The 243,793-nt window shown below is 44.5% G+C and overlaps 7 protein-coding genes and 1 long non-coding RNA gene across 18 annotated transcripts; 2 read left to right on the top strand and 6 right to left on the bottom strand.

Moving 5' to 3' along the window:
• Positions 1-654: 654 nt before the first annotated feature.
• LOC119015444 (serine/threonine kinase 11 interacting protein) lies at positions 655-25,563 on the bottom strand. Of its 2 annotated transcripts, none has more exons than XM_037091416.1 (26): positions 25,377-25,563; positions 25,096-25,163; positions 24,437-24,639; positions 24,240-24,314; positions 23,990-24,085; positions 23,775-23,882; positions 23,604-23,675; positions 23,371-23,500; positions 22,690-22,793; positions 22,480-22,569; positions 22,158-22,199; positions 21,665-21,832; positions 21,497-21,578; positions 20,881-21,339; positions 20,580-20,794; positions 19,832-19,942; positions 18,659-18,887; positions 16,248-16,381; positions 15,879-16,143; positions 14,238-14,347; positions 12,250-12,347; positions 10,600-10,781; positions 4,863-4,947; positions 3,830-3,912; positions 2,523-2,749; positions 655-1,824 (listed from the first exon to the last, which is right to left on the bottom strand). In XM_037091416.1, the coding sequence occupies exons 2-26, from the start codon at positions 25,160-25,162 to the stop codon at positions 1,684-1,686; spliced, it is 3,576 nt and encodes a 1,191-aa protein (XP_036947311.1). In that variant the 5' UTR covers position 25,163; positions 25,377-25,563; the 3' UTR covers positions 655-1,683. The 2 variants fall into 2 exon arrangements, with proteins under 2 accessions (XP_036947311.1, XP_036947313.1); XM_037091418.1 differs by having other exon boundaries at positions 10,600-10,778.
• Positions 25,564-30,750: 5,187 nt separating this feature from the next.
• Positions 30,751-45,548, top strand: igfbp2a (insulin-like growth factor binding protein 2a). The gene is made up of 4 exons (XM_037091575.1): positions 30,751-31,225; positions 42,107-42,288; positions 43,575-43,715; positions 44,042-45,548. The coding sequence occupies exons 1-4, from the start codon at positions 30,826-30,828 to the stop codon at positions 44,198-44,200; spliced, it is 882 nt and encodes a 293-aa protein (XP_036947470.1). The 5' UTR covers positions 30,751-30,825; the 3' UTR covers positions 44,201-45,548.
• A 307-nt stretch (positions 45,549-45,855) lies between these two features.
• Positions 45,856-54,521, bottom strand: igfbp5a (insulin-like growth factor binding protein 5a). The gene is made up of 4 exons (XM_037091576.1): positions 53,613-54,521; positions 48,927-49,138; positions 48,640-48,759; positions 45,856-48,537 (listed from the first exon to the last, which is right to left on the bottom strand). Exons 1-4 carry the CDS (start codon positions 53,944-53,946, stop codon positions 48,400-48,402), a joined length of 804 nt encoding a protein of 267 aa, XP_036947471.1. The 5' UTR covers positions 53,947-54,521; the 3' UTR covers positions 45,856-48,399.
• Positions 54,522-71,558: 17,037 nt separating this feature from the next.
• Positions 71,559-77,161, bottom strand: LOC119015457. Of its 2 annotated transcripts, none has more exons than XR_005073354.1 (3): positions 76,257-77,161; positions 75,127-75,256; positions 71,559-71,981 (listed from the first exon to the last, which is right to left on the bottom strand). It is a non-coding gene; the product is annotated as an uncharacterized LOC119015457 (long non-coding RNA). The 2 variants fall into 2 exon arrangements; XR_005073355.1 differs by having other exon boundaries at positions 76,863-77,161.
• A 734-nt stretch (positions 77,162-77,895) lies between these two features.
• Positions 77,896-171,146, bottom strand: tns1a (tensin 1a). 6 transcript variants are annotated; one of them, XM_037090765.1, is made up of 35 exons: positions 171,081-171,145; positions 165,843-165,990; positions 144,372-144,486; positions 141,157-141,194; positions 123,344-123,382; positions 121,138-121,179; positions 115,996-116,045; positions 115,114-115,285; positions 114,974-115,024; positions 114,745-114,867; positions 113,708-113,772; positions 113,143-113,226; positions 109,316-109,428; positions 109,166-109,226; positions 108,971-109,046; positions 108,746-108,875; positions 107,781-107,846; positions 107,412-107,537; positions 92,855-94,531; positions 90,906-91,069; positions 90,668-90,815; positions 86,545-86,619; positions 86,160-86,186; positions 85,781-85,862; positions 84,893-85,446; positions 84,713-84,799; positions 84,327-84,455; positions 84,142-84,237; positions 83,973-84,050; positions 83,611-83,682; positions 83,131-83,157; positions 82,653-82,821; positions 81,651-81,719; positions 81,527-81,556; positions 77,896-81,440 (listed from the first exon to the last, which is right to left on the bottom strand). In XM_037090765.1, exons 2-35 carry the CDS (start codon positions 165,936-165,938, stop codon positions 81,311-81,313), a joined length of 5,061 nt encoding a protein of 1,686 aa, XP_036946660.1. In that variant the 5' UTR covers positions 165,939-165,990; positions 171,081-171,145; the 3' UTR covers positions 77,896-81,310. The 6 variants fall into 6 exon arrangements, with proteins under 6 accessions (XP_036946660.1, XP_036946664.1, XP_036946661.1 ...); XM_037090769.1 differs by lacking the exon at positions 86,160-86,186 and having other exon boundaries at positions 90,731-90,815; positions 108,731-108,875; positions 171,081-171,146; XM_037090766.1 differs by lacking the exon at positions 86,160-86,186 and having other exon boundaries at positions 108,731-108,875.
• Positions 171,147-188,136: 16,990 nt separating this feature from the next.
• Positions 188,137-193,388, bottom strand: LOC119015107 (cyclin-Y-like protein 1). The gene is made up of 10 exons (XM_037090772.1): positions 192,491-193,388; positions 192,329-192,403; positions 192,216-192,250; positions 192,024-192,124; positions 191,224-191,259; positions 190,256-190,307; positions 190,055-190,174; positions 189,801-189,967; positions 189,502-189,664; positions 188,137-188,897 (listed from the first exon to the last, which is right to left on the bottom strand). The coding sequence occupies exons 1-10, from the start codon at positions 192,648-192,650 to the stop codon at positions 188,781-188,783; spliced, it is 1,026 nt and encodes a 341-aa protein (XP_036946667.1). The 5' UTR covers positions 192,651-193,388; the 3' UTR covers positions 188,137-188,780.
• Positions 193,389-194,482: 1,094 nt separating this feature from the next.
• Positions 194,483-197,288, top strand: mettl21a (methyltransferase like 21A). Its single transcript, XM_037091629.1, has 3 exons — positions 194,483-194,754; positions 194,863-194,974; positions 195,618-197,288. Exons 1-3 carry the CDS (start codon positions 194,608-194,610, stop codon positions 196,013-196,015), a joined length of 657 nt encoding a protein of 218 aa, XP_036947524.1. The 5' UTR covers positions 194,483-194,607; the 3' UTR covers positions 196,016-197,288.
• Positions 196,078-201,504, bottom strand: LOC119015544 (cyclic AMP-responsive element-binding protein 1-like). Of its 4 annotated transcripts, none has more exons than XM_037091625.1 (8): positions 201,346-201,504; positions 200,158-200,261; positions 199,886-200,032; positions 199,627-199,727; positions 199,272-199,411; positions 198,575-198,757; positions 198,269-198,422; positions 196,078-198,081 (listed from the first exon to the last, which is right to left on the bottom strand). In XM_037091625.1, the coding sequence occupies exons 2-8, from the start codon at positions 200,251-200,253 to the stop codon at positions 197,937-197,939; spliced, it is 966 nt and encodes a 321-aa protein (XP_036947520.1). In that variant the 5' UTR covers positions 200,254-200,261; positions 201,346-201,504; the 3' UTR covers positions 196,078-197,936. The 4 variants fall into 4 exon arrangements, with proteins under 4 accessions (XP_036947520.1, XP_036947522.1, XP_036947521.1 ...); XM_037091627.1 differs by having other exon boundaries at positions 200,167-200,261; XM_037091626.1 differs by lacking the exon at positions 201,346-201,504 and adding an exon at positions 201,179-201,339.
• Between the last annotated feature and the right edge of the window lie 42,289 nt (positions 201,505-243,793).

Here is a 243,793-nt window from a genome sequence, read left to right as displayed (position 1 = left end):
CGGGTTGATTACACCTTCACCCTTTCTGACTTGGGAGCTAGTTTAGATGTACAGACTGGGTGTGTTTTATACTTCTGAGAGAATTTGTTTCAGGTTTTTTTTCAAATACCTGACATTTAAACACCATGAAAGGTCAGCACATCTCACATTTCCAAGTCGAGGAGGACAGTATACTCATATTTCATATTATTTGGCTCACATCACAATAGATAAATGCTTTTGTGTTGAGAAGAGTGGTCACATTCATAAAAATAAAGCGCTCTGGAGAAGGCTCCGGGCCGAGACGAGAGAGCTTTTATCTATTGTGTTGTGTGACGTGAGCCAAATAAACAAGTGACACGGGAGGTTCTGTCCTCCTTCGACCTGGACATTTGAAATGTTCTGCCCTTTAAGGTGGATTTTTGGGTCTTGGACTCCACAGTGAAACCCAAAGTTAAAACAAAATCTCCTCTTTTGGTTCAATAATCACCTCGCAAGAAACAAACTTTCCGAAAAGGACACAAACATTTGAATATTCAAAGTTTGTTCATTTCATCACTGTTTTACTTTTTGGGACATGTTTTCCTTTCAGAACCATCAGATCCATTAAAGTAACCTTTTTTATACCTTTGTGAAGTTTCTTTCAGTTTCTGCAAAATAAATCACACACAAAAACAGAAATAAACACCTCACGTTTATCTTCAGTTATACACGTCACACATCAGATTTGTTTGATATAAAAATAAAAGACATTTTGCGTTAACCCACATTGAAAAAACACTAACAAAAGAAATAAATTACTTTACACGGATTAATCTAAATCTTTACACATACAGACGTCTACAGACGTGACGCACACAGCTGCAGATGTTCTGGATTCCATTTGACGACCCATTCATGAACTAAATAAACAGATGTTGAGATATTCAGGAACGTGAATCCGCAGCGCTTATCCAGTTCTGACTGTTCTCCGTCGGAACGTAAACAAAAAAGCACGACCGCGTTACGGAAACAGGGAAAAAAAAAAAAAAAAGAGCCGCTACTGTTCATCTTTTAGGAGTTCACAGGATTTCTGCAGTTTTGCACTTCTGGTATCCTTTTTCTGCTCACATGATGCATCATGAGACCCTAATTGGGGGGCGGGAAGGTGTGAGGTGACCCCTGATGACAGCGTCTCGAGCCCTTGGGGGCTTTCAGGAGCACCTCCGGCCTCGTGGCTGAGCGCGTGATGTCACAACTCAGTGCACCCTGACGCGGCGAGGAAGGACTCCGACTCTTTACGCTCTCTCGGTTCCCCCCCCCCCCAAAATCTGCTCCGTATCAGCTCTGCCATTGACGAACACACGAGATCCATTAAGGTCGGAGGATTTCAACAGGAAAACATGGCAGCTGAAAAAAGGAACAAGGCACACTCCATTTCAGCTGCAGAAGAGTTGGTATCTGGAGGGAAACATTATGCAACCGGTGCTTTTTTACAGGCTTGTGTGCCACATGAATGAGTGCAATCATTTCCAAGCTCTTGGCTTAGGAGACGAAGAAAGCAACAAGCGTAATGGGAGCAGACTGAGTGCAGACTGCGTGGAGAGAAAATAAAGACAAACATCTCCCAGTACCAACACACAGATTCATGCTCGCAAAAACACACACACACACACACACAGAAACTTGGAAGTCTTTTCTCCGTCTTCATGCCCTCCCCCGCCATCACGCCGCTTTGTCTTGCAGGCTTGTGTGCAGTTTCACTCCGAACATGGCCTCCCACTGCGCTCTGACCCAGGCCAGCAGACCCTGGAGGAGCTCGGTGCTCTCCGAGCGCACACACCACGTCTTCTCCTGTTTCACCGTCTGCGCGAGAGAGAGAGAAAAAAAAAAAAAAGACGACGAGAATTAAAGCAGTTAATCTCACAGAAAATTCGACCCGACAACACGGGGCTGCCGTAACCGATATCACATCGTTGAAAACATCCATTTCCTCGGCCGATGTTATTAAGCTCTCAGCGCACACGCGGAGGTTTCCAGCGTGCCCACTCGCCCTGGATTGTTTCTTCTTGATTGTTGCGGCTGTAATTAAACAAACTGAGGGTTGTGTTTGCAGATCACAGCGAACGGAGGAACAATTAGAGGACTCCGTCAGTTCAGTGTTCTACTGTAGTAACTTTACGCACATGTGGAACAAATCAACACCAAACATGGCTCTATAAATACCTGTTTTTACTGTTTGATTCAGGGGCTTGCAGCTACTCCAAATACCAGACTTCATATGCAAAAGCTCACGTCCGATGACTTTATTTATCCAAGGAGCTGAATTACACGTTTGTTTTTGGAGTTTGTTGGTTCTCTGAACCGTTCCCTCATGTCTGATTGTTTAATGACTTTTAATTGTTTTCTTCTTGTCTCTTCAACTTGTCTTTTTGGTCTTTGGGATCTTTCCTTCTGTTCTTTCTTTTGAGTCTTTCTTTCTGGTCTTTGTGATCGTTTTTCCTCGTCTTTCTGATCTTTCTGGTCTTTGAGATCTTTCTGATTTGTGACTTGTGCACACTCACCTCATCGTAAAGCTTGATATCCATCCTGCACTCATCTGAAGGCCACAGGTGGACGGAGCTCACGCAGCTGATGGGCAGCGTTTCCAAAACGGTGACGCTGCCACTGCTCGGCTCTTTGTTTTCATTCACCGTCAGGCTGTTGGAGCTTTTCCTCCACTGGTGATCCTCTCTGAGCAGGTACAGGGTCTCCCGGGTCGCCAGGGCTGTCAGGGGCGTCCAGATATCCTCTGAAAGGAAAATATGACCTCATTCAAATGCATTCATCCTGGTTTAATCTTTACAACTATCTTTTCCCTCTTGGATTTTACAGTTTAGATAAAAAAAACAAAGCAGTGTTGATTTTCGCCTCTGATTTAGTACTACAGCTAACAGTCACAGGTCACCGGTTTTAAAAGCTTTACAAAGTACCTTTCTGCTACAAAGATAAGTTTTGGGATCATATTTCATGTCAAGATAGCTCCGTTTTTCCGGGCAGCAAGCGGAGAGCGAAGGCAGATCGAGGCACGCTCAAATTAAAGCACTTGAAATTCCGGCACCGTGCACAGCTGTGTGTAGCCTGCAGCTACCTTGGCTTCGACAGACAGCGAGGCATCCTGCAGCACCGCTCGCCACACACACACACACACACACACACACACACACACACACACACACACACACACACGTGCAGGGACCGCATGCATACTGATACAGTCGCTCGTCACTCAGTCCGGCCGGGACGACACATTTCTGCCTAATTTCTTTACGAGAAAGGCTGTTAACACGGATCTTTGACAGGCGCTTCACGTCTGCTGCTTCGCCACAAATCACATCCTCTCCCCCACATTTTCCTAAATAAAAAATCCTGCATCCATTTTCTTATTATTACTCCCATTTAGCATATTTTCCTGGCACCTTTTTTCTGGGGATGCAGGAATATCACGAGGGCTTTTATTGCGGCATTAACTCTTGGCACTCTTCCTGCTGGTTGAAATGAATGTTTATGATCTGGCTGATTCTACTTTTTTTTTTTTTTTTTTCCTGGAGCGACATGACCTGAATACAAGAGAAATATAGCTTCAGTTTCCTTCTACATGAACAGCAATGGTGTGAACCCAGAGGGGAAGAAGACAGGAGTTCGTCCGTATTATGTAATTAGCCTTAACAGCGCTGCTCTTTTCACCCTCTGACACCCTTATATACGGGACGTGTCGAGTCTTGAAATCTTATCTTTAGTCGAACGAGTGAGCTTGTAGAAAAAGCAACAGTCACAGAGTCAGACGGAAAAACACAGGTGAGGACAGGTCTCTCTTTTTTAGATACATCACCTCGCAGAACAAACGCCAGAATGTAGAAAAACTGCAGCTGTCCGTCCTCCACGTCAGCCTGGATGTCTTCACACACCAGAGGCCTGACAGGTGAGAAGAAATCAAGATTACGACACATTTATTAGCACAAAAATCTCCCTTTCGCACCCAGTTAGAGGCCTTGACAATGTTTTCAGAAAAGTTCGCACAGTGTTGTGCCGGCTCGTGGCTGCCAGGTGCTGGTTTTTACATGGAAGCACTTCAGCGTCAGGAAAGGGAGATAATTGACATAATAACCGCTGACAGGTCTCGGTTTGTTCAGAGACTGTGGTTAGCTGCCTTGCAAAGACAGTTGCGGATTTGACTTGTTCTTAGTTTTTGATGATTGAGCTGTGAAAGGCCTGAGGACAACTGACATTTGAAGACTGGAGTTATAACTGAGTGTTGGGACCTTGATATTCTAACCTGCTCCTCATAAAAATGCCCATTTTTAGTTTCCAAATCTTCTCTTCATGTTTTCCAGGTCGTCAAAACATCTACAAAAGACTTGAAATGTTTAATCACTCGCAGCTTTTTTTCCCCCCTCATGTTGCTCGTTTGTGAGAAACGTTCCTTCTCTGAAATAATACTTCTTGTGTTTTCTAAGCGAGGACCTAGAAAAAGCTACCGCCTTCTGTTCTGGTGAGGAAAAACATACAATAAAAAAGGGCGTATAAAAACTACTGGAGGTGACACGACATGACACGCATTCTTTGGGATTTGTGGAGGAACACATGTTACAAATTAAGATGTGGTTTTCCAGCTAATTTAGCAGCGCAGTTTCACAAAATGAAGTCTAAAGGAGCTGATTGTAATCAAGTAAAGATGTGTCAGAAATGTGCAGCGTTAGAGCTCCCTTTGATTAACACCTTCCAACAACCACATACAAATGTGCACAAACGCTGTTCAGACCACATCTTTCAGCGCACAGACAAATAAAATTAAAGAGATGTCGGCCATTTTCTCCCAGCTTCCCGGCGGTTAGGTAGGTGTGTGTCGGCTGGGTGGAGCGTACCAGAGGTGGTGCTGAGGGTCGAGTCTCGTGGTGGAGATGGACTTCAGCTTGCTGTCCGATTTGTGGGCCATCTCGCGCACAATTCCTGCACAGATCACAACACAAATCAAAGAAAAGCACCAGGAACAGAAAAGTCTTCAAACAAATGTGAACAAGAGTATAGAAGCTCTGAGAGGCCAGTGCAAAATAAATACATAAATTGATTAACCAGCTAGTAAAAGTTGTTACTCTTTTCACTTCTCAGGCAGTGCAAAAAAAAAGAATCCTAATAAATATTTCAAAAAATAAACTGCCAAAAAGAAAAAGAAATAACAGCTAAAGACTAAAATAATCTCACTAAAAAAAACAGACCTTTTTAGAGAGTACTGGTCGGTTTTCTCAGCTTTATATGAAGCTAAATTGCACATATTTGGGTTTATTTGACAACAAAATGAGGAATGTGAAGATGAAGTTTATATCCAAGCCATTTATTGATTGATTGTGGAAGTAACCAAAGAAATTAACAAATACTCTGCAATATCCAACAAAGCAACAACTATAAGAAAAGATGGATTAACACACTAAAAGCGTATCTGCCCACAGTTTGATGGTGATTTTAACCACCAGGAAGAAAGGCACATTTTAAAGATTTATTACAGAGTCACAGAAAACAACTCACTTCAACTTGAAACGGGCTACAGTAGCCTAAAAATGTCACACCCAAATATTCTAGGAAAAGAGGGCTACGCACACAAAAGCCAAATTCCATCAGAGACTTCTTCTGGTATTATAACTCCGATAAGAAAGCCAAAAGGTTTCCAGTTGCAGGTGTAAGATTTCAGCTGCATAGACTCGGTGGGTGAGAAAATGCCGGGAACACAATGCGCTGGGTCACGCTCACATCCACTTATTGTAGCGTATCATTGAGTGTGACAACAATACGGGGCAGAGAGGATATCTGCAGTGTGGCTTCGCCGGCGAGTCTGAATGGACGCACTTCAAAAGGAATTTAAAGGGACACTAAGCAGGAGTGGGGAAGAAAGAGGACAATGACGGGTTAGCGGTGCCTCGTCAATACCCATCTTAGGATGGAGGTCAATGTCATTTTCTCACGTGGGTCGCATGTTTTACAATTATATATTCCCAGAAGTGTGTCGGTCGCTGCCGTGGCTCCCTTCAGCTTGCTGTATTTGACACTGATGTCTATGCATGTTTCTGTGCTCCACTATTCGTACATTTGGAGACTGAATTTAGCTAATTTGATTCAGTAGTTTCCTAATTGTGGGTTTCAGGGCCCCAACTAGGGGTTGCGAGTTGAACCTAAAGCGTTGTGACATGATTATTGGAGTAGAAAATAATTGAAGGCCTCTAGAGTTTAATATTGACTGGGTGTTGTACTAAATCTTAACAAAAATACTGACATTTATTTTTATATTCACCAAAATGTGTCCACAAACACGTCAGTGTTTAATTTAGTCCGGCACGCGAGGTCTGTTTGACTTAAAAACACTGTATAAAACTGGCATAATTGTGCTTTAAACGAGAGCCATCTGAGCTGAGATTTGTCTGCGAAAAAAACATTTCTACCACTCAAGAAAACTGTCCGGCATTATCAAATGCGTCAGTGTTTAATTTTGTCTTAACAAAACACAGACACATACAACGACTTCCTGACTTGAATACAGGAACTATCTGATCAAAGAAGAAGTAAACAACACTGGGAAGCATTTCACCGAGCATTCAATGCCAACCTTCAGGGCTACGGAGCTATTTTGGTCGGTGCTCAAAAAAAGTATTTGGGTTCAGCGTCCAGTCTTCCAGGAGATCAGATGGGAACATGACTCAACATGCATCCTGTAGCAGAGGCTGCTAGCAGACATTTATTCTCATTAGGACTTCGAAAAAAATTTGTGATGATGTGTGAAGCAAACAAAAACAAGATGCATCTCTTTGCACATTAACTATGTTTACCGACAACAGTTTTCTGAAGTGCTCCTGAGCCCATGTAGTAATCTCCTTTATACAACGACTGAGTCTTCTTTCCACCTGCCACCAATGAACCTGTCTACCTGTGGAAAGTCTGCGGAGCTTTCTACAACGTTCTCGGTCTTTTGTTGCTCTCGTCCCGGCTTGTTTGGAACGTGCTGCTGGCAACATGTATTTACTAAAATCAGTGGAGTTGATGAGGTAAATGTTAAATATATTATTACCTTCACCGAGTTTTGTTTTCACCAGTGTCCATTTGTTTTTTAGTTAGTTGTTTAGAATTGGCCACATGCACTTTTGATGGGTTTGTGGGTCTGGATGAAGGGAAAGATCCGGGATTTTCTTTAATATCGCAAGAGAGGACATTTTTTTTAAACATTATTGTTCATTTTTGTCATTTTTTGACAGTTGGATCTTTATGAAAAATAATATAAATCAGGCGTATTAAGGTAACTTAAGGGGACTGTTGGGCCTTGGCGGAGATATGTGGTCTGTTTGGTGCTATTCTAGTCTTTGTACTGTTTTCAATTGAGCATATGTCAAAAAGTATTAGTAAATGATCATATTGTTTCATTTTGCATTGCCTCACAACTATTTTTGAGCTTGTGTGCCAGAAGTGAAGTACAAAATGTTCTACTTTGGCACCATGATCCCTTTTCTTTTCTAAACCTTTGGTTGTTTAATCTTTTAACTTTTGAATTGTCAAAATCCTGTTGGATTCTTCATCAAACTGTGTTACTGTTGGACGAAAAAGTTATCGTTCATGCCCTGTTCTCTGTCACGCTGCTGTTTTCAAACACAGAAATGTCAGTTTAAATCAGATTCATTTCTGTCTTACGTCTCGTAATCTTTTCTTTTTCAAAAGTAGAAATGTCCAGTAAACAGCCTCAAAATGTGACAGATGGCTTGACCGCTTTCGCAAAAATCTGCATTGGACTTGAGTCAAAGTCTCTCACATTGTTGGAGCAACGCTTTCACGTGTTGAGGAGAAACAGAGTCGTACGAACCAAAAGGCCATGTAACGTGTTAGCGCGGACAGTTTTATCAATGTGCCATCCAAGGGCGCAATTACAAGTAAGAAAAGGTGACCGGCCGAGCGTGTTAAGTTCTCAGTGGATGGTATTTTGTTGGCGTTCTGGTCTTTGTCAGTTCTGCTTCCTCTTGTTTCAGTCCCAGACTTTTTGGCTGCCTCCAACACCAACACCAATGTCCCCGATAGATTTTCACATGAGATCGAATACAATACCAATGAAACAGGTAAGATTAGATTTTCAACTCCCCACTGAACACCGTAAACTCATTGAGGTGATACATCCATCACTCAATTCTCCCCTTACACAGTTTGAGTTCAACAACAAAAACTGACAAATTCCTCTATGTGAGAGAAGACAACGGGCCAACAAAAACAGAAGATCAGTAACAGACTCTTCCAGATTCCAGCGGTCTCGTGTTATCTCATGTTTCAATAAAGTTGTATCAGACTCGGTTTGTTTCTCAGCTCCAGAAAACTGTCCTAGTTACAACCACGTCCTTTCTCTCTTCCAGCCAGCGACTCCTTCGTCATTCCAGTTGTGGTTTTTGACTTTGTCCGCATGATGGGAGCCAGCTTGGACGATAGACGGTATTTGTTATGGTTAAGCTTTTCCGCACTTCTTTGAACAGAATAGTACAACAGCTGTTTTGGGGTTAATTTGGCATTAGGAAAAAAGAGTTTGCCATAACATCAACTTACTTATCTTTGTCGTCAATGAAGGGAATATAAACACACACGCACTTTACACGTAGGTATTTGGCATCCAAACGTCAGATTTTCATGCTTGTTTTTATAATACACCTGGAAGGGAACCATTATTTGTGTTTTTCACTTGTCTGCTCTGTCTCGGACAATCTCTGTGGTCTTCCTGCGAGCAATCTGGAATCATTTTCAGCCATGAAGAACACAAAACGCAACAAATGAGCTGTTTATGAAATTAGATAGAAAAAAGCTCTCAGAGGACAGACGGGAAGCTAGAGAAGAAGAAGAAAGAAAAGCGAAGTATGTTTTGGAAAATGCCTCTAAAATGTCATTAGAGGGATTTGCAGCAAATTCACAAAAGCTTTTAAATAGGCTGCCCAAACCTCCTGGAAGACAGTTCAGAAGGACTTATAAAATAAAACAAGATTTACTTGAATTTCACTGAGAGTAACCAACTATTTCTAATGGTTTTTACTTTATTGTAATCCCTAAACCATAACCCTAACGCTGCTGTGGCAAATTCTGACCCTAACTCTGGCTTCACTGCAGTAAACTCCTGGCCCGGATCTCTGACCCTAACTACAGTGGAGCAAACCCTGATCCCGAACCCGGCTTCACTGGATTAAACCCTTGCCCTGACCCAAACCCTGAAGCAAACCCTGACACTGGATTTATTGGATTAAACCCAAGCCGCGACCGTAACCCAAGATTTATTGGATTGAACCCTTGTCCTGTCCATCACCTAAGATTTACTGTATTAAACATTAGCCTTAACTTTGACATAGTGAACCATGACCCTGACCCAAACCTATGTTTATACCACCACTCTGAATTGAATTGAAAATTCCCTGCAATCGGGCCAGTCTCTTGATTGATATGCTGATTGGGCTATAATTGTGATTGTCAGTGGCATATTACGATCCTTGTAAACATAACTAATGGCAGTTTGAGAAAATCATACTGGTTTATCAATCGTAACTGTACATTTTCTACACTCTTTTATAACATGTGTCAGTTTTTTGTTTCTCAACATGTTTTTAATGCTGCTGTCTAGGCCGGGCCTCTTTACAAATATAAAAAAAAAAGAATTATTGCCTGGTCAAATAAAGGAAAAACTGAGATTTAATGAAGAAAAGAATTAATTTATAACTTAAAAAGTATCAAGAAAACAATGACTAGACTTAACAAACCGTAACCAACACACTGTATGAGATGCTAGAAGATCATGAATCACTTTCCAAGTTCTTCCAAAAATATTTACTTGATTGCATTTGAGTGAAAGCTGGACAGAAACAGTTGTGGAAAAAGTGGCTTTTCTAATCCTGTGGCTGTGTTCAGTATCTCGTATCCTCAAAATGTTAAAATGCAACCATCATCATGAAAAAAATACCTCCCTGCGTCACATTCTCTATTTTACATTTCCCCACAAATGTGGTATCATGTGTCCTAGAACTCCGCAGCAGTACTTTTGTCGTATGTGCCAAGATGTTTTCCTGTTTGCTCCTCACGTTTAGAGGCTGCCTATTGTCAAATTAATTTTCCATATTTTTCCAGACATTCCAGGACCGAGCAGGAGCCCCCATCTAATAAAAGGTTTTCCTCTCAGCCGCTGGTCCTCCCTCGCAGACGAGTAGTTGGTCTGGGCAGGATGTGCTTAGTCTGTGTGAACCCAATACAAAAGGGGGCAGAAATCTGCGTCACGCAGCACACATATGGTATAGTATTAGCTTGTGAGGGGAGTAGCTTGGGTTTCTGTGGTACAATGTCTGTGAGGGGAACATGCTGTTCCAATACCTGCCTCAGGGATTCAACAGCACAACTTGTTTTTAATCTAAATTAGTCTGTGGTTTATCATGCGGCATCTTCCCTCAAAGAGCCCCGAGGAAAGTGCTGAAACCAGTAAAACCAGCAAGTACAGAGAGAGAGCAGGGTCGGCGAGTTTCTATTTTCAGAAAATACAACCTCCTTTATGTGTTTTCCATATGTTAAGCACAAACCATTTTCCACTTTGCTTCTATTTGGCAATGTTTCCTTTACCTGTCAACAGGCCAAAAAAGCGCTTGCAACGTAAGCTGTCCCGTACGAGTAGAGTGTAGGCCGGGCCCCCGTCCCCAAACTCCATGTGGATGCTCTGAGAGCCAAGCCCCACCTCCAGGTAGCTGAGCTCCATGATTGGGTGGCTGTCCCGCTTCTGCAGCCAATCGGACAGCTGGCCTCTGCTGGGAGGAAAGGACGTTGACGCATCAGAAATTGTGCCGTCACTGCGAGACAGATTAAATGGTTTACTTGATCTCTGACACCTGGAAGTGCCGCTGCCAGACCAGCACTTTAAAAAGTGTTTGCTGAAGCCAAAGTTTACTCTGTACAATCACGGTAATAACTTATGCAATACCTCGCTGAGATATAAGAAACAATAGGTTTGCTGCACAGTGCCTAGAACAAGAGAAGTCAGTTCCTCTGGTCTAAATTAACTTGTAAGAGCCACCACAGCACCGGCTCATGTCTGAAGGTAATCGATCTTGTTTGGACGAGAGACGAAAAGCTTTTCATCTGTGCGACAGAGGAGAGAAGGAATAACAAAAGGGGCTAAAACTAACAGGAGGAGAAAAGACTCCACAGACACAGCGAGGTCAATGTGTTCTCAAGATGTGACCCAGAAACCTGTGCAGGTTATGCAATATAATCCACATCCTAAACAGAGGGTGTGGGACGACACACCAGCGTTAGAAGTCATAATTGTTAACTGCAGCTTGGCGCCCTCTTTTGTATCAGTGTCCACACCAGCAGGATTTAATTACTTTTTTTGATAAATTGGAATGTGTTGCGTCAATATCTCGCTGACCTAATCCTACGCTCAGGGTTCATTTATTTCATCTTTCAGTCTGTTTCCTTCTAGAGTTGTTCACAAAACCTTTCGTGGTCGAGGTCCACCTGCTGCTGGTGACTCCGAGACATTCTATTACCAAGTTTCCCCACTTTATTTACTTACATGAACGTTCATCCTGAGTTTTTTCCTCTTTTTTCTCTTGTGAAAAGGTGCAATGTGTAAAGATGGCCACCTGTTGAAAGCTGCTCCGAAATAAGGGGAGCATATCACTCAAATAATCACCAAGTTCTGCTTACTGTACTCCTTCTTGTGGTTGTCTTTGCCTGTAGCTACTAGCTGCCATTAGCTAGTTAGCTCAGTTAACTGTGCAGCTTGTGGCTCAATTAGCCGACTGACAGAGGTCAGATTGAATGCTGGGGATACAGTATGGAGGCGATTTACAACAGCCCCGAAATTTACAGTCTTGACATTCTGTGAGTTAATTTTGTTTATTCATTAGACTTTAAAAGCTACGACAGCTTTTGAAGCGTCAGACTATAGACTTGCTCCGGTGTAGTTTCAACGCTGTCATTTACACACACACTGCTGATCACGTAAATTCATTTTTTTAATGTGTGAAACTGAAATTCTGGCCATATCTTAAACATCAAACCTTAACAAGGGTTATTTGAGAAGGTTTAACTTCTAGAAATTAAGGGTCTAAGCAAAAGAGAAGGGACAATTTTGTGCTTTTGGACTACATATGTGGATTAAATTGAAATGAAAGTATAGTATTTGTATAAGATGAATAAGACACAATTAATGCAAAAATGTACAGTACTGCAAGAAAGAATTATACATTATTATATTGTTTTACTCACTGAGTTTCTGATGTCATTTCCAAGAAATAGATTCTCTGGTTTGACACCACCAACAGAGAGGGAATCTCCCCGGGCTCCCCGAATTTGACAGCTGACATCTGAAGGCAGAGAAAAAAAAAAAATACATGACATAACTCATACGGCACAATGATTAGCGTCATAAGGCCGTAAATTCAATACTGAGACATTATTAACGACACCAGTTTTTCCCCAACCTCTATAGGGGTTTAAAACAAACTTCTAAGAGTGAGGTCTTGCTTAATTTCCTCTCGAACAACACAAGAAGTAAAAGCCTGAGTGAGAGAGCGAGCAGCCCCTGTCGCTGGATAAACAAACAGAACCAAGATGAATGGAGCAGGACCTCCTGTTTCCAGCTGTGGTCCTGTTCCGCTCTTTGCTCCTTGTCCAGGTGTCCGACAGAGACAAGCACTAGCCTGCTGATTTGATGGGCTCCCAGGATGCACTGCATGTTTAAAAAAAAAGGTCTCAGGGAGCGCTGAGTGACAGCGGAGCTACCAAAGAAGAAGAAGAAGAAGAAGAAGAAGAAACTCTGGGTTGAACGGGCTCCTGGGAGTTACTGACTGCGTTCATCCCGGCTGACTGAGACGAAACCGCAGCTGTAGGTCTTAAAGTTGTCACCACCGGTTAAGCTGGAATCTTTTGGCCATTAGGGAGACACGTCAGAGGACTTTTTGAAACCGCAGTCGCAAAGAAACAATAACAGCGACATAAAAACATTGTGCTGCTACATTTAAACAATCACTCACAAGCAGTCGTCATGGGCAAAATTATGCTTAAACAGTGGAGTCTGGCAGGGATATGGTTTCCTGCCCTAATTTTAGCTCCAGTAAAGACTTAAAAGCCCTGAAAACACATTTTCTGTCACTCAGCCTCTCACTGTGAACAGTTGAGTCTGACATGAACTGAAGATTGCTGAATTTCTGTTGTTTCATTTGCGCTTTCTCGCTGATTTAACGAGACACGGTAATGAGGCTGTTTGCTTGTGTCGCCAGTACTCAGCTGGTTAGCGTAGCTTTGCATAGAGACTGGAGAAAACAGCAAGTGTGGCTCCTCTAGAGAATTAACATCTTTATTTTGTTTGTTTAATCTTTATAAAACTCGGGAATTACCGAATTTAGTGGTGGTTATGGGACTACTTGAGTTTTTTATTATGAATTCCTGAGATGTAATAGTACATTTCATCTCCCTGAAGAGGAAACTGGACTAGTACAAACTGGTCAAATTTACTACAATCCATTTAACTTCTTTCCGCTGTATTTCCTTTCCTTTTTCTAAACCGCTCCCTCTTATTTGTTCCCCAACACACACCCTCACACTCCCACAAAATGTCTACAACACACACCGCCAACACCCCAGTAATGTTCCCTCCTCTCACTTTATTTAATTTCTGTCCTCCCACAATGTGCTTATCCTGTCTTTTTAATATGCCTAGCTGTGTCTCGTCTTGTCTCACTTGTTACTTGCTTCACTAAGTAAAGGCTGGATATAAACTTGCACTGAAGTTGTTCATTCGCAGGATGGCTGCCTCGCGTATCCCGCGTCCGTTTGGTTTGGTGGTGCACGTCTTCAAACTTTAACGCTACGTGAACACAAGATGCAAACTGCACTTGAATGGCAGGGTCGGCGCAGGGTCAGTATGGGGATGCGACAGGGGTCAGGGGTCAGTGAGCACGTCAGCAGTGACAACAATGGCGGAAAGATTTGAAGACAAGCTAAGAGACCACAATCGCTGCTGGCAAAGATTAGTACCAAACTAACATTGCTGCTCTCCGTCTCTCTCCAAAAATGGTCACTTCTGGCTCCAAAAAACCAAGATGGCAACGACCGTAATGCCAAACTCGGCTTTTGAAAGTGATTGGAATGTTGGGCTTATAATTCGTCTGGTGGAATCCACCGGTAACACGTCAGTCGTCCACATGGACACGAGGTCAAAAAGCAGGGACGTCTCCAGCCTCACTCCTTCTTACCTTGAGGAAAGAGTGAAGCTCCTCTTCCTCCTCGAACACCTCCACATCCAGGAAGAGCTGCAGCCGATGGTCCACCGCCTCGTAGTCCTCAGACAGTAGGTCCAAATCATCTACAGACACATTGACAGTTGGTGAATAAGTAAGTGGATAACTTGATTTATGTTAAGAGTTTCCTGGCGGCGACGTGAAGACTTACATACTTCTTGGTTTTCGTGAAACCTTAGCTACATTTTACTCCAGCGTCAGCCAACAGTTCTCACACAGGAAGGAATTTAAGAGCAATAATCCACAAATGAACAGCAGCGGAGTCTATTTCAACACTGATTAATGGTTACAGCTACTCAAAAATGACAGGGCTCGGACCTGCGGAGAGGCCAAAACAAACCCACCGTCTTTCATCCGAGGAGAGAACGCAAACAGAGATCAGATTAAAAAAGAAAAAAAAAAGCCTTTGAACCCTCAGACAATGTGCTCTGCAGAGACGAAAGGTGGACGCATGCACACACACACTCCACACACACACAGGTTGATTTGTCTTTAGAGACAAAGCACTTCTTCAGGCCTCTGCTCCACAACAATGGGAGCACTGTAGCACCAAAAAAAAAAAAAAAAAGCCACTGTACATTCAGTGCCAGTGTTTTAGGATGAGTGCGAGTCGTCTCCAGTGTGAGACTGTGGTTTCAGAAGGACAGATTACATGGTACTTTTTGGCGCTGCGACTGCAACATCACAAAAAAGATACTGAAAGCTATTATTACGCCTCAGCCCTCCCTCTCTCCCTCTCTCTCCCTCTCTTTGACTTTCATTCCTCTCCCATCACTTCCAGTAATGATTCCAGTCTGTCTTGTTGCACATGTGGTTCATCTAAAAATGGCAGCCATATGTGGGAGAAATCGGATGCTGTCACAGAGATACAGAGCGAACGGGTTTCTGTGCCACGCGGTATCCAAACACTCCCCATCTCTGTTCACTTTCAATTAACACTCGAATTCATCTTCAGGAGAGGCAACGGAGCCGACGTAAACAGTTTACACCACATGCCACAGTTGATGTGTTTTACAATGGACTGTAGAATTCACATCTAGTAATACGCTGCCATTTATATTTCCCTGCTGTTTGGGAGTTCCTCCAACAAACAGGCCTGCCAACATCACAGTGTTATTGTGGATGTAAAAACTGTACGGCGGACAAGATTTGTCCCCTTATCGAGCACATTAACTGTTTCAGATGTGGCTTCGAGCTGCTGCACTATGAGGATTTGCTGCTTTACTTTCACATTTCCAGAACTGCACCTTTATTTACTGTTTCTTGTTTATACTGTTTGATTTTTGTATCTCTATTATGCAATCCCCTTTGCTTTAGTTGTTATAGTAGTAACTTCAACTGTAGTGCTTTCAAGGGCTTCCAATAAAAATAGTGATATTTGGCACCAGTGCATTGATTCCAAAGTGGAAGTAATACGATACATTCCTGTGGGTCGATATTTATCTGCAGGGTTTCTCAAGCTATCATTGTTTTCCTGTATTTACTAGCAGAACAGAACAATAGCAGCAAGAAAGTCTGTTTTAGAGGAATCATGTGTGAAGATTTTTCAAATCTGCGATCAAGATGGAGTAAAAAAAAAAAAAACAACACACTCACCATTCGGGGTGGATCTTCCTGCAGGGTGTGTGTGGACGTCAGGTGGCGTAGCGCTCTCAGCGGTGTAGTGGTAGCTCCCAGCCAGATCCTCTTTACTCTGGCAGTCTGTGCTGTAGGAGATGCCGGAGATATCGCCCTGACCGGCCTCGATGAAGAAGGAGCTTCCCTGGGCGGTGATGAAGGTGGGGTCCTCTGTGGTGGTGGTGGTGGTGGTGGCAGCTCGGAGGACGGGACTGCTGCTGATGCTCGCATCTGTGTGATCGTCCTGAGACGAAAGACGGAAATGATGAGATATACAAGGAAAAGGGTAAAACAGACTAAGATTTACAGGGAAACAGACAGAAGAGAGAGTATTTTACTGCTACAGACCTTGATGTCGAGGTGATCGTCCTCACTGTCGGGTCTCGATGAGCCACGGATGGGTGTGCTGCAGTAGGGAGGCGATTGGACAGCCAGCTGAACCACATGATCGCTGCCACACTCTGGACAAATATTACAGTTCCCTGAAGAAAAAAAGGAAAAACAAACGAACACAGGAAATTGTTTTCAATTATCTACATATAGGTGAAGGTGAAAAACATCCCAATCAGTGACAAAGAATAGGAAGTGCTCCCCCTCATGGCCTTAACTGGTTATTGCAGGAGTGTGGTAACCTTTAATATCTGTTAACCAAGCACATACAGGGGTGGGTAGTAACGGGTTGCATATAATCAGGATTTCTTAATCAGATTAAGCGTAAGCAACTATAATCAGCCCTGATAAACTCTGAAGAAATTATTAATACCTTAATTGCTTGTTTGTTTTTGTTTTTTTCAAGCACAAATATTTGCTTGTTACAGGTTCTTATATGTGAAGATTTGCTGCTTTTCTTTGGTACTTGAAGGTACTAAAAGTGGAAGTCTTTGGGTTTTTAGATGGAGATTTTGGAGACGATGCTTTGGGCTCTGGAAAACTGTGGTGGGCATTTTTCTAGAGAGCCAGAGACCAGAATCGGATGAATCAGTGTCAGAAACATCCGATTCTGCAGCGGTCACATTTACACAGATGTGGTCGGTGCCCCCCGGCCAGCCCAAAGAGAAACAAAGAAAATATCTGATGTTCTGTTGTGCTTTCTAAAGCCTTTCTGCTCTCCTCGGTTCTCCTCAGCTGCTTGTCTGTGTGTGTTTCACTGTGGGCGTCTGCTCCGACAGAGTGAGCTCTCCTCGGAGTCGTCCATGTGGCCTTTGATTAAAACAGCAACATGAACTTACACTAAATAAACAGCATCCCACGTGCTGTTGGAATACACGCAGAACACCTTTAATTTGTCCCAGCACTGTTGTTGTAAAGGGTCATTTGATTTGACCAGCTGGAAATGCTGAACGAGCAGAATGCATTTCATTTGCACCGAAAACCTTTTGAGATGTTTAAAAAAGAAAAAATAAATATTTGTGGAACCCACATTTTTGTGGCTGTGTCCATTTTTTTTTTGTAGAATAAAGGTACAATGTTTTCAACGTTTGATCCTGAAGACTTAACAAAGAGTATTCAGAGACTATTCAGCTAATAATTTAAGGTTTTAAACTACACTGTGGAAGTTGGAACTTAAAAAAACACAAGAAGCAGACGAAGTTTTTAAAAACAAGTCATCTCTGTCTTCTCAGGAGGGTTTAATGATTCTGACAGCCAAATGACCAATGATGCTAGAATACGGACAGAAACACGCCTGCCTTTTTTGTTTCGTCTTCTTCTGTCTCTGCAGGGCACGTAGTTCTGTAACCCACAGGCAAACAAGCGACTAAGTTCAGACACGTGCAATTGACAAAAGGTATTTATTGCCAGTAATCTCTTCGGAGCAGCGCGCTAAGCACACTAACAAAAGGACCTCGTCGCCAAGAAATCCCTAAAACATCTGCGGAACAAAGCCGAGCGCAGGCGGGTGCGTGCTGGAGCAGGTCTTAATGTCAGGTTTGGTCAAAATGCTGGGAGGTGGCTGCTGGAGCGGGAGGGCGCTTATCTGTCTGCTGCTGATTATAGAGGTGGGAACTCAGCAAAGTGGCCCACCGGGCAAAAAAAAGAAGGGAGATAACTCCTGGGATGCTTCGCTGCTGGCCATCTGATACCAACACGTTGTTTTGAGAAAATATGCAGACGAGCAATGGGAGCCTGTTGGCTTTGACGTCAGGGGATGCACTTCTTCTTCTTCTTTTTTTTCTTGTGCATGAATGTGAAAACGTGGCAGGTGAAATGTGTGACCTTGTTTGGAGTCTCTTGTGTCTTATCGTTAATTTTCACCAGCTGACACTGACTCAACAAGAGTGAAAGTACTTGTTTAAATGGAAAAATGTAAAAACATGTACACTCGTGCTTCGTTTCCGAAATATGTAAGCCTGGGCGTGACTCACCCGAGTGCGTGCGTGACTCAGTTCGAGGGATGAATCAGAGTCAAGGCTGTGGTGGATTTGTGTGGGATCCTTTGACAGCCGCAGATGACAGATGAAGATATAAACTAAAGCCAAACACCACGTTGCTTGGGCAACTTTTCTTTTTTTTTTTTTTTAACCTATGAGCCAGCAGTTTTTTTTTTTTTTTATTGTCGAAGGCAGATTTCATTATGTTTCAAGCTGCCTTTTAACATCTGGTCAGTGAATGTTTAAAACCACTTTCTTGCGTCTCTGCGTCACTCTGAACTTGAGGGTTTATGTTTCATATGATGTGTTTTTTCAACATTAAAGCATGCACCACAATAAAAGCATGAATCTGAACATGAGACAGGCGCGGTACTTTTTCATCCCTCTCACCTTTGCCATCATCGTCACCCTCCGTCGGCTCCTCGTCACCCTGCTCCTTCACACCTTCTGGCAGCATCGCAGCCCCTCTCCTCCTCGTCGCCTCCTCCTCGCTGCTCTCCGCCTTACGAGTGAACTCTGACCTGCAGCGGAGGCACTGCAGGCGAACGCAGCTGGGGCGGAGCTCGGAGTCGCGACGCTGGTTTTCCTCCGCCACATGGGACAGCACGTCAGTCAGGGCCTGGTCAGCAAGAGAACACGTTTGTTGACACTGCTGCGGAATTTGGCTGTCAGCTGACACCGCACCTTTTTAAATTCTTCTTTATCTTACTCTAGTTGTTACTTATTCCCCCTTTTGAGCTCTGGAAACAAAAAATTCTTCATTATAAATCTGCTTTCAAGTCATTAACGTTCACTTATGACCCAAATTATGATCGATAAATGTGAGCAATCACATCGTCTTCTGCAGAAAAAAAAAACAAGCTGATGAGCTGAGAACAGTCGACTTTTTCTGCTGTCAGCACTTGGTGTGATATTCAGGCTTCATGTTTTCATCAAGAAAAAGAGAAAATGTACAAACACAACACAGACACAGAGTTCCTGTGTACGCTGAAAGCTTTGCAGCTGCAGACGAGGAGCTACAGTAGCTGCGTCGAGCTTCTCAAGATGGCACCGTGGGACGTAATGTTTAAGTGTTCCTGTAAACAACAGAAGGATCCGTCTTCAAGGTGTTGGTTGGGGTTTATACTTCTGCAACGTCTCTGTTTATAAAGTATGATTTATAAGTCCCTGGCTGCTCCCACCGCACAAATCTAAAAAAGCTAAATCACATACTGGAATTGGTATTTACTTTCTGTGTTAAAATTAAAGCTGGCACCCAGCAGCCGTTGCACAATGTGAGAACACCAAAGTCATAAACAAGGTAGTAAACATGGTACACAGTGTGCTGCTGGATGTTGCGTCACAGTCGACAAAAACACAAAGGTAAGAGCGAAGGGTGAGCGTGACCTGACTCGCACAGGGTGGCCAAGAAGGCAACGAGTGGGCGTTCTCATTTACATGCCTTGCTTCATATTCATGCGATGACAATCTGTTGGGGTTTTTGTGTGGAATCTTAAAAAATACTTCCCAGAAAACACGCTTGAAGAGTGTGTGTGTGTGTGTGTGTGTGTGTGTGTTATTAACCTGCAGTGCCTGCTGTGGGTCATCATCCAGCAGGACGTAGCACTTCCTCCGTTTCTCCCTGTTGATGTAGTCGAACTGAAGCTCTGCAGCTGGAAGCATCTCTTCTGTCTCCTGAGAGGGAAAAAAAACGAAAAAAAAAGTTAAACCGACGACTCACAGGAACATTTCTGCTTTGATTATGACTTCACGCTGTCATGGTGAAGCGATACGCTTGAAGTTAACGCCACAATTTAAGTGCAGGGAACTTTGTTTTTGAGTCTGACATCTTGTAAAATAAAAACAAAAATAAAATGCTGTGTCCACTGAGCTGAAAGAGTGAGAGCTCAGAGATGTTTCCCACTGCTGATGAAAGAGCTGTGGAATTATCCCGATGGCTTCCAGGTGTGTTTCAGGAGATCACGACACGCACGCACGCAGATACACACCACACACACATCATGTCATTAATCCAAATCGTGGCATCGGGAAAAAAGTGCGTGCCAGTTTCATCTGGAGCCGCAGATATTGGTGCAGCTGTCTCTATTTTGATTATACACGACCTCTAACTGCCAGCCGACAGACGGGGCCAACAGGTCAATTTCTGCTCCACTTCCTTCGTTACTTTATGTTGTTTACAAGCTTCATGAATAGAAGATTGGTCAGCTCAATTTACGTGAATCACAAACAAACTCCAGTCAAAAAGCAGGCGTTGAAATAAATTAACTGCATCCCGTTGCACCAGTTTTATTCCCACCCTTTCCTCTCTCACCCCTCGGGTCCAGGCGGCCTCTGTGGTCTCCACCCGGGCCAGGCTGCCGAGCTCCAGGCGGCACCTCTCGCGTCCGCGCTGCATGTCCACCTCCAGCACCAGGTGCTGTGTGACGCGCAGGAACACCTCCCTCCTGCTGCTCCTCCCGCCCGGACCCTCTCCATCTTCCTCTTTGTCGGATAGGACGCCCACAAGCAGGGGGTGACACAGGTCGACTGACGAGAGAGGAAAGGAAATCAGAGAGGAAAATTCAGAAGTAATGATCATCAGATTTGATTCCAAAACTGTTTGGTGACCCTACCTCCCAGATCCTCCTCCTCTTCTTCTTCCTTGGTGTCCACACTCGCCCCTCGAGCCGACCGTTGAGACTCCGGACTCGGCTTAGGCGAGCCCACCGCTGGTCCGTCCACCACGCTGCACTCCAGAGTGGACTCTGTGTGCTGAGGGCTGTGAGCGGTCCACTGCAGGGTGGACTCTGTTTCCAGATCTGCCTCCACGTTTGACGTCTCCGACTTGGGCTCGGGCGAGAGCAGCAGCGGGGGAAGGACCTCCGGAACATGATGCCCGGGGCTGGTGGACGCACGTGTGGTGGTGTTGAGGCCGTTGGGGAGGGGCTGAGGGTGGGTGGTTGGTTGGTTTGTGTTGTTGGTAGAGGCGGAAGCTCCGTCGAGATGATGTTGGTACCTCAGCCAATCCTCACCCAGCTGATCCCTGAAGCTGGACATGCGCTCGATCTCCTGCTGGTGGGGGAGAACGATGCCTAATGGAGAAATGACACATTATTTAACGGCTTAATAAGCTTTAATCACCAATGTCGCAAGCAAATAGTAGTTAAAACTGCAAAACGTTGGGGTGAGTTTATGCATTTAGTATGTTATCATACAATTACTGTGTGGATTCATTTTGGACAGACACACCTTGAGCTGAAGAACGCAGCCTGGGCTCGTAATCTGTGTCACTCGGCTCGGATATGCTGGCTCTCCGCACCTTCACCTTACTCTGAAATAGAAAATTTTTTTTTTTATCAGTATTGAACAGTCCAGATGGATCAGTAACAAATAATTACTTATTCCAACACTTCTCACTCTGGACTTCTTCTTCCGAAGGTGCGACACTCCCACTTCAGCCACCGACATGCTGTCGCTGAGCTCCCCTGCACCGCTCGACACTTCCTGGTTACTGCGTTCAGGCTGCGCTGCAGCTGGAGGTGCGGTCTGTATATGGGCGATGAGCTGGCCTGCTTTGGGCAAAACCTGCAGAACATTTCAGTCTGACATTAGACTCTTAAAACATGCATGTCTGACTCTTTGACCTGGTATGTACCCTCCTGACCACTGACCATGAATGGAGCCCAGCTGGTTAATCCCAGGTCATGCCCTCTGACACAAGGTGGTCAGGCTTTTATCATTAGAGCCAAAACACCATGAAATCCTCTGCCTGCTGATCTCCTACTTCAATCTATCTCTTAAAGCCTTAAATACATTTATTCACCCAGAAATATCTGCTTCTGTCTCAGGAGCAGAGGCCAAAATACCATTGATTCGCTACAAAAGGATGATCGTACTTATCGAAACTTACGGATAGCTCGGATGAGGACAGCGGGATACCATCGAGCTTGAGCTGGAAAGAAACAAAAAAAAGGAAAATTTTCAGCTCAGTATGACAGAACATCACAAGCCAGCGGTTGGCAGTCATGTAGAAACACCATGAGTTCACAGGATGTGGTCAGCAGGAAGCTGTTTCTGAGCTGTTGGGTGTTTTTTTGCTTCCAGATAAATCAAGACTTCTGCAGCTGCACTATAAATATATCCATGCAGGACGAACATATTATCTTCCTAATGGTCCTGTATTCTACATGCTGAAAAAGTAATACAGATGTCTAGCTGTAATTACGACTCACTCGAAGGTTTGCAGCCTTCGGGGACAGGTGTCGGACGGTGCAGTTGCGGTGAGTCTTCTGGAAGAACAGCGGGTTGCCCTCCAGGTTCAGCTGGAAGAAGATGATTTACATTTTACAGTCCGCTGGTGTCACACACACCTACATAAAATCAACATGTCGGGCTAAATGATATACTGGAGCCCTTTGAAGGGGTATGACGTGTTTGCTTACTGTGTTGAGGCAGTGCAGCAGCGAGAGAGGAGCCAGCTGGGAGTGCTCCAGCAGGAGGTTGTAGGCCAGGTCTAAGTGCTGGAGTGAAGACAACTGCTCAACACCTGCGGACGATATTAAGAACATGGGGTATAAACAACGTATGCAAGGAGAATAAAAAGAAACCTGCAGCTCAGATATTTAAACAGATTCGCATGCTACTCTCCCTTCCCATGCAAACAGACATAATAAACAGGCAGGTGTGAGGTTATCTGAAGCTTCACTGCGTGACGATAAACAAAATCCAAGACGAACAGAAGGGCTTCCAAAACAGTGGCAGGGGTCTCTGTCAGAGAACGACTGCTAGATCAGAACAGAGTTTTAGCTTCTACGGTAACAAAAGGTCAGTGAATAAACATTTTTTAGAATGTGCTTAAAAGAATGCCTCTTTAATTGAAAACTCCCCAGTTAAGTAAAGCCTTTACAAAAAGCCTCTTCCTATAAATTCCTGTTAACTCCTGTGGAAAGTTTCCACCTTGGATATTCTCTGAATTTTGGATCAGCTTCCTTTTCCTTTTCTTTTTGTTCCGCCACTGACTCGCTCCTCTCTCTAAGCTCTGTGAATGTTTAGGCTCACGACTCGATCTGATCTGATTGTGTTTAAAAGAACGAGATAAGAAACTTTGTGTCAGTCTGCGTTACCGTTGATAGTCTCCAGCTCATTATTCCTGAGGTTCAGTGTGAGCAGTTTGGCTCTGGCGCTCAGGCCCAGCGTTGGCGCCCTCTGCAGGCAGTTGTAGCCCAGGTTCAAGTGCTCCAGGTCACTCAAGGGCTGAGGGTGTTGAGACACAGAAGCAGAACAAGTGGTCACAAGCAAATAAAGAAACTATACTTCTATTTAAATAAAGGGAAAATATAATGAAATAAACAGAAACCTTTAGGAATTCAGCACAATCCTGAATCTTGTTATGGCTTAAATCTAAAGACTTCAGGACGTTGAGTAAACTCTACGAAAAGAGAGAAGAGAAGATTGAATTCACGTGACGATAACATCGGTTAAAAATAATCAGCAAAGACGCATCTGTGTGTGTGTGTGTTTGTCTCACTAGTGACTGGTCAAGGCAGACAATGGAGTTGTAGCTGAAGTTCAGAGTGTGCAGCTCCAGCCAAGGCAGCGCAGAGCTCAGGTCGCCTCCACACAGAGAAAGCAGCTCCTAAACAAACACCCATATACATATACACACACATCACTGAAGCTTTAACCGTACCGTACATGCACTCAGTGACACTTCCTGACAAATGCTCTGCAGACGGAGAGTACCTCCAGGGAGCTGAGGCTCTTCGAACATGTGAAGACCTCCAGCTGAGAGTAAACCCCTCGCAGTCCCTCCAGACAGTGTGGAGGGATTCGCTTCAGCTGGCGAAGAGGAGACAAAAAGATGCTGGTTTAGTGTCGGAAACTGAGGAAAAAAGGAGGGTTGTAATATTTTTCTATGTGGTGTAAGGTTTTGATCATATTGGCATTGTTGCTAAATAAATAAAAAAGGACATTGTCGGTGTTTATACTCTACCTCCAAATACTTCAACGACTTGAAGGGGAAGATTTTCACCACAGACTGAAGTCTCGTCCCTGGAGGGTTGATGAGCTGCGTTCAAAAATAAAGCCATGCAACATATTATCAATAAGATTCTGTAGAAGTAAATAACACACACATTTGATTGTGGGGTTGGACCACCTGACCTGACAGTTTGGGGGATCCTAGCTCACCTTGAGGGAGATGGTCTTCTGCAGGACGTCGAACAGGAACTGCAGCTGCAGCAGTGACGCGGTGTCGGCAGGGTGGGACGGCAGTGCGAGGAACCCGTGCTGCTGGCTCCTGGACAGCAGGTACTGCTCAAACAGCCGGGTGAGCTGCTGCAAGCTGGCTGCCGGCAACGTCAGCGTGCTGCTGCCATCCAGCACCAAGTCGCCTGGAGGGTGAGAGAGAGACAAATCACTTAGATCACTCCAGAAGAAATTCAAACTAAGTGGATAAACAAGCTGTTCTCAGACGAAAAACAAGGTCCCTGAGCACTGTTAGAGGCTGGACAGGTGGCAGGGTCCGCCACATATAAACAAAATAATGCAGTATGAAACTGTGTTGTACTTTAAGCCTTCATAGTGCACCTTTAGGGACAGGTACCTGACATTTGTATGACAAATAAATCCATGTATGAGATATTTTTTTGAGGCAAATCTAAGAAGGACCAAACACAGAAATTCAAAATAAAGACTATTTCCAGCTTAAGAGCTTTGACACAGAGCTCCCTGCTGTTGTTTTGGTTGACTTTCACGGGCTTAAATGCAGTCAGACACACTTAGTATGACTATCAGCTGACTTGGCATTAACCACACCTGGAGGACAGTGAGTGAACACCTTGACATACCATCATTTCGGAGGAGTTTGGCCAGACTCTGTACCAGGGAGGACTGGCCATCGGGAGATACAGCCATCCTGAAACAATTCAAACAAACGTGTTAGCACGATAATAAAGCAAAAATCTGATATAGAACCGAAGAATAGCATTTAATCGTGTTGTTGACATTCATGTGTCTGTCAACTCAAGTTAGCTAACATGGGCGCTCAAAACAGTTGCTAACGTTAGCCGTGCTAACGTAAACTAGCTTACCAACTTCCTCGTAGCTAAGCTGAAAAAAACCGACCTACCTGCGCGGTGACAGCCACGAAATGGAGGGTTAACATAAAGTTACACTTTCCTAGGAGAGAACTAAAGCATTTTCACATCCGTACGTGAAGGGAAACGCCGTTTTAGTTGTAATTTGTTGGTTTCATAGTGCAGCACACAGTGATGTTGACATTTCGTTTCGTCACATGACCAAACGGCTGATGCCTCTACGGTGGCCTCGATGGACCAAAAAGGGTAAAAGTCCAAATAAGTCAGAATTTCTTCCTTTTCGCGTATAAAAAGGAGGATATTACTGTTTGTTTTGTATTTTTAACACTGAGAAGTTAATTATTGTATTCTTTAAGGACACACAGAACATAAATTAGCCGACGGGATGTAAGAAAATAGTATTTTTTGAGTGCTTTATACAGAAAAACTGCTTGAAAAGTGCTCGCTCATATTAAAAAAAGAGCATTTTTATGATATTTATATGAATCTTAAAATCACACTATGAACACTTGGAGTAGTGACTGCAGGTGACCACAGGGTGTCGCACTTTAGCAAGGATCCTAAACTTCACACAACACAAACACAAATGCCAACATGAGTGCAGATGAAAATGTCAAATTGACAGAAAGACACTGAATCCATCCCTCCTGTCATGATATAGAGAATGGAGCAGCAGCTGCGCCGTGCATGATGATGCTCAACGTGACCGACTTTGTTCCCTTTTGCAGCCTGAAGCAGCTCTAAAGCCAGAAACAGCATTTTAAGCCTTAAATGTAAAGTATGAGACCTTTTGTGCTTCCCAGGCGTTAAGACCCGAGCAGCAAGGCACTGGCTTTCGTGGTGGCTGAGGTTTTTAATAAATGCCAGCTGTCAAATTAACCAACCTGAGTCTCACACCACATCTGCCTGTTGGCAGATGCTGGGCAAGCCATATCCGAGTCATGGCACCAATAAAAACAGAGCTGGGCAGCTGGTTGTCCAAGGAGAGCGAGGGCTATTTATGCATACTTTATATGGCTGCAGAAAGAGCACTGATTTTTAAACCAGGTCTCATATCAGGATGCTATTACAGACTCTGTGCTGTGGGTGCATAGTGTGACACCATCCCTCACATTCACTCAACACACACACATTGGGTAGAGCTGTTTTCAGCAGGTCTTTGTTGCGTTTCATTGGGGAACACGTAATGCCATGGCTCCATAACAGATACTCCGCAGAGATTTGCATGACCAAATAAAGCAAGAACTTTCCTAATTTGCACATGCATCACCTGTTGCTAGGCAGCAAACAAACACACTCACATTTGGGGCACACACACACAAGCACAGAAAACACACACACACACACACACACACACACACATAAGCATTTTTTCCCCTTTTGGGACTTGTGATGCCAACATTTCCATGTAAGGATTTATGTTCTGTAATTTGGTAAACATTTCCACTCAGTGAGATGTCGCACCGGTCCGGTTGAGAGAGCAGGTTTCTGACAGTTTTCTTACACACATTAATGCATTTAAAACACAATTCACGCATTAATCCAGCTGTTTAGGCCCGCTGATCAAATGATAAATGACTTTCTCAATCCTCCTGCATCATTGCTTCCACTTATCTAATCAGTAGTCCAAGCAAAAGGAGCCTTAATTAAGTACACTCCAAGCCAAACACTAAACAGTGCACTCATTCATTAACAAAGTCTGAAAAATGAACGCGAGGATGTCTCCGGGGGTCTTTCAGCTGATAAGAACCCACCAACAGCGATGCTGCCTTCCTTTGTTTGCTCGAGGAACACGCACGTTGGATCTAGATGTGTTGTAAAAGTGTATTTTAAGGACATTTCAGTCTTTGCAGCGCTCCCATTTTTTCAAAATAGGCTGCAGCTGTCCTCCAGACGGCCTGCTGTGAGGCTTAGCAGCTCGAAATTAGGCTGCTCGAAGTGCACCGCTGCAAACGTTAATTGCCCAGTTAGCGGTTTATGTCACCGTTGGATCGATTAAAAATATTTTGGCCCGTTCGCCGGGGTTGTTTTGGACTGAGGCAGAAAGCGCTGAGTGGTATTTATTAATGTTTCCAGTCAGATATTTCTGGCTGTTAATTGGTTAATAGTCAGACATTTAGTGTTTAGCAAATGTCTCAGTTAAGAGAAGTAGAAAAGAAAATGCTAATTAGCATCAGCTTGTGTTTTTATCACGTCACATACACATTTGTATTGCATGTGAGCTGCCATAAAACATGTTGTCTTAACAACCCCGGCAGCATTTAGAGGGTTTATTACCCACTATAATTGTAAAGTGATCTGAGGACATTTAAGTGCGTTCATCAATCTATTTATTAACGACTGTAAGTCATTATGAAGCGTCCATAACTGCTGTATAAATAGATAATGAATGCTTGATAATATAAGTGGTAATCGGATATAAAGATGACGTGTCTTTAGAAAAAGTCAGATGATGTTTCGTCATCAGCAAAACATTTCTGGAGCTTCACAGCGAGACAGCGTTGCAGCGTTCTCCTAAACTACAGAAGAAGCTGGAGACTTGTATTAAAATGTAAAAATACAACCACAAAAAATAAATAAAGACGCTCCGTACAGCTCAGCTGATGTAATCTATGTTTCTGCAAGCCCTGAGATCCCAAATTGAATTGAAAAGACGGGATTTACACCCTCGATGTAAGCACTTTTAGTCGAGCAGCTAATGTGAAGTTATCTTCTTGAAAATATCGTTTTGGGATCTTGAGGCCTGGATGACAGCGGACGAGCTGTGAGGAGCCATCTTGACACAAGTCTCCATCTACTTCAGGTGTTTAGGAGAACACTTCAACACTATGAGGCTCCAGAAATGTTTTGTGGACTAAGAAACTTCTCCAGATTTTCCATCAGGACGGGCGTGAGTCGATAATGACTGAATTTTCATTTTTAGTTGGACTTGTCCTTTAACAGGGTTCTAACACATCTACTGAAAAACACTTATTTAGTTTATATAGCTCGATTTTCGCGTATTACTGTACAAAAAATGGGTGAAATAAAGCGTTTTGCTCTGATTGAAAGGGTTTTTCAGGACTCTCTGTACCGTGATTAAGAAGATGACCTCTCGCACACAAACCTCTCTCTGTACTCACTGAGGCTTCATGTGCTGCATGCGTCCTCGGCCCATCAGTGATCCCATACCTTCCTCTGTCAATGTGAAGTTTATCCAGAGTTTGTGTTTGCTCTCCAGCTCCGCGGGGAGGAATTTAAGTTACTGACCTTGGTGGGGATTACTTTGCACACATGGGCAGATACTGCGGCCTGTTAGGCCTATTAGCCGGCGGCCGTCATCCCGCTGCTTTTCCATCCACGGTTTCATAAAATGACATATGAGGTTCTGTGTGCAAACAGCCCTCTGGGCATCCCCCTGACTCACACCCCCTGGAGTACAGGACAGCTTCAAATGTGCCCTTTCTCCCTCCTTCACGCCCCCACGGCGAGCGAGGATGCCTAAACGTGAATGGAGCCAAATAGTATTAAATCAGGGGGCACCCACAAAACAAAATAATCTGCATTTATATCTGCGGAGTAAGGTTACACATGCCACTTCTATTTCTGGGCGCCTGGATAAACAGCGATTAGTCTACCGCGCTGGACAGGGTTAATAGGAGCTTGTTCCGCAGGTCGAGCACGACACCTCAAGGCTTGGCCTGACCGATCGATAGGAAACATCAGCGTATACGTGCACAGTAGCATTACTGTACACAGGCATGTACGCCGGTAGCAGCTGGCGAGTTTTTAATTGAGTGTCAATGGACATGTCTGCCTCGACGGGGGAGGTCTTTCCATGTAAGGAATGCTCGGCACATAGTCCTTTTGTTTGTTTGTTTGTTTACTTATGCATTCTGGGAGTTTTTGGGTGCAGAATGTGCTGATTGAAACAAACACGCCACAGTATGTATATTAATGCAAGCCAGGGAGGGATAGTTCGCTTCTTGTTTTTGATGCCGGAGTTCGGGTTTCACTCCTGCGCCTGTTTTGATAATCAGAGAAACTATTTCAGGAAGTTCTATTCCAGTTGATATCACCGCAAAGAGGTCAGGGGTCGGCCAGAGAGCACGTCGCCTACAGGGGAATTAAAACGATGACGATGGTGACGATTTAATTTCCCCATATTAATAATGAAAACTGTCCCTTACAATGGGCTTTACAGGTTTAAATTGGTTGTAACTTAAGGGATTTTTCTTTTAGATAATACAGATATTCCATTAGAATCACCTTAAATATTATAATCCAGTTATTATTATTAAATGTTTAAATTGAGAGTAATGATTGTTCACAATATCAATTATCAAAGGGTAACTAAAATAAAGCTTTTTGTGACTTCAGAGGAAGCCGCATGGAATCTGATAAAATGGTTCAGCTGGCTCAACAGAGTTGCATTGTGGGTAATGTAGGTCCTTTGCTGTTGGACTCATTATGGAAAGAATATAGCGGTCAAGATGTTCAAACTGGCCATGTGTCAGGTTAATGCAGGGCAGCATATCACCAATTTACCTGCTAGCTGCTGCTTACTGTAGCAGTGTGGTCCTATTAATGTCAACCGCTAGCTGCTGCTAACTGTAGCCACCGTGGGGTAGTTAGCTCGATTAGATGTGCATCTAGTGGTCCAGTCTTCATGAAATCAAAACCGTCATTTCTTCATATTCTGTCAATAAGTTTAAGCTACAATTCTTACAACCACTAGCTGCTGCTAACTGTAGCCATCTTAGGCTAGATAGTTAGCTCGATTAGCCGTGCATCTAGTTGTCCAGATGTTGCTAAGTCAAAACTGTAATTTCTTCACCCACTGTTGATAAATTCCAACTCTAATTCTTACAACCGCCTAGCTGCTACTAACTGTAGCCACTGTAGGTTAGTTAGCTCGATTAGCCGTGCATATAGCGGTCCAGGCGTCATGAAGTTAAAACTTAAATTCTAACATATTGCACCTTTAACTTGTAATATTAGTGCATTTGACCTTTAAAGCAAGATAACATTGATATATTTCCAATAATTCTCATCATATTTGGCGATGTAATTAAAAACTTGTTGGTCTTTAAATGTACTCTGATTACAAGCAGCTACAGAAAGTGAAAGTCTAACTATAAGGGCTTTTCATCCAATCAGACAGCTGCATGCTCAGGACTTCAAATCCATTCAGTTTAACTAGTTCACTTCAACTTCAAGGAGCATTTGTCCTCATTCTGGGGCATTTTAGCCAATTTGGGGATTAAAATGAATAAAAAAAATAATAAAGTAGCACGAATTATCTTTCCTCACGTCTTCTGTGTAATTCCCTTTACATCTAAAATCTGACATCTGAACTGAATCCTGTATCTTTCCATGTGTGGCCCCAAGAGCAAACCTGGGAATTTGTAGGACCCAGCAGCCCTCCCAGCCCCCGGCTTCACCTGTTCGCATGCACATTTCTTCCCCTTTTTTTCACTTGGGATTGCCTTCCATCGCCCCATGATAATGACCAAAAACCTCATGCCTATAACAATGCTGTCGTACGCCGGCTGCAGCTTGCTGATCCTCTCCGTGTCCCTCGCCGGTGCCTCCCTGGCCGAGATGGTGTTCCGCTGCCCGGGCTGCACCGCGGAGCGCCAGGCGCTGTGCCCAAAGCTCACCGAGACTTGCGCGGAGATAGTGCGCGAACCGGGCTGCGGGTGCTGCCCCGTGTGCGCCCGGCAAGAGGGCGAGATGTGCGGCGTGTACACCCCGAGGTGCTCCACCGGTCTGCGATGCTACCCGACGCCCGACTCGGAGCTTCCCCTGGAGCAACTGGTGCAGGGCCAGGGCCAGTGCCGGCGCAAAGTGGACACCGAGACGACCACTTACAGCCAGGAGCACCGGGAGCAAACCAGCGGTCAGTCAGTTTACTGGAAATCTGGTTTTTCTTCTATCAATTTTTAATGACACTGTCTAGACTGCAGCAGGCGGGATAGTGGAGAAAATCCTGCATTGTCATGAAGGGCTGAGCACAAATCTGTGACTCAAGTTCTGGTGACCATTTTGCACTTGAGTGGAAGATTTTCCTCAGATATATTTTTATGATATTGCACATAATTTAAATTTGCTGCCTGCAGTGCAACAATCTTAGAGCCTCTTTAACCTGGATTTCACCCACCTGAGTGACATAATCTGCAGGTTTGTGCACCCAGATCCATATTGGTGCATTAGGTGTGCAGTATCTTAAAGGAAAAGTTCGCCCAAAAATGAAAAATCAGTCGTTATCAGCTCACCCGCACGCTGATGGAAAAGTCAGGTGAAGTTTCCTCGCGTACAAAACAAAGCAGCAACACAGCGCTGCTAGATTCTTTTAAACAATTAAAGCAGATGGGGATTTGTTTTAAAACGTAAAGAAAACAATGGAATAAAAACACAAAATGGCTCCGTACAGCTCGTTAAGGCCCACAGAAGCTTCGGTAACCCAGTTTGACTTGAAAAGACGTTCAAATCTTCGCTTTAGCCGCCACGCAGAAAACTTTAGTGCACACCACGTGTCGAGGGTGTGAATAAAGTCTATCAAGATCTTCATCTTCCGGAGACTTCAACGAGCTGTACTGAGACATTTTATGCCTTCTGTTCTTTAGAGAATGCAACAAAAAATGCCATTTTGCTCGTGCGGGTGACGAAACTTCCCGTGACTTCCCGTCGTCACAGGGCCGACTCGATAACTATTAATCTTTAAGTTTTGGGCGAACCTCTCCTTTAAGCTTCCATGGCAGTGTTGACCTATTTTATGCTTTTTCATGCGCTCCTGTCGGTGTCTGTGTTGCATAGACCTGTTTAAAAAGTGTTGTGAATCATCCTGGTGTGCATGGGGAGAGAGAAACAAAAGGAACAGTCACTCTGCCCAAGTTAACCTCAGCTATGCTCCAAACAGCTGGGCCTCCGAAGAGAGAGAAAGAGAGAAAAAAAAGAAAAGAAAGAAGGGAGAGCGAGCAAGATCTGCCTTTAAAACACTGCGACGGAGAGAGAACAAGGTAGTGCAAAATTCCCAGAAGTTTGTACTCTCGGGGCTGGGATGGACACAGAAAACATCGTAGTATTGATGTTGACATTTCCACAGGGGAGTGGAGAGAGAAGGAACAGAGAGCGAGGGAGAGACAGCAGCGGGGAATGCGGCATTGATTGAAAAACGTGGACTTTAGGCTTTGACCAGAGGTAACTACGAACGGCTGTTGACAGTGACTACGTTAACCGGGTTGTCGACCCTGCAGGAGGAATCACAAAGAAGCTCCCGGAGGCTCACGCGAAAGGTCAAAAGTGGCTGATTTTGACGCCGCGGCTGTGATTTCTACTCGTTTCCAAGTCCGTGCCTTGTCAAGAGTTTACGTCCAGGACGGCGTGTTTGTTATGGACTCTCAAGCGCGACAAGAACAGGTCGAAGGTGCTTCACGACCCATTTGTGATCAAGTAATCAGCCATCTTAGCGACCCGAAGGCGCGCTTGTGTAGTTTCGGGGGTAGAAGTCGTAATCAGAAGAGAAAGATCTTCACTGACAAACAAACAATCTCTGTCGCTTTCATTCCTGAATAACCCAACTGAACTTAAAAAGGTCATCCTGTGTTTATATTTGGCGGACCCCGACACCTTTACCAGCTTCAAACATATGCACACGTGAATACTCCAAAACTGCGCAGCGCCCCTTTAACTCCACATTTATGTAACCTTACGCGGCTTCAAACCGTCACACTCAAGGCAGGATCACGGAGTTACATAAGAGCAAAACAAGAGAACAAAATACATGCTGGCATCATGTAAAGGCTTGTTTGCGAGGAGGCAATTTATTAGATGTCACGGATGTTCTTCTTTTCCCCTCAGGTGTGGGGTCAAGTCAGACTTACGAAAAAACATACGAAAATAAATAAGAAGTGAGCTCAGAAATTGGCTCCAAGGGCCGATTTGCAGAGCCGGGAGAGTGATTTCTGACAAAGACTGAGGTGGAGAGTGTTGCAGCCTTCTCAAGGTCAGAAGACGACAGATGAGTTTAAATGCAGATGTGCTCTCTCACTGCTGCTCCATTAAAGGAGACATATTATGCTTATTTTCAGTGTTCATACATTCATTTTTGGCATACTAGAATAAAAAAAACACACATCTGTTTTCTCATACGCAGCACTGTATTCCCGCTCCTGTCTCTTTAAGAACATCTGGTCTGCTCTGATTGGTCCACTCACACACGCCTGAGGCAGCACCGCTAACAACAACAGAGCAGCTGCACAAAATCGATTCTTGCACGCTAAACTTGTCGCCAGGCATAAATTACGTGGAATATGTGACTTTGTGATGTCACAAAGTCACGTAATTAAAGGCGGGGCTGCTGACGAGGCATTTCAGGAGCCGTGTTTTCTGCGGGAGAGAGGAGCTTCTTTAACCTTTTTTTTTTTTTTACTTTCAAGATATTCCACACGCACAAATAGAGCAAACGCTGAAGCAAAGGAACAAAAAATGGAAAAAGTATGATGGGTCTCCTTTTAATAATGTCACTGTCGGCGTCACAGACGGTAACCGTCAGTCTCCTTCTTTCCTGCTCTGAGACGACGCAGACTTGATTTCCTGTCGTGAATTCTTCTCAGATACACGGCAAAAAAGAAGGAAGTAATGAAATCCCTGATAGAGATCAGCTCCCTGCACTCTGCTGGAAGAGCGAACTTTCCTTTCAAAAAACTTCCTGGCTCCGATCTCCCTTTTGTTCCAGGAATTAATCTGTGAATTATAGAAGAAGAAGAAAAAAAAAAGCCTGATTATAATAGAATAAATCAGCCGATTTGAGTGAAGTCGAGCGGCGATCCTTGAGCTGATTCGACACCCCTGGGCAAAGAATCAAAGGATGAAATATTGCAGCTGCTTCATTTGGATGTTTATCAGCCGCAGCATCCTGTTTTTCTTGCTTATTTTATTCAAATTAAATGGCATGGACGCAAATAACACATCCTGAACCTCATCACTGGATTATGTTTCGAATCAGTATAATTGAGTTTGATCTGATTGCGAGGCCGGTCTGAAACGGGAGAGCTGGAGTTCCCTATCAGCTGAACATGTCACCCTCTCACAGAAGGCTCCGTCTTTAGTTGAGGTTTTCACGGCATTTTACTGTATTTGAAGTATTGATCTGAGGGTCTTATCCACCCTCTAAATTCCTGAATCGGCACTACAAACAGCTGAGAGCAAAGAGGTCGAAGGTCAGAGCCGATTCTCCTTCAGCTCTCCAGTGATAAGAGAGAAGACGGAAGAGGGAAATGTTAAGACGGAGGACAGAAACTACTGAAATAAAAGCCTGCAGTGATGCTGAGCAGTGAACCAATATTGTTTTTTGTTTGTTTGTTTTTAATGAAAGCGATCGGATTAAATGTACTGGTACTGACTGTTCTGGCTTATTTTCCTCTTTGGCTCGGTCCACAGGCAATTCTCATTCACTGTTTTAGATTATCAGTGTCCTTAATTACGGCTCATCGGTAATTCAATAAGTAAGAAACAAATACTGCTTCGTAAATGTCCTGATGTCTTGTATGGCTCCAGGGGGGAAGTCAGATGTCTTGTTTTGTCCAACCAACTGTCTAAAAATCAGAGGTATTGATATTTTGATAATCAGTTAATCAGTTTGAGTGAATTCTTTACATGAGAAAAGATTTGTTTCCTCCTCGATGACAATAAACTGAATATATTTGTGTGGTGGACTAAATCACCATTTTCGCCACATAATTGACAGATTAATCGATCTGCACATTTTGTACACTCTGTATAATGTGGATATTATTATGTTATGGTGTAAAAAATCTTATAATATCGATATATCTGCTGATTTTCCCAATTATTATTATTTTTTTGCAGCAGTCATCAATGTGGTTATCAAACACTTGTGGCAACATATATAATGGAGGCAGGATATTTTACAGTTTAATGTTAAACTTTATTGTCTAAATTACGATTTAGGGCACTGAAAGAGTAAATTCTTCTGTTATTCTTTTTAAATTCTTTATCTGAAGTTGCAGATGGGGATGTCGCTGATGGCCTGTGGTGATTCTGTGGTGCCTTGCTTAAAAACCCGTGGCAGCCAAGCATCTTAATTAAAAACACAACAAAAACAAGAAAATTCAATCGCCGAAGCTGAAAAAGAAGAAAACCAAAATCCTCCTCCGCTCTGATTTTCCGTCTTGAGCATATCTGATCTGTGTGTGCTGCCCGAGTGATTGCCTGCATGTGTTACACTGCAGGCGACGCTGAGGATCTGATGCCACTCGAAGTAAAGTTTCGACTCACTTCTGTCTGTGCCAGAGGTAGCTCAAAAAAATGTGCATTCGTTAAAGGAGATAAATGGACGATATTTATACGCCCATCAAGCTAATTAAATGTTGGTTCCCTGAGTGCCCATTTGCAGGCTGTAATGGCAACTTATTTTCTCCAAGCTCTCATGGAATATATTTGAGTATCCTGGGATGGATTAAGATGGAGATTTTGATGGTGATGAGCCAGAGATGATTGTTGGAGCTTCGAGACAATTTAAATTGTTTTGCAAAAACAAAATTATTCCACGTTTCATTCATCTTCGGCTGAAATGTCTAGTGATTCAAAGCTAACACCAGCAATTTCCACCCCTACCGTGTCTGTTTATGCACGGTATCACTTGATATTCCGTTCCCACAGAAACCTGGACCCAAATAAAGGTTACTTTAATCAGATTGGACGGGCGTTTGGTTGTTTTGACTTGGATCACACTGTATATGACCTCGAAGAGGGAGCGAGTTGATTAACACAGCCCAAACAGAGCTGATAGTTGGTTTCTCCAATGTCACAAAATGAGAAAAGGTAACGCGAACACCGTTTTCGATTCGGTGTTCATTTTCCACAACCGGTGACACTTTTGGATGCTGACAATGAGAAGGGGAAAGACCTCTCTTTCTACTGTTATTAAAGTTGTTATGGAGAGGAAAAATTTGGTTGCAGGAAAAGTGGAAAACTCCCCTGCCATCTGGACACTGAAATAACAATGTTAGCTAACAAGGGGCATTCCTGTGTACCTGCGGGGGCATCCAGACGGGGCCCGCAGGACTGAAATAGCTCCGAGATAATCCCTCCCCACCCCAGGCTTCTCCAAAAACAGGGGCATTTGTGCCATCTCCCCCCCGGGCGTCAACTTCACGTGTACCCGTGCCAAGAATCTCCTCGTGCCTATTGAGATCCAGAATAACTTCCCACCCTCCTCTTTGGTCAAGGGTGATTTAAGACAATACAAACACTGTCTGAAATGCTACTGACACTGGAGGGAAGAGGGCGTAGGGCGTTGCAGGGGAGAGGGACAGTCTGTCGGCTGTATATTGTCTTCTTCATTACCATCGTTGTAGTTTTATAGTTTTTAAATTGCCAAAAAAGCTCATCACAATTTCCCAGAGTCGAAAATTGTGTCCTCATATTACTCCTTTTGTCCAACCAACGTGAGCATCAAGCCCAAAACAAGACTAAGACTTTGAGGGGTTACGAGACCGAGTCATGACCTAGACCAGTGCAAGTCCCACACTGCAAGACACACTTACAGTAAAACCTTATATTTTGGTCAGAGAGATCCAATTCCAAAAACTGGTTTTCAGACCAGGACCACCAACACCAATTACCATTTACCATAAATGTATCCAGTACAATAGATCACCCAGCTAATTGCTTCCATCACATTAAATCACACTTGACTTTGTTAGCTTTTATCTCTTAATACTTGCCAAGCAGTACAATTCGTTAGCAATGTTTGTTGGGAAATCAGTCTGCAAAACCTTTTCAGTTGAAGTTTTAAGTTACTGTGATTCATCCTCTGGGTATTATAAATGGCTTTACCAAACCTGAAGGCAATTAAATTAATGGTTGGTGAGATAAGAAAGGAACAACCAAGACAAAAGAATTGGGTGTAATTGTTAATGATATAATTCCCATTGTTGGTGTTGGTTTTGTTGTCGTCACTCTCACGTTGTTCTGCCATGATTGTCTACACTTTTAGACCATATCGCCAACGTCCCACTATTCGTACCTTTAGAAAGGTTTGAATTTGTCTTCTTAAAAAGTTCATTTTACAGGCAAATGTTTCCACCCAGCAACAGACTCGTCACCGCTGTTATAAATGTACGACTTAAGTTTTCTCACTCTTTGTCCACTCACATCCCTCATATCCCTCCACCAGAATGATTATCAGTGGTAGCTGCATGTGATGCCCCACTAGTCGATGTGTTCCAGCTTGCCCCACTTCATGTCCTAGTTTAGGTCCTGTACGAATCACCTCAGAGTTCACCCAGCGGTGCTGGTAGCGAGGAGCGAGATGCCTGGCCCTGGATGCCGCGGTGTGTACGTACGTGCCAGAGCCTGTCCGTTCCCTGCTTTTAGATGACTGTTGCAGGCCAGAAAGCCTGGAAGGTAAACATATCTGCACTTTGCTGAGTTTGTGTTTCTAGGAAAACAGTCCCAGTAGGCCTTGCATTGGATGATGGACTGCAGTTAGTCCTCGCTGTGTCTTTCATCAACTTCTTAAGTGGCATATGACCTATTTCACACCTCAGAGTGGCCTTAAAAGCCATATTGAGAGAGAGAGATGTACTTTTGCACAGATTTTCACATTCCGACATTTAAAGGGCCAGTTCAACTTTTGGTGAATGCTGTACATATATACCCAGGGTCTCTCCTGGCAGTTTGAACACCTTGTGCACAGGTATAAAGACCAGTGATCTTTGGTTAGCTGAGGTAAATCAAAAACTAATGCAAAGATATAAACAATGAAATGTAATTACACATGAAATTGAACCAATTTTCCAATTTAAAATTGAGCTCCAGCTATAACATGAGCCACAGAGTATCACTACACAGTACATGCATCAGACATTGACTTTCATTAAAATGTCGAACACTGTTAGTGTTGTGCTGCAGTGCATTGCAACATTTAGCTTTCAATATGGAAGAGGTTCTGGTAGGATCCAGAAATCATGGCACAGTGTACCTCAAACACTTCTGCTGCCTCCAGAGAGAAATAAAAACCACTGAGTGTGGTGGCAGCTGACCTTGAACCCGGGTCATTAACAACCTTTCACAACAAACAGATTTTGGGAGAAGCTGCTTCTTGATCCCACTGACATCCACTAATTTTCATAGAAGCAACTTTTGCAAGAAGCTGTTTATTGATCTCACTGACGTACGCAATTTTTTGTAGAAAGCAACTTTGGAGCAAAACTGCTGTTTGATCCCATTGACATCCACTAAGTTACATGAGCTGACAGTAATAAATCTGCAGGGCGAGACATTATAAAGACATCACATCCATGAGTTTCTCTGACAATAACACAAGGCTCTATTTGTATCCACGGAAAGAGGATGGAGCGAGAACGCCGCTGTGCTCGGATCTTTCCTTTTTTTTTTTTTTTTCTTTTTTCAACCTTTCCAGTCTCAGCAACGCGGCCAAGTCTGCCATTTGCTCAGTTGACCAGAATCTGGACAATCAGACATGACACTTCTGGCCACTACGTGCCATCTGGGGATTCGACATGGATCAGATATAGAAAGGAAGCCTCTCGGGCCATTGTGCGAGGATTAACTCAAGCAGTAGACTGGACAGTAGGCCTGCTGCTCTGTTGATACTGCTGATCCCGAGCCCACTGCTGTGGAACGGCTTGGACTGCAGAGGCCTAGTGCCCCCTGAAAGTGGGGTCCTGACCCCCTGTGTTTGTGTGTGTGCGTGTCCATTCGCGAGGGAGATTGATTGCGCGTTCATGTGTGCGGCCAGACTGTGTGTTTGACTGAACGTCTCAGGTTTCCTCAGAAGAGAGGCAGCGATGGTATTGCACTTTGGATACTGCGGGGATTATGTAAGACAGCAAAACAAAAGGCACCCCAGCTGCCGATATTCTTGAGTGTGTCGTGTGTTTATCTGCGCCACTTGCGCGTGCACACACCTGATTTTAGTTGACTTTTGCCCCTTTATTTTTTTTTTGCACAGTCTTCAAAGAGTGCACAGTGGAGTGTCATAGGGGGAACTGGAGTCCATCAACACCAGATCTATCTGATGGCATAAGGCGCCAGCACCTTGTTATTGCTTCGTTTGGAATTTCCTCTCTACCGTTCTCTCTTAGGCCTTTTGTAATCATATTCTACAACCGGATGTCAAATTTACCTCTTGCAGAGTGCAGAGAATGCCTCTCCGGTCTGGTAACACACACACACACACTCGCTTTCATTCTCTGTTCTGCAGACGCCTTTCCACAAGTCTGCAGGTTACAGCTTGGCCCTTGCATAACTGTGATCTACTTACTCAGCCGACTGTTTGACCTTCTCTACTGTCTCTGCTTATTTCCCCCTCTTTCCTTTCGGGTGTCAAGTGAAGTCCTGTGTAGGTGAAATGCATGCTTTCCAGCGAAAGTCACTGCGAAAGAGTCACAGTCAAGAGTCCGTTGCTTTCTGAGGAATTTGCATCATGTAACATTTCTTTTCGTGGTCCAAAATCAGCTGGTTTGCTATGACGCTCCTTTTCCACTCCCTCCCCGTCAACCCTCAACCCCTAAGTATGCTCTGTTGTCAGAAACAACATGTTGGGTTGGACCTGATGGCCTCTCACATTGTTTGCTCCATCTGTTTGAGGAGAGAGGGTTCTTTTTTTTTTTTTAGGGTTGATGTTTAACAAGACTCCAAGGAGAGAGGAGACGGTCAAACTCAATGTAAACCGCTGGGAGGAATCACTGGATGGGACGGTGTTATTTGGTCCAGGACGGCGGGATGCGTGCTGACACGGCTGAATATGAATTCCTTGTTCTTTAAGAGTCATTTTATAGATTTGAATCCGTGGAGAACCGGGCTCCTCCCTGTTTTAATAGTCAGGTGGCAATCAGGCGCCGCTCAGTTGAAGTTAAGGCTGAAACGATCTGGTACAAATAACAGTTTAGTGGCCATTGTCAACTTCAGAAGGAAATCCGGGAACTTGATTTTCAGGCTTTTGTCTATTTCGTTCATGAAACGTTGGATGATTTGACCAAAAAAACAATTCTGATAAACTGTCTGTATGTTTTCTTGAGGTAAACGGTACTATTTAGCTGAAATGTGCTGCAGTAGAGTTATAAAAATGGCATAAAATGGACAAAGTGTCTCTAATTTGAATGTGAGTACCGCACTTAAAGGACATGTACTTTGCTCTTGGCTGTGTCAAAGGCTTAAATTTCATCTATGTAGTGGTTTCAGACAAAGAAATAATACATCTTTGGTTGTCACAGCACTGAACTCTATCCAGTTTGGATCCACTTGGGTATTAGATGTATTGATAAATGAGCCTGAATATAATTTTGAGCAATGGAGACCTCACATACAGGCCTGAATTCATCACGCAGTCGTCCAAATACGAGTCCTTGTAAAAAGTGTAAAACTTTGATTTTTGCTCATTTATCACCGCTCTAAACATCTGCTCATGAAATTAAATCACACCAGCGAGGAAAAAAAGCAGCCATGGAAACCTGACTGTGACTAAGGTTCAGCGGTGGCCAACTTCTCTCAGCCCACAAGCTTGTTAACGGAGCTGCATGTGGTTGCTGCGCTCTCTGAGAAAGGAAAGGATTGTAGTGACTCACTGATTGTGCTGATGCATTCAGAGCACTTTTACAGCGGTTTGGACACTTCAGAGCTTATTTCTTCCCCCCCAATCTCAAACATTATCTTTAACAGAATGACAGTTGTGACAATGAGGGGAAACTGTCAAACTGTGAAACGAGCAGAGTCAGCAGTGAAAGCAAACGGTGTATCTGCGGCGTAGTGCCTCGAAGTGTTGCCAGAGTAAGAGGGAGTAAATGAGGAGTGACAGCCAGCTGAAGGAAAAGTTGAGCTCATCGGCTTGCTTTTATATCCTTGAGGGGTCCAGGTGAGCTCGATCAGCTGACGACCTTCCCCCAAGTTGGCTGTCGGCCTCCTGAATTTAATTATCTCCGGGACACAGTGGGAGGGACGTCGGAAAATACAGAAAATTATGCTTCTCTTGTTTTAATGACTCCTCAATCACCCTTTTTCCCAACAAAAAATAAATAAGCACGTCAATAAAACGGAAAATTAAGTCTGTTTGTTAGGACGCGAAGCATCTCGCAGCTTTCATTTTGTGCCCTCGCAACGAGCACGGGGTTGGCGTCACCGCCGTCGTTTTCTTCCAAAAAGCCGAGCTTTTAGCAGAGTTGACGTCTAACGTTGCCACACTGACAAACGATCTGTGCAATCCGAAGCCTATTTCAGCCTCTAAAAAGCCCAATCCATTACCAGAGCGACAGCAGGAGGGCAACAGAGCGGCTTAGTGCACAGAGGGACTGTCCTGAAAAGACCACAGGTTAAATGCTTTTAGCCACCAAAGTGTCCTTCTTTAAACTCCATCTAGTGCGATTCATGGCAGATTTTTGCGGCTAATTTGATTTATCGGTAAAGAAGAAATCTGTGATCCATACATTTTTATTTAAAGGTGCAATATGTAAGAATTTTTATTTCAAAACAACTCTGTTTCTGGTTCCAAGGGACCGTACTCAAGTCGTATAAACGTCGGAAATCTGATGAATTGTCAACATATTTGATAACCTGTTAGCTTCTAGTAGACAACAGCTGGGAAGCCGCTGGGAAGAGTCATCTAAACGGCCCGCTAGCTGCACCTCTAACTGAGCTCACTAGCAGAGTATTAGTTACTCTGCTGATACCTGCCCCCTGGAGAATTAGTTTCACAGGTGGTAAATACTTCACATTGTGTCTCCGCGACATGCAGGTGAAGCCGTGGAGCCGCTGCCCGAGCAGGGCGTCAGCGAGATCCCGGTCATCCGGAAGCCCAGCAAGGAGACCACCTGGCTGGGACCCAAGGAGAGCGCCGTACGCCAGCACAGGCAGGAGATGAAGACCAAGATGAAGACCAACAAGGTGGAGGAGGTGAAACCAGCGCGGCCCAAACAGGTGAGAGAGCGAAGCGAGACAACACTCAGGCACCACAGCAACATCTGAGTACTGTTCCAGCTGCTGCATGGAAGGAACAAGATTTCATCTGACTGGTTGTACAGTATTAGATACTGCAGATATGATCCATTATGTGGGATCATCACAAGATTGAACATTTTAATAGCCTGTAGAATCAGTGGGCCAATATTTTGGGTGTCAAGGGACAATATTGCAGGTATTTTGTGAAATCTCAACCAGCTCCTGAGACCACAGAAGAAGGAACTAAGCAGCGCAGCGTCGCCTCCCTCTGGCTCAGCAGCTGATGTTTTGGATGCTGCGTTGAAAAGACATTTAGATATTTAAGTTGAATTATGACGCCAGAGTACCTCAAGGTGACTGGAATACACAAAGAGAAACCAGGTGATCTGCAACCTCCGTTTGGGAGATTGTTTCATGAAAATGTTAAAGTATTCTTAAAATCACCTACGTATGTTTGAATTCATTTTATACTTCACCATCAGATGAGCCAAAATATATAGGAAGACTAGAAAACTTCAAGCAGTCACACGCACACGAAGACTCTCGCCAGTGTAAAGCGATTGGAGTTCATTTCAAAGTCTACGCAGGAAATGCAGTAAAGACCACATCACGCTTTTAAGAGGATAAATTAAACGCTGCACAAAGAAAACGTGTTTTCTTCTCCCCAGTTTTCTTCCACCGCCATGTTTTTACTGACGTTAAATACACCTGACCCGCTCCGCATACCGGACCGTGAACCCCGGGCATTTCTAACCGCCGCCGTGGTATTTTCCATCCGCCATTAAAAAATCATTTTAAAGGTTATTGCTCTACCAGAAAACCTGTAACTGTCTCAACAAGACGTTTGGCTCCGTCGGCTCGTGAGGTAAACCTGAGGTCACTGGCAGGAGTTATTATTCATTACTGGCATAGAAAACATGATTCATTTTGCTCATTACAGAAAAGCCCTTTGGCTTTATCGTGTGCGCGTCTTTTATACGAGATTTTTTGTGCTGCACAGCGAGTCAGAAATGTGCAGGTTGGCTCGCGAACACATCTCGGTGTTGAGCTGGAAGAAGTTCTCCGCTGTGTGTATAGATTTTTAATGTACTTTTTTAAATTTTAAAACAAAAATTTGCAATTAAAAGGTGGGATTATTAGGGTTTTTTTGTATTTACTAAAGTTTATCCATCCGTCACAGAAGCCTGGTGACCTGAACACACCCAGATGTCGCCATACGGGCCCCCGTACGTGACCGGTGTTGTTGTTTTTGCTCTTTTTTCAAGACTCAGTGTCAGCAGGAGCTCGACCAGATCCTGGAGAGGATATCCAAGATGCCCTTCAGAGATAACCGAGGGCCCCTGGAAGACCTGTACGCCCTGCACATCCCCAACTGTGACAAGAGGGGGCACTATAACCTCAAACAGGTGACTCCAGGCTTTTTTTTGAGGGTTGTAGGAGGAGAGGGTGTAACCGCCTGATAGTATGTGGAGGAGAGACGGTGGGTGAAGAATCACAAATCATCTTCGTACTGAAGTGATTTTGTCATTTTTTCTTATAATACAAAGTTGATGTTCACAGAAAACTCATTTCAAAGCATTCATTTTTGTTAAAACCCTTTAAAAAAATCATCTGATTTCAACAATAAATGGACTAAAACACATTTTTGCACCAAAAAAAAAAAAAAAAACACATGAAAATGCACATTCGAGGTCGCTATGATGACCTCAAATGACACCATTTTGCGTTTCAGTGCAAGATGTCTCTCCACGGTCAGAGGGGCGAGTGCTGGTGCGTCAACCCCCACACCGGCCGACCCATCCCATCAGCCCCCACTGTGAGGGGAGACCCCAACTGCAGCCAGTACCTCCGAGAGCTGGAGCTGGAGCTCCCCGACATGACCCAGATATAGTGTGGCGTGAAACCAAGAAAAGAGAGAAAAAACAAACAAACTGTAAAGTACTTGGGAACAAAGAACATCTGAGTAAGCTATATATTATCTTTCTGTGTGTCCGTGTCTCTAGATCATTTGATGACAGTGACGTTTGAAATCGTAACAAATGATAGAATCCAGCTTGCTGCGTAGGATGTTAACCGCAGATTATTCCGTAGGAGAAGTAAAGATAAGACTCCTCTGTCCCCTCGTAGATATTCAGTAGACGTCCGCTGGAGTGTCGGCGACTTCTTCGCTTTACTAATTGTGACTTTGCTCAGAGTTGCTCTGTTGTCAGTGTTTTGTACTGTACGTGTTGAAAAATGAGAAGCCTTCAACATATTTGGTGTTTTTAGCTGTTTTTTTTGTTTTGTTTCCGTGTCGTAGCCTGCAGACTACTGTTACGCCTCATTAACAGATAACGCCATTAAAAATGATAATAAATTCAGTCTGTGCCTGCCTGTGATTTTTTTTTTTTTTAATTTGTGGAAGCACAATTTGGTGCACATGAAGCCGGGCTGTTTTGGAAAAGGTAAAAGCATATAAAAGACAAAGTGATCTCTAAGTCTTGGCTTTTTAGACAACATTGCAAAACCAGGGGAATTCCTGGAAAATGACAATTACGGTGATCGTTCACCTGCATTTTTCCACTGTTGTGATAATATTCAGCCTTCGTGCTGCACATTTAATACAAGAGAGTCTACAACCACACTAACATCAGCATGCTAAAATGCTTTACAGCTATTTATTTAACTAAATGCTAGTGTGATAACACGTGTTGCAGCTTTTTAAAGCTAATTGCTAACATCTAGCTAAATTCTAGTGTTTTGAATTTCATACAGTTTCAATGGTGGCAAGAAAAGTCAGCGGTTCACCAAAGTCATCAGGATATCATCATCTGGAGACTATGAATTGCCATCATGGTATTTTAAAAAATTAACAAAAGTCCTGGCACAATGTCAAGATCACAAAATGACTCACATTTTGCGCTAAATGACTTGCTGTGTTGTTCTCTATGGCGTGAATCCCTCAAAACACCTTTGGTGCCCAATGACTACATGTCATGTCACAGCAGGCAGTTTTGCCTTTGACAGCAGATGGAAACAGCCGGTGTACAGAACAACACGTCTTTAACAGTGTCAAGATCGTAAAGATAGCAAAAACAAAAACACAACCACTGACTCGACATTTTACCATCTTGGCAGAGCCGGACAAAAGTGCAGATATGCGTTTTCGTGAGTACATGAAGTTTATTTAAATAGTGATTTGTCATTACAAAAAAAAAAAATTAAACGAGTACATCAATTACACGCCTGATAAATATTTTCACCATAATGTTCACATTAATCTTCTGTTTTCTAACTGAGATTCTGAAATGTTCAAAGTGTCACTGTGTTGTGTTTACATGTGCGCGCTAGAATCAACAGCACGACAGGTGATTGATTGGGAAGAAGTGGCTGGTGAGCCGCCCGCCAACGCTGTCCTCAAATCACGATGCAGTGATTACGCATCAGGAACGTTTGAGATTTAAAGAAGAACAACAAAAAAAGAGGATTTTCTAAAGCAACTTTTGAGCTATAGAATAAAAACTTTGTGCTCTGTTCAGCAGCACGCGACCGGGAGATCATAACGTCTGTCAGCAGCCGACTGAAAGCTAACATTAAAAACAAAAACAAAAAACAAAGTCTATCCGACCACATCCACACCTAAAATTGTTCCCCTCTGTTGTGCGTTCCCTCATTCGGCAACACAATGGGTCCGCATGCAAATCAGAATTCAAAGTGGCGCGGGGCGGAAGGCACTTGAATTTACATACAAACTCAGCGACCTTGCTCTTGGCAGGTTGACGGACCCGATGAACCCTGAGAGCGAGTCGCCATCGGCCAACAGATTTGCCTGCGGAGACCCCACACGTGGAAGCATAAACAGCGCGGGGCCTTTGCATACGATTTGTGTGTGAAAGGGAAATGCGCAGCGCCGCATTTGTCGGACAGTAGCTTGGGTAGACAGGGCTCGTGAGAATTTAAACCAGAGCTTTTTTTTTTGTAGTTGAGAACTATAAGGGCACGTACAGTACATTACACACATACGGACATACACAGGAGCATGCACACACACACTGTACATACATTTACAAACAGTGGACGCAGTTGTCTGGACTGGAAAAAGGCATGTGGCAAGTGTTAAATATCTAACCTTTTACAGTACAATACAGTATGTTTGTTTATGAGGTTTTATCCGAATGAAAGTGGGAACTGCCCCTTTGTAAGAGTTCCTAGCTCATCAAAGACTGACGCTATGGAGAGGAAGTTACAATCCCAAAGTGTCACGAGCTGGGAAGTGGAAAGCATCAGTCTTTGTCGAGTTGGGAATGAAACTCAAAATCTTTAAAGTAATCCAAAAAATGTCCCATTTGACTGTAAAACCCATTGGATTATCCCAAGAGTGGCTATAGTTTGATGGCCTGTCTGGAGTTTTGGGGATTCCAGCGCAGATCATGGATATCTGGGCCAAGACTTCCTCTTCTGTGTGCCAGTCATTGTCGGAGTTAAGAGTAGATGGACGACTCTTAATTTATTTTAATTTAATACTTTCTAAAAAGGTAGGGAAGGCGGGTCTGGAGGAAGAGAACTGATTGCTGATTCTAATTCCCAGGAAAAACCATCTTTCCCCAGAATCGACTTCCCAACCTTCAATTCCATATGAAACGTGTACATTTAAAAAGCTAACAAATAGCTCAGTGGTTGTCTATTGTGGCCAATGCGCTCTGCCTTTTTTTGCGCTCCACATGGATGTAATCCAGAGCCCTTCGGATCCTAAAATGATGTCTTTTGTCTACAGACTCGAAGCACAAATCTCTCGACAGAAACTTGGGTTGGATGGTTGGTTAGATGGTCAGGATCAGAGCCAACCAGAGTCAGAGGAGGAGCGAGGCGTTTGGAAAAAAATGGGTTTTTGGTCCAACGGGACATTTTTCAGACAATTGGGGTTTCAGAATAATGGGCCATCAGGACAATGGCATGACACCCATGAACATACCATGGGTCTGTCTGAGGTGGTAAATGCTGAATATCACGTTAACCAGGCTTGAATGCCTAAAATACAAAAACAAGTTTGATGAGCAGAAGCGCACAAGACTCATCTTGATAGTGGCAGAGTAACGAGCTACAGTTACGGCTAAGTGCACGGAGAGGATGGCTGATTGATGTCAACATCGTCACATTGTGATTATGACTTTAACTGAGATGTAGGAAACAATCATCTCGAACTGGCAAAACGACTTACATGAATCTTAGGCGTACTGTTGTTGATTTTGAGGTGCCTTGTGGGAATTCAGTGGAGGGCAACCAGCGGAGGGTTAGCCTACTGGGCCCAGCCAATAAATAGTCTTGCTTCTTATTTAAAGGACAAACATGAGAGTGGTACCAATCATTTAATCTAATTCTCTGCAAAAAGAAGCCAATAAACGTATTTCACCTGAAGTCCAACCATTATTTTTAATGTGTAGACTTCTGTTAGCTACTGATTTGGAAAACCAAACTGCTGATTTTCTGAATCTGTGCTAAAACAGGCAATGCTAGCTAGCATGCTAACACAACATTTGAAATGCCCACCTTTTCCCACTCAGCAGAGTAGCCTTAAAGCGGCAGAAGTCATTATTTGATATATTTAAAAAAATGCCGCTTGTATCAGGACGTCATTAACGCGATTAGCAATTAGCTAAACATCGCTAATTTAGACGATAACTGACTCCCTTTTTTGATGACGATCTAGTTAACATGACGAAAAAATACGAAAAATATTGATTTTAAGCCACATTAAAAATGTCTTGTCTCAATTTCTTGGACTTATAAGTACACAACAGATTATCAGTATCATACAAATATATATACTCCTCTATTATCTATGGATATAAAGAGGTGAGGTGTTAGCTAACCTCAAACATGGTACACAGTCAGTGGGGAGCCAGAGTTAAGACCTACATGTGCAGATTTCCACCCAAGCAAGCTCTTCAGTTCAGCTTCCCTTTAAAATAAAAGACAGAAACAACACAGTCCATCACACCCGACCATATATATATGCATTTGTGCCATAGTTTTCCTGATTGGCAGTCATAAAGTGTGCTAGCTTGATTGGCAGGTTTTGAAGAAGATCAGGGCTCGACGACCGGCTCGCTCTCATTCGTTGCTGTTGCTGCTGCTGTCCAGGTCTTTGCACTGCAGGTCTCCTCCGGCGTAGTTGACGCCGGGGACTTTGACGCCAAACCGGTCGACACACCAGCAGATCCCCCTCCTCCGACCACGGGACGGCTTACACTGCGAGGGATGAGTCGACAAAAAGAGATGAGGCGCTTGGACAGTCGTGAGGTTTTTGTGTTTGCTCAAACCAGCGTGGCGTATAAAAAGATGTTTCCATACCTGTTTGCGCTTGAAGAATCCCTTCTTGTCACAGTTGGGGATGTACAGAGAGAGAGCCAAGACCCTGGAAGTGTCCTTCATGCTCTGAATGAGATTATCCAGTCTTCTCCTGCAGGGGCCCTACAGACACACAATGATGGAAATACTGAGTATTTCATGCACCCAAATCAAGGATCAAAATGCCCATGAAAGTTTGTGAAATGCATGAGAAATCAAAACTAGGGAGGCGGGAAATACCTCCCTGTGTTTGTTTGCCAGCATCCGAATGAAATATACGCTTCACTTACGAACTCTGGCTCCAGTTTATCGAGGCTGAGCGGCAAGAAGTCCAGGTTGCTGGTGTGTCCCAGCTTGGCCAGCTGCTTCTTGCGGTCCTTGGCCACCTTCATGGCCATCGCCTTCAGACTGCTGATGTGGTCCCTTCCGTTTAGGGGCACCTTGGTTTGGGGCGGCGCTGTCTCGGGCACGGGTAACATGGCTCCATCGTGAGATTCTCCATCTGGACAGGGCAAAGGCAACGACAGGCGAGAGCATTAGATGTTTGAGATTATTCATTAAAGGGGCGAAGCAATGACAGAACACAAGTACAAAAGCGAAGACAAGGAATGTGCACCAAGAAAGTGCCGCTGCTGTGATCTGAAGCTTGATTCACGCAGGATTACAGTTATCAGAGGAGGACTGTCTTCGCCGCTGCACGGCCGGTAATTTACACCGGAACTTTACAAATTACAGACGCGCGGGATTAAAATCGCCGGTGATACCAATCATTACAAACAACTTAATGTCCACAGGTGTAATGTTAGTCCTGTGAGAACGGGGCTTCAAAGCATTTTTCTGCTGCTTTCAAGCTGCTTTCAAGCACCCGGAATTACCTGGAAAACGCACCTAAAGCGTCACGACAGGACAGGATGATTTCACTGCACTGGCCGAAATGCTTATTTAGCACAGTTGGTGGCGGCCGGCCAGCTTCAGATTGGACGTGTTGACATACAGGACAACACAGCCTACATTTAGGGCAAGTCAGGTTGCCAGTTTGGGGTATATGTAGACCAGGGGTTTTAAAACTTTTATAGCCGGTGACCTAAATGAGATATTTAGTCTCACCCTGGCACCCAGGCTCATGAAAACATACTATTACACTTGTCATGTGGCGAGCCACCAGAAACAGCCGCAGCCCATTTTGGGTCCCAACCCCCACAGAAGCCCTCATGTACATGCTGCATCTTTCATCTGTGCACAAATGCAGCTCCTCGGTATAAATTTCGGGGTTGGTGGTGGTGGTGTGGGGGAGTCGCTCACAGTCGCACAAACCTCAGCGCTCGACCCTCTCCCGCATCCCCGCCCTCCCTTCATACGACCACAGCGAGTGTGTCCGGGCCAGAATCAGCCGCTGTGGCTTTCTTTTCTCCCCCCAAAAAGCACTTTAAACTGATATTTCTCGGCATTTATAGAACCTGCATTAGCCTCGTATATGTCCTAAGCCACAGCTGGCCCATTTCCACTGCTGTGTCACGCACTTGTTTCCGTTTCATTTTGGCAGATTGCAAATTCTGCATACAACCCACTCCCCCCCCCCCTTCCATCTCCACACTGACGTGATCGCTAAGCTACTAAGCTAACTGGGCGGTGAAACAAGGTCACCGCCACGTTGCAGATGATACTTAAAGCCTCCAAGCCCCTCCACCCACCCCACCACCACCCCCCCCTACAGTGATGATGATGATGAAGATGATGTCATCCATCCACATAATGACAGGTTCTTGGAAAAAGACAGAGAGATTCCCTCCAGTTTCCTGCTGACACTGTTTCTCTGGAGCAGATCAGCAGCCAGCATAAGTCCAATCAAGTCCTCACTTGCTAATCCTCGAGCTCGTCTAATCTGACCTGTGCTGACTGATCACGTCTTTCATTTCCTTTCCTCCTTTTCCCTTCTCCTCGTGTTTGAGTGGTGAGCCGCGGTGATCCTGGACAGCCGGATCCCTGCAGGACTTAGCGACAGAAAACTCCTTCTCCTCGCTTCTGTCTTCCCTTCGCTTCTTTGCTCTGGACAAAGAGTTTCCTTTCTGGCTTCGTCTTACAAATGGAGGCACAACTATTGCATGCATTTGCAAACGTGACAATAAACCCCCCCCATCTGAAGCTTTTTTCAAGGTTTGAACAACGGCTTGTTTCACAAAACACACCATATTAAGAATATGTTAAAAATGCATCATTGTGGGGGACTCCTTAAAGAATTTATGACAGGATGTGTGCACACACCTTTTTTGGCTCGACCTGCAGATCTCCTCACGTGTCATTTTTTATTATTTATTGGGCGGGTTTTTATTATTTTTTTTTTGGGTTCGATTTATGTGCGGCGAGAGCGCCCAGCAGGAGACGTGGAGTTAATGGAGGAGCTGGCTGACGGGCAGACAGATGGGGGGGATCAGTAACCCACGCTCAGCCTGCATTCTGCTGAATCACTGCACAGCCTGGGCCCTGCAGCGCCGAGCCGCCGAGAGAGAGGGAGGGAGAGGAGCCGGGGGAGGAGGTGGGGGGGAGGCAGATGAAGAGGCCGGGGTGGGACTGACAAAGGGTAGTGGGAGGGAGCAGAGGATAGTGTGTGGGAAAGGGAGGAAAAAAAAAAGGGAAGGGAAGGGGCGGATGAATAGAGGAGAAGATTGGGATCGTTTCTGAGATGCTGAAACCGTCTTTAAAAACTGATCCCAGAGCAATAAAAGAAAAAGAGAACGTGCATGTCAGATTGCTGGCGAGGGAGCGAGCTTTGATGAGGCCAGCGTGAACGATGAGTGTGAAAACGGATATTCGGGCCCCAGATATTTGTTTATCAAGCTTTCGAACAATCAAGAGAGATGGAACTATGTGAGGAGCATTTCCATCTCCTGCGACATTCCTCTTTCTCTTCTGCCACATTTATTTATTTGATCACTTTCGATACGGGTTTTTGCTCTCTGCAGATTCAGTGTGTCGCGCGACCAATCGGATGTTGTTGTGGGCGGGACGAGGATGCTGCATCGGAGCCAAAGTAGCACATTTTAAAATTAGTTTGTTCGATGCTGATACTTGTCCAGGTCTCCTCCTAATATGATGAGTCTGTAGATACACCAGCGTCACATTCACAGTCGTGTTATGAGATGAGGATTGACGATGCATTCAGGGTATTTAAACGCATCCCCCACTTCCCTTTTTCTTATATTCTGCCCTTTGTTACTCGACTTCACTCTGATGTTACTCAGCCAGAAAAACTGCGGTTCTCCGCCTCAGCCCACTGAGGTTTTTTAACACAGCCAGTGGGATTATTTATGTTTCCAGAGCTTTGCTCTGACACCGAAACTCCGAAATCTGCAGGAAAAGCGAGGCGCGGGGCAGAATGGTGACGGGGGTTGAAACTGGGTACGGGTGGAGGGCAGAAGAAGAAGAATAGGGGGGTTTGGAAAAGAGACGGAGAGGGACGGCAGCCAGGCGGGGAAAGAGGAGAAGAGGCCATGTGGTGGGAGAGAACAGAGGGGACAAAAAGCCGGGGATAGGTGTGGGAAAGAAAAAAAAAAAAGGGCACAGGTGGTGGATGGAGAGAGGTGGAGCTCACAAAAGAGAGGCGAAATAAAAGAGAGAAACTGTAGGAGAAGAGAAAGGGGAAAAAAAATTATGATTTCACACCTTGAAGAGAGTTCGAGGGCCAACATTTCAACAACACGGCGACTGTCCCCGAACTGCCATTCAGAAGAAAAGAAAAGAAAAAAAGAAGGGAGCCGACGAGGAGGCTTCGCCGAGCAGAGCACCACCTGTAATCTTCTCCCTTGTTTTATGTGGGCTGAAGGGGCTGAAGGGGCCCCGGGGCGACGGGCCACTTACACCAAACCCGCTGATTTACGCGGCCCCTGCGAGGGCTCTTTCAGACCGAGATGACAGGTTGATTGGCGCTCGGCACCAATCGTTGACAGAGTTCACAGGGTCAATGCAACGGTGGGTGGGGGGGGGAGGTGCGTTTGAGTCGCGTGCCTCGGGTTAATGACAGGTGTCAGGGCGTCTTAAAGAGGGAGCCGGGTGGGAGCTGACCCACTTCAGCCTCTGCCGGCTCGAGGAGGGCACCGAAAAACCAGCTTATCCCTCCTAGAAAATGTGAAGCAAAGTCATGCATGTTGGAGAAAGAAGGGTGTGAAACATTGTCCATGTTTTTTCTTTTTTCTTTCTTTTCATTTACAAACCGCATCACCGGCTGACTCATGTGTGTCACTTGAGGGCTTCATTAAAATTCCAGCACTGACAAGGGAGGAGTAACATCTCTATCCAGCTGTTTCTTCTTCTTTTTTCTTTTTTTTTGTTTTTAAGCAGAAGCAGCAGAGCCCATCAGATTTTCAGCTAGAATGTGATTTCAGTGCTCTTCCAATTTAGCTCTTCAAAGGGGCAGTACGTAGGTTTTTACTCATGAAAACATAGACAGTTTTGTTTTGCAGAGCCCCTTTAGAGCTTCAGCTAGAATGAGATTTATTTAATGCAAATGCACCCGGAATAGAATCAGAAAGGACACAGATATCATCGAAATATTAACGCTTATTTGGCTGACCACTTCAAATTTGTGCCATTTAAAGGGCCAGTATGTAGTTTTGGAGAAGATATCCAAACTCAGAATTGTAATATTTATGATAACAATGATTCATTTCTTTCTGTAACTGAATAAAACTAGCTGCTCTCAGGAGGTACACACTGTTTCAGGCTAGGAGGGGTGGCGGGGTCCGCCAAATGCAAACAAAGTAAAACAGCGTGAAGTTGTTTGTCCTTTATGATCAGCCTGTTTATTCAGTGGACAAAGAGCTGCACAGCGCTCCTTTAAGCTCAATCTGAGAGCAACTTTAAGGACCAAAGAAATGTAGCTGGCTTCAATTAACCCGGTTAAGTGAGGCTCCGCTGAAGGCAGTGACCTGTATAATTCATGCCTCTGTGATCTGATTCAGTCATCTCTCCGCAGGCCTCACCTTTTGACGGATGCAGCAGTTTGTACAACTTCTCGTTCCTGCACACCCCGCGGCCGTGCAGCAGCGCGTGCAGCGGCTTCTCCTCGCCGTTTTTGGGCAGGCAGCGGAGCCCGCGCGTGCACGGCCCGGTGTACACGCCGCACGGCTGGCCCTCTTCGAGCGCGCACGTCAGGCAGCAGCCGCAGCCGGGCTCCTTCACCAGCTGACAGCCCACCGGCACCGGCGGACACATGGACAGGGCCTTCTGATCGCACGGCTGGCACGGCACGTAGGACGAGCCGCAGCCGGTGATGCTCAGCAGGGGGACCAGCAGGAGGGAAACGCTCAGGAGCATGGCGCGCGTCCTCTGTCGTCTTCAAACTGCGCTGTGTTCGAGCAGAAGAATGAGAAGAAGAAGAAAAAAAAAAACCCCGCAACAATTATCAGCTTAGTCTGGTGGTGAATCCTTTCTTTGCGGAAGGTTTGAGTCCACACATCAGGGGAGGGGGTGCTGCATCCACAGGTGCCTTGCGCGCTCAAGTCCCAAATGTCATCCAATGCGCGCAATCCACTCCGCTCCGCTCTGTTCTCCCTGCGCTGTCCGTCAAACTTGCTGCAATAAATTATTGTATATTTGAAAAAAAGAAAATAAAACACCCAGACACAGCTTATCTCTTCCTTCAGTGATGCCCGGTGCCGTTTACGCGCAAGCTGCTCGTCTCCAAACGAGAAAGAAAGGCTCCCTCTGTCGCTCTCCGCTCGCTGTATGTTATTTCACCCGCACTGGGCTTGTGAGCAAAATGTATAATCTGTGGCTTTGAGCTTGCCTTTTAAAAAAGAAACTGCCAGAGGCGAAGCCTGTAACGATGGGTATGTCAAACAACGTTTGGAGGGGGAGGCGCACTTGTCAATTCGGCGCGCTGCGATGCTGATTTCACAGGGCGGGTGCTGGCATGCCTCCAGATCTGCCAGATACGAGGCGATGCTCCTGAAGGCGACTGAATAAGACCTTGTCTCCCTCGCTGCAGAGTTGCCACAGTATTTCCCAGGCACCACGGAGGCTAAGATTATCATTATTTTTATTATTATTTCGCTAAGAACAAGATTTATCAGCTCTCATGAGATGTTTGAGCCAAGAAGATTCTGGGAACTTAATCTGAATTTGCTGACAAGGTTTTTTGAACGACAGCCAGTGAACTTCCAAACCGTGCTGCTGGATTTAGAAGAAGGGGAGGGGAATAAAATAAAAATAAATAAATAAAAATAAGCAGTTATAGAGAATACAGAGCTCTGTGGAGAAGCATGGTGACATTACTGCAAGCAGCTTGGCAGAAACTGAAGAACATGTGACATAATTTAACAGAATCCATGTCCCAGGCTGATAATTATGGGGCTTGTGGTTGGTTTGGTTCAACACAGATGAATGACTTCAGATCAATTGCTGATTGATCTTCAAAAACTCGATTTTTTTTTCTGCAGAGAGATTGCGACCGACAAAACAGGTATCACTCTGTGTGTTACTGGGATTTCTCTCCCCTTGAAAACAGCTTACAGATCATGTTTGTTGGTCTCGGATATGTTAAAACTTTGTGTTTCCCTGTGTTTAATTTTTAAGTGTTAAGTTGTGACATTGCTGGGCTTTTGGTCTGGTTTGCTTCTGGCCAACTTATCCTCACACCCAAATGACTGAATAGGTTGATTGTCAGCATCTTCGGGACATTTATCACCGTCAACATCGCGGCAACAGGGACACATTTAGTGGACCTTCGTCACACCGTCGCAGTTTGGTTAGGTTTAGGCAACATGACCTGGTTCTGTCACCACAAACACAGCTGGAACAGGTCCTGCAATCATATTTTTTTAAAAAAAGAAAAGCTGGTTTCTAGCTGCAAATTAACCTAAAATTTCATGCTACATGTAGTCTGAACTTTACATGACATGTTTTCTAAAAATGTTGATATGATCAATGTAAAACTGGCCAGATTTAATGTCATCAGAAATGCACAATGCCAACATTTCACTCGGCAGAAAACCACGAAAACATATGCGGACTCATTAAACTTCCTGCTTTTACTCATGATTGGCATTTTTTACAGTGTGTGAATGAGGGCTGCGTGGCCAAGCTGATCACTAATGATCTCGTATCTCCATATCTGTCACAAGATACAGGCAGACTTGCTGATCCCCACGGCACTTAAATTCCTGGTTTAATGACTTGAACCCAGAATAATGGCGTTCAGGCTTGGAATCAGCCTCAACCCCTGCTGGTTTCCCTGGAAAAATCAGAAATCCCATATGAAGATCTCCATGAAAATCGAAATACTTGCTCGACATAACCTCCTTAGAAAACGTGGTCGGATACTTATGGTGACCACAAACATGGCTTTGTTCCCCTGTGGAGCTGCCAGATGGATACATAGACCCCACTGCACCCTTACATGTGCCAGTTTCTTCTTTCTTTGTCCACACCAGAAACCTGACCGTTTAACGACATCAAATAAACTCATTATAAAACAAAACTCAAGGCTTTCAAAGTCAAGGGTGGGTTCCTGCTTGTGAAACAAGAACGCTTTTATAACTCCCCTCAGATATCTTCGGGTTTCTCTCTTTTTGCCAAAGTACTGTAGCTTTAAATATTTGTGCGATGCTGTCTTAACCATAACAAATGTATTCTCCAAAGACCTGCGCAATAACTCGCTGTTAACGGGTCCAGATCAGGGCAAACCGCACTCAGACTGACCTCATTTAATGACTCTGCGAGGTCAGTGTCCAGCGAGATAAGTGGCCAGCTCTCATGGAGTTTAACTGAGTACAAAACACTCATAATTCACTTGATGTTTTGGCAGATACCAATATATGTCTGAGGATTGTAGATGATCAGCATGTTTTTGTTTTTAGTAAACAGAGTCCCTGCGGAGCCAGAGAGGAGTTCATTTAATGCTTTTGACCCCGGTCCTGTTCATCTCGCTGTGTATAATTCCTTGATTATTTATTTACTTCTTTGTTTACATCCTGTTGTTCCTCATCTTGATTTTGCACTTTAAGTGCAGTTTGTGATGAGATAAATCCAATTCCAGATGTTCGTTACATCAGTCAGGCCTGAAACTGACCTTTTGAAAACCCGCACTGATCAAAGCTTTTATCCTTTCGCTGCGTCGAGTTTCACTTCCTCTGTCTCCCTTCCCCCCTTTGTCGGCGAACTCTATTCGGATCACCCGACCCTCTGTTTGCCTTTGGCCTTAACCTTTGCGCCGTATCAGGTGTCAAATGACGTCACGCGTGGCGGAAAGGTCACACACCCCTTTCAGTTCCCTCGCCTACCTGTGCAGATTCAAAGAAAGGGCGCCATTCACGCCGTAAACCTGCGTAACACATCTGTCTCCAGCGAGAAACCTCCCTCTCAAAGACCGTCCAGGGACTCTCCTGCACATTTATGATTCATAAATTGATGATTTATTACCCAGAGGCATATTGGCAATGCTAATGTGTCTACAGTTGTTTTGTTTTCTCCAGATGTGAAGACACGGAGGAACTGTGGTCCAAAGGCTGCTAGGGTTCGTAAACCCTTACGCTACGTCGGTTAAGGTTGGGTTTCCTGTGTAGTTTGGGTCTGAGTCAGTCGGTGTATATGGACCATATGATGCACAGATGGTGCATGTAGAATGGTTGGGGATTTCCTTTGAAATTAAGCCCAGTGGTAAGTATGTGCTGAGGTTTCAATGGGAGGTTTTAATTTGTGTCTACATTAGCAAGTAAGCTGTGAGGAGTGTAATGATACACGAAATCCATGATTCAGTCCTGAACTTGGCTTTGAATTCACCGTAATGCTCCGCTGATGACACTTGCCATGTGAGCAATGAGTTCAGGGGATAAACAGAGTAGCCAACATGCACTTTAAAGGCCCTGCACACCCATGTTACAGATGTTTTCCCTTATTGTGGCTGATTGGAGTTCTTCTCAGAGCCTTGTGGTCATGTAAGACTGCGCTTGCCCGACATCTTTCTGACTCAGTCCGCTTTGGTGCACCTGTTAGGACGGGACAAATTACAGCTCACGTAATCCTCAGTTTAGTAGCATGAGCCTTAAACCTGAGGAGATGTCCAATTAGCCTTGTTAACTGGGAACAGCTGTGTGGTTCTAGCAAGCATGTTCTTTTAGTTGTGCACATGCTAACCAAATTAAAGTGCACTGGGCCAATTTGATTTGGTTCACAGGACATACTGCACCAAAGAGGTCACATACCGAACTGGATGTTCTGTGCGGAGCGGTTCAGGACAAAAAACCACTTGCTGCATTCCAGTCCAGTCTATAATAAACTAGTCATTCGGTGGGTTGATGAGGATTGTCCCATTTGAAATGTGGCTGAGGAAACCCTGAAACGAGTACAAGACTGATCTCAGATCACTATATCCCGAAATCCACTGTGTGTCCCGGGGTCAGACGAGAGTAACTGGGCAAGTTGGAAACTCTCACGCACATGTGAAAGCCACCAGGTACTCACGTTTAGGTGGCTGCTGATCACTGAAAATGCTACGTAAAGATATAACATGTAGGAATTCTGAATTTAACTTACAAAAAAAGCTAGACCGGTTCTAACTGTGTTGGGTTTTGGCTCTGTGGATCCTCACTGCAGTCAGGTTGATAAACAGGAGTGATGATAATGTTGGTTTTGTTTGGATTCAGAGCCCCGTATTGGCAGAAGTTACATGTTGTATGTTTAAGTGGACCGATGAAAAAGCCACTGGAGGATGCAAATAACGAAACCAGGTGGCAACCTCACGCGTGAAAACAAGCACATTACAAGGTTCCTTTAGCGGCTTTTCTGGAGCTTTCAGTACTTTTCAATACTTTTCTTAATTAGAAACTGAATCTTTTCCTGACCCTAACCAAGTGGTTTTAGTGCCTAAACCTAACTTTTGCACAGCACTGTCACAACATAAAAGTGAAAATTGAACACAAAGTTGCAACGTAAAGAAATGTAAAGCTTCAACATATCAAACATAAAGTTTCAACATGTCTGTGGTTTGCAGAAACTTACATTGCCAACATTTATTCTGCCAATGGCAGAGCAGAGATGTATGTATATTTGATGTTTTACCAACAACAGTGTCCTGTAATCCTAATTTGCATGGAGAAATGTTTGGCATAACACCAAAATACTGAGAAAAGAAGCATGTATGGCCAAAATGACACATTTTTCATGACTCTATATCCATTGGGAAGATATATTTGGGCCTAAAGAAGTAAAATATACCACGTTCAATCTTGCCCTCTCTTTCAGAAACAGTGAATTGCTTCCTGTTCTACTTCATCACTTCAAATGGGAGTACATCATTCAGAAAGCAAGACAATTCTGAAAGATATTAGTCTTCATGCATGGAAAGAGCTTTTCTGTGGATTCATAAGAAGTCTTTTGCCCCTCTCATCTGCAATTCCCCACTTTTTTCTCTACCATTGTTCATCTCCTTCTGTCTGCAGCTTGGCTTTCATATCCTGACCTACATTATCCATTAAAAGACACTGAGGCTGCTGCTGCACTTGTTCTAGAAGAGATAATGGAGTTGGAGTCAACTCGAGCGATGTCTGAGCGGCAGCGAGTGATCAAAAGCGGAGAAAAGAAGCAACCTCAGCACAAAAATGGAGCAGCGATACAATCTATGGGAAACAGCGCTCCAGTGTCGAGTTTCTCTCCAGCCCGGGACCTCGGGCTAACGTGCTGCATTACAGGAGAGTCGGAAGGGGAGAGAGTCTGCCAGACAATGAAGTAATCCTCGTGAAAGTGATACCTTGAAAGCTTGTGCTGTAAGATGATTTCCAGGGTTGGAAGTAGTTTTTCTTCTTAATCAGGTGGCAAAGTCATTAATCAAGTCAGACAAAACCTACTTCATTACATGCGTCACCATGAAATCATGAGCATGTATTATTTTTGGACAGCGTTGGTTATTTGTGTCTCTATTTTCCATCCCAAACCATTTTTACTACAAGCTTAAAAAATGCTGCAAAGTTACCCAAGTGTGCAGCTGGCCAGTTAGCATAGCTGCCTTTGCAAATTTTACCATACTGGGCGCTTTGCTAATATCATGAACACCAAAAATATTTTTAAAAATAGCTGTTTTAATGTGCAGTATTATTAGTTCGCTCCCTGGCACTTTTGAAGGTTTGAACCACAATGTGAGATTTATTGGCTCTTTCTAATTCTATAGCTGAAATCTGATTTTGCAGAGTTTTGTGAAGTCGTGGAAATATCAACATTGCCTGTGTATCATAGTACAACATGAACCAATCTTAGATAGCTAGCTCGCTGGCTGACATATAAAGCAGCAGGTGTAAAGGCACCATCAACATCACCTGATAGTGGATAGCGACCAAAATATTTAGGCTTCAATCGACAAAAAGTTGAGTTTCGGTCCTGTATCTGATCAAAATCCCCTCTGGATGTGGAGGTAGGAACCCCAGAGGCCAACCTAGATCGTGCTGAAAGGGGCCACACATCACATTTATTCTGTTAAGTCGGACAACATCTGCAGCCAGAAAGAAGAACGTCTGGGACGGGAACCAGAAAATGAATAGAAAACTGATGCAGAGCGCTCACACTTAAAAACAGTGTATTTTTTACCGTGGGTTACTTGGAAGTTGCTGCCAGTTATCACTGCACGCAGCTTGATGTGGATCAGCAGATGACTGGTTTGGTGTGACTGATACGCGCCATATGAGACAGTCAGAGCTTACTGTAAGCGACAAAGCCGAGCAAACCACTGGAAATGTGCTGAGGCAGCAAGCGTCGCCCTCCCCCATCTACTCTCACACAGAGATAGACTCAGTTCCCAGAAGGCTGGAAGCGCTTGATTTTCAGAAACAATTAGAGGAGTCCACACTGCGGCTGAAAGTCCAAGTTATGCAAGTGTTGGCGTGTGAAGTACAGGTGGAACTCATGGATGTTGACCTTTGTGTGTTTCCCAAGGATGCAAGAAAGAAATAATACTGTATTTGTTATGAATGCCTAATGGCTGTTTAAGAATAACAATCTGACAGTTTCATGTGAATAACTGTCTCATGCTGGTCACAGGAAGTGATGCATTTCATGTTTCTGGCATCAGCAGCAGTGTTGGGATGAAACAACTGGCTGACAAAGTCGCCTACAGAAGTTTCACCGGGGGAAAACCCCTGGAAAAATTGATGTCTGGGTCATGGCCACACTGTCAGATTTGCATTTAATATGTGGGAAGCGAAGTGCAAGACTACCACATCAACGGGTGCCAAAGCATCGGTGACGGCATCTGAATCAGAAAGGACAAAAACACCATCGTAATGTTTTGTTTTCAGGCTGAAGTAAGGATACAAAACAAATCTTGTGCCAATCAATATTTGCTCTACCAAAAAAACGACCTTTTACTGTAAACTGCCTGGTTGTGGTCGCTCTGATTCACAAACTTGTTATGATGACGCCGCACTTTTATTTCCATGACACAGCAGCTGCAGTCACCGACACCAAATTACACATCGGGCAGCAGCGCATGTTTGGGAAGCGCAAACCGCAAATCAGCAGGACGCTACGATCTGTATGCAAAACTATAGCGCGAGGTACAGTGAGAGGAGGGAGAGCGAAGCAGGAGCGAGGTGTTTAAAGAGCGCTGCAGGGTTTGGTGAAGGAGGAGGAGGATTATAGGAAGCAGTACGTGAGATGGCAGATTGGCTAAAACCCTGTCAGCACATCTGTGTGGCCCTGGCAACGGCGGATTGGACAAAGGCAGATCATTGGATCCAGATGTTGGAAAAGCTTTGGTGTACTTGTGCCATGCCGGTTCTGTTCAAAGAAGTTTTTTTTTCTATTAATTCATGGAACTTTAATGTTCAAATCTGTCGGCAAATCGTTTGTCTCCTGCAAAGTGAGCTGCATTTAGAGTGAAGACAAACTGTGTCAGGTGGTCTTTCTCTCAGAGGGAGGTAGCTCAGATGTTCTCCAGAACAAGTATGCTGACATGTGGCGAGAACATCGACATCAACCTTTAGCAACATTTGAAAAAATCTGATGTGATTTTACTCAGACTATAAAAGCGTACACTGCTTAGCAGATGATTCACGCGGAGCTAAATGCAGGGCAGGGCGCAGCGACCCCGCCACAACACCTGCAGAGCGCAAACTTGGAATCCAGCAAAACATTTCCTGGAAAACAGGAATTTGGCTTCCTTATACAAAACTCTTTCTCAGAATTTGCGGTTCCTGCTTGTCTGCAGCGTGGCATGCAGAAGATCTCACCAGAAAGTATGGGCTGAATTTGGCGAGAGGAGGCTCCCCGAGGAACCGTTTTGATTTACAGCTCCGAGGCTTCGGCGCTTGTTGTGGGCCTCAACAGTTTGAACTTGTGGTCAAGCTGTCCTTCGCTTTGTTGCTTTCCCACTGGCGTCGGTGCACAACGCAATGAATGATGGTTGGGTTTTTTGCAAAAGGTCTTTCCCAGAATAAGTCCCGCTGTGGGTTTCAGGGTCGGTGTGACTTGGAGAGGCGAAACTCGCTCGTGCTTCTTGTGCATCACTTGTGTCAGTGTGTCCACACGTGAAGAGCCAGAGATTTGTTTCCTCCAGTTAATGTTCTCATTTTAAAATGGCTCGCTCGATGACACAAAACAGTTGAATAGGACATTTATAGAAGTATCATGCACACACACAAACACAGCTACTGACAAAGAATGTGGATAGCTGGGTTGAAACAGTCGTCCTTCAACCTCTTCCCTCCCTGTCAGCTTTGTGTATAAATTGTCCGGCAACCTGAAAAGATATGAGCTAGGATTGAATTGGATCTCTCTTTTGTTGGCTTGCCCATTATTAAAAGATTGAGAGATTAAAAAAAAAGAAATGTGTGTGTTTTAAAAAATACCAGTTGCACCACAAACTGATTCCCAAACACACTCATGACACTATGGCCCCTTCGTACAGCGGCTTCACTCCCAGGTGTGTAGGGGAGGCACTGACTTCAAATGAACAACATCCATCAGCTTTTCAGGAAGAGTCTTAATCAGAGATAAAAGCAATATTTCACAATGACTTTAAAGAAGAAGTTCGCCCAAAAATAAACAAAAGTCAGTCATTATCTACCCGCCCCCATGGTGATGGAAAGTCGGGTGATTCATAGTTCACAAAACACTTCTGGAGCTCTGCAGCCTTCTCCTAAAGCGCCTGGGCACGTAACCTAAAAAAGTGTTTCCCACACATATACTTCACTTGGGCCATCCAAAGTATATTTAGCGACTCATTTTAAGCATTTTGTACTTATTTCTTTGATATATTTGGCATCTCAGGGCTTCCAGAGACTAGTCATTGTTTTGTTTTACCCCTCAATCTGCCCACTTTGTTTACCGCATGAAGTGTAAGTGTAAACATTGTTGACAGCATGTTTTATTTTAATATGGACTGCGTGTAAGAGTCGGCGTTGCCAAGGCACGATTTAACACGATCCCAATACACAATAAACAATAGGACCTCCTTAACGTCGTTGATCTTTGCACCAATCCTTGAATAACCAGAGGCTCTGTCTTCACAATGCGGGACTTTGTGTCCTCCGCTTGACGCAATAAAGCAACTGTGTAATCAGGCTAATCAGGTTGGTTCCTGTCTCGATTAAGTTGAAGTAATTTGGTACGAAATAGTTGAATCATTCACTGAAATCTGCTGACGAGGGAACACTCGCACACCTCGCTGCAACCTTCAATCAAGCAGTAAATATGTCAGGTTTGAATGCTCATAAAGCAACACCCCTAATTTAATCTCGTTCTGACTATAGTATGGTATTATATAGGGGGGCATATCCTTCGGCTTGAGATGAAGAAAAGAATGTGCCTCGAACTTTGGGGAAGATGCAACATGAAGATCTGTGCCCTGGCAACGCCGTGAACACTTACTCAAATGCATGCTTCTCCAAATTCAGACGCCGCTGAAAGATATTTCCATCCATAATCGAGTCTGATGGCAAATAGTTTCTTGAATCAAGTTTGATTTTTTTGATTTTAGTAAAGTGATCTGCCTTAGTCCTTCCCATTTCCAGACACAGGCACTCAAACAAGTTGATTTCTCTGGGAAAAGGTTTCAGGTATTTCACTGCATTGCCTGGTTTTCCTTAATTTCAAGAAAAAAGAATTACGGCAGGATGAAGGATTATGCAGTGCTCAAAACTTTGTTGTTGCATCAACCCTCCTGTGGGTGTAGGGGCTTGTATAAACAGTGGTACACTGTGGTTTTACACCCTCAGAGGTTAATTATCTTCAACAATTTTCCCCTTTGTATAATGATGTGTCTCTATGTGGAGAATCTGCGGTGGGAGTACAATCCAAGGGTTTATTTTACAACCCTGGCACAGCTCGCATGCAGGTAAGTCACCTGAACAATTCAAGAAATCCTGCTTTCGTCAGTGTCCTTGAGCATCTTGCGTTACATGGCAATGTGAGAGGCCAAGGAGACCGGCATGATAAGGGTCGAGAGAAGAAAAAAAAAGTTTCCGTGAGCGTTGCAGATTCCTATCAAGAGGTGCTGAGCTCGTCAGTTCCGCATTTTTGGACACCGAGATACTTAGATTGTACACTGATGAGAATCATGAAACTGTGCATGATGAATGTGTCTCCTGCAAGAAAAGACAAAAAAAAAAAAGAAAAGAAATCTACCTGTGTCTCTGTCTCAGTCTGCCTCACCTTTCCAAATCTGTCAAGTATCAAGATACGTGCAGAGCAGCAGCTTCCAAAATCAGCTGGATTGCAGCTCTTGTTCTCATGTTTGGTGATCTGTCAGCCGCTGCCAGAGCTGTGTCTCTTTGCAAGACATGCGATACCGTAACAGGAGGGCATTGTCAGGCTGGACTGAGTCAGAGGGTGTTGAGAAAGAAACTCACAAACAGCGAGCGAGGGCACGTATTTACCGAATGTGAACGAGGGACACACTGGGGCTTCGCTGCTGAGATGTGAAGAGATAGACACTTTCGGGTGGTTAGATGGTTTAAAAAGATGAGCGCAGGAGTAATTTGACAAGACAAAACAAATGTGTAGATACAATTTACCAAGAAAGTCGACTAAAAAATGTCAACAAGTCTCTGTGACGTATCAAAATGATCTTGATTACCTTAGCTTAGCATAAAGACGGCCACAAATACAGCTACAAGCGCGTACTGTGTTACGAGGGTCTCTTCTTACAGTTTATGTGTGAGGCTTTCATTCAATTCAATCATTGCGATTACGACTGTTCCACTATCTGTACCCTAAATATGAAGCTACAGCTAGTAGAAAGTTAGCTCAGCTTAGCATAAAAAATGGAAACTTGAGGAAACAGCTAGCCCGGCTAGCACCACCTCTGTGGCTTTATTCTTTATTTGATTACCATTAGCTTAATGCAATGCTAAAATTAGCTAATGGAAGCTAGTTGTAGTGATATGAGTCTTATTGATCTTCTTTAGCAAGATAACTCAGCAGCACATTGAATTAGCCTTTCTCTGGGCAACCTGATGGCAAGATTAATTCATTCTTTGTGGATTTAGGATTAAAATAATCCACCTCAACACTTTAAATCTTCCTCACCTGCAACTTTTCAGACCCAGTGTCTCAACTCTTTTCATTTTCCTCTTTTTTTCCCAGGAGCCGCTGACAACAACAGTGTGCAGCACTCGTCTGAAAAGAAAAACAACACAAAACAAACCTTTCACTAAGCTGTCACTGACACGTCTTAATACACTACAGTCTTGATTTAATGACATGTCATGAGCGTGGCCTGAGTCACTCTTCTTGGCGGAGATGAGGCTCTTACAATCACACCGGGGAGTTGATGGAAATCTGTCAGAGGGACGCGTCTCTTTCCTCACTATACATACAGAGACGCTCTTGTTTCTGGCCCGAGCCGGATGTGTGTCACGTGCATGCTGATGTTTTGGCTAACGTGCTCTGGGTTTGCTCTCCCTGTAAGGTTTATATAGATTAAAGTTTGTCTCTCGTGGTGGTGCAAAGACGCGTCGATATATTCGTACGAGACATCTTAACCTGGATCCTCATAATGTGCGTGAGACATCTGCACTTTGAGCTAAACTAATATCTTTGGGGGAGCTTTTTGTTGTAGTATATTTGCAAAGCGAGAGTCTTAAAGCCTTCCAGGATTACGGCTTTAGACAGTGGCATTTCTCGGGGATTATGCTGCGTATACTGCTTGTACTCTTCTTGATGCCAATTCACATAGAGCTCAAGCCAAGGCGATGAACCCGCTGACATCAGATAAGGCAGAAGATGTGAGTACAAGAGGGATTTTGCTCTCACACCTTTGCCGCTTTGTTGCATTGAGGCGGGTTTTTGACGCTCGATTTGTCAGACTGATGGCATCTATGACGTAGTTTAGAAAAGTATGACAGCTGGTTTTCAAAGGATTACTGAGAAAGGAGTGAGGGGAGTTCATTCTTGTTCTGCAGGTAAGGGAGATGGCAGAGAAGGGAGAGAGAGCTTCATCGCGGGGGCCTGAAGTGTTTCTCAGTGGAGGGACGCTCTCCTCTCCTCGCTGCCTCCGTCCAGCTGATCCAACTCAACCACGGCTGGCAGGGAAGCGAAATTTCCGTCTCTCTGTGTTTGCAAACCAGCTTCCTTCCCCGGCCAAAAGACAGAACAGGCTGCTATTAATTACAAAGAAATATTATCCTCTTGCGGGAGGTTCGCAACAACACGAGTATCCAAAGCAAACAGATACGGTGTGCTTGGAAGCTTGGTGCCTTGTACAGCTGCCATGCCAAATCCAGGCCCACAGATCCTCTTACAGCAGATCAGAGCGAGGGAGGAGGGGATGGTTTGTTATCTGCATGCTGCAGCATCATAATTCCAAATTCATCTTTACTTCTTGACTCCGAAACTGATAGGAAGGCAGAATGCAAGAGCGACTTTGTTGCATTTCCTGCCGAAGTTTGCGACTTTGGACGGAGTTTCGACGAACAAACTTTCTGCAGGATCGGAGGAATCTGATTGCACGAGCGCTCGAAAAACTTCCCAACACACGGCGCGATAGCAGATGGTTGTGTGGGAGGTTGTGAGTTTTTAAACATGCATAACACCATATCAACCCTGCAAAACAGCGCGGGAGGACGAGGGAAGATTGCATTCATTACACTCAAGATGTTACATTTTGTTGTAGGAGGCCTTTCCAAGGTCAAGAATTAGGGTTTTTCCATCAGGTGGTCCTTTCGCTGATACCATTTGACTGAAAACACGATGCATTCATGGTCTTTGAAGTGTATTTTTACACTCTGAAGGCAGAAACCATTAAAAGAAGTCAAGCAAGTCACCCCCATTTATCTTGAAAGGGAGTCAGTAACCGAACCTCGTCGAAACTGTCAATTTACAGATGGAACCTCTAAAGCTGGGGGCCCCCCCCCGACGTCGTCCCGCAGTACTGTACATAAACACATCGTAAATAGCCATTATTCTCTTGACATTACCTGCAAACTGTGAGGAGAGGACATCCTGTGCAGTCAAAGGGAGAACACTCAGTGTCAGGATGATGGATGAGGCCGGGCCGTGTTGTTTTGATGGAAAGATTTGGAGGGAGATCTGTTTGTGGAGGTGTGCGAGAGAGATGATACCCAAGTGGGCTGCTTGAGTGACAGCAGAGGTGCAACACACTGCCGCTGTTCTTTGTGCAAACAGTGGATTTGTGCGTCCCAGCAGAGCGGCAGGAGCGGGGAAACTCTCGTGGCTTGAACGAGGCCGCCGAACGCGTTGGATGTGATGACAGTTCCAGCTCATAGGCTCGGCTGGCGCATGATTAACTTTGAGGAACTTCGTGAAGTTTAAGTACCTTTTTCTATTCCACAGAACCTTTGAAACAAGTGCGGTGACTTCATTGCACAGGTCACATTGTATTGTAATGATTTCCTAAAAAAAGAGAAGTTGGAGAGAATGTTTCCTGGATGGACGTAATCTGGCACTAATTCTAGGGAAACTCCAAACGTGTCCAGGTAGTGACTTTGAATGAATGTGTAGAAAGTCCCTTACTGAGAGCACAAGTCAAATCTGAGCATTTGACTCTACAAGACTTTAAGAAAATGCAAATATTTATCTGGGGTTATACTGTTTAGTTTTACAGATCATGAATTAAAGTGTTAGTGTACATTTTTTAAAGTCAGAGAAACATTACAGTTATTATGATGCATCTTCTGGGAACCATGAATGTCCAAAAACATGTTCATTTATTAGAGGATGTTGTGATATCTTACAGGATAATAAAAAAATAAATATATCTGCCTGCAGGTGGCACAGGAGGGAATCAACAAAGACAGGAGGATTCATCCTCTGGGGACTATGAGTGAACATAATGCATCTACTCGCCCTTTCAGACTGGGCAAAAACACACTTAACATTTGTATTTTGTCTTGGCAGTCGTCAAAAGTGTTTATCTGAATCGCAGCGATGGAAACACGACACCACGGGTGGACACGCTAATTTTCGCCCCCTTCCCGGCACCACGCTGTGACGTGTGAAGTTTTACGGCGCAAATCTGAAACCACTTTTACATCGTCGCTGGTCTCCATGCTGCTTTTCTACCGGTGTGCGTTGTTCGTAATGATGAACGTGAAAAAGAAGCGCAATAGGAGCCGAGTCAGACACATAGGTCAGATCATACAAACTAAGTTTTATTTGCAGACAATAAATCATTTTAGAAACAGCATTCTTGACTTGACACTTGGCTTAAATGACTGTGTTACCGTCCAGGCTGAGAGAAGGGGGCCTCTCCTGACGGCGAGCATGTATGCGAGGACTCCAACACTGTCATCAAAGCCTCCGTCAACAGTGTCATTCTGCAAGAGGCTCAGGGGAAGACCAAACAGCCGAAGCATGCTCGAATCGTTGAGTTGTTGAGTTGTTGAGTTGTTGAATTGAGGCCTGTGATTTTTCTGCCTCCCTTCACCTCCCACAACGCTCACTTTTGACTTTCAGCAGCAGAGTTAAAAATAGTTCATACTATTTGGTCTGCTGCTAACAATCACACACAATGAATTCATCCCATGACCAAAACTTGGACTACATGATGCTGATTTTTACATTTTTTTTTCTTGACCTCCTGTTTATACCAACGTTTTCACGTGACCCATATCTGATTCCTGCGTTTTCACCGGAACTCTTCTGTTTACACTTCCAACAACCTGCATGCAGAAGGGACTTCTGGGTGTGATCGTAAATGACATATATACACACGTTAAAAGGAGTCTGGACAGTCTTTACAGCTAAACGGACAATTGCAATGAACAAAATAAGACATAAATACACAAGCTCGTGTTTTGTGAAACATCACCAATGATCCATTAAATTGTGAGATGATGAAAGAAGAGGAACAAGATGTTTGTATTCAGAGTCTGATTTTTGTCAAACCATCAGTGGTTTAATGGTTTATGATGATCTCAGAACAGTTGAGCTTCCTGATATGGTCCAATCCAACATATTTGGCTTCTCCATGTACCTTGGAAGTAGGTGAAGTTCCAGGATGGCACAAAGATGATTTATCAAAATATCAGTTTGGTTTTCGTCAAGGAAAATATCAGTTTCTGTCATTGTTTGTGGTTATTTCCTGTTTAATTCTCTCCTCATGTTTCATGTTTTGCTTTTCACTTCCCCCCTTTGTCCCATTCCCGCCTTTTATTTTCCTGTTCACCTGTGTTTCATTTGTTAATTAGTCCCTTTTTCTTTTTACGCCTGTGTTTTTTCTCTGGTTTTGCCAGTTCATCTGTTTTTGTCATGTCTCCTGCCTTCCTGTGTATGTTCCCATTCCTCGTTCCTCATGTTCTGGGTTTCTTCCCCACGGATTTTTGGTTTTCCCTCTGTTTTTGTATTACGGTTTAGTTTCCTGGATTCTGCTTGTTGACCTTCTTGTTGCCAGCCATTTTGTTACTAGCATTTTGGATTTTTGGAGTATAGATCATTGGATGTTGGACTTCATCTTCATTCGTCTGTGTGTGTCATTTTGGGTCCGTAGTTTAATCTAAACGTAATAGTTCCTGACGTGTTTGAGCAAACTCCAGCACTTAAAGTCTCTTAAATCAGTGGTTCTGAGCCGGAGGGTTTGGACTGTGGCAAAGATGAAACTCAGTTCAGTTTGCAAACTACTGAAAGGACATTTTTTGGGGAGTCTTGCTGAATAAACAAATGACGGACACGACCTGCGACGAGGGGCTAAAACAGATGTTGCTTTAAGGAATCCTACACTAAAAGAAGATGGGAAGCGCTGACTTAAATAACTTAATCATCGTCCACTTTAACATAAAGTCGGCCGGTTAGCGAACCTCTTTCCTAACGAGGTCTACCTCAGAAAGATGATCTCGGTGACTTTTTTCTAGGCGTTACTCACACCAGAGCAGCTGCTGACGGACAGGTTTGACTGTTACGGAGCCGAACTTGTTACCTTTTTGTTGGGATACGGAGGCCAAAGTTGCCGTCAGGCACGACTGCATGTTTCTTTTCACCTTGTCAGGTAAGGAAAGAAAAGGGATTTTGCCAACAACGCACTGTAAGCCCCCTCCAGGCAAACAGAACAGGCCAGACAGTCCCTGAGCTGTGGGATCTTCTTGTTGCACCTCGGGAGATTTTCTCCAATGACTCATGTGTTTCTTTCTCACCTTTATTTATCCAGAGAAGTTTTGCTGAGCAGGCACGCTCTCCTCTCTGCGTCGCCCGGCTCATAAAGTTTCATGGCATCACACCTGGGAGCCGCTCGGTGAAAACCACAGTCTTCTACTGTTGACCGCTCAGCAGCTCCACTGGCTTCGTCGGTGGGTTGAGTATTTTGCTCAAGGGTACTCCTGACAGTCAGTGTTGAGAGAAGAGTGAGTTATGCTTTTTTTCGCTTCCTCTACCCAGAGTTTTCCAGGCAGACTGGGGATATAAAGTGGTCCAACCTCGCCGACACAAGCCTGTGTGTGTGTGTGTGTGTGCTTCTGTTTCCAGGCTACCGTAGGAGTTTGGATAATTCATCTTTGGGGGATTGACAGGTTTGATGACCAATGCCAGTGATTCATCGATTACTTTGCCAGGTGCTGAGATTGCTGGCTTGCAAACTCCGCGCTAGTGCACTTTTATTTTTGGAAAAGAGACTGCTTTCCTCCCAAAAGATCAATCTGCAGCCTGAAATATTATGTTCTCGTGTTGTGTCTTCACTGTACAAAGGTAGCTCAGATGATTCAACATTCTTAATTATTTTTTCATACGCACACTGAACAAGCTGTACTGTACTATGCAATCCAATCCTCTCCGACAGAATAACTATTAAAAAGGTCCAATTTGTATGAAAGTGGATGTTTGAGTTTCGTTCCCAATTTGTCAAATACTGACACTTCCCAGTTTCCCCGACTCGTCAGATACTGACGCTTTGGGAAGGCAGTCAAACTGACCTACAATCTGAAAGCCTCTGAAAGAGTTGGGAGCGAGGCTCAAAAATCAACCGGCCCCAACCCAGCTTAAATTATACACAAGCAAAACAAAGTGAGAACATACAAATAGAAATAAAAAGAAATGAACAGACAAGTTTGAAAGACAGTTGGTTTGTGGACCGTTTTGAAGCCTCAAATTTGGCATAACCATGGATCTAATGACACGGTATTATTTCCTGTCTTTATGCTAAACTTACTGAATCCAGCATCATATTAAAGGGCACGGACGTGACGATTGCTTTTTTACTATCTTTCTAAATATAACCTTTTTATAGTAGGGGTCAAAAGGTCCTCTTACGACTAATGACAACTGCGCTGTTTTAAAAAAGGTACATTTTACAGTTATGCATGGTTTGCTGTTTAAAGTGTAACCCTTGTGAAGGTGAACCGTCACCTACAATCCTGCAGGCGTTGTAAAACAAACAAAATGAAGCGGGGCAGGCTAACACTGAGAGGAGAAAGAATTCAAACCATCGCAGGAATGATACCTGCCGGTCCAGAGAGAGGCCGAAAGGGGAGGAGGTCACCTGCTTCAAACGAGTACAGCACGTTATATTTGAGAGAAAACACCAACTGTCATAAATGTGAGTACTCCAAAACTTGAGTCATGTCGGGGCGTAAGTGTTTGTTTTTACGACGTGGCCCTCGAGGAGCCTCGGGGGCTTTGGGAAGGGCTCGTCCTCGGGCCAGCGCCGACGTGCCAGGATCTCCCAGAGAGCCGTCAACGTATGGAGTTACCTGAATAATTTGTTTCAGATGCTTTTATTAAAATTCCTCTCCGGTGATATTATTCATGTGACATGTACATACAAGGCGCCTTTTTGTCTTCACATCATTTTCTGAGATCTTGTTTCTGGAGAGCCGAGGGAAGGAAAAGAAACCTTTAGCTTGAAGATTCATCTGGCTGGAAAGTGCCTGCTGAGGCGAACACATCCTCCCAGAGCACGACTGCTTTCTCCTCAATGGCTGCCCAGAATCAAAATGTTGAGTGCACCAGACACACACACACACACACACACACACACACACACACACACACACACACGGGTGGTTTTAAGTTTTTTTGGATGGACGCAACACGGTCAGTGTCTTTCCAAAGTTCATAATTTCTTTGCTTTGAGTGGGTTTCTCTTCCTGAAAAGCCAGTGATAATTACCAGCATGAATGAACATGACCACCACCATTTATTTCCTGTGTTTAAGGCAGCACCGATTCCATTACACAACCATTATTTAGTCTATGAGTTCTGCCAACGGTAATAAAAATCGAGACGATCTCCTCCACGGTGGAACTTGCACCCCTCGACACATTCATTCAGAGAAGCAGCTGCCAGCAAACTGCAAAAAGTGTCTATCTTTATATCTCCTCTTCGGTCTTAAAAACATACTTTTCACCTGAACTTGGCTCATTTATCTGTGTTTATCCATTTATAATCAATGTGTGTGAAGAAATCAAAGAGACAGGTTTGCACATTTACACATTCCTTGATCTGTGAATGTAAACGTCCGGCACCTTGTAAATCTGTCCGGAGTCCAACATAGCAAGAATTCTTTCAGAAGGAGTTCTGCATTTACAGGATATCTTATACATGATGCTGTGTATTTCCAGCATGGTATGTTCGCTTTATTTATTCATTATATATTTCTTTCACGCATCACTTCTTCTCCATGTTATGTTTGCATACCCTCCTACAGTGAGGGGATTTACGAATGGGTGCTTAAAGGTGCGATATGTAAGAATGATCAACAGGAAGTGAAGAGATAACAGTTTTGATGTCATGACGTCTATTTGTGCAGAAACATATACTGAAGTTAGCATGCTAAAGTTCCTGTGTTAGCAGTGTAAACACCACTTCCCCAGTGCTGAGCTAACTAGCTAAACGCCAGCTATAATTAGCAGTACTCTGGTGATACGCTGTGCACTAGCCCTCATCGCTAATTTGGACACTGTTGTCCGCAGATAGAGACAGGAGACGGTTAGCTTAGCTTAGCATAAAGACCGGAAGTAGGGAAATCAGCTACCTTAGTTATTTCCATGAAGCAACTTGCATCTTGTTTACTTTTGACAAAGAGTGACAATGAAAGGTTGGGGGGTTAGGAGGGTGTCACACACTTAGCTTAGTCATGCTAAGCTAAGACAGTCCTCTTCTAGCTTCTCATTTAAAGGTGCAATGGCCAATTTTCATACTTCATACTCCAAACGAAAAATGGGGCAGCTTATTATCAAAGTAGCTGCTAACTGCAGCTAACTGTAGTTTACATCATTTCAAACTGTTATTTCTTTGAGCTTTGTGTATTTTTGAGTGTTTTTTTAAAAAAAAAGTCTTACATCTGGCGAGCAAAGTCTGAAGTTTTCCAAATCACCTGGCTGGTCACATAATACAGTATGTCTTGTAAAAACTCGAAACATCACCACAGAATCACTGCAGCTTTCACTCGTATCTGTGTGCCAGAAATGAGAGGAAACGTTCACCCTGATCCTGGAGGCAAGAAAAACCTGCTTGTTTCCTCCCAAATCTGCGTCCACGCTTCACTGAGATGCCTCACAGTCTCCACTCAGTCTCATAAAACTTGACCCTTTAAAAGCTGAATTGGATTGAACCGTGCGTCCTCGTGGAAGATGTGAGCACTGATGAGCACTCTGATGCGCAACCGTTGTTCCAGAGAGATTTCACACGAGCGTGAAGCCAAAAGAAGTCAGTGAGCTGTTGCGGGGACACGACGGGAGTCGAACGTGGGCCTGTTTCTACTGCTCTGGCGTGAGAACAGCTGGCCTGCCTCAGAGCCGAACGCTCGCCAGCCACTTTCTGACCAACATGTGGATGCGAGGAGAAGCCTAATGTACCGTTTCCCCCCTAATTAGCCTGAACTCGGCACTGTTATCTTAAGGAAATCCTCAGGAGCTGTGATTTGGTCAAACTGCGGATATGACAGGAGCAAACGGGCTAAATCAATACTTTTTGAGGAGATCATCACTGGCAGATCTAAGAGAGCCTCACTGATGAAGTTTTAAATATTTCCTACACTTCATCACCAGCCTGCGTACTGACATGTCACGGATGTTTGACGGTGGCAAAAAGGCAAGCATGCATTCAGCGCCACTCACAATAAGCACCTGCTAGCTCTTCTTTGTGAGCAGCTACAGAAGACTGAACATATCACTCTCATGTAATCTGTCTCCTGTCCAACAAAATAATAAGTCTCAGTCTTCTTCGTGGAAAAAAAAAAAAAAAAACAGCATGGAGGAGGTGGAGTGCGAACCAAAACAAGCAGGTTGATTTTTCCATTTGATAAGAGCGGAGTGGGAACGTTCCCTTATTTGAATATTTACAGTCCAGTGGCATCCGCATGTGCAGGGGTCAGGTTTTTCCAAAAACGACCGAGGCTCCGTGTAGGAAGGTCATACCTGGGTGAGATGCCTCTCACACACTGAACACATTTCCAAGTCTGCACACTTTGGCTCTCGTCAGCGCCGAGAGGTTCATGTTTTGGCCTGTTGCATGAATGTGATTTAAAGTAAAAAAAAAAAAAGAAGGTATAACATTGACTTTTCTTGTGTTTTATAAAAAGTTAAGTGAGTCATGAACTTTTAACTGCGGTTCAAAAGTTCAACCTTTAAGAGCTGACTTTTGGAAATCGCATATCTGTTGTTAAAACCACTTTGTGATTGGTTGGTTTAATTAAAGCTTGAGTGATTCACATGACTGCCTGCGGTACGCTTGTGTTCACACCAGTCAAACGAACTGGACTTTGGGGGGGAAGTGGCACTCAGATCCCAGCCAGGGTTCCTGTTGTGGAAGCACCATGAGGCAATTTGGTATTTTTATCTGTCGCATGAAGTTAAACTAAAGAAAAGTAGGGAATCGTTGGGTGGATTGAGCTCAAAGTCTCAGGGTGAATGAATTCAAGAGATTTTGATGATCTCCTGTTCATCTAGGCACCAGCTGGTCAATCAATCATGCAGCGGGGCTTGAGCTTCAAGTTTCTTCACTAAAATGACGTTGGGTAGCCAAGAAAATACAACAGGGCACCACTGTTTCTGGTTAGGGTCCTGGGTGAGTCAGGGACAGATTCAGATTGAGTGTGAGAGCCACCCGGCTGACCTTCCTCACCTCTTCTAAGCCTTCACAAGAAGGGCGTCCTCACAACATGATTGGCTGGGAGATGAACGGCTCCAAGCTGCTTCCACTCCTCAGTCAGGAGTTGTTCTCCACGACCCTGCACACAGGTGATCTGAATCCCCTGCAATTAGTCCAGAGGGAATCAACAATCAATTATCTTTCTCCAGAATCACTTTAAAAGTTGCACTTAGTGTTTTGTTTTACTCTAAACTACCTGTTCAGTCACTTCATGACACTCAGAGATTTTTCCAGCTGTTTGATTTGTAGTACAGGGTTCTATATTATTCTAGACAATTCAACAGGACATCACTCAGCTGTGTCTGAAATAAATCTGCCGTTGGCTACTGAACTCCTTAAAACTGAAGGTTTTATCGCTCAGATCTCTTGGAACCGACGACGAGCTTGAGTGTTTTAGTCGGCGAAGGAAGTGCTGAGAATGCTACGTCAGGTGTATTTGAACCTCGGCAGGTCGCGGGCCACAGACGCTCGATTCTTCTTTCTTGCTCCTTGGCGCGAAACACCTTCAGCGGCCCGGCCTTCGGACTGGAAGCCATTTCCATCGCAGCGGCTTACCTCCCAGACCTCCTCCTTCAAAGACGATTTCAAAGCGGAGAGGCATATGGTCCTCGTTTTTTATTCAATGAACTGGCCGTCGATCGAACCCGGAGCTACCTGGTACCGAGGTCGGCGCTAACCGCGGGCGCAGCTGATCTGACGACTGAACTTTCGCTGTGTTTTTATTGCCTCGACAGATTCTGTGTTTCGAGTTCGCTTTGTTTTCTCTCTGTTTCATGTGATTGAAATGCTAAACGTGTCCTGTGCACAGGAGATCTCTTGTTTAAGAAAACTTTGCTGTCAATGGGATTTCCTTGTTCAAATAAAGTTGTCAAATCAAATCAAATCACGGCGGCTGCGGACAGGCCTGTTACCTTTACATCTGTCGGCATCGAGGGCGGATGCATACGTTATAGTGTCTATGAAGTAAGCCAGGCCCCATGAGAGAGTCCCATGATGCACTTGGTGGGAGCGTGTACCTCCCTCACAGCTCGTAATGTGCCACGGCGAAGCGGAAAGCGACAGTGCGTATGTAATTTGTCGGGGGGGAAGTGTGTCATGCATACTTGCGAGTTTGAACACTGTCTGCAGCCGTCAGAACCTCCCAGTTTTGATTTTATATTTTTTATTGCCAGCCTCGGACTCTGGCGGCTCCGACTCTGAGCAGCGGCGGCGCTCGGGCCCTTAAACCTGGAAACGAACTCCGAAACAAACAAGCAGCCTGGGCTACCGCTTGGAGAGCCGCCTTGTTGACTCTCTGGATTTCCCCAAGTGACTCAGCGGCTCGACCACAAACGCACACCTGTTATCAATCTGTTTGCCGTCGTTTGATAGTTCAGCTTTGGAGTATTTTGTTTTTTCAGGTTGCGGTCGACCACTACTAAATTAGTGAGTTGCTCAGATCTGGAGGTAAATAGGTGACAAACAATAACCGCCACAAGAAAAGAACCAACGTTGTGTCGGGACGCTAAAATCAAAAGTTGCACATTTTGAATGATATAGCAAGTATACAAATAAATAAAGAGACGGTGCATATAGTCCACATTAACAGTCTAAAACAAATAAAAAACATAAACAATAAAACAGACAAAAGGCACAAAAAAATGAGCGTTTTCAACCTAAAGGGTAATTCCACCAATTTCACACAACAATGTGAGTTTGAGAAGTACTACCTGTTCATAAGAAGTAGTATAAAGCCTTTTTTGGCCCCAGAGGAAGCTGCATTTAATCCGATTAATTGGCTCCAGTGATGTCACGCAGTGGCTGAGTTGCATTGTGGGTAACGTGGGCACCAGGTTTTGAAAAAATAAGGAGAATGCTCGCAATAGAAAAAGGTGTTATCTCTTGTTCTGCAGAGTCGATTTGGATCATTTGTTTGAGACTGCTTTTCAAAACCTGATGACTACATTACCCAAGATGCAACTCACTCTAGCACTGCACTCTTATAACACTGATGGACAAACAAATCAGCAGAACCAGAGATATTATGTTTCTGTATTTTTCAAATTCTTCCTCATTTTCAAACCCTGGCTCCTACAGTTACCCACAATGCACCTCGGGTCACTGAGTGACATCACTGGAGGGAATTAATCAGATCAGATGCAGCTTTCTCTTGAGCCACAGAAGACTTCACGCTACCTGATTACCTGACCTATTCACACCTGTGCCCTTCTGACGGTCACATGCAAAAAGACGCGTTCAGCCCGGCTTGACGAGCAATTCAATACGTGTGAAAATGCAAATAATTAACAGGAATGAAAAGATAAATCACGTCCTGCTGAGGAAGTACCAACTAAAAACAGGCAGTAGTTTGACAGTAAAATGTCGTGGCGTGGGGGGGAAGTGAACGCGAGAAGGGCAGCGGGTGAACCAACGGTCACACGTGCCTCCAACTCGCCGAGTCGTTTCATATGAGAAGAAGGTTTTTGGATTCTGAACAAAGGTTTTTCCCCTTTTTTTGAACCTCTGGACCCAAAACGTGGCTTTAATCTCCGGCCAGATGTATTCATCCGACGCTCACCTCCTCTCCGTGAGTGGTGACAGACACGATCCTGACGCCCTTTAAATAAACTCTGCACAGTTTCCAATTAATGTCCAAAACTGGCATCTTTAAATCATATAAAAAGTCCAAAACAAAAAAAAATATGCGTCTCGCATTGAAATCTCTATCGAGTTAGCTCTGAAACAATGCACAAAAAAGCCAAATGAACACCCACATAGCTTTAATGTAACTGATTTGTATTGCTTTAATGTTTTTTTTTTTCTCCTTAGGAACAGGTAAGCCATGACAATATAATGTAAATGATAAGCGCAAACAAAATTTGAGACCCTTTTGTACATCCATAGTAGCACATTCATACAACAAGTCCCATCTGTACATACGGGTCACAGAAATCACTTCTTTTTCGCTGAAACAAGGCGACGCTCGACTCAAAGCCAACAGGTACGACGCAATTTGAATTTAGTGGAGTTATTTATTTATTTTTTTAAACTTTCCAAAACGCTTCAACGGCGCCGTACCTCTCCGCTTTCAGCCCGAGCGCCGCCGTACATTCCTCCATCTAAAAAACTGCGATAATGCGACGATGAAGCAGGATTTGTCAGGAAAAAAGAAAAAAAAAACAAACAATAAATAAGAATAAATAAATCATTAGCTGACTTTTTTTTTTTTTTTTTTTTCCGAGAGGGCCGAAGAAAAACACAACCTTTGGCAGTCTGACAGAGCTGCAGCTGTCGAGCTTTGTTCGCATCACGGTGAGAAAAACGTCTCACTTTGTTTAACCTCCAGCACTTTGACACCCACATGGAATTTATGTCACTCCTCGTTCAGTATTGTGAATATAAGTGCTTCGTTTACACACTTCCAGTTGGGGCGTTGCTCTGGTTTCTCGATGGAGGCGGACACATTTTTGGAAACACCTTTTTTTTTCTAAATCCCATACTTTTTTTCTTCTTTCTTTTTTTCTTTTTCCTCCCGTCTCACTTGTAAAATTCAAAGGACTGACAGCGACAAACGTCTGTGTGTACCGGCTCTTTAAATTTTGCTGCTAATGTGAAAAAAAAAAAAACCCCAGAAAAAAACGACAAGAAAAAACAAAAAATGGAAGCTGAGTAGCAGTCGAAACATAAAAAAAAAAAAAAAAAAAGCGACATGCAGCCAGTCAGCATAGATGTGTAAAGTGTTTGAATCTTTGGCAAAATTATAAATGGTGACTGTCATGAGGTGCATACAGCTGTTTTCATATTGCATCTGAGGTTGGCTGCTGAGCTTTACCGTGCTTCCCCCCCCCTCTTTTTTTTGTTCCCCGCCTAAAATCGGCGTTGTCTTTTTAACCTTAAAATCTACCGGCTACGACGCATTCGGTCTCCCTCCCCGGCGGCGGGGGGAAGAAAAAAAAAAAAAAAAAAACGCTCTCGAATGCTTCTTGTCCATGCAGTTCAGACTTCTATCTCATTCATGCCCTACCTCGTTCTGAGAGAACGCAAACAAAACAAAACAAAAAAAAACAAATGAGGAAACATGACAAGCCAAGAAAGAAACATATACATGTACAAAGTAATGTACACCATATATTCAAACACATTTCAAAATCGTCAGACTTTGAAATCATTAGCCAAAATAAGTATATATTTTTTTTTCTCAACCCCATTAGGTAATCTTCTTTTATCTAGACTGTACAATATATGTATATATGAGTAATCATGAGGGACCAAAGCAACAAAAATAAATACTTTTTCGCTATGTCACCTTTCAAAGTAGTATATCTATGTACATTTATATCAATATCAATTTTCCTTAGCTTATTGTGAATGGTTGAGCGTGTGTTCAACAAGCAGGCATTTGCGCACAGTGTGGAAACTCCTTGTGTTGTTTCTTTCTTTCTTTTTTTTTTTTCAAATATTTTTTCCTTATTTGCCCCTAAAACGTCTCTCTAAATTTTGACGACACTGTGGAACCAAGAAAAAAAAAAAAGAAAAAAAAAGAAAAAAAAGAAACAAACATAGACTGGACTGTCTTGGATACAGTGAAAGGTAACCCTGGCTCAAATGGACCAAAACAAAACAAAACAAAACAAAAAAACAAAACAAATGAAAATAAAAGAAAAAGTAAAAATATAGCATCTCACCATCATGTGACTACTTCAACAATGGGTTGTCTACGTTCTTTTTCAGGACTCTGTGAGGAAGAGTACAAAAATGTTGTCTATTTCATGCAGTCTTTGACAAGTCGTACAACCTCGGTGTGCTTGTCTAAAGGTTTTTAAAGTCGTTTTTAGCACGAAGCATAGAATGTTTTCAGTGATGTTGAATGTAGCTATGAGGGAGGGGAGGGTGCATTTTTTTTGTTTGTTTTTTTGCTTTTTTTTTTTTCCTCGGGACAACAACATGCATAAAGAACAGTGCATAGGTCCAGGTCATTGGGCCAGTCCCTGGTGATCTCCAGTGTGTTTCAGTGGCAGCGTCTATCAACAGATCCACTACTGCAAGCAGTTGGTGATGGGCGAGTCTGGGGAAAAGAGGGGGAAGAGGGCTGAAGGGGCGGGATTAGAGTCCAAGCCTGAGTGAGTGGCGCCATCTTGTGGACGAACAGTCTTCCTCTCTCTGGCGGCCATGCTGTCGGGAGCTTGCAAAGTAAAATCCAACAAGTTTTTGAGAGAGAGAGAGAGAGAGAGAGAGAGAGAGAGAGAGAGAGAGAGGTCAGGCTTGGACGCGGAGGTGATGCAAGTGTGGCTGCACTGACACAAAGTGCGGTGACCTTAGCGTGGCGTTTTTCTTTTCTTGTTCTCTTGTTTTGTTTTTTTTTGTTGGGTTTTTCTTTTGTTTCCTGGAGTCTGGTCTGCTATGCGCAGTTTAGATCAGTCGTGTTTTCACTGCAGAGCCCTTTCCAACACACAACAGACCCGGATATGACCCACTCCAAGGATTTCACAATGAGTTTTTTTTGTTTTGTTTTGTTTTTTTTTTCCTGTGGAAGGTAGAAGAACCAAGCTTAAAGATCAAGCTAACATGCATAACGTCTTCAGACACTGTTTTGCTAAAAGCCGTCAAGGCCAACTTTTTTCCTGAAGACGAGTTCAAGAAGAAACCGTATTTCTTTTCTTTTAGGTTTTTTTTGTTTTCTCTTTTGTTCGACACTTCATCTTTTGAAAAGAGGAAATAATAATGGCTTAATAGCTACATCATTCTTGCACTTGTGTTGCAACTACCTTTGGTAAATCAATCAACAAAAACGACAACAGAAAACCCTGAAACGTACGAGTCCTTACGTGTTCCCCGACTGAACTTAGCCTTGTTCCTTTAGTCTTTTAACTAGCATTTCTCTTCTAGCACAGGCGACCCTGTGAGTAAATTTTCTCCCTTCGACGGCCTCCATGTTTGTCACGTTCACGGCTCCACACCGCACATCCTCTAGCTCCACTCTGGATCGGCACTCAAAATCCTTCAAACAGAGACTCCTCCCTCTCCAAAAAAGACAAACCAGCAAGGCAGAGAGAAAAAAAGAGAGAAGGGAAACAGAGACAAACCGACAGGAAACGCAAAAAGAAGGACATCGTCGAGTCCTGGCGAAGAAAGACGCAAGATTTCAAAATGGCCGCTGCCATTCGGGCGTCGGGGTGTTTCACCGCTTCATCATTTTGGAGACGAAGCTGGCGATGGCGGAGGCGGGCTGATCCGGGTCCAGCTCGGCGAACAGGTGGCTGACATTGTCTGTTGTGCTTCCTTGTTTCCTCGCGACGAATCCGAACAGCCTGACGAGAGAGAGGAAAATCAATTAACACGCATTTTCTTTTTAATCGAACACCAACACAAGAAACTCAAACGTATTCAAACTTACTTTACTGAGCCTCCTCCTTCTTTGCCCCATCTATGGAGAAGAAACGAAAGATTGTTGTCACGGTTAAACAATCAAAAAGTTGTTTTCAGTTCGTGAAATTGGGGAAGTAAAGAAGGTTTCTCACTTTCTGTCCTGGGGATCAGTGTCACAGTAGGTTACCGTGTTGATGGGATAGTGTCGCCTGAAGAAGAGCCTGCAGGAAAAGACAAGAAGGAGTTATCCAAGGCATTACATTAGCGTTTGTGTCTGCCACCATGTGTTGAATTTGTGGGCTCATGTCGTTGTTTGTGTTTGTATTTTGTAGATAATATCCTCCTGTGTCATGTTTTACTTCTCACGTCTTATCTTTGTCTTTTTCCCAACTTCTTTTCTGTGTTTTGTAAGTCTTTCTTATCACACCTTACTTTATTATAGCCCTTTTTTAATTTACCTGGTTATACACTGTACATTTTAAAAGTAGGCTATTACATTCAAGTTGCATGTGTCACTTTGTCAGATATTACACTGTAGCATCTCATCAAAGGTCAAATATGTTGAATTACTATATCGTCATTAATTAATGTTCCTACAGTCTCTGCTGTAGTTCTTCAGGATCACCACTTGGTGGTGCCACAGTAACATTTATAAAAACCTGAAACACTGAAGTCAGTTTTGTGTGAAGCAGAACCTGGAGGACGAGTCGCAGGCTGCCTGTCCTCAACAGATGAACATTTATTTTTCATTTCAGGCTTTTAGCATCACATTTTGTCATCGTGGCACAAGGTCGATTCATTTTTCTGGCTATAATTTGTGCCAGTTTCGTTTAATCTCTAATCTAAAACCTGATTAAATATTAAAGGCACATAATCTTGGTCATTCTCATGAATGGAATAATCTGCTAAAGGACTTTAAACTTCTCTGCCATCACTACAGCTGTTTAAAGGCACAATTTCAGATTTTGTGAGTGTCATTTAATCCATTTGTTTTACTCAATATTATTCATTTCTTCTATTTCATCATCCTGTTAGCGTTCATACGTTGTTGGTTTTATTGTCAGCTGCTTGTTTTCAGTCGCTGGATGTAAAAAACAGGAGAAAAATGTGACAAACAACTCAAGGAAAGCTGTGATTTCCTCGTTCCGACTCACTTCCTCTGGCTGTCGGTGAGCGTGATGCCCTGCGTCGACACCTTGAAGTGGACGGTGGTGGCGTCAGGGAGGGGGTTGGTGGCCAGCGTCTGAGTGATGGCCTTGGCGATGGCCTGAGGCCCCGTGAGGGACTCCATGTCCACAGAGTTTATGTAGAGGACGTTGCACGCTAGAGGGGAAAAAACCCAAAAAACAGAAAACAGAGCGATTGTTGAACAAAAGCAGACGCGGGGAGGGAATCAGCCTGCATGCAACTGAGTGTGAGGTGATGGAGGATGCAGTGGGAGCTCGTGGTGGAGGTAAGACTCTCATGCTCGGCACAGTTGGTAACTTTCAGATGGACTCTGGATGTCGGTGCATGCATATGTTTCTTGGCGATGCAAACAAACACTATGGAGGAACATCTTGTTTAGAGCATCACAGCGTTCACATTCAGTCAAAGTGCATGATGGAGCAGATCAGTGCCAACAGTATTTACCATGAGCCTCCTCGGGAACCTTCTGAACTGTAAGGTAAAGGTGAGCAAAGGACCGATTAGTGACAGATTTTAAGTTGACAACATAGAAAATGTGTTTAGGATTGCAATAACTCGCTGATGTTTTATTGTTTTTTTTTATTTAGAAAGTCAACTTCATACTCTTTAACTGTTAAACGTCAGTAGTAATCAGTATTCTGGCTTCTCTTGACTATTTTATTCAGCTTTTTATAATTTATGAACAGCACTTTGCCTCATTTTGTCTCACATCTTGATGAGAGAGAGTTGAGATTCTTGTTTTATTTTGGTGAATAAATCCTCACGTTTCGCTTCCCACTTCCTGTCTACACCTGTGTCTCCTTGTGTCCTCATTAGCTCATCTGTTTCCGTCCTCACATCGGTCTCTGCATCCTGTAGCACTTCTCAATATTCAGTTGCCTGTCTTTTTATTTGTTACATTCATTTTAAGTCTGTCTTGCTTACCTGCTCCCTGCTTCAGAAGCTCAACAACTGGATCGGTGGGTGTGGCGAGTTCCAGCGCTTCTTCATTCGGGTCTGAGAGTGAAAAAAAGCAAAACATTTATGTCAGAAAAGAGTTTAAATCTCAATTAAAAGCATTAACATTTGTCCATAAATACTCCAGGGGCTTTGCTTCAAATGCAGCAATAACATATTTATCGACAAACTGTTGTTGGAATTTTATTTAAAATCTGGAAAGATCAGTAACTAATAAATGTCTTTCCGTATTTTCAAGACAAAATATTTGAAGTGGTAAAAAGAAGTAAGTTGATAAGATTTTGAGTTTTTTCCGTGCACAAAAACCAGAAAATGACGGTGACTCGGACCTTTGGCGGGGATCATCAGCTTACAGGGCAGAGCCAGCGGGGTCATGGAGTGTTGGTAAACCAGAGCGGAGAGACAACCTACGAACAGAAACATGACTCTCTTTCAAACTGGATCATTTTGTCATCAAAGAAGAAGCTGATCGACGAGGACGAACAGATATAAACTCACCAAAGTAAGGTTCGTTGGGGCAGCCCTTCAGACGGACGCCTTTGGCGCTCGTCTCGATCAGGAAGTGTCTCACCAGCTCGTTAGTCAGGTCACCAACTACAGAAACATTCATATGAATTAATACAGAAGCCAAGAAGGGCTCAAGATCAGTCAAGTTTATCTGTGTTATCTGTTTGTGTCCTCACCTTTCTTGTTCTGTTGGACGGTCGGCGGCGGGCAGGCCACCTTCATGGCCAGGCCGTAGGCACCGCGGAAGGAGTGGCTGTCCCTTATAATGAACGCCCCGGGCTCCCTGTCCTTCAAGAGATTGATGGCTGGAAGACGGAGAAAGGAGAGCGAACAATGGGGAGAAAAAGAGGGAGGAGGAGATTGGAGAGGAACAGATGTGGAACGTGAGGGTCGTTTATTGAATAAAAACGGACGGGAGGACAAACAGAAGGGCGAAGAAGAAGAAGAAGAAAGGAGAATACACAATCAAGCAGAGGATAACTGTCATTCTCATTTCACTCTCTTTTATTTTGAACTCATTACATTCGGTGCAGTGGGCTGATTTCATACATCTGAGTCTCACCTTGTTCTCTGGAGATGTCTGGCTTGTACCAGTACTTGGAGGTGTCCTGGACGAACTTAACATTCATCTTAATGTCTGGATAACCATCTGTTTGGACCGAGGAGACAAGAAAAACGATTACTGCCGAGGACACAAACCTTCTGCGAGCTAAAGCATCCTCCCATGTCTCAGCCGCCTCACCATATATGGACTTGGAGACGTCTGGGAGCGTGTGCGTGCCAGACAGGTTTGGCGTGCTGCCACCGCTGGCCGGCGTGGGCGTCAGGTTCTTGTTGTCCGTCCTCTCAGCGTCTCCACTCGACATGTGCCTCTTCTCCGGCAGCTGCGGGGAGACGGGGAAGGCGGGCGTGGAGGGTAGGACGCTCCCCTGACGGGAAGCAGCCCCCAGCTCATCAGGGGTGCTGTGGCCGCTCGCCGTGGTGCGGCGCCCCATCAGAGGGCTTGGGGGCACGCCAGCGCCTGCCGTTTTAGGGTTACGGCCGATCAGAGGGCTGGAGGGGACGCCACCTGGAGACGGGTGTCTGCCCAGCGAGGGGCTGGCTTGACCCAGGCGTCTCTGGAGGGCGGGGCTCGGAGGCGTGTTGGTGGCCACTGTGCGGTGGAGGGTGTTGGGGCTGCCGGGGACGGTGTGGACGCCCATGATGTTGACCTGGGAGCCCTCAGGGGAGGCGGGTCTGTGGTGGTAGGAGGGGATGGGGCTGTGCGGGGCGACATCTGAAGAACCAATCCTCCGTCTGCAGAGAGAAAAGAAAATACCAAGCTTCAATATTCCTGCCTCTTTAAGACCCCCTCCTGAAAGGCCAGGCCTGCTCTGATTGGTCAGCTATCACAGGCCTGAGCAGGCCCCGCCCACTGTGTTTCCATACAATATCAGCTCTGCCAGTTTTGCTTTTTTGCGCTGGGGGGGCGTGACTGTATAGTTGTGACATCACAGTGTTACAGATGTCCTGACAGCTCGTTTAAAGGCACAGCTTTGACACTTTACGACACATAGACGACTGACTTCTGTTGCTATGCTTTGATCTAAAATGATTGACTATTGGTTCATTATGTGATTTGACTGCTCACCCATCGGTGCCGTGGACGGGACTGCTGGAGGAGAGAGGAGCGTTGAACTGTTGTGCTCTGTAGTCGCCGAATCCGCGATTATCTGCAGATGGCAAAGCATCAAAAAACACACAGAAACACACCCGCTGAGTCAGTCTGGAGTTCACAAAACAAACAACGCTTTTGTGTGGGATGCAGTTATGAGGCGTCCGACAGACGAACCCAAACAACAAAGTCGGAGTTGGACAGAAAATAGAGAATTACTCGACAGACAGTCTGTGGAAAATCTGGGATGCAGAACTGAAAAGGAAAACGTTCGGTTGCAGTGAAACAAAAATGTTAAAGGACAGAAAAAAGAAGACGAAGAGGAGGTGTCGGGTTCAGAGACAGTGACTCTTACCTGGCTCTCCGTCATTAGAATCAGAGTCTGACAGCGTGGAAGAGACGGAAAGCGAGAGAAGAGGAGGTAGACGTGTGGAAGAGGAGAGAAGGAGGACAAACTTGAGTGCAAAGCAGAGACTGTTCTGAACACTAGAGGGCAGCAGACGCTTTTCTGCTCACTCAGCCTCAGTTACAGTCTGACATAATGCAGAGATGCTGCACAAAGCCTCAACACAGGTGCTATTCTACTTTCTGATCCTCCAGTGCAACTTTTCAAATAATCAAATTAAACTAAACTAATGTGTGAGAGCTCGTTCATACATATTATTTTAAGCCTGACAAAAGAAAGAAAGAATAAGGTTGAAATTGGTTAAATAAAGTTGTGCATCTGTGTTCAGACTGACCTGATCCAACCTGCTGATGAGGCTTCAGCCCAAGAGCTGACAGAGGAGTCTTGGCCAGACCTGGAGGAGAGCGAGCTACAGGAGAGACAAACGAGATAACGAGAGATTTAAAGGAGCAATACAACAAAATATGCACAACCATGACAAGATAAGAGTGTAACAGAGGCATGCGAGGATGTAAAATGATTGACGCAAGGCAGGAAATACACAATAAATCACTTTAGCATCAGCACGATGCTTTATGAAAGCGCATCAGATGGTGGAATCACATGTTTGAGTGTAATCAGTCTTTTATTTTGAAAAGATAGACAAAGCAGCAACTTGATTTCTAAGTTTTACAAGAAGAACTGGTAAGCGTTATCTCATTCTTTGCACAATATTTGTTAAAAAATAGTAACATCTGAGTTCAGATGTCTCAGGAAATTGTATGAAATGTGCTTTTATTTTGCAAAAAACTTGAAAATGAAGCTCAAATTACTTTTCTTAGCGCCATAACAGACATTTGCATGTTTCCACATGACACATCAGGATGTAATCATCCCTGCAAAAGTGGAAAAATTTGCCTGATGAAAGAGAAACTACTCGACGTTGAAGTACTCACTGCTTCATACTCTCTTCCTGCATTAAAGGTGCAATACGCAAGAATTTGGCCACCTCAACTGGATCACCTGCTAACTGCTGCTAATTGTATTCTGCTCATACATCCATGACTTTAGCTTCTGTTAGCTTCTGTTATACACTTGGGGCTAGCTGGTTAGCATGCTAACTTTAGTAGATATCACAGTACAAAGACCTAAAATTCTTACATAATGCACCTTTAAACCTGATTAACATTTACATTTAAGGTATCAGGATCATCTCTATGTCCTAAAATCATGTATCTGAAAATGAGGCCAATGAATATCAAAGTACGGAAGCTTTAAAGCATGCTGCGGTCCAAACACAGTGGCTGGGTCCAGGTTAGATTGTGGTGGGATGGATTCAAAAACACAGGATTAAGGTTTGAACATGGGGGAGGTCGTGTTAATGTTGCCATGACGGGTGGAGGAGACACGGGAACGTCGCTGATAAAACTGTGGAGTTGTTTTCCAAAACGAGACGCCGTCTTAGACATTTACAGGGACAGAAGAAGTGACTTTACTCCGTAATCAAATCTTCTGTAGAGGAATCGGTTAATTTAATTCCAAGTTAAAAGGCACCCAGTGTTCAGAAACAAACTCCTCAGTTTTTTACTTTTCCGTGACTTATAAAAGAATCCAGATCAACAGCGTGACAGGGATTCAGGCCCAGTGCTCTGTTAAGGTGGCGTGGAGAGGGTTGGAGGTGGAGGTGGAGGGTGGGGTTTGTGTCACAGAGCAGATTCTTACTGCAACAGCTACGTGTTCATGAGTGACTGCAGGAGTTGTGTCCTCGCAGTCAACACAGTGTCAAACAGGGCAGGCAGGGGCTGGACATCTGATAGAAATGTCTAAAAGTGTGTGTGTGTGTGTGTGTGTGTGTGTGTGTGTGTGTGTGTCCTTTCACATTTCCTTCATTTCAAAATGCAGAAGTGTGAAGAAAACGTGAAGGAAAAAAAAAAGGAAAGCAACAAAGTGACATCATGCAGCACTGGTCAGAGCAGCTCAAACTTTTTTGAAATTAGATTTAAATATCGACATTTGAGAAAACAGACGTGGACGTGTGTTTTTTTTCCGGAGTTAATGTGGAACTCTCCTCTTTACATATTTCCTGTCTTATTTGCTTGCCCAGGAACAAACATGACAAGATGACGAAGCGCTCCAGATTGTTATTCAGACGCGTGATTTGCACACACCTGCTCGTCGCTCTCCTTTGTTGTCATGTCACCTCGTCTGTTTTGCCTGACGCAAATTTTAAAAAAATGTGCAGCGTCTCTGAGACGATGTTCACAACTGTCATCCAGACCAGGACCCCCAGAAGTGAGGGATCTGTTTGGTGATATACAATTTAGTTTCATTTGTAACCTTGAATAAAATAGTTCAGCTGACTAACATCAATAAAACCAAAAACTATTAACCGTCTGGTTCTGCTCGAGGTTTCTGCCTGTTAAAGGGAATTTCTTCAGCCAGGATCTCTGTAAATAAATCATTAAAGAGTCACTGATTCATCCTCCAGGAGCGTTTCTATAAACCTCTTCTTGTGACTCTGAGGGGGAGAGTGAATTGACTTGAACATTTGTTATACATTTATTGCTTTTGTTTCCATTCTCTGTCGCTCTTCCTGAGGTTTTCTACTTTTTTTTGGTCTTAGGCTGTATGCATTTGAGTTTGTGCTTTGAGACATTAATCAGCTGTAGAAATCTGAAAAAACCCTTTTTGTTAAAATACATAGGTCCTCTTAGTTTGTGTCAATGGTAAAATGATGGTTAAAACGGTTTGAGCAAAGACTGTTTGATGGTTTTTCTTGTCTGAATAATGTTTCCATGTTAAAGAAAGCTTCATTTTTCAGCAGGTTTTGTCTGACAAAGTAGTTCAAAGCCACCAGATATTAACTTTATGATATAAAACAGCAAATTCTCACACTGGAGAAGCTGAATGAACAGATTTGTTGGGTTTTATTTTCCGACTGAGATGTGATGTTCTGACCATCGACTCTTTGGTTTATGGTTGCAGCTGCGTGAAGACAGAACGGTCCAGTGAAGGAGAGGCTCCACCTATGCAAAACACAGAGGGTCACACACTGCAGCATGTGCATCAAAAACCCCTTTAGTGTGCTGCACGTCGTCCTTGGACACAAGACAGCGATGGATCAAACCTTCACCCTCGTCCTCCTCCTGCTGAGCTTCTATGCAGCTTTCAGCTGTAAGTACGTTTTCGTCCGGCAGAGACTCGGATGGAACAAGGCTCAGAAGTACTGCCGGCAGCATCACACAGACCTGGCTCCTGTCAGTAACAAACACGACATGAGGAAACTTACACGGCTCAGCGACAGCGTCTTAGGCTACTATTGGATCGGACTGATCAGGAATTCCACGGACAGGGAGAAGTGGATGTGGTCGGGAGGCGGGGAAGTGACGAGATTTTTCTGGGCATGGAATCAGCCAAGTAAAGGAACAGAGGAGAACTATGGCGCTATTCATTATGACGTATGGCACGATGCTCTCTCGATCTACCCCTTCTACTTCTACTGCTACAGCGCCCACGTGGTGAGGGAGAAGAAGACTTGGTTGGAAGCTCTGGAGTACTGCAGGAAGCACCACGATGACCTGGCCAGCGTGGCGTCACAGACGGAGATGATGCTGATCAAGAAGGAGCTGGCGAGGAATGAAACCACGGAGAACGTCTGGATCGGTCTGCATTTCTTCCCCGGGGGCTGGCTGTGGGTGGACCGGCAGCCGCTGAGCTACAAGTCCTGGGGTCAGGAGGGCGAGCCCGAGTGTCCTGAATACAAGATGAGCTGTGCGGCCCTGAAGGTGGTGGGAAGGAGTCACAGCGGTACTCTCCCAGCACTGGTCAATAACGCTACAACGCTGTCGGACCACATTCATGCCAACATGTTTGGACCGAGTCAAAGGGTGAATATTTTGGTGGCAGATGAAGCGGCTGCAGATGTAGAAGTACGCGAGTGGGAGGCTCATAACTGTGAGGAGAGACTCCATTTTATCTGCTACTGATAGTTTTTCTTCTTATTTAATACTTTCTGTGTTCCTATTTAAAATTTTAAATGTAACATTTGAGTGTTTATTCAAAGTAGGGTTCAGGTCAGGGTTGAATTGCTGTGTTGAATTTTATTATTCCTGTTGTACAAGTTAATGATAATTAAAGCAATTAAATAAAGTAGTTTTTGTCGTTCTTATTGAGTCTTTACTGCAAAGAGATCAATACAATAATATATATATATATATATATATATATATATATTTATATTTATATTTATATTTATATTTATATATTTATATATTTATATATATATATAATATATGTATTATCCATTTGAGAAGAGTCTTGTTCACGTTTTACTGTCCTTTCCGGATTTGGACAGTGCTGATGAAAAGGAAAATCACATTCTAGAATAAAAGTAAAAGAGAAAAGAGAGTAGTTCATGTCGATAGTCAGTGTTTGGAGGTTTAGATAGCGCCCCCTGTCTGCAGGCAGGGTGAACCTACACATGTTGAAGTAAGGAGTCTGTGGCGACACAGGGAAGCTGGGGGTCTGGGGGGAAATCTCACCACCGCCTCCTCCGAACGCAGGACTGTTGGCAAAGCTGTCAGCGTCGTCGTCTTCGAACGCCTCCCGGTAGCTGTGCATGGGACCCTGGAAGAGACGGAGATAAAATAATCCCAAAGAAGTTCTTGATGTTTTGGAGCATGGGGCTCATAGCTGGAGTTCAAACTGAATTCTGACCTCTCTGGGTCTTCCTCCCGGGTTGAGGGCCAGATTGTGGGCGAAGTCCGGTGAATCCACCATCGGCGTGTTTTCGTGGCTGCTCTGGTACTGTCCCTCGCTGGTGGTCCGACGCCGACCCGTCTCCTGCGTCACTTCTGGGGTCATTCCTCTGGAGCGCACCCCTGAAACGACCCAAAATATTCACTGTAGGAACTGTAGCTTTTTATATGTCTAAAATCAAGAGTGGGAAAACGACAAACGCAGGCGATAATCTTTTGATCTGTAAAGGAGCATTTTTGTGTGGGTTTATTTTCAACTTTTGAAAGCTGAACCCTGACGTTACCTTCAGGAGAGCCGGACAGAGAGAGGGACAGAGAGTTAAAGTGGTTTGTAAAGAAGTGAAATGAAGGGTGTAAGAAGCAGTGGAAAAGGAAAAAACACAGCAGAGACTGAAAGGCCATGAAAAAAGCAAATATAAGTGATCGTAAAATAATTGGAAACATGGTTGGGAAACAGAAAAAAAGCTTCCGTAAATGCAGAAAATGAAACAAAGTCAGAAAATAAAAAGCGAGGGAAAGTGGACAAACCAGAGAAGGAATAGGAGCGGTGGCGGTCAGATTGTTGCGGTGACATGCTTTCACTGATGCCCCGAATACGAGCGTTGTACTCTGATCCCGGGGAGGGAGGTCAGGGTGGTTGGATGGAGGAGGAGAAAGGTGGAGGAGGAAGGTGAGAGGAGGAGTGCAGAGGAGGAAGCAATGGTGGGAAGGGTTGTCCATACAGCAGGGGGATGGATCAAACAGAAAAGGAGAAGAACAATCAGAACAGAAATGGATCTAGTGAAAGCGAAGAGAAAATGCATCAAAAGAAATGAATCTGCTGTAGGGCTGACGATTACATAATGCTCAAAAACAGGAGGAGACGACAACTTTGTTCCACTGGGAGGCGCCTGAGAGCTGCCACATGGTTTCACATAAAGGTAAACATGAATGCAGACAATGCATGGAAGCCGGAGCCTCTGAACGCTCGGCTATTCTTACTCTCATCCCATCTCCACTCTCACCAGCTCTGCTTTATTTCAGCTGCAGGAGCTAATTTTACGACTACGGGTCATTCCTCTGGTGCGGCACCCCATGATGATTCTGTAACAGAAACTGCTGAAAGCTGCACAGCTCACATGCTGCCCGGTGTTTAAGACTAAAGGTGCTTCCAGCTGAGGTTGAAACTTTACTAAAGAATCTCTGAACACAGTCCAGTTTTGAGTCTAGTGAGCCTTTTCTCCATTCCAGGTGGTGCTTATGCTGAATTTTTAGGACTGTTCGGGGGATTTTTGCTTATTTACAACAAATAACTTCATATTACACCTCAATATTTTAAAAGCTGCCACTGTTTCTATTCATTTCTAATGGTAGTCTGCATTCTAGTGCCATTATGTCTGCAGCAAACTTTAGATATCTTAGATATAGATAAACACTGTGCATCTTCTGTGCATCTTTGTGGATTTTGTAGTTTAACTGTGTCACTTGTCTGTTTTACTTCTCTGTGTCTGTGTGCTTGTGACAATAAAGCTCATCTTGACTAGACTTAAAGATGAAAAAAAACTGGTGTGGTCCAATAATGTATATAAGCCAATATTAACCCAAAAGCAACACTTTATATGTTCTAAACTTTGAATGCACTTCTTCATACCATCTCCTGTTCAAGAATGGGAGTGTACTTCATTGTTGAAAGGGAATGAAACGCTGGATGTAGGCCACATAAATAAAAGAGCAGTCTTTTCCCCTCGTACTTAATCTAATCTGTGCACCAACTCAGACATAGTAGGCCACAAACCGTTACAGGGAGAATAAAATTTGATTAGGTTCGATGAAATGTGGCAAACAAATATGACTGGAAAACTGGAAATTCACTCAATCCTTCCTGCCTTCATTCTTTCTGTCACTTCAGACAATAACTCTGAGCCTTACCGGCGATACGGTGAGCCACCAGTCCTTCCAAATTAAGCGTTTCCTCCTCTGCATCTTGTTCTCTAGTCAAAGATGAAGAAGATGTATCCTTGGGCTGTGGGGTGAGAACAGGGAGAGGAGAAGAAGAGGCACTGTAGCCTTGATAGGGAGAGGAACCCTGCAGATCCGGGGAGTGGGAAACCCCACTGCCTGGGTACGAGTTCACAAGCTTCCCTGGCACCTGCTGGTTGTAATTAGAGGAGGGGTCGTTGGGGTAGTGGTGGGCTGCTTGGCGTGTGTGTAGGTAGGGCTCTGGGGTGTGTGTCGGTGTGGTGTTTTGGTGTTGGTAGCCGGTGTTGGTCCTCTGGGGAGAATACACCGGGGACTCCATAACGGGGCTCTGATTGGGCAGTGCTGAGACTCTCCCAGCCGGCCGCATGGGCTGATGAAGGGAGTTGCTGACGGACCCGGAGTTATTGTAACCATGGATGGCAGAGTCTGCTTGGTATGAGGGTCTGGCAAGGGTCTGGGAGAAGGGCACCTGGGATGAATTGAGGCTGTTCTCCCCAGGAGGTGCACTGTGAGACTTGGACATGTGGGAGTTGATAGGGTCCAGGTCAAGCATGAGCATGTTGAGTGCCTCGATGGACTGCTCGATGTCCCGCTGGGAGGCTGAGGTTGGGAAGTGGGGTAAGCTATGGGTTGACTGAAGAGGAGGGCCGAATGGATCATCTGGGAGGCTGTACTGGTGCCAGTTATTGAGGCCTCTTTGAACAGCCTCCCGGCTACTGGTGCTCCTCTCTGGAGCCCTTGGCATCAGTTTAGCGTTGGTCTCAGGGCTGCTGTTTGGGGGATTCCCAAAAGACTGTGAACGGTACATCCCTGCTCCGTTCTGGTAGTTGCTGTATCCCCCCTGTGGTGATGCAGAGTCCACAGACATCTCTTGCATCACCGTGGGAGTTCGTACTCCATGCACGGGCATCCCGCTCAACTTGTCTCCAAGAACACCTCTCTCAAGGTAAGGACCGTCGTTCTGCCTGCTGATGGGCGTCTGTGATTGGTAGAAGTCACCCGGGGTTGCCTGTCCCTCCAGGGATGAAAGTGTGCCCAAGCTGTCCACACTGTTGCCCTCTTGACTGTTGGGCAGTTCGTCGTCAAGAATATCAGTCTCTCGCTCCTCTGTTGAAGGGGCGGCAACTAGCCTTGTGTGGCCCCCGTTGACGTGCACTTGCGCTGGGACCAGGTGCCGGACACCTCCTCCTGGACTTGTGGACGTGGACAGGTAGGCTTGTCGGGTTGGTGCCTCGAGGCCACTCAGAAGCTGGTCGAGTTCTCTTTTCTCCTGTGGGCTGAGTGGCGGGTGGGTCGCTGCTGGGTTGTTGTGGTTCACGGCACTCTGTAAGGACTGGCTGTGCTCATCAGTACGATCAGTCTTGATGGATGCAGTCGAGTTGCCAGAGTCGCTGCTCACGGAGAGGGTGTGGTCAACGGCAGGCAGGGAGGCGTGGCCCGTCACAGGAAGGGTCTGGTCAGTGGTTTGAAGGGGGTGGTTGGGATGTCTTAACGGGTTCTCGGCATTTGTCAAGGGATTTTCATGGACTGGGAGGCCATTGATGGTGACAACTCCTTCCAGGGAGTCTTTCTTGCGGACTCGAGCATAAAGGCTTCCATCAAGGGGACCCTGGGTGTGACCAACATCTGAAAGAGACACAAAGAGACAGTTTTAAATTAGTCTCACATTTTTATGCAGTTCATAGGGAAATAAAATGGATGTGTTTTTCTTTTTTTGCACTGCAGATGAGACAAAAACCTAACCCTAACCACAAAGACTGGTTTCCAATTATCAAATCCCATTTGCACGGGACATGAGCACTTACACCACCAGCACACTGACCCCCCTCTGCACCCGTCTTTTTTTTTTTTTTACCCTGAGGTGCAGCCTATAGCCCAGCCACCAGCAACACGGCTCCTTCCAGCTCTATTAATAGCCAATTTGCATGGCTAAAGCTCCTGTCACGTTGCGTCAGTGCAGGCCCACATGGTCTGACGTGAACCAGGGTGGGTCCTGTCCAAGACACTGAAACAGCTGGTCTGCGTGAGCCAAAGAGAAGAGCAGCAGTGCCAGTTTGAAAGCCCAGAGCTGGACTGTGAGAGGACAAGCTGTCTTCCTCAAGTTGATTTCTGGCTGCTGAATCATGCCGGCAAAGTCAGACTGAGTGCCTGGAAGTTACACAATCAAAGTTTTGACAAGATTCTTTCACAGGAATGTGTCCTTATCAAAATATGGTCTGTTTTTTGGTGCTTTTTTAGTTTGCGGCATATGGGCATTATTTAAAAAAAACTGGAGGAAATTATTTTGGCTTGGTTGTGCTTCAAACGAAAGAATAAACTTTACCTTTCAAAACAGGAAAACTTTCAAAACAGTCTGTTAATGTTCACAAGACTTTTGGACACATACTGCTCTTCCTGGCATGAGCAATCAAAAACATTAATCACAGAGGAAAAATCTCCATCTGTTTATAGTATTAGAAGCGTGTAAAAACTAATTTGAGATTCCTTGGATGCACAGCTCAGGAATGTGTTCTTTTTTAGAAATTCAGGTGCGATCATGGTGATAAAATACCCCAAAATGTTACAATGTGGAAATAAAACATATAAACAGAAGTCAAGTTCACTACTGTAATTCAACCAGTGGAGGATACAATGTGTGCTTCCATTATAACCCAATGCACTACTCCAAACTTCTATGAAACACAACAATCACACGTGCAACAGATCATTCTGTGGCAACACTTACTGTATGTTTACAAGAAGAAAATAATACACCAATGCTCCCTTCCCGGATCCGATATTCATTTGCAAAGGGATACACGACATATACATGACCACCGTGGCTGGCTCATATGTGGGATGTTCCAAATTGAGCGAACCCCGGGGGGACAGATGGCGGATCACTCGGACCGCAGCTATTTCAAAACCCATGTCAACAACAACTCACAGGCACAGTAGCAGCAGGAATGGGAGGGCAGGCGAGGAAGTTGTAAACACAGTTTATTCCTGTGGTTTGTTTTTAATGATGACACGGGGATTAACATTACGGGAGTGAATGCAGCGGTTTAGTGCTTCATTTTGGTTTACTTTGGGAGAAGTTAGAAATTTTGAGACAAAGGTATAATTTACATTTTCCAAAATATGATTATTCTGAAGACAAGATAAAGAAAGCTTTCTTCAAATCCTGGATATTTGATTTCCGAACAACTTTCATTCTATTTCCTTGTTAAAATTTGTCAAATCATAATTATTTTTCTACCTAATGGCATCAAATATCCTTCTTACCTGTATTATAACTTCATTCTTCCCAAATCGATCAAGAAAGGTTGGAATATTCCCTTGTCTTCAGCCAGTTATATAGAGATCAATAAGCCAAACTTGAGTCTATACATCGTCCTTCAGTTGCCTCCTAGTGACTGAGCTTTCTGCTTCTGAGCTTCTTCTCTCACTCTCTCTGTCCTCTCTGATTCATGTCCCCTCATCATACATGTGCTCTGCTGGAGCGAGGCGGGGCTGTACCACTAAAGCTGCCCGAAGGGGTGAGCTGGCAATCTGGGATGATCTTTGACTGTTCCCGGCAGCGGGGGGAGGGACTCCACCACCACCACCAACACCACCACTACTTCCCAGCTGCACGTGAAGCAGCGTCGTCACAAGTAAACTACAACTCCCACGCCATCTGTCTGCCCGGGACCGTCGCCCCCTTGCCTGGTGATGTCATCAGAGGGGATCCCCTTACTCAGGATAACCCTTCCCATTACTGTCTGAAAATCCCACAAGGCAAAGTTTAATCTTTTTCCAGAGAAAGCTCTCACTACATGCCGTAAATCCTCAAAGGCCTTAGTTTTTAGTTAATCTACAGTATTTCAAAACTTTTCACAGAACTCTGGTTTTAAATTTTCCACCAGCTGAGCTCCATCCGTCTTTGACTCTCTCTTTCATCCTGACCTTTCAGAGAATAGGGAATACCCTTGTTCTAGTCCATAAAAGATGATCTTTCATTGACAAAAACGACGCAGTTCTGTAACACTTTTTCCAGCTGCTGGTTAACCCCATCATGAGGTTAAATCAGGGGAGCGAACGCTGTTATTTGGCGTGTCATGGCTCATAGAGGAAAGAAAGAAACAGACGGACTAAAAAATGCGAAAAGCAAAGTTTTTGGGGTAAGAGGCCTACAACATTGCTGCGGTATTGTAACAGGGAACATTTTGATTTATTCAATATTTGTTGATTTGGTGCTGTTGCTAGGGACGTTGCCTTAAAAATCTCCACTGAATCACCAACCGAAGGAACCCACAAATAAAAAACTTGAGCTGATCTTCCAAATCCAAATCATCAAAATCAGACAAAAACTGAAGCTGTTGAAGTTTTGTCAAGGTATGCCGACAGGATGAAGTTGAGACAGAAATGTCACAAAGGTGGCTGACTCACAGGTCAAGTGTGAATCTCTCCGGAGTGACTCTCACCTCCTTAAACAGAGGCATGACGGTTTGGCACAATCCTCTTGACTTAGTAAAGGACGGAAGTGCAAAACAACACTGGGCATGACAGGAACTTGCGAGGTCACAACCTTTACATTTGCCCCACACTCATGGCATGTGCGTAAGCTGGGAGAAACGTGCTTGTCTGCAAAAATCTGACCTGCTGAGGTGTCCTTGAGCAAGACACTGAATCCCTAGCAGCTTCAGGAGGCGCTACTTCAGTTAATCCTGGACATGAAGGACTACAGAGCTGAGTGTGAAAATGCTGGATGCACACAAACAATTAATTATTAATAAAATATGATGCTTCAGGTGTCAAAAAGGGATCTTTTTATTTGATATACTGTAATAGAAATATGCTGCAAGTCAGTTTTTGCGCCTTTATATGATAGGACAGCTATAAAGTTAACAGGAGAGAGGAAAGATAGATGGGATGACGTGCAGATGGTGCAGATGCTAACAAGTGAGGTACTGGGCTGGCCCATGTATGTGACAGTTTTAGAGTTAAACCTAGCACTTCATTTTATATAAATATAAAGTTCTTAAAAACTGTCCACTCAGCAGCTGTTCTGGAGTTTTTGTTGGTCAAGAAGTCCTCAAGTGCTCCAAACATCTACATTTCCATGGAAACCGGATAAACAACTGGATAGCTGCTGGTCACGCAATGTGAAACACCCTGTGAAAGCATTACGTGGATTTGGTTGTTTCTCGTATTATTATGGTTGGTGTTCATCAGCTGCTGAGCTTCCTTCAACATTTATAACCATCGAAACAGTTTGAGCAATACTGTCAAATTATAAGGCTGTTATGGTATAATGGTACATGATGTAATGCTGCTAGGAGTTATAGTTATAGCTATATGGTTGATGACCAAAATAATACATATCTTATATCTGACACAGTGATTCAGATATGATCCATGCACGATGACAAAACCAGTCATTATCATTCTGCATGGCACAAACAAGCGGCTCACCATCTGAATACAACAAATAGCTTTCTTCTTATGTCAATAAATAGCTGCAGAAGACCTCAAATTAGATCGGCTGAGTCACAGAGGCTTGGCTAACACAAATGGCTAACAATTTGTTTCCGACTGCGGTAAATGAGTGTAACATGCCACCCTCTCTGAGGACCAAGCCGCATTCACCACCACTCTTTCACATATTCAGTAAAAGAGATTTTTGCTCATAAAGTACTAATGAGAAAACTAAATTTAGCATCTAAATTGTCCCTTCTATTGATTCAGAACTTATATTAGTCTCTCTGACACACACACACACACACACGCACCTGTCCATTCTCTATATTCTCTCATGTGACAGGTTCTTTCCTCTCTCGTGAAAGTGCCAGAGGCATTGCTCATACGGCGCTGCACACAAACACAGCACCTGCCTCTTGGCTATATCCTCTTAAGTGTTCGCTTGAGTGTTTCATTGCCACATCGCAGCCTTGGAGGCCATTAAAAAGCCATTTAAACACCTGTGGCCAATGGTTTATTATAAATAGACAATGTGCTACAACCGCTGTTATTGCTGTGTCAAATGCATCGCCTGGGATGTGGATTATATACATAGTTATTACATTAGAGAATAACAAACGCCTTGTCGACGCACCTGTAAAGTAGTGAGAACATGCTGGACACTGAAGCTGAATGTGTTCCGTGTACGCTTGCATTATGAATTACTCCCTGGGTTCATGGTGAATGAAACCGTGTAAGTTTAGGACTGATGCGAGTGGTCAGAAGTAGAACAAGAGTCACATTAGCTGTTCCACAACCCTTTCATTGCACAGGTTTAAACCAACCAAAATAACTTTATCTTTACAGTAATTTATTCTAACTTTGAGGTCCACCAGTTGTCTCATTCCCAGCTCGTCAAATACTGACTGATTTTTTTCTAATTTGGAACGAAATGGACCAAAACAACTAATGCTTATTTCCCTGAGGTTACGTAAAGGGGTTCCTCAGGGCTCTGTTCTTGGACCACCTCTGTTTCCCTTACAAGTTCATATTTTTGATTTGTTAAGCAAATTAATAAATGCATTTTCCAGATGACACTGTTCTACATGTTATCGTAACATCTTAAAGGTCTCCTTTGACTCAAAAATCTACTTTCTCACAAATTTGCTCTTTAATTCTTGGCAATATCCAATGTAAAATGTATTTTCACCAATTCATCTCATTTTATGTCACAGTAACTTCTAAAGTCTTGGTACTATCTGTTGTATCAGTAGATTCTGGAACTGACACCTATTTATTCTAAATTCCTGAAATTGTTTTTTGGGCGTGTTTTTCCTTTAGATCGTCTTATCGGCTGCTAGTTTCCAAGGGTGGTGGAAACTTCAAGACAGGCTTTCCACTCTTATAGAGGACATGATGACCTCATAAAATATTTAAAGGGCCAACCTCATTTTTACAAAATGCAGACACATATAAATATAGAAACATACCGCAACGTTTACACAAATTCAACGGTGGTCCTATGGTGTGCCTCTCATTCACCTCGGAAACGATCGTTTTATTGGATACGGTGTATGATTTCTTGTAAATGTATAAATGCATATTTGCACACACATGCACATGACATCTACAGTAAGGGCTATTTAGAGAGGGAGGGTTGACCCATGACAGAAAGGTCTTTTGGGAGTTGGAAGAAGGTCCATGGGTTAGGGGGAAACTGGGTGGGCAAGAGAGCCGTAAAACGCTGAGGTTTGGAAAAGTGAGGCACCCTGTTTTATAGAGGGTGAAGAAGGCAAGGATGAAAAGAACCATTTGTTCTCCACGGCTCGTTAAAGACAAACCAAAACAATGCTCAACTTGAACTTGAAGGAACAGGATGAGAATAGTGCAGATATATCAAAACTTAAGATGAAATTGAGAATATTCTTGGAAGACGCAGCGTGAAGATGATACATTAACAAGAAAGTGGAAGATTTATTGGATTTAACGTGTTCTAATGATGTTTTTTTGCACATCTAACAAACTCACACAACTTCTTTATTTTTAAATGATCTCAAGGAAAAAGGTTTAACCATCAGTGAGATTTAAACAGGTTCAGATGGATATGTTTTCCAGTGTGAGCCAAGGTAACTTTATCTCGTTGTCGCTCGTTGTTTTTCTGCTGCAAATTGCCCTTTCATCACGTGGAACGACACCTCTGAGCCGGTTGAGACTGTTGGACGTACAATTATACACACTGACATGCAGTGGCAGGCATGGCTCTGTCAGCGAGCCATTGGGTATCTCACAGCAGGATGCGACATTCACCTTCACAGCTTTCAGATCACTGTTACGCCGGACTGTCTGCGTGCCAGCAGTGGGTGACTGGGTCTGACTGACAGCTGACTGACTAGTCTTAAAGACCTGTGAGAGATACTGCAAAAATATCCTCGTTAAGCCGCCCATTTCAGCACTTGGTCCTAAAAGCTTCCTATTCCGGAAACAGTTTTTTTTTCATCCAGCACAAATACATTTCTTTTCCATTTGTTTCCCAACAAAAAAAGACGTATTTCTTACATCATACAAAGATGTACGTGCTACTCAGGTTGGACACTTTTTGCAGCAGCGCATGAAAGAGTAAGAGAGACATCCTCATAAGGGATGATATGACAGTCCATCAGTGAAAAAGGTGTCATGGTTGGTGTATCAGTGACTGGCACAAGGAAAACTGTCGCGGTTTTATATTTGCCATGTCTGCCTCTGAGTCCATCCATCACCCAGTGTCCAGCTGTCACCGGTTGAGGTAACGTGACGTGACTGTATCAGTGTCTGTCCCCAAGATTGCTTTCAGGATGATGTCATCCATCCGCCTGTCTGTCATCCGAGCGACTGTCATAAAAAGCGATCTGTCTGACTGTCTCCATGTCAGACTGACATCCAGCTACACTCCGCGTCTGATTCATGTCGCCCCCCCCCTTTCTCTCTGTCATATCAGATCTTCAGCTGGGTTGAGTTTGTAATAGATTTTTGGTCTGTTAAACCGAAGTGAGGTTAGAATTATTGTCGGCCCTGAATCGATGACAGGAGACAGAAACTGGCTGATATGATTTGACATATAGAATGATAAGAATGTTTAATTTGCACATCACATTAAAAGGTTAAAGGCACCCTTTTGAGTTTTTGACCACTAGTGGTGCTAAAGAGCAATATTTTGATAAGCAAGTTCCACTGTTGGATGGTGGTGATGTGCAAAGAAATGTAGCAGCGTGCCAACAAAGGCGAGGAAGAATAAAGCTGCAAGCTAGCAACACGCACGTGACTCATGAATACATTATTAGGAGCTGGATACGCCACACATTTTGCCAATTGGCTACTTATGATATTACAGCAAAAAATTCCCCTGCAACCAGTCTGAGATTTAAGAGGGAGTGATTAAAATATATACCAACTTTTGACCTGGCATCCTTTCTCCATTGCCCCAAACTTACTTAAGGGCGTACATGGAACTGGACCCAGATGATGTCCTATGTTGCCTCAACGGATAACTTGACAGTTATTTCATTTTGACGGAAGATAGCATTGTTGGCACTGACAGACCAGGACATTCACTGGCATGGTCCCTACTGCACGTACTTAACCAGGAAGTAAATCCAGCGAGAGCTAGAAACGTTTTTGGTTTATGCACCAGGTGACAAACTCTCATTGGACCGAATAGGCACCAAGAGTGAGTCTGGTATCCTGTTCTAAATAGAAAAGCTTGTCTCTGTTTTCAAGAAAAGGAACCTTTATTAGATATAGATATATTAGATAAGGTGTCGTCTTCTTCATCCTTCAAAATCTTTACAATCTGATATCAAATGTGCCTCAAACTAATGCACTGATTGTGGATTTAACAGGTCCACATTTTCTCAAATGTAATTCATCAAGTACGTGGTTAAAACAGCTGTATATTGGAACCAAATGTGCGCTTGAGCCCGAAAATATTAGTTTGATATCAGCTCAAAACCTCAGGGGGGTGGAGTTGGCATCTTTTGCATATGAACAAGAACAAAATTACACCACCAGTGTGTCATAAAATCGCCCCGGCAGGATCACGTCAGGCTAACTCTCTGGCCTGAGTGTCTGCCTCTGTCTCCACGTCTGGCTGTCTCCTGACTGGCGGCTTGGTTGTCTGTGCATCTGTCTTTCAAGAGGGGATTAGTAGCTGTCATAAAAGTTTGTCTGCCTGCTTTCTACCTAGATGTCCGTCTGTCATCTCCGTCTCTTTGAGAGCTTTGGGGTGTCACGTTTAACTCTCAGAGACGGCAACCTTTTACCTACTGTAAGTGCTGTGATTCAATCTAAGTGCACAAGAGTTACAATCCAAAACATCTGGATATTTATTTAATGACAAATTTGTTTTTCTTATGAATAAATTCGTGGGCAACTTTGGAAGGACAAAGTCAACAAAACAGTCACTCGAACTTATTTCGTCTCACAGTTTTTCAGAAAAAGTTTGACAGACACTTTCAGAAAAGTACTAATGTAGTTGAGTTAACTGAAATCAATGAGGCGCTCATAGAAAAAGACAAAGGCAGAGCAGCCAACAGGCCTTAGGAGACAGAGATAAATCCATATGTAGACATCTAGACAGACAGTAGGAGAAAGGAGGCATTAAGAGATGAGGACTGGCTCAGCGGGGTTTTCACGGCTGGGATTTGAACCTGCTGCTGCAGCTCACTGTGCTGTCAGCACGACGTCTAACTAGAAGCATTTTGTGCTTGTGCAAGACACACACAAGGTCTTCTGGAAATACCTGACTGCTCGCCCTGTTTCTGCAGATTTCAGACAAATAACTTTTACTAAAAGTTATGAACACGTCCTTTTTTTCACAATGAGGGCTGGACACTTAGGGCTTGATTTGGATATAAATCTAGTGATGTAATTGAACTGCTCTTAACCTATTTGGAAAGTAAATATTTTGTCAGACATCAACTTAAAGGTCCAGTTTGATAGAAAATGTCATTTTGAGTCACATCCCCAATGATGCTTTGGGCTCCAAACTCGTCAAAGACTGACGCTTTGGGTTTGCCAACTTGTCAGATACTGAGGCTTTTGGATGATGGTTGACCAGATGTACAATCATCCCTCCAAAATCAACTTTCTTGCAAACTGGACCTTCAAGATACTTGTTTTTTAAATACGTCAAATATACACGTATCAATACACCAACAAAATAAAAGTTGCAGCTTTTCAAAAACTGTCTCCAAGAAACCCTCCAACATGTACTCTTGTCCCAGTCCGAGCTCTCTGGAGCTCACACGAAGTTACCAACCAAAGCTCCCTAATAGTTTTGGTGTACCCAAATTGCAGCCCGCTCATAAAATGTTCCGCACACAAATTGCTCGCTCCATGACTCATTTTATGCCATATAGGTGCCAAACACACAGGATGCAACAGTGTTGACATGGAAACGTAATAAACAGACAAACAGACTCTTGTGTGTGGGACCCGACGAACAAAAAGTCTTGTCGTTTCGTACGGACGAGAGACACTTTAGAGGGCAAAACCTGCATCATTATGGCAAGAAAACCATTTGACCGCTGCAACAATAACATATATTTGGCTATATTTTAAGCACGTTTTAATAAAACGTCAGAGGCGTTCACACATGGATATTTAAAATCAACATGTCTTTATTTTGCAAGGAAGGTTACCATTAGTAATCTGAAGGACTCACCAACCAGTGCTGTCTAGCTGCTCTCCGTCTCCCTTTCGATTTTACTTCATTCTCTTAATCTCTCCGTCCGCTTCCTTTCTCCTCCATTCAAACCTCACCAACATACAAAAAAAAAAACTCTACGCTTTGGCAGAAGTCTGGTCGTCTCTGCTCCTCTCTGCCTCTCTGCGCCTGCCTCTCTATCTCTGTCGCTCTGTCTGCCTCTATCCAGCTATTCCAGACATGTTTCAGGGCTCAGCCCCAGCCAAATATGGGAGGTGGGCGGTAAACAAGGAAGACTGGGCCTGCTGCCCTACTGTACACCACACACACTGGAACACACACACTTATTCTCCTGTGGTGAAACACTACGTTTAGTGGTCGTTCTCAAGGGAACATTATATTCCTTGAACACGCACTTCATTCAAGATAACAGCTCGTAGCTTTAAAATGAAATATACGTAAGAGTATTTGAGTTTAAGTGGTTGCTTCAGTACTTTTTCTGATTTTTTTTGTAAAATTGGAAACATTACAGAACGTCCACTTGATGTGGTGGAGATGATGCAGGAAGAATTTCCGAACACAAGCATTCAGTTTTAGTGTTTTCGATTGTTATACTTTTGGGTTAAGGACCACAAACAGTTGAGATCTTTTCTTTCTCACACAAAGTTATGTTGTTAGTGTTGCTGTTTTTTCAAAATAAGACAAAACATCCACCGACCTTCATCCTCGGCATCTCATCAAATGTTTAGTTTCTTGCTTTAAAGTAACAAAATGTCAGAGGTGATATTCATAATCGTCCACTGTGACTTTTTTAGAAAGAACAAAGCCATTTTTGTTGTTTTGTGCCATAAAGCTTCAGGAATTCATAAAAATTGGACAGTGCGTAGATTCCAAAATGATCCATGCGTCATTTTTTTTTTAAAAAAGCGAGTTTGTCGTTGCTCTTCGGCTGCTCGTTGGCCCGAACGGTGGCCTTCTGACTGCTTTGACCTCCGGGGTCGACAGCTGCCACCACACAGCGGGGCTATTAGTGGAGCAAAGGCGAGCCGACAAACACAAGGTGCGCTTCACACACACCCAGGCACACTTAAACATACCACATAAAAATAAAAAACGTGAAAGACCTGAACAAATGTGCATGTTTACAGGCATAAACAGACGCCTGGATAGTGCAAAAATACTGTATAACAGCTGGACAAACCTTCACACTCACACAGAAGTGCAACACTCAACACAAATACCTCCTGTTAAAGAAAGCTAAGGACGCCTCGCCTCACGCTCCCCGTGAGTATGAAATGCACACAACTCTAAGCCGCCTAATCCCGCCGACCCTTTTAAGACACCCATCTTTCGCTGAGTCCTCTCGACGGGGTTTCCAAGGTCGCCGGACTCTGTTAAAAATGGCGTCAGGATGAGTTGCCCCCGAGCCCCGAGAGGATGAATCATTTGTTTAACACCCGGACAAATAAACAAGTCTAGATTCCCCAATTGATACCTGATAAGTGATTAGTGTCCAATGTACCGCCGCGGGTAAAAATAGGGCGTTCCGTCATCGGGCTTATCAGCGGCATTCATGTGGCATCGCCCAAATGTGTATTTGACACCTGATTAACATTCTCTCACTGCCTATTAATAATCTTTAATACATATCTTTTTTCCCAGTGGCAGTTTATTCATTCCAACGACAACAAAGTAAGTGTTTTTTTGCCGTAATAAAACTTCTGCTGATGGTTATTTTGCTGAGTCTCTTTCTGGCGATCTTCTTAATACAAGTCAAATCTGCTTTACTCGTCGTCTGTTCCCTCCTCATAAAAACAGAAACTGTGTTCCCCTGAACGCTCAGATCCTCACGTCCAAGTGCAAGAGCGACGGCTGCAATTAGAGAAATGAACAAACTGGCCGAGAGCTTTTCTTTCTGCTGAGTGCTGAGAACGACGACCGCCGCCCATTCAATTAGGCTCAAACTTGCAATCCTGGCGATTCCCACTGACCTTCTTGCAACACAGCAATTACCGCAACGGTTCTCGGGGGATGTTCATAAAAATGAAATGGGTCTTTGAAAAGCCGTAAAAAAAAAAGAGAGAGAGAGAGAGAAAAAGATCCCATATATAAAAAGTGGATGCAGCAGCCGTGCGATGGCTGCCAAGTCCTGACTCAACGGAGGGTGAGTGCGTCCTCCTGTTGTCTCAGATTAACAGCAGTAATAATGCATCTCATCATCACGGAGAGGAGAAACAGTCTTAAAAAGTCTGAGACAGGATATTTTATGGTGTCATCAATGCTCGTTTCACAAATGATCCTGTAATGATCATGTTTAGTGATCGCGTTTACTCATTCACAGACTGAATATATAGTAATTTGCAAACAGGACAAACTGTGATAATAATAGCTGAATATAAAGAAAGTCTCGGCTTTGTAACGTTTCTGCCTCCTCTGCAACTGATTACTTTCTGCATAACTTCTCAAAAAAATCAGTGACAAATGGTAGAAACAGCCCAGAGGCCAGATTTAAAGGCTTTTGGAGAGTTTCCAGTCGGCGTTAGTGGCAACGAAACCAGACACTTTTGACGAGACGTCCCGCCAATATCCAGCTGTGTTTGTGGCAACAGCGCTGGATGTTTTTCACAAGATGTCGGGACAGTTTCCAGATACTTTTGATGAGACGTCAGGAAGGTTTCCAGCCATGTTAGTGGCAACAAAACTAGACATTTTTGACATTTTTTGACGGTTTCCAGCTGTGTTGGTGGCAACAAAACTGGATGTTTTTCCCAAAACTTCAGGATATGACGAGCCACCGGGACCATTTCCAGCCAAGTTAGCAGCAACAAAACCCCTGATGGCAGCTGCAATGAACTAGATATTCTATATTTTCGGTATTTGGCTTTCATTCCTCGCACTGACATGTCTGAGGATAACTGAATAGGTAGGAGACATGATACAGGGTGCCTAGATTTCAAATTCCTGAACTCCTGGTACAGAAGCAGGATCTAGGAGTGGATGGATGTGGGTTTGTGGGACTTGCTGGTTGGTGGCTTCTCAGGTTACAACCCCCCTGGAGAGGGGGGCAGCCAGTAGCAGGGCGTCTGACGCCCCCCTATTTCTGCAGCGGCTATTTAAAGGACTAATTGACAGGCCTCGGGGGGGAGGGGGACTAGGAAGGAGGGTTATGGAGCATGCATGGGCAACTCAGAGATGTTGGGTTGAGAGGTGGAGAGGTGAGCGACGAGAAGAAAGACTCGTCTTTCTCAACTTGTGGTGACGACTGATGAATTTCATGTATGTGCAGTGATTCTTCTGAGAGACTGCTTCTTCCAACTAAAACTGGACCGCATGTGAGTCTGACGGTCTCTGTGAGTAACTGTGGATGAGCGGAGACAACCCATCCATCACACTGTGCCGACATACCGTGCTCGCCGTCCACGACGTCCTCACAGCGCTGGTTGAAGCTCTCGTACGAGTCCCAGCGGATCAGGTGGTCCTGGGTGTTGTAGTCCACGGAAACGCTCGGCCCGTTCTCCAGGTGGCCCAGGCCTGAGGAGCACATGGCATGATGGGTAATGGAGTCCCCCAACTGAGCGTATTATCTGTCATATCAGCAGTGTCATCCCATAATGACAATAGATCGACTAATAGAGAAAAATGTCATTGCTACTGTTTTGAAAATTGTTACGGGTGCCAATACATCAGGTCTGATACTGAATATATCTATTTTCAGTATTCTACATATTCTACACACTCTTTATAGACACATATACTGTACATTCATGAGTTTACCTTTGATTTTTTCCGGCCCATATGAGAAAACAAACTCCACCTTCCCGTACTCTGGGAACCTCTCATCTGTAGACACACATGGTGTAAAGACTTTGTAAAATAATGGACGCATTACGATGACAATCACAGATCACGCTTTGATTTCAGCTCAACAAACTCCCAAAAAATCACATTTAAATAGATGTATGTGTATTCATTTTGAGTGTAATATAAACAAGTGCAAAAAAACTGCAAAACTGGACTGGTTAACATGTTTCATGCTGACTGAGTTTATTTTAATTCAATGAACTCTGGCTGAGCTTCAGCTTTTACATTGTTTCCCTTAATTTTCTTGTTTTTATAGTCCTGTAAGTAGTTTTGGGGAAACTTCCAACTACATCACACAGGAGGGAGTTCAGCTACAGCAAAGCTACCGGATGGAGAAATCTGGTTTGGTTAAGGAAATCTACTTAGAAAAAGTAGTTTATTGCAAAAAACACTTGTTCACAGGCCTAAAAATATGCTTCTTTGTTCAGATGTCCCCCTCCTTCTCTCTCCTGGCTCAACTTTTGTTTGTAGTCTTAGTATTAAAATCCACAAACATGGCCAGAAAAGTACTTTAAATACTTGAATCGCTCGGCAACTTTTAATGTAACTAAACCACCAGAGGGGTGATTTTAATTCCATGTCGTTCACTACTCTTTAACACTAAATGTAAGTGACTGCTGAGTTTTTGCCTTCACCACCAGAGGACCCTGTTTACTATAAAAAATATGAAAAGCAGGAAGTAACAGAGAGAACTTTTCCATACTGGAAACCAGTAATCCCAGTGAAAAAACTACTGCAGTGACAACTTTCAGAGAAAGAAACTGAACATTTGTTTCCGATTATCTGAACTTGTCTGAGGTTTAAATACAGTTTTTTTTTTAATTTCTTATGATCACACAATGATAAAAGGCACCAACACCCACCCGGAGGATTGTTACCTTTGAAGGTCTCATCCAGCTCGTTCTTCCCGAAAACCACCCCGAGGTCGTGGATGGCGCAGGTGTGGAACTGCACCCTGAACACAACATCTCTGGTCGGGTTTCTGAAGCGCTTGTGGTAACACTTCAGCTGTGGACAGACAGGGAGAGACGGGTTGCCAAAGATCAATACATCAACTGAGTTTGGCAGTATCACTCATATTCAATTCGTTTTTAAAATCTTACCAAGATGTCTCCCTTCAGAAGCAGGCCGGGCTCAATGGTGATGCAGATACTGGTGTTGCTGTCTCCTTGAACATTGCTGTAGGAAAAACAACAGTCACGTCTTGTTAAAATTCAAAACCTGGATTCAGTTTAGTGTCATCTTTGCCCTGGATTCACACACAAACCACACAGAAACTGGAATAAAAGTGTCCATACTATATTCCTGACGTATAGACTGGTTGCATTGCCTGGTAGATCTTCAGGAAAGGACGGCAGCCTGTAAAGGGGAAAGACACAAGAGGAAGTAAAATATTTTGCAGACATAACAGTGTTCTAAGTGTTGATTTGGCTGAAGAAAATACTCACCACCTTTGGACTCAAAGTTGGGAATGCCGTGCATGATGACATGATGCAGGAACAGAGGCTTGTTGTTAATCTTTATGTGTCCGGAGAGAAGGCCGTTGAAGTATTGAACATACCTGCAGAGGAAGGACAGTGAGGCTGTTCAAGTATTTTTAATGAACCACAGTCTTGCAGGAGATGCTGAACAAGAGTTAGGGGTTTAATGTACTTCATTCAATTTTGTTTTAACAGTGATACAAGACACAACAGACAGCCTAACTTTGAACCATTCGGAGCATTTCAACCAAAAATGTTGGGGTTTGGATCCCGAAAAGTTGGTCCCTACTGCTGGAATCAAAATATAGCAGGTTTGTCCAATGTGAAACACCATCTGTTGATGACACATGCTTGGCTGTAAAAACTTTGAATTAAACTGGTTCAGGAACCTCCAACTTAAAAGTCCCGTAAACTCATCATATGCTAAAGTTTTGCGATCTGAGAGCATCAGAAATTGACGAGTTGGGAATAAGGGTCATATATCCACAATCTGACCAACAGGAGCTTAAGAACAAATAAAAAGACAACAGTGTTTTTCAAAGATTTAGCAAATACTGTTTTGTGATAAAGGTGCCGAACACAAACCATGAACCAGCTAACTAACCATCTATCAGAGGCTTTAAAAAACTACCAATTTGCAGACGGGTAAAAGGAATAAAACTAATGAAAGTAACTGATGGTGGTCATTTGAAAATCAGACCACTGGCAGCATCACTTGTTCTCAGAATTTCAGACACGTTGTCAAATAAATGATGAGCTTTTGGCTTGACTTTGAGCACTTTCTTTGAGACAAAGAAATGAATGCTAGTAATGAATATTGTGGTAATCCAGTCATCAACAGGAAGTTTTGGTGTGATGGCAGCACTTGATGATGATCACCAGTGTCTAAACAACTACGTCTTCTCAGGACGTTCTGACTGGATTACACACCGAATTCATGCAGACAAAAGCCCTCATCCTGTGTGGTTCACCTTTATCTCCAACAGCTGCCTGAGCTGAATTCCACTCCGACTATAAAACAACCTTTATCCGCGGAGGGAAATGTCAAACTGAATCGGTGTGTGCAGAGGCCAGTTGGGGGTCTGTTGAGTTAGTGTGGTCTGGTTGTTAATGATGATAATGATGATCGTACCAACCGTGACCTTGACCGTGGGGTCGCCACATGCAGACACCCCCCTCCTTTGCTGTGCTGTCAGTGGCCAGATGGTTTAGCCTCCTTTTAATTCAATTAGACTGAGCGGGGGGACGCCGCGAGAGCAGCGCTGAGAGGAGGAAACGGCTTGTAGTTACAGCGCGTGTGTGTGCGTGATTTGAGATGTAATCGCGTTCTGGGTTCAGGAAATTCACTTATTTACACTGAAGAAAATGCTTGTCCTTGATTGTCTTTGTGTGCTCGTTTTGAATATACGGTGTGAGTGCAAGTCAATGAAGTCCCAACTGGAAAAACTTTCTTCGATTTTGGAAGAGTAACAATTATCAGCGATCCTGTCAGTCTGTCTTTCAACGCTGCGATAACCCAACAACAATCTCCACATCACCACCATGTCCTCAAGATCCTATTCCACCATCCTGCTGGTTTTACTGACTCCTGAAGATCACCATCGCCACCATCGTATCTAAATCTCTCCTTCCATCACCCATCTTGGCATCTTTCTTTTATTCGAATGTCAACTTTCTCACCTCATAACAAACGTTTCTTTCAATTTTATGATGGCAATCATGGTGACACACATCCTAAAGCTGGCACTATTTAAACTTATATGAAGGACAAGTGACGATTCCTTATTTTGCCCAAGTTTCTGTTCACATTTCCTTGTGATTAACTTTAAAAACAACTTGATGATGTCTCATGTAGATAAGAAATTCTGCGTCCATCCTGTTTGTGCCATCATTCACTTCATCACAAATCTCCACCTGAATCTGACCTATTGAGGCACATAAGAGGCGGCCAATCCTCTCAGCGAGGGATCACTGTGTGTCCTGTAGCTTTTGGCTGACATTATCCATCCAACATGGTAATCGTTTAATGACGCCAAAATGCTGCGAGTAACACCTTTAATCCAAACTTTTACAAGCTTTTACAGCACCAGCAGCACAGTGGGCTCATCTCCCACTCTTGATGTTAATGTCACACATTCCAGACCATAATACCGGCAGACTCCAGGGGCAGAGATAATTATATCCGAAGCAGGAAATAGCAGCGGGGCAGAGGGCAAGTCTATAGACCTGTTATGAGAATGGCTGGATGTCTAATTCACCAGCTGAAATGAAGTGGTGTTAAATCCCCTGCTGGTTCCTGTGTTTCTTCGTTCATTCCCCGCAACCTTTGTCCTGCTCATCCTCTCCGAGAAGCGCTCAGAACAGGATTCCTCTCTCGGCAGGTGAAAATGAGAGACGGTGAGAGGGCAGGCCTTTCAGCAGTCGACTGTCTAATAACACAGAGGGGGCTAATGATATTTTAGGGGAAGATTTACGACTTAAAGAAGGATGTGTCACTCCTCCACGAGGGAGCTGCAACCCAGTAAGAAATTGTTTAAATACCTTTAAACCGCTCTCGATTGGTTTGACGCATTCTGCTTTGGAATCTACACCGCCGTTCTGCTCTCTGTTCACGGAAAGGACATTATCTCACAACACTCAATGCTAAAAGTGGGGGAATAATTGGAGGAAAATATGCTCTGATATGCTAACGAGACGGGAATGAACTGCCACCGAGCCTCCCGAGGGACACCAGTGGAATCTTTCGGACGGACAAGATAGATTACACTTTCCATGCTGTGACGTTCACACACAATTATCCCAATTAAAGCTGAATAGCAGATAAACAGAAGAGAAAGGAAAGGAAAGAATTGCCGACGTGAAATATTTAAAAAAAAACAAACAAAGTTTGTTGTGGATCTTTGTCTTGTTAGTCAGTTCTTCAGTTCAATGTTCGCTAATCACCCGTGTTATTCTGATTATAGCCTAGAAACCCCTGAAAACCATTTTCTGTATGTAAAGAGTTTGGTGGTTTCCCCTTTTTTGTCATCATGAAAAACTAAAAACTTCAGACCACAGCTGAATGGAATATATTTGAGAGAAGGCTCTTTTTTCTGCTGGCACGTCCAGCGAACTAGCTGATTCCCTCCAGGAGTAATGAGACTTCCAAGGCCAAGACACATTTCTTGCTACATTACAATTTGTGGATCAAGGTTATCTTAAAAAATACTTGCCAACAAATCCACTTTGTAGATGTATGTACATGATGTGTGAGTGTTAAAGGCTAATGTTTGCATCTTTGTCCTGCTATGTTGGATTTGGATAAGTTTACACTCCAGCATATCCAGCCAAACCACCCGAGATAGCTAACGAGATAGCTGTGTCTGTATTTTCATGACTTTTATATCGATTATCAAACAGGAACTGATGCTGACTTTTTGCTTGGTCAGCGTAAGCCTCACTCGTTTAGAGTCCAAACACTAAGAAGTTAGCAAGGGTGGTAATTTCTGTTTACAAATCCAGCAGCTGCTAGATATAAAATGCCTGCTTTTCTCTACCTCTGTCTTAAATCCCCTTTGTTTCAGAATGACTTCCACTTTCAATCCTGCAAGAACAGAAAGCTCACCAGACGTAGCAACGGCAGCTAACAGGAGACAAGGTTTAGCAGATTTCTTCTTTTCTTCCCCCCGTTTTATGAGAAACTCCTGCGACAGTTTTTAACCTCTATTCGGGAGTTAAATTCAGCAACAGTGCTCTCGCAAAGGTCAGACTCATCAAGCAGATGTCAGCAAACAGGAAGTGAGGTAATAACTGACCTTTTTTGTGATGGCTGACCCACAGGAAGTGCTTTGTCCTCGTAGAAGCGCCTCATGGCAAACCTGTCCAGCGCCTGGTCAGCACTGCGTGACACAACATCCGACATATTAGTCACATGTCAACATTAACCGTTCTGTGGAGGAGCTGCACTTTTCCCCCCCCTGAGTTTGTGATTTAGAATCACCCCCTGGCCTTCATCGTGTTCAGAGCAGCTTTAAATCCTCCTGGCTCCTTCCCACCTATTAACATCTGGTTGCATTGAAGAGTGATGACATTTCTGGAGTGCTCCTTCTCGTGAAGCCAGAAAAATAAGCTTGCCAGGACCGAGTGTTTTGCCATAATAATCACATTGGTGTTTAATTTTCAAGGCTGCTCCAGTCCCAGACCTCGAGGCCTGACTTGTGATTGATAGATGCTCCTGTCCTTACAAAACCTTGTGAGGAGGAGATGTAACAGACTAAATCACACTTTTCACAATACTCACAGCCTAAATTCTGTTTGTTTAAACTCAGTATAGCGAGTAACAATGACACACGGGTCCACCGGTCGCACAATGGTTGATACCTTGCGGATATGTTGCTGTAGTGCATGTACGCAGCCACCACCACCCCTGTTCGTCCTCGGTTGCCCTGTGACACAGAAAAAAAAGAAAGAGACTTGGTTACATTTTTTTCAAGATGTATAATTGAAAAGTTGTTTTGAAACAGGGATCATTTCAAAAGGATCAGAGAGTTTGCATTAATCATGAAAGCGAGCCGAACAAACAAATCCTCAGATGCGATGAACTGGCCAGCAAGTTGCTTGAATTAAGTTTGAAAAGCTGGAAGCATAAATAACACAAGATAATATTTGATCTCTCTGCTTATTTAAAGTGACCAGTCAGACTCTAAAGGGAAACAAGTAAAGCAGGGAAAATGTTTTTCATCTGTACAGCTTTGGGCAAACACTGTGTAGTAATGTTTGATTAAACGAGACATGTTTAAGAACAGATCAACTGCAAGGATTTATGCTGACTTTTAGAAGTGTGTTGTAGATTTAAATTTAAACATTTTTGAGTCACATTACGTAGTGTCTGCTGGAGCTCTTGTGGCCTAAAGGTAACAAGGACGATGGTCTGTAACCTCCTCTTGTTTTTACATTTTGTTTTTTTTTGCACATATTCAATCTCGTCACCCATTGGCTGTCGTCTGACCTTGTTTTAGCCTGGCGTCAACGGACAGTGTTTACCCCGACCCTAATCCCACCACCAAATCCAACCGCAACCCTGCGTTCTTACCCCAACCTATCCCAAACCCAAACCAAACCCTCATCTAAACCCCAACCATCTTCTCAACCCAAACCTCAAACCAAACCCTGACTCTATCACCATAATGATAGCCAATCATCTGACATCAATTTACCATTTACCTTAATGCAACCAAAGGCCACTCAAACATGATTAGTCATGTCTTGTCTCTTGCCTCATCCATATGCACATATCTGGTTTTATGAATTTAACAAATGAGACAAAATACTCAAAATCCTTTGTATATATTACTTGACACTGGGCATGATAAGGAGTATAGGATAACAACAGCTAGTATCAGTCATCTCTGCTTTACCTTGTTGTGTAGAACCACTACGTTGCGCGGGTCACCGTTCAGCCACGTGTCGATGGCTTTGCACATGCTGCAGATCTTGTCCAGCGCTGGTGCGTGGTGGTCTGGCCAGCCAAACTCCAGAACCTGAGGGAGGTTATCAGGTCCAAAAGAAGGGAAAGGATCCGGTTAAAGGAGGGTTTGGTTTTGGTTTTTCATATCTTGAAAGATGTATCTGCCGAGGTGTTTGTACCTTGTGGTTTAACTTTGAGAGTTCAGCCCTCTGCTCGCTCAGGTTGAGCACCTGAAATCATGAAGTACTGTCAGCAAAGGATGCACGGCAAAAAAAGAAGTGATACGTACGTCCTGGCTTCATTTCAAGGTGTTTCTCACCAGATAGTTTTCGCCATGTTTGGACCGCAGCATCGTCGCCACCTCCTTGAGGTTGGCGAGGTAGCTGCGTTCCTCGGCGGCTGCGGGGAAGCAGACAGAGATCATCCTCTCTGTGATGTAGACCAGGTCCACCTCATAGCTCTCCTCCATGGCCTGAACCACACTCTGACTCCTGGAGAGGCAGAAGAGGCGAGAGCTGTTAATCTGGCACAAACTGAGCATCGCCGAAACTAAGCAGCTCTCATCCCCTTCCGTTAATTCGACGTCAGAGTCGCGATCACCAGGTTGGTTTGCTCCGCACTGCATTCCAATTTCTAGTGATTATCATCTGTACAAGATGTTATGAGTCTTTTCTCTCTTTTTTTTTACATGTGTTGTGAGAACATTGCTAAACTCTCCGATTTCTCTCAGGGACTAACGACAGAGTTCATCGCAAACATCCACTTGATCAAATGTAAACTCCCGCAGCTCACTCTTATATTTCTTGGAGAGGAAAAGATTTACAATCCTTCACCGACTGTTGACACGACCTCTGCTGATATTATGCAATTCACTTCACCGGCCAAGCAGTGATCATGCTTGTTGGCCGGCGAGCATACAGTAAAGCCCTGCATGAGGAATAACAGACAACAGAGGGGTGGAAGGACAATTTACATTCCTGGATAAACAGCGAAATATCCAGCACAAACAATCATTTTTCGATGGTCATGTTCATCCCAATGCATTTAGGGACTTGCTACCCGACAGAAGTGTCTGACTTTATTACAGGTTTTGTCTGAAGTCCCTGGCAATTAGAGGTGTTATGTTTTTTTTTGTTGCATTTTTGGAGAAAACTCCTCGAGAATTACGATAAGGTTGATTAATGACAGCGCTGTGTCTTACCTCGACTGCTTTCGCCTAATCTCCACACTCTTGCAGGACCTCGTCGATCCCTGGAGAGCAAACACACAACAGAGGGGAGAGGAGGGGAGGCTTCATAAGCAAACTCCATCTGGTAATGATGATCATGATGTTACTGAATTACAATCTGACACGACCTATTAGGGAAAAAGTCAGATCACAGAAGCAAAAAACTGAAACTGTCTCGGAGAGAAGGCGAAGAGGAGGAGGAACAGAGAGAAGGAGTTAAGGAGGAGAATGAGAAGTAGTGGAAGAAGGAGATGAAGAGTGAGAATAAAACAAAGAAATACAGAAGACTTGAAGAAGAAGAGAAGTAAGCAGACAGACAAAGAAAAGAAGGTGGTGAAGAAGAAAAATAAAACGACAAGAAGAAGAGGACAAACAAGAAAAAAGAGAAGGTCATGGATAGGGTTACGGTTCAGGAAAACAAACAGAAGAAGAAGAAGTAAAAGGGGACGATGATGATGAAGAAGAAGAAGAAGAAGAAGAAGATGAAGAAGAAGAAGGATAAGAAATAAAACAAGATGATGACAGAAAAGGAGAAAGAAAGGGTGGAAGTAAAGCAGGAGGAGAGAATGTAAGAAAGAAAAAACTGAGAAGAACAACAACAACATTAAAGAGGAGAAAACAGAAGAAGAATGGTTGATGGGGGAGAAAAAGTGAGAGGGATGCACAAAGGAAAGGAAGGAAACAAAGAACAAGAAGTACAGTGAGAGAGGACGAAGAGGAAGAAGAAGAAGAAGAAGCAGGAGTCGGGTCTTGTCAGGACTTCAGCGCACACTTTAATTATCCTGTCCCGTATCTGCTTATTTACAGGAGAAGGATGGAAGTAGTTTTACTGCAACGGAGCTGCAGAGGGAGAGACGCTGTTACTAAATATGCTGTACTGTCGAGGAAACGCTGCATAATAGATGCAGAGCTGGCTCTTCCTCGCGCTGTTTGTCGGCCCTGAGGGGGGGAGGAACTTGTCTCTGCGAGTCAGCTGCCATCACACAGATGAAGCCATCCAAGAAGATGGAACGACAGCTGAGTTTATCTTCACGGACGCCCTCCACTTTTTTTCCCCACGTCACGACAGAGTGAGCGCTCCGTATCACTGGCCAAGTGGTTCAAACGGCGAGATAGGAAAAGAAGGGTCTGTAATCATGGCGCAAGGTTAAACACACACTCCGGAGCTCTCCAGATGAAGCTAATCCCACCCCCAAGAGCCAAAATGGGAAGCATAAGTCTCCGTGATTTGACAGGAACCAGATGCTAGGCGGACCGCGGACGCCGGTGCTTCAGCAAAAATGAAACAGCCTGTTCGCACGGGGGGCTTTCGGGGGTGTTACGCTGCTACATTTCACATCCCTGGGAACAATCTGTTGTCTTGTAGCAACACGGGTGCGTGAACGCCTCGTGAAAGTCAATGCGGCATGGAAAGTGGAGTGCGTTTAAAAAATGTGGTTGTTTTTCCACAGGAGGAAGCTGAGCTCTCACAGCTGCAGCCTGCCTCATCATCGCCGCAAAGAAAAACATTACAAATACCTAAATTAATAATGTTTACATCTCTTGTGTGACCAAAGCTTGATATATGTTATTCTTCTGCACCACAGAGGTCACATTGTTCTCCAGAAAGTGAAGTCCAGAAGTGCTCAGATCTTAAAGATATTCAAGTAAATGCATTTTAAATAAGCTGCTCATAATACAGAGTGAGTATATTTTAAAGTTTAATATCGAAGCTGTAGTTCATGTAGTTTGTGAAACTTCCTTGGAGGATTTTATCTGAATGTATGTCACATCATGATTTATCTGACCGGAGGGCTCAGCAGCAGCTACCTTTCCAGCTCAGAATCACACATTTTTTCAGCACGTAACAACCAAAACAAAAATAATATTTTGCAGTATTTCAGACTTCCTGTGTGGGGGCGTGGCCTACCTTGCCGAACAGGAGCCCGGTGCTCCACCTCCAGGACGAACGCAGGTGGGCGAAGCGCCTTCGGATGGAGCTGCCCAGAGGCATGACTACCAACCTCTCGATGCGTTAATATCTAGATTATAAACTGTGGCTATCGTACGTGGTGTTGCTCCTCCGGTGTCATTTTGTTTGCATCAAAACGACGTAGCTTCAGCTCCTCGCGAGGGAAGAAAGATCCCAGACTCTGTTGGACGCCGCTGGTGCCAAACCTCATCTTTGATTATGTAATATACGATGATGCATTCTTCCTCCTCGACCGTCTTCTCCCTACTTTCTCCTGCTGTCTCTCGTCCTCTCCCTCATGCCCACTTTGTGTTCTCTGGAACTACTCCTCCCACACTCTCATTATCTCTCATTATTTCTGACTCTCTCCCCCCCGTCGCCTCTCTCGTCTTGACTCCCTTTTTCTCCCGAGCTGTGTGTTTGTGTACAGTATAGTTCCTGTGCCTTTGACCTTAATCACTTGTAAGAATCCGGCGGCTGAATCCAGCGATAGGTTGCCAAAGCGTAAAATATGGAATCAGTGTTTGTGAAATTGGATAAAACTTTTTTTATTCCTCGTCGTAAAAGTCTACAATAGCGGTTTTGATTGACAGCGCCCGGGGCTCACATTCATGACTCTACTCACTCTCTATCCTCTGCCGAGCCAGAGACTGATTTAAATAATCCCCATAAAACAGGCCCCCACATTGACTCAATTACGGTCACAATGGGGCGATTCGACTCAAAACCACCGTGGATGTACTTTTTTCCTATACGGACTAACCAAATAAACATTCCACGAGCGCTTCCCCCCCTTCAGGCCATGTGCGACGCACACTCAGACATAAATGGAGAGCAGCGTAGGAAGGATTCCAGATCGAGACAACAAACATATCTTAAGTTGGACCAACAAGGATGCAATTATTATTTTTTTTTTTTTTATGGGAAGTGGCCTCTTAAAAAAGCGTCTTTACTCCTAAGCACTAATATGTCACTGTCAGATTGTTTGTGACAACTTTCTGTAATTACAGCTAAAAAAACAAGAGCATGGTCAAGACAATTAGTAGCCTCTGTCTTGGTATTTTTAGTGCTTGCATTTCTCATAATCACACCCACATTTCCCATAAACCCTGTTGACTGCTGTTGCAAAAGAGGACGTCGCTACTTGTCGACCATCAATCCATTCTTTTTGCTGTTGTGCAATTGATACACACAACTTATTGCACTTGGAGAACTGCGTCCACTTACACAGATTTATCCAAAAGTAACGTGCCAACGATGAAACAGGAAATTCACATGATCAGCATGTGGATGAACGGCAAATAAGTAAAAAAACAACTTGTACGCTGTAACTTGTAGCTGTTAGCCTTTGTTGCATGGACTTACTGGTTGCTAACAAGAAAAGCAAGCAGCTAACTATGAATATGGATTAACAGCAAATAATCTATTAAATGACTTTAAAGCAAACTAGCGCGCTAACTTTTCAAGGCTACAATCAGCGAGATTGGAAACATATTTTGGTTGAGCGTTCCTCTACATGACAGTAAATTGAAGATATCCGTCCCTGCTTATTATGTCGTCTCTCTTCCACTGTGAAAAACAGACAGACTGTGAATTAATCTCCGCACACACTGGTGTACACAGGCCGATCTGTGTTTATAATCCCGTTCTGAGTCACCGCCGAACTTCTGCCGCCGATCTAAACATTCAGGCGACATCTGACACAAACGCTGAGTCACAGCCGTGACTCACAAAAGAGAGGAGAGAGAAACCAGGGATGCAAGACATCAGTGCTGCGTTTTATCTTCAGAACAAATGTTGCTACTGGTTTCATGAAAGGGAGAATAAAGACACGGGAGCCCTTGTAATCTGAAAAAAACCCCCAAAACAATTCAAACAAGCCAACAAATGTTGGCCTACGCGACCGCTCCCTTGAATAAACTGTTGTCCTTTTACATTATTCTCTCCTCTCTTATTTTTCTGGAATCTCGCCTTGTTGGAAACCCACCGCATCATGTGCCCACGCCCTCCACAGTTTAGCAATGTCAGGCTAAACATGCATGCACGCCTCGTCTCGAGCCAGGCCTTGGCAGCGATTTATGGCACAAGGCGAGGCACAATTTGCACAGAATTGGCAGCAACAGATGTCACGGCAGCTTTTCTCATTCTGTGAGGTATGCACCAAATATTTCTTTACACTGGCACCAAACAGAGTGAGGGATAAAACATTTACCTCGGGCCACCTGGCCGTACTGAGTCAGGGCTGCGCTGCTGGAATAACCATGGACTTTTTTCACTGTTTAATGAAAATAAACTCATAAATTGATGTGTTTAACAACACTTAAACCTTTTTCTGGCAACCCAACGTCATTTATGACCCTGATAATTAGCTTATGTCTCATTGAAAGATAAATAAAAGATGCAGGATTCCTAATAACTGAATATTTTTCAGCAAATTTAAGGAAATACACGTATTCTGCATCTCCACAATCCAATCAGCTGCAGTAGCTGTTTGCTTCATGCCCTCAGCAGACCTCTGAATATCAGTTTTGGCCACTGGCGGGCTTGGTGGTACAGCACGTACTGCATGGTGCTGCCACCTTCTGCAGTGTGCAGGGAACAGGTGGTGAGAGGACGGACACAGCAAATATAGCATCTTTCAGGACAGCAGCTGAGTCACTTCTCAACCAAAGACTTATCATTTCCTTTCCTTTAAATTCAAGGAAGAAGAAGGAGATTCATTCTAAGTGCACTACCAAGCCAAAAGTATACGGACACCAGAACAAATACGTGATTGTTGGACATTAATCTGCCTCCACTCTTCTGGTTTCAGGCTTTCCACATGATTTGAGAACCTGACTGTGGGGATTTGCTCCCATTCAGCCACAAGAGCTTAACTGAGGTCAGCCACTGATGTTGGGTGACAAGGCCTGGCTGACAGTTCATCCCAGAGGTGTCAGACGGGGGGAGTCGAGGTCAAACCTTTGTGCGGGCAAGTCAATTGCAAACACACCAGACTGTGAAAACCATTTATTCATGGACTTGGCTTTGTGCACAGGGACATTGTTTTTGTGAAATGGTATTTTTAACTAAGCGCAAACTAACAGCGCACAAACATACACGTAAAAGGGCGTCCATATACATTTGGCACCGACGTAAACACAGAAGAAGGAAGAGTCACTTACCGGTGTATCTACATGCTTTAACGGCAGCTGAGGAGTGGGAGGCTGCAGAGAAGAAACGAGACAGAGTCGGCGGGTTAGTCATTGTTTTGTTCACGCCGAGGAAGACACAACACGGTGAGTGAGAGGATGAGAAGGTGGAGCGACGACATCTTTTACAGACCTCCGCCTCTCTGTTCCTGTCAGACACGCAGTCAGTCTGTTAACCCTGAAGGAAATATCTCGTCTCTTCGATACCTGACATACATATTCACTCACCATGAGGGCTCTACTTAACTGGACCATTATGGGTCTCTGTAACTGGCTGAAATATAGGAGTAATGGTAAACATAAATGGTTTTCTTCAGACTCATTAAGACATCCTGAATTACCTTTTAAAATACAGAAACTGTTAATTTCCAGGTACACTGGTGCAACCAGTGAAACTACTGACTCACGCGTGACAGATTTATTTTTTTCATGTGTGCGACCAGAACATGAAACACTGGAGCAAACATGTCTGCGCTAGAGATCTCTGAATCAAAACAAAGGATGTTTGCCGAGGGCAGAGCCAATAAAATGGAAATGGAATAAACACCCGACACCTTGCATTCTGCTCTGATCTGGACGTACAACGTAAAAGTCAGAAATTAAAAAGCTACCCGGGAGAAGCAGGGATGGAGAGACAGGAACAGGCCGGAGAGTGTTTGCCTGCCTACGCACACGCAGACAGAGCTTGACAGTGATCCATGTGTTAAGGAAAATGTCTGACTGGAGTTGAGCACAGCGTCTGAGGCCTGATGCGAGCTCTATAAACAAAACCGGGGAACTGTTTAACAAGCTGCTGCAGTCATTTAAAAGAAGCCAGCGTCCAAAGTAAATAACTAAGAAGTAGTTACTGCAGCCTGGAATGTCCCTAATTTGGTCATATCATCGGCGGTTAATCTTGAAATATAAAACAGGAGCGACTGCACCGCTATTTTATTTGACTTGAAAGGATATTGAGTTGTAATCAGGAGAATGATCAAATCACAGTTCCTGCTGGTTTTCTAATCACGTCCCGCTGCTTGCCCGGGCGCGCATTCTTTGCGGACGTGAACGACAACTCTCATTTGAGGCTCGTTAAAGTGAAAATGACTCGAGCCTCGCTGCTGCTGCGGGGGCATAAATCACATGCTGTCTTGTAAAGGAGCAGCCCCTAGAGGAAAAGAGGAATAATCACTCGGACTGGAGCTCCGTATCCGTCCTCTTCTACTCGATGAAACATTTAAATACAGAGTCTCAGAAAGTCTCCAACCAAAATAGTGATTTAAGGTCTGTGGATGCTTTTGTCTTGGTTGCCGTCTTCCAACCAAACTGACCATGGAGTCATTCTGTGGGGTGATATTATCGGCTGTATTGGTCTGTTACAGATTTATCGTTATCAGCGTATTTGACATCTGATATGAACATTTTTCCAGCTGGGGTCTTTTACCACGGGTCATTTCAAGTCCATGTTACTCTCCCATATCTTCTCAATTAAAGAATAAGAGGTCCAAAAATGTAAATATGACACTGCAACACATAAAAAGAGGGTGTAAGGTACTCAAGCTAAATTCCTGATGATGTTTTTCACCCTTTTTTCCACTGTTCTCTATCAGTGACGAGCCAAGAACTGCAAAAAAGCACGTAAACAACGCAGGATTCAAACTTCAACCTTGCAAATGTTAATGAGGCAGGAATTCAATGATTTTTTTTAAACCTCAAGGATATCAACCATGCATTTTAATGAGCGACGCTGAATGTAAACAGAAAGTTTGCTCACAAGGAAACTCCACAGAGCACCTTTAAGTCCTCACAGAAACATTTTTGTTGGCTACTTTTTGAGATTTCTGAATTTCAAATCAAAAGTCACAGTTTGACTCGCTAGTTTGTTGCTCATATATTTCCCTACGACGTCTTATCGCCTCTACAGCTGGAAACAGGACGCAGAAGGTGTCTTGTTGGACTTGCACCGGCAGGATTTTCCTTTGAGGAAAGAGAGGAAACTCTTTTGGTTATAGTGTCTGACCTTTGACCTCCAGCTACGACCGCAGAGCGCTCCCTCTGCCGCAATTACAGGAAGGATTGCTGCATCATGGAGGTGATTTCAGGTCAAGAAGTTCTTTTAAAAGCGTCTGTGACGGTCTCATTTGTACACAAAGTCTAACACGTACTGCACAAACTCACACATGCACATGATTACACTCACCAGCTCATAGTTGGTGGTTGTCTGACATGACGTGGTGACCTGAAAGAGAAGGAACAGAGAAATCATGAGTCAGGAAAGCTTTCATACGCTCTCTTCTCTGCAGCACTTCAGCCTGAAAACACAACTGTAAGAATTTATTTTTGTAGAAACAGAGAGGGAGAGACATCTCTGGATGTTTTCCTCCTGAATGCCTGAGTGTCCCCTGAATCGCCCCCAAACAGGACAGAAATAACCACCGCATCAGAAAACAGGAGCTTTCTGACTGTTTCTCTGTGCGGTGGGGAACATGTCAGGGCCATTCCAGACATCTGAGAGACAAACACGGGTTACAGCGTTACAATACGACTCTATAACTCCTTCTGCATGATGTTTCTTTTTTTTTTTTTGCTCATCAGAATGTCTGAGAGAAGCCAGGCGAACACAAAGTGCCTCATCAAGCATGGCTAAAGCAATTTCACCTGCACCGAATAACAACTCCACTCAAAAAAAACATGCAAGAAAAACCAGTTTGTTCTCCGATTCTTACACGAGTTCCATCTCATTTGAAGCGCATCAGCTACTTTCTTTCGTTTTGTTTTGAAAAAAGCCAAAGAACAGCTCGAGCTCATAAAACTTGAGCCCTTCCATCGACCTTGTCTGGATGCAATACTGCAAAATGTGCATTAAAATACATCGATGACACACAGCTCTATCTTGAACCTGCGGGTGCTGGGACCCTGGTGTTCTCCTGACCTGCCCCCTGACTCTACACGCACCTTGAACACATGTCGGACCAAAAGGAACATCCGCCAGGATCAGACTACCTGATGTATTTGACTTTCCAGGAGGTGATAGTGTCGGGTTATGTGATCACGCAGTCATTAATTCTTGCTGATGACGGCTGAAACATGTAGTAGAAGTTTGAGGTGTTTTTCATTATATTTTTCTTTTATACCAGGTTATTTTCTTGATTAATCGAATTAGTCACATTTCCCCAGGGACAAATGTGAAACCCATAACTGTCTTATCTTGTCTGAGTAACAATCTAAAACCCCAAAGATATTGGGTTAACATCATATATGAAGATGACAAGCAGCAAATCCTGGTTTCTGGGGAGCTGGTCCAATCCAATATTTAGTATTAAAGTGATTAAGTTTATCAATCAATCGTCATTTAAGCTCTACTATTTTCAGTCCTTCCAGAGAGATTGCGGTGTTGCGATCAAAGGTAATGCAAATTTAACCAACATGACTTGCAAGTGGTTCTTTTTCACAATAAACCTGCAGATTTCAGATGCTCCGTTTGGCAAAATGACTCAGAGCTACTGCTGTTGAACGCCACACAGTCACTTTTTATATCACGATGTCCAGCTGGGTGTATATTTATGATTACCGACATTGCTGCAGCGCCCTGATCTCAGGTCAGTTTCGTCTCTTTCCTCAGTCTGCTCTGATTCTACCATCCGCCTCCCTCTCAAACCGCAACTGTAAGACGAACGGAAAGCTCCAGCTCCGCTCGCCTTGTGAAACAGCGTCCCGTCCCCGGCTTTCTGCTGTGCAACAACATGTTTCTTCACTAAAAACAACAGCAGGTTTCCCAAATTTCACAAATGCGGCTGTGTGGTGCACCGCTCCCATAAAAATGCAGAGCTGAGGAGGCCGGGTACCTGTTGCCAGACCTCCCAGCAACAGTATCACTTGTCCCCTAATTATACTATCGCCTCAAAATAAGAGCCGTGTTGATTTCCTGATGGTGCAATGCTACATGTAGCATCTTTAAATAGCAGTTAGGGCAGAAATAGTTTCCTCATATTATCCATGACAGGCTCCTAATAGTCTGTGTCACCCTCCACGCTGATTACGATGCATAAACAGGCACTCTGAGCTGAGGGACTTCCACCTGATTGTATTTACTTTGCTGTGCACACATGTGGGAGCTCATGGATGCACATTAAAGTCCAGCGGCTCTCAGCGTGTCGTGAGCTGACGGATGTTTGCAAGCGGCGAGATGAGAGCGCGCTATCAGCAGGCGACAGACGCGGCCGGGCAGGAAGGAAGCCGCCGTAATTAGTTTGCTCTGGGAAAACAAAAGACTCATTGACTTTGTAATGCTATCATCAGGCGTATCAGAGTACAGTCGCTGGATAACATCGCGGCAGAGCAGATCCCACCCCTGTGCACGCTGACGTGCCATGTGATGGCATCAGTCCACCAATCAGTGCTGATACGGCGACGTGAAACATCGAAAACACGAGCAGCTGACCAGTTGTTTACTTAAAGCTGCATCAGTGGAACCTGGATATGCTGAGATGTGCTGACTGGTGCTTCGTTCTGCTCCTGATATGCATGCTGAAAGATAAGTTCAACCAAAAAAGTGAAAATTCAGTCATCATCTACCCCCCCCATGGCAAGCGATGCAACGTTAGGTCAAGTTTCATAGTCTGCAAAACATTTCTTGAGGTGAACTGATCCTTGAAAAACCAACCTCCATTTTCCCACTGCTGTATTATAAAAGAGCAGTTTAGCAGGACAGCTAACACCAAACTGCTTGCCTAAAAGAAGATGAAGTCGAAGTCGAAGCCGGAAGCGAGTCTGCTCATGCTCGCTTTTTACTGTTCCTGCACTACCCGAGGCCGCGCCTGACATTAATATATCAGTGTTGGCGGTCCCAGTGGCCCCGGGGCCTTGCAAGCAAAAGCATCTGCCTTTATTTACAGCTGACAGGCGATGCTGGTCTGTGTGCTGTACTGTAGCATACGCCTGCAAATGTCCTGATGATGACTCCCTCCAGTATTGATCTAAAGGTCAGGAGGGTGCAGCGATGACTTTGAGTCTCAGCGGCTACTGTGTGTTTACATCCAGAGAAACCAGACCGTTGGTCACGATGAATTATCTCTTCGCGCGAGTAAAAATGGTTTTCAAGGACACGAGCATCGCCTGCAAATATTATCACAGACATAGTCATGAGAGGAGAGCAGACAGAGACAAAATACAGACTTCGTAATCATGCATTCCTTCAAAGTAGAGCTCAAAATCCTCGACACATCATCATGCAACTAAGCGAGAGAACAACAGCCTCGCTGACTTCATCCTTATATGGTGGGTGAGGCTGGAAGCCGGACTAATGCAGGCTTCACGTGGTTTTCAACCAGCTCAGACGGATAAAAGTGTAGGAATCTCCGAGAGGCCCTGCCACACGCTTCGATCCTCCTCCGTCTATGATCTGTTTGTGCAACTGCATCTGTACCACCTTTAAAATGATCCAGTTCAAGCGTCCTTTGGATTGCCTCGTCTCTATCTCTGCACCTCTGCTACAGCATATGTACCATAGTTGTGAAATTCCTTGTAACTGAAGTGATGAATCATTCTGTCTTGTTTTTGTCTTAAAAATCCACAGGCTAAATAGTCTTTTCATCAATTTCCCCCGATCTGACAGATATTGCTCATTTTTCGCTGTGATTACACATAAAGTGAGTTTCGAACTTTTCTTCGACCTCCGTGTGATTCCCCCCCAAAGTGACCAGCAGACCACAAAGAAAACTCTCCAACAGCGAGAGAAAGAAATTCAAAGTGGGTTTAGGCTTTTAAAACAGGGAGCTTATAATCTCATCGAGTCACAAGGGGCGTCTGGGAAGCCACTGAACTAGAACAAGGAGTCAAGCGAGCCACCGGGGGGGCCCCTCCGCAATCTCAACCCAGCCGAGAGGCCTCATTAGGGGGCAAACAGAGGTGAGCCGAGGCGGGACGTCGTTGAATTACCCGCAGCAAAGGTCAAATGTCTCAGGTGAGTCTCGACAGCTACGCCGAGCTTCCTCTCCTCTTACTTGATCTCCCATCCCCTTCACAATAAGAGCGCGGATCAGCCAGAGCTTTAATGATTTTTGCAAAAGCGCTGCTCAAGTACTCAAGTGGGTTTATATGGAAACGGGAGGGAGCAGGATATCAAAGCAGGACTCTGGAGCCCGGTCCACTGGGTTGAATCATTGTATAATGAGAGAGCGCTCTGCAGTTCAAGCAGGATAGTGATGAACTGGTTTCTCTTCGCTCTCATACACTTCAAACGGGCCGGAACAAGCGTCCTCTGATAACCAAGGAAGACTAAGACTGGCTTAGTCAGCAAACTTTGCATTCCTTGTTTGCATTTCACCCAACAATACCTTTTATCCTTTGATGAAATGCAAACAAAGAAGACATTAAAAAGCAGGGAATCTCTAATTTTTCCAAACCCTTGCTAAAGTTTAAAGGTCCCATATTTGAAAGAGTAAGAATTCCTGTCTCTATCATTATGAAGCAGGTCTAGGTGCAATAAAAAATGCTGTGAAAGTTTCAAAGTATTCAGAAAATGAGCTGTCAGGACTTCTGTAACATTGTGATGTCATAACGATACAGTCGCCACCCTCAGCCACGCCCCCAGCACAGATGTGTTAGCAAAAACACCCTCAGAGTTGCTGTGGAAACATGGTGGGCGGGGCCTGCTCAGGCCTGTGAGAGCTGACCAATCAGAGCAGACTGGGTTTAAAGGGCCAGGCACTAAAACAGTCAGATACAGGGTGAATGCAGCAATGAGACAAATAATGTGTTTTTTTTTTAAACATTATAAGTTACTTTCAGTTTGTTTTTGATCATCAGCTTGGGGATGCTGCAGCCTTCCCATAGCTTTTTTGCCCTTTCACCCCTCTAGCGTAGCAATAATCACTCTGATCTTAGTCGATCTCCTCCAGCTGAACTGATGGGAGAGAGCATGTGTTTGCCACTGTGCATAAATCATCCCATTGGCTCCAGTAAATAAGCCTGCCATTGGTCCAACCACACTCAAAATTCCTCAAGCACTCCTCCTGCCCACACAAGAGCCACTGCCGCGGTGATGGCAGCCTGCCTGAGAAAGTAAATTCTTCACTTTCCAAACGGGGGCCAAATAAGGACTGAAGCTCAAACAGCCCCTTCGGAGGGATTTAAACATCGGCTGGGTTTCTGTTTTACTTGGAGGGCTAATAAATCCGCCGAACGCTGTGATGGTGGAGAGCGTGTTCCTTTTCTCATTCTGACATTTTGACATAATGTCAAGTGTGTAACACGCCATGTTCGACCGGGTGGCAGTGTGTCGCTGGCAAGAGCACGCTGGCAGCATCAAGTGAAGCCGTCAATGGTTAAATAATATCTGATGTAGAATATAAAAAGTATAATAATGGAGAAATAACGACTCCGCCAAAGATGAATACTGCGTGGGAAAGTTTTACCACTTAAACTCTATCTGTCATTTATAAGAGAGTCTTCAAGCTCACGATCCAACATCCTTTAAAAAGAGAGAATCCAGACTGTAAACATGTTATTCTGTCAAGGGTCTATTTGCTGGAACCGGACACTGTGAGACATGCCTTTCAGTCCTCGAACATCCCACTCCATGTTCAGAGACTTTTGCACCAAAACAGGATGCAAATGGGCTCGTGTATACACATGAAATCTAAATAATTGTTTTTGTAATGTGGAACACACTGTCTGCCAGCTGTTTCCACTGGCGTCCATCAACACCCGGTAGCGCAACACTAACAAGGCCTCCCCGCAGCATGAAAACCATCCTGTGATGGTTGAACATATGACAAGTTCATGAAAAAAAAAAAAAAAAGGACTCTTTGAAAACTCTTTGGGAGCTTTTCTCAGTGACGTGAAATCGACCGAGCAGTGAAGAATCCACTATCTAAATCTTGTGGATAACACAAGACGGGGATATATTTTTCCACAGGAGAACAAAATCACTACCACATGGTTAACACACCATAAATAAGCATAAAAATGGTTCGACAGGCACAAGCATTCGCTTCGACCCTAAGTGGTTCAGACAAAATATACCACAACATACAGGAGGTTATTTACAATGAGATTCATCACAGAGGATTGCCGTCTTATTTCAACTATTTTGATTGCCAGTAAGTTCAGCTTTGTGTCCAACAAAGGCATTATTTCACCTCGAAAACCGACATGCCGATGTTGGGTTTGAGGCCCAGAGGAACTCCATCAAGAGGCGGCGCAAGAGGCCAAAAGACCATGGATCATTGAGGAAGCAGCTATTTGATCATGGTCAAGCCGCAGCGAATGGCGAGCCGGCTCTGGCTTGGCTGCTTCACCCACCCCCCCACCCTCCTTGTATGGTTACGACCAGATCGCTGCAAGCAACAGACGACAAAATACCCCATTAAACAAGGAAATGATGAATATCAGATGTGCAATTGTGGCTCACGTTGGACACAGGTTGAAAACCTCCAAATGTGGAAGTTTTATGCAAGAGGGGCATGACCGCATTTCATAAATGTGAGGTCATTCAAGTGGTCGTTTCGATCGTGGGAGAGGTTTAAAGTACTACTATTCAACTTTCTGGGGAAAAGGTAGTTAAGTCTCTAACCATCCATCTATCATCCATCCATCCATCCCAGTGGTGGACTCAGGTTGTTTGAGGGGCAAAACAAAAAAACAAAATGGTACCACATTAATGCCTTAGAGGAAACTTTGTCTCTTCACTGGAGGGGATCCTCGATGGCACTTCCCTTGCCCTCTGTTGAGTCCACCAGTGATCCATCCATCCATTATCTGTAACCACTTATCCTTTGCAGGATTGTGGGGGGGCCGAGTACACCACTTCATCACAGGGCCGAGTCTCATTTCTAGGCTGTCAAACACCAACGCTCTGGGTTAATGGCTCGGGTCGGACGCCTAGTGTCGACCTGAGAATGAGACTCAAAAAAATCAATTCTTCAGAACGACTTTAAAAAGTTACACTGCGTTGCTTCAACATTTGAAGCAGGCTTCAAACTGAAACTCACCTGATTTGCAAAATCTCTGGTTTAGGCCTTTTAACTGGTGGGAAACAAAGACCAAGGCTGAAAACAAGCCCGTTCTCATCATTACTGGATGGAGCCGATGTTAGACGGCGCTGATGGGTCTGTTCCGGATACGCTCGCCTATCAGTTCCTGTTTAATTAGGGGTGGCTACAGGATGAGTTCTCTCATTCGACCACTAATAGCACAGTGGGGCGAGAATAAAGACACAACGCCAAGCCAAAATCAACGGTGTACACAGAGAAAGGCGCAACAAAATACACACTCACGAGAACACAGGATGCTCGAAAGGATCCCTAAATGCTTCTTTGCTGCAATTCCACGAAAACCTCAATTTATGTTTGTGTCGAGCTAGCTTTCGTGTGAATGACCCAGATTGTGTAACTTTATATTGAAATTTCTCGCTGCTCACTTTTCCCTCGCCAGCCTGTCACTTATTGACAGAAATAAGTTAGCGGGCAGCCCGGGCCTCTTGTGTGGTTGCATGTTAAATGCCATCCTCCCCGGGTCACTACTGCTTTTATAACACATAGTTTGGAGCTGACGCAGCTGCAGCTCACAGTTTACCAGCCGCGCTTTTCTGTTTGTGGACGGTGGGAGTATCTCGCAATCCAATCTGGAAAACAAATGCGATTGCGTGACGCGGGGAAAACAAACTCCATCTCTGCACAAACACGCGAGGAGGAATTTGTATTTGGCAATCAGAGTTTGGGGATGATTCTCTGCGATTTATGGTATTTTCTCTCAGCGGTTCTCTCGCACGGTTGCCAAGGTCTCTGATGTGTCAAAAGATGAACAGCCCCGAGGGGAAACTAGGTATGTTATTAAGGCAGACGGAAGAGACAAATAGTTCGAGAGGGATAGGACAGCGGCATCACTCTTTGAGAACATCTTCTCGTTACGAGACACGGGGGAGGCATGAGTTAGGGCTCGTTTGGCGGTGTGAGAGGGTTTCTGGGCAAGGTGGGGGAAAGTGGTCGACCCCTTTTTGAAGAGTGTGATGCCAAGGTTGTGTCCTCTTCAAAAACGCTCAAGAAAGACGCCAAAAACACTGCAGCAATAAAGCCGCATTCCTCTCTGTTGTTCCCGTCTCTTTAGCGGGAGACAGGACATACAAGCCTCGCGACCTCTTGACCACTCGTGTTTAACTGCCGCCCCTTGTGTTAGCTCAAGGTCAAAGGTGAACGATTGCCACCATCAGTCTGCATCCTCTCCCGAAGGTGTCAGAGAGGGAAAGAAAAAAAAAAAAAAAGTGAAAGGAAGGACATTTCCTGCAAACACTATACCTGACCAGCTGCTCTGCCTCAGCGCCGGAGCACAGATGCAGGTTTACGCTGAGAGAGAAAACACGTGTTTTCCTGCTGTGTTGACCAGTTGCTCCCCGTCCACAAATCACCGCTCGTCGGGAGGCCGCGGAAAAAGGCTCGAACAGCAACTCGAGTGAACTCTGCCTGTCCCGGTTCCCACGGGAGCCGCTTTCCCATGAGCTGTGGGACCTGATTTCATCCAAAAACATGCAGTGGAAAGCCTTTTTTTTATTGGTTGTTGCTTGAGGTCCTGTTTCTGAAGGCCCCTATTTTTAAGCCACGAAAGAATGCAAAGAACTCAGAGTTTAGAGAACATATCCGACATGCCGAACACAGAAAGATCCAGCGAGAACAAACCCCTTCTACTCGCATCTTAAAATCTCCCCATCCAGAAGTCTTACCTGCACGCCGGTGCCACTTTTTCTCACGCTCTCTCTCGTCTCTCTCTCCCCTCTGCCTCGTCTCTACCTCTGCATTCTCCCAGCCTTCACACCCCCCTTCCAGGAGAGGAACAGAGCGGGAGAGGGAGTACCAAATACAGACACTTTCCTCCTCCTCCTCCTCCTCCTCACCCGCCCCTCGTGCTCAAAACAACAGCAGTAATCCCGAACGTGTGCCAGAGAGCTACTGAACTCGATTCTGTGTATGTGTGTGTGTTGCGCAGCATGTGGATGTCTGTGCAGCCTCTGGACCGGACCAGGATACTCTCTTTATGCTGCCGCCGCCGCCGCTGCTGCTGCTGCTGCTGCTGGCTGCCGTTCCTCCTCTCAACTGCCAAGAAATGTTGAAACGCGCTATATAAGGCCAAGAGAGAGGGCTCGGGGGCTCCTTGTGAATCCGGTACCCAAAACGAGAGAGAGCAAAGAAGCCGTCCGGGGGCAGACAGTAACTGTATCCCTCCCTCTCGTCTCTCTCTCCTCCCTCTCTGTGGCTGTTGACACATGCTTGACAGAGGGAGTGAGAGGGAGAACAACTTTCCTCCTCTGGCGTCTGCACTGCAGCAAAAATCTCTCCCGTGAATACAGCTTCTGTGGACCTTAGTTTGTGTTCTGTTGATGTTGGCGTCACTTCATCATTGTCTGACTCCACTGATGAATGTGTAAAAAAAACTAAAATAGCATGTTTTGTTTGGTCTGTGCTCTGTTATTTGTTTATATCATCCCACATTTAAATTGTAGGTCAAAAAAATTAAGTAATTCTCATAAAACTATGCAAAATCATGAAACATAAATGTAATAAAACAATGTTTTATGCCAAGTCTGCCAGTATAATCAGAATATGCTGATGATGTTTCAATACAATTAGGCTTGTTTCATGAATTTTGTAATATTAGTGTCTCTGGAGGCAAAAATGTCCGAACAGGTTGCTGCATGAGAATAAAAAAAACAAAACAAAAAAACTTGATTTCAGACTCTACAAGCAACTCAGACAACCTTGGGTCCGCCACTGCGAGCCCAAATTGCATGTGCCAAATGAAAAACCATTCCTCTCAGAGTTTGACAGAAGTTGCACAACTGTACTTCGACTTGTTGACAGCTTCTATCTATGAAGATAACACATGCATGCACTCCAGAGGAAAAACCTGGAGTCAACAGAGACAGACAAACTCCAAAGATCCCTCGTTTCTAAAATATTTGCTCCCGTCGGGTTGATCTCAGCTCTTGACCTCCAGCCGAGGACCGAGCTAAATTGGGCCATCAGTCATCTGCTAGCACCCGGTTATTAGGCCGCCCGTACCGTTTGTCTGCCAGCGCTATCTCCCGACTACGCCGCTGCATCTATAGCGCTGAAGGGCGTCGCTATGGAGAGGAGCTGTGATGGCTCTTTGATGTGACGTGTTTGCGCCGGGGAAACAGACTTGCCTCTGTGAAGGGCTGCTGAGGAATGAGGAGGCTTGGCTCTGCTGAATGTGTGTGTGTGTCTCATCGTTTTCTCCCTCCCTCACCCTCATCATCTCTCCCCTCTCTCTCTCTCTCTGCTGTTCTACCTTTTTCACTCTCATGCTTGGATGGCTGCCTCTCTTTTCCATGCCAACATTCTCGAAGGCTCCTCATCCCTGCCTCTATGCACGTCTTACTGTGTATTTGGTCGTGCTCCATGCACCTTTGCGCCTTTTGGAAGATAAAGACAGATAAAAAAAACCAGGAGGAAACCTTAGAAGGAAAGAAAAACCCTCCACAACACGACAGAGAAGGAGACTTGGAAGCTTGTTCAAGGGGAAAACTGAGGATTTAAAGTCCAACTCTTTTTCATCCGTTGATGCCGATGTTACATTTTGACTTTTACACTTTTAAAGGGAAACATTTTATGTATATATGACAAATGTTACTGTGGGATATAAATCGACCTCGTGACACATTCTGAACGACAGCTTCTGCATTTGTAACGAAGAGGAAATGCAGAAAAAAAACACAGATATAAAGTTGCACTAAATAAGGGGAGAAGTGCTAAGGGAAACTAAAGAATAAAACATAAATAAAAAAAGACATATCTTTATTATCTTATTTCTTTACTTTTTTGAAAAATATTTTTTCAAACTTTCTACATTTTTGTCTTTTCTGTTGGTTATTGTAGCTGTGTAGTTTAAGAAAGGTGCAATATAAATAAAGTTTATTATTATCAAATCAATAAATCAAATAGAAAACATTTAATTTGCAAGTAAATAAGTAGTTTGTATATAAGCTAATAAATGAGGGAATTCATGCAGAAGTTATTAAAACAAATATTTCATTCTGTCACATTTTGTGAATTAATTGATTAATTGTTCCAAGTTCTAACTAGTTAGCCGAATTAGCCACGTAGCTTAGCATCTGAAGGTGCAGGACAAGGAAACATTAGCTAGAAAAGCTAATGATGGTTATGGTTCAGAGTCCATGGCTGTGTTATATTTAAACTGATATTGAAATGAATCATCATGGAACAATTTAAATTTAAACATAATCCCACCTTCCATCCCTCTGTTGACAACCTCTCATTTCTATTTTATGTTTAGTTTTACGTCCAGCATCCCTTTTTTTCTCCTTCGCCCGATCATCAACATGTTGAGCTACATAAACAGTCCAGAGTTTTACAGTCGGTGGTTAAACGGGGTTGCACACATGCCTCCTGGAACATGAAACACTTACTGGGTTGCGTTTCATGGAGCGTGTCATTTGCCAGAGGCCTGATTAAAGGGCCTCTCCCAGTTTTCACACGTCCACCCGTGTTTGGATTAAAAACGTCGGGATGCCAGGATTACAAACCTCTGAACAGCTTGACCTCTAAATTCAGCACTGGAGGAGGCCCAGCTTAGCTCGAGTCGGGCTGCATCGAGTGCGCCTCAATGGACTCGGAGACAAACTGCTCTGCTGTGCAACAGTAAAAGTGTGCTGTTACAGGTACGGACCCAGAGAGGTTCCCTTCCTTCTTCTAAAAACACTTAGCTGTTTCTTGCACATCAGTGCTCGTGTTATGCAAGCAGCGAGTGAGCTCAGCCTGACAGAAAGGGATTGTGGGCCACTGGAGATGAAACGGGACCGTCGGAGTCTCCTCACAGCAATAATATCCCCTGGATTTCCTTTTGTGTGACAGAAGAACTACTGGATCTTCTAAAAATAGGAGTTCAGCATGTGGCTGGGGTGCCAGATCTGCTCCAAAACATTAAGACAAGGATGTACTTTTCTTAGCTCGAGGTTTAGGGGGAGTAGCACGGGACATTTTTCCAATTTTAAGGTAAAAAAATGAGGTAAAATACCTCTGCTACCTAAGAGACAGAAGTATGAATGAGTAGTTTGGTCTCTAATGTCTCAAACTCCTCTGTTATTTTATTCTTGGACTGCAGCCGTGAGTCACTTCCTCGTCGTCCTGTTTCGACCCCTCCGTTCTGATCCAGGATCTGTGAACATCTACGACTCCAGGAAGTGGAAAAAAGCCTGATTACGGGAGCGCTTTGTTCACTTCTGGCTGACAGCAGCGATAAGTAAAGAAGGCGTGAGATTTTTTTTTTATAGATTTACTTTATGCCAATGTACAGTGATGAAATGTGCACTGAATGAGTGGTGGCAGTCAGAATTGTTCCCTAAACTGAGAGAAGAATCTGGATTAAATGACCCCACGTGGTCCAGGCTTGGCCTGCTGAACTGGAAGACAACTAGAAGTTATTTCCTTTACTCAGGTTTGGTCATTTTCATTTTGCCGGTTCTTACGAGCACCTTGTATAAAAAAAAGAGCCACATAGCGAGCTTACATCGCCAGGAAGTCAACACACAGTTTGTAAAGTGTTTATACTTTACTCTGTATTATGCAAGTGCAGTCTTTAATCTGGTAGACTAGGCTCAGTGACTCTCAGTAGATGTTTCCAGTGATATAATCTGAGCTCTTTAAACAAAACAGAAATAGCTGAGCTGCGATGTCAAAATGACACTAACTGGCATATATCTTGTGTAACAGCCGCACTCCGAGTTTCCCAAACAAATTTGTCTTGCGGCTGAGGTGGAATTGTGGCGGCGACACATATGACTTGTCACACCGAACCGCACCGCACTTTTTCTAAAAGCACAAACATGTAAACAGCATTTTCTATTATCAGCAGCCTCCGCCATTGTTGTTTACACCAGGAACACTCAAGCTTCTTGCCTAACCCTCTTCCCGTCATTCCTCTCTGGCCTGCGCCGTTCCCTGCCAAACCTCGCCTGAGTCTTCCAACCCGCCGGCCCGTCGAAACGGCGCAAACCACTGCAGCGGCATTCCAGGAGGCTCCTCCAAGACACGGCAGGGATAAATCACAAGGAATAATGAGGGCTTGTTTCCACGGACAGGGCGAGAGAGAACAGAGTCGACACACAAGCACACTGATGGTGCAGCGTCCGGTGGATCTGTTTGCATATTTTTGTTGCGCTGGTGCGAAATCGAACACGAAACCCCGGCGGTGTTGATGTCCATGCGACCCTGAAGGAGTTAACCCGCGAAACAGTGGGAAACATTCATGAAATGTTGGCAAGTTGCCACAGTGATGACACATGTGTGCGCTGTACGCCGTCTGGGTCCGGACACACTGCTGTGCTGGACATAAACCGCAGGTAAGAAGCATGAAATTTAACAGCCAGAGGTCCCCATAAAAAAAGAAAAAAAACAAAAAAAAAAGCTGTGATGTGTGTCCAGGTAACAATTTAACCCTCACAAAGACATGATTCCAAAAATCTGTTGCAAATTTCTTGTAAAATACAGGATGTTTTTAACATCTTAGATCCCTTTTTTTCTTTATCTGAAGCCAAATATGTCGACTGGCAGTCTGAGAAGTATTTAAAGACGCTCTTAGCAATATGTTTTTCTGGTAAAGATGGGTCAAATGATTCTGTATAATGTGAAAGATGTATTGAGTAAAAAAACCTGCATAAAATTAGCACCTGACTCTGTTGTTCCCTTCGGCTTTCTTGGAGCTTTTCAGCACGTTCTTTTGGTTTTTCAAAAATTCTGCTCCCAGGAGTAGGAGAGCTGTTTTCAGTGAGTAGATTATGTGGAAAGGCGTCGTGATTAGAGTAAAATTGCACGGCCGTATGGGAGGACACGTCTTGGAGAGTATCATCGCTTGGTCCATGAACTCCACCTGGACAGCGCCCAGGTTCTGGCCCCCGGCTCTTCCCGAGAGGCTCGTTCCATTCACAAGTACTTCTTCTCCACTACAGTCTCCACCATGCAACATAATACAAACTTGGAGCCACTCGATGGACCTCTGGTGGAATGTTTATGTGTATATTTTGGCCTATATGACAGTATCCGTTTCACCCTGGAGCCGAACACGTCACGTCAACCAGCACGTTTAAGAAAACATTTTAAAACTTCCATTAGAAGTTTGTAGTAGCAGCAGCAGGACATCTGGTAGCGTTTGTCCAAAAGTTGGTTCTGTTTTTCGTGGCACGCTGCTTTGTAAACTTTTCCGGTGAGAGAAAAGATGCGCGGAGGAAGATGTGTGTGTCAGAAATGAACGGGGTGTTTTCAGTAGAGATACTGTGAGCGTGCAGACGCATCAACTTCTCTTCATTGAGAAGAAAAAAAAGAAGAGAGGAGCGAGGAAGTGTTTTTGCCTGACGGTTGTCTTATAACTGCATAAATGCTGCGATCATCTACGCTTACGCGAAGCGCTTCAGATCGCATTTTTTATGAATGAATCCTCCTCGGATGATTTATGACATCAAGATTTCCCAGCAAAACTTCACTTCCAGAGAAGCCACAGCTTCGGAGTCACACACCAGACTCCCGTCTAACAGAGCGCCTCTGTCTCCAAACCCTCAACTTGGGTGTCCGGCCAGATTTTTTTTTTTTTCGGGGAGTATCCCAGCCACAACACCCCGGTCTCGACAAGCCGCCACCTCGCTATAGACAACCATAACAACTACGCTGAAGTCACTGAGTCTATAGAACGAGTCGGACGCCGGGGCCTCGGGGGGCTCCAACACCAGACGTCCACGCGGAGATGGCTGCGGTCGGAACGGAGGGGAAAACAGAAAAATGAAAAAGTAGCCAGAGACGATTCTTCATTAAAGCATATTAGTGGACATCTGTATTTTTGATGTTGCGCAGACATTTTAATAAGCTCTTGATCTTAACGATGGAACCACACGAGGAAAAATGTAACCGAGAGAGGGAAAACATATCAGCAACAAGATTACAGTCTATCCGGAGTCTTTAAGCGAGAGCAGGATGAGAGAGTGTTGATGTCCATCACAGTACATCCGCCTTGATATGCCAGAGACTTCTTCATATTGTTGTAATTACTCTGGTCACCAACATTCGTCAACAAACGCCACTTAATGCTCCTTTATCTCTGTAAAGTTTGATATCAGATCTCAAACTCTAGTTCTCCTCTGATGTCACTGTTGTTACAGATGGATGGAAGGTTTAAATTACACCCAGAGTCCGAATACCAGACTGTACAGTTGGACTTGATGTGACGAAATCAAACAAGACTCGACCATCAATGATCGACGGATCAGTTCAACGTTAACGCTCGTCACGTCGACGGCATCTGAAGCAGCAGGAGACAACAAAGAAGAGCTAACGCCACGTTCGCGACACAAACTTAAATTACAAAATCTGGAAGATATTGAGTCGGGTAAAAAATTAGCATCAGCCTTTAAAAACGCATGTGTAACTAGTTCTTTACATTCTCAGAGGCAACACATGACCTCAGCGGTCGCCCACATATGGTCTTGATAAATCTACGTATGATAATCAACAACTATTCCAATTTCAAACCATCTAAATCATCCAGTAATTATCATATCACTGACCTCAGGAGCCACTTTCCATCCAGAATATAAACAGCTTTTAATTCATCATAGTGCAAACACCTACTGTAGTATGAACACATGTCACATATACTGTTGCCCCTCATATGTTAAAAACATTTACCGTCATTAAAATCAGAGTCAGCCATAAAAACACACATAAAACGTGCCATTAAAACATCCAAACAACTGTCTTTTAATGTCCCATTGAAAAGGAGGGAGGTTGCAGGGGCTTTAAATAATAAACACATTAAATGAAATCAGTGCAGCGCGCTGGTTATCTTCACGTCTGGCGAGCTGCAAAAACCGCTGGCGACAACCTCGCAGTGCCCCAAATTTACTGTTCAAGGTCAGCGGCGTGTCAGCCGAAAGAAACAACAGGCGCTGCCGCATTGTGTCCTGATCCTTTTTATGTTGACAGGAATATTTAAACAATTACAGGATTAGCACGTTAGCAAACAAGGATCGGAAAGTTTGTGCCAAAGCTTTAATTTCTGACAAAATTCACCCGTCACTCCTCCTCACATTTCCTCTGTCACCACCAGAGTGAGTGACTCACGACTCCGGCGATCCCGATTATTCCCCCCCGACTGCCGCCACAAATGGCTCTCGCCTGGTTTTAGAGGTATTTGGGAGATTTTTCCCCTTCGGGTGCTTTTGGGAACACGCAGCTTTTTGTTCCTGGGTAAGAACGGTGGTTTGTGAGGGGTAAATTGGGGGAGGAGGTAGGAGTCAGAGCAGACATTTGGACGTTTTCTCCCCAGCAGTCACAACTAAAACCACTAAGAATAGCCTTGTAACGCTCTCCCCCCCTCCGCCCTTTTTCCTGCCTTCTCTCCGTCATTCATTCCTCCCTTCCTTCCTTCCTTTTCATTTACTCTCACCATGAGCTCTTCCCTTTTCCACTGCAGATTGGTATCGAGTGCGCCGAGTGTGACTGTGGAATATGTGACGACGCACCACATGGTTTGTACTTCCTCGACCAGTTTTCAGGATATTTCGGGGTATAAACATCCTGCAGCTCCGGATGTGACTTTTTGTGTTACTGTTTGGCAATTTGTTCACGAAGAGCTTCAACTAAATCTACTTTAAGTAAAGTGATGCACCTGTTTAACTGGTGTTTCAGGTAACGTATGACCCAGGAGGGACCGTCTGTTTAGGAAAAGATGGTTTTTGAGTGGTGTAACCTTGAGTGTGAAGGCCGGGGGGTTTAAAAGTCTACGACACACATTATTCTGGAAGTAAACAGTCTTAGCTTAACATCTGGGATCATACATAAGTGTTTCTATTTTTCAATATGAGCTCCAAAAACCAGGAACATGCTGGTGTACCCGTGTCACCCCCTACATGAAGACAGCCTAGGAAGCGCCCACAGAAACGGTCTCATCTTACCAAGGTGTCAGGACGAGCGGTTCAAGCGTTCCTTTGTACCGACAGCCGCACCATTACACAACACCGCCCCCTGTAACGACCTGAGTCGCAGCCAACTCTGTGGTTTTCTGAGGCCCACAGCTGGGTGGCCACCCCTCATTGACTCCACATCGACTGTATCTCTGCCAGAGCTTTCCACGACAAGGACACCTACACTGACACACGACACCCAATGTGATAAGATCGTTTTAATACAGAGACTGGATGAAGCCCAGGACCCAGACAGTCCTGTATTATGTTATCGTGTTACTAACGGCTGAAATTAAAGTGAGAGAAATGTAGATTTTTCAGGCCGAGTCGCTGCGACGCTGCAGTAACAACAGCGGTTACCTCCGGCGAGAAACACAGTCGTTTATTTGTGTTGTCTGTAACCGTAACAATTAAATGAAGTCGTCAAACGTGAAGGTCCAACATATCTGACGTCCCTGCGGTGCTTATTTTACTTGCTGTGTGGCTTTACTAGCACAACATCGTGTGGTGGAGTACAAACAGGATGCGAAACTGTAAAAGTTTACACATCTTTGGTTTCTCAATCTGCTATATATGATGTGAAACAGAAGTTCTCGGTCTTGCTCTTTTTTATCCACAGGATAGACCGAGAAGCTCTAGGGGTACCTGGATAAACTGATGGTAGTTTTCCAGTATAATTTATATAATATGGTTTATAAACCATTTATCAAGCAATGTAAAGGTTGTCACGATTATCGAAATAGTGTTAAAAGAGGAACTACACAGTTTATTCAACATTTACAGCGTTCTGAACGTCACATGCAACTTTTGCATAATAATAAATTGTAACAGAAGTGTATTTAACTGTAAACGTGCCATTTATTAATGATGGTTATTTTGTAGATGCATACCTTTATCTTTTTTTAAGTATGCATCATAAAACCAATGATTATGTGTGTGTTTGTGCCTGTACTATTAGTACGAGTCATTTTTTTGGTGAATGCTACGATATCAGGTCATTAATGAGGAGTAAAAGATGTCCAGGTTCTTACCTTCACTTCACATTTTTTATGGCAGGACAGCTTGCACGCTGAAAGAAAAGAGGCAAAGTTATGTCAGTAATGGTTCAAATACACATGAGATCAGTGCCTGATGAGGATATTTGATGTTTCTTTCCAAACAGTTAGACGGTTGGACACAATTGCTCTTGAATGCACCGAGAGGGAAACCTGCAGCAGGTCAGCTCTCATCCTGATGCTAACGTGCTGCGGTGCTGCCCCCAAGTGGCCACATCCAGCAAACATCCCAACATCCCAACATCCATCTGCTTGTATTTCACACTTTGATTGAAAAGCTCTGAGGACAGAGGTGTTCAAATGGTTAATCCTCGACATAAGGAGCTGAACGAAGCAGTTAAAATGAGCCTAAACTGTGATTGGAAGCTCCCTAACAGGAGGTTTAATTATGAATTAGCTGAGTTTAATTATTCATGGCATCATTAGAAGCAGGCAGAGTCGGAGCAGGTCGACCTCCAGGCATGAAGCGGGCCATGTTTTTGATGTCTGGGGCAGGTACGACCCCTGACCCCGCCCCCCCATGACACACCTGCTGCCTCGCTGTCAGACTAGGTGGTCCCCAGGTGGTGCGAGTGTGTAGTCCGGGATGTGTGTGTGTGAATGTCCTGGGTGGTCCGACTGCTAGAAAAACAGGTTGATTAAAGTAAACTGGCGTAATGGTGATGAATGGATTAGTGGGTAGTTTTGTGAGCGTGAAGCGCTGATTGGTAATTATTTGGAGACGGTTAGTGTAAAGTGGCTGTTTGTCCTTCCTATTAGAGAGGCAGCTGTCCAAACTGGAGGGGTAATGTAACTCTGACGGGCACGGAGCTTTAAAAACATGTGGCTGAAGACTTCCTCTTTGACTTTCAACGTAAAAGTGTCTGATGATAGATTAATCAAAATTCTGTGATTCCAGCTTCTTAAATGTGAATATTTGCTGGTTTCTTTCCTCCTCTGTGACGGTAACCCTAACCCTACACTCCTCTCCACCTTGATTTTCACCTGATATAGCTTTTTTTCAACTACAAAAATGTCTCTGGAGTGTTTTTCAAAATTCTTAAAAAGTAAAAAAAAAAGAACAGTTGTACTTCTTGGCTCTGCAAATAAGTGCAGATGTTTCATTTCTAGTTTCCTCCACGATGCGTGGTGAGAAACCTGGAGCTGATCCACGCAGGCACCAGAGGGAATCATTATCATCATGTGGTTTTATGCGCTCTTAATGAGTCCCCGCGTATCCACGGGAGGCACGAGTCTATCCTCACGCTGCCTCGTCTCAGGGAAGAACAAAGGAAAACATGCACAGATCGAGACATGACGCACGCATGAATGTATTTGACATTTTTGGTCTGTTACGGGGAAGCGAGCGCTGCTCCGTGCAGACAGGCGGGATCAACACGAACACAAGTGACACATCAGTTTGTTCTCCGCAGCAACATAATGACCAAATCCTCAGTTTTTTGGGGTGAACTGCTCCTTTAAGGGCACGAGCAGGTAACAGTGCAGCCTCAGTCACTTGTAAATCTTCAACATCTGCACACATCTGCACATCGCCCCTATTGTCACATCTTATCTCTTGGCCGCGAGCCCTCTGGCAACGTGGCCTTTTCTACCCGGGCGCCTAGCAACACTTCCTGGTAACAGCAAAGGGCAGGGAGGATGCTCAGACCGGCGCGTGTCCGTCTGTTTTAGCCGGCGAGGGGGAAGAGGCTCGTATTTTTATCGTGCAAAAAAGATATTCCTTAGCTGCCGTAAGACTTCAGGAGGAAGTTTCGGGGGCTTTTAGCCGGATGACTTTAAGCTTTACGCGCTCGGCGAAGGAAAGCTCACTGCGGTCTACTGTATTTTAACATGGAGGATGAATGAACAAAAGGGGGATGAAAGGGAAAGTAATTCTCCTGTGCTCGCCTTTGCACTCTCTCCCCTTTGTTTTCCATGTCTATCTCCCAATCCCCACATACCCCAATTTCTCTCTCTTTATTCAGCCTCGGTCTGCCCCCCCCACCCCTCACCCCTCTTTCCTTTTTTCCCCCTCTTATCTAGGCTAATGCAGCAGCAGCAGCAGCAGCAGCAGCAGCAGCCATGCTAATTTTAACAGCAAATCCTCAGCCAAAGCCCCACACAGGCCTGCGCTCCTGCAGCCGGGGCTTCTGAGTGTTTGTCAACTCGGCTTCTGCTACAAGACGCCGTGTTTGTAGTTCAAAAAAGGAGAGAGAGGGAGAGGAGGCGAGTAAGGGAGACGAACAGGAGGGAGACAAGAAAGGAAATGCGAGGCAGCCCGGGAGTCCTCTAATGTTAATTTCCCCTGGACTTTTTCTCCGAGGTTACAATAAAAAACCTTTTCTTTCTAAAATTAGAATGGAAAAAACATGTGACGGGATGGCGGAGGAAGACGGGGAGGCTTAAAGGGAGGGAGGGGGGAGAGAAATCAAAGCAGAGATGGCCGACATGTGCAGAGATACAGTCTGCACTGTACGCACGGCGCCGTTCAAACAAAGATGGTCAAACTAAACAAAGGAGAGGGATGCACAGATTGCAATCTGAGCGGAAGACGTGCGTAGATTGTGCCTCAAACAGTGACTCAACCAACATTTGCTGATCTGAATACTCGATATCTGATATCTTCTGACATGAAGTGATGCATCGAACACTCTGTGCCACTGTAAACTGAACATCTTTGACGAAACAGGCAATTATAGAGACCTCGGCTTTGTGTTTGTAGCACAAAACGGCCCTCATACAATCTGTTTTATTCATTTAGGGTGCAGTTTGAACTGATGTGCGTTAAATTCATACTGAAAAAAAAAAAAACAGGGGGACGCTTTATCACCACTGAAGCTACCGTCAGCTAGTTAGCTCACTTAGCTTAGTTAGCCGTGCAGCTAGCGGTCCAGCCAGTGAGCTCAGAGCACTGAGTGTGTAAAACTCTAGCACAGGAGCTTTGAACCGGGGTCCAGAGGCTAGCTGGTTAGCATGCTAACTTCAGTAAATATTTCCTCAACATAATAGACAGATGTCGTAAATTCATCAATGTTATCACTTCTTAGTTCCCCAGTGCATGCTGGGACAGGCTCCAGCCCTGTCAGCCATCTCGAACAGGAACCAGGAGAACATTTCGCTCTCTCATCCACAGGTCAGTCATTTTAATCTCCCACCTGCTCAGACTGAGAGTTGAACTCCCAGCAGGGGGATCGAGCTTCCCCGACACTCACCTTTGCAGATGAGGCCCTCCTTGGTGATGGCCTGCTTGCATATATCGCAACTCTTGGCCTTCTTGAATGGCTTCAGCTTGAAGTGGTGCGTGTGGACGCCCTCCAGCTCGTCGGGCTGAGGAAAGAAGAGGAAGGAAGGGAGATCAGGAGCAGGTCGGTTGAACGGATGCCAACAGAAACACATTTGGTATTCAGCCATGATATATTCTTCTATGGGTGCACATGGGGGTTTGATTTCTTTGATGGGCTTTGATGGCATTTGGTTTCACTTGTGTCTTTGTTATATTGAATGTTTTTCTTTCTTTTCGCCTCAAGAATAAAGGTTTTGGTAAGAAAACAGGTTGTATTCATTTAGGTCTTTGTTCTATTGTTACTGATGATGTCATTTATTAAGCAAATTACCAAACAGTCATTGGTTCCCTCCTCTGGAACGAGATTATTTTTCCATCTTTTGGTTTTTGGACTTTTAATGTCATATGTTGTTGTCACTTTGGGTTCAAAGAGACTGTGATGATCACTTTTCTGTTATTTTCTGACATTTTAGCTGATGAAATTGTCAAAGTGACTGAAAATAAGGTGTTACTGATGACATTCAGCTTTTGCTAATGTTGCTAACGCTAGCAAACGTGAACATTAATTAGTTATGGTGACGTTACTTACGCTTGCTAATGTTAAACAAAACAATCATTTTGGACCCGACAACATTTTAAAATAATTAATTTGCAATCATAATAATGTTTTTACCGCACCTTTGAACAATCACTGTGGATGCATTATTTTAATCTAAATTTAAACCCATGTAAAGGAAGTTATTAAATGTAAATATAAGCAAACAAATGAAAATATGGCACAATGTGACATTATGTCATCAATTTCTGTCCCGTCAAATATGCTTTGGTGACACTTTATACTTAGCTTCTTGTAATAAGCATTAGGTAATAGAGAATAAGGCCTTAGAAGATGTTTAGTAACAAAAACTTGTACGTGTTAATAAAAGCATTATAAACACATGTATTAGTAGATTATAAGAAATAAGCACTTTGATGTTTAAGCTTATAGATATTTATGAATGTTAATAGTTCTTATAACTGTTTATAAAGGCTTTATGATGGCCCTGATACATGTTAATGTATGTTATACAACTTTACTGTTGTTTTTGTTGTTCAGCCGGAGTCCTTTCACACACTTTTATAACCAACATATTTTGTGTCACGGCGTTGCATGCACACACACTGACACACACACACACACACACTGACACAGTCCGCCCACCAGCAGGGGATGTTTTCACTTTGAAGTTCGCTAATTAAATGACTAATTAATGATGAAGAAGAGAGAGAGAGGGAGAGGAGAAGGAGGAGGGAGCAGAAAAGAAGCCTCACAGCACCCAACAACCTCAAAAACTCCAGGAATGATGTACGCCTGTGTGTGTGTGTGTGTGTGTGTGTGTGTGTGTGTGTGTGTGTGTGTGTGTGTGTGTGTGTGTTCGTACTGTACTGTGTGTGCAGCCCGAGGACACAACAGCTCTAGAAAAACTGCACCAAAACCTGAGCAGAGCGGTGACGCAGGAGAACACCATTTTTTTTTTTTTGCCTCCCTTGAAGCAAAGATACCAAAACACAGATGATGATTGATGATGATGATGGTTGATGATGATGATGATGAAGGTGGGGTTGCAGGTGACGTGTGCACGCTGCTCATTGGACAAGATAGCAACAAGGAGGATCCTGCCCCCTTAAAAAAAACCTAATTCCATGACTTATCTCACTTGTTGTGACGCTTCCAACAGTTTTGTGACGCTCCCTCCGAACAGCTGCACATTATTCAGTGTTTGATTTGATTTGTTTAACGTGGAGCGTTCAAAAATAAAGCCAAGAATACTGTAACTGGGTCACCAGGATTGCCTTTGAAGGTGCCTTAAATCTAAAGCGGCTCAAACCTGGATGCACTGAATGCTTCGGAGCAGAGTCATAAAGTTCAATTTTCCTTCAGACGTCCTTAAAATGTGATTTATTCAACTTTTATTGTATGGCACAGAGTTGTTTGGGTTCGCCTGGTGCTATTTTCTCAATCTGAAGGTCAGATTTTTGCATAAAGAAGAGAGGACAGACTCACCCTCCTGGATCTCCCTTCACTCCCCTCCCCTCCGCCGAGATCTCCTTTCCCACCAGCAACCTCCTCAGTGAGTCATAATGATGATGTCATTTCCTCTGTGTATTTGTGCAGCTGGGCCCGGCCCGGGTTGGGCTCCACTGGACCGTAAATCTTAGCGCTCTTTATTGAAAACTGTTTTTTTTTTCTTTTACAGACACCTTGTTCCAACTATCACCTTGAAAGCCCCTCCAGGAATAATTAGCACTAATTCAACCAATCACGTGAGAGTCTGAGAAAAGGGGGTTTCCAATTTAGCAACATATTTCTGCAAAAAAAAAAAAAGGAAAAGATGGAGGAATGCTTGTAAATACTGCATCGCCTCCCAAATAAAATAATCAAGTCGTTAAGATCCACTTTTACAAGCTGAAGTGAAATAAATCAAACGTCATTGTGAACGAGGCAGTTTTCTTCCAGCTATGTAAACATTCTGGCTAATGCCTTGTTTTCACAGAGCTCAGTGCAGGTAGGCGAGTCAACCTGAGGTCCATTCATTCCTGTTGGAACCTGCGATATCCAACATGTATACCAAACCTTTCCATCCATCTGTGCCTTGATTAAAATGTCTCGCTAACTTTCCATGCACATATAAAAACAGATAAGATTAGCTTCTGTCCATGGCGTGTCATGGTTTCGGTTTTTACTGTTTCCTGTTTTATTTTGTAGAATGCATCCTCCAATTTCATATTTTGACTTTCAACTTCCTGTCTTTGTCTTTTTCCTGTTTTTGTATTTCTCATGAGTTTTTCTGGAATTTGCTCAATTTGCTGTTTTTGTTGCAGTTTTGTTGCCTCGCGTTTGGTGGATTCAGCTTTATGTTAACAAAGCTCAAACTCTAGGGATGCAGGTTTAATTTAATTTCTTATTCAGTGTTAGGTTAGGCATCTTTGTTAAATGACACTCTAGTAACATACTGGAACTTAGAGAGGTAACAACAGCTAATTTGTTAGCATTTAGCAACAATAAAAGCCATGATTTGTAGCCATTACACACTCATGTTGGCCACAAACATCAGTGAACACACAGAGGTAGTTTTCAGAGATGTTTCAGTTAAACTGTCGGACAGAAAGTTGTATCAGCATGTGAGACGTTCTTCACAGAACATTTCTTCGAAGCCTTTGGTCAGCTAAAAAAACAGAAGTATCATCTGAATCAAATTCCACCACATGTATCCGTTACAAACTCACACACAAATTGCATCACAAATCTTTCAGGAAAGCAGCGGTAAGTGGTTAAAAAAAACATGTGCAGCACCACTTCAATGATGAATACGACTTCCCTGAGAGCACGAGACTACTATACGATTCCTACAACTCGTTCCTGTACAACCACAACTAATTTTAATCACTCCTGAACCAGAACTACTCCAACTACAAAGGACCCCAGGTGTGAAAGTTGTGTAATCCTTTCCTTCGTTGTCTTTGAGCTCATTTTCTGGTTGCCTTCTGAAGCTCCCTGGCTCTTTTTTTTCTTTTTTCTTCTTTCTCTCTCTCCATGTGCCGCAGTCAATTTGGCTCAAAGCTTTTACAAAAGTGTATTTCTCAGCGTTTTTCGCTCCCCTATCTCCCTAAATCTTAATGGCTTTTGTCACACTGTGACACACTCGGTATAAGCTCCGGAGGAGGAATCATGGCTGACCTTGGCTGCACACAGTCAGACACAGCATGTTACAACAGGTATCTACAAACAAACAATATGCTACACGCATGCTGATAATTCCCGTGAAAAAAAAGGGCTTAATTAACAGCCACCCCGCCATCCATCTCTTTAACGACAGCTTTCCTTTCACGAGTCGGTTGATATATTGAACCGCATGCTCAGGTTTATACAGACGGACAGCGCAGACAGTTTCATTAAAGTGAAGGGATGAAATCTGAGCTGACCGAATCCGATTATCGGGGGACTGCTGAGACGGGCAAAAGAAACGGGACAATGCAAGATGAAAGCAAACAAACCTCAGCTCAACATATATTCTCTCCAGGTTTGTATGTTCCTACGGTCCGGTGTTCCCTGGTTCTCCAGGTACATTTGTGTTCTGCCAGGGTCTTATTATCCCAGGGTCCTATATTCCCCAGTTCTACATATGAGCTGTCCTACCGTCCTATGTACCCAGTTCTGAGTATGTTTGCTCCCAAGCTGTTAGGGTGCTCTGGTTTTAGAGGACCCGGGAACTATACTGTACGTAGAACCAGGGAACATAGGACCTGAACCTGGTAGAGCCCACTGGGGATGATAGGACCCTAGAAACATAGGATCTGAAGAACACTAGACCCCAGGACGGCACATATGTCTTCAAATATTACTGGCTATACATGCTTTGATGATACTCTTCTCTGCATCTCATCTAATTGAGAATCCATGAATACTTTTTTTAGACAGGTAGAAACACCTGCCAGTGAAGTAAGCCTAAAAAGATTTCCAGACTCAACGTGAGACTAAACGACTGGCAAAGATGGACATCTTTTGCAGTGTGGGCCTGGCTGGGTTTATAAATAGCGGTTGAAGCACCTTGGTGCCACTCTACAGCCCCGATGTTAAAGATGACCTGGCAGAAAGCCGCCGGGTAAACCAATCAGACGCAGCCAGCTGTGTCACAGGCAGGAGCCATGGTTACCTGGCTGCCACGGCAACTGGGGTCAACGTGTCCTGTCAGACAATGATGGATGAGGCGGGATAATAAAAAAAAAGACAAAAAAAACATACAACCACAAGTTTGCACTCACATACACATGCATGCACACCTTGGCATACAGAGGCCCACAGTGAGTATCGCCACAACAGGAGTGCAAATGGTTCTTGGACGGCTGCCATGTAGCATCTGGGATTCAACTTTTTTTCAGAGAACGAGGGGTAAAGGGCCTCAGTAGCTTAAATGGTGAGTAATGATGAAAAGAAAAAACAGTGATCTTACTCAGCTTGTGCCCCTCTCTGATGGAAATTACCGAGTCAAGTTAGTAAGCTCATAATTAGGCATGTAATCAGATTCTCAGCCGTCCATGACAGACGTTATCATCTGGTACGAAACCACATACTTCCTGATACATCGAGGAAAAAAAGTTGTGCCAAGGAAGAAACAGTCAGGAGGACTTTTCTCTACATGTGTTGATGATCCTTGTTGGCAACTTTCAAGCCAACCTTTAATCAAAAATGAGCATGTAAAAGAATGACTTCCTTTACTTCAAGTATGATAAAAGACTGCTAGGGTTACAATTCCTGATCTTTTGTGCGTTAAAACTCGACTTTTACTTCAGTTTGTCTACTAAGTTTTACAATCTGTCATGGATTCCTTCAACGTTACCTTATTTAGTAACCCTGCTGTACCTCAGCTGTCCTTTTTTTTAGTAGAAAAGGGCAAATCATAACGATACTCAGCTCTACTGTTATTGACTATCTTCATTGATATATAATATGTGAGCCAGAAACCACATAGTCAAGTCAAGCTTATTTATATAGCAGTTCCCAACCTCCAGTGTAATGGACATGAATCACCAAAGGTGTTGCCAAAATCAAGAAATCCACTTGGACATGAAACCAAACTGCTGTCACACAGAAATCTTCATGGATGTTCAGCCAAGATGATGTTATTTAATATAATAGTCAGTAAAATCACAATCAAGTAGTCTAAGAGTGATTTTTAATGGTGTGGATCTTCACTGAAAACTGCGTTTTAAACTCCTAAAAAAAGACCATCAGCCATCTGAAAAAGACGAGCCAACACTGGAAACTGAAAAATCCCAAGCCCTGTCCTCTGTGTCGTGTTAGAAGGAGACTCTCAGGAGAGGCCCGAGAGAAAATGGAAAGGAGAGTTATGTAGAGAGACAGAAAGGGAAAGTCGGAAACAGAAGGGGAAGGAAAATGGATGCGGATGGAGAGAGAAAAAAGGGGGATAAAGGGATAGAGCGAGCGGCCTAAGAGCCGAGGATGGAGGAAGAGGAGAGGAGGTGTTTCTACGAGTGTGTACGTATGTGTGTGTCCGGGCTTATAGACAGCAGGCCCAGTAAATCAAAGCTCTGTGCTCCTCTCCCCCAGTTGCACTTAGCTAATGAAAAGCATCACTACGCTACCTCGACCGCGACCCCACTTAGAGCCAAGATGTGGGAGCAGAGGGGGGAGTGAAAGGAACGGAGGGAGGAAGGGGAAGAGGGGGAGGACGACTCTCTCAAAGGCACCGCTCTTTCACTCTGCACAGGGACGACGCATGAACACAAATTACTCCTGTCACACACAAGCAATCACAAAACATGCGTGTATTCAGTCAGGAATGCACAATTTAGGACATCTATAACAGATTAAGATTTTTACTACCCATGGTTGTCACTTAAACATGTAACAGAAATCAAACAATATCTATAATTGCATAGACTTCCTACAAGAAAACGACTCCTTAAAGATTTTAAAAAGCTCTAAGTTACAATATTTGGCGCAATATTATCCAAAATGTATGATGCAGCCTCAGTGGCTGGCTAGCATCTAACTAGCTTGATGACTTAAAAGAGGGTATTATCAATATTTTAGTTAGTTAGCAGCTAACTAGCTTTTAAAAATCCTAAATTAATTCACTTAAAATAGGATATTATCAATATGTTGGCTAACTGACAACTGACTATGTTAAAAACATCCTAATTTCAAAACTCTCAAAGAGGATATTATAAATATTTTGGCTTGCTAGCAGCTAACGAGCTTAAAAACATTCTAAAAAGATCAACACAACTTCTCTAATGACAGAAATCTACTTATGTTTATCTTATTGTATCAGACCCATCAACTCTAAAGCCACACATGTACAAATATTCACCATACAATCCTGTCAAGTGAGTGGAGTTTGTAGTCTGGACTTCCTGTTTATGCCAGGTGTGTTTTGGGCTGCCACATCTGTGTCTAAGCCACTCAAAACCACACTCACACTCGCTCAGAGACACATGCATCAACACAAACGGGCCATATGCACAACCAACACGGCTCCGCTAATGTAAAATTCCACATGTGGCTCCATTTATAGCTCAGTCAGAGGAAAGTCTTTCTGCATGAATTGGAAGAATGGTTTTAAGAAACCCAAAGAGGGCCATGCTGGAATAAAGATGTACGGTATCGTCTTGCATAATGATGTAAGTTGACACAAACCCTGGAGTTCATTAACCAGCTCAGTCAGAGTGTCCTCTAATGTGAAATGAGTCTCCAAGGAACAAAAGTGGCATACAAACAGTTTAATTTGGGTTTTCTGAGTAATATTTAGAACATGTTCTTCTCTGGGCCAAACGACATGTGGTCCTCCTTACGAAAAACTTCCCATAAAAATTCACCTGAGGTTTTTATTCCTCCTGAAAAGACTTCTCGGAGATGAAAGTGACAGAATATGAGTCCTAGAGGCTGCAGTAAATACTCCGTCTCTCCTATAAAGGCTGTCCACCGTGAGATATACTACGTGAGGAGTGAAGTGAGTGAGTGAGGTGAACGCTTGTCTGTATGACCGACTACCTGGCTGATGGATGAGGTGAACAGAAGGAGCGAATGAGTCACCCAGACAAAAAATAGACAAAGACAAAGAGCGCCAAAAACCAGCCAAAAAGCGAGGATGACATGACTCAATGAAGTGGAGCGTGAGGAACAGGCCCCACAGAAACTCAGAGGCCGGGGAGAAACAAAGTCCTCCGCTCCCCCCTGCTACCCCCGAGATGAAAAAGCAGAGCCACACCTGCTTTCAATTTCCACCAAATTGAAATTCTGTCATGAACAATGGGTGCCTTTGTGAGACAGAGAACGAGAATGAGAAACACAAAAAAAGAAGGAAAATGAGAACCAGGATGGTGTTTGTAATATTGGTACGTCGTGTGTGAGCGTGTTTCAGACGCTCTCATTTTTCTAGAGAGCGGTTTCCATAAACACATAAAAGCTGCGGGACGGTGATGGACTTCCAGGGTCAAGGAACAAAGACCTGTGATCACACTTCATGTCATGACACCTAAAGAAGCGTCTTATTTAAAGGGCGCTGTGATGTTTACTGTCAGGTCGCGACATCTTGTGGTTGTAGTTATGACGGGAGCAAAGGAGGAAGTCATGTGTTAAATTAAGCATACAGAGCAGGTTGAGGTTGGACTGGTGGGTCAAAAAACCCAACACTGTTGCCCAGAAGGTCGGTGCTCACGCCCACCATCGATCGCTGGCTAACTTCATCCAGTCAGATGAACAGAAGAGGAGCACCACCGCCAGAGGTTACCGAAGTCCGTCGGGAGAAGAGCGAAAACATCTCTCAATGCCGTTCTTTGCTAGTGAAAAATACTGAAAGTTCTGATGCTAACATCTGGAGGTTCCAGTTCAACATCTGTGTCTTCAACTGCAAGCATGTATCTTAAAGGCAGGGAAGTGATTCTAGAGCAAGATTGTTGAGTCAATCCCAGGTAGTCAAATATCACTTTGAGTTGGTGTTTGGCCCAAAATTCTAACCCAAAGCTTCGGTATTTGATGACCTGGGTCAACTATCTTCTCCAGAATCGCCTTCCCCTATATTTAAAGTCTTTCTAGATGGAGATGAAAGCTCACGTCATCTCGCATCCAGCTGCCTCTCAAGGTAAAGTAAAGTTCAGACAGACTCGATGGCCTCACTAAGACATCATCAGGGTTATTTTGGCATATCAAAGTGCCTCTTTATCCGCAGAAGCCTTAATGTGGGAGAGGAGTTTAGTCATCGGGTGATTGGTGTCCACATCAGACTTCTTCCACATTTTCATGAAACTTTGTCAGACTCTGCGTCATCCCACTGTACACCCTGCTCTCATTGGCAGCCTCCGCTCTTGAACTCCCTCTGAATGTGCGATCTCAACACACAGATGGCATATCAAACGGCTCAAATTAGCAGCGCGGCTAAGATCACTCCGCAAGACGGATTGGATGAAACTGCACTGCCAGCTTCCACCAGCTCAGCACAAACACCAAGGGCTCCTAAAATTCTTCATGTCGAGGGCCCTTAAAGTTGAGGTGTTGTCCCAGGACCCCTCAGTAGACGGGAAACAGAAGGAAGAGTGGAATCTCTTATCAGGATAGTCATTATTCTGGTTATGGCCCCCGAGGGTCCTTTTCCGCTGTGATTATGGGAACATCAGTGATTGGCAGCACAGAAGAGCCCATAATCATTCAAAGCATGCCGAGCAGGCTGTCACTGCACAAATCATAGAAGCTTTCTTTAAAATAGTGAAAGAAATGAGAATAAAACTGCAGAAAAACAACAAAAGACTCAACCTGGGGGTGTATTTTTGGTGGAAATCGACCCATTTGCTCGCCAGGGAATTTCCTTTAGCCGTTGATACAACGCATTTCATTCCCTGTCGACATCTATACTTCATGGGAGTATGGATAAGTGTGCGAGACTATAGAGCTGAGGATGTTTTATTTATGGTGCCGAGCGCAGCTCATCCCAGCGGACTGACACTGTGGGCCGGATGCCAGATTGTAGTAGATCCTTGAAGCCGAGAAACTGTGCGTATCTATGACTACCTCCCTGCTTCGATGTGTGTGTGTGTGTGTGTGTGTGTGTAGTTATATGGACGCATCAAATAACCCACACATACAGTACATTCGCGCGTGTGTGTGTACACAAGGTTGCAGCTGCGATACTGTTTGCGCGAGGCGTGCGATATGATCAATACCAGGTGCAGACAGAGAGGCACAAAGATCAATGAGCTGTGATCATGAAGTCTAGGCCGCTTATGATCATTAGCCGGCTGCTAATGAACTTAGAATGCCGTGTTTGCTAATGAGCTCCCCTCGCTGCGAGTCCATCGCAGGGAAAAAAGAACACGGAGAGCAAGTACAGGACAAGGACGAGGACGTGGCTTTGACAGGCAGATTGTAAGCATTCCTGCGTTCCCTCGTGTTACATGTTAATGCTTTAACTTTATGTGTGCAGGTGTGCGTTGTCTCAAGTCGAAGGTGCAGCATCCGCTTCAGACTGCTGATTTAATATAACGTGACACGGCGCAGGAAGATCGTGTCGAGGATAAAATAACAGCAACGCCCCAGAATATATGTCGCAACAAAAACCGAAGCTGAATGCATTGACAGAAAAAAATGTACTGGAAAAACATTTTTCCAGCATCTTAAATGTAAATATTTGCTGGTTTTTCTTTGTTGTCTATGATGGTAAACTAAATATCTTTGAGTTTTGGACAGTTTGTTGGACAAAAGACGACATTTTCACCGTGAAATATAATTACAATAAATCAGAAGATCAGTTGAAAGATGAATTGATATTGAAGCAAGTATTATAAGTAACAACACCTCAAACTAATGACTCAAAATGGCCATAAATTTGATGACAAATTGATAAAATTGTAAGAACACTAACCGATTTTTGTACCTAAACCTAGCCTGACCATGAAGAGTTTTCCTTTTTCCTCATTATCCTTCTCATGACCTTTCAAATTCATCTTGTGACCCACAGTTTGGAACTCCTTGATTAGCTAATTAATTGATAAGACAGAAAACTTTATAAATGCCAAAGATCTTGTTGGTTCCAGCTGTTTAAATATGAGGATTTGCTTTCTTTTTATATATACCTATACCTTCCAACATTAACATTTCTTCATGTTTCAGTCACCTACAGGCTGAACTACAGCATCCCGGCCCGGCATGACTTAAACTTCCAAGGCAGAGATCCAGGCTCGGGTATGAGATGCGGGGGCAGAGCAGTGCACTGTGCCCTGGGGAAGTGTGCTGTAGCCGGGTCTCAGTCCGGCTGGCAGTGGCCCGGGGGGCCTGGAGGGAGGCATGCGGTCACATCGCATATAAATCACCTGGTCACAGATACACAGAGCATTGTTTAGCCACAGCGACAGCTCCGCTCTCTGAGGACAGCCTGACTCGCAAAGATACAGACCACACACACACATGAACAAGTGCTCTGGTTGGAGAAGGAGAGCGTGGAGAAAGCTCCAGCGAGGATCTCTGGCTGCGGACAGTCAGCCTGTGTGGCAGCCGAACAGCAAACGAGGTCCCATCGGAGGCTGTCAACCAAAACTAGGTCTGAGTGCAGTTTCATGTCAGTTGGAGGTGGACATCATCATCAAAAACCACAAATACCATCGCCATTATTACTACATGTCAACTAAAATGAACTTCCTCTTATTTTCCCCCAAACTGTGCCGTTAACAGGATAAAAATAGAGCACTGGACCGTGAAAGGTCGCAACCTCAAAAACGACAGTCGCTGATGAAGCCCCATGAGAGAGCTTGACCCTTTACACCGGCCAGTGCTTCAAAAACAGCCCATTAATTAGGATTTCTACTTCAAAAAGAGGATGTTTTCTAATGTTTTGTTTTAGTATGATAGAAATCAACCACATCTATCAAAAAGTAAAGAAACAGAAATCTTTAAATCAACAAGAAACATCCCAAAACGCCCTTCCTGCTCATTTGAAACTCTTCATCTGACAGGAAGACATAGTCCTCGCCCTTTCAAAATAAAACCAATAAAGAAGATGCCCCTGCTGTAACACCACAGGGAGCTGAGACATTAAAGACGGCGAGACAGATTCATTACTCAAGAATCTCCTCACTCAACGCAAGCTAATCACCGGGCAGAGCTAACAGATACATACTGTGACTAGCCGAGGGGGAAATGACATCCCTGGTACACGCCGGGCCACACACATGCGAACGCACGGCGGTGACACACACACGGAGGCGTGGCGGGCAGCGACGGTCCAATCAAAGTCTGATTGATTTTCAGAGCTCTCGGGGGATTCTGGTCAGTCAATAAGGGACTCTGTTAGACAACTGAAGACATGATGGATCTACCATACGTCTTGACTTACAGTGTTCCAGCTGCCTCGCAGACGACTGCGACAGAAAGAGTGACACAGAATTTGTGTTGTTTTCTCACACATAGCATAAAAAAGCAAAGAAATCAACTTTGACGATGTCTTCCAAGTTCTCTTCTGAATTGATTTGCAGCCTATATTTAACTGAATACAGAACACAAAGACAATATATTCTACGTTTATATACTCTCCTTCCAACTTTTTTGTTTTTGAATTAAGGCCTACGAATGCTTGATTTTCATCATCAGTCAAACTCTGTAACAGTTAAGTCCAAAAATGAAAGATTGGCCCTTTAACTAGCTAAATGACCTTTTCAAAATATGACAAATTGAATGAATTTGATGCCAGCAAGTTGAAAGTGTCCCAACTTTTTTTGGAATCAGGGTTGTAAGAAGCCCTACAAATGACAGATTGGCCCTTTAACTAGCTAAGTGCCCTTTTCAAAGTACTCTGATGATACAAAAGCGTAACATCAGTTAATATAGTCAATATTTCATGTTTTTGCTGCATTAAAGACTGAGCCAACAGAGAGCGGCTTGCATTAGAGAACACCTGAGCTCTGAAGTCAAACTTGTGATACTGCAGAACACAAGGAACATAATCCCGGGTCTTAATAAAGCGCTCTGACTCAGTCGGGTAAACACCAGCAGGAAATGCCTCAGCGAATATGTTAAAAAATCAGATCTCCGGCGCTGTGTCAAATAACAGTTGTTGTTATTCACGGCAGTGCTGCTTAGCATATTGCACAGCAGTAATGAGCTCACGGAAGTCTTCGGCCGGCTGTAGCAACTAGCCTGCGTTTGTGGCTGTTTCTGTCAGCGTGTCAAATCTAATATTCTCTCTCTACGTGTGGGGCGATACATTATTAATAGCGTGTATTTGAGGAGCTTTCTTAGAACCCGCTTCTCGCACGTCACTCAGCTTCTGCTCGCCACACTCGTCTTCCTCCCTCCTGCTGTCGTCACACCTCGCAAAACGTCGCTCCCCCTCCTCCTCCTCCTCCTCCTCCTCCTCGAACGCTCATCTCGTTTGTGCGTTGTCGATAATGTTGGATCGCATCTGGACAAGTCTCGCTTTGCATATGAACTGCGTGGGAGCTCTTCCCTCCTCCCCTGCCTCGTTTTCCCCCCTTGCATCTAAATGGCCCTCTCCTCCACTGCGAGCTACAGAAAAGTAGGGCAGATGCCTCATTTAACACTTGGGTGCGATCATTACACACTGTGTATACATTATACAACAAAAAAAAAAGCAATAAATCCACCTACTTCTCCAATAAAGATGTGTTATGCTGCAGCGAGGAGCATTAAAAGGCAGGTAATGTTTGATGTGGCAATATGTTAACACACCAAAGCCTGCAGTTTGTCTCTCTGATATACGATTATGTGGCGGAGGAGCATCTTTAAAGGCAGATTTTGCAGCTCACGTGTTGGAAGAAGGGTTTCTCAAACTCATACTCAAGATGTTTTTAGGGCATCTGCGAGAATAAAAGGTGACTTTAGCCTCACATGCTTCCAGATCGACAAATACCTTCACACACAGGTTGAAGAGGGGTCGGGATCTAGAGGGGGACGTTGGCATGCTTTATGTTTTCAGGACAGGGTTGGGGTTAAAATACAGTTAGTGTCAAACACAAAAGACACTTGAGGCTTCTGCAACATAAACAGAAGACTTTAACTTCACATGCTTCCAGATCCACTAACATCTTCACAGTGAGGGTTATAGTTCGGGTCCAGGGGTGCATTGGCGTGCTTGACTTTTTCCTTTTCTTGTTACCGAGATGCTGCGTGAAAAGCCCCCGGTTCCTGACACACTCAGTCAGTCCCAGATAGGAGGAGAAGCGAGCAGCAGCAGATTAAATTATACAGGAGAAACCAGAAATAGCTCCAGTGCCGAGGCCGCGTGGACCCGACGCAAGAACACGCCGATGCGAGTCGCCACAGAGCAGTCAGCTAGATTAGTCCTGAACAAGAGATCTGCCCGGCTCTCGGATGTGACAAAGAGATGTGAACTTGACCTCTCGTGACCAAAAGTTGAGGGATGGTGGGAGAGGAATCCTGAATTCCTCCAAAAAAACCCCACCAATTTCAGCCAAACATCCAGATCTAAAACATACAAGAGTCAGAGGCAACCGTGATGCTGCTGTGTGTTGTTTGAGAGGAACCACTGACCATGAACTGCTCACCTCTTTACACCTCACACAGAAACATAACCACCCACTTGACGACACCATGGAAGGTCTTTTGATGAAGCTGTGTGCAGAAAGAAAGCCATCTGGTCTTTCATGCATGTGACCAGTGCATTTTTGGTTTCATGCTTCTTTTGACCTTTTCCCACGCTCTAACCCTCACCCTGACCCCCAGCAACCTGCACACTGCACCCTATCCACGATTTCTTACCCAAAACATGCAGGAGAGGCAGACCCAGGTCCTGGCCCTCCCTGCCAGAGCCGAGGGCAGAGACAGAGACACGGAGGGCATCCTGAGGAAAAACAAAAGTGCCACTCAAGGTAGAAATCCAAGGTATTCCCAGAAATTCCTGCCGGTTCCACGCAGGCTTTGGCGACACAGATCCATGCCGGAGGGTGTGGAAGGGAATGCTGCTCTCGTTTTCTCTCTCTGATGGCCTTAGTCAGTCTCCCTGCATCTGAGCTCCCTCCTGCCCCTCTCTTTGCTAGCTTGTTCTACCTCCTCCACTCCTGGTCCTCCTCCTCCTCCTCCTCTCTCTCTCTTGTTCGCTCACTCACTCCTGCCCTCCTCTCTGTCCCTCTTGAAATGTGGTAACTTTATTCCGCGGAGGAAAAAAAGGGGGGTTGGTGGGAGGAGGTGAGTCGAGAATCGGGGCCTTTATTTTTCTCCCTCCCAAAAACTCCCTTCTCCTCAAATGATCCTTGTTAGCCCCTCCTCACGTACACAGACACACACACACACACACACACACACACACTCTATTCATTGACCACCCCCTCAGCTTCCACGCGTTGCATACCTCACCTCTCCTCCCCTCCACCTCTCCTCTTTGCAAAGCATGCTCGCTCATGTCTGCGCTAATGTCACTTCAATTTTTCATCGGCAGCCCCTTCCTGTTTCCAGACCTCCTCCTTCAAAAAATATCTGCAGGACTCGACAGCCGAGCAGCGGAACAGGTAGGTGCAGAAAGTTGGAGGCACACGTGCAGATGCTCACGCACACAAGAAAAAAGCTGTGTTCACCTGTGAACACAATCAGAATGATGTGAATCATCAAACGAGGTGGTGCAACAACAGCATCACACTTCCATAAAGCTAGCGAGACATTTAAAAATGAAAGGAAATCGAAACTGAGAGATCTTGACTGGATCCTACATTTCCCATGATGCAATTCGATAACGTTTTTCATTATCATACATCCAAACTCCTTGGCTCAATTTGTAACTCACGCTTTCTGCAGAATATATCAACTTTCTCACAATGTGGACTTTTAGTGGGAAGGGTTGGTGCGTCGCCTACACGCAAAATTGGACTAATGTCGCATTATTCGTACACAGATTGAAGCGACTGGGCTGCATTATAAAGATGACTACACCTTTACGTTGTGTCGTGATGAGTGAAGTTGAGTCGATATGTTTTTCTTATGCGTATGTGTTGGACTTTTTGACATTCAGAACCGGCGGACACAGAAGCGGTCCTTTCCTAATCACTTTCGAGAACTTCTTGTCACTTTACAAAAAGTGAGATTTATGATTTATTCAATACACTCCAAACATTGCTCTGGGTTAACCTTCATAAGGCAATAAAATCCCTTCTTTTAGCATCTATGACAAGTCCATGTGCATATTTCACCCTCCCTGGTCGTCTGTCTCAAAACACTCCCTCATGCATGTATGCAAACATCCCGGCGCACACGTGTGAGGGATCGCTACATGCATGTGTACGTCTACACAAAGTACAGCACTGAATCAACATTATATGAGCGGTGCGGGCGCATTACATCACTCCACAGTCAGATCCATAAAGGGCTAAGAGCCAATTCATTTTGAGAAAACACCCTCTATTGATCCCTGCTGCACTCCATCACTTCCACTGTAACAGTTACCTCAATCCATAGGCTAACCTGACACATAATCTGTGTGTGTGTGTGTGCACGTCTCCCTCTGTGTGTGTGTGTGTGTGTGTGTGTATATATACGCTATAACATAATGTCGGCAAAGGGCACAGTGTGGACATGTTGGAGGGGGCGAATGCTGGTTGTGTTTTAACTCCTATATTTGGTGGCTGTGTTTGAGGCAGCCTGCAGCCAACTGGTCTAAACTGGGTTGCTAGCAGCCTCTAGTGGCCTCCAACCAACCAACCCTCACACAGTCTCTGCAGATGGGTGAGCTTTTTTCAAACAAACCCCCCACCCCAAAAAAACGCACACATACAGCTCATGCATGTGTCTCCGTGTTGCCTTTTTTTCTGTCTGAATAGCCATTTAAGTGAGACTTCTCTACCTGCAAAAAGCATTGATTGCGCGGCGTGCAATTGGGAGTGGTGTATTTTCTCAGTACAACATTTTTGCACAGTGAGGTCAGGTTCTTATTCCCTTATTCCCAATGCAACATGCCGGCGCTCACTGAAAACACACAGGCAGGCAGGCAGGGAGGCACCAGCACACACACACACACACACACACTTTGTTTCCCACAGAATTAGACTCACGGAAAAAGGGAATTTAGACCATCATGAGACAGTAAAACTCGCCATTAAAGCCCAGACTAATGACGTTAGCAGCCTGCTTTACCTATTTAGAGGTCGGGGAAGGTCTCGTATACATGTGAACACACCAAGACATGCACAGATCCAGCTTCCTAACCCAAACATGTCCCCTGGTCTTCTAAAAATATCTACTGCTCTAAAATATTGAATAACTTTTGGACCGCGTCTCTTATCCATATGCTTTGAAACTCATATAAAGTGAAGTCTGTCTGCTTTTCATCAGTAACATATGTCTTTTTTGGGGCAGTTAAGGGGTTCCTAGTGAACTCGTGTATCATCTGCAATGATTAGTCACAGAGCCAACATAGCTGGTTGAAGCCAAGCTACTGTTGTTCATCCTTGAAAGGATGATACAATTCTCTGAAAAAAGTCCTGTGTAATGATTTAGGAACCATTCGATATGCCACTTTTTCCAGACTGAAACTTAAGGATCTCCAGAATCAAATGATGTATTACCCTTGATGCTAACTAGTAGAATAGAATAGGGTGGGAAAAACAAAAGTCAGTGACCCAAACCCTTGAGAAAGAAAGAAAGAAAGAAAGAAAGAAAGAAAGAAAGAAAGAAAGAAAGAAAGAAAGAAAGAAAGAAAGGAAAAGATAAGTATTCCACAGCCACTCTGCAGCCTCCTCTTCCATCGCTGGAGAATCCATCACATTAAAGCTTTAATGCTAGAATAACAAAGCATCCATCATGCTGAACGCCGTCCCAGAATACAGCGAGCCATTCAGGGCAGAAGCCTGCAATTCTCTGGGCGCGGTACCTGCGAACCGGCCCGACATCACTCAGTGCGGAAGGTAAAGTTGGGGAGCATGTGATAAATACAACGAGCGATGAATGAGGTTTTCATGCATATGCTGGAGAGGCAATCTTAGAGGGGGAGAATAAGGAACCATTCAGTGGACAGGTTTCCCATCACCCTCTTCTCTTTTGGCTGTCCGCAGTACTGCCTGATGTGAATTTACTGCCAGGGGGGACATTAGTTAAATGAATAGGGAGGCGAGTAAACACAAAATACGGGAGGAGATGGAATAGGAGGAAAAGGGAGAGATAAGAAAGGAAGGAAACTGAAAGACAAAAAAAAAATAGGAAGAAGGGAGGAGACTGAAATGAAATACAGGAAAATGAACAGGAAAGAGACAAAAAGGAGGGGAAAATTAGATGAATAGAGGGAAAGGAAGAGAAAGGAAAGAAAAGGCAAGGCAAGAAGAGCAGCCCTGGCAAGAGATGAGGAAAGATTCAATGAAATAAAGGAGTCAAAGGGAGACATTAGGACAGATCTGACGAGACAGAAGGAATGAAAGAGGAGGGAACAGAATTTGCATCGGAGGAGAGGAGAGAATACAAGGAGAGACACGAGGAAAGATTCAATATCACAAAACGAAAGGAAACAGAGAGGAAACGAAATTGAAGGGAAGACGAGGCAGGATGTGGGGAGAGGAGAGGAGAGGAGAGGAGAGGAGAGGAGAGGAGAGGAGAGGAGAGGAGAGGAGAGGAGAGGAGAGGAGAGGAGAGGAGAGGAGAGGGGAGGAGAGGAGAGGAGAGGAGAGGAGAGGAGAGGAGAGGAGAGGAGAGGAGAGGAGAGGAGAGGGGAGGAGAGGAGAGGAGAGGAGAGGAGAGGGGAGGGGAGGAGAGGAGAGGAGAGGAGAGGAGAGGGTTACCCCTCCGTAGTACCACTGTAATTTCACCACAGTAACGCGAACGGAGAAAACCTTTACGCATCATCATCATCATCATCATCATCCCTCCACCTCCCTCTCTGTCCCCCCCCCATCCTTACAAAACCACCTCCTCCCGTTGTAACCCGGCCCCCGTCATGGGGGGACCATGTGAGCCGCGTTGCCATGGAAACTGAACACCTCACAGCGGTCCTCGGAGGGAAGACACACAGCCTTACCTCTCCACTTTCACCTCCCAGTCGGTCACGTGAGCGAGCTCGAGTGCTGCAGCTGGAGCGACAGGCTGAATGGTTGTCATGTACACTGCAAGAAGTGTGCAGAGATCCTGTTTCTCAGGCAAAATCCTCGTTTATTTATTGGCCCAATCATAAAACCAAAAAAAATGACATGGGGCCACTGAAAGGCTAAATCCTTAGAAACAGGGCCACTTGGCAAATTTGATGAGACGTTGCAATAATTGGCGACACAAGTCGTGGGAAGTTTAAGAGATAAAGCTTATGTTTTATTACATATAGATATTACAAGTGGAAATGTCATGTCACAGCAGAGGCATGCACTGGGAATCTTGCTTTTTCTGACTGCAAATCGCACTTGTAGAATGCATTGATGGAAAAAGGTGAATATTAGTGCTAAATTATTGGTTTCCTAAACCTTCGCCCCTAACTCTAATCCCAACTACAACCTTTACCCTTAACCCGAGCCCCTAAACCTCATCCTCACCCCAATCTGTTAACCAGAAACCCCAACATCTGCCTTAACTTCAACTCCAACTCTCGCCCCTAAAGGTCCAATTTTAATGTTGGTTCAAATGATGATGATTTTGGGTTCCCGGGTCATCATACACTGATGCCTTAGGTTGGCAGATTGGGCTGGCCACCAAGCCAGGGCTTGAATATTTTATTAGCTGGGAATGAGAATCGGAAATGAATTAACTTACACATTGGATCTTCAACCTTTCTTTCAAGTAGTCTTAACAACCCAATAAGTAAAAAAATATATATGTATATACTGCAGTAAAAGTATTTCACCTATTTTCACAGAGAAATCACCAAAAAAAAAAAGGAAAAAGAAAATGATTCTCAGGACAAAAATGAGAAAACTGCAGTGATCAAACGACATTTTTATCATGAATGTTCCGACCAAAGTAAGAGGGACAAGGGTACAAGTGTAGCCGGGCCTCAGGGTGCAATTTCCATACCTTAACACGGGTACATCCCTGGTGGCAAGCATATGTCCCATTATACAGTGTAGGTACAAGAGTTGAAGATGGACTGAACCACTCCCCACTATAATCAAAAAAATGGTGCAAAAACCTTCATTTACCGCACCGGGTTTTGATTTAAAACCAATCGAATCCTCTTTTCACGCTGAAGACAAAAAGGCCAGTGCTGACAGGACAGGCTGAGCACAAGCTGTGACTGAATGAACATAATGGGTTGGGGATCCATCGCACCGGGGTCGAGGAGATATATAATGAGCGTGTGCGTGTGTCCGCAAAGGCACTAACAAGCTCCACACACAGTTACGCACACATACGAGGGAGTGCGACAAGGGGAGTGTGGTGGGATTGAGCACGGGTGTAGAGATAAGGAGCTGCGGCAGTGGGGCGGGGGGGTTGCTGCTGGTGTTGGTGCTGGTGGGAGGGTGTTGGGGCTCGGAGAGATGGGCGGCTGCAGCACTGCACGCTACGGCGTCACCACGAGCTAAAATCCCATCGTCGCCAGACTTTGTAACACCAAACGGTCCTCATACGCAACGGCAGAGAGCTCGCAGTCGAGGGAGAGTTACAGCACTGCAACACTCAAGTTTCAAACCTTTTTTTCTACTGGTATTCATGCACAGGATCGAAAGCTTCTAATGGTGCAAAATAGACCCAAAATGAGGATTAAGATAAAAGATTTCTGGGCACATGAAAGTCCCAAAAGGTGTCTTTACTTTATGATAATATTCACAGTAGGGGACAGATTATTTTTAAAAACTGCTGAGGATGCAGCGCATTAAGCTGATTTGGTCAGTGTTTCCTGCCTGAGGACAACTGCTGTAAAAAAAAAAAAAAAGGTCTCTCTTTGCTCCAGAGAAACTCATTGCATGTAAAAAATAAAAAAAAAAGAAAAAGGCAGGAGGGGAGAAAAAGAAATTACCTCCTTAAAAATCACATTCATCAGGGGGATCACCTCAGGCGCTGGTCCTGGTGTCCTCGCATGTGTGAGAGGAAATAGTGCGATTTAGACATACCAGAGTTGTTACACATGATTGATTATCTGCTAGAGAAGAGCAAAAAAAACAAAAAAAGCAAAGACTGTGGTCCAGGTTTTGCTAATAACGTCGGCTCTGGGGAAACAGACAAAGAAACGGAGGGTGCATTCAGCTGATACCAGTCGATGAACTCCGTTTGGCCTTTCTCGCTCATACACATGTGCGATCCGACCATCGGAATATGGCGCAGCATTCAAAAGACTCACCCCCCCCCTTCAAAAACGAGCAAATACAGCATGACATGCAATGGCAGGAGATGAATGGGGGAGAATCAAGAGCTCTTCCTTGGGAATACGCAAACCCCCAATAATGGTGCATTACAATTCTGCAGTTGTGGAAGCAAGGTGACCCGATGTATCAGGAGCAACTATTGTTTGTTCCAGGTGGTTGCTGCAAGAACCTGACATATCCAAAAATCTGATCCCAATGGTTCCCCATCATCCTTATCTGGAGCAGCTGCTTGGAGACCACTTGGAGATGTAACACTGACCTTGAATCAGCACTTAGAGGGACACCAACCAGTCTTCCAGAGCCCATGGTCCATGACCAGTCGCCAAGCTCGTTTTCACAGCTACGTCATTTGGTGGTTTAGGTGAAGCCGGCATGTAAGCATGCAATGGTCGGGTGGTATGACAGAGAACGAGGCCCATCCTGATGTATATCACATGCACGGTGAGAATTCCAGATTATTATTATTTTTTTTTGTCTAGAAGAAAGTCACCTGCATGGGCTGAAGTGAGACATGTAAGACGACATGTGGAGAACTCGTCCTCTAAGTCCACTGAATCCCCTCTCAGGCTCCCAATCGCAGCAACCCCTTTACCCCCCCTCCGTGAAGTCTTACCTTGTCTCGCTTGGCCCCCCGCAGAGGAAAGAAGCAGGCGAAGAGGAACTTGCCCCAGCTGATGACGGCAGCCAGGCACCAGTTGAGGCGAGCCATGCCTGCGTCTGTCCCGTCTCGTCTGCCAGCCTCTTATCTCTGGGATAGGATCCTGCAACCCCCAGTAAAAAGAACGGTGTCAAGCGGAAAAAAAAAAAAAAAAAGACCCTGCAGAGACGGGAGACCCTCTTGTCCTGGTCCGTGGAGCAGAAATGATTTGAAAACCTTCCTTCAAGTCAGGCGACGACTGGGGATTTATTTTCCTTTCAGGGTTTTTTTTTTTTTTTCTTTATTGGCAAATTTGGCTACCTGTCTGGTTATGTGTCTGCAATTCCAATTTGTGTGTGGGGAGGGGGTGAACAAGGGGGGCCACTGTGAAGCAATTGGCGTCCCACAAACGGACTAGACCCTTGGATGGTCTAGAGGGACCCAGAGCATGAAAAGCTTAAAACTGTCTTCCCGTCTTTCCATCCATCTGTCTCGCTTTCTCTCCTTTCGTCTCCTCTGTCTTCCACAGCCCCCCGGTCTAGATGAGTCAGTCCTCAAAGTGTGATGAGCACCGTCGGCTGCATAATGCGAAGAGCCCGTCGCTGATCGACGACACTGTTACACATACACACACGCACACTGGCATGCCCCCCTCGCACACACACATTCACGCACGCGTACGCTCGCCTGCAAAAAAAAAAAAAAAAAGCAAAAAAAACGCTGTCCTGGCACATACATCCACAGGCAGAAGAGCCCCCCTCTTGTCACACGGCTCTCCTCCAGGCTCAGGATCCCCGGTGCTTCGCGCTCACACACTCCGCTCACACACACTCCACTCTCTCTCTCTTTCTCTTGCTCGCTCGCTCGCTCTGTGCTGCTCTCTCACACACACACACACACACATGCACTGATGCTGCAGCACTTACTCAGCCAGCGCGGGAGGAGGGGAGTAAAAAAAAAAAAAAAAGAGTGAGGAGGGGGGGAGAAAGAAAAAAAGAAAAAAGGAGACTGGGAACATAACGGTTGGAAGAGAGAGAGAGAGAGAGAGAGAGAGAAAAGGATGGAAAACAGAAGGGGGGTTTCTGTCGAGAATGACAGATTGAGTGTATTCATTCGGTGTTTATATTTCAGAGTCGCCGAGGAGAAGACGGCGACGCGGGTATGAAACAAAAGTGCGCATCAAGTAGTGATCACCGAGCAGAGGTGGGGGGAGCGACGGCATCGACTGAAAGAGTGAATGGAGGAGTCAAGATGGATGGATGAGAGGCATCAGGAGAGGGGAAGAATGAAAGGCAGCGAGTCGCAGGAGGGAGAGGAAGGAGGGGAGAATGTGTTTTGAGAATATTGAGCGGAGAGAGTACTGGTGAACACACACACACACACACACACACACACACCGGCATGCGCAATGCACACACACACACACAGACACACAAACGGACACGCAGCAGCCGTCACGGTGCAAGGCGGATACAAGGCAGGCGAGAGGGTGAGATGATTGTGGTGTGTGTGTGGAGAATTGGGTCGAAGGGAGAGAAGGAGGGAGGAGAGAAAGAAAGGATGGAGGACGACAGAAGAGGGAGAGGAGCGAGGGTGTTGAATCATTGTGTCCTGGGTGATTATTTCCCTCGCTCTCTCTCTCACACACACACACACACACACACACAACTGCAGGTGGTGCACAGGCTCGTTCACTGTGCTGCAGTCTCTCTACGCTTCAGTGGGAGCACATTTTCACTGCAGAACGCTTTTCTCTGCTACACCACCACCACCACCACCTCTCATCCCCATCCCCATCCCCAACCCCTCCCACCCAGCACACCACCGCCACACCAACGCAATCACAACACATCAAAGCAATGAGCGAGGGAGATAAAGTGTAGAGAGGATGCTGTTCTGTCAAGCAAAGCTAGCTCAGCCCTGAGGGGGGGTGGTGGTGGTGGTGGGGTGCAGGGGGGGGGGGCTTCGGCAGGGTGTTTGGGGGTGTGTGGGGGGGGGACATAACGCAAATTGTTTTGGCCGTATGGAAATGCAGTGGCAATAAAATAAATACAAATCTCTCCACTGACGGAGAACTGCTCCCATCAGAGCTTCTCTTCATATCATCATATGTGCTGAAATCTGCAGTCAGTACATGTGTCAGCGTATTAATAAAGCATGTCGTCCGTCCACACACGTGTAGCAGCTGGAACAGAAGTGTGCATCGACGGCTTTGTCTCGAAACGCTTCTCAAAAAATTAAAATAAAACGTGTATTAAAATACAGAGCGGTTTAATGCAGATACTCAGTTGTGCATTGCTGCTGCTCCTGCTGATTGAACGCATGAATTAAAATCCAGCGCAACTTCGGTTCGAATAGCACATAAAAACATAAAGAAGGATGATTCCAAGTGAGTCAGTTCAGCCATGAGCTTCAAGATTTGTCAAGACTTTGGGACACACATCTTCCACTTCCAAGAACTCTTGACGAAGCCTTCGTCTGCAACTTACTCAGGTGTCATCATGTGACCTTGACCAGGTTATTGGAGGCAAAAAGAGTCAACACCCACCACAACCATTCCACAAGCTAAAAATCTCAACTTTCTTACGAACTGGACCTTTAAGATGCACCCCATAAAAAACGACTGCGTTGGTATACGACATCGTTTGCTGATGAACGAACAAATGAATGAAATGAAAAATCAGTTGACAAACAGGTTTAAAGAAGTACTGACACGCTTTTTAAGTTGCACCTCTTTTGGCAGCTATTCTATTCTATACACCAATTCTAACAACTCTGCAACCTTCTTCAGCAGATACAACCCACTCAGGTGTCATCATGTGACCGTAGCTGAGGACTAATAAGTTATCACAGGATAACAGGAATCAACACCTACCGCAAGCATTCAACATTGTCCCCCTTAAGATCTCTGCTGAGACACCTCAAAAGGCAGAACTCACCTGGAAGGAATGACTGTGGTTGGTATATGACATCCCTGAGAAACAGCTGCGATGAGCACTGGTCAAACAGCAAAAATGGCCCCCGGGGGAAAAGACTGAATAAGCACCGGAAGCAGACATCAGCTGTTTGCAAACAACAGACCACGACTGGTCACGGTATCGACCGGGAGTAAGCAGACGGCTGGAGAAAGATCAAGGAAGACACTCACATTTGACACCACCTTTGAACGGAGACTTGATGCTCCGGTACGATCAGCTACCTTTTCCTCAAGGTTGTGGTATAGAGTCATTAATTCCTGTAAATCCTAAAGGTTGAGAACAACAATAATTTATTCAAAAAAACAAAGTGTCTAACTGCTGCATTGCATTCTGGTCAGCTGATGCTTATGTTGGAGGAAAAACAAATTGGCGGATGTACGATGTCAATATGAGGTTGATACAAAATGGCAGCTCTATAGAAAGAATGCCTTGCTGAGTGATGGTCTGACGGGCCTAACGCCAAAACCTGACAACCTGTATGTGTTTAATGTTTTAGATCCGGGTGCTGTAGGTAGAAAAAAAATAAACATAGCTAGACATCTATGCTTGGCTACAGGAAAAAAGAAAAATGTGCCACCGAAAAGCAAATGGGCCCAGAAATGCAAAGCAGACAGTGTATTTTTCCCGTTATGTCAATGTTATTGATGATGTACTGTGGACCTGCTTCTCCTGCACTGAGCTGCTTCCCTGCTTTTCTTTGCAACAGCATATATATATATATATATTTCTTTTTTACAGAGATATAAAACAACTTATATATGAAAGAGGAAGCGTTTTATATGATTTTGCAGTAAAATAAAAACATATATTTAGGCTCTGAGGTATTTTATTGATGAAATATTCTGTCAAGTCCTTCTTCATCAGTTCTATATCGTTTAAGGAGGACATACTGCGTTCGGCAGATGATCGGGGATCGGGGTTTTTGTACCGCACATTATTCTACAACAGAATGTACTGTACATCTCAGTGTGAGACTGGGCTCGTGTCCCATTCTCTTGGCAATGCGCTGACCTCTCTCATTAGGCATAAGCAACTTGCATAATCACTGCTGACTTCTATTGACTGGCCCTGTCACGCCGCCTATCCGTTTGACTGGAAACCCTGAGAAAAAGCGCAGGCTGCCAAAAAAAGAAGAAAAAAAAAACTCTCTCAACGACTTTCCCCTGTCATCCGCAGCAGGATCAGAATCTATCATTTTTCACCAAGTGCACAAAAACCGTTGGCTAAGACTGATTGATGGAGGTTTTTCTGGCGACATTGTCTATCAATATCTATCAAATGTTACCCCTTCTATCCACACATATACAGTTTAAAATATTCAAAGAGGTTAAATTCTGTCCATTAATGTTGTTTAGTGTTGTAATTTTGCCTCGACAAACTTATAATGACCCTCTCTTCAGGTCTGAAGGCTCACCTGCTCACTCTTTTATCTTCTGTGATTTCATTAGCCCGGAGCAAGGTTATGTGAATTTTTCATCGCGTGCAAACAAAATCTGATCCGAGGTAATTCCTTTCACAACAAAAGATTGTCATGAATATTTGATACAAACGGGGGCATTTTTTTCTATCAAGCGCCTCGTTGATTCAAACGAGTGATCAACACATTTTTGTCTCCCCAGTTTGAGGAGATTACAGACAAATGTTGATTTTTTTTTTTGACAATCTGAGACAATCTCCTGTTTGTATATTTGCAAATTCAAAAATGTATGTGCTCTCATTGTGGCAATAACAAACAACTGCTTCTATTACAGTACTTTAACCATGACAGCATGGTCGAGTGGAAAAAGGTGAATTAGCCAGTGCTATCATTTTGGGTCATATGCTTATTATGTTGGCAGCTAAGTTAAGTTAGCTGCTGGCCAGTGGTTTCATGCTTACAAATGTTGAAACACAGCTTTGAACGGTGGTCTCTGGCTTGGCTACCATCCCCTCCTCCTCCCTCTATCATGAAAGTCAACTCATATACATGTAGTCTGAACGTGATATGACACAAGTATATAATGTTGATGTGATGTGTACAAAACTGAATTCATCCAGGGTTTGCAGGAACAAAAAAAGAAAGTCAAGATTCAGTTCTGTAAGTGGGCAGAACAGAGAGCAGGATGGGATTCGTTGGTGTGCTCAAGGACAGTTTCACAGACAGATTGAAAACGTGACCTTCCGCTTGTGAAGAAGTCTGTCCCATCCAAGAACAATCAAAATCACATGATCGAAATAATTAGCCAAAGCAGCTCACCCTCTAGAGTTTGCAGGCTCGTGGTGAAGTCACGCCGGTCCTTCCTGGCTGCGTCTGACAGCTGGACATCGCAGCATCCGACGCTGTACAGGAAACACAAAGCAGAAGGAGGTGCAGAGTTTAGTTTTCTGCACCGGCATCCCATTCACATTCAGAGCACAGAGTGTGCACTGTACTGAGCAGACAGCAGATTAGGTCCCATCACACACCTCATCATTCACTAACACGCAGACTCATCTGCCTTCCATTTCTCTACCACTCGTCCTCACATTCCCTTCTGTTTTCACTCTCTCCTCACCTCCGTTTCATCTCCTTTATTTTATTTCTCCGCCTTTGTGCCCTGTTCAGAGTACCAGCCTCCATCTTCACAACAAAAAGACCCAGATTCTTTTTTTGCTTTTACCCTCTTTGCTAGTCGTCCTCTCTCCCTTTGCCTCCTTTTAGATTCAGTTTTAAGTACTTCCATCAGCAACAATCACGACTATTTTCACACCTAAACAAATTAGCTTGACTGTTCTTTGCAGCGAAAGTGCAAATCTCCAACCCAAAACAAAACAAAACAAAAAAAACACATGTAACATCAGCACACTCACACACATAATACAACCTCCCGTGCCCTTGCACTGCAGGCATGCCAGTCCTGACTCCCGGGTGCAGGGTGCCATACATAATGCATAATAATACATAATAATGACGACACCTCGTTGTTTCAGAAATGTCCCTCTTCATCACATCTAATCCAAGAGAAAGCACTGCAGAGACAGAGGTGACCCCCATGGCCTGTGATCAATGATTCAGTCTATTAAGTGAAGGTGCTTTGATCAGTAATTCTCAATGACGCCGGATCATTGCACTCCAGTGATCCTCGAATGATTCAGTGTTTTAACCAACTGTTTGAAGCTAAACTTGATCTTTTCTTGTAATTGCTGTTGTTTCTTGAAAAACAGCGGACGATCGGGAAAGAAACAGGTAAAGGTTGAGATCTCGCTGCTCCACGCTGTGGATGTGTGGAGTCCGTCTCCGCCGGGAAAAACCTCCAGGTGACAGGTTCGTCTTTAGCGGGAGCAAATTATGTGCAGGGACAGGGAAGCACTTGGATGCGCTTAGAGTGGAGGTCTATGAGCGGTGACACTTCCGGGGCCTGCTGCCAAGGGAAACTCAGTTATCCAGCGATGTCGACTCCCCTCCCCCCAACACACACATATGCACACACACACACACATAGACACACACACAGCAGCGTCCAACCTTTCTTCCAACCCCGAGGGAGAAGGAAAGACAGGAGGGAAGGGGTGATGATGAAGCTATCGACAGAGAAGTGCATCTACACTCTCTTAGGGCGCTCGCAACAATGTGATCAATTTCTGCTTGCTTTTACTTTTTCAAGTTTTCAAGACATCAGAGGACAGATTGGATGTCGCTTTAGTTATTCTTAGAGTAATATTTTGATTGTTATCTGCTGATAATTTTGCCAATTTATCAATTGGTTGTTCGGTCCATAAAATGTAAAAAAAAAGTTAGAAAAATGTCGACGGGTGTTTCCCAAAGTCCGAGATGACGTCTTCAAATGTCTGGTTTTGTCCACAACACAGAAATATTCAGCTCACTGTCACAGAGGAATCAATAAACCAGAAAATATCATCAGAGAGATTTTAGATTCATTGATTATCAAAATGGCTGCTGATTAATTTAACAGTTGTCAACTAATTGATTAGCTGATTAATCGTTGCAGCTGTAGTTCGCATGGGATTTATCTTCCACATAATTTTGGCTAACCTGGGGTTCTGTTTGAAATCTGCCTCATTTTCCATCATCAGTACTCATGTTTCTTGCTCAAAACCAGAAGGAACACTTGCCAAACCTACAGATATACACTCGCTGTTAGAAACTAGTATTATTAACAAGTTACTTACGCATTTAAGTTTGCTTAAGAGCAGCTCCGAGATGTCTACTAATGTTTAAATCTGAACTATTCTTCTGTTTTAATCCATTAATTATGTGTAATGTCTCTCGCATCGACACTTGTCATTTCCCAAATTCACTCAATTGTCGCTATCGAGAATTCCATGTGATCGTTTGTCAGTTTTCTGTCTTACAGTCTGGACGAGGACAGCTGATCTGGGTTCAGTCACAGCAGGCAGAAGGTAATCAGTGATGTAAATACCCCTGATAAGCTGCAATCAGGTATCAGCCAGACGACAGCAGCGTAATGCAACTCAACAGCACCGTTATCGTCGCAATCAGCTGCAGTCCGAGGCCAAATTAGAATCGACCCTGTGACTCTCCTCTCCATTGCTTTAAACCATCTGCACTTTGCAGCTTTCACCTTCTCCGGCCATGAATGGCGAAGGCGGTGGATCCTTCTTCGGCTTCTTGTTGTGCGGATTAACACAACAAATGTATGTTTAGCTTCTTTACAGCAAGTTTGATTTATTCATATTATTTTCAAACCGCTTTCACCGCTTCAAATCACGCTGCATGTGAAGGACATTACCGGTCTTATAATTGGTCAGCACTTCACTGACTCCCCCAAGCAAAGCAATAAAATGAACATAAACCTGCAGTAGAGCACATAAATTAAAAGAATTCTATCAATGTCCATCGAAACAAAATCCAGCACAAAGTTCATAAAATCTAATTCATTGTCCTCCTTCTGGCCATTGCAGGATGTGTGCCTGGAACACAGCAGCAGGATAGCGCACTGTGGCTATTTTCATTTGGAACAAGCTCGGAAAGAGCCTGAGGGGAAGCTATCCACCCCCTCCTTATGTCCGAACATCCAGCTCATAGCTCACATCCCGCTGCTGACTTGGCCGTTTTCCAGTAGGGTTTGTGGCGTGCTTTTAGCCCCGCTAATGTAGCTACCTATGTAGGTTAAAGACCCCCTCGTGGTCGACAAACACACCAGTGCCAGGGGAGACATCTCAAGGTGAACACGGTGTTCAGATCATACGCTCCCCCCCCTTCAGAGGTGGCAACAATAAGTAGGACGGAAACAACAATGTCAGACAGACACAATTCAGCTGTGATTGATTTCCTCTGAGTGGAATGGGACAAAAATGTTAAATTCGATTGCTTATTGCCTGGTCTGCGATCACATCTCACAACATCGCCTGCAAGTAACTGTAAGCAATCGCATGTTTTTTGCTCCCTGAAAGATGGAACCTTCTCCATTTAATCCCCATGTCCTGTCTGCTGTGCTTAGGAATTTGCAGACCCCTTAATTCCCTAAATGAGCCAAGCAATCGATAGGAAGACTACGGGATCTTACTCAGTCTAATTATACACATTTATCACCAATCACAGCCTTGGATTTGAATACTGACTGCTGAGAATCTGCTGTACTGTAAGGCAAAGTGACAGTCCACTGCAATCCAGTTCATCCGTAAAGCAAGACTCAGCAATGTGATATCAGGGAAGGAGCAATTTGCAGTGCCAGGGATAAAGATGAGTGAAAATAACCATGAAGCCAGAGGGGGAGGACGGAGAGTGGAGACCGAGTGTCTTCTGGATAATCGCAGAACATGCTTTTCAGATTGTATGAGAGCAGAGCAGCACATCCCTTCACACTCACAGACGTTCACAAGAAAGCGCTTTAATCCAAGCAATTACTGTGCAGCGGGAAGATGCAAAGATCTGTCCGGACCAGTCTGGAGTAGACTTACTGGGCTTTGGAGATGGAAATCAACGATGTGATCCTGTGTTCTTGGCAAGGGAGTTCTTGCTAGTACCTAACTACACCTAAACGAGAGCAGACCTTTTGTTTCAAGGGCACGATGAGGCATTTCTCTGCGAGTTTGTTTCCTTTTGCTCCATCAGTCAGCAATCGGAAAAAACAGACTATATCACATCCACGCTGCTATAAGTCATGGGTTATTAAGTCCAGTGATGGAAGTCCACAGAAAGTCTGCTTGAGGGCCTCTGTGGATTGGATGTATTGTAGGATTGGTCCACCCTCAGTGCTTGCAGACTGAACACTTGTCCATAGGTTGAGCCTTTAACCTACTTTTGGCCATAACGTTGTAGGTTCGGCAATATGTCTTGGAATAACTAAAATTCAAAATTGGAGGTCTGAGAAGCTGTTTGATTGGACAAAGAGTTCTAATGTTTTCTAACACACCAACCCAGTCATTTATACATCAGGATTTAAACAGGAAATGGTAGTATGAACATGTAAGAGTGGACATACAGGAAATAAAACTGCTTTCTTGCAAAAGAAAACAGCCTACCACATGTCTTTTTCGAACAATAACAGCTGGTCAGAGTTTCTGGGTAAATATCTCTACGTTTGAAGCGGCAGGCTTGTGTACACTACACAATGATGGCTTGAAAGCCAAGGTGCTGCTTCATGTTTTGCTCAAATATGTCTTTGTCTGGACACACGTACAGAACTGGAATTTGTCTTGACAGCAAAGTACACTGTAGCCTTGACTGAGAAATACTGAGAGAAAGAGGGCATACAGGGGATGGCCAGTACTAAACTGTCACAAAGAGTGACATTAAATTTACATAGTGACACTGGAGTCGGCCTGCTTCTTAAGCAAATAAGAACATTCTGGAAATGGGCAGACAAAAAATGAGCAAAGGCAAAACACTTCCCACTCGTCAGACACTGGAGCAGTTCCCTTCCCTCTAAATCTCCTTATCTCAGCTGAGAGGCAGAGAGAGGAGGGAAAGGGACAAATGGGAAAGGACAGTGCAAAGCAGTTAGAGAGACAGAGACAGCAACACATAGAGAGAGGAGGAGGAAGGAGGGGGTCAAATTAACAGCAGAGACTGAAGGTGGATGAAGTGAGAAGATTACGAAGGAGAGAGGGCTGCTGAAATGGTCGTGGTGAAGGAGAAAAGATATTCAAGGTCCCATGAAAATGAGAAAGACCTTTCCCAGTCTGTTATTGGGTAATGTTCCACTATGTGCCAGAACTGCTGCATGTAACATTTAAGTTTTGAATATTGCTGGTAAAATTACCAAAATCGCTTTCCCAGTGTTAATTAAGTACAGAATATTTTCCACGGGACCCCAAATCTTCCTTCCCAGTTTCTATTTTTCTTGACTGCCATTATTTCCCATGTCAGCTGAATGTTTTTATGGCCATTATGAAATCAGAAGAAAACATTTTTTAACCCTTGGTTGACTTTTCTTTGTGTTTGATTGATGCCATCCGGCCTACCTGTCATACCAACACCAACCAACAATGTATGAAATGGCCAAATATAATGTATCTGTGGTTGTGACGTTTTGCTTTTAGTTGTTTTAAATTAGGGGTAAAACAAATGTGGTGATGCCAAAACTGACTGCAGATATTAAACAGTCACACAAGGTCCTTGTTAGGAAGAGATAAACAAAGGTCACCAACCAAGGATGTGAGATTCTGTTCTCCCTATCACTGTATTTTGGCATTTTCAAAGCCAGACTGCAGGACCAAATTGGGTCACGACTCTCTAATACAAAACAAGGTGACATGAACTGCATCATTCGAGGGTGACAACATGTTTATTATTCATTGGATGTGTACTGATATGGGACGACCGATCAACCTTCCCTTGAGCCTGAAACTGTGCGTATGTGCAGCTGTGTGGCTACAAGGGTACACGTGCATATGTGTCTTTGTGTATAAACACGTCAGCTCCCACTTTGTTATATGTAAGTTTTCAGTTTTACATGTCTTAATGTAACTATAATGTCTGTTTTTAGATGCTGTGCACTGTTCGACTGGGTGCACATTTAGCACAGAACTACTCAGTCCAAATAAGACGTGAAAATGCCAGATTCTCCTCTGTCCCCTTAAAAAGCTCTGGCAAACCCCGACCTCTTTCGTGGACAGAAAAATGCCGACCAGATATTAGCAGAGACATTTCGAGGAAATCAGCGAGAGACGCAGAGACCTCTACTCTCCTTCAGAGCCAAAGCCATGAGAGGCAGTGAGCAATGTGTCTCTCCTGAGGGAATTATGGGAAATGAACCGTTCTAAAGGCCTAGTATATCCAACGGGACACGACTTCAGGCATCGCTGCCAAAGTGTCACAACACTGGCAGGCCACAAAGCAAACACAGACACACACAGGCTGCATGGAAGCTACAAAAACACACAAAGAGCATTCAAGGCTGCAGTCTCGGAGGGATAAGCACATTTTACAAAATTGCACAAAATGTCCCTAAAAATATCAAAAAAAAAAAAATCAAGGAGTCAGTTTGCAGGGTTTCTATTTTGGTGACCAAAATTGCTAAGATGGATAAAATTCTGCACACAGTATCATGCATCAAAGCCAGCTGACACTCAGCTGACCGGCCGACGATGATGTTTTCCGTTGACGGCTCCTCTGCCTGCCTTTGCCTGGCGCCGGTGCACTGTTGCCATGGGAGATGTTTATGTAAGCCATGCCTAATCCTGTTAACTGTTACTGCGGCTGCCGAGCAGCACAAGTGTTCGGCAATGCCGCACTGCAAAAAATGTCTATCTTTAAGTCCTTTCATTGAGTGCTGAGTTAGATTTTTTTGACAAAGGAAAACAGGAAAAAGATAATTTTAGGCTTTGAATGGGGAGAGAGAACAAGGGAAGCAACGCGGCAAGAAGGGAAGTGATCGTGTGCAGACATTCACATTCTGTCTTGAATTTTTATATATACATGTGATTAATTGCACTAAAACTATTCAGATATTTTTTGTTGGTACTTGAAAACTACATTTCATCGACAGCAAAGTTGAGACATTTGCGAAGAGGATGAGTATAACATTTTTCAATCGCTTATGAAATTATCTAATCAGCTTCGATCAATGTCTGATAAAAATAAATACAAATAAACAATTTTTTCTGTCTTCTGTCCTACAGTCCTGGTGATTCATGACTATTCGCATCAGGAACAGGAGGGACAATGACTATGTTTACTTGTACACATAACAGACCAGTAATTTTCCAAATATAACAATATTCTGAATTTGATAAATTATTCAGATGTTCAGAATTACGCCTTACTCAGAAAGTAGCATTGACAAGTGTGATACGCCGGCCTGGACCCTCACCAGTGTGTATTCAGTACCAAGAGATCCACAGACGATGCCATATCCACCGCCCTCCACTCAGTCTTCACACACCTTGGCGGTCACATCGAGAGAACTCTACTGTAAAGTATGCAAGAAACGATGACAGTTTATATTTTGGGAGGAAAATAAACAATCTTGCAGAGTGGTGCAAAGGGAATAGTTGATTTTAGCTAAAAAAAAAAGGGAGGTCAAGACACAGAACTGTCTGCATCACAGGAGCTGAGGTGGAGCAGGTGAACAATTTCTAGTTACCTGGCAGACGCATGCACAAACGGATATTTATGAAATACTTGGACGTCAACTTCAATTTCTGGATAAGCAACACTGACCTTTACAAAAAAGGCTGTTGAATGGATGAAAGAGAGAGTCTGCGTTTGTTAATCTGAGTACGCATGGCTGCGTGTAAACAGGAATATTAGCGGAATATTAATTTTCACTGGCTATGTAAACAGCTTAGTAGGAATAAAGTCCTGAATATTTTTTGCATGAAAGCGTGGTGGCTGAGAAGAGACAAGGCAGAAGTTATCCTCATCTCATTTCCTTCCGTGGAGCGTAACGCTGCCACTAAAATGGATTTTTTTTTTTTTCTGGACAGAAGCATCACGGACCATAAACCCCCACCTCACTGCCTTATCTTTAACCTTCACCGCTGTCGTAAAAACACAACCTTTAAATAATTTTCTAGATGATCATCCTTCAGTAACGTGAGCATAACTTAGGTATTCCACCATCTTCTGAAGGGAAGGAAGGAACGGCAAGGGAGAAGTCTAAGCCTAATTATCCCGATTAAAAAGCAGAGAGTATGAACGAGTCATACAAAAGAGGATTATACAGACATGAAAGAGGAGAGAGTGGGAGAGGAACAGAGCGGCAGAGAAATGGGAGAGCTCATGTAAAAGGCAGACGTGGATGATGAGACGTCACATGCGTGCAGTCTATACGCCTCACAAAGGAGATTGGACCGGGAAGCTATGCATCGCTGTCTCCTGGTCTCCTCCCCCCGTTCTCTCCACTCTCTTTTGCTCCATTAGCTTTATTACAGTCTCTTGGCTGAGGAATCAGGCTATTGTACAGTTACTTGATCATGAAGGTCAACAAAAGATCCATCGTGGCTTTGAAACTGGCCCACAGTCAGCTGTGGGGGGGGGTTCCTAAAGCCATCGGTGGCCCTGGTTTGTGACAGACACTCGTGGTCACATGAGTATGAATGCTAATCCTCTGGCGCCACCATGATATTGACCTTTAAGATTTTAGTGAAATGTCCCAGCAATTCTTCACTGGATTGCTGTGAAATTTGGTACAGATCTCCTGATTTTCATCGAGCGCCACCTGAACGACTTTTCCAATTAGCCTCAGCTGTGCTAAGTGCTAATCAACAAACACTTGCATGCATCATCAGCATGTCAGCATTGTCATTCAACGCATGTTAGCATTGCTGACGTTAGCGTGTAGCTCAAAACGAGGAGTACAGCCTCACAGTGCTGAGGTTTGCAGATGATTTCACCAGTGAACAATTAACGCAAATTAGCTTAAAGGAACATTTCACTCAAAAAAAAACAAAACAAAAATTCAATCAGTACATCTTTACTGTCATGCTGACAGAAAGTCGGGTGGGGTTTTAAAACACATTCAGCATTTTTTTAAATCAATTTGGTATCTTGGTGCTTTCGAATGCATTTTAAGTCCAAACTGTGACAGAGTCTTTCTGAACACCTCTCTCTGTAAAGAAATAAAGCGTGGTTGAAAAGTAAACTCTTTTGTGAACTGCCTCACGAAAGAATACTTCACACGGATTAAAACCGATACAATGGTTTTATTCCCTCGCTCAAACAAGCAATACACACCTCAACCCCCTCACCTGCCCTCTCTGCTCTGTGCCAGCGCTGCACAGCAGCCGGGCCTCCAGCCCATTAAACACAGTTTTGTTCTACTCAGCGCGCCATCATCACTCTGATGCATCTGCTGATCACAGCACGGAGCGGAACATTAAAACACAGGCTCCTCCAGCCACCAGGGGACCCCGGACTCCTGCCTCATCCCAAAGCTCCTGAACCTCCTCCTGTTCATATCTCCTGTCCAGTTGAACAAAAAAAAAGAAGCCCTGAAAGCATTTAGTTGGCAATTATTACTCGGAGATCATAGATGAACAGGGCCATTGCTTGACCTCATACTCAAAGAACCATATTTTCCTGAAGGCTAGGTCACACTATAATTTAATGCTAATTATAATTCAGACAGGAGCATCATGACCCTCAGTGCAAATTAGCCTTTAGGGTGAACTGGCTTAATCCAAGACAATTTTGGTCATAAGCATAGGCATAAATCCCAGGCAGGATTAATATTGTCTCAAAGCTGCATTTTCAAATGATTGTGACTAAAGCATGGACACCAGAACCGAACTGATGGATTGGGCCAGGTGCAGACAAGTACTTAGAGATGATGTCTATGTTTGAGGTGGGTTTGTTCCCATCACCTGACATGGTTTACACATGTCTGCAATCAGGGTAAACATGCAAGCTTTAACCAGGGGGACAACAGAGTAACACAAAGTCCTTCAGCTTACATTAATTATGTTGCGCTCAAGACAAGACCAGATGCAAAACTCAGATTGCCTGTCGAGTTCAGGTCAGGCTCTGTTACGACTCTCTTGGACTCACTCACATCGCAACCCCTGCCGTTTGCTGGTGGTTAGCTGACATTTGCTAGCCAGCCACAGTCCCATGAACCCGTGTTCGCAGCCGTTAGAATTAAAGTCGTGAGAGAAAGCTGGCAATGTAATGGAGGGTTTCTCTCTGACCGACTGTTTGTTAGCAGAGTTATAGCACTGCGTCATGTCATGTGTTTGTCCCCACCAAAGTTGATATCAGATTTACACCCCAAATCATAAGAAGGCTTTTTTTTTTAATAGCACAAATCTAAAGCTGAAAGAAAAGGAAATTAAATGAGCATCTGTTTTGTTTCGTGACTTAAAGAATGTGATTATACATTGCAGGGGCAGGTGAAGACTGCATGGCCGCATCTTGTACACTCTGCGCCATAAAAAGCAAAACTCAAGATAAATCGGATGGCCTTGAGCTTGCAGCGGGGGGGAAAAAAATCACCTGGTTCAGCACAGCCAACATTTTCTCATTTGCTGTGCAAATGAAAACATGTACATGGATAAGCAGTTTTGTGTTTCTGGTGATAGCTATAGTGAGAAAGGACTGATGGGTCGTCCCAGCCGACACAGCACAACACAGCAGCTCAGTCATGTATAACATTTTCAATCCTAGAGGTCCATGTAACATCACAGCGACACACACCATGATTCACCCTGTGTCCTTTAACTACTGCTTTAATGCTGAAGCGTGCAGTGAGGTGCAGGAAGTGACCATTTCGCTCCCTCATGTTCTCCCCCTTTTCCCATCAAAGGTCAAAGTGTATGTGGCTCCCGTTGGACGATGTTGGCTGCCGGCATCTGCCTAATGTCTGGTTTAACACAGACGGACTTGCTGTCCTGGTATTTTTTTTTTTCCTGATGCCAGAAGCCAGGAGTGCAAAACACGGTTTAAATCTTACACCAGGCTCATTAGAGGAGACACGAACCAGCAGCAGCCAACCAGCGTTTTCGTGCCAGCTCAGCAGAAGCAACAGTGGGGCGTCAAAGTTGACATGAAAAGCCGTGCCATGTGGTTGTAGGAGCTTGGATTAGAGACCCAAAAAAACAAAAATTGAACAAACACACAGAGCATTTTCAAATTTTGCGATGTACGATGAGAATGACTGTGCCTACTGTAAATTTCACCATTCCGGGCAAAAATAAAGGTCGGAGAGCATCTTAAAACATACAGGTCTTGAATACAATCTACAAAAAAAAAAAAAGATCCACGGAGTAGATCCTCAGATGAAGAGAGAACACCAACACTGGCAGCAGCATGATGCTTCCTACTAACGATCACGACTATCAGTGGAGACGGCAATGCATGTGATTTTCCACGGAGCACAGTTCACACTTGATGGTGAATCCAGACAGCTTGACACAGAGATCAAGACATGTAGCAGTAGAACAAAACCCTACGTCAAGCCAATTATACTTTATATGATTTGGAAACAAGGAAATACATCCACATTGGACAACTCAGCAACACATGATTTATGTCCAATGCCAATGTTCAGCACCAGTGCAGGAAATCATCTGTCCAATAAGTGGCAGAAAATAAGGGTTGGAAGCCTGGTGTGACCGACTTTTAGATCCTGTAAGCCCTTGGTCTCTGAAACTGTTCCACATGAGACCCAACAATCAACAGTCTCACAAATCGGACCTTTAACTGCAGACACAATCTTTCCACAACTTTAACCATAGTGTAGTAAGCATGCAAGATATCGTCCTTAAGTTTGGGTTTATCCTAATGGAGAAGATGTTCTCTGGACTGAGAAGGTAAAAGTTTCATTTAGGCTCCGCTGTCGATCTGATCGGTTGAAGTTAGCATGTGATGGACGGTGGTAAACAGAAGGTTTAAACAGTCACCTGCTCAGTATTTTTTTGAGCACGATTTGCTCTTTTACAAACAGCTTCTAGCGTCACACTGCCAGATGGTCCCGTGAAACAAACCATCTGGCACGTGAGGTCAAACTCAGGACGGGATCAAAAGTAAATGCCCGGACGTAAAATCGCGTCACGTCCAGCCCCATCCAGCCCGACTCGTATGCATGAGCGATATGATTCAGTATGTTGGCAAATTTTCTCGAGCAGGGAAAATAACTGACGAGATTTTACACTCTAACCACTTGCGACTACGGTGTGAATGATTCCATTCAACAAAGTTGCCAGAATACAACATGACACAGCGAGTGAGAATCGTGGAGGTGCCTTTTCAGGGGGACGAGCTGTCGGATCCGAGCAGCATGGAAGCCAAACGTGTTACATCCTCCTGGTTTAATTTAATTATGAGTGCAGTTTATTTCCTCGTTCATCTTCCACACAGGGAAACGGCTTCTCTGTTGGGAGAAGCTTTGGCGGTGAATCCACACGGGACGAAGAATGCAGTGCTTAAAAACAGGTGATTTGATTTGATTCGATAGGATCACGACTGAAGATGTCAGCCATCATGTTCAAAGCAGCTAGAGAAAGTAAAAGACATCATCCCATATCATCCTGATATTCTCAAGTCGGTCTAATTTGAATCTGTACAGTAACTGTACAGTGTGAATCTTATTCCAACGTGAGAGTCTTGGGATATTTATAGCAGTATGTTTTGTAATGTAATCAGTATATGTGCTTTCCAATGCATTATTGAGGGGAGATAAATATTTATGATACAGTCGTGGCACAGTTTTCCCTTTTTGCTACTTGAGGAAATCATGCAACGCATTCAGTATGACCCACATACTGCTGAAGAAGTCTCAGTATCTAATACGCCCCTCTCACCTTCTGTTACTCTTCATGCACGGGCGAACACAAAGAAGGCAAACACAAATACGCACATCACGCGCGTTCTGCGCAGATCAGCAGCAGCGGTTCTGTGTTTGTTTGGTTTTTTTTAGGCCTACTGGAGGGTTTGACATTGTAAAGTTGAAGAGTGTGTGATATGAGGAGTGACCCGAGTGTGCGGAGGGTAAACGGAGTGACTCCCCGGGGGGCCAGCTTGTTCTCTCTAGCCCTCTTTTAGAGTTCAGACAAGTCCCATGATGCTGAGAGATTAATGAAGCTGCACTGGCACTGTGATCCCTACAGGATACACACACACACACACACAGTCAAAGGCGTTCGTGCACACACACGATTCATTTCAGATTATGACAGTTTTCACGTACCTGCACTGATGCAAGCTCCAGACAATTCAGGCATTTATTACGCTCAGGGTGGTACAGACATTGTACACTGACTAAAGAAACCTGCACTCAGGTAGGTTTAGTCAGACCTTCAACAATAGATTTCAAAAGGATTATCTGACTTTTCCATCTTCATACAGAAATTTTTACCCTCGAGCAGAGTCTTTCTTTTGTAAAGCAGGTATTACCTAACACGACTTTTAATAAAAACCTTGCCTGTAATTTCCACATTATGTCATAAATAATGCTCAGTAATGCCTCTGAGTCTCCATCAGAGGGGCTCAGATGAAACAGGCCCGGCTGAGTCCACCTCCATCCTCCAGTCTGGCAGTGATACAGGCGAGCTGCACCAGAGCTCGGACGAGGCGGGAGGATGTCGCATTAACACATGGACTAATCTCACACCTGCAGTCAGGCCAGCTGACTTTCACACTGCAGCACTGCCTCTCTGTGGTCACACACGGATACTACATTTCTGCAAAGCGCTGCCCTCTGAGTTTGGTTCAACTGTGAAGAGGAAAAGAAAGGCGACTGAGGCAAAACGCTCCTCAAGGACGCACGCAACTTATTGCTAAACTATTTACAAACTCAGTCAAGATATTGTGAATTATTTGGGCTTATTTATCTTCAGTAAATGCAGGAGCTTGTGGGATTGTGCTGACATGTAACTTCAGTGTTCTACCACGTCTTTTTTTCCAAGCCGTGCTTTTTACCCTCATTGCATGTTTTCTCTGTTTGGGTTTGTTTTCAAATTTCATGAATAACAGACTTTCTTGGAAGCATAGAAGAAAAAGGAATAAAAAGAAGTTGTATAGTGTTTTTGATTAAAATAAACTATATATGTACATATATAGAGATTTTTCAATAATAGTTCTATAGCTTTTGTATTTGTAAAGGCATCTGTATGCAAATTAACTGTGAGGTTTACTATATTTTGGGGGAATAAAAACGGTATCATGACAGCAAGGGGTGTGTGACATTTTGAGATATGATCCATGACATAATTAGAAGACTTCACTGCTAATATAAAATCATCATAGCCTAATATTAGCATATTAAAGAATAACAGCGAAGAAAAAAAAAAAATACTTTTCTTGAAAAATGGAGATATCAGATATCTGGTAAGCCATGACAGACCTGTATCCTAGTGATGATCTATCACTAGGATACAGTGATTAACTATCACACCTGCTGGATGCTATACATTCCAGATCCTATATCCTGTACCCTTGAAAGGGCACCACCCGTGTGCATAGACATATATATGGTACCTAATTGAATCAGGACTCATGGAGCAAGAAGCAATAATACACAGCTTTATAAATGTATAGAAGAAAAATAAGTGTGTAAAAAAGGAGGTAAAAATAACTGTGTGACAACATAATTGAGGCGACACTGCAGAACTGCATTTTCCTTAAAGCATTTTGCATTGAAAGCATTATGTGCATTTACAGTAAGTGTTTGAAAGTACCTTTCACATTTGTGTAATTGCTTTTGATGCCTTGCTGAGTTGACCCTGTAGTTGGTTATTATCAGACGCAGTAACTGCCTTCATCGCACACATTCATGACAGGCTTTGGTTCTGAGAGCTTACCACTGACTTTTATTAACAACAAAACAAGCAGACAAACTCAACCTTGATGACTACATTTATTGCAGCACAAATGCTAAGAAACAAAGGGTGTACATCAGAAACTGCATAATTTACAGTCATATTTCACTTTAAATACGCAAAGAATAACATTTAAGCAATCAATAAATACAACAACATCTACATAATAGTGTTCACAGTTTATCTTTATTTATTGGACCATCTCGGCATTGACTTTTGTAGATTGTAGCATATAGATGCACCACTGTATCTACAGAAACCTGAGTGTTTGGATCTTTCTGTACATCTGAGTCCACAGAAACTGGTTTGTAGTTGGCAAATTTCGATAAAATAGACGTCACATTTGTAGTTAACGGAGCACATTTTTGTCAGGGGTTCATGAAGACGCCATGGAAACGGCGTCTTGACACTGACGCTCATTAGAAATAGATGGTGAAATGCAGCCAGGTAAATGACATGGTGTTGTCTCCTCGTTCTCGATCTCCACCTGACCTATAAGCTCAACCTCACATGGATGGTCCTCAGTCTCATCCACCCTCCCACGCTGCTGTAACTCCTCCACCTCTGACATGATTGTAGACACTCGTGAACAAAAGAGTAATCGGTTTATCTGCGGGTTCCGGGTGAAAAGGAAAGTTGCATTGATGAATGGAGGTATGATTATAAGTAGCGGTGTGACTATAGTACCAATGCTCCTGCAGGGGGATGCTGTTCTCTTTCCCGTCATTGTAAGGACGACAAAAGATATGTTCACCGCCAGCTGAAGCAAAAACATTAAAAAGTAGAGCCCTACAGTGCGGTTGGCTTGGTGGTTACTACGCTTAAGAGTCATGCTCACCCTGAACGCTGCATGATACATGCGCCCATAGCAGTAGCAGATGGCCAGCGTGCAAAAAGTTGCTATGACAGATGGGGGCCCAAACATCAGCATGTCCTCTTCCTTGGAAAATGTGATGTGTTCCTTGATGGCAAAAGCATCACACAGGAGCCCGCTGGTCTGCTGTTGGAAGCCACATGGAATCTGGCTCAGCACGAACCCTCCATGAAAGCTCACCGCCACACTGACCAGCCAAACGATCCCCATGCTTATGTGAATGTTGGAGGTGTTGATGATCCTGAGGTAGTGGATGCCGTGACAAATGAACACATAACGTTCCATGGCCATCAGAGCCAAAGTCATCTGGGTCATTAGGAAAAAACAACGCAAAATACAAAACTGTGTGATGCACCAGTATCCAAATTTCTGAGTTTGCTTATACGCGATAGAAGACAATACGACCATAGCAGTCACAAAACTCATCAAAACACCACAAGCTGACATATTTTTTATCAGAATGTACTGTGGCTGCCAGAGCAGCTGTTTATACCTCACCGTCACAACAAAGAGAAATCCATTTGCTGTGGATGAACAAAATACACAGCCAAGAAACACAACAAAAAATGCAAGAAATGTTTTCTCAGAAAAAGCAAAGTCCCAGGCTGAACAGCTGGAAATGTCATCCAAACGTTGATTCCAGCCACATGAACTTGTCATGTTGGATGAGTTTGAGAGGGAGCTGTTCAGCTGCATCTTCCCACTTGAGGTCAGAACAGTTTTCTGAGAGCAGAAACAGGGTTGAGCATGGAGTGAAAAAGGGAGGAGGGGCTGTTACGGAATTAGCCGCTGTCCGAAGGTGTGGAGACAGTAACTCTGCACTGTAATGTGCAAGATGTAGAAAGATGTATCAGGGTTCAACAATGCTTGTCAGAAAATAAAGAAACCGATTAGCTGAGATTAAGATATTCATTTTTTTTTTCAATTAAAAAAATGGTAAATGTCTCTAAAACAGTAAAGAAAGGCAGTCTAGCAAAGACATTACAGTTAGGTTACCTGGCAACTGCACAGAAGGTCATAGTGGTGCCTTCTCCAATCTGGCATTCAAACGATTGTCTTACCTGTAGGAAATTAGTCTTCACACGTTGTCAAGGAAAAGTGCCTAATCATCCAATTATCATGGCTAGGTGACAATGTAAAGTCGATAATCAGGGCAATCATGGGCCTGCATGGCATGGGAATATCCAGAAGTACGGCTTGAAATGCCCTTAAATTCACAGTATATTAGAGCAAAGATAACATACCCTGAACTGAGAACATTGCAGAGTGGTACATCCCTCGTTTTTCTTGCGTTTCTGAAGCAGACAGCATCAAAATATGGACCCAATCTCCTCTTAACGGGCTCTCCAGTGCCTCTCTTTCCTGGTGATTTTCGTTGAGTAACTATAGTTGCTCTAATAACTGAACTTATGAACACTTACTGACTTCTTTAGACTGATATATTCAGTTTTAGGGGAATAAATATGGATATTAAAGGATTTAAGGTGCTTAGTGTGGCATATTCTGGAGACCAGCAATCACTCATCCAACTATTGAATTCAACTGTGTAATCTTGAGTTAAATATGTGATTGTGTTTGACTGTATTTTACATCTTTGCTTGTGACTCTTCAAGCACTCTTCACCATTTTTTGTGTCATGGTTGTTTCACTTCTTTTCCAAACACCCAAAACACACACAAAAGAAATCCCACAACACATTTCCCAACTAAGCAGCATCGACTTTAAACAGCGACTGAAATTTATTTGATTTAAATAAAGTCTCGTACATTTCACAGCTATAGGGGCCTACATAGTAAGCAAAACAAAGTCTACTCTTTGTCCATGTGCAGAACTACACCACAGGGTAGTTCAAGACAGTTTGTCATCGTGTGAATAAAGGAGTGGGGGCAAGGCTGGTCGAGAGATGAGGCCAGAAGCCAGAGAAAGTACTCCTCAAAAGATCAGCTGATGTAAAAAATAATGAAAGAAGAAGATGAGGTCCTCATTTTGTGACTTCTGGAAGCATTTTCATGCGGATTCCTTCCAAAGTTACACATCCATCATTTGAAAACAAAAACAAAAAAGTGACAATCTGCAAAATATTTCACCAAATTACCATGCTTTAAAGGCTGATAGCTTAAGTTCCTTGTAATGAACACGTAACGACTGGATTCATTATATTTAAGTGATATTGAATGGTAAACTTCTGGTCTTTGTTTCTCCCCAACGTTGACATTGAAATTGTAAATGAACTTGTCAGTTACTGATATTAATCTACTTCGGAAATGTCTCTTGGCAACTGCTATCTGACTTCCTGACTGTAGTGTCACTCTAAGCTCGTTGCTCCACCTCCTCGCCGTACGCAAGATGGCCGTCGCTGACTTAAGACAGCACAGCCTGAGCGTTCTTGATGCCAACCAGGTTGTCTGCGCTGATAGACCTCCTCATAGCAGCTTTACTCAGGTCCTTGTACTTGTCTTCGCACAGCCTGGAGATGGCCTGGAGACAAATAAACACAAAGCAGGTTACAACCTAAACAACAAAGTAAGGAAAACAAAGACTCAGACTAAACCTGGAGAGACAAAAAAAACATTGCTTCACCTATGAGTCAAGTTACAGTTTAAGTCCAAAATAACACACTGTTTTCACTTAGATACTGTTTTCACAGAGGCGTAACAAAGGACTGATAAAGAGCTTCGTGACACGATGCAACAACAAGCTCAATATCAGCAAAACCAGTGGACCTGGTGTGGATGTTGCTGCAATTCAAATCAGGTCATCCTCAAGTCCAAGCGGTCGTTTGTCACATGCCAGATGGGCTGAAATTCCCTTGAGGCACTGCCTGATATACAGCATTCACAATTCACTTTTCATAGAGGGAGATTTCAACCACTACCTATAAAGGCAAGGATGGACTTGAAAACGAGGGGTAGGGGTAAAATCTACAGATCTACAGCAATGCAAGTAATTCATACAAAGTCAAACACGTGCTCGCAGGATCGACTTCAATGACACATCGACAGAGGAACAACACAAAACCTGTTGCCCACCCTGTCACAGAAAGGAGGCGCAATACAAACGTCCGATGTGGACACAAACTCACCTCCAGTTTCTGGGCCCGCTTGTTGCTCAGCGGCTCCAGAGGGAAACTGAGGTTGTTGTCGTCAGCCAGTGAGCGCAGGTCAAAGTAATACTTGGCATAGACGCTGGCTGGGACGTTGATGTTGAACTGGAGCAATTCCAGGAAGTGGCGCTCCATCTCATTCCTGCAGGGCGTGGAACAAAGCAGACAGTCGGTCGAAGAATTCAGCATTTTCAAGTTACGACATCGAGCAACAACAGGGTGCACAATTGTTTTTTGTTCAGTGACTGACACTTTGATGGAGGAAAATTAACACTCACATGTCCTCCACTGTGATATCTTTGAGGATCTGACAGTAGTCGACATTCCACACTGCCTGGTCGTCCCAGACTTTGGAGGCCAGCAGAATGGCACCGAGAACAATTCGCTTCCAGTTACACGGACAGATATCCATCTCAGCGTATGTCAACAGTCTTTCCAGGTACACCTAACACACAGGCGATGTGTACACATTAGTCATAATGATCAATGTTATTTTTAAACCAACTATCTGACTTGTGCACTGTAAACATACCAGAGTGACGATGGCGCACTCAGCAGTGAGCTGTGCAGAGCTGAAGAGCGTTCGTATGAAGCGGTAGATGAGTTTGTGCTCGGGGTCGACCACAGAGTAGTCATCTGGAACCTTTTCTCGCTGTTGACCGGAGGGTTGATCATTATCAGTGAATCAGCAGAGAGTGACACCGTAATTATGTCATTTAACACACCAACATACCGATAGAGGGTGCTTCTTCTCGTCGAATATATCCAGCGAGCGGTTTGAATCTCTGCAGGGGCAGAACATTAACAAGTCAATGTTAGGTGTGCAAAATATGGGATCTTAGTCTAACCTTCACTCATCTGTGGGGGCTTGATAGTGGTAGAAACCAGTGACTCAGTCATTTTCTCTCTGTAGCCCATCAACAATATGATGAACACTGCGAGCAGGACAGGTGATCTGAACTACCACTGATTTGCAATTTGATTCACTAACTTTTCTCCACTGACAAAATAAGACTTTGTGTTCATTTGAGTCTTGTGGAACCTCCAACTGCTGTGATGCCAAAAAGATGAAATTCCTGAACACGGCCACTCTGTTTCCTAACTGACTGATCTAATGACTACTGGCAATCGGCACAAAGTTGCTATGATGCCGATAAAGATTCAAAACTAGCTGACTAACTGATGACTGACTGACGACTGGCTTAAAAGTTTATGACACCATTAAAGATTGATAAAAACTCAAAAGTAGAAACGTATCTACTAAAGTCCAGGAGGAAAAGTTGTTCTGATGAGATCAAAAGCTGACAGAATCTCCGGTTTCATTCACCATTTCAAAAAATGTTTTATCTACATGATGGCTAATGTCGAATTAGCTAACACTTCCAATACTGCGTCTTTCCAATGCAAGTAGTATTTGTCGGGCCAACACCTATCTATCTATCTATCTATCTATCTATCTATCTATCTATCTATCTATCTATCTATCTAACCCGAAAGGTGTGTTCCCTAACTAACTAACTAACTATCTGACTAACTACCGACTGGCCACCACCGACATCTTTATGCCATCAGTTTGATAAACCCCAAATAAACTCTACCCCATCGTGTGTCTCTTAACTAAAGTACAAGGCACAAACAAAACAGTATGGCAACATCTCTACAAACAAAATCTATGACAAAACTTGAGAAAAATGTTCCTACCTGTTTTTTATGTGATAGTATATCGCCAACGCGACGCTGGAACAGAGAGAAATTGACACAGAGAGTGAACCAGAGGATCTGTGCGACGTTAGCTCCTCCTATATCTGCAGCTTTACCGACTGACATGTAGATCAGGTTTGTTACGGTTAGCACTGAGGGACATCTCCATGTTTCGTCTGCAGTTCAGAAAAATTACGCATTTGGTTTGTCAACACTCCTGACTGAATCCACAGGTAGCTAGGCAATGGGGCTTTTCCACGTGCACATGCTGCCTCGGCTTGATTTGGTTTGATTGGCACGTCAGCCAAGCGTGGCAGTGATTCGCATTGCCACTACGACGTCCCTACCTGTCTTGAACGGGGGTCCTTAACTGATGACACGCTCGTCTTGGGTAGAGGTCATATGAAGCGGCTGTAAATACACTTCCTTCCTGCAGCACTGCGGCAGAATGGCCACTAAAAAATGCTTGGCTAATTCGGTTATAAACACCTTTAATCTCCTATCAACTCTTCACAATAAAAAGTACCCTGTTATTTATGATCTTTGATAATGAAGCAACGAAATCAGGAGACGTGACTCCCGCAACAGCTGAGAGCAAACAACCTTAAACAGTAAAAAGAAGCCACCTTGGGTGCCGCTACAAGAAAAGCAGAAAAGCAAATCAGCGTGGCACGGTTCGACTTCAAGCAGTCAAGCCAGTGAAAAAGCCCCACAAATGTTAGCTTTTCTAAACCAGCACAGTAAAATCCTTAAAACTGCTCCTGTGAAGATATTCAGAAGACGGAGGAAAAGTCTCCTACCACTTGATCGTGCTCTTGAGGTTGGGCTGGCTGACCGTGCTGTCGTCGATGAATATCGTCGAGCAGGAGCTGTACTTTTTAGTCAGGACCCCCGGGGACATCTGCGAGAGAAGACATAGATAGCTTTAAAAAAGGCACATGACTGGAGAGATCCCACGCATTTCAAGCACAAAGCCTCACTCGAACACTTACGTGATTCAAGTAGTTGCTTTTCCTTTTCTCACGCACTGGAACGGGTAGAAAAGAACTCGATCAGGCGATGAAAAAATACCAAACTTGGAGATGGTGAGAGGACGAATACTGACCGTCTGTCTGCGACTTGTTCAGGAAGAGGGTGCTGGCTCTCGGGTGGTCCGATGGGTTGGCCTCTTGGGCCAGTTCTGAAACACATGAGAACGAGTCATTAACACAAACCGTCTTTAAACGTACAATCTCAGGTGTGTGGCATCCGGATGCTGGACACCCACCGTCAGGGAGCTCCCGGTCGCTGATGTGCTGCAGGTAGGTCCCGGTGTCTTCGCTCACGTCCTCCGTGGTGGTGATGGGACACTCCTCCAGCTCCACCTCTCGCCTGTGGATCTTGGGACTCTCCCCTGGAGAGATGCAGCAGGACACCGAGCCTCCCATGGTTGACCTACAGCAGTCCTGCTACAGCCCATACAACTGAGAGGGGGGGGGGACCGCCTACTACTCACTCCACTGCAACTTAGAAGTCCAATCTGAATCTTTTAAATCTCCAAAACTAGATCTGGCTGAGATAAAAGACTGATATTAAAATCTCTAAAATGATCTAGCTTCAGCATATTAGGGAGGTGAGAAATCCAGTCTTCAGTGTATAATGGGATCTATGTTCTGACAGCCAACTGGGTGTCTGCGGTATGTGCAGGGCAGCTGACATATTCAGGGCGTGTGCGCAGCATAGCACTGGCGCACTTTGACAACATTTCCATGCGTCGACTGGATAGTTTTTTGTTTTTTTGTGGACGGTGGACGGCTAATTTCAACTCATTTCACGCAGACTAACAGCACAAAGTCACAAGCTCCTCTGTCTCCCTCCATGGCTAGCCGGCTAACGCTAGCTTCCCGCACCTCAATCCATTCCTGGCTGCTTCTTCTTCTTCTCCTTCTTTAGCAGCATGGATCAATCCATTTTCACTGCAGCTTGAAGCCTCCGACACGATAAATATATATTTTTTTAAAAAACAGGCTTTTTTTACGAGGCTATAACGTTGATTCACCCGCCGGGAAAAGACTGTAGAGGTAGCTATGGAAGCTGTGAGGAGGCGAGTGCTGGGATTTTAAAAAGATAGCCAGCGTTAGCTCCCATCTCGTCGCATTTGCAGGACACGTCTTGGATGTCAAACGAGCCGAAGCTGTAAAGTTCAGAGGTAACATCCGGTGGCAGACTTTCAAAATAAAAGTCACCTTGGCACTTAAAGTGACATTTTCTATGTTTCAGAGAAAGATTTTGTATTTTTGATTTTACTACACAACAATTATTATTTGACAGCTTTAGTTACACCAATCATATGAAAATGTACAGCTGAAACACTGACTAATACCTATTATTATTGCTATTTCATGGGAAATTGGCAAATAAGTTTCCAGCTTGTCAAATGTCAGGATATGTAATTATTTCAATTATTTTTTATTTTATTTAGAGGTTTAAACTACTGGTTGACATTGTGAAAATGTCATTCAGGGTAAATGTGAGGCTGATTCTCACTATTTTAATCTTTTCTTTCTTTTTTTTTTTCTTTTTTTTTACATATTTAATTATTGTTATTATTTTTTTTACATAGCTAAAATCTGTAGATTAAAAATGACTGTCCATTCTTGCACTATAATGTGTAAATATGTATATACGTAAATCCGATTTTATTTTCTTTCCTTTTTAATTATATTGTCTATTCTATATTGTCTATTTTGCTATTGCTCTTGTTTTTGTAATATCCCGAGACTGCTGTGACAAACAAATTTCCCTGTCTGCGGGACATTAAAGGATTTCTGATTCAGATTCTGATTCTGATTTTCTCAGTTGATTAATCTAGTATGTAATTAGAAGATTATTCTGCAGTGGAATATAATTGGAGTTAAAGAGAGAAAGTTTTATTCTTTTTACTTCGCTACAATTATTATTTGACAGCAAGGGGCGAGAATCTTTACATGGAGAAATAGAAATAAATGAATAAATAAAACCTCCATACCTCTGTGCAGAATAGGTAATTTATGTGCTTTTATTTTGAGTGCAGGAACGCATTTAAACCGGAAACTGCGTCGCTGCTACGCGTTGTGAACTTTACAGGCCTGTGAGGGATTCAGCCGCAGGCACCGCCCCCTTGAGAAAACCCCCTCTAAGTCACGCCCACTATAAACCACGCGTTCCTATTGGTTTTCTTTAGCTTAACTGTTACATGATTGGCCGAAAAATGAGAGACTGCACGTCACAAGATGGCAGTAGAGAGCCGTTAACGCAGCTGGCTGTCCTCGAAGAAGAAGAACCACACTGCGCATGCGCTTGGCAGACTGTCAGTAAAAATATGGCTACACCAAACTCCATTTAAGTTTCTGTTGATTTTACAGCATGGCTCTCGTTCCGTACGTAGACAATCCTCTACCCGCGCTTTCCAAACTCCACAATTCATCAGCGCAGTTTCGGTTCGCCAACCGCGACCTCCACCTCAGCCAGGACTGGAAACAGCTCGGGGTGGCTGCAGTCGTGTGGGATGCAGTAAGTCATGTATTAATATGAACGTTGCTCCTGTTCTTCATCCATTCATTCATTCATGCACTCACTCACTCCTCATCTGGATTAAAATGCACATCTCTTGTGTTGCAGGCGGTGGTCATGTGCATGTACCTGGAGGTGGGGAAGGTGGAGGTGAAGGGGAGGCAGGTGATTGAACTGGGAGCTGGGACTGGACTGGTGGGCATCGTAGCAGCTCTGCTGGGTGAGAAATACATACATGGCTCAATAAATCAGTTAATATGCCATGCTCTTTTCCCATGTAGTGTTTCATTATTTTTATATATTTAGGTAAATGTATTTATATTTGCAGTTATTTCTGTATTATGGCATGTGAATTAATTTATGTAAGTATTGTTTATGCTCTATATTTATGTGTGATTTTAGCAGGGTTAGTCCTCCATCATATTTGTTGCAAAATTTGTATTGAACATGCTTATAAATGATGAAACATAAATAAATATGCCATTAAATACACTGAAATTAATATTTTCATTCATTAACTAAATGTGAAATAAATAGCTATTTCTGCTTTTATTTATTTACCTTTGTTTTAAGTCCATTTAATTTTACATTTACTAATTCATTTTCTCATTTTAAAATTTTATCTATTTTACTTTTCCCCCCTGCACTATGTAGTGTTGTAAAAATTACCCAGAAGTCATGCTTATGTGTCATATGACCAGTTCTTAAGTACAAGTAACTAAATAACTGTGATAAAAGTAGTTTTCTGTCAAATACAAGTAATTTATCGAGTCATTTATATCGTTATTTCTGATATTAGCAGATTCTATCCTCCATATTTTGACCTCTGAACTGTCCGTCGGTGTCACGTTCTAATTCTTCAGGAGCCAGAGTGACCATCACCGACCGACAGCCTGCTCTGGACTTCCTCTCCGCCAACGTGAAGGCGAACCTGCCCCCGGACTCCCAGGGCTCGGTGGTGGTGTCTGAGCTGACCTGGGGCGAGGGCCTGGAGCGTTACCCGGCGGGGGGATTCGATGTGGTGCTAGGGGCCGACATCGTTTACCTGGAGGACACCTTTGTGCCGCTGCTGCGGACTCTGGAGCACCTGTGCTCGGACTCCACCGTGGTGCTGCTGGCCTGTAAGATCCGGTACAAGCGGGATACAGACTTTTTAGACATGCTGAAGCAGCCATTCAGGGTTGAAGAGGTCCACTACGACAAAGAACGGGACATCCACATGTATAAATGTTGGAAACTGCCTCCAAAGAGGGACTTGTGACAGCCTTCCTTTTTATAATTAACTTTTTTTTTGTATAAGAATCAAATAAAAATCATCAAAGATTACCAGAAACACATTTATTAACAGCTGCCAAAAATGTAATATTTCAATAGCTCTAACATAATGCACTGTTTTATACAGGTCGGTGCTGACATTTAGAAATTGTGAATACAAAATTAATGAAAAGCAACATAAAAAAAAAGCATACTATGTCATGATGATACATTTTACCTAAAATACAACAATATGGCATTCCGTTGTCTTAAAAAATATCCGATTTGTTCTCGTCAGTCGTTTGTCTGGTTGGATTTGGTCGCACGTGTTTGATTGGTGCACTCGAGTCGTACGTGGTGAGATTTGACGCTCCACACAACCGATGAAGTCCAACTAAATACATGACGATGCCTTGATAATCAATAAGCAACAAAACACTGGTGGACACTAAATAATCAATGCTTTAGCAGGGTTGCTTTCAAGTACAGGAGGTTGTGTCGCTTATTAGAGTTTCCTGTTGAATGAAGTGAAATGTGGTGGGATTGTATATGCAGGGAAAAGTGCGCATGCCACTTTGTTTGTGAACAGAGTTTGGAGACGGCGCTCTGCTGGCGCCTGGTACCGACTGCAAGAATCATCCTTTTTTTCCCTCTTATTTTACACAGAAATAATTCAAACTTTAGCAGTAACAAATACATGTTCAACAACAGCGTGACACACCAGCGAGGAATCCACGATTCCAGAGAGGCGTCTCCAAAGTCTGTTCAGAAATATGCAGACAGGGTTTTTTTCTTTTCATCGCAAAACAAGCCAGGCTCATTATTTTTGGGTTTTTTGTTCAAAAAGGAATCCATGAATTCATAAAACAAATTTAAAAATGTGTTTAAAAATCCAAAAATAAGAGAAAAAACATTTTAAAATAGCATTTTTAGGGGCAAACACTGGTTTAACTACCTTGTTTTTGTTCATCTGCATCTAATCCAAACACCTTTTATCACATGAAGCCGACAGTTTTACACCACAACAGTAGTTTTGGTTCAACACTGGTAGAAACCAAAAACAATGAGCCTTCCTACTATGACTGGGAACATGCACCAGAGACCCAATAAACTCTTCAAGAGTTCTGTAACCAGAAATGTTCCGCTTGAGAGGTTTAACCAAGTCGATTAATGTGTTTTTCTTAAAGCTGCATTTAACATGACAACCATTTTACAACCCAACAGAGTGGATTAGCTTCTCTTTTTTTGTTCATGTCTTATCAAGGCCAAAAAGTGAAAAAAAAAAAAAGTCAATGGCATTATGCAAGCAGATAATCCAATACATAGTAAACCAAACAGAGCTAAAAGATAAAAAGTCCATGACACAGCCCATCTACAGTTCAAAGCATTAGTAAGTAACAGATGTTAATGCGAGAGCGCAGTTACAGTTACAAATGTTGCACACGAAGGTAACCTCCTCGTGATCCGCGAGTCTCGGGGTGCAGGGAGGGGGGGTTTAAAAAGTTCCGTCGGTCGTGGTGATGGGAATCGAGCAGTTCCCCGTTGCTGGTGATGTCGCCCGGTTCATCCAGGCACCAGTGACTGGAATGCTTCCCGATGGATGGCGTCAAAACAAGAACAGTCTGTTCCATCACTTCACCACTAAAGGACCCTGTAGAGTTGTAGCCTCCTCCAACACATCCGTCCTGACACAGCCTCACTTCTCATGGGAAACTGATGGGAACTGAATTTCAAATTGAAAGTGGGAGTCGGTATGTTTTTCTTTAAATTCCTGTCTAGTCACTTTACAGATTTTTCAGCAGTTTTTTTTTTAAAAAGAAAGCGAGAGTAGAAAAGGTGGGCGTGGCATCCAGATGCATGGCTCTGTGCTGAGTCTCTGTACACGGGGGGCAGACGGCGTCGGCCCTGCCAGGCGCTCGGTGACGTTTCTACTCAGATTTGTGGCAGTACAAGTCTTTGAGGGCTTTGAGTTCCTCGATGAGGGTTTTGTTCTGGTTCTCCAGCACGGCCACGCGGTTCTCCAGACACTTGACGTACTCCTTCTTCTTCCTGCGACACTCGCGGGCCGCCTCCCTGCACGACATAAACACCATGTCAGTGTGTAAACGTGCTACATTTTACAGACCAAGCAGCTGATCGCTTAATCGAGGAAATCAACAGATCAAGAAACGACAGAACTTATTAGTTGCCGCCCTAATAATTAATATCACAGCAACAACAGGAACTAAACATCCATTAGTCAACATAATAAATCACATACCTGTTTTTCATGAGCCGGACTTCCCTTTTGCGTGTGACCTCCTCAGTGCCTCCACCTGAGCCCAGTGCAGGTGAAGTTGCCATGACGACCCCGGGAGTGATGGCGCTGGTGGGTGCTGTGCGGATCTGATAGGCCTGGACGTCACCAGAGGCAGCTGATGGAAGAACACAGTCAGTGTTAGGAGCGATTAAAAAAAAAAAAAAAAAACAACTTGGCACACTTCCTGTTACAAATCGTACAGTTTCATTCTTAAAAATAGATTTGCACAATGCTTCAGTGGAACATGGTGTTGAGTCATTTCCCCACCTTGTACAACCACTTGGTTGCTGGGCACGAGGATCTGCTGCCCGTCGCTGGTCTGAGCGTACTGCAGGATGGTGGCGCCAGACTGGGCTCCAGCAGCGTTGGCCATGGTGAGCGTCTGCAGGCCCTGGACTCCGTCTGTGCCGTTATTGGCCAGCTGGATGGCCCCGCCCTGGGTAATGGCAACTGCAGAGGCACAACGTTGTGTGTTAGAACTAGTGTCAAATTAACTTCATGGTGATGAGCTCCAAATCTAGAGCGTGGGACAAGTAAATTCAATGCAAGCTTCTCCTGAGTTGATCTATTTTTTCTACAACATTTTATAAATTAAACCACTCAGACACCTCAAACTGCAGCAGCTCATTTCACTTGTTAAATGCTCTTCACATGCTAAATCCCTCTTTGCACTGAACCATATAACCTTTGAGACTTCTTCACACATAAAACATCATAAAAGGGATTTGATGTATCCAAGATAACAGCAGTGCCATCACAGTACCAGTGTCTTAATCATTCCTTAGTGTTGTTTAAGCTGGTTAAATTTCAGTATCATACCAGAATACAACATCTGATTACTGAAACTTTCTGTTCAACTGGTGCTGGTGGCGCAAAGAGCACAAGGACACCACATGACAGCAGGAAATCCTAAATGTCGCAACAACATATAACTTCCTGTATAATAATCTCTAATGATACTCACTGTATTGGCCGCTGCTGGTCTGATAGATGGGAGTGGGCATGGTGACGGTGGTGATGGCGGGGGCTGTGTCGTCCTCGGACTTCTCTTCCTCAATTCGAGGCACTGCTGGAACGTCTGACGATAAGTCGTTGAGGATCTTCCTGCAGAGGGGAACGTTCAAAGAGACGTTTGTGTTACTCAACCTCAAAAGCATTTGCAAGTTCATTTTTTGACTTGATGCAACAATAGCTGATTTAAATGGAAGCACAGAAGACATGAGATGTAGCACAATGTTTGAAAGAGTTCAAAATGTGGACAGGAAAGTAGAAAATCTAGAAAATTCATGAATATATTTGTGAGCAGCTGTCGCACAGACCTGTAGGAAGGTCGTCTGGACAGGATCTCTCTCCTCTTCTGAGAATCTGTCACGCTGTCTACAGACTCCTGGGAGTCCTCACTCTCAGCAACAGTCGAAATCTGCAACAAAAACAATTCTTCCAATTTAGCAAAGAAAATCAGGCAGAAAAAACAACATTTTAACATCTTTTACTGCTTCACTGCAAATATATAGAAATCGCATACAAACTTGAAAATGATGCATGTAAGCAAATCAGTGCAGTAAAAGTCTGTCACACCTGTACAGTCTGGACCTGTGGGGACTGGATGACCGAGGGCTGGGCAGCTTGGATCACCCCGTGCACTTGGACCGTCTGACCGTTGGGTAACTGCACTAAGGTGACTGTGGGACTGCTGGACGACACCTGGGCAGCTGCTATGGACGCCTGCAACCCATAAGCACAGTTCATCTTTATTCAAATCCACACACCTCTCTCAGCAGCAGCAGCACTCCACTGCCACTTTGGGAAAGTACTGTGTAACGTGTGGATTTTAAATCGTTTTTCCTTACAAAATTTACCTGGGCCAGACTGATCTGCTGGGCCTCAGACTCCGAGACAGCTGTTTCACCACTTTGCTGTGTGTCTGCACCAGCCTCCATGGTCATTTAAAAATCTGCACAACATAAGAAACTGCTTGTTTGAACGTGTAACATGATGATTAATACAAGAGCTGACAGCACACAGAGAGAATGAGAGAGGGGTTGTATGGTGTGCAGCAGACACCGGAGGTTGAGCCTCTCACACACACTGCTTGTTGATATATGAGAAAGAGGGTGTGGCTTAGCTTAACATGCTAGCATATACAGCATTTATAAAACATCTGAGAGGAAACTCCAACAAGGAAGAGGGTAGCGAAAAAAAAAAAAAACATAAAGCACGTAGCATTTACAAGACATGACACCGTAACGTTAAGGTTCAATAATGCTCATACAGCAACGAGCCTCACACTTCCAATAAGCCCCGGAGGCTAAAGCTAACTCCAGCTAGTTAGCCGAGGAGTTATCGTTAGTGTTTCCAACTTACACTTAGCAATCTAGCTAGCTAGCTAGCCTGCTTGCTAGCTTGAGCGGCAAACGCTCTGGCGCCTCTGCTAGCATGCTAACGAGCTAATAGCAATGCATTGGCTGTTAGCACAGTTAGCAGCCGATTATTTTAAATTTACCAAGGCTATAACGCAGACATTTCAGATTTTAACGGCTCATATAGCAGCTTAGCGCTTTACGGTGACCTTTAACCACAGTAGAAAAAAACAAACCAAAAAAAATATCGCATTAACCGGCTTGAATCAACACATAACGTTAGGTTGCTAGCTATGTGAGGGTAACTGGAGGGAAAGGTCTGCATGCAGTGCCAGTTTTGTTTGCAACTAGGGCACCCCACTTTCACTAAGCAGTTTGTGGGCTCAGGTTGACTCAAAACACAGTAATGACAGGAATAACTGAGCCCCACATGGCTAGCTGCTTCTGTAACAGATTTCTACATTGTTTAATAAACAGAAAATAACATTTAAGCCCACTCCCATATTAATACCTATGTGTTGCGAGTCAGTGAGCCTCGCAGAGACTGACTCATTTTGTGAGCCTCTGCAACACGGCCGCCATGATCTCTTTGTTGGCTTTGTGCGGATATTAGGCGCAAATAACTTCTCTGGGCAGCCATCTATCTGTTTAGCAAACATCGGATGCGTATCCTCTTACCAACACAGACTCGCTTCGTCACTCCCGGGTCTACGGAGCTCCACTTTTATTCAGACCGACACGTAAGAGACCGCGTCAGGCTACACCTCCGTCGCGTCACCGAGAACAACAACACGGAGAGGAGGACGAGGGAGACGACGACAGAGAAAATCAGCTCTGCCGACGGGACCCGAGGGGAGGCGGAGAGCGGCGGAAACACCCGAGAGCTGCCGAGGAAGCGGTGGACAGCGACGGAGATTGCCGAGGGGAGCGCAGGACGTCCGAGTGCTTATTTGCGCATGCGCCAAGTTGTATCCTACAACTTCAACATAAAAAGATAACTATTTAATATTGTATCATTATTTTTATATATTACGTAACATTAAGTTTTACACACAAATGCAAAATAGTATTTAATATAAAATCATAAACAATATTAAACTTATTTTCTTTACTTTTTTGTTTAATTTTTAGAACGGTATTTACATTTTATTTTTTAAAGTAAACACTGATTATTTTATGTACTTCAAAAAAAACTTTTCTTTCTCTTCAAAATGAGTCTGCACTTATTTTTCTTGCAAATTAATTAAAGGGGCATGACGTAGTTTTGGTGAATTTTATTTTTTTCCTTTACAATATCAACGAGATGATAATGCAAACTACGAAATATTCATCCAAACAAGCTGCTCTCTGAGGAAAATAAGGTCCCCAGAGCACTGGGATCCGCCACGCGTAAACAAAGTAAAACTGATTAAACTGTCTCCTCTTTTAAGGTCAGTTTGTTTATTCAGTCATGGGGGAAAAATGTTTATTTAGTTTTTTATTCTGTAAAAAAGAAACTTCACTCCCAAAAACTACATACTGCACCTTTAATTATTAAATTTCACCTCTGCGTCTTAACAGTAAATCACATTTGTCGTTTTTAAAGCTTTATGTATAAATATGACGCTCATTGTTGGGATGGGGTTTTAAAAAAAAATAGGCTGCATTGCTATTCTGGTCCACATGGGGGCATCAAAGTCATTTATTTGTTCCCAGCACCCCACTCGGCGCTGATTCTGCCCTGTTATGTTGCGTTAAGGCACATGTATCCTTCTGTCCCAGCCTGATATGATCACTTATCTGTGAATAATATCATCCTGCACAGTGTTTTCTGGCTTCCTCCCACCAAACCACATTGAGATTTCATCGAAAAGCCAGCGGGGTCCAGCCCCCGTCTCACTTATTATGATCTATTTACATCCCTTTTGATTGCCATTACATTTGCTTCTCCTTGGTTGTTCGAATCCGGCCATAAAATGTACTCATTAACTCTGTCACTCTGTCAGCGTGGTGTGTGTGAGGGGGACTGTGTGCTGCACGACTGAAATGGCTTCTAAGCTGTGGCAGCTGGTCGAAATCCTGCAGGGAAAATGAGACTTCAGACCAATTTATGACCATCATCTCTGCGTGCGAGGTCATTTCAGGAGGTCTCTTAACGCACACACACACACACACACACACACACAAACAGATGTCAAACATACACTTCTTCAACCTATCAAGTGATTGACTGCACCGCCGCTGACCCGACCAATCTTGTGTCCTTTACAAAAAAAAAAAAAGATAAATCTGCCAAAAAAAGTCTTAAATTTTGCGCTTTCCTCAAATTAAATCACAGATAGTGAACCTCCCGGTCACCTTGTTAAGAGCTCTACGGGCAAACATGATGAATATTTGTCATGAAAGCGGCGTTTTGTATCCATCCCGCCTCTTGATTGGACATTGATTCCCCTTAATGGTGACCACCAGCGAGGATAGCCTCAGCAAACCATAATTAGCCTGCATCCCTACGTGAGAGGAGAGGTTTCAACAGTTATCACTCAGTGTGAGCAGGCTGTGCAGCTCAGATCATTTTCGCAATTCCTGTGGAAGATTAGCCCACAATTTGCGCGCCTGTTGTGCGTGTTTTGTCCATTTTTATGTCGATTTTGTCACTGTTTTGCAGACAGAGTTATAGGAATTAGAGATAATCCAAAGATGCTCAATTTTCTTTTGCAAAAACCTGGCGTGAGTTCACATTCAGGAGCTTTAACTTGTGATTTTTTTTGGGGGGGAGCATTCTGATCTGAAAACAGCTCCCCAGCTCAACATTTTGTATAAATACATGTTTAATTCTGCGTCTTTTTTATCACCAAGATCCACGGTCTTTTTTGGGGGGGATTTGCTGCTAAAAACACACAATCACACTTATTCACTCCTTTATCACGCCGACCATCTCGCTCTCTGAGTGCATATCGACGTGGTCGGCGTGCCCGACGCGATTAAAGCAAATCTCTGATTCTGACTGCTAATGCTGGTGAGCTCTGGCACAGAATATCTGATTGCAAAGGGTTTTTTTTTTCTTTTTCTTCTTCTTCTTGCTCTTCTTGCAGGCAGCAACGACCCTGGCTGTAAATCACTGCTGCAAAACACCCACAAACAGCCGAGCAAAAACGATGCCACAGACGTCCAAAATGGTGTAGGAGGAGGAGGAGGATGGGAGTTTAATCTTCAGAATATGAAGTAGAGACCTGACTCCAATCCATAGCCCTCGCTCCTTGCTCCTTAAACCCAGCTGTCAAAGCCTCTGGCTTAACACAAGCCTCCAAAAACCCCATCGACAGCAAGCCCGATGACACTTTCCCCCAATTTTTGTGTCTCTGCGTTTCCTTATTTTCTCTCTCTCTCTCTCTCTGTTGTGTTTTTTTTAAATCATATGACACTATCAAAACCACGATCCTGTATCTGAGACGTTCTGTCATCATTTAAATGCACTCCTCAATCAAACCCCAGTTGAAATATCATACCTGTCACTCAAAGCAGGGCATTGTGGGAGATGTCTGCTCATATGTGGGGGGGAGGTCATGCGGCGGCGTCCGGAGAGAGAGAGAGAGAGTCTGCATATGAATACACGCAGTGCATTTGAATACCACTGACCTTATATGCATGCTTTTTTTTTTTTTTTTGTCATCGCAGGTTTGAATTACCTGAATCGCATATGAACCAGTGCACCTGGCTGGGGTTGCCATGGATACTGGGCCCCCACAGTCTGTCTGCCTCGCTCTCTCTCTCTCTCTCTGTCTCCCTCTCTTCCTCACACACTCACATACGAGCAAGCGAGCGAGCGAGGGTTCTCAAAATCTGGAGATGTGAGTTTGCAGAGATACCCGGTAAAGAAAAAATATTGTGTTGTTGTCGAAGGCGCAGTATCAAGCTGCAGCTGCGAGGCGGGAGAGTTATCTAACACACAGAGATTGTGCTGACCCAGACCTCTTGCTAATCTAGGCTGCAGGCAACACCGTGTATTGGGCGATCTCAATCAATCCGTCAAGGTGTCAGCTCCTCCCTCCCTCTCCATCTTTTCCTCCCGCAAGGATTTTTTTTGCCCTCTCCCCCCTCACCCACCCTCCCTTGCTTCTTCTCTCTGAACCTCTTTCTTTCTTTCTTTCTTCCTTGAAGGCGAAGTTCTGATTTTTCCAAGTTTCTTTTTAATACAACGCTCACATGCCCGTATGTGCGGTGGAAGGATTTATTGGTCGCTGTCCTTGTTCTGTGCGAGGAATTCATTCCAAAAGTTCAGCCAAAGCTAATGCCAAGCTTCAGCAGGTAGACAAATAAAGAGGGTATCTTTCAAAGTAATGGTATTTTTTATTTTAGTATCAACTCTTCAGGTCGTCAAATGATGTGATTTTGTTTCCCGGACACACCAACACCCCAAAAGAACTGACTGCAAATGCACTCGGATCTTTTGTCAGTTCTTTGTCAGGGTTGTTATAAAAAAATCATTGTTTTCTCTATCAGTTATATTCAGTCAAGCCCTGAACTAGGTTTTAAGTGCCACAGCGAGACCTGGACTTCGATAAAAATGATTCACCTCTCAGGGTGATTAAGATCCACTTCACTCCAGCTGCAGTTCCACCTAAGTGCTCTGTGTATAGTGCCCCTTTGAACCCTACCCTGACAGTCAAAATGCAAAAATCTCCGTTCCAATGTTTAATGAACTGAACTGAACAGGACTGCTCGGTGATGTGTACCATTTTCATTTCAGTGGGATCAGTGCCAGTGATTTCGTCCAGCAACCTGAGGTCATCTTAGAAGAACTTTGTACTCAACACACCTTTTGCCTCAAGAAAATACTTGTCGCTTTTATAGTATTTTAGTGCGAGACACCTACTTTTCAGTATTTTGGTCTTCAAGCAGCCTTTAAGCTTGTGTGCCATTATTTTACTGGTACCTGAAAAACACGCCACCACCATTGGACTCCCTTGAGTTGTTTGATTGCATCTGTTTTCTGTCTTCTGGACGACAAAACCGAGCAAAACGATAACTGGCATTCATGTCACGTGATCGACCACCTTTCCTGTAATACCACTGAAGCTGTGTTAAATCCAGAGATAACCACCATCCTCTACTTAATACTCCTTAATCATTATACTCTCGCTCCTCTTTTGTGACGCCCCCTGTGACTTCTTTCCAACAACTATCAAATAAAACCAACAAATACAAATAACACCTCTTCCAGAAAGCCCTAACAAGAACTGTAAATATGGCAGTGAAGGCTGCCAATTTCACTTTTTCATTTTTAAGCACCATCTTGTTGCTCTCAGTCCAATTTTTTTCCGCGCCACCGCAGCATCTTTAATTTTCCTCCTTGATTGCCAGGAGTTGGAAGCCGGTCTCTGGTGTTTGGCTTCACACAGGTGAGGCAGACGAGCTCCCGCCACAATTGCCAATTGTGGCGTTTGTCGAAGCGATTCGAGCTCTGAGGGAAGTCAGCCCGCCCCATGGAGGAGTACAAGGATCTGTTTTTTTTATTTTTTTTTTAATTGGTGTTCTGTGGAGGGAGATGTGTTCACACTGGAGGTGAGACATGTAGAACTGGATCGCCGCGCTGGAAGTTCCACCCCGGCGAACGCAACATCTCCCAGATACTGCAGTTCCATGTCAAAACATTTGGTGCAAGGTGGAAAGAAGCGCATTTTTCATATTTTAGCTTTTGATCTACGACTTTTTTTTTCTTCCTCCAGCTTGTTTTTTGCCCTTAAACGAAAATCGACATTCAATCCCCCCTGTTGCCTTTCTCCTTTCAGCCGGCCGGTGGGAGGGCAAAGACGGCGGTAAAGACAAAAAACACACACACACACACAGGATGGAGCTGGGCGCCAGAAAGAGTGTGTGTGTGTGTGTGTGTGTTTGTGTGTTTGAGAGTGTGTGAGGACTTGCCGCAGTGCTCCTTCCCCGTCATAACATGTCATTCTGGACACTATTACTCCCAGCAGAGGCGGACGCCGCAGCTCGGTGACACAGAGCGTAAGGTCATCTGTCAAACAGTGTGTGTTTGTGCGCGTCTGTACGGCAAGCGTCCTCCATCTTGACTCGTGCCTGTGTGTGTGTGTGTGTTTGCGTGTTTCTGACTGAGCGCTGCGTGTTCTGAGAGACCCTGGGAAGCTGTCAGTCAACGCGCGCAGGACGCCGTTGCATCGCTAACCCAGCTCTCATCCCTCACCTTCCTCCGTTCTGCCTGAGTTCAAAGGTTGCCATGACTACCGGCGTCCACTGGGAACGCGGCGAGCTCTGCCCCGAAGCCATCGGAGCAAGCGCGGCCCGCCTGGTGGGGAGAATACGCCGACCTTTGACCCGTCAAGGTCTTACCAGTGGAGGAGCGGTGGCGGTGGTGGTGGTTGGGGCGGGGGGTTGTGAATTCAACTGATCCTCGGTGGAGATTGGCGGCGGCTAGTGGGCGGAGCGGCCTCAAAGCCTCTGAGCCCGGCGACTCGTGCCGGCTGCCTCCTGGATTTCAGAGGGGGCCCTGGGCGAGCGAGATAGCCGCCCTCTAATCCCGCCGAGTCTTTCTCACCTTGCCTCCTCCTCCGTGTTTCTCAGATAGTGCATCTTTTGTGTCAGATCTGCACAGCTGTCACCGCCGCCGCTTGTAAGGATGATGGCGGCTTTGTGTGGGGCTTGTGTGAGTCTGTGTGTGTGTGTGTGTGTGTAAAATGGATGACAGAGGCACAGACAAATACACATGAAAAAAAGAAAAGGTGATAGATGTGAAAGGTGCCTTTACACACCAACACCATCCCCCCCCCAAAAAAAGAGAAAGGGAGAGTAAAGTACCCACGGGGCCGAGAATGAAGGAAGTATCATGTAAATTTTGAGTATTTATTCTAGAGGAGGAGCGTCGGGGTATTTAAGGAAGTCTCTGGTGAAGCTACAGAATCCAAATTATTCTGCAAATTGCTTATGTTACAGAAACTGCGGCTTCAAACAGTCGGCATCCTACGAGGAACTGTGACTGCTCCTCCGAAAACAACAACGGCAGCTCCTCAAGAGGTTAGCATAGCTGCTTTAGCATCAGTTCTATTAGACGTAGAGAGCTTATGCAGTTGATGGAAGAGCAAAGGACATGGCTGAAGGATTTTTCATGACTGACTTTGACAGTAGTTTGATTTACAAATCAGCGCCTTGCCGGGGGGTCCTGGCAGTACAAACCATCTGGTGCATCAGGTCGGAAATGGGTTTGAAAAAGGCTTGACAAGTTGCATCAGATTTTTGACTTATGACGGGACAGAATCCTAAAATAACATTTCCCCACATAGATTTCTGAGGCTCCATTATCTTAAATATAGATTTTTATATATTTTTACATGTTCTGCATTGTGGTAACGACATAAAACCAACAGGACAACACTGTCTGGCTTTCACGTCTCTGTTATAGAACAAACTGACTGAATGAACTCGTGTTTTGTCCCAAGTTGTCAGGTGTTACGACTGTAAACCAAAAAGTTGTCTTTGTCTCTTCACAGTATTCCCAGTCACATGTTCCGCAGTGTGTTCAAAACGTCAAACAAAGAAGGAAGCGCTTCTCGTGAAACTCGCTGCCCTCCTGACTGCGGCAAATTTGACTTTCTAATCGTGTGGCGTGCATTTTAAACTCCTACAGTATAACCTGACATGGAACTCACTTGGCTGTCTCACCAAAGTCAGGAGATGCAGAAATGTATGTGTGTGTGTGTGTGTGTGTGTGTGTGTGCTGTGTGTGTCCATGCCTGTGTATGCATAGGGGAATAGGAGGGGACAGTCAGGAGAAGGGTTATTTACTGCGCGGCCCAGGCGACCTGTCCGTCCTCACGTCCAGCCCCAGCAGATTAAGATGCAGCCGCTGGCGGCTGCCAGAGCGGGCTGAGATTGATGGGGAACACGGGGGCCACAGAGGCCCTGCAGAATCCTGAGCAGAGCCCGTGGGCGCCGAGCTGCTCGCAGACAGCAGCTCCTCTCTCCTTCCCGCTCGCTCGCTCGCTCTCTTGTCACCCTTTTTTCTGACTTTTCTTTATCGCTCTGTTGCTCTTTCTGGCATTTTTCTCTCTCTGTCACTCTGCATCCCTGTTTTTCTGTCTCTCTGTCACTCTATCGCACCACTGTGCCCCCCCAACCAGTCTCGCAGCCCCCCCTCTAGTCCTCCTCCTCCTCAAAGACGCTGTCTCAGCAGCTTTAGCAGATTTGGATGTCATGGAACTGCAGGTGTGTCAGCATCGTGTGTGTGTGTGTGTGTGTGTGTGTGTGTGTGTGTGTGTGTGTGTGTGGAAGATGGGGCAAAAAGTGAGGAGGAGGATGTTCTCAATAAATAATTCTCTGGTTAATGGGTAGCAGGAAAGTCTGCCGGTGTGTGTGTGTGTGTGAACGTGGATCGATCGCAGCCTCCGAGTCGTCTGCACAGCTGAGGAATTTCATCGGACGGGAGAAAACGGCAATTATCTCGACGTGTCAACATCTGCATGTGTGTTTGTCTCAAAAATAATTCCGATGCCGCGGTGATGGAAGAGGGAAAAGATGAGAATGGAAGATGGATGCTTGTGCATCTGTGTGTGTGTGTGTGTGTGTGTGTGTGTGTGTGTGTGTGTGTGTGCTGAACAAACTGCACTGGCAGGGTTTTTGTTGGAGTCCCCAGGGCAGAAGACGCATGAGTCAGCGGCCAGTAGGATTTATAGCCAATTGATTAAATTAGCATTTGTTCTGCTACTGGGGCAGCAGCCTGTCAGTATAAACACACACACACACACACACACACACACACACACACACACATTCCCACGTGGGCAAACAAACATGCACCTGTACACCGACGTGCAGTCACAGAAGCAGAGGGCCGAGAAACGAGACAATGTGGTAAAAGGAGATGGGAGAAGGAAAAAAAAAAAAGAGATCCTCCAAGAAAGCGGCAGACAATTAGCGGCGATGTCAATAAGTCAACATGATTAACATCGGGATCACTGGGATGTAAATACCCGAAGAAACATGCGCCGCGCCTCCTTCCCGAGCAGCTCCTTCATGCGCCACGGCCAGCGAGCGAGCGAGCGAGGGGGTCGCGCACGCCGGGACCTGCTGACAAGCCTTTTTTATGACATTCATCAAAGCCATCTGCCATTTTCCGCTCAATTAATTTGTTATGGGAAGTGGGATCAATTAAGTGCGCACTGTAATGGCTTTATATCCTTGTTTCCCTTTTATAGCCCAATATTTTCTGTGCTCCACTCTGGCATGAAAAGGCGAAATCGATATCCCCGGCTATTTTCCCCTCCCGCGGACTAATTTGTTTTTGCCACTCTCTTCCTGGCATGATAAACTGGCTGTAATGAGGGGTTAGGACGAGGGGACGGGGCTCGACGTAAACCTGCACTCCAGCCAACAAGCCGGCCGGGCTTCTCGGCTCCTTCCTCCGGATCCTTCTAAACCTGGCCGAGATCTCATTTGGATGTCGGGAGCGACGCCGTTTCCCACACTTAACCAGAGATGCGGCAGTATCAAGAGGGATTGACCTCCGCCCTGTTATCATCCGACACGTTGGTCACCAGCAGCGACAGTGAGTGGCTTAGGAAACAGTGGCGATAAGGACAATACGGGACAGTTAGTTTGACAGTGACGGGTGGAGGCGCGTCGGCTCGTCGGCCATTAGTAAGAGTGTCACGAGCCGCCGGTGTGCTCGCCTCGCTCACCTCGACCCCTGCGATGTATTGATTGCTTCCCCATTAAGCCTACTGATGGGCTTGATGATATGATGAAGAAGCGGTGGAGGCGGAGGCGGAGGTGGGGGAGGGATGTTTAAGTGTGTGCATGTGCACGACTTCAGAGCAGGTTGAGGGGCCGTCATTACTCCTGGAAGCGGGCCTGATGACATTGCCGTATTGATTTTGACATCATCTGGTTGGGGTGTGCTTTAGAGGCCGGGGTCTTAAACCAGGGCGACTGAAGTGTCACCTTGTTTGCATCAGCAGGCTTACAGGGCCACCGAGGTCCCGAGTATCCCTCTGTGAGCACAGCAGAGCTCTGTTAAAGCTGAGGCTGTCTTGGTATAGGCTATCATTCCAGGATGTTCTTGGTTAAAAATGCCACATTTTTGAAATTCCAGGGTCCATTTTTCGCCCAATTCACACCTGTTTCACTCCAAACTCCAGTTTATGGGAGGTAAATGGAACACTTTGCGTTGGGGCTACTTCTTTGAAAGAGAAAATGGAGTGTTTGGAAAACCAGCAAGATGAACATTATGATTGATATTTCGGGCAGTTGTCAGAGTTAGGGTTGTATCACCGTCTGTGGGTTTTCAAATGCGTTTTGCATGAGCTGTGCTACACTAACAGCCTCCTAGTAAATACAGAGATTTCTCATGAAATAACCGAAAAACTTTCCCAGTTGTGTCAAATCTCAAAAAGTCGATAAAGAAATTATATAAAAAGCTCCTTCAGAACCACAGAAGACAACAAAAGTTGTAACTGGATGAGTCATCGTCTCAATATTTGTTAAACTGATCTTGATTTTTGGAAATCGTTCCAGTTTCCACAAAGAAACTTCTTCACCACCAGCGTGTTGTTCTGCTGCAGGTTTGCCTCCCACCCCAGAGGTCACACTCCCCCATTGTTTTCAGAAGTGCAATAAAGCAGTTGTTGCCGCGCTGGCAAACACAATTCATCATCTGATGGATGATGACCCTTTTAATTTTACCAAACACGGCTCTGTAGCTCCATAAATCCCAAATCATTTCGTTTGTATCGAGAGCAGCTCCATTCCACTGGAACCGAAAGTGTGGAAATCAATGCACGTCTCCGCCTGAATTTGCCTGCCACTCGGCCTCAACTTTTTGTTTTGACACTTCATTGCGGCCAGAAGAAGTATGTAACAGTGCACCGTAATAGAAAACATGGAAACGGTGCCCATTAATGGATTTTTTGAAAACAATGGGAGGCTGTGAGCTCTGGGAGGTAAAACAAACCTGCAGGGGAACACACAGCAGCTCCACACGAGCAGAGCCGCTGGTGGGCTGAGACCATGAGTGCTGTTAGTCAGGAAGAATAAACGACACCACTGTTATCTGCTAAATATCAATAAATCATCACCATGTTGATTCATTGAGACATTAGTTTAATTACTGGAAGAAACTGAGGCCGACGACCAGCCTCCAAATATTTATTCTACAGACATTCTCCACTGACCAAAAAAATGTAATTTACATATAATATTTGAACTCTGCATTCCTTTATTTGGACACTCGGGGGCCACCAGCACGCCGTGAAAGTAAAGTTAATTAACAAACAGCTGTCTGTTTACACATCCAGCAGATAAGGAGTCATATATAATATAATATAAATGATTAGCGGTAGTTACGGGCTGTTCAACCAAAACAAGGCTGAAAGATGCTAAAAAGATACAAATGTTTCTGCAGAAGACAGACACGTCGACGCTCAACATGTTCAGTTTTCAATCATGTGTCATGGCGACGCTGTGTTTAAGGTCTGGTTGGGTTTAGCCATAAAAAACATCTTGGTTAGGGTGAGGAAAAGATCAGGTTCTAGCTAAAAGTACCCAGCTTCATTGCTGAAAATACCTGGTTTTATCTCTACCACCTCCGCCACCCTGAAATAAAAACATCGATCGTAGCATTGTTAAATAATTGTCACTATTGCCGGAACACATTCCTGCTGATCTTCACCCCTGTGAGTAAAGAGCTTGTGTCGATGCGTTCTGCCACAGCTCCTAATGTGTGCGAGGTCATGCACAAAGTGGGCGGGGCACCAGAGACGAAGGGTCAGCCCGCCGGACACAAGTTTCATTCATAATCAGGCAGCCGGCGCCGGCTTCGAGCGGTGGGCGGTGAGGGGGGAGCGAGACTTGGCTGCCTGTCAAGACCGGCCGCAGATTAAAACCCCATCGATCCGACTGTAATTTATTTATCAATTCAACAAAAAATTAAACATTGACCTCGTTCTTTGAAAATCCCCCCGTTTCATCTGGTCGGACGCGGCGACTCGAATACCAAGCGAGCAGTGGAGTGGGGGGGGAGAAAAAGTTGAGCGGGTGTTGGTGAAACAGCATCTTCGCCTTTCTTCCTGCTGCTTTAGAGTTCAAAAGCGAGACTATTAAAAGCTCTACACTTCAGCTCCTGCATCGCTGCATCTCCCTCGAACCCTCAGGACTTCTACTCTTGACAATAAACAACTCATTCTTTTTCTCACCGCCGCGTCCAAAAACCCAGTTCCCTCTCTCCACCATTCGTATTCTCGTCACTCGTCCCGCTCTTATGATCTCTTCCTCCCTCTCTGGCGATCGCTGGGTGCTGTCTCTCTGGGTGCCGTTACATACAGTAACTTTCCTATCAGCACATCAAAGCCTCGTCTCTTCCTTTTTCTCGCCGACCCCCCGTCTCTTGCCCTTCTCCATCCCCCCCGCCGCTGGTTACAGATGTGCAGAGTTTTTTCTTGTAAAAAAAAAAAACCCCAAAAATGCTGCTGACTGCAAAAGAAACAAACACTCATCGCCTCATTACAGAAGCTTCATCCCTCCCTCCCTCCCTCTCTCTGCTCCCTTCCCTTGCTCGGACGGAATAATAAGGTTACCTTCGCTCACGCTCATGTCAAACAGCCTCTCCTCCCTCGTCCCCTCACCTCCACGCCCTGCTCTCCGCCGTCCTCCTCACCCCTTCCTGAACCCTCCCCGTGACCGGCCCTGTAATCCAATTAAAAGCACATTAGGGCCAAATGAATAGCGGTGGATTTAATTAGCCGCTGACGAAGGTTGGCTGGATGGCTGCGCGGCTGGCAGCCGGGGCCGCCGCTTCGCCTTCACCCCGGCGACGTCGGAAAGGGGGCGAGGAGCGTTACACGAAGGGGCTGGCGAGGGGTTTTTGCACGCACCGCTGTGTGATAAATGGATTTTGTAAGTGCAGGATTAAAGTAAAAAACGTTCTTGGAGGAATAGGCTTGCATTGAAACGTTGCCCTGTACCAGCATGTGTACGTTGGAAATGAGTGAAGACACCCCGTTTGTAATGAGCCTCCGGTGGGGACAAAACCCTGAATTTTCATTTTCTACTGGCCGGCGGGAGGCGACTCAACTGGTTGCAAGAAGGAGCAGGCTTATGAGAAAAAGACCTGAGCAGTTTCCTGATGAGCTCATGGCCTCAACTGATCAATCAAGTCAAAACAACACGATGTTCACTTTGTAAATCCTGCTGACGAACAGGCACATATTGTTTTCATAGAGCTGATGGCTGCAGGCGTGAAAGACGACTCCGTCATACGTTTCAAAGGCTTATTTCTTCTTCTCTCTCTATTCTCTCAGCTCTGGCTCGCGCTCATGACTTTGCATGCGAGTGCAGCCGAAAGAAGAAGATAAACCAGATGCCACGAAGTTTTGAGACGCCTCTTGTTGTTTCACCGTGTGACACATTTCATTCCTGCCTCTTTATATTTTATTTTTCCTCCTCCTGCTCCTCCTCACTCTAGAAACTGGATGCAACCTTTCCTGCTGCAGCCTCCCAATGTGCACAGTCAGCAGAGTAGTCAGCGTAACCCACTGTGGCATTTGCATCATGCCCCTCTCTGAGTGTGTGTGTGTGTGTGTGTGCGTTCAGCGGCTAATGAAGAGAGACAGTCCTCTGCTGGGGTCCTCCTTCTCCGAGCCACCGGGGCTCTCAGGTACGGCGGGTGGACGCGTCAGCCCACCATGCTCGAACGCCCGTGTGTGAGGAGGCATGCAAGCTCGCGTCTGAGCATGTGCAAGAGTATATACGTGGTGTGTGTGTGTGTGTGTGTGTGTGTGAGTGTGTGTGAAATGAGATCCAGGTCCTGGCCTCTCCATTTCTCTCTGCAGGTAATAAAAATATAGAGTGCCCTCCAGATCCCTTTATAGAGAGAGAGAGTTGAGACCGCAGCGAAATCTAGGACAGGCTCCATTGATTTGGAGGCTACAGTATTACTAGCCATCACAGTCGAGGCAATATGAGAGGCCTTTTTTTAAAAAAAAAAAAAAAATCACACAGCTACCTCGAGCCCAGAGGGACACAAGGAAGGCACAGAGAGCCAGAGAGGACGAAGGATGGATAATTAGGAAAACCGTCCTTATTTTGTTTCCTCTGCGTCGCTTTTTATCGCTTTATTTTGTGTTTCTTCCTAGAGCAACGTCTCCTCGATCGGAGGAGGTGACGCGAGCACAGCACTGCCCTTCCCCTCCCTCGGCATTGTGATCATGTTTTTCTTTTTTAGAAATTTACATTTCCATTAAGCGGGTCTTCATATCACTCTTGGGTCCGTTAAACCTGTTAAGAGCCCATTGTGCTGTTTCCCAAATGTCAATCGGGGGAAAAGGAGCATTCTTCTCTCAGTTTGGCAGCGATCGGTAGCATTTTATTTTTTTTTTTTGTACTTCAAAGGTGTGGACACATGAAACAGACATGTTTTCATAGTTCCACTGAACTGGGCTCTTCCAGATCTCAGGAGAGTGGTGGAGTATTCTGGGTCGGGCCAAGAACCGACCCCCCTCCGTCTGGCTAAATAAGATAAGACCCTGTCATTGTATCCCTCCACTCCACAGCTCTGACCGCATCAAATATTCATGGGCCACGACAGACTCTTAAGTAAACTGGCCAATTTGTTGCGGAAGACGTGCATTAAGATTGGCTGGGCCGATACGCGACTGGGCCCCCAGGGGACCGCCCAGACAGGGGCGGACGGCTGCCATTTTGGCTCTCCTTGTCTCTATTGTTGCCACCCGTCGGAGAGGCGAGGGACGTGGGGGGGCAGCACGTGGCGGTCCGTCTGATGGTAATGGGTGAGGCGGGGGGGGGGGAGCAGGGATGGATGGGAGATAACAGGAGGTCACGCGGAGCCGCCTTTCATCCGGATGCATGTTGATGGGGAGTTGAGGAGGGAGGGGAGGACAATAAAGGAGAGAGGTGGAGTCATGTTTGAATGACAAAGGACATGAAGTAGGGGGGCTGATCTGGACTGAGGAGGACAAAGTGGCTGCTGATCACATTATGTGATGGCTGCAGAGCTCACATGAATGGCAACGACTTAATAGATCATATCGCAGGCGGGGGGGGCAAACAAACAGGAAGTACACATGTCGCAGTCACACCGAGCACTTTTTGAAGGATGACTCGCGTCTACCAAACAACAGACTTAAAGGATAGCCCATCTCCACGTTATACCTCCCCGAGGACGAAGTTGACAAATCGCTAAAGCACGTTTTTATTTTGCTTTACGGGCGCGCGGGTTGAGCGGCGGCGAGGCGAGGGATACACACAACTTTACGCTCGGCGATTCCCCGCAGGGCATCCGATGGAAATGAGCTGAGAAAGCTGTCTGCGGAAACGTCTGTTAGGAAGAGGAAGAAGAGGGGGGGGAAGAGAAATAAGTAGACGACGCTCATAAAGCCCCAACTCGTAAAACTGTTGAGCCGATCGGAAGAAGTGAGAGTTCCTCGAGGCGAGGAGGAGTGTGTGTGTGTGTGTGTGTGTCTCTGTGTGTGTGTGTGTGGTAATCCTCGAAGGCAGCGGGGGCGAGATCACGATCCGCGGCGCGGCGGGGACAGCGGTGGCGGGGCGCGGCGAGGGCCTGGCACAGTTATTAGGTCACTTCCGTGGAGGACTGGCGGGTGTTTAGAGAGCGACCGGGTTTGCCGGGTGACCCCTGACAGCCTGCTCGTCATCTGGCACCGGGCAACTCAGGGGGATTGGTTAGAGGCCTGTTGTGAATATCAAATGTGACATTCAGCCCTTTCGCTTACGGAGAGAGAAAAGGAAAGAGATGGAGGGGATGATAATTGGAGGTGAAAACGGCCACCGACGATTTCCCCTTGAGATGAAATCACTGGTTTTGGCGTTCGTCGCACAAAACTGCATTTAAATCACACGAGAAGTGCACAAGATGATTTTCTTTGCAGGGTTTGATTCCTCCTTTGACAATCACATGAGAACTGCTCCAATTAGCGTTCTTCGTTGTAGGCAATTCTTCCTCCTCTTTGAATTGTAGGCGAAATTTTAAACACAAAACTTCATTTTCAATCACGCCACGACCGCGTATCGTCCTTTGCTGCATTCAGTTCCTCCTCCTTTTAAATCGTAGTTGAAATCTTCGGCCTTTAAATCATACAGGACCTGCACGAGATGAGGTCTCTCCTCCTCTTTAACGCAAAACTTTCATTTCGATCTCGAGCTGTCTCCGTGGTGTTTAATTCCTCCTCCTTTTGAATCGTAGCTACCTTCAAATTGCACAAGATAACTTTTTTTTTTATTTTTGTGTGGCATTTAATTCCTCCTCCTCTTTGATTTGCACAAAATTTCATTTTTCCGCTCACACGACAGCTGTCACATTTCCTCTTCCCTGAACCGCCGGTCGACGTCTTCAGCACAGAACTGCGCTTTAAATCACGCGTGAGCTCCTCGCGACCCTCTGAGAGGTTTGATTGCCGCCTCAATGGGCCTCGGATGCTGAATGAGGCCATTTACATGCTAATCGCCGTGCGGGCCAATTTCCTTATCATGTATGTAAATGAACACGCTCGCCGGATCTATGTTGGCCAAACACAAACAGTAAACAATATGCTGACTCTGTGTTCACGCCGCACTTTATTTATTCGTACGGTAATTAAACACTGCCGACACACATGATTCCTCGCTGATAGGCTCGTTAGCATTAATTAGCTCTAATTAAGGAAAACGAACCCGATGCATCACACCTGTGAGTTCTGACACGTCTCCAGGACTCGGTTGCCTTCAGGAGCTTTTAGCATGTATGGAATCTATATGGAGCGGTGAAAGTATACGTTCGGCGTGTGTGTGGGAGTTTTTGTATCCAGGAGCGGTTATTAACGTAGGAGTCGAAGAAACACACAAACAAACACACACACACGCAAAAAAAAACAGGTAAGCGTGAAGCCAGCGCGTGTGGGCGCGGACCGGGATTATTGCGAGCTCCGCCATCTGCAAACAGGCGGACAGGTTTGTTTCCAGAATGATGAGATGGAGTCAAAGAGAAACACACACACACACACACACACACTCACAAAACAAAAAAACAGCATAAATAAACAGCTCAAGTCAGCAGAACGAGCGCTTGAGATGAGAATAATGATGATGTTTTCTGTTTGGTTTGTGTGCGAGGGAAAGGGAATAAAAAGTCTCTCCCGTGAGATGGATTGTGCGTTTTTTTTTTTTCCACCTCCCCGACTTCAGGTTCAAGGTGCCGGGCGCAGATTTCATCCAGGTTTGGAGCGCCGTACTGTGATGAAACATGAGAACCAGAGGAGCAAACAATCGTTTCTTCCTTTACACATACTGCGGCCTCTACGACAGCGTCACCGTGAAAAAAACATCTTTCAGAGCACAAAATGACACCTTCAAATCTTCCCTTCAATCTAAAACCCACAGACTCTTTATTCACAAGCATGAAAGACAAATAAAAGCTGAAACCATTAATTGTTGTCCATCCTCTCTCTTTTGATCCACGAATCAGTGCAGCGCAAAAATCACGGCGCTCAAAATCTCAAATCTGGTTTCAGCTCCTCGCTGCAGCCGCCTGAACCGCTCGATCAAACGGAAACATTCAGATCATCTGTTTGATGAATTTATATCTCAATATATCTAAGTTCTCTCATTACCTTTCTATATAGTACTTTCTCGTCGTTAGTGGCGGGGTCCACCACTCTCGACTTGGATCCACACTTCCTCCCAACACATACCTACATGCCTGTTTTTCTAACAAAGCAGCTGCTGAAGTGTGTTTTTTAAACCACGCTGATTTAAATCCGTGAGCACTGCAGCTTTAAACTCTTGCAATAGTGTCACGTTCGATCACTTGGTGTGAATAAGAGCCAACACAATAATTTTAATATGAAACTTTACGGCTGTCAGGTGTCACCCGGGCGATACTTTATAACTACTGATGAGCCAAATGAAATGGACACGTGACGCACGTACCGTAAAATGAGTTGTGCAGGAGTCTTATTTCTTACTTTACTTTCATTTTGCTCATTTCCTCCTTTATTACAGAATGACATTAACCCAGGACGGCTGCTTATGAAGCCTAATAATAAAAAAAAAGAATAATTTCACAGATTTCTTTAAAGTGACCTTGATTATGCACATCGAGGTTTATCGCCCAGAAACTGGCGTCTTCTGAACGCGCGAGTTTGCCGCCGCGTGTGTGTGAAAATGTCAGAATGAGGAAGATGAGCGAGAAAGTGTATTTTCCGAATGTGTGTGTCTAAAGAGGCACACACACAGGCGCTGAGGCATGTCAGTGTGTGTGTGTGTGTGTGTGTGTGTGTGTGTGTGACCGACTCGGAGGTCATTCCCATAAAAAGTAAAGGGGGACATTTTGAGCGGGAGAGGAAATCCAATTAGGACGCCGGTACAGTCGTAGTGGCATTTAACAAATAACTCTCCTCTGTCTCTCTCAGCGGCCGGGGGGCGAGCGAGCCGCGGCGCACTAATAATAACACACTCGCTCTAAGTTATAGTCTTATACTGCGTTATGTCTCCTGCACGTCCGAGAAGAGTTAGCTCTCCATTCGCGGCCATGATGAAGGCATTAGTCAACACCTACTGTAACGACCAATCATCAGGGAGGGAGGGAGGGAGGCGGGGGGGTTTATCCATCATGTGTTTATGCATCCGCAAGAAAACCCATCCGCTGCCCTGAAATACGCACATTATCCCAAGGTGGATAAAAAAAAAAAATCAATGAAAAGCAATATTCCTATTGGATTTAGTTTATGCCATCGACCTATTTCCGCGTAGATCATCTGTGCGGCGGTGAGTGGACGACCCGCTGACCTCCATCCAGGGTCACGGCGTTAACGCCCGCTGCCGCCCCTCAGGTGGCAGCTTTACCTGCCGTTTACATGATAGAATCGCAGGGAAACTGATGTATCAAACATAAATAAATGCAACATCATTGTTTTTCCTCCCAAGTTCAAGTAAAATACTTTTTTGCGAGGCTCATTGTTAAAGCGGTGCTGCGTAGTTTTGTAGGAGAAATTCAAACTTTTACTATTTATGTTATTAATGAGGTGATAACACAAACTCTTTTGCCGTAAACTGAATAAACAAGTTGTTCTCTGAGCAAAATACGCTCCAACTGGAAAGGTGGCAGGGTCCGCCACACATAAACAAAGTAAAAACAGTGTCAGTTTGTTTATTCAGCTTGATTTGTTTTTGCCTTCGTATAAGAATAATTTGAAGTTTTCCTCTCTGGCGGAGGACAAGCGAAGCGTGACTCGGCTCCAGTTCGAGCGTTGTCATCAGTTGCTGTTACAAGTGAACTCCAGGCGCTGGTGTTGTTTTCTAATATTAGATTAGCCCCTCAAGAACCCAACAAATGAATCATCAAAACCTCCACAGACACCATGCGACGCCCCCGAAGACCCACAGCCGGTCCCCCTTGTGTCCGCCGCCTCCTCCTCCTCCTCTCCGCCCGACTGTCTCCGCTTGAACCCCGGCGTCACAGAGCGACACGGTGGCAGGAGACCGAACCTGGCAACGCATGGCACCGCTCGTCTGGGAAGATAATGAGTTCCCATAGGCCAGAGATGGGGCGCCAAGTGTGTGTGTGTTGACTGGAGGTGTGTGTGTGTGTGTGTCTCTTTTTGTATTATTGAAGTCCAGAGAGATAGAAGCTAGAAAGAGACAGTGGCATTCTTTAAAGTTTAAACTTCAAATCGCCCCAGTTTGGTCAACCCCCAGCAGGATTTGGCTGTAATGAGGACTGGTTCTGCTCTCGCTGTCTGCTGCCCTCTTGTCAGTTTCCCTCGTTCTCTCTCTCCCCCCCTTCGCTCGCTCGCTCACCACACTTGATGGTACAGACAACAGATCACTCCCACGAGACCTAGCCCTAAAACATTATCCATCATGTTGACAGCAGCACAGCTCGAGAGTCTTAAAGTGAAGAAAAATATCATGTACTACACACAGATGAACTCCTCCTTCAAGCCCGTCTGCGCTCTGTTTTTTTTCTCTCCTCCTGCAGCGCCACATCTTTTTTAACTCTCGCCGTCCGGAGCAGGATGCCGGAGACGAAGGAGAAGACGATGTTCAATGCTATTGACGAGTTTAAAAAAAATAAATCACAGTTTTCGTTATCAAACGCCGCCTTCAATCCATATTTATCTGACAGGTCGGAGCGCCGCCACTTTGGCCAACAACGGGGGAAAATACTGTAATACAAGTCAACAGGAAATTGCTGGCAGTATGTCATCCTGGCTGTATATGTCCTTGTAAAAATAAAAGCGCACCTAGACGAGTGTGGACAAGAGGTGAGATATATGATGAAGGAAGGAAGGGAGGGAGGTAAGAGGACACTCGGGGCGAAGGAAGTGTGAGTAAGACAAACTCGTTCAAAATCACATTCATGACACTGCACAGAAAGACAAGATCATCTCAGGAATCCCAGAACGTAACAGCTGATCTCTATAAACACACATCTGCAAATTAATTATTTTTGTAGTTGTTTTTTGTATTTTTGTAGCTTTTTTTTGAGTGTCTATGGATCAGTTTTGTGTTTCTTTGTAGCAGTTTGTGTTGTTTTGTGAGTATTTGTCATTGTTTTGTGTCTTTGCAGCCATTTTCTGTTTCTTTGTAGTTCTATCTTGTCTCTCTGTAGCTGTTTTTCTGCTTCTTTGCAGTTGTTTTATGTCTCTTCCTGTCCTTTTGTAGTTGTTTTGTCTTTTTGCGGGTTTTTCTGTAGTTGCTTTGTGTCTCTGTTGTTGTTTTGCAGTAATGAATCCACTCACAGTTGTTTTATTAGTTGTTTCATGTCTGTTTTTGTGCTCCTTTGTCATTGTTTGATTAACTTTTACAACGAAAATGTTAGCAGTTGAATCAAACTGATGCTCTGAACAGTAATCCATCCAAGGTATGATTGAGGTTAGGTAACTAAAATGATTGTTTCAGGTTGGAGCCAGAATTGTAGGTACAGCTAACAGAAAGGCAGAGCTGGAAACTCCTGCTTTAAAATTTGACGTGCCACCCACCAACCTCCCTGTGAAGCCGGCTGCACTTTGGCATTGGATTTAAATAATGAGGCGCAGAATCGTCCAGTGCGGTGCATCATTTCTGGGGATTCTGGGCTGCAATACCTGCTCAGAATGAGTATGAAATCAGGACACAGACCTAGTTTTAGCGACTATCCTCCTTGGGCTGAAGTATTTGAATGACCTCCAGGCTTATACAACTCTCCAAACTCATTGTATAATTCAAAAAAAACGCACGGCAGCCATTGTGAGGGAAAGTTTTTCATACGCGACAGAATGTGGGCTGAAATATTTGAACAAGTTTGAGAAAGTGCACTCGGTTATCTTGCGAGACTCTGAAAGGAAGACTCAAGTGCACCTTGTGGTTTTTCTTTTTTTTTTCTTCAAGTCTTCTGACTGCATTCAATTACGACTTTTCCAAGGTCTGAATGAAGCTGAAGGTAGGGAAGGAAAAAAAAGGGGAGATTGAGAGACGGTGGAGGACGAATGTGTTGAGGTGTGTGACGACTCTGTAAGGAATGATAAAGAGACAGAAAGAGAGACTGCTGGTTTTACTGCACCAAGGCCGCCATGCTTGGATTTATGGACATAAGTGTGTGTGTGTGTGTGTGTGTGTGTGTGTGTGTGTGTGTGTCAAGACTACAAGTGTCCCAACTCCACCGCCGACCTTGTGAAACTCCTAAAAACTGTGTTTGAATTCGTTCAGTACGACGACGCCGGCCATTTCCAGTGAGTTTATTAAGTGAGGCGCAATACAGAGACGTTTTAAGAGGGTCTTAAAAGACAGATCTGCCCTCAGATACTCTCGCACGGCAATAAATCAGGAAATCTGCGATCTTCAAGGCACGCGGGAGTTATTTTGTGATTAAATGCCGCAGCCTCAGTCTTTGAAGTGTCCAATTTCTTTCTCTGCAGAGGATTTCTCGCCGCACGAGTCGGTGTAAAAGTGAGTTTGCGACGAAGCCCCCGCTCTTTGATTCCTCAACCAAATGGTGACATTTTTGACAAATTATATTTGAAGGTTTTTTTTTTATCAACACTTTCACTTGAATCCCAGCGTGACGCCACGCCGTGTCAGTGACTCGCAGGGATAAAAGAAAACGCAGGTGGAATTGCAAATAGAGGGCGGATTTTCCACTGAAATCAAGGTTGGCCGATACGCGGCATCAATCGTCTGAACAATGGGCGCGGCTGAATGGGGCGCGCGTGGTTGCTGTAAACACCGGCGTTGAATGGCAGGACCATTCAGCAGCGCTTGGAATAGAAAGTTAGCGCAGTTAGTTCGCCTTTTGTCCACGAGCAGATGCACGCTTCCCTTTATTGCTCTCTCATACTGAGGGAAAACACACAACTCTGTGGCCGATACCTCCGAAAGTCGACAGCTCGCAGCAAAACAATCCAGATGGATGAGAGACGGAAATTGCTTTTGTTTTGTTTTGGGGGTGAAGTGTCCGTTGAGGTTGACACCTGAGCCGTCTGCTTACTGAAAATGGTTAAAAGAGCAGATTTTACCATTGAAATCAAGGCTCAAGGTAGAACTTTTGAGCAGCACATTTACTTTAGTACTGTATAAATACCTAATCAGGCTACTCTTTTAAATTTCATATTCAGAGCAGTCGTATGTTTACAGTGTAGTTTCAGTACTTTCACACAAGTACCTCCTCCAGCTAATCATCCAGTGTATGAGAACATCATGATTAAATGAAAACATATCATACGTACACAAGTTTAATGAGGAATATACAGCAGGGGATGAAGCAACTCAGGGCTTAAAAACTACATCTAACTATACAATAATCCTCATCATCGTGAGTTTCTGTGCAGCATGTGTTTTGATATACGAGCACGATGACTTTTGGAGTTACAGGTGAGCAAAGAGAAGACGCAGAGGAACAATAACAGGAAGACAAATGCCTGACGACACGAGCGTGGCTGCTGGAGGAGCAGGCGGAGGCGGAGGTGGAGGTGGGAGGAGGGTCGCCTCCTGTCTCCACGCTGTCAGGAAACATACAGTAGAAGGAGACACTGTATATATAAATTGACTTCAAGACTCCATTACCGCGGCCTGATCTGGGCACGGCGATAAGCTCACGGTGGAGTCGGTGAGGGGGAGGTGATTACTCTGTTCACAGCAGAGGCGAGAGAGAGAGAGAGAGAACGAATAGTCAGAATGTGACAGCGGAGCAGCAACCTTGAAACCTTAGGTGGGCGAGAGAGCAGCCCGAGGGGGCTTTATATTAGCGAGCGAGAGAGCGAGGGAGATCATAGGCCTATTGCTGCACAATGACAAGAGCCTCCACGCGGGGACAAGGACACACGCGACTTCAATTCTCTGCCGCCATGTGCTCGCGAAGGGGACGCGGGCCCGGCGTGTCTTCACCCCTACTGCGTAAAGAACACAGCGGAACACGGATTTGAGGTTCATTACCGCTCGTTCTCATCCCGGCGCATGACACATGTGGGTGTGTGCACGCCGCCGGAGTGCAGAGCGCATAAAAAAAACTACCAAGTGCACTACGAGCGTGCCGCAGGTATTTTTTAAATTTTTTTTAATCTTGTGCCACAAATGTAACACACTTTGGTGACTCACTAACACACGATGGATGATTTTTCATGCTTTCCAGGTAGCGACATACTCAAGGTTTCGCATTATGTTGGACAAAGTTGCGGTGCTGTTCTTTGGCACTGCTGTTGAGATGCAGAATCAACAGTTCAACATGTGAAAGGTAGATTAGTTTTCCCATAAAGATGGTCTGTGAATGTCCATCTTAAAGGGAGAGGTCACCCAAACATCAAGACATACATTTTTACATCTTTTCTGCAGCTCTTATTTATCCATCTAGATTTTTGGAAGTCTCCTCTGGAAATGTCGGTATAAACATTACATTACCTTAACTGGCTATTCACGTGTTAACAACAGCATCATAATCACATTATTATTAATCTTAATAAAAGGTATTTGAACCATTATCCAGTTTCTTACAAGCTCCTGTAAATACTGACAATGGGCCTTTTTTCCAGTTTGCACCCGGTACATTCAAACCTGGCTGACCGGCACGGGCACAAATCCAAAATATGCACACACAAGCTCACACACACACACACACACACACACACACACACACACATCCCTTCTTTCCCTTTAGGATAGCATCCGCTGGATGAAAGGTGCAATCCCCCCTCCACCACCACCACCACCACCTCGCCTCACCCCTCCTCTCTCCCCTCTCTCTCAGTTGTCAAACATCAAAAAGAAGGGTGCTGTCTCCAGAAAGACTCACCCAGGGCTCATCGGGGAGGGGAGGTTAGGTTTTTCTTTTTTTTTTTTGGCAGAGGGGTGATAGATAGAAAAAGGGGAACATGGCTGACGTCGGTTGCCTTATTCATGCCCCACACACACACTCCCCTTGTGTGTCGGGCGAGGACAGGGTTCCACTGATTAGTGCGAGAATGTTCTAAAGAAAGCGAGAAGGTGCCATGCCGCCGCCGCTAGCAAAGTTACACAGAAGGGGAGAGGAGTGTGTGAATGTGTGTGTGTGTGTGTGTGTGTGTGTGTGTCAGTTAAAGGCGAAGAGAGAGAGAGAGAGTGAGAGGGCGAGAGACATCGAGATGGCGCGCTGGTGCAATGATTAAGTCATTTCTTATACTTGCCTTTGAGTGTCTTGTCTTTGATGCTGTAGCGAAAAAGAAAAAGCCCCTCCCACACAGACATCATTAAGGAACAGAGGAATTGTCTCTCAAGTTGGATGAGGAGGATGAGGAGGGAGGGAGGGTGGGGGTGGTGGAGAGCATGACGAGGAAGGAGGTGGTGGTGTCAAACAATTCACCCACAAAGACACAACATGGCAGATTTGTATTGCGATCTCGGCATTTTGTTGTCTTTGTTCCAACAGCACATTTGGTTAGCTAACGGCGGCGCCGCGCTACACGGAGGGCGAATTTAACGACGTCGTCGTCTGAATCGATGCTTAAAGCGCATTCTTTTAAAATTTTTTTACATAATGTGTTACCTCCTGTCTGTTTTATTCCACTTTAAACCCCTACAGTAATCATTATCACAGTCGTAGCGGCAGCAGCTGCACCGCTGCACCGCTGCTGCTTAAATTAGTATAAAGTGGTGCGAGCAGGAGTTGTGTTATTAGTCAGTGAAGGAAGAAGTATTCATCTCCTCCACTGGAGTACTACAAAGCAGAAAATACTCACTTATAAGTCATAATCCAACATTCAACACTTTTCTCTCAGCATGAGAAGGAAAATCTATTTAAAACTGATGGATACATTCATGCATCACTACGTATTATCCATTAACTAGTCACATGTTACAGAGGTGGTGCGCTCATATACAATCAAGCCTACTCCTATATTACTCGATCACATCCCATAATTTAAGATCACAAGATCTAGAACTGTACTCAGTCATCGATACCAGCTGTCAAAATACACCTGATTTATTCAAGATGCTTTATTCCCTGAGAACAGCAACGTCATGAACATCGCTGACTCCTCGATCAGTCCATTTATCCAGATCTGCACCAGAAGTTAATGGGGTCCATGCTGCGCCAAGACCTCTGTCCTAGTTTTGTAGACCAACCAACCAATAAACCAACAACCAACCAACCGAGATCACAGCTACTGGCACATTTCTACTGGTTTAGCGACTGATATGTTCAGCCTGTTGAGTTTAAACGGAGGGACTCTCATTTATTGGTTGGTTTTCTCCTGCTAATTCTGCAGAAGAGGCACTGTAAGTCGGTCTGATCACACTCTTGCTGTCAGCTGCTTGATAGACGTGTGCCAACAATCAATCAATGAACTCTGACACGGCATAATGCAGTAGAGAAGAAGTTACCTGTGTCGCTGTTGTAGTCCAGCTAATGGCACCTGCCCACCTGAGCACACACACACACACACACACACACACTCAGCCTGATACACGTCCTGCTACACAACCACCGCTGGCCCGAGCTGCGCGCTGTGATTGTAAGTGATTTTGTGTTTACTTGTCCCCGTCTTCAGTGCAACTATTAAACTATAAAATCTACATTAAGCGGTCGGGGCGTCTGACACGAGGCGCCGTACACTTGATCATGTCGGATAACGGCAGATTGTGCTTTTGATTAATGTGTCAGTCAGGGGAGGCCATGAATAACATTATCCGGGAGCATGTAGGTGCAAAGTTGTGTTCGATGCGCTGACTGGAAAACGCTGCAGCGTGGATTTTTTTAATGTAAAAAAAAAAAAAATCCTCATTTTTCACACTTATCCCGGCGTGTGGGATTTAAACGTGTGACAATGGCGATGTGATTGTATAACGGCCACTAAACGCCACTTCAGATGCTCGAATCGGCCACATAATCCCATTTCATCCACATATTGCAGCTATCTCCAGTCTAATGCTGCATCTCCTGAGGAAGAAGAAAAAAAAAAAAACTTGGACCATGTGACGGAGAGACGGGAGCAGAACATAACCGGTTTGTTTGTCTTCCTTTATCCTCGGCGAGATGAAAAGAACGCTGTTAAGTCTGATGTTGTTGGTTCTCCCTGCCGTCAAAATGAAAGACTCCGAGACTGACAGACACAAAAGGGCTTTTTGAGATTTGTTGCAACTGCAGGAAGCTGCCTCTCCCTCCAAATTTGCCACTTGACAGTGATGGAGTGCCTGTCTAATGCGATGATGTGTTAGTCCACAAGTGTGCGCACGTTGGCGCGCCCCGCAAACACAACTGGGAGTGTGTTCAAAGACTCGGAGGCTGTCTGACAACATCATTAGTGTGTCTGTGTCTGTGTGTATTACGTCTGCTTTCTTCTCTATCTTACCTCTTTCACCCGCTCCCCCGCTTCCCTTCCGTCTGTCTCTCTTGACGGGGGGAACAGGTGGAAGAGTATTCACCGGGAAACACACATCATACATTCCCTCTGTTATGTCTCAGAGGCAGATCAATGTGCTGGGGTGGAGATATGCGCTGCTACTAGGTGACAATGGGGGGAGAGCGTAGATAATTCCCTGTGCAGACATGAAGTCTGGGCCCGGGTTGTAGTAGTATCTCTCCCGGTAGAGCTCCACACTAAGCGCTCATCCCACAACTGTGAAGCCGCGACTGCATCAACAGCCCGCGTCGCTCTCATTCAGGAATCTTGCCGCCTTGTTGCATGTGTTGTGCTCCCCCCTCCACCCCGCCCGGCTTCCAATTACCGGCTGCACGCACCCAAAAGACAATTCGCATGGCAGCCGTCGTCTTCTGGATGCAGCTGCTGTCGTGTTTTTTCAGACCAGACTTATTGTCCTGACGAAAACAAAACCCACATTTCTTGTTTGCGATCCCACCAGAATGCCAAAAAAAGGAGTGTAGTCGTGGCACTTAAGCCCCCTGTTGGCTCACCGACGCCTCAACCTGGCTCCACGACAAGAAATTAGGAAATAATGGTCGTTAAACGGGACAAATTGTGCTTTACCGTCACTGCTCCTGAACTGCCTGGAACGCCTCGTCTGTAGGATAACCTTTACTTCTGCACCTGTCACTATGTAACACAGCACCAACTCTGGCTTGGGGGCCATTCGCAACCCAGCGCAACACCCTGGTTTTCACGGGAGTCACAGTTCCCCCAAATTTTCTCGATTTCAAGACAATTATTCAGACGTTTTCAGCAGGAAATAGGTGAACCGCCTGTAGTCTGCTGCACTGTTGCATCTCTACATCCTCATAAGTGCGAGCCGCGTACAGTCCCGGAAGGACAGGGATAGAACATTTAAACAAATTTCCCTGGACAGAAAACTTCTTTTTTCTTCAACTGAAGTTAAAGGAGAGGGGGAGTAAAATCTGCACGTCGATTCCTCTCAATCGCTTCACTGTCAAGCAAAGAAAAGCTTTTGCTGGATAGTTTTAACGAGTATCGAGTGTTACAAAGCTGTTAGCGACCGAGCTGATATGGATCATATTCCTTCTCTTAACTTGTCCACTGGGGATGTTTTCGGTTCAGAAGCAGCTCTTCTGCTGATATTCCCGGTAAGTGAATAAAAACTGGGAGCTAAAAATACCGGCAGAGCTGTCCGGCTCAGGCCTGTGTGAGCTGACCAATCAGAGCAGACTGGGCACATAGGAGAGGAAGTGAATGTGGTGCTTTTCTACACCTGAAATAATAAAAAAGGGAACCTGAAATCCGACAGCAAAATACTTAAATCTCCACTAAAATCGGCAAAGAGAAATAAACTTCCAGTCGGTCTCTTTTTTTTTTTTTTGTATCGAGAAACACAATAACATGAAGAGGAGCCCAACAAAGGGCACAGAGGAAGAAGAAAGGGGGAGAACAAAAAAAAAAAAAGACAAGGAGGTAAAATTGCGCTCTTCACTGCTGGGCCTGGTGCCCCCTTCTCTCCACATGAGAGGGGGGCCGCTGATGAGGTGTTGATTGCCTGTGGGCACAAGTGGTTTCTCCAAACACTCTAAAAGTGGCCTATCCCCTGATTAGATTCAAGTGTTATAACGGCAAATAGGCCCAGACACTCGACCATACATTACAGCGTCGAGATAGACCTTGAGGCGAGGGGCTTTTATTAAAACGGCGTCTCCTAAAGACCCGGATGGACCCAGAGGTCGTTCTTGTGCAAGTTGTCGCGTTTTTTTATCCAGAGCCATCAGCTTTTGCACCGTTGCTCCACCAAGTCGTGATAGAGGTCTCAACGCGGACGTCCAAGGGTCCGGAGAAGAGCAATTGTGCTAATGTGTAGTAGTGATAGAGGTTTCTTCTTCCTCGTGTGGATTGTTGGTTTTCCGTCGGTCTGTGTTGCAGTGAAGTGCCGCCAGAGGAGAGAAGCGAAGGGAGTCGATTTTTATGACACGGTTTCAATAATTTTTATTAGCCTTCGTGGTTTAATGTCTTACACAGCCTTTCAGCTCGGGTTGTACGGATTTTAAGGGTGTGAAGCACTTAAAGATAATTGAGGAAATGACATCACAATAAGCAAAACATCAACGGTGGCACGAGAGAAATTGGAGATTATGCTATAAATACGCCTCTGCACTCTAAAGAATTAAAAACATGTACATAAATATTAAATCTTATGGGGTGTTAAGAAATATTTGATTGTTTTTATATGAACATTTTACACATTTTCAAGACTTTAATCCATCATTGTGGTTTATTGACTCACATATCTTTTTAGCAACAGGCTGAACGTCCAAAAACTGAGAGGTAGTTGTTTGAAGAATGAAAAAAAGAAGCTTTAAATGTGCCACACTGCAAAAATACCCACATTTTGAAGTAGCAGACAAAAGAAAATAGTTAGGACGCAATAAATTCTGGGTAAAACTGAGCCGCTGTTCAAAATGGCCGCTGTAAGAATGAGATTAAAATGAGATTTGAATTTCTCCGCTGTAAAAAACAACAACAACAGACTGCACAGGATTGACAGCTGAAATGTGGGACGGCGGATTTTCACAGCTGCACACAATAAGTACACAATCATGTACAGATATGCAGGGCCAGACTGACATCTGTCTGCAAATGTATAGACACACACACCAACACACGCACACACACACACACACACACATGCTGTCTGTGATGCACACGGCGATGTACAGGCACACAGACGAGACATGAATATTTAAGAGGCTTCAGTCTGCATGTGTTCCATATATGTCACCATCAGTGTCTCAAGAGCTGGTTGGAGGGCAGGGGGCTGATGAGCAGAGTGTGTGTGTGTGTGTGTGTGTGTGTGTGTGGGTGTGTGTGTGTGTGTGTGTGTGTGTGCAATGACGGACTCAAAGTGGCCATCTTCATATATCATGTAGCTCCTCCTCGCCAAGAGCACTGCTCCTGTCGAGTGTGTGTGATGAGCACCCACAAGACCTCCACTGCTCTTCAGCCCCTCGTGTGTGTGTGTGTGTGTGTGTCAGAGAGAGAGTGTGTGTGTGTGCGTGTGTGTGTGTGTGTGTGAGAGAGAGAGAGAGAGAAGAAGGGAAAGAGCAAGAAAAGGAACATCATGTACATTTGCTGTGTTGAGAAAGCAGGTCAGTGGGGTAGGTTGGACTGTGTGTGTGTGTGTGTGTGTGTGTGTGTGTGTGTGTGTGTGGATGGGTGGGAGGCTTGTATAAATCCTCTAAGAGCGCTCAGGTCGGTCAAGTTTCTTTTCTTTTTTTTCTTTTTCTTTTTTTTTTTTTATTGCAAATACCATTTTTCGCCCAGAAAAATCACCACAATGTTTCATGACATCGGCACAACAGATGACACAAACCAGATGGATGCTGGAGAAACTGACAATTAAAGTGTATTTGTGAGAAGGCAACGATGCTCGGAAACATTTGGTGGATTGTGACAACGATGGTGATGATGAATAAAAGTTCATTAATCTCAGCTAATTAGCTAAATTCCTTTCAAAGCACCATTTTCATTCAGCCCTAACAAATAACGGTCTTTTGCTACTTGCACTGTAAAAACTGGCAAAATGTGTCTTTACACTTCAAAACAGCGTACATTCACATTTGAAATATATATATATATATATATATATATATATATATATATATATATATATATATATAAACACCCTGTAATTTGTTTAAGCTGACTTTAAACCATTTAGGAAACTGATTTCCTCAGAATAACCAGACTTTTAAATTTAAGTTTTACAAGCTCAAATATTTTGATATGATTGAGTTTAGTGTAGTTGGTTTCCTTGATTGTTTTAAATAAAGTAACTTTGTCAGAGTGCAATAATGACACGCTAATAATAATTCTATTCCAATATCAGGTGAACTCGAGGCTGAAAACACGACAGATTGGACTGCAGACGGCACTAAATATGTAAACTTATTCTAGTGACAACCCAAAATAAAATAATGAACATAAAAATGAGCATATGTCTCTTTAAACACATTTCAGGAGTACAATAAATATATAAAATTGGCCCATAAAATTCCAGTTCTGACTTTAAGTGAATCAGCTGCTCTCCTGTGGCCCCACAACAAGAATCACACACATCTATCTGAACTGCAGTAAACTGGCACGGCTGCAGTGGCGACTTCTACAGAGGCCAAAATCATGTGTGCCTGTTGAGAAGCAGCCACACGTAAAGGGTTAATGACACGACCGGTGATGCCTCGCTTTCCACAACACTGCATGATGGGTAAACGACACCCCCCGCGGAGTCTGACAGTCGCTCGCAGCGGTCCATCACCTCATGTCCACTCTCAGCGTGACGCCTGGCACTTGTGATGTTATAGGATACGCACACATAAACCACAAGCCCTGCGCCCGGCTCCTACGTGGATGTACCCACTGATCTGGGCAAAGTGAAGTCAAGTTGATGAAACAAGAGAGGCGCCATCTGGAAAATAGGACACTGACTAAATAAATTCTGGCGGGAAGGCAATACTTATTTACGAGCTGCCTTAAGACTGTAAGGGATATGATATTATGTGCAGTGTGTCGCTTTTAATCAATCATTAGGTACATGGCTGTGTTCTTACGTGGCTTTTTTCCACATATAGATTATGATTTCTACTAGTGGAATGGGATTTTCAGACAAAAAAAAAAAAAAAAGAAACACAATTCATAGGGTAACTCCACCAGTTTTACATTCTGGAGTGTGATTACAGGAGGAGTCCCTGCATATTCTGCAGAAGAAGCTGCATGTAATGCGATAAACTGCCTCCAGTGATGTCCCTCTGTTGGCTAAATTGCATTGTGGGTAATGTGGGATGTTTGTGAAAAGAAGAAGAATTGTGTAGACTAAAGAAACATGCGACACTTTTGTCCATAATGAGTGTTGTAGGAGTACAATGCTAGACTTGTGGACTTCCTAGTTTTCTTGTAAAAGCAGTACAACAGCCCTGTAGTTGCAGTGTCTCCCACACGTAGACTTTATTTGGGCGGGCTGTCCAGATATATTTGGGGACTAATTTTAGAGGTGTACACTTTTATAACTCTTTAATCACAAATGAAATAGTCCAAAACGTCAGATGATTTTTCGAGGCACATTCTCAGACCATCAACCAACAACATTTTGGTCGCCCCAGCCCTCATAACAGCACCACTACCTGCCACGGATACACAATCATTCCCTTGAAAAAACACGAGATCACATTATATCGGGGCTGTTTCTGTCATCTCATCCACTCCCCTGTACTTCTGCCCAGGTAGCGGTGAAATCAGCAAACACTGGTTCGGCAGAAAATCAACCCCGGAGCCTGAATGTTTACCCACTGAGTGTGTAACTCGCTAACGTGGCTGCTGTACGAGAACAAGCTCCATTTTGCGGCAGATATGAGGCAGAAACAATCATGCGATACATTGCCCTCGTCCGTTGGGCTCAGCTCCATTGTCGCGAGCTTCTGTTACAGGGCAATCTATAAGTACTTAGCTGCTAAGGAAATTAGCCGCTCCACCAGCTGGAGAATGGAGAAATCATTGTGGAGCCCGGTATGCTTCTGTGCGCCTGTGTAATTGTGTTTCCAACAAATGTGCTCGCAAAGTAGGGGGCTCCAGACCTTTTTTTCTCCCTCCACTCCTTCCAACTCCTCCTCCTCCTTCTCCTCCTCTTAACTAAAACCTCCTTGCAGCCCCTTAACATGCGAGCGTGAGGTAGCCGCACGCCGGGGCCACGCCAGCGCACCGCAGCCAACCTCATTACCGCGTGATTATGCGAAATCAGCAGAGAGGAGCGAGAGAATCAAAGCCGCCACTGGAGATGAGTGAGTTGTACTGTAAGTGTCCCTGCCCCAACGGATTGGTGGGGGAAAGATTAGAAGACTCGCTCCCAGAGACTCACGGAGATCAAATTCTCTCTTAGTTTGCCTCCCTCTCGGGCGTCAAAATGAGTTTCAGTGATGAGGCAGATGTCGAGGTCTATCCTCCGGTTGCTGTGGGGATGTGAGAGGAGCAGGTTTTGGGGAAGCTTAGAAAATGAGGGAGATCTCACTATGATAGCCATAAAGAATTCTGGGTGCCTCGCAGAGAGGAGTGGGTTGGAACACCGTCATTTATATTCAAGGACAGCTGCAGCCGAGGAGTGGGTATAAAATCAATGCAGGGGCTTTACCTCGTCTCATCCTGACTTTTTTGTTCGTGCCGAAAAAAAGACGCCTCTGTGATCGCCGTGGCGGCTGAAATTGTGTTTAAGGAGAATTGAACACAGGGAGGACAAAATGGCAGGCCATTCATACACAAATGCAGGCAAGGATACACACACAAACACACACTTCCACACATGCAGCAGCCATCAGTGTTGTGTGAGATAACAAGACCGTATTGAGGATGACCGGAGGGGTGGAGAGACGGGCAAGGAAAGGCGGATGAGTGAAAGAGTAAGAAAAGTGGTCACGCTTGGCTTCCTTTTGCCATGTAGCTGCCCTATCTCCCCGCTGCACTGACCCTCTCTACACGACTAGCTCCACGCCTTATCAGTGCTTTCCTTGGTCCCCCGCTCTTTCTCCCCTGGCGCCACGCGGAACGTGATGCCGGGAAAAAAAAAAAACGCAACGCCAGATGTAGGTTGAGTCACGGAGCGGCACTATCATCCTCGGACACGGAGCCAGCCGGGCCCGCGGTCATCAGGCAGTTCAAGGTGTGATTTGAAAGCGTGGATTGGTCTTCACACCCCTCGGGCGTATGGAGACATATGTTCATAAAGTACACACACACACACACACACATACACACAGTTATGAGCTCGCCTAAGTGCAGCCTTTAATTGAAGTGGTAGTTGCAGGTAAAGAGCTCATTTATATGCATTTCTTCAGCCTACAGCCACTGGCTGACACACAAACACACACACTCACACACACACAATGGCAACAATACTTATTGAAGCTGACGGGGGCCTTATCCGCCTAATCCAAATTTACATACACCACTTCCGTTTGGTATTCCAACAAAAGCATTAGCCCCCCCTTCTCCCGATCCCATGCAAATAACCCGTAACATTGGGCTTATTGTCCAAAGTGCTTCTGGTGGCGCTTTCTGTGCCAGCTAGTTTCAACTAAGGGTCCAAGATCTGGGACTGCTCAAAGTCCGATGTCGATACAGGAAATAAAACAGTAAATACAGCTGCAGTACCAGTTCAACTGCTTCTTAACAGAGTGGTTGCAACACATGTTTTTGACTGTTTCTTCATTCTTGACTTTCTTTTGTGAATTGCTGGCTAGGATTTAGCTAGTTTTAGCCAGCTAGCTCCTCAAAATGTTGGCTATCTACACGTCCAGGCTGTTAGCAGCTATTAAGATATCATTATGATACCATGTGCTGCAGGTGATGCCAGTGGAGAGTGTTGATAATAAAGACGACATCAGTCATAATTGAAGAAGGCTTAGTATTAACCAGATTTAGACTGTTGGTATAATTTTCCAACCTTGTGCTATCTGTGTTTTAGCATTTTTAAATCCCTACTCTACCGGAAACCTTCATGCTAGTGAGCTAGGTGCAGAAAATGTTAAGTTAGTTTAATGCTAACTCACCAGCTTCTGCAGGACTGGATCCTCATGAAACCTCTCTCACTGATGATTTCATCCTGGCTGTTGGGTCTCTTGAAGCCAGGCCTCTTCTGTCTTGATGAAAGCAGTTCAGGTTTTATTTTATGGACGGGGCAGATGGCAAAGTTCCTGAAATTGCACACAGATTTACAGTCCAGATTTACCTTTTCTGGATCATCTCTGGTTGGCATAATAGACACTCCAATCTCAACCCTGCTCACACTCGAAGAGATTTACAACAACAGTGTCACTGTTGTTGGCCCATCCGCAGTCTGATTTGATTTTATAACCTGAGGTTACAAAGGAAACAACAGTAGACCTTGCTTGTCTTTAAGGGACCAAAAAGGTTCAAGACCACAGCATAATGTGGAAACCGGATGCCAGTACCAGTGAGTAATGCTACAACAAATAATGCAAAGATCAATATTTGTTTTAATGGCAGTAAATTTGAGCATTCTTCATTTGCTCATAATGGTTATTACTCTCAGTGTGATCGTCCCATAATACTGTATGAAACAGCTGTTGGTGGTGTCCTCTGTGCTTCACAAACCGCCCAGGACACACAATGTCCCAATCGGTCATTAACAAATGCACAGATCCTGGCATGAATAATTTGGAGTCCCTCGTAGCCCTCATCGGGACGTGTGGGGGGGTTGTTGCTGAATCAATAGCCATAAGGAGTCTGGCTCCCCGTTTGCTTTCAAGATCTACAGCCAAAGGACCCAGTCATCAAAAGTTAATGAGCTATTTAGATCATGCTGTTTCCTCTGCTCTCTTCTGCGAAAACACTGCTGGACCGGAGAGGAAAGAGCCCCCGCGAGTGTGTGCATGTGTGTGTTTTATGTGCCTTATGTGTCTCCTATAGATCTACAGAGGGAGATTGGCAGCTGAGCGGGAACAAAGCAGCGAGAGCGGTTATCGTGCATGTGCAGTTGTTCCTGCATTGTACGCTTGACATGGGTCGCGACCCGTTTTCTGGCCAGTAATGTGGAAACAAAGCTTGCTTTTGACTCCCAGTGTAACGCTATGATTGGGCTGCTCAGGCATCGCAGCAGCTTTTGGCTCCAGTCCTCAGTGCTGTCCATTGAAGGCCATCTATCTCCAAACATCAGCTTTTCAGTATTTCTTTCAAGGTCCAGTTTGAGGGATAGCCTCATTCCCTTTCGGTAAGTGTGACCCACTCAACAAATCTCCTTCTCCTCGAGTTGTTTTCGTCTCTGATTAAGTCCAAATTCTTTTTATTTATTCCTTAATGAAGTTAAAAGTTTAGTTTGGAGGGTAGCTGATTGTTGAGTCTAAATCCTAACCCGACAAGTGCTGGCGCCTTGGGGAGGTAGATCAGGTCAACCAACACCCAAATGAGGGGATGAGACACAGCAATCAATATGAGATCTCAGAAAATGGGCTAGGGGAGTAAATATATTTCAAGTGGCCTCCAATTTATTCTTTCTTGTTGTTTCTTGGGAATTTTAGCCTGGAGCAGTGATTTGAATCCAAGTAGTAATGCTCATTAGGCGGATCTTTCTCTGGTTTGTTACTACCCACTAAAACTACGGTCATTCTTCCCTCTTCCATCCTTTCCCACATTCTCCCCAAGCTCCTTTATGTCGCCTTGCCTCCCTGCCTGCCTTATTTTCCATCTCCCTTCCCTTCCTCTTCCACCCGGACTGTGCTAACGATGTCCAACATGTCACCTAGGACTCCTGCCAGGTTCCCTCGCCGGCCGTTTCCCTGGCCACTGGCCTTGTTAAAGAGATGGCACATAAAAAGTGGCAGAGGAAGAAGTTATGGCTGTCCAAATTCCCTGCAGGACAGCGGTAGAATGGGGGGAAGGACTCCTTATTGCAAAGACCACAAAATGTGTGCATGTGCAAGCAAGAAAAGGAAGATATGATCATTAAGAATTAACCTTATTCCCACTGTGGCCATTTCCAAGACTCGGGAAACGTAACACGACCCGATAGACTTATAAAATATATATAACTCAAAGCTGCAAGCAATTCCCATCCCGAATATAATGTGAGTTCAATACCGCCCTTGTGGGACTGAGGTGTGACGTATAGCAAACTTTCCTGGCAGTATTACTAAAAAGAATTTTGACCACCCTGCCAGTCAAGCAGCCTCAGAAAAAAGAAGACTCAGACTGAGGTGAGCCAAGCAGAGCATTGATTTTCAGGATGTACCCAGTAGAAGAGCTTTTATCTGTTGTGTGCTCACCACAGATGCACATTAACCTCCAGCTCCCTTTGAAATACTCCCAAAGCCCAGAGGACTCAAACCTCACCGGTGGCGATTAATTGGTCAACCTTTACGTCGTCCCGGCTCTGCCAGTCTGCCCGGCCGCTTCTCTTATTTGTCTCCTTCCACCTGTCTGTCAATTGATGCCTTCCCTTCTGCAGCGCCTTTCCCACACAAAAACCAAATCCTGCAGCTTGAGAACCAGGCGGCAGGGGTTCTGAGAGAAGAAGAGATGGGGGATGAACTTTGGCTTACTGTTGGGCTGGGCAACTCAACAAACCGTGAAACTCCTTCGACAGATCAATGATCACTGACCGGAGGATATTGCCTCTTTGTTGTACAACAAAGCCAAAAGATGGCACTAATTATAAGACCAATGTCTCCTAAAACACCTGTTTTTCGATACGCTCTTTTAAGAAACTCGGAACCGAGCAGAAATTTTTCCAGAGTCATCCGTCACGAAAGCCGCGCTCAATGATAGCGAGTCCAAAATGACAGTCTTTAAAGTGCGAACAGAGAAAATCCATCTGTGGTCCCGAAATTGGCTTCTAAGAGCTTGAAAAGGAGAGCGTGTGACAAGAATAAGAAAGAGAATGAACTTTTTTTTTTTTTCATTACCAGAGCTGAAAGTCTCAAACAGGTGAGACTAACGCTAAGGCTAACATCCTCTTAGATAAAAACTGTTATTACAAATGCCAGGAAGCTGTAATTTAACAAGCTTAAGTCGCCCTGTGGAGTTTTTCTTGTTAAGGAGAAAATTGCGGTCAACAACTGCACAGCGTACCTGCAACTGTGTGTTATTTTGTCAAGTCACTGAATTTTGTTCTGCGATCCCTCTGTGTTGCATTTTAGAATATGGTTGTCGTATGTTTGATCGTGGTGTTTCCATTACCTTTGACTAAACCAGCGAGCAGAGACACATTAAGGTAAAATAACAGACAACAGGCTTTTTGACTTGTAATACCTCTCAGATGGTCTTAATTAATATTGATGCTACACGGAAGACATGTTGTATTTTATTGCTCAGACAACATTTTGCTGTTGCAAGTTTTGTCCAGGCTCGACTTTTATCAGGGCTAATAACATCTAACTTTGACCTTTTCAGCTGTTCCTTAAAAAGAAATTTAAGGATGTCATCAACTTTTAAGGTGGATTGTTTTCTTGCATGTTAATCAACGCACGAGTTGTGAATCAATCAGCACACCTGAAGCGCATCTGTGAAAAATCTCAAATTAAGGAGTGACTGAGAGGCTGAAACCCTCAGAAAACCCTTAGCCTCATTTGATGGGCAGGGCCTGACAGGCTGCGATAGAGCGTAAAGGTAAGGCAGTAACAATCAGAGGAAATAACACAGATGGTGGGACTATGATAATTAGCTGGTGGATTTACCGTCCACCACTGCCGACTGGGAAAACAAAAAAATAAAAAGAAACGACCCTTTCCGGGATGGAGCTGGGGCTCACTAGGGATGTTCATCGGTCACTGATGAGCGCTCTCCACAGGACTGGAGCAACAGCCACTGAATTATTGAACACAGCGGCGTCCCTAAGGTGAGACGCTGCATGGAAGTCTTCAGTCTCCGGGCCTGACAAAGAGAGAAGAAGGCTTGATGAAACATGGTGGGATGCTTACAAGCCATCCGTCACGGTACCTCCCCGGTCACACAGAGGCAGGATTGGATTTCCGGCCAGGGGGATTTGTCGTGTCGGGCAAGTCGGGGAGGGGTGGGGGAGCTGGGACGGAGCGATATTTCAGCATGATGGTGTGATAAGAGCAGCCATGATTGTTTCCAGAGTTTTCTAAATCATCACAAATGAAATACTTGTTTCCTGAAAATCTAAAGCACATGTTGCTACTTCCACGTACATGTGGTATGTGCATTGTGGCCCCGTCTATTTCTGTGTCAGTATATTATTACACACATACGTGTCGGTAAGTTATGCATCCGAGCCGGTGAGCCTCGCGCCTGACCCAGCGCACCAGCAGTAATACCGTCAGAGCTCTCCCACTGAGCACCTGCTTTATTACACCACATACCGCTGATCCTCAAGCTGCATATGAAACCTGATAACAAGCCGCCGTCTTTGATTTACCTGCCAAAGAGAGACCTGGCGTTGGGGGGCTTCGAGTCGTCGCTCAAATCAATTGCTAAATCTGCAGCCTAATGGTGCCGGCGAGCGAGCGAGCGATATTACATCAGATAGCGCGGGCTTGTTGCAGAGGTCTTATCGTGCTGGCGTGGGGAGGAGATTTGCATTTTACACTAATGTGATCCAGCAATATTGTTTCTTCAAAAAATAAAAAAAAGGAAGGAAGATCAGTTTGAACTAATTCACATGCAGATTTTTCTGTTCTCCCAGTTAACCCAAAAAGTTATGTTTCCTGCAGCAGGAAGACGCAGATCACCGCGGGTTTATAGCCAAACAAGATGCTCCTGCCAGGTTAACAGCTCAGAAAATGTCTCCGGTAATGGAAAAGCGGTGGCAAAAATGAGGGGACGGCGCAAATGAGCCGCTGATTATACGTCTGAGAGCCCCCCTCTTAGAAATCTCATTTAACAACAACAACAACGTTAAGGTGCAGCGACAGGCTTTTTTTTTTTTGCACAGATAACTAGCTATTTAAGATGATTTCGGACATTATTGGACAGACAGACTGAAAACAAAGACTGACATGCAACAAAGGGCCCCTGCAGGGATTGAATCAGGGATGTTGTGGCTACAGAGCATCTGTCTCAGCCTCGAGAACATCAGCTCGCATCATTAAACTTTTGCTACCTTGCATTATTTAGCATGTGCACTGTGCCTTCTTTTCTTTGTATGCTGCTTTTGTCCTGCGCCTCCTTCACAATTCAGAATATCTGACATTAAGGGTGTGAGTTTGCATATGGATGGAGTAGTTTGGGAGGCCAGCACTGCACCTAATAAGGTATTTTGTTTGAGGTTATTTCCGCCACGAGGTGAGTCCGGCCAAAACAAAAGAAGTAGTGTGGAAACAACAACACAACACAACACAATTGCGGAAGACAAAGTCATGTTTTCAAGTTTTACTGACTTCCTCCCTGACTCTGACTCTAACCCCTCTAATGTACCGTTACCTGGAGTAGAATTAGCGTTTTTACTGTTTTTAATTATTTTTGTAGGTGTTTCAGATAATTTTAGTGCACAACCCGACAAAATATACAACAAAGTCAAGCTGTTTTGGCAGAAATGTCACATATATCTTACAGGCAGCTGTGCTTCTCCTACAGTGGTGGCCAATTGTTCCTCCCCTCTACTAGTGAGTTATACATGCCTGATATGAGAGAACCAACATGAAATACAGATCCCTGTTTCTCACACAGTAATGTATGGAACTGAAATGAAAAAGGATTAATTCATTCATTATTCATTCGTCAGGGTTTTTAGGTGAGGCCCTAATTATAAATTGTAGGGAAGGAGGGGGGTTGTATCAGGAGTCATCAGCATGTAGATTAATCTCAGCGTGTCTTAACTTATTCCACCATGAGTTTATTTTGAAAAGCTCTTACGTCAGAACAAGTTGGTTTCATAAGATAATTCTCCCATCAATATTCAAATAATTGCCCCCGTACACCCACGTAAATTGTATATTCCACCATCTGTCTGATTCTGCATGAAGGTATCGCTTCCTCCTCTGCTTCAACAGATGCAGGTATCTCACCTCCACACACACACAGAAACACCTACTCACACATGCAAACACCTTTTCCTCGCTCCCCTCCTCCCGTCTCCGTGTCCCATGTGGCCGGTTGCATCAGCAGCGAGGCCTCTGACTGTTGTCATGGTGTGAAACATCCCTGTAACCCCAGCGGGGTTACCCAGCCCCCTCTGCCTGCGTGTACCATGCAAAGCACCCTGCATCCCAGCCAGCTGCTTTCCACAGGTGTTGTCAACAGATAGAGGGTGCGAGGGGGAGGAGGAGGCGGGGAAACAAACACTGGCAGACCTCCTCTTACCTGATGGAGTGTTGCTCATCGGGAGCTCGCAGATCCCTGCGATGGTGCTTATTTTCAGCAGGGCTCCTGAACACCCCCCTCCCCCCCTTCGCAGGCAGCTGCGTCACAAAATTTCCTAGCAACCACACCTGGCGTCATCATCGTGACCCATAGGAGAACTGACTGCGCACAAAACACAAATACCTATATAACCACCAGGCTGGAAAGAGAGCTGCAGAGAAGCAGTGTTTGTAGATCAGATGAGTTACTTCAATTGCTGAGGTAGATGAGAAATGATCTCTTAGTGGTACTTTCCTCGACATTATTCCTTGAACAGAATGAAACTGCAGCAAGAAAAAGGTCAAAGGATGGAATTTTATGCCTGTGGAAAAGAAAAGTAGAGCTCCCAGTTGGATCGCCCTGATCTACAGACGGCCTCCTGATTGGTGGAAAGAATGGAGGCTGTAAAAGAACAATTTCTCTGCTAAGCTAAAAACATTAGCATACCTGATCAGGGTTCAAATAGCTAGTGCAATATGCAAAACATTTTTGTGGAAAACATTCAAAAAAATTAACCAAAATGATCAAAAGAAAAGCATTAGGAACTCCTGAAGTTAGCATGCTAACCATTAAGCCCCAGACCGTCACCTGGTGCTCTGCGTTCACAGCCTGGGCCGCTAGCTGCATGGCCTAAATATATATGATAAAATGTTTTGTGGACTACAAATCTTCGGACCGACCTGGAGAAGCTGCCTCGTGTTCAGGGTTCTACTCTGTCATCGGAATAGACATGTGGTGCTTCTTATTCTTGCAGCGAGCTTGAAACTCCACCGTAGAGACCACTTGTAATAAAGGGCCAAAAACGCACTCAGGTAACTCGTAAAGGGGAGGAAGATGAAAAGTAGTCATTCCCCTTAAAAGAAAAAACAGCTTTTTTTCAGCTTTTTTTCACCGGCGTACTCACGTTAATACCTGCCCCTGGTACAGACGGACTCAGAGCAATAGAGCAAGACTCAGCTAATGGTCAAAATGGGGCTTCCTTAATCGTTAACAAACCCTCTCAGAGACCCTGATGAGTGTGATTGATCGGCCCCGGCCTGTAACAATGTGAACCTCTCCAGCGCACTCAAACTCATTTACCTTTCCCCGGCTCTGCCTCTCAGCCCCTCTTTGTCCGAGCGCCGCTTTATCTGCGCCGATCCTCAATAAGCCTTTACGCTTTGTCTTTGAATATTAGAGTGCGGCTATGCATCTCACGAATGAAGAGTCACTCGGGCGCCGTGAAAACGTGTGTGTGTGTGTGTGTGTGTGCCTGGGATTGCTATCAGCTTCTGTTTGTGCTCCTGTGCAGAAGATAACCATCGTTGTGTGTCTTCTCATATGTGCTAAATGGATATGCATGTCCAGCGTGTGCACTTTATTGTGCGCGATTGTGCGCGATAGCTATCAGAGCAGTGTTTGCAGATCGCTATCGCTGCCCGTGCGTTTTTATTTATGTGTGTGTTTGCGCGTGTCACACCTCCAGACAGACAGGTAAACATCGCCGCCCGGCCCTCAGATACGGTCTCTCATCTTGTTGACTTCACCCTAAGCCTCCAGATTGCATTTTGACAAGCGCCGATCATCTCGCTCTGTCGCCAGCACCCGACACCAGACGAGCTGCCGCCAACGCCGCCGCCGAGATCTTATTAGACAGAGAGACGAGACAGAGGCCGTGCAGAATGAAAATGAGAAGACTCCCACAAAGTTGCTTTTCGTGAAAATACAAAAAATAAAAACGTCTCGCAGGGAGGAATACAGAGGCATGTGTGTCAGTAAAGTGCGGGCTAATGTGTTGTCGAGGCTGAAGCGACACGCCTCAGACGGACGAGATAAGACGGGGCGGCCTGGCGGCGGCGTGAATGCAGTTGCCAGGGAGCGCCGCGAAAAAAACTAATCTATGCACGGCGGCGACGGGAAAGGAAGCGGCAAACATTATTCAAACACAGGTGAGGAAATGAAAACGGCCGGCAAGAAAAGGAGGAGTGCATCCTTTTGTAATATGTTCCGTCTGAAACGGCCCGTTTGACAGCCTCTTATCAAAAGACTCGCGTTTAATGCAATGCGCTCGACTAACCGAGCATCTCTCCCCTCACCTGTGCACCTCTCATCCCTTCTCCCCAAAGCCTCTCAGGTGCACTAAAGCCGAGGCCAATCTCCCCCCTGCGCCTCCCCTCACCATCCATCCACTTCATCCCCCATCTTCCCCTCCTCAGCTCCCATCACTCCTCCGTCTCATCTTCCTCCCTGTGCTCCCTCCGCCCCCGCCTCTTTCACTCTCACCTTGCCATCTCATTTCTTTTTCTTTTCTCCCTCTTTGAAATGCCTGTTGCTGATCCATCAGGCTGCTGCTGGAGTACGTTCCCACTCGTTTCTCACAGTGAGTAAAGTCTGTTCTCGGAGGAGGAGGCGGCGGCGGCGGTGCTGGGAGGTAGCGTCTACTCCAG

This window comes from Acanthopagrus latus, chromosome 24, assembly GCF_904848185.1.
Source record: "Acanthopagrus latus isolate v.2019 chromosome 24, fAcaLat1.1, whole genome shotgun sequence".
Lineage (NCBI taxonomy): Eukaryota > Metazoa > Chordata > Actinopteri > Spariformes > Sparidae > Acanthopagrus > Acanthopagrus latus.
This window is presented reverse-complemented; position numbering and strand designations above follow the sequence as displayed.

Bases quoted from the DNA above. Each gene is read 5' to 3' on its own strand.
- LOC119015544 (XM_037091625.1), bottom strand. From the start codon at position 200,253: ATGACCATGGAGGCTGGTGCAGACACACAGCAAAGTGGTGAAACAGCT. The intron at 199,728-199,885 runs GTGTGACAGACT...TTTTTGTTGCAG, and splicing joins CACAGGTCCAGACTGTACAG to ATTTCGACTGTTGCTGAGAG. The intron at 198,423-198,574 runs GTGGGGAAATGA...TTCTTCCATCAG, and splicing joins CAACCAAGTGGTTGTACAAG to CTGCCTCTGGTGACGTCCAG.
- LOC119015444 (XM_037091416.1), bottom strand. From the start codon at position 25,162: ATGGCTGTATCTCCCGATGGCCAGTCCTCCCTGGTACAGAGTCTGGCC. The intron at 24,640-25,095 runs GTATGTCAAGGT...CTCACCCTCCAG, and splicing joins CAAACTCCTCCGAAATGATG to GCGACTTGGTGCTGGATGGC. The intron at 2,750-3,829 runs GTGATGTATCTA...TTTTCCTTTCAG, and splicing joins TCTGGCGTTTGTTCTGCGAG to AGGATATCTGGACGCCCCTG.
- tns1a (XM_037090765.1), bottom strand. From the start codon at position 165,938: ATGGCTCGCCTCAACTGGTGCCTGGCTGCCGTCATCAGCTGGGGCAAG. The intron at 113,773-114,744 runs GTAAAGCAGAGA...TCTGTGTCACAG, and splicing joins TAGTGGTTCTACACAACAAG to GGCAACCGAGGACGAACAGG. The intron at 84,051-84,141 runs GTGAGTTTATAT...TTCTGTTCGTAG, and splicing joins CCCCAACGAACCTTACTTTG to GTTGTCTCTCCGCTCTGGTT.
- igfbp5a (XM_037091576.1), bottom strand. From the start codon at position 53,946: ATGCTCCTGAGCGTTTCCCTCCTGCTGGTCCCCCTGCTGAGCATCACC. The intron at 49,139-53,612 runs GTGAGGCCTGCG...TGCCCTGTCCAG, and splicing joins ACTGCTGCATCCGTCAAAAG to ATGGAGAATCTCACGATGGA. The intron at 48,538-48,639 runs GTATGGAAACAT...CATCCCTCGCAG, and splicing joins GATTCTTCAAGCGCAAACAG to TGTAAGCCGTCCCGTGGTCG.
- mettl21a (XM_037091629.1), top strand. From the start codon at position 194,608: ATGGCTCTCGTTCCGTACGTAGACAATCCTCTACCCGCGCTTTCCAAA. The intron at 194,755-194,862 runs GTAAGTCATGTA...CTTGTGTTGCAG, and splicing joins CTGCAGTCGTGTGGGATGCA to GCGGTGGTCATGTGCATGTA. The intron at 194,975-195,617 runs GTGAGAAATACA...CTAATTCTTCAG, and splicing joins CATCGTAGCAGCTCTGCTGG to GAGCCAGAGTGACCATCACC.
- LOC119015107 (XM_037090772.1), bottom strand. From the start codon at position 192,650: ATGGGAGGCTCGGTGTCCTGCTGCATCTCTCCAGGGGAGAGTCCCAAG. The intron at 192,251-192,328 runs GTCAGTATTCGT...TACCCGTTCCAG, and splicing joins GAACAAGTCGCAGACAGACG to TGCGTGAGAAAAGGAAAAGC. The intron at 191,260-192,023 runs GTAGGAGACTTT...TCTCTGTTCCAG, and splicing joins CTCAAGAGCACGATCAAGTG to CGTCGCGTTGGCGATATACT.
- igfbp2a (XM_037091575.1), top strand. From the start codon at position 30,826: ATGATAATGACCAAAAACCTCATGCCTATAACAATGCTGTCGTACGCC. The intron at 31,226-42,106 runs GTCAGTCAGTTT...CGCGACATGCAG, and splicing joins GCACCGGGAGCAAACCAGCG to GTGAAGCCGTGGAGCCGCTG. The intron at 42,289-43,574 runs GTGAGAGAGCGA...TCTTTTTTCAAG, and splicing joins AACCAGCGCGGCCCAAACAG to ACTCAGTGTCAGCAGGAGCT.